General features: G+C 44.2%; 1 protein-coding gene and 1 non-coding gene across 2 annotated transcripts; one reads left to right on the plus strand and one right to left on the minus strand.

Annotated features, from left to right (window-relative positions):
- Positions 1–2896: 2896 nt before the first annotated feature.
- On the plus strand, positions 2897–180475 carry LOC126350301 (uncharacterized). The gene is made up of 5 exons (XM_050002504.1): positions 2897–3093; positions 103788–103999; positions 145736–145904; positions 170910–171092; positions 173665–180475. Exons 1-5 carry the CDS (start codon positions 3030–3032, stop codon positions 173979–173981), a joined length of 945 nt encoding a protein of 314 aa, XP_049858461.1. The 5' UTR covers positions 2897–3029; the 3' UTR covers positions 173982–180475.
- A 98089-nt stretch (positions 180476–278564) lies between these two features.
- On the minus strand, positions 278565–278648 carry Trnal-cag (transfer RNA leucine (anticodon CAG)). Its single transcript has one exon. It is a non-coding gene; the product is annotated as a tRNA-Leu (tRNA).
- Between the last annotated feature and the right edge of the window lie 9710 nt (positions 278649–288358).

The raw sequence follows: 288358 nt of genomic DNA on the forward strand, positions 1-288358 counted from the left end.
TGAGAACGCTGCCACCGGCCTACAGGGCACCCAAACTCTGTTGCCCGTTACCTGTCTAGCAGTGTAGATCGGCCTGCAGTGATATACGTCGTTTCTGTTCGTGGGATCTTAGTTCCCAGTGTCAGTGAGTTAACTCTGTATACTTACTGATGTACTTCGATATCCGGAAGTGATGGATAATAGTCTAGCATTGCAAGAGAATATGCAGAATACGAAGAAGAGGACGTATTTGGGGAGTAACGAGCGTTCGATCGTCTCTAATGTTATCACAGCGTGTATTAAAGAGGCGACCCAAAAAGAACTGTTGGTTAATATTACCAGTCCCAATCAAAGGCCTGCAATTTATGAAAACGTCAGCCTCATCTAATAGGACGCATAAGTAAGGAATGGAAAAATAAGCCGCATGGTTTACTGGAATCGCCACGAAGGAAAACTAATAATTTTGGGAGGAAACCCATCGTTATAGACAGTTTCCAAATCACGTAAAACCTTTGATGCTTGTGGATCACTAAATCTCTACCTCGGCCACTATTCGCCTGATTCTAAGACATATTGCTTAAAATATGAGCGCAATAGCTATTCTAAACACTGCTGAAATTTCCTTCGGAACATGTACACCGATTCTGGACTTCTAAGCAAAAAGCTTGACATACGAGGTGCGTTCACACACTATTTTTTATTTTTTGGTAAGAACTTTATTTGTTAATCTACAGCAATGTTATCCTCTTCAAAATATTCCCCATTACATACTATACACTTATGCCAGAGCTTTTTCCAATTCCCGGTACACTTTAGGAACTGTTTCTTCGGAATAGTGTACAGGTCTCTTAACTGTGCATTTTTAATCTGATCCATGCTTGTAAAACTGCTGTCCTTTAAGGTCTGCATTGAAATGTTTATACCACTTGTCTGCCCTTGGTTCACTCATAACAGGCTCACCAAAAGCAATATTTACCATTTCTAAAAATTTCATACAGTTTATTCCATTCTTATAACAAAATTTAATACAGATTCTCTCATTTATTTTATACAAAACAAATAATCATTGATGCTACCAAAACACCTGTAACCTTTCTAACAGCTGACAACAGAGTAAATACACAACATGCATAACATTGAACACATACTTTTGAGGCATGCTTACGAGGACAGTGACAAAACACAAAATTATAAATTTATGCTTACTTTTAAATACTCTTCGTGTTGCAAGAATTGTTAAGTTTCAGTGCAGTCCTTCAAAGAAAACTTCTACCTTTTAGGAGAAACACAAAGTAAGAACAAGCCTTAAATTCTGCAGACTGATCGCATTATATTGGGTTCGTTTTACGAATAGCAATAGAGGAACAAATATTCACATGAACAGGCATTTGGTTCTATGTTTGTAGTAGAATCCTGACTTCCGTTCTTATGTTAATATTATTTACTGTATAACGTTGTGTTTCGGAAGAAGCTATCGTTTTTTGTATTCCTTATGGCCTTAATGCATTTGTCTAAAAATAAACGCAGCCGAGACGTATCTCTACATGGCTTCGCAACAGATTTGAAGCGAGCGGCGCGGCAGGGTCTGTACTATGTTGTGAAACAGCCTGTAGACGCGCCTCGTGACGTAGCTCGGTTTGCAGAATGGGGACTCGCTCGCTCGCTCTTCATTTTACCGGCAGACTGTATGTGTCCCGGAATTTTTTGATCTGATAGTGTATAAATTTCGAACTCTATACAGGGTGTTACAAAAAGGTACGGCCAAACTTTCCGGAAACATTCCTCACAAACAAATAAAGAAAAGACGTTATGTGAACATGTGTCCGGAAACGCTTAATTCCTATGTTAGAGCTCATTTTAGTTTCGTCAGTATGTTCTTCCACCTACGCTCAATGGAGCACGTTATCATGATTTCATACGGGATACTCTACCTGTGCTTCTAGAACATGTGCCTTTACAAGTACGACACAACATGTGGTTCATGCACGTGGAGCTCCTGCACATTTCAGTCGAAGTGTTCGTACGCTTCTCAACAATAGAGTCGGTGGCCGATGGATTGCTAGAAGCGGACCAGTTGCATCCCCCCCACGCTCTCCTCACCTCAACCCTCTTGACTTTCATTTATGGGGGCATTTGAACGCTCTTGTCTACGCAACCCCGGTACCAAATGTAGACTCCTCGTGCTCGTATTGTGGACGGCTGTGATACAATACGCCATTCTCCAGGGCTGCATCAGCGCATTAGGGATTCCATGCGACGGAGGGTGGATGCATGTATCCTCGGTAACGGAGGACATTTTGAACATTTCCTCTAACAAAGTGAAGTCACGCTGGTACGTTCCGTTACTGTATGTTTCCATTCCATGATTAATGTGATGTGAAGAGAAGTAATAAAATGAGCTCTAACACGGAAAGTAAGCGTTTCCGGACACATGTCCACATAACATATTTTCTTTCTTTGTGTGTGAGGTATGTTTCCTGAAAGTTCGACCGTACCTTTTGAAACACCCTGTATATCCCAAATGAAGTACACATTTTACTGTGCATTATTTGTACTATACTGTATCCGCAGCGTAAGTAAAATGTCGTTATGTACTGTTCTATCTGGTGTTTCAGTTGCAACGGCGAGCAGTGTGGGTACTATAGTTGTACGAAAGATAAATGTCCTGTTTGTGTGTTCGTTACCCTTGTAACGCCATGACGTGAGACCAGTGAATACGCTTACCGTTGCGCGGTTGCTAGGTTAAGGACGCTGACGCAGCCGCTGGCTATGTGGCGCCGGGCGTCCCCATTGTCGCCTCCGGTTCGTCTCGGCCGCCAGGGCCGCTGCGCGCTCTCCGCTGGCCAATAGGGTTGCGCCAGGCGGCGGGGTGGGGGCGCAGCCAGACAGGCGCGCGCCACGCGACGACAGGGAAGCCAGTCGCGGCCGAGCGGTGCGCGCGTGTGGAGCGGGAGAGGTTGTGCGTGTTGTGTGGATAGGCAGGGTGCGCGGATTCCGTCGTCAGTCCGAGCGGTGCCGTCCCCCACCGGCGGATTTTCTCTCGCAGCGCCATGGCGCTGCGCGTGCTGCTGCTCGCCGCCTTCACCACCCACACCGTCGCAGCCTACTTCGAAAGTGAGTCAGCACTTGGATTTATCTCTGTACTCTGCACCAAAGTGACAGCCTGTCAAATGACCTGCTCGGGTGTTTAAAACAGCGGCATTGCCTAGACTGTGACGTACGGTTGCAGTGCGGCTTGCAAATTTATGCCGAACGTTCGTCGACGTATCACGTCCTCGTTGTCTATCAAATTACATATTTATTTTGTCTTTCATTTCCTTCGCTCATTTCTGATCGCTTGTATTTATGGTAGAAGGTAGTTTCCAGATATTTACGAGGGTATGCTGAAAAATAATGCCTCTGGACTTTTTGTATGAGAACTATTAGAGCTATTTAAATTAAACAAACATTATTAACATTAACAAGTTTGTTTGTGTGGCCATCCTCCGCAGCAAGCATATAAATACTTGTTTCGGAAATCAAACTGCCTTTTCCTGCTGCTAGTTATTTAAGCAATCCCATAAGCGTTTCGCCTTCCCCTTTTCAAAGGCATCATCAGTGGGATCTATAATGATACAGTTTTGTTAGTTGTAGATTATCAGCCGCGCAGGATTAGCCGTGCCGTCTAAGGCGCTGCAGTCATGGACTGTGCGGCTGGTCCCGGCGGAGGTTCGAGTTCTCCCTCGGGCATGTGTGTGTGTGTGTTTGTCGTTAGGATAATTTAGGCTAAGTAGTGTGTAAGCTTAGAGACTGATAACCTTAGCAGTTGAGTCCCATAAGATTTCACACACATTTGAACACTTGAAGATAGATTATCAAACATGAAGTTGTGAATATAGAACAATGATGAAAGTGGTAGTGCGACCTCCAGACCAGATGTGAGGAAACGCGGATCAGCAAATCGTAAGTAATTATATTTTTACAAAAAATCGCGAAGTGAACTGTTTGATAATCTATAACTAACAAAACTGTATCATTATAGATCCCACTGATGATGCCTTAGAAAAGGAGAAGGCGAAACGCGTATGTAATTAATAAAATAACTAGCAGCAGGAAAAGGCAGTTTGATTTGCAAAACAACTATTATTAACATTCTACATCTTTATTCTTTACGTTACATATTCGCAGCCCTCTGCCGCTAAATGGCTCCGATTTGTAGCGTTTGACTAAGCGGAAACGTAACTAAGTTGGTGCGTGAGAAACAGCGTGCTGTAATCGGGTTTCGAAATCTAAGAGTTCGTCCACACGTGATCCACCCTCTCCTTCACATGACACTGCCTCACCACAAAGGGAGCTGCGACACTTGCAACAATCCGACGCCATGGTTTCGCCATCATCGATCGTCCTCCAGCAGTCTCGACTTGGCCCTATCCGATTTTTATCTGTTTCCAAAACTTACAGAACACTTTCGAGGACTTCATTTTGATAGTGATGAAGCGCGGTGCGAGCAGAGGCGAGACTGTCAGACATTCTACAGTGACAACATCAACAAACTGTTCCCTTGTTGGTAGAAATGTGTTCGTAGCCAGGGCAGTTATGTCGAGAAATAAATGTGTAGACATGAAGACCAAGGATGTAGAATGTTTATAACGTTTGTTTTATTTAAAAGCTTTAAAGAGTTTTAATGTAAAAATAGAAGGAATTACTTTTAAGCACGCCCTCGCGAAAATCCTTAATACGTTTGCATAATGCAACACAAACAGATATAGTGTTGGCCCGCGAAATGTTGAAGCAATGACTACAGCCGTTAACTATTTTAGTCAGTACCAGTTTTTAGCCAGAAATAAATACGAGCAATGTGCTGAACATTGTGATGAAAACTGGCGGGAATGAAATTTGAAGGCTCTTTCGTCGAACAAAAAAACAAAAACAAAAAAAACAAAAAAACATGGGAACAATTCTTTTGTTGTTGAAAAATCGTTGTACAGTGACAGAGTATCTGCTCACATGCTCTTAGGCATTGTTGACAATGTCATGTACCCATAACGAATGTGGCGTACGCAACCGTGAAGTCGTGTTATAGAGAGTGCTCCACCATTTCACAGGCCCCCAATGGTGCTGAAAGAGCATATAGAAACATAAGGCTTGTTTGTTATTGTTATAATGAGATTTTAAGCTCTGTTTTTTTGCTTGTTGAAAACAACAATGAATTAAAGAGGGTACGCCATCTTGCAAGAACTCAATTTTTTACGTTGTTTAATTCCCAAACATGTTTTAGCACAGTTATGACATCTTCAGTAGGTTTTTCTTTTTGTTGTTTCTGAACTATATAGACATACAAATTTTATTTGTGTTTAGCTTATCAACAATATAATTAAATCTTGGGCCATTTCGTGCTACCAGCTACTTTTTCAGAAAACTTTCTTATTATCCGTAAATGAATTATTTCAAAAGCAAATTCTCTCGACCGACCCGTACAGTCGTTCTGTGTGACGGCTCACCAGCGACTCTGCCGACCGGCTGCTACAGCCCTCGGCGCTAAACACAAGGCAACAAAAGTCATTGTTGTGATCAGAGATACAGTTCTATTTATTCTCACGACTCACCGAGATTATCCCTCGCCAGCGGTATGCACACATCGATACTCAGACGAGACCTGTTATGAACGGCACTATTTATTACGCTTGTCCCTCCCCCCTCCCCCCCCCCCCTCGCTTCCTGGAGCAGCGGATACATACACATGAAGGGCCACTGCACTTAATCTGTTACAGACTTTTTCATTTTCACCATTGTTGTCAGGAACCAGAATCGTACCGGTGAACTAGTTCTACATAGATGCCATATGTTGTTAATAACTCGTAGAGACAAAACAATGCTAATAACACAGGAAGACGACTTATCAAGAGATCGTGACACTCCACACCGTCTTAAAGGTAGTGTTACAGACGCTGCAATAATGGATAAGCACCAATGCCAGTGGTTTACGAGGTGACGTTTGTTGCCAGCAGGCTGTATCAGAAGGAAACAGGCTACCACTAACTTTCGTTTTCGTACCCTGGTCATTTAGGTGATAATTGAGGCAGGAGTTCAACGGTTATCAACTTGCGACTGCAGATGTCAAAAATGAAATTGTTACACAAATATGGAATCGTCTATCTGATTGGAGCACAACTAGTATGGGAATTTGTGGAGGTGTGTTCCGTCTGTGCAACTAATTGAAGGCAGTTTATTTATTGCCATATGCGTTTCGCTTCTTTTATTTGTAAAGCATCTTTAGTGGCGATTTCCGGTGCTGCTGGCTCATGTGTTTCATCCTGGAGACGTGTTCATTAGTTTCCATGTTCCAGTTTGCCGATTTCCGGCGTTCTTTCACCCACACTTGATTCGACACATCGCGTACGTCCCTTGCACTTTCAGGGACAGGCTGCAACTACGGCTCATCTCAACCGGTGCTACGCCCTCATGCCGTTCGCCTCTTTATAACTGCCGACTGGTTGTAGGCTTGCATAAACTTTTGCTCCCAGCGTTTCACCCCTGCTACCTTCACAGTTTTAGAGTGTACAAAAGACGGGATAGCCCTCACATTACTTGTAAAACTGCGACTGCGGAAGAGATGCCGCAATAAGAAAAGGACTGACAGGACAATTGGCGCTGTCTGTGGCGCGACGTAAACTTGGACGAGGTACAGGACGGTCCGCCGCAGTGCCTGCTTGGCTGCCACGCAGCACACAGCGTGTCGGAAGCTACGCCCTACGCCCCCGCGCCGTTACCTTGGCCCTCATGCCTCGCACTTTCCCACGCTTGTTCCGGAACCACCCACCACAAGGCTCTGCCGCCCAGATTGCATGGGAGTCTGTGCGCGGCTTCAGCTATTGTTCCCGGCTTATTCCCTACTCGTTAGAGGTCCCTTCCTCGTGTAATACAGACATAAGTTTCGCGCTCATGTAATGGAACTCGGAACAGAATTAAATACAATTTGGTTCAAACTCAAAACATTTCTTCTTGTCTTTCTAGAGTCAATTTGTCTGGCGCGCGTAGTTATGCGCTGTACTCGACAAAATGGCTAAATTACGTTGTCCTTAAGACGGCTAGAGAGGAATTATTTGGACTGACTTCCACAAAGGCAAAGAAAGGCGAATTAGTTCTCCCTAATATCAGTATCGATCAGCTTTCTGGTTGTTGCCGTTGACACAGAATAACAGAAATGCAGTGTGGGTCTCGACTGCCACGTGCAAACATTCTGATGTGGCGTACCCAAGGCCCCGAACAAACCCTACGGATAAATCAGAACGTCTATTTCACATCAGGACCAAGTGTCCAACATCAGTACCTTCTCTGGTTTCAGCTCTTGAGGAAGAGTGGGCTGCCATTCCTCCAGAGACATTAAGACCCATCACTGAAAGTGTCCCCAGCAGAGTTCAAACAGTCATAAATGCGAAGTGTGGACACACCCCATATTAATGTCCACTAACAGGTGACCGGATACGTTTCATCAGATACTTTATATTTAAGTCGTATTCCAACAGCCGTTTAAATAGTTAATTAATGACGATTTTAAAAGCATCTGTCTCTGCTGTCATAGAGCGTAACTACTGTCTCCCATTGATTTCGGATAATGTTCAGCACCTGCCAAAAATCTGAAGTAATAGCGTATGTATCTAGAACAGGAATAATAAAGTGGTTGACATATAGTAGCTTACAGGATGGCTACGATAGCAACAACCAATCAGAAAATGAGATTGGTTACGCCTCTCTTCTATTTAGCGTTGTCACCTTGCTCTGCTACCTCACGAGCCAGTTGCCAGTCAGCTGGAGAGGACACCTCTGCTGGTAACGTAACAAGTGCGATTCGTTTTCGTTGTTTACATTGTATTCTGCGGCGCAAAGGAATGTCGCAAAGTAGTCGCAGAGGTACGCAGAAAGTGATGGGACTATTACAACACTGCTAAGCCTACGCAACATGCACGTTAACGTGTGAATGTATCCAGAACGGAAAAGCCCAGCTGTTTCTGCCGCTGCCGTATTGTGTGCACAGATGAACGTGAACCGACATCATCGCCCCCTTGTGTGCTTGACTGTTAATCTTTGGCCCAATATAATCTTAGAAGTAAATCTCTAGTATATAGTGAAGGGAATAGGCACTTTTAGAAGTGTCTTTCATTGCTTATGTCGAATTTATGAATTTGCAACAAAAATATCGACGCCTTCTATGTCCGCCAAGTTCCCACTTTAAAGACAATAATCGTTGTACGATAGCTCAATAAACGGACGTGGACGCTAAGCACACGAGATCGCAGCAACAGGAAGAATGACGCGACAGAAGATCTTTTAAGGGTGTTGCAGGGGAGGATATGCTGAGAAAAAAAGTTATGTTAAGAAAAAGAATTCGATACGATGCGCCGTTTCCGAGTTATTTAGCACTGAAGTCAGCAAATTAGGTCATCAGTCAAGCAGCCTGCAAGAGTCGGTGTCGCCAAACATGTTCTTCGTTTCGGTTCTTTAAACGGAACAAACGTAGTTTTTGTTAACTTAGCTTCAATTTATCACTTCCGAAAAAAGGCACATTTTAACTGGTAATGAGAATTTAAACTATTGTTAACTCAAGAAGCCTCAGATGTCTGTGTATTGCCGCATCTTAGAGCGTGCAAGTGCTCGAATTTGTGGGTGTGATGACCTAACTGCCTAATTTGAATGCCAATTTTCATTTTCTGAAACGGAACTACGATCGAATATTTTTCTTAACAGTTATAATTATTAGAATGTCTATTTCTACAGCGTTAACCTTGTTGCAGTTCTTCTCCGTAATTATCCAGCACTTCGAACCATACATAGTAACGGGCTCAATAACTGCTTTATAAAGTTTCGTATTTAATACGATTTTGTGTATCACTTCCATCTTCATTTATGACACTCTCTGGTATTTATAACTTTCATAGTTATCGATGGATACACTGCCTGATATTTCAAGATCTGCCGATTGCGTTCGTACGGTGCAGTATTCCATCTTCTTGAATTTCATCTTCAGTCCCGATTTGCTATAGTTTGTAATTAATTCGCTCAACACATAGCACATATATTCTTCGTCGGTCGCAACCACCACCTACTCACAGGGTGGTTTGAAAAGTTCTCGGAATCACCACGAGAGGTCAGCGCTAGCGCAACGAGTTCATGTGATATGCATTGGACTGTTCCCCGTAAACACGTGCCACGTCGGTGCTCTCGGAAGACAGCTGTGGCGGTGCCGTGGCTCTGTTGTTGTTCCCGCGTACTGATTTGCGAAGATGGAAAAACTCGAGATTCGAGCAGTGAATAAGTACTTTGTAATGAAAGGTATGAAAGCAAAGGACATTCATGCCGACGTCCAGAATACACTACGGGACTCTGCTCCTTCATATTCAACTGTTGCCTAGTGGACAAATGTAAATTTGGTCGGGAGAGCTTAGATGATGACCCCGCAGTGGTCGGCCAAGATGTGTCACTACTCCAGAAATCATTGCAGAAGTGCTCAAAATGATCATGGAGGATAGCCGATTGAAAGTGCGTTAAATTGCTCACCCTTGCCAGATGTCATCTGAAAGGGTATATCACATTTTAACTGAAGAATTAGAAATGAAAAAATTATCTGCAAGAGGGGTGCCGCGAGTCTTTGACACTGGATCAAAAACGCATGAGAATGGACGAACCGGAAAAATGTCTGGCCCGTTTTAGGGGAAACGAACAAGATTTTCTGCTCTGGTTTGTGACCACAGATGAAACTTGAGTGCACTACTATACCCCAGAGGTAAAACAACAGCCAAAGCAGCGGAAACATGCTCCTCCACCAAAGAGAGCAAAGACAATTCTTTCGGCGGTAAAGGTAACGGCATCAATGTTCTGGGATGCGAAGGGAATTCTGTTTGTAGATTATATCCCCACTGGGCCAACAATTATTGGAGAATACTATGCTAACCTTTTAGACAAATTGCAACAAAATATATGCGAAAAAAGCCAGGTTTAGCAAGGAAGAACTTTTACACAAATTGCAACAAAAGATATGCGAAAAAAGCCAGGTTTAGCAAGGAAGAAAGTCATCTTCCCCAAGACAATGCGCGCGACCGCGCACATGTGCCGTCACCAAGGCAAAATTACACGAACTAAGGTATGCATTGTTGCCACACACGTCTTATTCACCTGATATGGCTCCGTCAGACTTCCACTAGTTCCCAAAAACGATAACTTTTTTTGGCGGACGAAGATTCACTTCGAACAAAGAATTGATAAAATTTTTGAAAACATTATCAGCGATCTTATATTAATATGATAATTAAAAAAGTCTTGATCGTAAATTTCTTTTAATCGGAGTGACCGGTTTCAATCCTTAAGGATCATCTTCAGACTCCAGAACGACAGGTGGACTTCCATGAAGCAGGCTGCGCCGATCCACGACGCTGAACTCAGCAGTCAGTCAGTTCAGCATCATGGATCGGCACAGCCTGCTCCATGGAAGTCCGTCTGCCGTTCTGGAGTCTGAAGATGATCCTTAAGGATTGAAATCGGTCACTCCAATTAAAAGAAATTTGAATTAAGACTGTTTTTTTAATTATCAGAAGAATTGATAGCTGGAGTTGTCAACTACTTGGCAGGTCTGGAGGAAACACATTTTCGAAATGGGACCAAGGCACTATAACATCGTTGGACCCTGTGCATTAATCTACAAGGAGACTACATTGAAAAATTAAAAAAAAGTTTCAGTGACGTAAGTACTTTTTTTTCTATTGCGTTCCGAGAACTTTTCAAACCACTCTGTGAGTAGATGGTGGTTGCGACCGACGAAGAATATATCTGCTGTGTGATGGGCGAATTAATAACAAAATATAGCAAATCGGGACTGAACATGAACTTCAAGAAGATGGAATACTTCACCGTACGAACGCAATCGGCAGATCTTGAAATATTAGACACTGTATCAAAAAAATGGTTCAAATGGCTCTGAGCACTGTGGGACTTAACATCTATGGTCATCAGTCCCCTAGAACATCTTAAACCTAACTAACCTAAGGACATCACACAACACCCAGTCATCACGAGGCAGAGAAAATCCCTGACCCCGCCTGGAATCGAACCCGGGCGTGGGAAGCGAGAACGCTACCGCACGACCAGACACTGTATCCATCGATAATTGTGAAAGTTGTAAATACCATAGAGTGTCATTAATGAAGATGGAAGTGGTACACAAAATCAGGAATAAAATAATTTGAAACTAAATTGTTTAGTCGTGGAAAGGGTGATTTGAACAACCCTTCAGCAGACGAGCTCTGATTGAAAGTGCACTTCTGACAAACGTTAGAACGGTCCGTCCAGGCTTTTTCAAGGGTTTCTAATTTTTCATCCAATCGGAAACACGGCGCGACTTTGTCAACTTTTCGTGAACGGAAGCCAGTGCTGCCACGACATCTGTTTGCCGCCAGCTTAGACTGTTAACGGTGAAACGACTGTTGGCTCCGATGTGCAGCTTGTGGTCCCTCCGTCAGAAGAGACTCCTCGGAGGCTGTGGATGCACTGGCGCCGCGGCGCCGTGAGAACAATGCGCCGGAGTGCAGACTGCGGGCGCGGCCTTTGTCCCGCGGGAGGCCATCACCTGATGACGCGCTCGCCGGATCGAACGCTGCCGCCAGCTGAGACTGTTCTGGGCCGCCCGGTCCTCCAGGGCCCGCCGTGCTTCCGGCAGGGCAGAGACAGGAACGCCTTGCGCTTTGCGACTGGAAGGCCACGCGGCGAGTGGAGTCCGCGTCCGGGTACCGTTCCCGGCGCGGCCTGTCGCTGCCAGCTGGTCCTGCGCCGACTCACCGCGCCAGCTCACGCACTGCCCAGACGGCTAGAGACGACGAGTCAGCTTGGCTGGGAATGCCCGTCGTACCAACAAGGAGAAGCTCTGGGACACACAGGAGTGCTATACGTTATCGAAAAACATCTCTGCCACTATCATCTGCACTGGTTTCGTCCAGCAACTAAAGGAGGTTTAGGCGTAACTAAATAAAGACGAAATATGTCAACACAAAACTTTATGCACAAAGTTACAATACCTTACTCTATTTTTAAACGCAGTCACCATAGATGTCCGGGCACTTGTTGTAACGCAAGACTTAGTTTTTCATCCCCATATTGTACCCCCCTCCCGCCAAAGATTTGAACTAGCGTATCACTGAAACTTCCTGCCAGATTAAAACTGTGTGCCGTATCGAGACTCGAACTTGGGACCTCTGCTTTTCGCGAGCAAGTGCTCTACTAACTGAGCTACCCAAGCACGACTCACGGCCCGTCCCACAGCTTTAATACCACCAGTACCTACAAGGGGACGAGGTACTGGAGGTGTTAAAGCTGCGAGGACGGGGCGTGAGTCACGCTTGGGTAGCTCAATTGACCGCCGGCACGGTAGCTCAGCGTGTTGGGTCAGAGGGTTGCGTGGTCTCTGTAATTAAACTAAAAAAGAAAGAAAAAACTGAGTCAAGACATCAACGATCAACTTGAACGGATGTCTTGTGACGTCCGCCCAGACCAAACGCAACGAATTATATCTAACAAAATGAAGAAAAAAATGGTAGAGTACTTGCTCGCGAAAGGCAAAAGTCCCGAGTTCGAGTCTCGGTCCGGCACACAGTTTTAATTTGCCAGGAAGTTTCATATCAGCGCGCACTCCGCTGTAGGGTGAAAATTTAATTCTAGCGTATCACTGCTTGATCAAGCGAGGTGGCGTAGTGGTTAGCACACTGGACTCGAATTCGGGAGGACGATGGTTCAATCCCGCGTCCGCACATCCTGATTTAGGTTTTCCGTGATTTCCCTAAATCGCTCCAGGCAAATACCGGGATGGTTCCTCTGAAACGGCACGGCCGACTTCCTTCCCTGTTCTTCCCTAATCCGATGTGACCGATGACCTCGCTGTTTGGTCTCTTCCCCCAAAACCAACCTATCACTGCTTGTTTGAGATCTTCATCGTTTGCGGATTTATTCCACTCAAAATTTCATTCGGGTTCGGGAATAAGTGAAAATCTCCTGGTGCCTAGTCGTGACTATAAGGGGGATATCCAAAAATTACCCACTTAACACGCTGAGCTCCTTGCTATGTTCGTACTGATATATGAGACGTCGCTTTTTACGTTCTCGACGGCCCACCTGTTATTGCTGTCAGATTCTATCATGAGCAGACGCTGGTGCTTTTCTGTATCACCTTATTTTTCTGGACGCATACATGACGTATGATGGTATATACGATCCAAACAGTGTTCAAAAAATACTATGTCGTCAGTAGTAAAATAGCGCAAGGCACCCAACTTCTCAATACTTTTGAATATTCGCACTTGAGCGGTTCGATATGACGACCGTCAGTACGTAATTTGAATCCTCGTACACATCAACAAGTTTAGACCATTTACACTCAGGTGACAAAAGTCATGGGATACCTGTTAATATCGTGTCATACCTCCTTTTGCACAGCGTAGCTCAGAAACTCGACCTGGTATGGACTCAACAAGTCGTTGGAAGTTCTCTGCAGAAATACTGAACAATGATGTCTCTACAGCCGTCCATATTTGCGACAGTATTGCCGGCGCGGGATTTTATGTATCAACTCAACTCTCAAATATCTCTCATAAATGAGAACGATGTCGGACGATCAGGGTGGCCGAAAGATTCGCTCGAACTGTCCAGAATGTTCTTCAAACTAGTCGCGAACAGTTGTCGCCTAGTGTCGTGACGCATTGTTAACCACAAAATTTCCATCGTTGTGTGTGTGTGTGTGTGTGTGTGTTTTAACATGACATCCATGAATAGCTGCTAATGGTTTCCAAGTAGCCAAAAATCCGGAAGGTCGAGTCCATTCCACGTAAACACAACCCCTTCCAGCCTTGTTGATAACTTTGGTCCATGGATTCGGGGGTCTGCACCACACTTAACCCCTGCCATCAGCTCTTACCAACTGAAATCGGGACTCATATGACGTGGCCACGGTCTTACAATCGTATAAGGTCCAATTGATATGGTCACGAACCCAGAAGGGACGCTGCAATCGATGTCGTGCTGTTAGCAAAGGCAGTCGCGTCGGCCGTCTGCTGCCACAGCCCATTAACGTCAAATTTCACCGCACTGCCCTATCGCATATGTTCGTCGTATGTCCCGTTCTGATTCCTGCAGTTGCATCACGCAGTCGGTTAGCAGTGACAACGTCATTGCTCTCGGTCGTTAAGTGAAGGACGTCGGTCACTGCGTTTTCCGAGATCGAAGGTAAAGCCTGAAATGTGGTATTCTCGTCGCACGCTTGGATCGCTGGCTATTGAATTCGCTAACTATTTCCGAAATGGAATATTCCACGTGTCTAGCTCCAAGTAGCATTCCGGGTTCAAGTCTGTTAATTCCCGTCGTGCAACCACGGTAACGTCGGAAGCCATTTGAGTACAAACGACAGCTCCGCCAATGCTTTTATTCCTCACGTACGCGATACTAGCGCCATCTGTATACGTGCGTGTCGCTATACCTTGTCCTTTGTCACTCAGTATATAGAAACACCTAATTTCTAAGTCGGGATGCCTAAACGAGTATTTTGACTCCGCTCCTCGTGAATGAGCCTCAGTGTCTCAGCCACTACACCAGTTCGACGTGCAGCGTACACAAAGTCTTCCAATTAATTTTTACACGACTTTTTGTAGCGATGAAATCAGAGAATATGAAGCAGTAGCGACTACATATTTCTGCTTCAGACAGGGAAAGTGCAGTTTCTGAAGACGCAGACCGCGGTGCTCATTGTCCACGCTCATTCGACGCGTCTATTGGTTGTCGTGCCTAAACGGGAGTATGTACACAATCAGCCTACGCTTGCTCGCTTCTGTAAATGGAGGTCCGACGCCACATGTAAAAGTGGGTCATCAGTCATCACCCGATGCGCACGTCCAAATCGGCGTTTAGCACCTCGGAGGTCGGCCGACGTCCGTTAGTGCCTTGTAAGGGCCCATGAGGACTGCTGCCGGCGGCATCCGCTGACGTCACCGCAGCGTACGCGTCTCCCGGCCGCCGCCACGCGTTTCGGCGCTGACTCACGCTTCTGCGGCCCGCATCTCTGACCAGCTGCATACCGGCACAGCACAGATCCTACAACCGTCACCTGTGATTCTGGAAATACAGCAGACGTCACCACAGCCAACGGCCGTTACCGGAATGAGGCGCCACTCTGCACTCAAAACATGACGCAGCTCTGACACCACACACTGGGCTCGCAGTCCAGATACTGCAAACTCTGCAAGTGACGTTCAGCGATTCCGCTGAGAGGGAGGAGGTTGGTGGAGCCATCGGCGCTGCAGCAGAATTTACCGAGCGAAATGGTACATAGGTAAGACAATGGACGCGCGTGGTAGAGGACAGTGGATCAAATAAGCCACCGTAAATCGGAATTTAAATGACAATTTCCGGTATATTACAACTATATGCCGGTCCGGCACAGAGTTTTAATGTGCCAGGAGATTTAACATCTGCGCACACTCAGACGCTGAGTGAAAATTCATTTTGGAAGCAGATTTAGGCGTCAGGGTGAGTGAATAGATAAGTCGCAAACGCCAGAATATCGTTTTAAATTTCGCGCCTGTGGCTGCGCGGGGTAACCGTTCGGCCTGAGTCGCCTTACCACGGTTCGCGCGGCCCCCCCCCCCCGTCGGAGGTTCGAGTTGTCCTTCAGCATGGGTGTGTGTGTTGTACTTAGAGTAAGTAAATTTAAGTTAGATTAATTGGTGTGTAAGCCAAGAAACCGAACACCTTAGTAGTTTGGTCCCATAGGAACCTACCACAAATTTCCAAATTTTTAGCCCCTATACGTATCCAGAAGGTGACAATACATGTCACGTGGATGGTGGCCGATACACAGTGTTCCACGGGCATTGGTTAATGACCTTCAGCCACACTAAGATGACAGGTGTGCTTTGAGTGTGTACCTGACAAGAACAACGCGACTTTTGTGAGACGAGGGAATGTCTGCAGAGTACGTCCATAACGAAATTCGTCCCATATATGGTTAAAATGTATTTTAGGAAATTTGTGTTCAGTTGGATAAAGTAAATCAGAAAAGGACAAGAAAAAGTCACAAACAAGGAACGGCTGGCTACTCTGGTTATCCAGTGATGGCACATAGTTTCTCCATCTAGGAGTATTTCGTTACCCCCAGGACACATCAGTCTTGTGGGTTGCAGCAATATAAGGAACCAACTAATGCTGCCACAAGAATTATGTCCTTTGGCTTTTAACGCTTTGTCGAACGATGATGTATTGTTTAAGTTTACAAGAAGGTTATGCTGAACAGAAAAATAAATTTCATGCTGGTTCACGCTGCTCTGATGTTTCTATCCCAGTTTTCGACTTATTTATTGGTTCGCCCTCGTATTTCCTCGTTTCCAAAAGTCGCTGAAGACAAGTACGCCCAGTTTCCTTCTCCAGTCCGAGGTTGTGCTTGCTGTCGCCCACACTTTCTGATGTGCCAGAGTACAGCGGTAAAGCACGTGTCTGGAAACAGAGACGTCGCGGAATTTAATTTTGTTCTGACCAGTCAGCCGTCACGTCTCGAAGATGTGAGGATTGGCCACGAACGACTCGTGGTTCGGATTCCACGTTAACCTCTAGTTTCCCTTCCTCCGGTAAGATAAGTGGGGTAGACTAGGGGCCCGAAACTCGCCGATGTGGCTCCAGTCAAAGCCGCCCATTGATTCACACGTAGTAAACTTGCCACAGTTATGCCTACAAGGAGCGACTGGCCGCTCTGAATTTCAATAATAATAAGAGAAAATTTATTAAATTTTCTCATTTTGAGAGTGTTGAGGGGCGATCTGTTGTAACTGTTAGAAACCATTCAAAAGCCGAGATGGCACAAAATATTTTTTATTCAGCATAACCGGTTTCAACAGTCTTAGCTGTCCTCTTCAGGTCGTAAATATTGTTTTTTTTTTAAAGTAAAGCATGTTCATTTTAAGCTGAACCTGATGCACAAAATGTGAACGATTGCGTTATCACAGATAGAGCAGAATATCGGAACGGGCAAGATGGGGAAGAAGATTGGTCCTGACCTCTATAAGGAACCACTCCGTCATTCGCCTTCAGTAATTTATGGTAATCACGGAGAATGTAGATCTAGTCACCCTGATGGGGATTCGAACCTCTTTCTTGCCGAATGCGAGTTCATTGTCTTAACCGCTGTACCACTTTTCTCTGGGCGGCCTGTTTGGGTTTACCGAAAGTTGCGGAAATAGCTGAAGGCGAGCACCGCATCCTCTTTCCTCCCTCCCTTTTCTGCAGCTGAGTTAATGTTGTGTCTCCGGTGACGTTGAATCCGGCAGGTATTAGGCCCTCATTTTTGTTTGTTACAACACATTTGCTGACTGGTATATCATTCACCGTAGACGAAATGCATTGTCAGCCACAAAACACGTCAATAAATGCAGCAGCCAGCGACTTTTTGTACAAATTTATTTACGTCAAGACGCTGGTATTTCCCCGCAGCTGGTGCGACTTTCCACGGGTAGAACGTGACGCTCACGCAAGATCAGAGGCAACGGCGCGGAAAGAAATTCCGCTCTCGTGCATCCAGTGCCGCACCCTAGCGGTCGTGCTTTAGCGGTCCAGTAATGCAGTAACTGGGAATCGGACGTCGCCTTGTACTGGTGTCAAAAGATTCAGTTTGGTATAGAAGTCCAGTTTTCTCGGTCTACTACACTGTTTCAAGGAAACTCGTTTACGCGTAGTGCATTTTGGTTCCGCTTTAAAAACCAGGGAAGCTAGCATAAGGTAAACATCACGTCTCGTTCGAAGAAAAAAGGACATACCTTTCAAGCGCTGCCTCCCACATTTTCCGCCTTTCAGCGCCGTGAGAACTGAGCCATTGTTACGACTGTGGGTCACAATATCCTGTTAGCTTTTCTTTTTACCACCGGCTGTCGGTCACCGTCACGCATCTACCTAAGCCGGTGTCACTTCTTTTAGCTACTTGATCATAATCCACATTATCCTGATTGTATTAAAATGGCTTAAACTTTCTTAGCATGGAGATTAACTGAGGTGACGAAAGTCATGGGACATCGGTGTGTTCATATAAAGATGGCGAGCGTACGCGAACGAAACGTATAAAAGGGCAGTGCATTGGCGGAACTGTCATTTCTACTCGGATGACTCATGTGAAAGGTATACGAGTGATTACGACGGCAGGACCGGAATTAACAGGCTTTGAACGTGGAGTAGTAGTTGGGGATGGATGCGTGCAACAATCCATTTCGGAAATCGTTAGCGAATTCAATATTTCGCGCCCAAGGGTGTGCCGAGAATACCACATTTCAGGCATTACCTCTCACCATGGGCAACGCAGGTAAGACCTTACCTTACGACCGAGAGCAGTGAAGTTTACGCAACTGCGTGATATAATTGCAGAAATCAGTGCGGGATGTACGACGAACGTATGCAGCGGGACAGTGCGGCGGTATTTGGCGTCAATGGGCTATGGCAGCAGACGACCGACATCGCCTGCAGGGACTCGTGGCTATATCGGTTTGACCCCAGACGACTGGAAAACCGTGACCTGCTCAGATGACTCCCGATTCCAGTTGGTAAGAGCTGATGGCAGGTTTCGGGTGTGGCGCAGACCCCACGAAGACATGGATCCAAGCTGCGAGCAACGCAGAGTTCAAGCTGGTGGTGGCTCCATAATGTTGTGCGCTGTGTTTACATGGAATGGAGTGGGTCCTCTGGACCAAATGAACCGATCATTGATTGGAAATAGTTACGTCGGCTACTTGGAGACTATTTTCAGACTCATAACAATGGAATTTTTATGGATGACAGTGCACGATGTGGCCAGGCCACAAATGTCGCTATTGGTCTGTAGAACATATTGGACGGATCACGGGAGAATGATTTGGCCACCCAGATCACCCGAGATGAACCCCATCGAACATGTATGGGACATGTAGGAGTCTTATAACGACTGCAGTACGCCATGCAAAAGGAGGTCCGACGCGATATTGGGAGGAATCTCGTAACTTTTAACACCTCTGAGTATTTTGTGGAGTCGATGATTTACAGCTTCTAGAAATTCCTAAAAATTGATGGTTTGCACACGTGTTGCCACTTTCTTACACAACTACCTTCTGTCAGAAACGGACCATCGTCGGTTATAATATGACATCATAAATCAGATGCATGACAAATCACAATACTTATTAATAGTTACGATTAGTCAGACATATTATTAATGATTAAAACGTATACTTGAAGATGGCCCATTTCCGACCGAAACTGGTTCTTTATTAAAATGAAAATGGACATGTTTGTAACCCATGATTTTCGAAAAATTACTTAGCATAGTCTTTTAAAAACTATGCTCAATCATTCCGATGCTTCGTTATAAATAGCTAATCTCCTCATTTAGCGAGGGAGTTACAATTCTGTCGACGTTGCGTTAGGCAAACTCTTTGCAAAAATTAGTAATTTTGGTCTTTGCATCAGGTCAATTTATATTTATGAAGTACTAGCTGTATCTTAAATCTACGAAACAGTTAAGTAAATAACGTCCAACTAATACAACTAAGTACATCAAATTAGAGACGGATCCTTGTAGAGGGCACAAATACGTCGATAAATGTCTTTTGTAGCATATTTAAATTTCCTAGAATTCAATGTACTGAAACAAAAATTAGAAATATAAGAAGCCTTCAGCACCGACATAGCTTGTGTGCGGTCCTCACATGTCCCATTGTAATGTGAACACACGATCTCTATCTGGGACTCAGTTTTTGAATCCATGAAGAAGAAAGAAAAACAGTACTTTCATCATTTCAGACGTTAGAACATATTTAACCTGCCGAAATGTATTTTCCAATCGATGCTTAAAATTTTGAAAAAGTTCTTGAAAAATTTCAGAGATATTTTTCTCTTGAAAACGTTTGAGGCATCTAATGGGTGTAAATCGACAGCACCCACTTCAGCGCAAAACTGACTATCGCTACTGGATTGTACCAGTTAACGGTTGACAGGATGTTTAGAAGTTTTGCTCTGGATTCCCGAGACAATAGTGATGGATCAGTCTGGTGATAAACTAGAAACGTCTTTATAAGTGGCTGTTATGGTAATTCAGACGATGACACAGTACTGTCTTTGACGTTGTCCTGGGACGTGCTTTTCATCTATTGTCTCTGCTTGTTAACTACAACCTGAGCTGTACGTACTTTTGAAGTCCTCAAGTAAGATATTACTGATTAGACACTTCAACGACAATCTTACCGGGTAGGTTCTATATGCCGGGCAAAGTTGTATACGAGGAAGCAGTGGCAAGTCTCTCGAACTTTAAAAATGCGCACTGTTGACAGATCACTATAACTAACGTCTTTGGCAGTTCTCTGACCAAATGCTATTAACTAGTCCTAACTAAATACTTGATGAAAGAAAAATAGCGACGTCAACCGCATGAAGTCATTGCAATAATTCAGTGGCGGCAAGTGAAAATTTGTGCCGGATCGGGTCTCAAACCTGGTCGCTTTAGTAGTTCGACTATTTGAGCACGCTTCACCGCCAGCTCACATTCTCAACTTGTCGCACACCACTTCCTTAGTGACCCCTCTCCACCGTCCTAGTCGCACTCAGCATTTAGCATGATTTAAGCAAGATGTCGGACCTACGGTGCATACACACTGAAGGGGTACGGATATTAACTCTATATGAGAGACGTCTGTCATTTCTGGCGTTTCTATTTCGTGTTCAATCGTCCGCCTCTCCCTTATTTGCCTTAAATTATTAAGTAATCGTCGAATTTAAATTTAGAAGCAACTGCCGCGAATTGGAGACCATTTGGATTACATCATCGCTTTTTCAGTGCAGGAAATCGCAAGTGTTCCAGATGCGCAAAAGCGCCTGCTATCTGGTCTTTGTTGTGTAGCATCTGTTGTAAGCAGAGACGGCGCAACATGTCCTCTTATCGGAAAGCGTATCATGTTGCCTGATTAAGGGAAATGACGGCGCTAGCGTGACATCTGGCTTCTACTTCACACGCTTCGTGCAAGCTCGCCAAGATGCAAACGTATTGTGTTCCACCATACACAGTTTCGCTTCGACAACAGCTTTACAGTGTTGTCTGTGTTCGAGAATCCGTGTCAATTTAGGCTAAATATTCTAGAAAAAAAAAGGCTCCACACTCTTCTGACAGACAGAGCTGTGACACACACTGCTGTAAAGTTGTCACCACTTGACAAACTGGAGCCACACTAGCGCACCAAGCGGCAAGAAAGCCATCCATATGGGCCGTAGGAATAATACTTGCATTAATTCTATTCCCACGTAATTTACCGAATAGTTATTATCTGAGGCGTTGTGAACAATGTTGGTTTTTTTTTTTGTTTGTTTGTAAGCACCAGGATGCAACGGTCATTTTTAACGTTTGTCTATTGAACTTGGATACTATGGTATTTCACACAGCTTGTTCCTCACGAATAGCACCAAGGCGTCCATATACGAAGAGCAACTCTTCATTAAAAGTTTCGTGTGTCGTCACTCGATGAACCATTGAGGATGGTTTGTGATTTAACCAAGGAAATCTACGCAAAGTGCAAGAATCTGAAACAGTACGTCACCATATCTCTTCTCCTTGTCGGCCAAATGATAGCACTGCAAATTTCGTCTACGACCGAGAACCGAAGCGGCTTGGTCTGAGTCGGGCGCCAGCGAAATGCTTTAGCGACTACTACTACAGCAGCGGGTGGTCCCACGACTGTTCAGAATGTTCAAATGTGTGTGAAATCTTATGGGACTTAATTTCTAAGGTCATCAGTCCCTAAGCTTACACACTACTTAACCTAAACTATTCTAAGTACACACACACACACACACACACACACACACACACACACACACACACACACACACACACACACACACACACCCATGCCCGAGAGAGGACTCGAACCTCCGCCGGGATCAACTACTAGTATCAAACACTGCACTTCATTTAAGGAAAAAATTTCTGAGATGTACGTTTGAAGCACGGCATTGTATCAAAGATAATCACGGTCGGTGGAAAATCCGGTGAATAAGTGTATCGAGGTGCTTGAGATAGTGTGCTATTCAAAATGGTTCAAATTGCTCTGAGCACTATGGCACTTAACATCTATGGTCATCAGTCCCCTATAACTTAGAACTACTTAAACCTAACTAACCTAAGGACAGCGCACAACACCCAGTCAACACGAGGCAGAGAAAATCCCTGACCTCGCCGGGAATCGAACCCGGGAACCCGGGCGCGGGAAGCGAGAACGCTACCGCACGACCACGAGCTGCGGACAGGGGTGCTATTTAAAGATGTTGAGTTTAGAGGGAACGATGAGAAATGAGGAGATTCTCCACAGCATCAACGTAGAGAGGAACGTATGAAGAAGGGACAGGATGGTAGGAACATGTGTTGAGAGATCAAGCAATAACCTCCATGATCTAGAAGAAGCCGTAGAGAGTAAGTACTGTGGGGAAAGACAGGCTGGCATATATCCAAGAAATAATTTACGTCATTGGGTGCAAGTGCTATTATGAGGTGAAAAGGTTGGCACAGGAGAGGAATTCGTGGCGAACCGCATCAAACCAGTCAGAAGACTTATGAACCCCACCCCCTTCCAAAAAACATGCCATTGCAGTTTAACAGCTTTTCTTCTGGACGTGATGTGGACATACTCAAGTTTATCCGCTCCATGAAGCGAAGATCATGAATGATCGTCGATACATCGCCGCTGCATCGTCCCATGCACCTTCCGACTGTCCTGGAGCCCGCCGCTGCATCGTCCCATGCACCTTCCGACTGTCCTGGAGCCCCTACTCGCCATGCTGGACTGTTGTGTTACCCATATGACTTGACATCTGTGTTTGATTTGGTTCGGCGACGTTCCACTACATCGTTTCACAATCATACCTCGTCGTAGTCCACGTTCACCCCAAACACTTGCAGATTAGCAGCTAATATGATGAAATGAAATGTCGTGTGACGAGGGCCTCCCGTCGGGTAGACCGTTCGCCTGGTGCAAGTCTTTCGATTTGACGCCACTTCGGCGACTTGCGCGTCGAAGCTAATATGATGATTATGTACAGTGGCGCCATTAGTACACTCGCCATTATTTTCAACACACGTGAATGCGAACGCTCCACACACAATATTTGCTCGTTTGGAAGCTCGAAATCTCAAGATCGTCTCTTTTTTTTCAGTTCGAATAAATCTACCCCTTTACATTTTCACAGCAGCGATTGCTTTATGTACAGACAGCCTCTTAGTGGCCTATTCATAAATGGGCAACTCACGCTTTATGCGCCTTGATGCCATACGAAAGAAGTGGTCGGAGTAATACACGGAGGGAAAAAATTGGAATCGCCAAAACATAATTAGTGTAGACTAATGAAATTTCTGGAATACATTTGCCTACGTAACACATTTAAGTGATTAACATCACAGTTGAATGCAAACATGCAAACGTGCAGGCAGTATGTTGTTTAGGCGTCGGATGCTAGTTTGTAGGCTGGAATTCTATGACTGTTGCTCTTGATCGGTCAATATAGGGACTGTTAATGCTGTTTGTTGATGACGCTGCAGCTGTCGTCTGATGATGTCCCATATGAGCTCAATTGTAGACAGATCTGGCCCATGCTGCATGTCGACCCTCTGTAGACCATGTTGGATTACAATAGTGGAATGTGAGCGAGCGTTATCCTGTTGGAAAACATGCCATGGAATGCTGTTCTTGAATGGCAGCACAACAGGCCGAATCACCAGACTGACGTACAGAGTGCGTGGGAAAACCACGAGAGTGTTCTTGCTGTACTAAATCGAACTCCATACCATAACTCCAGGTGTATGTCCAGCACGGAGACAGGTAGGTTGCTGTCCCTCAACTGTCCTCGTCGGAACCGACATACGGCCACCACTGGCAGCCAGGCATAACCAGCTGTCGTTAGAAAGCACGACACACCTCCATCCTAACCTTCGCTTCGCCCACCACTGAAGTCGCAATTGGTGGTGGTTTGTGGTCAGTAGAATGCATCTGGCTCGGAGCTTTCCTTGAAGTAACTCATTTTTAACAGTTCGTTGTGTCACACACTACTGCTGCAGATGCACCAGTCTCAAAGGTAACTAACGCTCACGACCGTTACAGCACGTATTTAAAGCAACGTGATTTGCATCATCATAGTGATGCTACTAGCGCCCCTCTTACCCGACTGGCACGATCTTTGAAGAGACATCATCTTTCGGATGTAGAAACACGCCTACCAACTTTCACTTATGTCGTACAACTCATTCTTGGTGCAGCGATTTTTTTTTCGTCATTGTATGACCACATAGACTAAGCAACTGCTAACCAAAGTCCCTATAGCGCTGGAGCTGCGGCTTCCAGCGTGTGCCGACCGCTGGAGCTCCAGCCGCTCCGCTATCGCGTGCAAACAGATAACAGGGCCCGCCGCCTGTACGAGCCGTCTCCGACATTAATTAAAGCGGTTCGTTTCTGAAAACCTCGGAGCGTCGAGTGCAACGGCCTGTCGGCTTAATTAATCCCTCACAGGGCTCTCCCCGTCCCACTTCTACAACAAAAAAAAAAAAGGAAAGGGGAACCGCAGATGTGTTTGACGTAATTCCTTTTCCCGTCCTGCCGACGTAATTAGACCCCTTGCACTGCCGTATCTTGGGAGCCTCAGTACGCTCGTGTCGTGTGTCCACCTAAGGAATCAGTTTCCTTTTTACCAGACTGATCAGTCTGAGCAAATGGCAACCATCAGTTTTAACAATTTTTTTACTCTGCGGCAGAATGTGTTGCACTTGTAATGGAGCGACGTGCAAAAATCGGCTGCTTTCGTATGGACTGTGAACAGCAGTTCAGTATCAGATGTCTTTTCGATGGGTAGTAATTGAATTTATTTTAAAGTAGAAATTTTTTTGCCGCCGATAATCATCAAGCATTGTGGAATTCGTCTGATGACAACTGCTCGCTTGTAAGTAGAGTAAGGAAACGGAAAATATCCACATTAGATGCAAACCTCGCATGGGACGCCCTTACTTCCGTTTCATGGACAGGAATCAGGTGTATATGAGTGAAATATCTGGAGCAAAAGTTAAGTTGTCCATGTTAACAAAAACTAAAATTTGGAACTAGTCGTATTCTTGGCTTGCAACGTATGATTTCGATTCTTAAATCGTCAGTGGTTCAGTAATATTAATATCAAGCTGGGATGCACCATTTGTTAGCCGTCAGGTACGTAGAGATGAAGAAATTGCCGATCGTACCTAACAACTTTTTTTAAAAAATTAGTGTTAAGAATAAATGGCGCTTTTTTCCGTTCAGTTTCTCGATTCGGAAATAAATTTCGAATGCTTCCTACGCTGGTTTCGGGTATCTACTACCTCAGTCATCTACATTCTCTGCCAAAGATTTGCTGATGAAATTTAACACGTTCCCTCTTCTCATCAGCGACCTTCGTGTTCAGAAAATTATTTTCTGTATTGTTAACAATCTGTTGCGATCCCAAGAGTTGATCTCTTACATCCTTCTATACTTTTTCCTTTTACATTTTTGTTTAACATTTCCACGTGTGTCGTTGGTACAGATGCCTTTTATTTCCTTTTCCGGTGTCTTTAAGCTCCTCATTCACCTTTTTCCCATAATGGACGCTCTTACTTTGTACCCAACGTAATGAAATCGATCCATGCCCCACGGTAACTCACAGGAAAGCAACTCTGTAATATACTCGATTCGTATTGTCTATGAAATCGCCGCAACTTCTCATGTTCTACAGCCTCCGTGGTTTGAAATAAGGACTACGTATATTGGATATTACTTCTCGCGGGCTCTCTGATTTTGCTGTTTTCTGGTTCTCTGTTTTGCTGCTTTTCATCTTTGAATGTTAAAGTATCTTCTACTATGCGGTTGTTATTCATCTTGAAAAGATTACTCCGAGATTTGGAGAATCGCTGTATATAGAGAGAATATGTAAAATACACGATATTTAAGGAATAATTCATTGTTTAAAATGTTGTTCAGTTTACGCCTTCGATATATTGCTTTAAAAATAGGACGTACTGTGTAACACTTTTTTGATAACTGCCGGCACTAAATTTTTCAATCTCTTCAAATGAAGGAAATAAAGCTGTCAGTTCGTTTTACGCTTCGCTAGACTGGAGCACGAAACCGGTTTCCTGTCGAAACGAGATTCCCCTTATCGGCGGGCCAACCACTACTCAACTCGCCTGCATGTTAGTTTATCAGGCGACATTCTTACTGACATCGCATCTTGCGAAGGGTATTTCTAACTTACGAAACTTATCAACATAGCCTCCTCCATGTCGCAAGATCCATATCCTCACGCACAGCCGGCCGGGGCGGCCGAGCGGTTCTAGGAGCTACAGTCGGGAACCGTGCGACCGCTACGGTCACAGGTTCGAATCCTGCCTCGGGCATGGATGTGTGTGATGTTCTTAGTTTAGTTAGGTTTAAGTAGTTCTAAGTTCTAGGGGACTGATGACCTCAGAAGTTAAGTCCATAGTGCTCAGAGCCATTTGAATCCTACGCACAGCCACATTTAAATCTGAGTGTAGCTCTTTTGGCATAGAGTATTTCTCGCTCCTTTATAACGGTTGAAATTTCCTGTAAGTTTCACTTTTTAACAGATATAAATTGATTTATGTATTTGGCTTCTAAGATAATCGGGTATTTCAGGACGACTGAAAAGTTTCTCAAATCATTTTCACCACGTAGTTAGTTTCTGTAAGGATACACTCTCGAACAATACAAATAGAGGTACCTGCTGTGTGGGGGGGGGGGGGGGGGGAAGACCCACGACGGATGGATTAGTTGGACGTAAAAGACCCTTGGCGGAAGGATTAGGTGGATGTGTCACGTGAATAGGGTTTTTTTGTGGCCATTGGCGATCGCACCATGGTTACGACGCACGATATGATCGCATTTGATCGTCAGTTAATTCTGGAAACTCAAGGCATATAGTATAGTATAGTATAGTAAAAAAACCACCACCAGCACAGTAAACTGCCGTGGGCACAAATTTAGTCATGTTAAGAATCATTATCAGCAATCGATTATTGTAATGGAGAACAGGCGGACAATGTGCAAGAAATAAGTCGCCAAGTGACCAATGGAAGAACAACTGCTGAGCAACAATACCGTCCACAGTCACCTCCTCGCGGATTACGTACAGTAACCAGTTTCCCAAGTAAGTACTTGCGCTCATCGCACATCACGAGGCACAGACTAACAAGGACGCAGGAGCGCTAACACTGGACGTCGAAGTACGGGAAAAGGGCGCACAGACTAATGAGTTGCGAAACACATTGGTACTCACCGATGTCAGGCTTCGAGAATATAGAATATCACATTAGGAGAAGCATTCTGAAAATGAACACGGCGTCTTTCAGGTTGGCAGAGGAGGTATTCTCAGGGAGAACAGGGGCCCGATTGTTTGGGATGAAATTAGGACGTCTCTCATCAGCTTACGATACAGCTACCTATGGTCCTATATTGGACATTCCTTGGTCCGCCTGCAGCTATCTACAGGTGAACTATATCTTTAGCAAGGAAGTGCATCAGCCATCGCTCCCTAATTGTGTCAGCTTGATACCCACTGACATGATGGAGCTTTTTGGCCCGAAATGTCACGTGGCGTCGGTCCTGTGGATCACATCTGAGACGTCACCGGTTAATTTGTGCCCGCCTTGCACCCAGCTCGCGACTGATGTAAAAGATATCAGGATGTCTCCTCAATGCTGTCGCGAACTCAAGGCGTCCACGCCACGATGCTTCGACATGAATAAGCGGGCTCACGCTTCTAGATAACTGTCTCCAGTTCGGTTGCTCATGAGCATATATACTGTTCATTGTCGCAAGTCTGCTTCTGCTTGCTGTTTCTTGTTAAATCAAAAAATAAAAAAATCAACCATTTTATATTACGTGTTCTGAGCGGTACCCATTCAATAAAGACTCCAAGAATCGCAATTCTCTGTTTCGTTGTAGAATGGAATCCATTTGTTGACCAATAGTTCAAAGATAACTTTTTTCTTCTCGTTAACGGCTTTGGTCATAAACAGCTATTGTATTGAATTTTTTGGGTAAAATAGTTTCATTAAGAGCACGTTCGTAATTTTTCCCTGCGAACGAATCATCACACGCATTATTTCATAGTTAGTGAAGGAGGTAATGAGTAAAATCTTACACATGTTTCGCCAGAAAGAGCAACTGCCTCATCGCTTCCGGACCAGCTTAACACTGGGTCGCATCCATCAGAAAAGAAGCTGTCATATATTACGATATCATTTCAAGTACAGAAACTTTAAGCCATACTTATAGCTAATGATTTCCAGAAGCGTCGTAGGCATCAGTTTGGTAGTGCTGTCAGTTAATCCACCTTATTTTGTGGGGCAAATTACATCCCATGTAAATGACCAAATAAGGAATTCTATATGTATCACAGAGATCAAAATGATCGCACGTTTGTATGCTATGCTGTAAGCGGAATATCAAACTGCATTTCTTGGTTTTTGCGCTGGCAAAGCGGAGCTAACATTCTCAGACTTGCGCGTGTGTGCTCTGCGAGGTCTACAAATAAATGTACAGGTAGTAAATGGGATTCTGATGGTTCTGTATATGCGTCGGAAAAGGAGGTATCAAACTTGGTGACTTTCTCCGACAGTAATTTGTGCCACGATCCCGTAGCAAACACAGAACCGTAACACCATCCAGATGGCTACGCATGCCCTGGGAAATTGGGTTAACTGCCGAACAATCAAACAACACTTCTGACGACACCGAGCCTCAGTCTGTGTGTGTGTGTGTGTGTGTGTGTGTGTGTGTGTGTGTGTGTGTGTGTGTTGTGTGGTAAAGCTCGCTCGCTGGAAGACAATTTTGTCACATTTCCCCGTTGCTAAGGTTCCTAATTGACTGTTACTGTTTCATCGTAGCGCTCAAAGCTAAGATAGAACTAGTAAAAGTGCAACGTTTATTTGGAGTACTTAGGGACTTTGAACTAAGATGGTTTATTAATCCACCTGTAACCGTTTAAGAAATAACGAAAAATCAGTGACAGAATGCCTCATCAGCTGTCCAAGGAGCACACATGTATGTGAGCAAAAAATCTTCACGATACCAGTTGACAGTGCTGCATTGGTTTCAAACACGAGGGTTACTCGATATACGAAGACCTGAACATGACATGATGTTATGTCGGAACTGATTGCCTAACAAGTAAAACCAAAATAACGGCTGTTGGTATTTTATTATGGGAAATCGATCAGCCGAAGTCCCGCACTCCGCACATAGGCTGGAGTTCCATTCATTCCCTGGTTGCTTGTTGGTATGGTAGTTGTCATGTAAACACGTATCCGCTACTAACGTTTTGATAAACTGGATACCCACGAGGGTTGGCACGTCAGTGCCGGGATTCTCGGAGGTGCGCCCACCCCGGATCAAATCCGCACAGCGGATTAACGACGAGAGCTTGTGTACATGCCAGTCTTAAAATAATTTTTAGGCGGTTTCCCAAAAGCGACCAGCTGAATAGCGGACTGGTATCTATATACCGCCTCAGTTACACGATTCCTAAATATTTTTAAAAGGTTCGGACACTTTCACATGGGATAACAATAGACGCAGACAAGTGATGTACGCAAATTCCGTTCCGGTTGAGTAGACGGTGGGACGGAGTCGGCCGACCCTGTGTATGGCCACACTGTGTGTGTGTGTGTGTGTGTGTGTGTGTGTGTGTGTGTGTGTGTGTGTGTCTCAAAAAAAAGTTTGGCATCACCGTGCTTCCCAGAGTTCTGGAACCTGTACAGAAAATTGGAATAGAGATCAATATAAGCATCATTTCCACCGTTTTTATTGCTCATGAGAACCACACATTGCATGTTGTACCACTATACAGTGAGACCTGCAAGGCCCGGTGGTCCAGACTGCTGTACACAGCGGTACCTCTAATACCCAGTAGCACGTCCTCTTGCATTGATGCATACCTGTATTCGACGTGGCATACTGTCCACAAGTTCATCAAGGCACCGTTGGTCCAGATTGTCCCATTCCTCAACGGCGATTCGGCGTGGATCTGTCAGAGTGGCTGGTAGGTAACGTCGTCCATAAACAGCCCATTCCAATCTATCCCAGGCATGTTCGATAGGGGTCTTGTCTGGAGTACATTCTGGCCACTCTAGTCGAGCGATGTCGTTATCGAGCGATGTCGTTATCCTGAAGGAAGTCATTCACATGGTGTGCACGATGGGAGCGCCAATTGTCGTTCATGAAGACGGATGCCTCGCCAATGTGCAGACGATATGGTTGCACTATCGGTCGGAGGATGGCATTCACGTATCGTACAGCCGTTACGGCGCCTACCATGACAACCAGCGGCGTACGCCGGCCCCACATAATGCCACCCCAAAACAGCAGGGAACCTCCACCTTGCTGCACTCGCTGGACAGTGTGTTTAAGGCGTTCAGCCTGACCTGGTTGCCTCCAAACACGTCTCCGACGATTGTCTGGTTGAAGGGATGTGCGACACTCATCGGTTAAGAGGACGTGATGCCAAACCTGAGCGGTCCATTCGGCATGTCTTTGGGTCCATCTGCACCGCGCTGCATGGTGTCGTGGTTGCTAAGATGAACCTCGCCATTGACATCGAGACGGAAGTTGCGTATCAAGCAACCTATTGCGCACAGTTTGAGTCGTAAAACGACGTCCTGTGGCTGCACGAAAAGTATTATTCTACATGGTGGTGTTGCTGCCAGTGTTCCTTCGAGCCATAATCCGTAGGTAGCGGTCATCCACTGCAATAGTAGCCCTTGGGCGGCCTGGGCGAGGCATGTCATCTACAGTTTCCGTCTCTTTGTGTCTCCTCCATGTCCGAATAACATCGCTTTGGTTCATTCGGAGACGCCTGGACACTTCCCCTGTTGAGAGCCCTTCCTGGCACGAAGTAACAATATGGACACGATCGAACCGCGATATTGACTGCCTAGACATGGCTGAACTACAGACAACACGAGCCGTTTACCTCCTTCCTTGTGGAATGACTTTGACTAATCGGCTGTCGGACCCACTCCGTGTAACAGGCGCTGCTCATGCATCGTTGTTTACTCTGAACAGTCAAAGGGACTGTGTCTGTGATACAATATCCACAGTCAACTTCTATCTTCAGGAGTTCTGAGAACTGGGGTGATGCAAAACTTTGTATTAAGGTGGAGAAAGCAAGCCGTGAACGGCAGTGTCGTTCAAGTACATGCGACCGTTGGGAAAACTCTTTCATTTACCTATGAAACACTGGAGGAACGGACATCAACATTTGGCAAGGTGCGAGGAGTGGAAGTATTAGCTCCTCCATACAACTGCAGCAATGACAATAGCTACAAAACTTTACTGGCGTTCCACTCACAGCATAGCCTACAAAATTGTCCAAACTCTGCGACAGACGTCAATTTGCATTTTGATTTGGCGTATTATAAGTGGAACCAAGACTGTACCATGATAGAGAAGGAAATTGACAGTGTCATTTCCAAAGAGGTGATAGGAAAAGCACGGAAAAAAGTACACATATAAGGAAGGATAGGAATACAGCAGTCAATAGCAATCCCGTTATTTTTTTGTTAATCTTGAGTATCCAGATTTCGATTATAAATAGCCATCTTTAGTGCATTTGAGTGATTTATAACCCAACAAACTCCCAGCAATACATGCACTGAACACGGCTATTTTTAGTTGAAACCTGGGTAACTGGGTATGCAAGAAAAATAATAAATCAAACCAATGGGATTGTTACTGATTGTTGTATTTCTGTCCTTCCTTATAATAATATACAGTCGCTGTGCACAGCGATTCCATATGGGAACGAAGTTGGTGAAAAGTAAATGTGAAGGGCTGGATACGGTTTGAACCTAGCTTTTCTCGAATATGAATGCAGTGCCTTAGCGCTGCGTCACCTGGCCCGCTTGCTGGTTACGACAGGTTAGTAAACAAGGCAACAGATCTCACAGCAGACGGCAATCCAGAAATTCTTTCGTAATCCAGGACTGACATTAAAATTTATAAAGTTACTGGAAATAATCTCTGTGGCACACTTTACTGTACATGAGTGTATCCAAAACCACTGATTTAACTTACCGAGTGAAATGTAATTTCCTCCCACTCCACAAGGTTTTATCATAATGCTCCTTCTGATACGGCTGTGCATGTCGTCGCAGTGGAAATATTTTTCCAGAGATATTACGTCGACCACGGAAGGCTTCGCGCAGAGTCACGTAACTGGCGCTCACGGTGGTTATCAGCGGCAGCTCGGCGGTTGCCCTTGGCAGCGAGCGTTCTCGTCGCTGGCGGTCCGTCACGCACGTCCGCCCCCGCAGCCGCCCCCGCCAGCTGGCTTCTGGAAGCCCGCCACCGCACCAGCAACCGACGGGCTTCCTGCTCCTCCTCCGTAGCGAGGGCAACGCCACGACTCGCTGGCCGCCGTGCCATCTGGCGCATTCCAGACTCCTACTACGCAACAGCCAGGGGAAATCCCGCTGCTGAACAACCCGATGGCAGACTGAAGCTTGGATTTGGTCGTTGCTTGGACGGCACAAATACTAATGTCTTGTCCCTGAAGATAAATATGCAACTTCGAGTACTGGTACGGCACGCACCTAGAAGGAGCTTTAGACCAAGCTGATCTAGTGTTTCTAGACTGCAAAAATAACTTGTAAAAGAAAAACTCGCTTAAGAACTGCCTCGGTAGGCTACGCTGGCAAAGCGAAACAAAGACCTCGTTAGGGTGTGAGCACCGTCGTATTCACGTCCTGGAAACAGAAAATGCTGCAGTATGTCCTAGTTGTAAATTGGGCGATTTCCAGAAGGAGCAGCCGTGCGGAGGACACACACACCACTCCTGTCTCCTGTAGACAGGCACCTTAACTCGTGATTCATGCGTCCGCTAAAGCAGAAGTCACGCACAGAGGTAAATCACTTAAGTGATAGTAATCTGAACTGAAATCGGCTTATGTAGTGACACGTTTAATAACGATCCTAACGGCAGCGGTTACATGCACGTATCCCCAGTAAAGGAAATTTTAGGAAATAGGGTAACACCGCAGACAACAATGGCTACCTCTAATGGTCAGTTAGATAACATTGACTACAGCCAATAACAAATGACTACCGGTCTAAGTCTTACGACTTCTGCTGATTCCGAGCTAGGGAGCTAATCGACCGACTTCCAGTTAACACTCCGTCTTCAGGCCACGAGTGGCATACCGGGACCATCTGGCCGCCGTGACATCCTCAGTGGAGGTTGCGGATAGGAGGGGCGTGAGGTCAGCACACCGCTCTCGCTCTCGTTATGATGGTTTTCTTTGACCGGAGCCGCTACTATTCTGTCGAGTAGCTTCTCAATTGGCATCACGAGGCTCAGTACACCCCGAAAAATGGCAGCAGCGCATAGCGGCCTGGATGGTCACCCATCCAAGTGCCGACGACGTCCGACAGCGCTTAACTTCTGTGATCTCACGGGAACCGGTGCACCCACTGCGGCAAGGTCGTTGCCTGGTTAACTCACTGTAAAAACATTAAAAAATTGAACACCGTCCGCCAGTATGTTTGACAAAACTTTTTCGACATCGTCAGTCTTCCGGCATTTACTCACGGTGTACTGTATGTGGATCTACGTTCCGTCTAAACAAACCACTGGGGAACGTAATTCTGATGCTTCATTTTCTTGCGAAATTCTAGCGTAGGATGCCAGTTTTGCAGCTATGTCGTATCGTTTGCACCTGATAATTCTTTTACTGTGGCTCCTTCTGAAACCGAATTTTGTAGACAGAACAATTTCTCTCGGTTTATTTGCTAATCTTGGAAGTCCACTTTTATACACGACAAAAGCTGTGACTTCTTCTCAAAACCGGCATTTCATCTACGCATATATCTACATGATTACTGTGCAGCTCACAATTAAGTGCCTGGCAGAGGGTCGCAAGAGGGTCATTCTTCGTAATATCACAGTAATTAGTTCCTAATAATGTATTTATATAAGTCATATACGGGATATTTATTGTGTGCACTTTACTTCATCTTGTTTGGGGTAGATATTTCAGTTCCACTTGTCTCAGCATCGGGCCCCTCAGGCAGTAATTAGCACACCAACGACTGATTCGAATTCAGATTTCTGCATGGACATTCTATAATCATTTTCCGTCGCCACTGCCACCCTTTTCTCCTCCTCATCCCCAATAAATGTAATTATGTTAACTGTAGTCCGCCTTAGATATCTGCAGGTCTACAGTTCTTTGTCGCGTAATATTAATCAACAACATAAACCGTAGCGCCGGCCATTGTGCGATTTAATTTGATTTCGCTAGGTACAACCACGTCCCAATTCAAAGTAATGCCAATTGTCAGTCCTCACTGGCAAGTAAAAATTCAAATTCTGTGACATGAAGTTGAAAGAAAGCCTCCGAAATGGGTTTTAATTAATAAATATGGAGCTTAGCGAGTAGTTTTGTACTGTTTTTTTATTTTGTCAGCTTTAGTAACTCCACGATTTATACAAGCAAATTTACAACCTGATGAACGGCGATCGTAATATCGTGAAATGTCTACACAGGGCCGCTTTATCTACCAGAGCGATCAAGGGTGATACGTTTCCAGCCTGCTTAATAATTAATTCCACTTCGGTGTTGGCAGCTCCAAAGTAAACTCGAGATTTTCGGCAAGCAGACGTAATTTATGAGGGAAACGCACAACGTAGCGATACGGAATGTGGTTTTCGAAGAACGAAACCGCTGACATGATTTTCCGAGATCCTAATCCGAAATTCATAGCGTGCTGAGTCAGAGTGAACGCGTAGAACGCCGGCGAATGCCAGGAGTGACGCAGTGAAACCGGTTTCGCGGACTCTTGCGTGAGACATCCGTTACCGCGTGGCGCCTACTCTTGCAATGGCGTCTGGATGTCGCGCCAGTGGGCGCCAATTATTTCTAGAACGTAAAGCCTCCCTTTCGTAGAATCCTTTGCCTAAGGGCAGTAAAAACCGTACGCTACTACGATAAACTATACATCTCTTGACAATTGAAGATTCCAAGTGCCTAAAACTTTATTCGCGTCAGTAAAAACAAGAAATTAGGTAAAAATCCTTGGGTTGTTAGGCCGCGTCATGTTACTCCTACACGATGGACGTTTCGAAGCCCCTGTTGTGATCTCCTTCTGGATCCAGAATGAGATTTTCACTCTGCAGCGGAGTGGGCGCTGACATGAAACTTTCAGGCAGATTAAAACTGTGTGCCCGACCGAGACTCGAACTACGGACCTTTGACTTTCGCGGGCAAGTGCTCTACCATATGAGCTACCGAAGCACGACTCACGTCCGGTCCTCACAGCTTTACTTCTGCCAGTATCTCGTCTCCTACCTTCCAAACGAGGTACTGGCAGAAGTAAAGCTGTGAGGACAGAATGTGAGTCGTGCTTGGGTAGCTCAGCTGGTGGAGCACTTTTCCGTGTAAGACAAAGGTCCCGAGTTCGAGTCTCGGCATGGCACACTGTAAGTAGGCTGTTTACGTTTTCTTATTGGTAACGCCACGTAGCGCTCTGTATGAAAAATCACTGGTTGTGCTGTGCGCAGTCTGTGGCTAGTTTGCATTGTTGTCTGCCATTGTAGTGTCGGGCAGCGGCAGCTGGATGCTAACAGCGCGTAGCGTTGCGCAGTTGGAGGTGAGCCGCCAGCAGCGGTGGACGTGGGGAGAGAGATGGCGGAGTTCTGAAATTTGTAAGAATTGGTGTCATGAACTGATATATATATTATGACTATTAAGGTAAATACATTGTTTGTTCTCTATTAAAATCTTTCATTTGCTAACTGTGCCTATCAGTAGTTAGTGACTTCAGTAGTTTGAATCTTTTATTTAGCTGGCAGTAGTGGCGCTCGCTGTATTGCAGTAGTTCGAGTAACGAAGATTTTTGTGAGGTAAGTGATTTGTGAAACGTATAGGTTAATGTTAGTCAGGGCCATTCTCTTGTAGGGATTATTGAAAGTCAGATTGCGTTGCGCTAAAAACTATTGTGTGTCAGTTTAAGCACAGTCTTGAATAATTTTTCTAAGGGGACGTTTCAACACAAACTGCCAGGAAGTTTCAAAAACAGTGTTTGCTTTGCCCATTAAGTGAAAGACATAGCAATTCCAGAGGATACCATTATGGGCTCGGATTTTTTAGGTATCGATTTAGTGATTCTCTGTCAGAGGAATTTGAGCAAGAGATAGATTTCCCTCAGGGATCTGTTTTAAGTGTGATAGACATCAACAGCCTTACGTCAACAGTTAAGTCTCTCGTTCCTATGAGCTTCTGTAAAGCTTTTATTTATATTTCAACCTTAAATTATTGTTATTTTGAAAAGTATTATTCTTTGTAAATGTTGTAGATAAAACAAAAGGAAAGAAAACTGTAAAAAGATGAAAAACGAAAATTCTAAGATAATAAATTTAAAAAATCTAGTGTAGGCGTAATGCACCGCCTCGCTGCGCGTTCGTCTGTCTGAAAGGACCTATGATGACACGAACGCCCAAAAAGGGCTTGAAATGTTGTCTAATGTGGCCGATGTCTGTGAGGGTACTTGTATCGGTGTAGCCCTGCTGCTTCTCGGCCGTTTCCATCTCGCTTGGACGTACACGGCTTGTTCCCGATACGAATACCGGACCATTCCGCTGATTACAGTGCGTAGCGTCTGTCATACAGCCTGCAACGCACAACAAATACGCGGCCTTGTCATTCGACAAAGCCATGCATTTCCGGACACACGTTCGCAGGAACTTTCTTCCACCATTTCCAGTAGGGAATGCGTCCATACAGTTAGTCGGTTTTATTAATGTTCACCTCGAGGAAGTTGGGAAAAGCTGCTGTTAAGCTGTATAAACGCCCTCGACTACATGGTCGCGTTCGTCGCTGAAAGTGAACACCGGCTGTAAACGGAGCCTTGCGCGTGAGAGCGGTATGTGGCGGCAGCGGATAGCGAGGGGGGCCGAGCCCGCCGGATGCCGTCACGCGTGAGGAAACCGGGAATCGATGACGCTGTCTTTGCGGCGTCGCGTTTCCTTTTATAGCGCTTCTTATTGTCCGCCGCGGCCGCTTCTTCTCGGAGGAGGCCGTCATCGGCGTGGCTCACCCCGCGCTCAAAGCGTTCTTTTCGCAGCCGTCGGCAGAGTGAGCGCCGGTACGTGCCGACACGTAGCCGGTGACAAAAGAAGCCGACGCGCTCTGCGCCGCTCCGCGATTCGCCACAGAGGGCGGTCCGTCCGATTCGGCGTCATTCACGTGACAGCATCTCGGACTCTTACTGTTACCACTTAGATTTCTTTTTTTTATCTGTCATTTACATTTCAACATTGCCATACAGTCATGTTACACATCTATGAAATTCGGAGTTACGTCATATTTTACGAGGCTCGGTCAGTAAGTAGCATTAAACACTTTTTTTTCTGAAAGCAGGTTGCTTTTCTTCAGGATCCCACTACACCATATACGAGGGTCGCTCCAAAAGAAATGCATACCATTTTTATAAAAAATACAGTTTTCATTCTGCATTTGTGAAAGTTTTACAGTGTGTAGATACATCCTTCCCGCTTGTTTACAAACTTAGTTCAACCTGTTCCTGTGAGTGGCGCCGCCACAGCATGTCTTCAAGATGGCTGCGACACTTGGCGTTCGTCAGATGCAACGTGCTGTCATAGAATTAGTGTGCTGTGAAAAATAGACTCTGGGAAACATCCACAAGAGGTTGAAAAATGTGTACGGAGATGCTGCCGTCGATCGCAGTACAGTTAGTCGGTGGGCAAGCAGGTTACGTGATGAAAGCGGGCACGGCAATATTGGAGATTATCCTCGCAGCGGCAGGCCTCGTACTGCACACACTCCAGACAATGTAGACAGAATTGGTGACTGCTGACAGCCGCCTCACAGTGAACGAATTGTCGCGCTATATTGGGATAGGGGAAGGAAGTGTTTGCAGAATACTGAAAGTGTTGGCGTTGAAAAAGGTTTGGGCCAGGTGGTTTCCCAGCATGTTGACAGTGGCTCACAAAGAAACAAGGCCGGCCGGAGTGGCCGTGCGGTTCTAGGCGCTACTGTCTGGAACCAGAGCGCTACGGTCGCAGGTTCGAATCCTGCCTCGGGTATGGATGTGTGTGATGTCCTTAGGTTAGTTATGTTCAAGTAGTTCTAAGTTCTAGGGGACTGATGACCTCAGAAGTTGAGTCCCTTAGTGCTCAGAGCCATTTGAACCACAGAAACAAGAAAAACGGTATGCAGCGAGCTTTTGGAACAGTACGAGAATGGTGGAGCCGAATTTCTTGGAAGAATTGTGACAGGCAATGAAACATGGCTCCATCATTTTTCACCAGAGACGAAGAGGCAATCAATGGAGTGGCATCATGCAAATTCAACCAAGAAAAAAAATTTGAAAACCACACCTTCTGCTGGAAAAGTTATGGCCACGGTGTTTTTAGATTCCGAAGGACTCTGGTTTGTGGACATCATGCCAAGTGCAACCACCATAAATTCTGATGCATATGTGACGACACTGAAGAAACTTCAAGCTCGAGTGAGTCGTGTTCTACCACATCGGCAAAAGCAGGACGTTTTGCTGTTGCACGACAATGCACGGCCACATGTTAGTCAAAAAACCATGGAATCGATCACAAAATCGGATGGACAACAGTGAAACACCCGCCTTACAGTCCTGACCTGGCTCCATGATACTGTCATCTCTTTGGTAAACTGAAACACTCTCTTCGTGGAGCAAGTTTTGAAGATGATGACTCCCTTGTGCACGCTGCCAAACAGTGGCTCCAACAGGTTGGTCTAGAATTTTACCGTGCGGGTATACAGGAGCTGGTTCCAAGATGGCGTAAGGCAGTTGAGAGGGATGGAAATTATGTGGAGAAATGAAAATATTGTTCCTAAAGGATGTATCTACACACTGTAAAATTTTCAAACACAGAAGAATAAAAGATGGATTTTTAAAGAAATAGTGTGCATCTCTTTTGTGTGACCCTCGTAATTTCCCACTCTTTTGGGTACAAAATCTTATTTTTCAACGTACTCTCCTTTGAATGGGACGGGGTTAAGCTACCTTATTATGAGAACCGATATGTCCGCATGGTACCACTCTACCGGACGACGTCGAAACCAACGCCTTGCTGCATCGATACCCTCCCGATCATCCACGTACTTCTTCCTGCAGAGTGCATCCTTGATTAGCCGAAACAGGTGGAAGTCGGAAGGTGCGAGATGTGGGCTGTTGGGTGGATGAGGAAGAACAGTCACATCAATATTTTTGAGCTCTTCTCGTGTGCGCAGAATAGGATGAGGCCTTCGCTGTTATGGAGAAGGACAAGTTCGTTTGCATTTTTGTGTGCGACCATCGTGCTGAAGTCGTTTTTCAATTTTCTAATGGTAGCCCAATACAATCCCTCCAGACTCACAGAAGAGTTTAGCAGCTGAGGGTGCGGCCTGGAATTTTTTCTTCTGAGGAGGGGTGGTGGCGCCGCTCCACAGACTGCCGTTTTTTTCCGGTTCGAGGTGATGAACCCTTGTTTCATCGCCTGTGACGATGTACGACAAAAAATTGTTACATCCAGCCTCGTATCGTGCAAGAAATTACGTGTATATGGTCCTTTGTTGCTGTTTATAATCTTCTGTTAGGTGGTGACGAACCCAGCGGTCACACATGTTTGAGCATCCAAAAAATGGTTCAAATGACTCCTAGCACTATGGGACTTAACATCTGAGGTCATCAGTCCCCTAGACTTTGAACTACTTAAACCTAACTAACCTAAGGACATCACGCATATCCATGCCCGAGACAGGATTCGAACCTGCGACCGTAGCAGCAACGCGGTTCCGGACTGAAGCGCCTATATTTACAGGGAATGCAGCTAATAGTCCATGTTATGAGTTTTCATATAGAAGCTCGTATTTTAATGACTCTTGCCCTGCCGGTTGAATGCATCCCCTCAATCTAAAGAACTTCGAGACTAATTAATAACAAATAGAGAAAAGTTACGAGGTTGACTTCAATGGTTCAGGTGTTCTATATAGGTTCTCCACACTTGGGTACAATGCACAGAACGTTCAAACAACCACGCGAAACGGTCATAAAAGTCCTTCTTTAGGATGTCGTTCAACCTGCGCGTCACATTCGCATCTTCTTCGGTGTTGGCGAACCGTCATAAACCCATTCTGCATTTTGTTGTTTTGTGGTAGATTCGTACTGATAACACCTGATCTCGTTGCCGGTGATGACTTTTTTCCTAGAAAATAACTGTCCGTATTTTTATTTCAATCGAGTCGCAGCACGCGCCCACGCGTCGTTGTTTTTGTTCGGGATTCAAGATGTGCCGGACACATTTTGCTCACATGCTTCTCTTCTTCAAAAATTCTGGAGAAATTGTTGAACAATTGATTTACAGATGTTCGTTGCTCCCGCCTTATATTTATACACTTTCTGTGGCAGTAAACAGGTACCCACCGAATAATCTGCAAATAGTGCGGCTGAGGTAAAAACAATTAATTGTGCACTATCTTTAGATTTTTATTGCAAATACCACTATTATACGCCGAGACAGACGGTAATAAATAATACTTCACTATTCGTTCATCAACTTCAATTAAACGGACGTAAGTAATCAACACTGATCACGCAGCTTAGTCAACGTTGTCTTCGTGCAGAGAGCCATCACTTCCGCTAACGAAGTGTGACAGACAGTAAGAAAAGTTGCCTCATCAGGAACGGCTGCTCATGCAGAATCACTCGGGATAAAGATAAGAACACGAAGTGCTATAGTCAACATATTTAAGTGTGTCTGCAATCTCGCTATGGGGGTTTCTTAAAGCTGCCTAAGCAACGGCTGCTAAACGGATCCTCGGAATAAGCGAACAGGTGGATAACTACTCAGGCTAATTACTGGGTGGAAAATACATTACTCTCTCGTACAGAGCGCGTGACAGTTCGTCAGGTGAGTCATTATAGTCGCGTCGACCCGGTGAGGAGCTCGTTTGGAGCAGGGGAATGTCACCACACCAGGCTAGATTATGCAGCCTGGGCGGCGTGCATTAGCACCACCGTGTAGCCAGAAGTGCTAGCCGGCGGGTTTCATTTCGTCTGCGGTCGCTGTCGACCTCGTCACCTGTCGTGCGAGCAGAGGGTGGCCCGATTCCCGCGAGGCCGGCCGACCACAGAGACAGAGTGGCTGGGTTGACATCGTCTAGTTGCAACTTTGCGCCGGAGATCCGCGAGGCCCCGCTCATTAACCCTAATTCAGTTATTTATTTATTTTCTTGGCCTGATCAGATTAGGACCCTCAGGCCCTCTTTTACATCGCACCGGAGTTTCACACATACAGTACCTCTTCTACGTCATAGTCACCTAAGAAATAGTTTTAATATGGCAACTAGTATCAAAACGATTTCAGTGACTGAAGCAGCAGTGTGAGTAAATTATACGACTATGGCTAAATGGCTCTAAGCACTATGGGACTTAACATCTGAGGTCATCAGCCCCCTAGACTTAGAACTACTTAAACCTAACTAACTTAAGGAGCCGGACGGAGTGGCCGAGCGGTTCTATGCGCTACAGTCTGGAGTCGCGCAACCGCTACGGTCGCAGGTTCGAATCCTGCCTCGGGCATGCATGTGTGTGATGTCCTTAGGTTCATTAGGTTTAATTAGTTCTAAGTTCTAGGGGACTGATGACCTCAGAAAATAAGTCCCATAGAGCTCAGAGCCATTTGAACCGTTTAACCTAAGGACATCACACACATCCATGCCTGAGACAGAATTCGAACCTGCGGCCATAGCAGCAGAGCGGTTCTGTACTGAAGCTCCTAGAAACGATCCGCCACCGCGGCCGGCTATACGACTATGAATTATTGATTTTAATACCGGCGGTACTTGTATTACTGCAGCAGCAACTGCTGTGATAATACTACCACTACTACTACAACTACTACTACTACTACTACTACTACTATTAATAATAATAATAATAATAATAATAATAATAATAATAATAATGAAAATAGTAACAATAACACTAGTGGCAGACATAAGAATAATTTATAGGTGTAAAAATAGATGTTTTCTGGTATAGCGAGTTCTGGCAAAAGGAAATATAAGAAGACTGCATCCGCTAAGAATAACAGGAAATGAGGAAGATCAGGTAGGAAATAGGGTTGTACAAGGGAAGGAGTGCGTCCGGGGACAATTGTAATTCTTATTTTTGCTTTAGCAGATAATTCTGCCGTTAACTGTATTCTGAAACTGGATGTGTTATTTACTTCTCCAATGTAATGCTGGAGGCTGCCCCGGAGTCGGGTTCCTGCTACCGAGTAGTACTTCGAGAAGGTGACTGAACGATAGAGTGGAAGAGAAAGGACTTTGATGTAATGGGAGCGTGCGTTTCTGTCATGTTCTTCAGACAAGAGCGTTAAGGTAGAGGAGCGATGTGGACAGTGTTCGTTGATAAGACAGTAGAAAAGACAGAAGGTGCGGAAATCTTTGCGCTTGTCTACACACAGCCTGGATAGCTGTGCATATTATTGTGGAAAGCGATCAGAGAGTCGAACATCACAGATGTAACGAACACAGATATTCATATCCACTTCCGGGCGCCGTGAACTTTCCTGATAAAGGCATTGCAGGATAACATCGTTGTAATAAAAAAAACTGGCAGTGTACGTGTTCGTACAAGTTTCAGCTTTATATCAAGAGGTAACAGCTTTTTATGTTTTTGAAGGGCATGGAGAGATGCTGATGGCAAAAGTCGGGCGAGTAGTATGGTCACCTGAAACAAATAGAGAGAAGCAAGCCCATCAAAAAAGCTGTTTGCCTTATCGATACACAATCAAAATTTACCATGCTCTGGTTTACAACACCAAACATTTGAAATCAATCCCGAAATTGCCTTCGACAGGGGTCTCTTCCGCAAAAAGACAGTGGCTCACCGGGTAAACGGACGAACAGCTAAAATGAAGATGTTTGCTCCCTGGACAAAGAAGTGCAAACAAACCCATTCAAAAAGAATGAAGAATTTTTGGGCACAATGGGAAACGATGCGCACTGCCAAATGCAGCAAGGCTTAAAAAAATGGTTCAAATGGCTCTGAGCACTGTGGGACTTACCTTTTGTGGTCATCAGTCCCCTAGAACTTAGAACTACTCAAACCTAACTAACCTAAGGACATCACACACATCCATGCCCGAGGCAGGATTCGAACCTACGACCGTAGCAGTCGCGCGGTTCCGGACTGAGCGCCTGAACCGCTAGACCACCGCGGCCGGCATCAAAGCTTAACGTGGTCCAAGTTAGTTCCAACATATGATGTATATAGCTAAGCAATGGATAAATATATAAATGGCACAATAGGTATGCAATGTAATGAGTGCCTCCTGGTAAAAACCATCTCAGTGTCTTGATAAATCTAAGGAAACAAAATACGTGCTTACGAAATTTCAATAACGGATGAAATTTGAAAATGTTCAACTGGTGCTTGCAAATATAGTTTAACCCCGACCGTATCGCACGCTGCCAAGAAACGAACACTAGCTTAGATGATTGGCAATGAACTTATCTGTATATATAGAACGTTTCATTTTGTCTTTGCTGAATGGACGCAACTCTTCCTTTCAAATAACAATATGCTTTACAGTGCGACGTTATTGTAAGTTGTGTCGATTAAGAATTTATTCTCTCATACTGCAGATGACTTCACACGGCATCCGTCACTCAGTGTAAGATGTGACTTAAGGAATGAAAGTGTTCGAACGAAACTTGAGTGAAGTGCAGCTGCAGGTTATTAGTACGTGCCTTCCATGAGAGATTCCCATCTGAGTTTCGTCCTCGAAACTTGTCAGCTCAACGACTGTGAGGCGGAAAAGCTGAGTGTATTTTGATTTAGAGTGCAAGTCATAGCCTGTTACTTATGAACTAGATACAGACGTCCAGCAGTATGCTATTTACTTATTAATTATCGTCTTTCTTCTTTATAACTGTGTTGGAATCGACGGAAAATAAAACGGGCTTTGTGAACTATCTGATACGTGCAGTAGTGCATCGTTAACAAAAAAATGTTCAAATGTGTGTGAAATCTTATGGGACTTAACTGCTAAGGTCATCAGTCCCTAAGCTTACACACTACTTAACCTAAATTATCCTAAGGACAAACACACACACCCATGCCTGAGGGAGGAGTCGAACCTCCGCCGGGACCAGCCGCACAGTCCATGACTGCAGCGCCCCAGACCGCTCGGCTAATCCCGCGCGTCATTGCGTGACTGATTGCTGCACCTGTGGGCACGTCTGCAATTGGTACCAGTTCTGACATCGTGGAGTTACAATGACAAAGAACGCGAAAGATGCGGACGAGGTAGACACAGATGTTCGTTACCTAGTGCGATACGGCATGGTACGGGGCCACGTATTCGAAAAAGTGGCCCAATAAAATAACCGCGAGGTACTGAAGCGAAAGTAATGCTAGGTTCAGATGCCTAACTGCGAAAATATTCGGGTGATTTGTCACCTTAGGTTTTCGTAATGTGGGAATCTGTTGCTTGTTTTGTTGAGTAGGCTTGAAGATTCACGAAAAAGTACGTGTTTCGAGGTGCTAGGAAAACTACCCCAAAAACGGCACCGTGGGGGATGGAAGTAAGTATGGATTCGGCTACTAAACTGGAGAAATATTTTTTCTTCCCATACCTTTGCAAAGTGTGAGGTTTCTCCATTTATGGAACACGGTGTGATTGAATGAAAAAGACCAAAGTAACACAGTCGCAGCTGTTTATGGCTCTCCAGTAGCAGGCAAACTGCCAGATTCGAGGTGCTTTGACAGATTCTCGCCCGCCGATAGTGATTTAGAGTCTGAGCGACCGTGACAAGTGGGTCGGGCCCGCCCACGGACATTCCAGGCAGCAATTAACGGCGCCTGGCGGCCCTCAGGAGCCGGCAGCGGCTGCGGCGGTGGCGACGCCCACGCCACCGTCTGCGCGCGCGTCCCGCTTACGGAGTCGCCTATTGTTGGAGAGGCGTCGCGCGCTGCTCATTATTCTCGGCGCGGGGGCAGTTTCTCGCGCGGCTAATTGTCGCCGCCAAGGACTGCTCGTGGCGTGCGGGCACCGTTACGTAACAAAGGAGTGCTCGCTGCGCTAAAGGCGGCAAGGGCCCATCTCGGGCTGCGCGACGACGCCACGCCAAGGCTGAAAGAGAACGGCGCGGCGCATAGCGCTGTCGAGTTAATGGCGCGTTTGCCAGGCGGACGGAAGCGGTACGTCGCAGGCGTCCGACCTGGCACTCATATTACTACGCTCAGCTTTTCTCAAGTGTCATTATGCAGCTATCTTCAAATGCGAATGTTTTAGGTTAGGCTTTACCGTGACTGTTACTCATACCGAATGCGGCAACAAGTTTATTGTTCCCAGTCACTGTTTATATCCACAATACGTTTCGAAGGCTTAAATCATCACATGGATTTATATGTGATAGTATTGTGAGCTATGTTACGATTTTTAGGTAACTTGTGGCACTGTCTCGTAGAAAAAAAAACCACTATTTCAGAACATGTATTTCAAAAATGGCTCTGAGCACTATGAGACTTAACTTCTGAGGTCATCAGTCCCCTAGACTTAGAACTACTTAAACCTAACTAACCTAAGGACAGCACACACACCCATGCCCGAGGCAGGATTCGAACCTGCGACCGTAGCAGCAGCGCGGTTCCGGACTGAACCACCTAGAACCGCTCGGCCACAGTGGCTGGCGGCATGTGTCCAGTAACTTCGTTTTAATTTTATAGGTGAAGCGAAACATTGCACTCCAGATGTGTATTTTTTTCATTTTTCGGGGGGTTTCTTTTAGACCAATTGGTGTGTGGATATGCGGAGAGGACGGGGTGTCTGGTATCGTTGTCTTCGTTTGAGCTATTTAGGTCGAGCGTTCACTGCGATTTCAGTTGTGGTTTTTTCTAATTGTCTTTTTGTTTATTCTGGAGAAATTTTTCTGTGTTTTTTTGATTATACTGTTATTTTGTGTGAGTGGGTGTGGTATCGCTGTCTTCATTTGAGCTCTGTAGCTGTAGCATACGTTATGATTCCACTTGTGTGTTTTTTATATTTTTCTTAGGTCTGTTAAGCAGAAATTCTTATGTTGCAACTTTCGATTATCTTCTTGTTTTGTGGGCGGATGTCTGGTACCGCTGCCTTCGTAGGTCAATCGATTTATTCGAGTCCACTTCTGTGCTTTCCGGATTATCGTCCTTCAATTTATTCTAAAGGAACGTAAGTCCGAGTTTTTTTTTTTTTTTTTATTGCTTTGCCGGCCGGCGTGGCCGAGCGGTTCTAGGCGCTACAGTCTGGAACCGCGCGACCGCTACGGTCGCAGGTTCGAATCCTGCCTCGGGCGTGGATGTGTGTAATGTCCTTAGGTTAGTTACGGTTTATGTAGTTCTAAGTTTTAGGGGACTGATGACCTCAGAAGTCAAGTCCCATAGTGCTCAGAGCCATGTGAACCATTTTATTGCTTTAGAATGTTCTTAGCCTTACTAACATTTTTGTAGTTTGTCGCTGCCCAAAAACCCACATTGTGCAGTTGTCCCGTTAATTTGATTTCATTACTTGAATGAAATGTTTCGCGTGGTTTTTATGTTTGTTTTCGACCGTAACGGTCTATCTTGTGCTCGCCATCTTGAAGAATGTAATCTGACTGTTATTAAATGTTATCTTTGGTTGTCTTAGTAGCTCGTAACTCTTTACTCGAAGGTGGAGTAAAGACAGTGGAGACAGGTGGAATTCGACCTTGCTATCTTTGGCTCCTAGGGAGAAAGGGCTGTCATTCCTCAACAGACATTCAGACCCCTCATTGAAAGTGTCCCAAGCGGAATTCAAGCCGTCACAAAGGAGAAGGATGGGCACGCCAGGTATCAAAGCCCAATAATAGGTGTGCGGTTGCTTTTGATTAGGTAGTGTACATGTGTGTAGCGTGCTCAACCAGCATTCCAATACTCCACGACGTCGTTCCGTGTGCTCTGAGCAACGGTACCCAACGCCACGGGTGTAGGACTGCAGCGCTTTGTTAGGGAGGCGCCGGGCCCCCGTCCCGATTTAGTTAGCGTCTTCCGCGCTGCGCTCCGTTAGACGCGCGTCCTTCACCTGGTCACGATGCGGCGCGGCCTCTGGGCCTACTTGCGATCCCGGAACCCCGTCTGCGTCTGCGTCTGCGCCTGCGCCCAGCGCCACGCCGTGGGAGAGCTTAACGGGCTGAGGCCGCTGCCGATCCTCCGCCGTGAAAGGAGTCTCGCGCCCGCCGTTGCGCCAACAGCCGCACCGACAGCGCAGCTCAGATGTAAATCGATGAGTGCCCCCGTGCCCCGCGCTGGTGAAGGGACGCGGATGCCGGCCGCCCGCTGTCCGCGATCCGTGCCAATCCGCAGTCGGACCGTGCATCGCGAGAACAGCGTGCTGTAGCCAGTGGCCTCCCGTCTCTTTTTGTTTCTGCCTACGGAGAACGAGAGTGAAACACAAGGGAGTAGGCCCTAACGGTCAGACTCATTTTGAATACAATCCTCTTTGGGTAATAGATCGCATCATTATGAAACACTGAAATAACTGTAAAGCAGAAATATCGACCGTGTTTGCAGCCGTCCATTACGCCATCACACTCAGCACAACTCATCCTCTCCTTTCGTCTTCATGCTCATATTTAGGTTATTAGGCCTTTTCCAAATTACAGTAATTAATTCTTCTCAAGCTGCGACATTGTCGCGAATAAAACAGTGACCCGTATATGCAATAATTTTCCTTTACTTTACGACTATGGTCACAAACTTTTTGTTAACAGATTACCGGTTTCGGTCTATAATGACCATCACCAGATCTCAAAAATGGTTCAAATGGCTCTGAGCACTATGGGACTGAACATCTGTGGTCATCAGTCCCCTAGAACTTAGAACTACTTAAACTTAACTAACCTAAGGACATCACACACATCCATGCCCTAGGCAGGATTCGAACCTGCGACCGTAGCAGTCACGCGGTTCCGGACTGAGCGCCGTAACCGCGAGACCACCGCGACCGGCTCACCAGATCTGTTTCATAAAAACAAAATCCTATGGCTGCACTACACTAGGACTTTGTTTTTATGAAACAGATCTGATGATGGTCATTATAGACCGAAACCGGTAATCTCTTAACAAAAAGTTTGTGACCATAGTCGTAAAGGAAAATTAATTCTTCATTGTGGTGCGCCACGATTTGCTCCCTGTGCAAATTTGTTCGTCTCAGAGTACCACCCCCAGCGCCCTCAATTATTTGTGGTATATACTGAGCGATTCAGCTGCCCCTACCTATGCGTTTTATGCAACCCACAACGCCTTCAAATACCACACGCAAGTTTACATATTCTCTTGTTCGCTATGTGCAACCTATTAGCCAAGCAGAAGAAATTAAAAGGACGCTTTTCTAGGAGGTTTAATGTAGTTAAATTTTGTTCTTGGATATGTTTTCGCTATAGGCCATAGTTTTTGAATTGCACAAGAAAAGTGTACAAAAGCAACCTTCAAACGCTTTTTTCGTGAATGACTCGGAAACTGTCGCCTCCAGTGTAAATATTACCCAGTACAAAATTTAACTACATTAAATTTCCTCTGAAAAGGCCTTGTTCTTCTTTCTGTAGCCTAATAGTTTACATGTAGTGCGGGAGAGAATTTGAAAATGACGCGCCGGACGTGTGGCCGAGTGGTTCTAGGCGCTTCAGTCTGCAACAGCGCGACCGCTACGGTCGCAGGTTCAAATCCTGCCTCGGGTATCGATGTGTGTGAGGTCCTTAGGTTAGTTAGATTTAAGTAGTTCTAAGTTCTAGGGCACTGATGACCTCAGAAGTTAAGTCCCACAGTGTTCAGAGCCATTCGAACCATTTTTTTTTAAATCTCTAATGTGCTTTTTGAATACGTTGCAGGTTGTAGCTGAATCACTATATATACTATAAATGGCTAAAACAGTGCCGGTCGCAGTTACAGGTTGTCTATCTACCAGCTTCCGTGACTGACCTAGTGGTAAAGAGCACACCTGAAATCGAGAGGTCGTGTGATCGAACCCCAGTCGGATCGCAGAAATTTTCCGTCTGGTTTTTATGTGACCTTCACCACTCAACGATGAGATGGTTCGCCGGGACGATACGTGGTTTGGGTTCCAGGTTAAAGTATACTTCGCCTTCCCACTGTTGGAAAACTGTTAAGTTTAGAAACACACAAGTCGCTGAAGTGGCATCTAATTGAAAAACTTGCACTCGACCGTTGAGCTACACATTATACAATTATTGAGCGAATGTAAAAATTAAAAATGTTGTATAATCATTAAGAGGTATAGTCTTGCATTAAATATTTAACACACTAAGTCAAGTATTAAGCTTAGAAACCGTATGTAATCTGGTCAGAAATAGTCTGAAAAGTGTATAAGGGTGTTGCAGGACAGGTTCTGATAAAAAACAGCTGTTAAGAAAAAATTCTCTACATTGCGTCGTTTCCGAGTTAATTATCATTGAAGTTAGCCAATCTAGCCTTTGTGCGCACAAATTCAAGTAGCCCGCAGACTCGGTGTTGCCAAACGTGTCCTTGTGCTTTCCTAAAACCGAACAAGAGAGCGATACAAAATTGGACATGGAATTGTAGAAGAATCGAACCTGAACTAGAGGGTGAGCAGTCTCGTACGCTATCATCTCTGCTATGAAAACAACTGACACTAATTGCATCTGGCGCGCCGCTTGGATTTAGGCGCGCAACGGCCTGATTGGCTAACTTCAATTCTAATTAACTTAGAAACGTCGCAATGTACTCAGCCAGCATAACTAAAAACGAGCAAATTATCCTGAATTCTATTCGTCCAGTATTCGGGAGAGAGCATTTAGCGATTTGCAACAACCTTTACACGTAAGTTGAATCCTTTTCGAAATTTTTTTATCGCTAATATGCCCCACAAAATAATGAAATGGAAGAAAGTTTATCGTTTACTACGTTTTCGCCGTTCATGCAGTAAAACTTTTAACATCATGGTTCAAAATGGCTCTGAGCACTATGGAGCCCAACATCTGAGGTCATCAGTCCCCTAGAACTTAGAACTACTTAAACCTAACTAACCTAAGGACATCACACACATCCATGCCCAAGGCAGGATTCGAACCTGCGACCGTAGCGGTCGCGCGGTTCCAAACTGAAGCGCCTAGAACCGCACGGCTTTAACATCATGCATGACGTTTTAATTTATTACTTCTCTACTGTTAACTACATTCGCAATACATTTTCTCAGTCTCCACATAGAGCACCGAATTTATCTGCAGTATGATTGTATGGCACATAGTTCAGGACACATGACGTCATAAACATTGACATGCGTTAAAAATCAGCTTTTCTCAAAACGGAACGCAAAATACCCAGAATATACACGGGAGTTCGATTCTTTACGGAACCGCGGTAGCCACAGAGGAGCAGTTACTGTCATATCCCATTCTATGACTCCTTCTACGATTTTTACCCTCCGCTGCTCCCTCTAGTTCCATGAAAGGTTTTCCCTGATTACTTATCATGCTATTCCTTCCTTCGACCGCATCTCGTGGTCGTGCGGTAGCGTTCTCGCTTCCCGCGCCAGGGTTCCCGGGTTCGATTCCTGGCGGGGTCAGGGATTTTCTCTGCCTCGTGATGGCTGGGTGTTGCGTGTTGTCTTTAGGTTAGTTAGGTTTAAGTAGTTGTAAGTTCTAGGGGACTGATGACCATAGATGTTAAGTCCCATAGTGCTCAGAGCCGTTTGAACCTATTCCTTCCTTCCTTTTGTATGCTGCAAATATTTCTTTCGTCGCCTGCCGACGGGGGTGGCCGAGCGGTTCTAGGCGCTTTAGTTTGGAACCGCGGGATCGCTACGATGGCAGGTTCGAATCCTGTTTCGGGTATGGATGTGTGTGATGTCCTTAGGTTAGTTAGGTTTAAGTAGTTCTAAGTTCTAGGGGACTAATTATCTCAGAAGTTAAGTGCCATAGTGCTCATAGCCATTTGAACCATTTTTTTCCTCGCCTGGTTAGTGGATAATGTCGTCATTAGTTTGGCTTTTCAGCCCATTTATTTTTCAGCTCCTTCGGTAACACGACACCTCTAACACTTCGATTCTCTTTGTTTCCGGTTTCCAAACCGCCCCTCATTCACTTCCGTACATTATATGCTCTATAGGCGCAGTCTCAGAATTTCTTTCACGAATGATTCAACGCTTGAAGACTTCTCTTGGCGAGGAGTACTCTGCTTGACTGTGCTATTCTGCTTCGTCATTGATGCTAGTTAATTGGTCGCTAATCTCGTTTCTGCTTCTGCTTAATACTTTCATGTTTCCTTAGATTACTCTCAATCCTTGTTCAGTGCTAAGTAGATGTTCATTCAGTTCAACAGGTGCTGCAATTCCTCCTCACTTCCCCAGAGATCAACAATCACAACAGGAAATCTTACAACTAATTTAAAGACAGTTCCATCTAGACTCTGTTACGACCGCAGTCGTTTTTTTCACACGATGAGCTGATTTCATCGATGTGATTTTCAAGAGCTTACTCATATCTTTGTAACTTTACACTGTCACTTTCTGTGAGTTTGTACGATGTCTTCTCCTTCACTTCAGAGTTTCCTTAGGTTAGTTAGGTTTAAGTAGTTCTAAGTTCTAGGGGACTAATGATCTCAGAAGTTAAGTGCCATAGTGCTCATAGCCATTTGAACCATTTTTTTTCCTCGCCTGGTTAGTGGAGAATGTCGTCATTAGCTTGGCTTTTCAGCCCATTTATTTTTCAGCTCCTTCGGTAACACGACACCTCTAACACTTCGATTCTCTTTGTTTCCGGTTTCCAAACCGCCCCTCATTCACTTCCGTACATTATATGCTCTATAGGCGCAGTCTCAGAATTTCTTTCACGAATGATTCAACGCTTGAAGACTTCTCTTGGCGAGGAGTACTCTGCTTGACTGTGCTATTCTGCTTCACTTCAGAGTTTAGGCATATGTTCCCGTTCCGTCATCTCTTTATTTTATATATAAGAGAGCCCGTATGAATATAATCCATCGACTGTGTTACAGGCGCTGCGCAGGTTGTGATTCGTTTCGGAGCTGCCATCTGACAGCTCCCAAGCCCGCTGAATAATATTTCGGATCACCATTTCTAGGCAAAAGTCTATTCCCAGGCTCCGAGTTCTTTGCCCTGCAGATATGTCTCCCTCTATTCTACCGTTGGGATGTTAGATATTTTTCTCTTCCGACAACTGAGCCGTTGACATGTACGTCCGCCATTTAAAACACCAACATAGAGCGGATGACTGTGTAAAAATACGAGGATATGAGTAAGCATTTGAAAATCGCACGTCGCCGAAATCAGCTCATCGTGTGAAATAAACGACTGTGGCGGTAATACAGCCAAGTTGGAAAACAAGAGTTGTCCTTTGATAAAATTGTGGCTGTGGCAGCTGGTTCGAAAATCACTTACAATTGGTAACGTTTCATCATCAATTTTTAATCTCTCTTCTGAACTATCTAACGAAGTGGGGCAGCGGTAAGACACTGACGCAATGTTCGAAGAAGACTGTGCAATCGATATTACACCACCATCGTATATCTCGCGTAGGGACCATGACAATAAGACGAGAGAAGTTAAGCCACGTCCGGGTATACAGTCATTTCTTTAATATGTGAATGGAATCCATATATATATTTGGACTAATGTCCACATGAAGTTTTTTGTTCAGAATCACTATATATATAGTCAGGAGGAAAGGTACATGCTTTGAGATGCGATAGTATTAGTGCTTCTGAACCACAAACTTCATATAGACATATGCCCTATTGCGAATGGTTTCCGAGGTAGAACACGTTTAATATCACTTCTGTACGTTTTTCTTTAATAACTCGAAAGCTGCACACTCCAACGAAAACGTGTCTCAGTACACAATTAAACTAAATTAAATTTGCTACAAAAAAGCTCTTGTTTATTTCTTGTTTAGGACTGACAGTTTGCGTGGAGAGATCGCGAGAATATTGAAAATCTTGCGCGACGCTCGTGCGCTGTAGCTTAGGTACTTTTTGTAGGCCAGTTTGAGGTAGTTTTGGGACCACAAGCGTCCTGTATCAAAATGTTCGTCTCAACTTCTTCTGTATTATTTGGTACGTTGTAACAATGGCAATGAATAATACAGAAAATAGATAGAAAAGTACATTAAAAGTGTTCTACCTCGGAAACCATTCGGAATAGGGCATATGTCCACATCAGGTTTTTTTGCTCAGAGTCAGTAATGCTATCACCCGTCAAAACACGTACCTTTCCTCCTGACTCGTCCTCTACACGTATGTGTGCGTGTGTGGTGTGCATGTGTGCGCCTACTCGTGTTCCATATCTCCTCCTAAACCACCTGCCTATCAGACGGGTGGGAGTGAAAAAGAAGCCTAGCCTCAGCGACTGGCAACAAACTTTACATGTAATTTCAAATCTTTAAGAAATTTTTCCTCGCTGGATTTCTCTACAAAATGGTGAAAGGAAAAATGTTTGTCGCGTACTGCTTTTCCAGTAAAAGTACTGCTTGAGCCATGACGTTATAATTTATTACCTCTTTACTACTAACTGTATGCATGGCACATTTTACAGACAGTACGCACATATATCACTGTATGTAACTGCATTGCATTCTGCATAGTTCAGAACATTCGCAACGCATTACGCAGACAGTATTCATGTATGTCGCCGAATGTGTTTATAAAATTATATCATTGTACGGCATGTAATTCAGGAGTTATGACGCCATAAACATGAAGCACAAGGCTAGAAGCTGCGTGGTATGGGCGTGGACGCACAGGTACAAATAGATACCTGGGCTACTCTGGGTTTCTCTGCTAGTAGGAAATAAAATCAGTAACATGGCAAGACGCAGTGCACAATGAGTTTGAAGTATACAGGGTTGAACGATAACAGTTTACAACATACACAGATTAGTTGTTGGTTTTATGCTGTTAAAATTCACAATATTTTAATGTAAAAATTATAAAAAAACAATTTCACATTTTACAAGTGGAAGAACGAAGGTTTTTTTAATATTAAAGTACGATTTTAGCCAAAATCTCGTGCGACGTGCCTGCGCTGTAGCTTAGGTGGTTTTTATTGGCTACTTCCTGCTTTAGAGACAGCAACTGCCCTTTATCAATTTCTTCGTCTCCACTTCCCCTACACCACTGTGGTTATGATTTACACCCTCTATGCATGGTGTCTGAGCAGGAATGGTCAATAATCTGGGATATAACAGGAATGATAATAGAGTATTTGACTGTCTTCTGGTTCAAAATGGTCCAGATGGCTCTGAGCACTATGGGACGCAACATCTGAGGTCATCAGTCCCCTAGAACATAGAACTAAGTAAACCCATCTAACCTAAGAACATCACACACGTCCATGCTCGAGCAGGACTCGAACCTTCAACCGTAGCAGTCGCGCGGATCCGGACTGAAGCGCCTAGAACCGTTCGGCCACCGCAGCCGGCAACTGTGTTCTGGAAATTGTCTTAAATTGTTAGTTATGTCATTACGCTCCTAACATGCTTTTTGGCTCTTGAATGTTAGTATTCTTTTATAAAAACGGAATTGAAATCCAAATAATTTGAACACCCGCTAAAACGACCCCATTCGAGTTATGTGAAGCCAGTTACGTCATTGGCTAGCTCGCTGCTGCTACGAGCAAATGATGTAACAGGCATCACAAAATGCTAATTCACAGTGATGTCTTCTTTTGGAATTTACGTTTCTGAAAACTGCCTACGAATGGTGTGTAGTACCATACTGTACAAATATATTGGCTGGTCTATACTAACCCCAGCCAAAATATGGGTAGTAAAGAGTCTGCAGTAGTGTGGATTTGTTTCACTGTATCGAAAATAAAATAGTGCACGTAACCCTTAAGATATGCATTTAACAACTCTTACCAGACTAATTGTTTTTGAGTGATCGATCCTGTCCTATCCTTGAATACTGACCGTTCCTCCTGGGACACCCTGTATGTAGACGAAGATTTAGTTTCTATGTTTTTGGGTGGGGGGAGGGAGGGGTTCCTGGGGGTTCCTCTTTCACCAAAATACAGTTTTATCTTTTCCTCTATTTCCCAGAGATGTTTAGCTGAACTTTCAGCATCATCAGTGGGCTTTTATTTTCATTCTTTTAAGCTGGAAAAAGGCTCTTTATTACTCCTAAACATATAAATTTGATTTTTAACGTAGTATTTACAAGTTTGAAGAACAAAATTTTGTATGTATATACACCTTTTCGCCATATTCTGCGGTTTTCCGGTTTGTTTATGTTTTTGTTGCCGACCGCGGTGGTCTCGCGGTTCTAGGCGCGCAGTCGGGAACCGTGCGACTGCTACGGTCGCAGGTTCGAATCCTGCCTCGGGCATGGATGTGTGTGATGTCCTTAGGTTAGTTAGGTTTAAGTAGTTCTAAGTTCTAGGGGACTGATGACCACAGCAGTTGAGTCTCATAGTGCTCAGAGCCATTTGAACCATGTTTTTGTTACACTTTTTTTAAATAGTTTGCCATCTTTCCCATATCCCTGAAGATAAATGCTGGGATTGTTCCTTTGACAGTGCACGGTTGGTATCCTTCCCAAGCCTTCCCCATTTCGAGCTTGTGCTCCGTCTCTAATGACCCTAATATTTCTTCCTTCACCTTATCGTGTTAGCAATACCTATCGCGGTTGGCAGATCGGTATAAAAGTGTCCCTCGGCGGCGTTGTACCTATGCTTTCAATTTTTCTGTAGTGTTTTTGTTTATCATCTGCACAATGGTAGGTCGATGGAAGGAGGCTACATTGCGAATCGTGTCAAGGCGCGGCGCCGTTAATCAGAGCGCGACTGGAGCAGGCTGTGAGTTCCGGCACGCAGACGCGCAGCCGTCTTCAGGAAGAGGCGGCCTCAGTGTAGCCTTGTTCCGCCCCGGCCCGGGGCGTGACCCGCGTGGGAGGCGGCCGTGGCGGGGGCGGCATCGCAGCCCGCACGCGCGCGTCACTCACGATGCCACAACACTTCATTGTTTTCACAGCGCCGGTTACGAAATGCGCCGTGCGAAAGAGCCTCGAAATGGAGCTTCAGCGACACTGACCCCTGACACCCAGCCTCCGTTCCACTGTCAGCTAAAGATGTGAAGGACAAGGAATCCTTTTCTGCACCTCTCGACGAGAAAGTGAGCGGCGAAACAGCTCGCAGGGCGGAAACCGACTGAGTCAGAAGCTGTGGGAGTCCTCATTGTTTTTTGCTGCGTCGACGTTTAGTGCGCTGTGAAATGGAAAATCGAGAAGGACGATTCTTTGCGTCCTCTGACTTCGATACTGCCTTTAGAAATGACGATAATGCTACTTGAAGAATCTCACTCGTCATTTCCTGGTGTTGCCGTGATTGCGGCCTCCGTGTAAATGCGCAGTCTTTGGCAAATACTGCATTGCGCCTGTTGCAGGCATATATCCACGGTTTGGTTCTGTTCGTGGGGGAGGAGGGGAAGGGGTGACGCCTTGTATTTCTCCACCCCCCTCCCAAATATAACTAACCGTCACGCTGCTTTTTTACTTGCCACTGATGCATAGAATTCTAATAACAATATAAATAAAATATATAAATTATCTTAATATGATAATGATAATTTGTTTACATCACAGGTTAGTCTGTAGCTTTAGCACTACTTTCAAGAAACTGCAGTTGAATGAAATACATCATTTGAAAAGCTCTCGTCCGACCATTTGAGAAGGATGCATGTTATGCAATTGATGTAAGAACTGTTGTACTGTGTGTTAACCGGGGACCTAGAAACGACGGAGAGGCTCCATCCCCGCCGCAGCCGCAGTGGTCCACAACCCCACGACGACTACCGCAGTCCACTTCACCCCTCTTCCGCCCCACACCGAACCCATGGTTATCTTGCGGTTCGGCCCCCGGTGGACCCCTCGGGGAACGTCTCACACCAAACAAGTGTAACCCCTATGTTTGCGTGGTAGAGTACTGGGGGGTGTACGCGTACGTGGAGAACTTTTTTTTTGCAGCAATCACCGACATTTTGTAACTGAGGCAGAATAAGGGGAACCAGCTCGCATTCGCCGAGGCAGATGGAAAACCGCTTAAAAACCACCCACAGACTGGCCGGCTCACCGGACCTCAACACAAATCCGCCGGGCGGATTAGTGCCGGGGACCAGGCTCTCCGTCCCGCCCCACAACTTTAATAAATAAAAAGCTGCTTCAGTTGCTGTTAATTACTTTATTTGAGTCCGCTATTGGCTTCGGCTTTTACAATCAGGCCATTTTCAAGTGGGTCTGAAAACTGTGTTTTAGAGGAACATCAACCGACTGTGCTGTAGAGGAGCAACGAAAAATTATGATTTGATTTAACTACGGAACAGCACTATTCTCAGATACACCTGAAAATGCCCGATTGTAAAGGATAATTTCGTAACAGACTTAATGAAGTACCTAGTAGCAACTGAAGCGGCGTTTTATTAATTGAATACAGTTGCGCAAGAGTAGAAATAATGAAATCACAAGTTAGACAGCTATACGAGAATGCTTTTTTTTTTCGAGGCGTTTCCACCTACATTCGGGAAGTCAATTGTTGCTGCTCCTGATATTATTCTTTTTTCCACATAGTGGACCGTCATTTCTGTCTTGCCTTACTTCATCTGTGCGCTCACGAACAGTGTGAGATTTGTTGAGATTACGAACCGTCTACCTGCGAATGGACGCCTTTACCTGACTGGAACCTTTAAAAGTGGTCAACTGGAAGCCTACCCGCGTCGACAGGCCCCCATGGGAACCACTCCGCTGTATCGAGTGCTAAACACAACTTGTAATCTCTAGAATTACTTGTTATTCTCGACTCTCGTATTTTTCGTGTTACTTTATTCTTCGAAAGTTACAGGAATTTGGAAACTGATATACGTAGAAATACAAATTCTTTTCAGAAAAGTTCTTTCGATAGGAGCGGCCGAGACCCCTCTGACATCACCACCTTCTCCCCATGGCCCCGAACCAGGCCTGTTGAAGGCGAATATTTTGATCTTTGTCACTGAAACACGTTTATCCGTGGAAAGCTTCACGGTGACTCGGATTTGGTATGATTTACGTTCCAAGGGTTTTCTTAGGTCACTTGTAAGAAAAACAGGGTGTTTCTTCCAACAAAACTACAACCATTTTCTTTCGGTACCTTTGTCAGTGGTGAGATAGTGCTACGTTTCTGATTAGTTCCAGGTCAACGAGTTATTTAACTCTAAAATTTTCTCCTTCATGTCATAAATGAAACTATTATAATCAAGATCCATCGCTTTACCAGGTGTCACAATAGTTCGCATCAGGGTGATGCTACTAAAGCGTGTATCTTGCCAGATTTACTATTTGTGAGATATTGTGTGTAAATAAAATAAGCCGTCTGCTCAGACGAGTAGTACTTAATAAATCTCTGTTCATCCTTTAAGAGAGGTTTCTGCATTGGCCTGAAGTTGGTGATATTGTTTGCAGGGAAGTTTCATATTTAATGCTAGACAATTTCATTGATATCGTATGATTTTTTACAAGTACACAAAAGAATCTACATTCAAATGGAGATGTCAGAATTTAACAACCAGTCCAAAGAACTTGAGGTCACTTGTTGTAGACCCCTTACTTTACCGTCAGATGCTCGAAATTGGCACTCCTTAACAATGTGTTCTGTTTTTCTATTGTTTGCTTCTACGCTCCGCAGTCACAGAAAATGAACAAAAACCCCACTTCTTCAAGGTGTAATCACACCTCCACTGATCCGTGCTAATATGGTTCAGCTTTAACCCGATTTGATGCGATGGATCGAATGCCTCAACCTTCTTTGTTGGATATTAAACCAGGCGAGCAATGTTGGCTGGATGTTCGTTCCAATGTTGGAAAAAATGGTTCAAATGGCTCTGAGCACTATGGGACTTAACATCTATGGTCATCAGTCCCCTAGAACTTAGAACTACTTAAACCTAACTAACCTAAGGACATCACACAACACCCAGCCATCACGAGGCAGAGAAAATCCCTGAGCCCGCCGGGAATCGAACCCGGGAGCACGGGCGTGAGAAGCGAGGACGCTACCGCACGACCACGAGTGCGGGCCCAATGTTGGAGGTCGCGTCGAAAGAACTGTTAATTTCCGAAACAAACCAAGGTGGTCTGCGTGATTTCAGACGAGTTGTTGGTGGGTATGTAGGGTATCGCAGAAGGAAGAGTTCTGACGAGAAGTGATCTTCTTGAGCAAGTTTATCTTAGCTCTTTTCCTCCTTGGATCTAGCGGAGGGGCGTTAGCCTTCGGACAGAGAAGCACTGAATGGGAGTAAAGTAATAGTACCAATGATAACACTAACGATTTCATTAGGCTACACATTAATCTTTGCTGTGTGGGCGCTGCTTCCCACACAGGAGCGCAACGTTCACAGGAGTGTATTCAAGGGCGAGTGCAGCGGAGCGTTGGCTATCGGCGAAGTAGATTCACTCCTGAGACACGTTTCTTAGATAGCCGTTACCTCAATCTCAATCATCGATGCAGAGGGATTCCTAGATATTTTGGATTGTCTGCTGAAAGTCACATGGATCTTCATTTGGGCATTATTATTTAGATGGAACCCAGCAACCTCAATTTCGTGAGCTCACTTGTGAGCACATTTTCACTGTGTATAAGATCTTTATTTTGGAAGATAAACGCTAGGTCGTCTACGTAACACATGTTCATGGAGTCCGTGTCTGGTATGTCATGGATATATGAACCTAACTAACCTAAGGACATCACACACATCCATGCCAGAGGCACCGTAGCGTCGGTTGGTTCCAGACTGAAGCGGCTAGAGCCGCTGGGCCACCACGGGGCAGGCTCTGTTACAGTAGTTTACGGAATCCAGTCCACAGATGTTGGCCACTGATTGGATCGTGTATACTATTGGAATTCACCCACTCAGAGTCAGTTAAGGTCTGAAGATGGTGTTCTAAGTCGTCGAAACTGGTTGCTAAATAATAAATAACATTGAAAAGACGGCTGCCGGTGTTTCATTTTATTACAACATATTGCTTCCTCCTTTGTACATCACACGAAAAGACCATGGTGGTAAACTGAGGGAGAGTCAAGCTCAGACGGAGGCTTACCAACATTATTGTTCTTCCCTAGCACCATTCGCGAATGAAACAGGAAAGGGATGGAGGGGGAAGTGGAAGCAGTACACAAAATACCCTCCGCCAGATACCGTAAGATGCTTAGAGAAGTGTAGATGTAGATACGGTGCAGCTTTTTCCAGAGAGCACTTCTCTGGCAATGGGCCACTGGCTGCTACAGCACAGTGTCCCAAGGCCTCCGGCGGGTGGAGGGCCACCGCGACGGTTGCTGTCTGTGCGGCAGGGGCGACGTGTCGCAAGCGACTGGGCTGCAAAGTCCGGACCGGACGGCAGGGAAAGCTCCCTCCGCCACGCTGCGGCGCTGATCCGCGCTGGCCTACGTGCCGGGCGGCCTCTCGCTTCCCATCGAGTTCGGCACCGTTAAGCGCATTACGGCCCAATAAAACTGATGTGCGGCACGGCAAGTATGCTGCTCCGCGAGTCGTCGCATCCGCCTCGGCGTATTAACGAGCACAGCGTTCCCGCATCAAGTTCGTAACCCTACTTGCCAAACTCCGTTTACGGTATTGCTGCGGAACGCTCGTCTTGATGGTAAACTTGTCGTATCCTGGTGCCTAAGGTAATTTTTATCGCCAGTATTACGCCGGCATGTTTCCGGTCATTAAATCGATCAAATCATCCATGTCGAACACGGTGGCTTTAAGAAACGTCGGAGTTTCTGCGGCAAGGTTTTCTAGCAGAAGCACGATTTCGAATCTCAAATCGGCTGCAGCTTTTGTGGATCTTATGGCAGCTTATGAACTGTGTGCACGGAGGAATTGGTAAAAACTATCTAAAACCAAGATCTCAATCGGCTTCGACAGATTTTGCTGTCATCTTCAGGTTTTCATAAACTTTTGTTATAAAACGGTTCATTTTGAGTTGGAACCTCACATCAAGTTGCCATGTTAGTGGAGAAAATGTAGCACTTTATATAAAGATTTTTCATAAATAAAATATTTGAAATCAAAAAGCACTTAGTGCACATGTCCATGTTCATAAATGCAGCGCTCACAGATGATTGCTACCTCATAAAAACCACAGTACACAATAAAATGCACAGTAGCACATCTGTCAACGTTAGCTGGACATATTCTAATAATTGAAGATCCACCTTAGACGACGCACTAGGGACAACTGCAGCAGTGCTGGCAATAAGGAAATTGAGTTTATGAGGGATCTATGTGGAACTGTAAAGAAATTATGAAGTTTTCTATGTGGGCATAATTAAAACATTTTTTTTTTAATTTGTGATATTATGTTCTAAGAAAACTGTAGAGTCTGCATGTAGCTGCTAATCCTCGTTTATTGTCGACTCTAGGTATAAACTGTTAAATCTCAACGTACAAGTACGTATTAGAGGCAGTTAAGTAAAAGAACTAATAGTGCCTACTATCAGGGAGGCAGGAAAGTGCTCACTTAGTTGAATTACATTAAGTCATTAAACCAATACGATCTCCCAACCTATAAAGCACATCTCCTAGCATTATCAAATGCAATGGATGTTGGGAGATCCGTACATAATCTTAAATTGTTACAGGTCAGCACTGAGGACCTTTCTAATTTGGACCTCAAAATTACGATGTATAAGCGGTTAATGGTTAAATGTTATACAGCTACGTGAGTAGCTACTTTTCTATCTCCTTCATAGTAGGTAATATTAGTTCTCTTAACAGCCTCTAATCCTGATGTACGTTTTTGTAGATTTAATCTGTAGATGCGATTCATTATCCCGAAACCGGCTGTACCTTGATTCCACAATAAACGAGGGCTAACAGCTACAAGCGGCCTCTGCAATTCTTTATAAGAATTTTTCTAAACTTCTTTCAACTATTATCGAAATTATCCCATATCAAAAGATAGTGTTTGTAGCGCACAACATAATCTCTGACAGGCGCTTTCAAGTGTTCCTGAACGGACAAGCCAGCCGACAGAGCACTCTACATAATAATGACCTAGCTCGGGGTTCAGTTCTGGCTCCCAGTCTGTTTAACGTAACGTATATATCCAAGATACACCAGACGCGAACTCCATGAAAATCAGGGATCAGTTCTGGCCTCCACTATGTTTTTATAGTGCTAGGGGACTGATGACCTCAGATGTTAAGTCCCATAGGGCTCAGAGCCGTTTGAACCATTTGAACTTCTATAACAGCGATGTTGTGTGTGCAGCCATCTACTTGGTAGGTGATAATTACACAGCGATAAGAAGACCCCTCCGAAAATCGAAGCGCACCATGAAGTGATAGGGAGTTCTAGGCATCACTACGGTAAACAGGTTGAAATGGATATAGGCTGCAGTAGTTCTTAGACTAGTGTTCGGAATGATGACCACAACAACGACTTCGATTTCATCGCCAAAAGTCTCTCGTAATTCGAGCGTCTAGGTCGTTATAAATCCGCACAACACGGAAACTACATATACCGCGCTTATCTTGAGAAGAGCTCTTGATCCTTGTTGTTAAGTATGGCAGTAAACTCGGTGACGAATGTAAGAACACTTGAGTGACATGTTTTCTCCTCCAGCTGCCGTAAGCCGTGTCTGTGAAACTGACGAAAACAACTTAGGCGCAGGTCGTAAATTTAAGAGATCGTGACCTGCGTTAAGGAAACTGGTGACACTCTGCTTATGAATAGTCAGCTCATTACACAGAAATAGTCGGCAAGGCAGCTGTTTGTCACAACAAAGGACCTTAACGAGGAAATTCAGGTACTTCACTGGCAAAAAATAAGTGCTTCACAATGCAAAATGAGATTAAGTTGTAAGACGTAAGCGGTGGAGTTTGCCAATCCGCCATATAGCATGCGGCATTTTATTTCATATAATCTGGATAACGCCTGTTACTAACGGAGCGCAGTTAACGCGCTCAATGTGTTCTTTTCACCAACAAAAGATGGAAAGTCAATGATGCTGTTTGCTGTTATTAATATCTGCTTTTGATGACAGCTGAGTACACTTCTCATCCTGCGAGGATACTGACATATTTACTTTCGTGTGCCGGCCGCTGGTGGCCGAGCGGATCTAGGCGCTTCAGTCTGGAAACCGCGCAACCGCTACGGTCGCAGGTTCGAATCCTGCCTCGAGGATGGATGTGTGTGATGTCCTTAGGTTAGTTAGGTTTAAGTAGTTCTAAGTTCTAGGTGACTGATGACCTCAGAAGTTAAGTCCCATACTGCTCACAACGGGGAACCTCCCCATCGCACCCCCCCCCCCCCCCCTCTGATTTAGTTATAAGTTGACGCAGTGGATAGGCCTTGAAAAACTGAACACTGATCAATCGAGAAAACAGGAAGAAGTTGTGTGGAACTACGAAAAAATAAGCAAAATATACAAACTGAGTAGTCCATACGCAAGATAAGCAAATCAAGGATAACATGAGCTCAGGAGCGCCGTGGTCTCGTGGTTAGAGTGAGCAACTGCGGAAAGAGAGGTCCTTGGTTCAAGTCTTCCCTCGAGTGAAAAGATTATTTTCTTTATTTTCGCAAAGTTATGATCTGTCCGTTCGCTCATTGACGTCTCTGTTCACTGTAATAATTTTAGTGTCTGTGTTCTGCGACCGCACCGCAAAACCGTGCGATTAGTAGACGAAAGAACGTGTCTCTCCAATGGGAACCGTAAACATTTGATCGGAAGGTCATAGGTCAACCCATTCCTCCACAGGAAAACACGTCTGATATATTCTATACGACACTGGTGACGGCATGTGCGTCATATGACAGGAATATAGGTTGTCGATCCACCTAACTTGTACACTTGGGGAATGGGTAAAAGGATTCTTCTACCTTGCCCGATTTAGGTTTTCTTGTGGATGTGATAATCACTCCAAAAAAAGTGATGAAAACATAAGAGTTTGTCACATAAACTGCAACAAATGAATGCAACAGTTTCACAGTCGCACAGTTTTCCCTGTGCTTTGTCAGAACATATGTTTTTAACGTTTTCAAATTTTTCCGCGTGTAGCCCGTCAAATCCTGCATATGTCCAAACAAATCTGAACATGTCCTGGAATTTTGGAGAGCGAAGTTGATTATGTGTGAGTGCCTGTACTTTGATAATTGTCTGAAAAAAAATTGACATTCGAGGGAAGACTTCAACCAAGGACTTCTCGTCCCGCAGCTGTTCATGCTAACCACAGGACCACGGCGCTTCTGAGTTCAGACGATCCTTGATGTTGCCTATCTTGGCCATGGACTACTATATTTTGCTTATTGTTTTCATAGTTCCATACAACTTCTTCCTGTTTTCTCGATTGATCTGTGTTCAGTTTTTCAAGACCTATCCACTGTGCCAACTTACAACTAAATCTGTGGGGGGTGCGATGTGGAGGTTCCCTTGTCACAGCCATTTTATTTTCGTTTACCTGCAGTGGATCCACAATAATCACTGTTCTTCAAAGCTGCTGTTCCAGAAATGATCTTTAAAGAGAACCTATTGACGCACAAAATCTTGCACAACCGTACCGAAAAACAAAGATAAGCAGAGTCAATAGCAGTCCGTTCGCCAACACGAGTTATAATTCTGGTACAATTTGTAATATCTCAGGAGGCTTCATCTTCAGAAGCATAGAGTTCAGACTGAGGTCCCACGAGGGTCAGTCAGGCTCTTCGCGGTTCTCCTAAGACAGTCCATCATCAACAAATATGATTTCATTTGTTTCCTTATTTGGTCTTTGTGCAGTCCGTACTATTGTTAGATTTACGGTTGCTTTTGCGGTAGAACGAAATTAAGTCCCACGAAAACAAAAAAGGAAACGGTGATTTCTTTGATCTTTTGCGCACGATTCCTAGGCGTTATAAGTCCAACCAGCGTAATTATTTAGTTTCCAAAGAAAAGAAAATTGTGGGATATCTTGATCTCCTGCTTTCCGAAAAGTAATAAAAAAGATGTGCTACTCTGTAAACAGGCACATCTCGTAATAGTGCGATAGATGAACTGGAAGAGTGCGCTCTTCCATTAGCCTGAATGAAATAGCCGCAGATTTTGAAGACGGTGTTCAGAAAGTTGCTGTGCAGTTAGAACGTAAGAAACGACGTCCACGGGCGGTTTTACCAGTCCGAACACAGTTAATTTTATTGAACAACTGTTTCTGCAGAGCTGGCCGGTGTGGCCGAGCGGTTCCAGGCGCTTCAGTCTAGAACCACGTGACCGCCACGGTTGCAGGTTCGAATCCAGCCTCCGGCATGGATGTGTGTGATGTCCTTAGGTTACTTAGGTTTAAGTATGAGACTGATGACCTCAGATGATAAGCCCCTTTGTACTCAAAGCCATTTGAACCACTTGAGTTTCTGCAGATCTGATTGTGTGATATGGTTCTCAGGTACGCATTTACTTCAGTTCTGAAGTCAGAGTGCGGCGACGACTGCGATACACCACAGATTTTACTGGTCTCCGAGGAAAAAACTCTGGTGGAGTGAAGTACAGCGAGCGAGGGAACTAATGTTTTTTTGAGATGACATGTTCTTCAAAAAACTCTTCAGAAGATGCATAGTGCTGTGAGCTGTGTGCACAAATTGAACGTGTAAATACTACACATCACATGCAGTAGTTTTCATCAACAGAACCAAACAGTTAAGTATTACGCAGCAGTAGACAGAATTAAAAAACAAACGCGTATGCGTGGAAGGAACAATTGTACCAACTTGTGTTCTGGCAACTTTGTTTCGAACTTCCAACGTAATCTACACCCGTAGATAGTAGTCCAGTCAACAACGACTTTCCGAACGCAGTATAGTTAGTTTGTTCTCTGGAAAGAAGGTCACTGCATATTTACTTCCACTATCAAAAGGAAAGGTTTGCCAGACACTTGAATTTGATTTTCAGAGTATCCATGTAGATGTAGATGGAAAATTATCAGGCCAGTCGCTGTTGTTACACACATAACTCTTGTTCTCACATCGTGCAGGTGCTATTGGTGTAACCCAAGAGGGTGTTCAGAATTCCGACGTTGGTCGTCCTCAGAGTTCACGTGATCCAATGAATGCAGTCACGCTTCAGCAGAAAAGAAGAGCTTTTCGGGATGAAGCTGTCCATTCTGCACATACCGCAGAAACCAGTGTCTGTGCCGTCGTCGACCACCAACGGTACCTGAATTGGTCAGTCGATGTACTATCGTTACTTTGTAAGCTTCCAGCTTGAGTATGTACACAGCTCTGTCGGCAGGATGCTACTGACACTGCGCGCCAGTATGGAGCGCTAAATGGCACAAAGACTTTCTCGGACCTCTTTCCATTGCCACTAAGACTGCCGATAAAACGGATACGCCGCGTCCTAGAGTCCGAGCGACGCGCCAGCTCGCTTCGCTGCGACCGCCTACTTGGGTACTGCTTCAGGCTCAGCGCGGCGCTTGTGTCGCACGTTGAACACCCCGTACTTTCCTCGTCAGGGACGGAAATCGAGCTGCTCTCCCAGCATCAGTTTCATCATACCGGAAAAGACGTGATGACTCAGGACTGCAAGCTGAACTGTAATCTTGTTTCCACAGACGCGTGATGTAATGTTTACAGTTTCGTGTGCACTCGAGTGGCACGACTTTCAGAAATGTTGCGAAAATAAAAACTATCGGCTATCTTCTCTTTTGTTACTTAAGTCCACTGTGCCGTTGCCGACAGCGTCCTGTTTGTTGTTTAGGCCCTTTGTCCCTGCATCAAAGTTACGTTTTTGTGATCATTGTCACATTCGTATACACTCCTGGAAATGGAAAAAAGAACACATTGACACCGGTGTGTCAGACCCACCATACTTGCTCCGGACACTGCGAGAGGGCTGTACAAGCAATGATCACACGCACGGCACAGCGGACACACCAGGAACCGCGGTGTTGGCCGTCGAATGGCGCTAGCTGCGCAGCATTTGTGCACCACCGCCGTCAGTGTCAGCCAGTTTGCCGTGGCATACGGAGCTCCATCGCAGTCTTTAACACTGGTAGCATGCCGCGACAGCGTGGAAGTGAACCGTATGTGCAGTTGACGGACTTTGAGCGAGGGCGTATAGTGGGCATGCGGGAGGCCGGGAGGACGTACCGCCGAATTGCTCAACATGTGGGGCGTGAGGTCTCCACAGTACATCGATGTTGTCGCCAGTGGTCGGCGGAAGGTACACGTGCCCTTCGACCTGGGACCGGACCGCAGCGACGCACGGATGCACGCCAAGACCGCAGGATCCTACGCAGTGCCGTAGGGGACCGCACCGCCACTTCCCAGCAAATTAGGGACACTGTTGCTCCTGGGGTACCGGCGAGGACCATTCGCAACCGTCTCCATGAAACTGGGCTACGGTCCCGCACACCGTTAGGCCGTCTTGCACTCACGCCCCAACATCGTGCAGCCCGCCTCCAGTGGTGTCGCGACAGGCGTGAGTGGAGGGACGAATGGAGACGTGTCGTCTTCAGCGATGAGAGTCGCTTCTGCCTTGGTGCCAGTGATGGTCGTATGCGTGTTTGGCGCCGTGCAGGTGAGCGCCACAATCAGGACTGCATACGACCGAGGCACACAGGGCCAACACCCGGCATCGTATTGTGGGGAGCGATCTCCTACACTGGCCGTACACCTCTGGTGATCGTCGAGGGGACACTGAATAGTGCACGGTACATCCAAACCGTCATCGAACCCATCGTTCTGCCATTCCTAGACCGGCAAGGGAACTTGCTGTTCCAACAGGACAATGCACGTCCGCATGTATCCCGTGCCACCCAACGTGCTCTAGAAGCTGTAAGTCAACTACCCTGGCCAGCAAGATCTCCGGATCTGTCCCCCATTGAGCATGTTTGGGACTGGATGAAGCGTCGTCTCACACGGACTGCACGTCCAGCACGAACGCTGGTCCAACTGAGGCGCCAGGTGGAAATGGCATGGCAAGCCGTTCCACAGGACTACATCCAGCATCTCTACGATCGTCTCCATGGGAGAATAGCAGCCTGCATTGCTGCGAAAGGTGGATATACACTGTACTAGTGCCGACATTGTGCATGCTCTGTTGCCTGTGTCTATGTGCCTGTGGTTCTGTCAGTGTGATCATGTGATGTATCTGACCCCAGGAATGTGTCAATAAAGTATCCCCTTCCTGGGACAATGAATTCACGGTGTTCTTATTTCAATTTCCAGGAGTGTAGTTTATAGTCCCGGCTATGCATTAGTCTTTCTTACTTTTTGGAGATTGCTACCCGCGGATAGATGTTACAGGCATATGAATAGGATTTGTGTTCTTGTGACTAAGATTATTATGATGATGATGATGGTTTGTGGGACGTTCAACATCGTGGTCATGAGCGCCGGTACAAGTTCCCAATCTTTCCATTTCCAGTCTCGCCACGTCTCGAGTGATGATGACATGATGAGGACAACACAAACACCCAGACGCCGGGCAGATAAAATCCCTGGGAATAGAACCCGGGACCACTTGTTGTGATTAAGAGACAGTAAATGAGTGCATTTTTCGAGCCGAGCAAAATGTCACTCGCTTAGATATTTTACGCTGTGACTGAAATCATTTCGAAGTACCCAGCAAAAATTGTAAGTAGGAGACATATTCTGAAAATGCTTCAAAAGGCACCCATTCGCCTGCCTGTTTCAAGGAATGGTCTGTTGATCTTTTAAGATCACTCTCTCGATTACTAATCTTGTCCGAGGAAGATCTGCAGTAGATTTGAGTCAAAGAAATATGAAAACATTATTAAAATTATTTATTTAGTGGTTCAAATGGCTCTGAGCACTATGCGACTTACCTACTGACGTCATCAGTCGCCTAGAACTTAGAACTACTTAAACCTAAGTAACCTAAGGACATCACACACATCCATGCCCGAGGCAGGAATCGAACCTGCGACCGTAGCGGTCGCTCGGCTCCAGACGGTCAGCAGCTCGTGGTCTTGCGGTAGCGTTCTCGCTTCCTGCGCACGGGACCCCGGGTTCGATTCCCGGCGGGGTCAGGGATTTTCTCTACCTCGTGATGACTGGGTGTTGTGTGTTCCTCATTATCATTTCATCATCATTGACTTGCAAGTCGCCGAAGTGGCGTCAACTAAAAAGGATTTGCAATACGGCGGCCGAACATCCCCTCAAGGGGACTCCCGGCCAACAATGCCATACGATCATTTCATTTCATGTAGCGCCTAGAACCGCACGGCCACAAAATTAATTATTTCTGCCACATACTACTCAAACGGTATCATCAGATAATCTGTTTGAAAAGAAAGCTAAATCGAGATATTAAAACACGAGGAAACGAAATTGTTAATCAAATTAACTCCTATACACAATATATATACTAACTTGTCAACTGTAGAGACCCGGAGACTCTCTCAGATTGTAAAAATATATTCAGTCTGATTGTTGGAGCTGATGGATACTGTTGAGTACGTACAAGTAAACAGCTAATAACTCTTAAAACGCAAATATAAGATTAAAATATTCACAGTATGAAACTGATTATACAAGAAGTTCTCACACTGAAAACTAGTTTTCATATTGAGTAGGCTTTCTTGCACAATCAGTTTTGTATTGAGAGTATTTAATCTTACATTTGCGTTTCAAGAGTTATCACTTACATTTATTACATTGTTAACTGTAGGTATCAGTCCTAACAATCAGAGTGAGGATTCAGATAAAATATTGGCGAGTTTCCGTCTGTGTCAAATGATTAAATGCCCACAAGCTTTCGCCTGAGTGCTCCACGGCCTTTGTCAAATGTTTAGCGTCACTACTTGACAATGGCCAACGAGCACTCGGCCCAAAGCTAGTGGACTTTTAACCACTTCAAGAGTCTGCAAGCTCGAGAAAAGTTTTAAGTAACAGGTTTATTCAGCTGCCCCTACCTACAGGTTTTATTCATCACACACTGCCCCCAAAAAACGCCTGAAATTTTCATATTTTCTCGCTCCGCTACGCACAAAACATTAGACGTACAGAAAAAATGAATAGGAACTTTTTGTAAGAAACGTAATGTAGTTTAATTTTGTTCTGGGATACGTTTTCGCTGGAGGCCACGGTTTTCGAGTTATTCAAGAAAAACGCGCGTGAAGGTCACTTTTCTTCTTCTTCTTGACTAATTCGGGAACTACGGCCTCTAACGAAAACTATTCCGGTATTAAATTTAACTACATTAAATTTGCTATGAAAAAGCTCTATTCATTTTTTCTGTAGAACCAATAGCCTGCACATAGCGAGCGAGAAAATATGAAAACTTGAGTGTGGTATTGGAAAGTGTTGCGGGTTGCGTAAAACCTATAGGGTGTGACAGCTGAATCATCGTGTATATCACCATTGAGATATGCATTCTTAAACACCGAAGGTAACGTTTACAAGAGAGCTCCTTTCCGGTGTTACGCAGTGGACAAGTTACTATGCAATGCATTCAAGTATGATAAAATTGAGTATAGAAGTTGAATCTGATTTATGATCTAGATACCTAGTATTTTACTATTCTCCTTTTTCTTTTTACTTGGACATTCACTACTGGCCATTAAAATTGCTACACCACGAAGTTGACGTGCTACAGACGCGAAATTTAACCGACAGGAAGAATATGCTGTGATACGCAAATGATTAGCTTTTCAGAGCATTTACACAAGGGTGGCGCCGGTGGCGACACCTACAACGTGCTGACATGAGGAAACTTTGCAACCGACTTCTCATACACAAACAACTATTGACCGGCGTTGCCTGGTGAAACGTTGTGGTGATGCCTCGTGTAAGGGGAAGAAATGCGTACCGTCACGTTTGCCGTGCTGGATCACAACGACCTCGTATCACTAGCAGTCGAGATGACAGGAATCTTATCCGCATGGCTGTAACGGATCGTGCAGCCACGTCTCGATCTATGAGTCAACAGATGGGTACGTTTGGAACACAACAACCATCTGTACGAACAGTTCGACGACGTTTGCAGCACCATGGACTATCAGCTCGGAGACCAAGGCTGCGGTTACCCTTGACGCTGCATCACAGACAGGAGCGCCTGCGATGGTGTACTCAACGGCGAACCTGGGTGCACGAATGGCAAAACGTCATTTTTTCGGATGAATCCAGTTTCTGTTTACAGCATCATGATGGTCGCATCCGTGTTTGGCGACATCGCGGTGAACGCACATTGGAAGCGTGTATTCGTCATCGCCATACTGGCGTATCACCCGGCGTGATGGTACGGGGTGCCAATTGGTTACACGTCTCGGTCACCGTTCTCATTGGCGGCACTTTGAACAATGGACATTTCAGATGTGCTACAACCCGTGGCTCTACCTTTCATTCGATCCCTGCGAAACCTTACATTTCAGCAGGATAATGGACGACCGCAAGTTGCAGGTCCTGTATGGGGCTTTCTAGATACAGAAAATGTTCGTCTGCTGCCCTGGCCAGCACATTCTCCAGATCTGTCACCATTTGAAAACGTCTGGTTAATGGTGGCCGAACAACTGGCTCGTCACAATATGCCAGTCACTACTCTTGATGGACTATGGTATCGTGTTGAAGCTGCATGGGCGGCTGTACCTGTACACGCCACCCAAGCCCTGTTTGACTCAGTGCCCAGGCGTATCAAGGCCGTTATTAGGGCCAGAGGTGGTTGTTGTGGGTACTGCTTTCTCATGATCTATGCACCCAAATTGCGTGAAAATGTAATAACTTGTCAGTTGTAGTATAATATATTTGTCCAATAAATACCCGTTTATCATCTGCATTTCTTCTTGGTGTAGCAATTTTAATGGCCAGTAGTGTAATAAAAAAATAATCACAAGATATTTCCTATGTCCCCACGAGTCAGTTGGCTTCTGTGTGTAAATACAGTTTCAGCTGAGAAGCAAGGCAAGTCTGTCTGTCCCACAGAACAGAACCTAACAGTGCGATAATCGCGGGTCAAGAACGTGACACCTCGCCCTTCCTCTTGGCGGCGAACACACAGCGCGTTTGGCTAATCCTGCCGGTGAGAACATTGCCAGCCGCAGCAGCAAAGCAAATCAGTCGGTACCGACGTTTTCCACGGCGATGACCCGTTGCATCAGTGGGGCGGCCTGCGGCCTGGAGGATTTCTTTTCTGCTTTTGCCTCCAGCGGCGCGAAACGTGCCGATTTCCCCGGCGGCAGCACGCCTGCGCGGCACGACCGCGGACGCCACCTGGCCAGCCTGCCGTGACGGACGCCGTCTGTCTGTCCCACAGTCAGAACACTAGCCCCGCAACGAAGCAGCCTGGACTACGTTTATTCTGAGGGGCATTATTTTTCATTACTCTGCTGAGCACAAAACAATCGAATACCACGAAAAGAAAACGATCTGCTGTTGCCTTCCAGTCACCAACTAGAGTTTGCCCACCAGGGTGGCCCAGGCAACAGAGAGCCGACACGGTATCTTGTACCAACCACCTACTAGAGGTGCCTTCGCACCGGGATAGCGCAGGCAATAGCGAACCGCACAGCCGACCCTCAATAATAACCTGCTCGAACTGTCCAATGACATCTCACATACGTGTCCTCGGTAGCTACCAGTTAACTGAAAATGATAGTATGTAAAGGAAGACATGAACCACCTTGCGAACAACTTTGAAGATGACCGCAGCAAGTCGGTTGAAACGTCTGAATTTTGGCTGTTTTAGTAGTTACAATGACGCGGCCCAATACCCAAAATTATTGTCTCCAAAACGATAGGTAATTTGTGGTGAAGAAGTCAGGATAAACTTGGACTGGAAGAGAATTACCAGGTTCTTAAACGTATTTTTTTAATGTGATAACTGGCACTGCTACCGGCTGGTACAACCTCGTAGGGACCTGTTGTCAAGAGTTAGGCGAAAATTGAAGCAATCTGTGAGGTGAACAGGACCAGGCGATGAGCCGGCCGGTGTGGCCGAGCGGTTCTAGGCGCTTCACTCTGGAACCGCGCGACCGCTACGGTCGCAAGTTCGAATCCTGCCTCGGGCATGGATGTGTGTGATGTCCTTGGGTTAGTTAGGGTTGTGTAGTTCTAAGTTCTAGGGGACTTAAATGACCTCAGATGTTGAGTCCCATAGTGCTCAGAGCCATTTGAACCATTTTTTTTTTTGGACCAGTCGATGATAAGTACGGCTGACACAAAGAGAGTTCCCAGCACCTCCTTTTTTTTAGTAAATCTGACATTATCAGACCAGGAGAAAGCGATCGTAAGCAGATAATGAAATATAAAATTTTAATGACTTTCTCTAGAACTTTTCACAAATTTGCTATGTATTGTCACAGTTGTCTTTAACATCTTTATTTTCTTTTTTTTTGCTTTTAAGTGATGACCATTTTCGGTAGTTTAACTACTATCTTCAGATCGCATGAAGCATTATAACACCGTTTCATCGTCCATAAACTAAAATATTATGGACGATGCAACTGTGTTGTGCACTGCTAGTTGTTTTTATAACACTACAAGCAATCTGAAAATGAAAGTTAAGCTACCGAAGAACAAAAATGTTGAGTGCTATTGATACAATATTTAGAAATTTATGAAAACTCTAAAAAGTTTTATTGAAAGTTTTTAAAATTTTTATAATTTTGTATTTGATTACCTTTCCTTTGAAGTTTCATCCTGGAAGGAGGCATATAAGTCTCTGTACATTTTATACCTAGGTTCGCTCCTGTAGCCGGCCGGGGTGGCCGAGCGGTTCTAGGCGCTTCAGTCTGGAACCGCGCGAAGCATGAGAAATGGCGGCACATCTAATACGTTGCTCGCCCTGAAGTTCTCTGATTATGGGACTCCCTTCGTGTTGTCTTAACGCTGGCAGGACTGCCGAGTGCTACATTCAGTTCTGCAGTGACTTTCATAGCTATCGTCCTGCTATTTGCCATAAAAGTCCTCTTCAGTGACCGTCCCTTGTGATCACTCAACACACACTTTCTTCCGCATTACACAATAACGGATGTCGTTTTTCCGCTATCCCTGTGTGAGGTAAAATTCTTCTTTACGGTACAGCAAACACCCTGGTTGTGGAAACACCCACCATACCGGCAGTGACAATACATCCACGTTCTAATGTACTTACATCGGACATAATACAAGCACAGGTACACAGAACACTGTTCCGACAGCGACTGATGCTTATAACATATTGAATGCATTGTAAGGTGCAGTTCGTGGTCAAATACAACAGCGCAATTTGCAGACAAGCCTACCATTTGAATTTATGTTCAATCGTGCATTTTGCCAAGTGTTTGTCCAATCTCTGCGGTTTCATTTGGAAAAAGAAATTGCTCGATTCGACATTTCCCGACCTGATTATCAGACTATTTGTCTCCCTCCTGAACGAACTACGCAATGACACCTCTGACTGCAAAGCGCGTAGTTTGCAGTCTCGAGTAAATAAACAATAAACATCACGTCACAAAGAGAACGGGTTGTCGTGCCGTGGACTGACACGGAAGAGACACAAAGCGGCGGTGGGAGTGAAGCGGCCGTTGCGGAGCAGACGCAAGCTGCGGCATACCGCATGCCGCGCCCTTGCTGGGCCTCGGGCGTGGGAGTGCTGCCTGTCCGCGATGTGGGCCGGTCAACGGGAACGCCGGGTCACCAGGCGGCCTCCTTCTGCGCGCACGGCTGCCGCCGCCTCCTGCTGGGAGCCTGATGGACCACACCGCATTTCTGAACGGCTTTCCCATCCGCCGTGTTCTCTGCTCCCTCCTGCGTGGGAGAAATAAACCGGCTTGCGACAAACGAGTCAGCGATAACCAGGATGCATCTTCCATTATTCAGCGGGAATGTACACCACCCGATCAAAAGTATTCCAACACCCCTCAGGGACATTGTAATCGTTCTAATGCTGCCGAGATCGACTGATTATGATGTGATTGAAAAGTGGAAACGCAAAGGAACAGCTACAGGTAAACCTGTACTAGCGGACAGGGATTAACGAGCATTGCGGTAAGTGGTTGTAAGAATAAATCGCGTGTAATCTGCGGAAGGAATACAGTGATTGTGCCTAGTGAGTAAATGGAGTACAGCAGAAACTTATTTTGGTAGTTAATGCTAAGCGACGCTCGAGGAGGTGCAAAGAGCGACCCCAGTGGACAGACAGTGGGTAACTGTAAACGAGTGATGAATCACGCTTTACCTGTGGCTGTCCGACAGAAGGGTTTAGGTCTGACCAATTCCTGCAGAACGTTACCTGCCATTACGTGTAGTGCCAATAGTGCAGTATGGGGAGATGGAGGTAGTAGTATAAGACGTAATAGCAGTAGTTGTTGGATTGTTGATTTGGGGGGGGGGGGGGGGGGGACCAAACAGCGAGATTATCGCTCCCATCGGACTAGGGCAGGATGGGGTAGGAAGTTGGCCGTGCCCTTTCAAAGGAACCCTCCCGACATTTGCCTGAAGCGATTTAGGGAATTCACTGAAGACCTAAATCAGAATGGCCGGACTCGGGTTTCAACCATCGTTCTCCCGAATGCGTGGCCAGGTTTCTAACCGCTACACCACTTCGCTCGGCGTTAGTATTTTTCGTGGTTAGCGTGTGGTCCCCTTATTGCGCTTAAGAAAATTCTAAATGCAGAAGGATATGAACACATTTTACGGAATTCTGTACAGAAATAGAGGAATTAAGACTGATCGTATGGCACTGATGGCTAGAAGTTCCCGCCTGGCCCTCAGAGTTGCAAGCCTTTTCATTTGAGGCCACACTGGGCGACTTGCGTGTCGATGATGATGAAATGATGATGACGACAGCACAAAGCCCAGTCCTGGAGCAGAGAAAATCGCCTGCCCAGCCGTGAATCGAACCCCGCCCACTGCATGGTAGTGAGACGCGTTGACCTCTCAGCTAAGGAGACGGACGTAGAGGAAGAGCTCGGATACTGTGACTGTATCGGCGTAGGCGTACATTGAGTCATAAAGCGGCATCTTTGAGGCAATGGTTTTTGGACAACATTCCTCAATAGTTTAGCCTGCCCATGGTCCAGACCTGAAAGCAGCTGAACTTCTTTGACTTAGAACGTCTGTTACGCTTCTGGACGCAGCGTCCAACATCACTACTATCTGTGCTTCCGCTCTTGAGGAAAAATTGGCTACCGTTGCTCCACAGACATTCACATGTCTCAGTGAAAGTATCCCAAGCAGAGTTAAAGCCGTCATAAAAGTGAGCGCCTCATATTAATGTCCGTTAATACGAGTCGAGGTACTTTGGTTCGCCTTGGCGCAAAGTTACAACTATGTGATACGGTCACCTGCTGCACGTAAAACACCGCTGTGGCTTACGCTGTGACAGTAAGCCTGTCACTGTGACAGCGACAGAAGTCTGATAGCGAGAACAATTATAAACTACACTCCGCTGCCGAGATGAATACTCAATTGGCAAACAGTCTCTAGGCTGTACCTAAACCACCCTCTAACATTTTTACACATACTTTTATGCTTTTTAAAGATTTTCTTAGGGAGTATTTCTTTTTGTGGAGTACATTAAGTTTTCTTCAGTGTTACACTCCTGAACATTTAAAGTAAGTTGCCAGTCATTACACCACTTTGAAGTCTTACCGACATCCGACTCAATACTCTTGATGTTCGATTCTGTTGCGAATCATCTGCTCAACGACCGCCGGCCGGGGTGGCCGAGCGGTTCTAGGCGCTACAGTATGGAACCGCGTGACCGCTACGGCCGCAGGTTCGAATCCTGCCTCGGGCATGGATGTGTGTGATGTCCTTAGGTTAGTTAGGTTTAAATAGTTCTAAGTTCTAGGGGACTGATGACCTCACCAGTTGTCCCATAGTGCTCAGAGCCATTTGAATTATTTGCTCAACGACCGCACTATTAGTACTGTACTTTAAAGACGAAAAACGTCAGCGTCGGTCGTAAGAGGTTTGACATCATTTATTACAGCAAATCGGTCTCAGTCACCGTGTGATCATATTCAGCACAAAGTCTTCAAGACTGGTGTAATGAAAGCACCGGTTGATCAAAAAGTCAGTATTAATTTGAAACTGAATAAATCACGGAATAATGTAGATAAAGAGGTACAAATTGACACACGTGTTTGGAATGACATGAAGTTTTATTAGAACAAAAAAAAAATACAAAAGGTCAAAAAATGTCCGACAGTTGGCGCTTCATCTGATCAGAATAGCAATAATTAGCACAACAAAGTAGGACAAAGCAAAGATGATGTTCTTTACAGGAAATGCTCAATATGTCCACCATCATCCACAATAGCTGTAGTCGAGGAATAATGTTGTGAACAACACTGTAAAGCTTGTCCCGAGTTATGGTGAGGCATTGGCGTCGGATGTTGTCTTTCAGCATCCCTAGAGATGTCGGTCGATCACGATACACTTGCGACTTCAGGTAACCGCAAAGGCAATAATCACACGGACTGTGGTCTGGGAACCTGGGAGGCCATGCATGACGAAAGTAGCGGCTGAGCACACGATCATCACCAAACGACGCGAGCAAGAGATCTTTCACGCGTCTAGCAATATGGGGTGGAGCGCCGTCCTGCATAAACACCGTACGTTCCAGCAGGTGTTTATCAGCCAGGCTCGGGATGATGCGATTCTGTAACATATCGGCGTACCTCTCACCCGCCACAGTATCAGTTACATAACCAGAATCACGCATTTCCTCGAAGAAAAAAGGCCCCATAACTTTTTTTTTGTTCTATTAAAACCCCATGTCATTCCAAGCATGTGTGTCAATTTTTACCTCTCTAACTACATGATTTCGTGGTTTATTAAGTTTAAAAATTTATACTGACTTTTTGATAACCTGGTATATATCATAAATTCCACATGACATCAACATAGAAGTACTAACAGCTAACGAACAATATTTGTTCCTAATGTCGCTATTTTCTTGTGTCTTGTCATGTGGCAGGTTTAATATGTGCTTTTATTGCACGAGTTTTCGAGACTTTAATATTTGCGCCTAAAATGGTCACACAGTGACTGAAATCGATTTGCTGTAATATACTATTTCAAACGTTTTACGCCCGAGCCCGTCAGTTTTGTTGTTAATAATCCGACTGAATAGTTGTGCAACATTTTTTTTCAGACGGTACAACATTCAGATAACCGTATCACCCGCTTGAAGTGTGAGGTTAACAATATAAAAAATTAGTAATATAAAAAGTTTCCTGTTCGAGCGAAATAAGTTTTTTGTCCACGTATGAGGCAGGTCATATTTTAACGAAGATACTTTGCTATCGAGGCGTTCTGCAGCGGCCCACCTGTCTGATGAGGCGTACACGAACGTGCTTCTGATTTTGCGTCTGCGGCCGCAGCGGCACTTTTGCGCCGCGTGTCTGTGCTGGGGCGCTCCCTGCAGTTTGCGCTGGCACAGCGTGGCACAGCGGTGCCTCTGGGGTGCAGCGGCTGCGGCTGCTGCGGCAGCAACCGGTCCCGCCTGAGCCGCTGCCGGCCTTGCATTCCTGCGAAGGCTGCAGCATTAGCATAGCGGGCGCAGCGCACAGCAGCTCTGCGTCTGACCTTTTCCTCGCTATTCTTAGCTGCACACCTCCACGCAACAAATTGCTCTCCACAAAGGCGGTTAATAAGTCCCATGTGGTAGCGGACAGGCCGCTCGTTTCCCGTTACTCAAGAGATTTACTCATTCTCCACTGGCTCAAGGCTATAACAATACTGGCCATTAAAATTGCTACACCAAGAAGAAATGTAGATGATAAACGGGTATTCATTGGACCAACATATTATAGTACAACTGACATGTGATTACATTTTCACCCAATTTGGGTGCATATATCCTGAGAAAGCAGTACCCACAACAACCACATCTGGCCCTAATGACGGCCTTGATACGCCTGGGCATTGAGTCAAACAGAGTTTGGATGGCGTGCACAGGTACAGCTGCCCATGCAGCTTCAACACGATACCACAGTCCATCAACAATAGTGACTGGCGTATTGTAACGAGCCAGTTGCTCGCCCACCACTGGGCAGACGTTTTCAGTTGGTGAGAGATCTTCAGAATGTGCTGGCCGGGGCAGCAGTCGAACATTTTATGTATCCAGAGAGGCCCGTACAGAACCTGCAACATGCGGTCGTGCATTATCTTGCTGAAATGTAAGGTTTCGCAGGGATCGAATGAAGGGTAGAGCCACGGGTCGGTACACATCTGAAATGTAACGTCCACTGTTCAAAGTGCCGTCAATGCGAACAAGAGGTGACCGAGACGTGTAACCATTGCACCCCGTACCATCACGCCGGGTGATACGCCAGTATGGCGATGACGAATGCACGCTTCCAATGTGCGTTCACCACGATGTCGCCAAACACGGATGCGACCATCATGATGCTGTAAACAGAACCTGGATTCAACCGAAAAAATGACTTTTTGCCATTCGTGCAGCCAGGTTTGTCGTTAAGTACACCATCGCAAGCGCTCCTGTCTGTGATGCAGCGTCAAGGGTAACCGCAGCCATAGTCTCCGAGATGATAGTCCATGGTGCTGCAAACGTCGTCGAACTGTTCGTGCAGATGGTTGTTGTCTTGCAAACGGCCCGTATCTGATGACTCAGGGATCGAGACATGGCTGCACGATCCGTTACAGCCATGCGGATGTGCCTGTCATCTCGACTGCTAGTGATACGAGGCCTTTGGGATCCGGCACGACGTTCCGTATTACCCTCCTGAACCCACCGATTCCATATTCTGCTAACAGTCATTGGATCTCGACCAACGCGAGCACCAATGTCGCGATACGATAAACCGCAGTCGCAATTGGCTACAATCCGACCTTTATTAAAGTCGGAAACGTGACGGTATGCATTTCTCCTCCTTACACGAGGCATCACAACAACGTTTCTCCAGGCAACGCCGGTCAACTGCTGTTTGTGTATGAGTAATCGGTAGGAAACTTGCCTCGTGACAGCCAGTTGTAGGTGTTGCCACCGGCGCGAACCTTGTGTGAATGCTCTGAAAAGCTAATCATTTGCATATCACAGCATCTTCTTCCTGTCGGTTTAATTTCGCGTCTGTAGCACGTCATCTTCGTGGTGTAGCAGTTTTAATGGCCAGTGGTGTAGCTTCCCTGCAGCCATTTTTTCCGTGCATCCTTTACGAGCGTTTAACGACGATTTTTGCTTCGAAGAAGTGAACAAATAGAGCACCCATTGTTCCTCTTACTCTCTCGTCGTTCCCGGCCACGGTTTGGCAGCGGACTGTACATTCCTATATCTACAGCCACATCCACAAACACACTCCGCAGGACACCGTACGGTGCGTGACGCAGGGTACTACAAGTCATTTTCTTTTTCCTTACACTCGCAAACAGAGGAGCGAAAAGCGACCTTCTATAAGCCTCCGTTGAGACGTAGTTTCTCTTACTTTATATAGTGAACCTCACGCGAAATTTGTACTGGCGGCAGTAGAATTGTTCTGCAGTCAGCCCCGAATAACGACTCTCTAAATTCTCTTAAGTTCTCCTCGAAAAGAACGTTGCCCTCTCTCCAGTTATGCCCATTTGAATTCCCGAAGCATTGCCACAGTACTTGCATTTTGGTCGAACCCACCGGTAGCAAATACAGCAGTCCGCCTCTGAATTACTTCGCTGTCTTCCTGTAATCCGACCTGTTGCAGATCCCAGACTCTCGAATCGCACACAACAATGGGTCATACTAGCGTCCTACATGCGGTCTCCTTTACACATGAACCACACTTTCCCAAAATTCTCCCAATAAACTGAAGTCACCATTCGTTTTCCCTACCACAATCATCACACGCTCGTTTCACTTCCTCACGCTTTGCAGCGCTACGACCAGATGTTTAAATGACGTGACAGTTCAAGGACTAATGACGAACGTTACGGGCTTGTTTTTCCTACTCATCCCCATTAACTTACATTTTTCTACATCTAGATGGTTCAAATGGCTCTGAGCACTACGGGACTTAACTTCTGAGGTCATCAGTCCCCTAGAACTTAGAACTACTTAAACCTAACTAACCTGAGGACATCACACACATCCATGCCCGAGGCAGGACTCGAATCTGCGACCATAGCGGACGCGCGGTTCTAGACTGTAGCGCCTACATCTAGAACCAGCTGTCATTCATCACTAGATGAATTTTGCCTGTGTCATTTTGCATCCGCCTGCGGCCACTTAACTTCGACGCCTTTCCATACATCACGGCATCATCAGCATGCAACTGCAGATCGCTGCCCACCCTGCCGCCAGATGATTTATGTATATGTAAAATAATAGCGGCCCCATCACACTTTCCTGGGGCATTCCTGACGATACTGTTGTCTCTGATGAGGATAACAAACTGGTTTCTATTGCTTGAGAAGTCTTAGAGCCACTCACATATCTGGTAACCTGTTCCATTTCCTCTTACCTCGTTAATACTCTGCATCGGGGCACTGTGTAAAACGCTTTTCGAAAATCTAGAAATATGCAACCTGGCTGTTGCCTTTCATCCATAGTTCACAGTATACCATATGATAAAAGGCAAGTTGAGTTTTGTACGAGTAATGCTTTCTAAAACCGTCCTTCTCTAGGAAATTTATTACATGCGACCTGAGAACATTCTCTAGAATTCTGCGACAAACCGATGTTAAGAAGCAAGAGTTTCCGCTTCTCTCCTTGGTCCATCAGGTACTAATGAGTCATCCATGGATTTTCCCTGATCTTCCCATCACATGAAATTTTAATGTGTCGGTTTGACTCTTGTTCAAGTATGTTGTCAAAGGTGCGTTTTACTTTATATTTACATAATTGTTGTCTCCAACTGTACACTTTCACCAACTAACGTTTCAGTCCCGCATGCACGTAGGGAGGACAAGGTGCTGCTCCTCTCCAGGAGGACGAGGCCAGAACGCTCACAGCGTGCTTTAGCAGCGCGTGCCTGCTGGAGCGGTGCTGTGCGGCCAGGACTTGGATGGCCTGGAGGGGGAAGGGAGGGGGTGTCAGAGGTGCTGGCGCCAAGCCGGCGGCCGCGTAGGCAGCGCTGCGACCTTCAGGACCACGCCTTGCCCCGCCTTGTGTGTGAGTGTTTGTGTGTGTGTGTGTGTGTGTGTGTGTGTGTGTGTACACTCTCTGCTAGCGTCCAGAAGCGTTCGTACACCACTTGACCTTCTTGCTCAACTTTCTGTTTCTGTGGGTGACTATCAGGCAGCTGCTCTTCTACCTTTCTCTGATCACTCACCAGAGACCTTCAGAAATTGCATCTGAGACACTGCAGTATGTCATTGTTCGTATGGCTGCTGAAGACAGTAACGACCATCGAGGAAAAGTCCAACCAAACACAGAAGAACAGCCTTGAACAGTTCAGACTACGCCTCAGTACAAAGAAGACTGCCGACGTGTCAAAGGTGCATCAAGATCGGCGGTATATATGTGCCAAGTGTTCGCCAGAGACAAGAGTATCGTCAGCAGTGCCCCAGGGAAGTGTGATAGGACCTCCGTAATTTTCTGTGAACATAAATGATCTGGCGCACAGGGTAAGCAGCAATCCGCAGCTGTTTGCTGATGATGCTGTGGTGTACGAGAGGATGTCGTTGAATGATTGTAGGAGGATACAAGATGACTTAGATCAAATTTGTACGATGAATGGCAGCTAGCTCTAAATGTAAAAAAATGTAACTTAATACAGATGAGTATTTCCCGGGTTTGATTCCCGGCTGGGTCAGGGGTTTCCCCTGCCTCGAGATGACTGGGTGTTGATGTGTCGCCTTCATCATCATCATCATTACGGTCGGAGGAAGGCAATGGCAAACCACCTCCGCTAGGACCTTGCCTAGTCGGCGGTGGTTCAAATGGCTCTGAGCACTATGCGACTTAACTGCTAAGGTCATCAGTCCCCTAGAACTTAGAACTACTTAAACGTAACTAACCTGAGGACATCACACACATCCATGCCCGAGGCAGGATTCGAACCTGCCACCGTAGCGGTCGCGCGGATCCAGACTGTAGCGCCTAGAACCGCTCGGCCAATGCGGCAGGCAGTCGGCGGTGGGGGTCTCCTGCATCTTCCCCCTACGCTCCTCGGAGTATGCGACCTCATCATCATCATCATCAAGAAAAACAAACCCGTAATGTTCGAGTCCAGCATTGGTAGTGTGCTGCTTGACACAGTCACAACGATTAAGTATCCAATATGAAACCGAAGGGGCATATAAGGATTTTAGTAGGGGAGGCGAATGGTCGACTTCAGTTTGTAGGAAGAATTTTAGGAAAGTTTGGTTCGTATGTGAAGGAAATCGCTTATAGGACACCAGTGCGACCGCCGGCCGGTGTGGCGGTGCGGTTCTAGCCGCTTCAGTCTGGAACCGCGTCACCGCTACGGTCGCAGGTTCGAATCCTGCCTCGGGCATGGATGTGTGTGATGTCCTTAGGTTCGTTAGGTTTAATTAGTTCTAAGTCTAGGGGACTGATGACCTCAGATGTTAAGTCGCATATTGCTCAGAGCCATTTGAACCGTTTGCACTAGTGCAACCCACTATTGACTACAGTTCGTGTGTCTGGGATCCGCAAGAGGTCGGATTAAAGGGGGACATCGAAGCAATTTAGAGGCGGACTGCTGTATCTGTTACCGATAGGTTCGTGCAAAATGCAAGTATTATGGCAATGGCCATGTTCTTTTCGAGGAGAACTTAAGGGAAATTAGAGTACCGGCATTTGAAGGTGACCGCAGAACGGATTTGCTGCCGCGAACGTATATTTCGCGTAACGACCATAAAGATAAGATCCGTGAATTTGGGTTTGTTTTTTCCCTCATTCTGTTTGCGACTGGAACAGGAAAGGAACTGAGTAGTAGTGGTACAGGGTACCGTCCGCCACGCACCATACTGTGGCTTTCTGAGTACATATGTAGGTGTAAATGTACTGTGGATGTAAAAGTACCTTGGCTCAAAAATCGCTACCGACGGCTCACTTGTTCCCGAAATCACAAACCGCATGCATGTCGCAAACGGCCGACAACGCTTGGTGTGCTTTTTGATGTGAAGATGCCGAACCGACCCAAATCGGAAGAAAAACCTCTCTCGAATCCGCCCAATTTTCTTGTGTGGTGCAAAATGTTGATTCTTAACGAAAGAACTGAACAACGACTCGTCGCAACTGAAAATAAATTTTTGCAGTCGACACGTGGCCCGCCACTTCATCGTCTTGTGACCAGCGATGGAATTCGCAAACGGTACCGAATGGCACGTCGTTGGAAAGTTGAGGGATATCCGTCTACGGTGGTATGGGTAAGCACTTCGAGCAGACCAAGAATCAAAATGCGGGTTTTCGTTGTAAGTCGATAGTAAACGAGCTATTGGGAGACAGAGGCAGCGTTGGCTGGATTACAGGTCCTTGTAGATCTCAAGTTAGTGGACCTCCAGCTTGACAAAGCACAGGATCGCGGAAGGTGGAAGCAGAGCGCTGAAAAGGCGGACTCCGCTACATCAGCGGTGTTCAGAGACAAGAAAAGTAAGCAAAATTACTGGCCTTTTGATGCGCGGATTTTTGAACTTGGGACATTGCTTTTCCCGTAGTTTTCTGCCTAGCATTCCGTCTTCTTTTGCAAGAGACTACGGCAGAGACATTGCATGCAGCTTGTCGAGATCTTCGAAAAAATAGCTTTTTCCTACAAATCCAACAATAAATTTATCTTCTGGAAGCAGTAAGCATCGAACAATTCGGACAATTATCTATGACGATGTGTCCCGCAACTGGAGACGAAATGTGAAGCAGAAAATAATGCAAGAGAAAGAGACTGTAGCCTTGAAATCCTGTTTCATATTATCAAAATTAATTTTACTTCACCTACAACCATTCTAGGAACCATAAGATGGCTCTGTGCTAGATTGAAGCACGCATCAAATCAGATAAACTCGCAGGCGCTCGCCTGTGTGCCCGATCAACGTCCCTGCCGTAAAGTTGCATCTCTGTTTGATATGTTTAAATGCGTACACTTCTTTGTGAATGTGGTCCTCCTGTTGCTCCATTCTGACCTTTGGTATGACAATATTAAGGCCTCTGCAGGTTTGTCTGATTTGACGCGTGCTCCACTGTAGCACAGATGTCTTCTGCTTTTTAACTTGTTGTAAAAGGAAAATTTTAAGATAATCTGAAGACACCCCATTCAGGCGAAACACGTTGTAAATAAAAGAATAAATTGCTGCTAAGTTTTTTTAATTCAAATATTTCAGCATGAAAAACAAATTAGGTTGACAATGAATATCAAGAGAGCTTGAATTAGGCACAATATTGTCGAACATCTGACTGAGTAAGGAAAAAAGAATGACTGATTGCAGTGTGCTCATGATTCATTTGCTCAATCACGTGATGTGCAAAGCATTGAGTCCCTGCACTCGATATATGAACATAGTACTGTTCCCTTTTGTCGGTAACCGCACGACTTACTGTAGTGGCTGCGAAAATTTGTCTGGGAAAAATGGCGGTTACACGAGTTAGAAGTTAGCGCAATGGCCTTTAAATGATCAACGTTGATCTGCATTCATTCGCTCATTATTTTGAAACCTATCTGTACATTATTCTGAATGGTACTGTATCCCTCGTTATAAGACGAGCCTCCTCGGCTGTTATGGTGTGATATATAATGACATCGTCCTCTAATGCACAGAATAATTTGGAACTAGCCTTTACGACGGCGCCTTAATGCAGAGATTAGCTCGCCCTTTGTATCCTTCCGTGGTAACAATGAGGCCATGTGCGATAAGTTTTTATTGGGTTTCGTTATCTGCTGTAGCGCGTTCATTAAAAGTTTATGGGCAAACACATGCGCTCCGTGGAGCAGAGTGCAGTCCTCGTACCTCTTTTCTCTTAGATCATGATTACATTCATTACATGACTCCATTTGACACTTACGCTGCTGGTCTTCATAAAATAATACAACATTACCAGAATATATTTTTTGTTCTTCCGTTACCATAGTCTTCGTTGGTACTCATAAGAACTGACGGTAACAGTAACAGATGATTCAGCCGGCCGGTGTGGCCAAGCGGTTCTAGGCGCTTCAGTCTGAACCGCGCGAGCGCTACGGTCGCAGGTTCGAATCCTGCCTCGGGCATGGATGTGTGTGATGTCCTTAGGTTAATTCGGTTTAAGTAGTTCTATGTTCTAGGGGGCTGATGACTTCAGATGTTAAGTCCCATAGTGCACAGAGCCATTTGAACCACTTGAACCACAAAAAATTCTTTCTTTTGTCACGTAAGTTATGCATATTATTATTAGTAGCGTTATTGTTATTAGCAGTGGCTGTAGTTGTATAAACTTGTTGATAAGCGTAACTGTTATACTGCAAATGCTATTAATTTCACACTTTCAAATTTATCTGAAAGTGTGAACACTCAGAATGTACAGTCACGACACTGTATAAAATCATACATACTTCTGCGAACTGTTAGTAATGTTCTAAACCATAACAGATATCGAGTTTCTCATATTTAAACCTTATGAATTACTTTTTGAATAAGAAATAAACTGGATAAAGTTATGTATCTCAACATCCTGCGATGACTGGAAGCGGATACATCTGGTATTTTTTACCTCTTAAGGAAAGATTTTGTGAACGGAAGTGGTTTAGGGAAAGGTAACAACTGGTGCTGTGACTGACCTACGCCTTTGGCATCGTTCGATACCTGAATTCGACAAACAGCCTGACTTGTAGCGCAGAGTGTACCTTCGTGTGGGGTTCATTCAATATGCATTGTATCGTGCCCCGGTCACCTCTGTCCTGTATGGCAACCTCGCTTTCGACCGAGAGAGAAAGTCGATATTTGAGCGACAACGTCAGCACATGAAATGAAGTGGAAAATTAGTTTATCTCACAATATGGGAGGTTCCAGGACTGCTCGTAACATTATCTGAGACAGCGTCTGTGGACAGTATTTATTTATCGCAGATTTAAAGACCTGCCTGCGTGATATTTTAAAACAGGTCGTACGTATTACAGTTTTCGTTTGCCATATTCCTTGTAGTTCTTCGTTTTGCTTTTATCTGCAGCATTTGATACAGAATAATACTTTCTAAAATACCAATAATTTGAGGCTGAAATACAAATAAAAGTTTGTTGTTTGAAGAAAAATGATAGCATAGAGGAGAGATTTATTAGTGCCATCACCGATTGTGACTGGCGGTGAATACCTCAGAACGGTATCTTCGAGCTGTTGGCCGCCAGTCATAGCAAAATAGTTTATAGTTCGCAGTAGCAAAGAAGCTATTGCAAATCCTGTGTATTAACATTACGTATTGTTCTTATGTTGCATACTGTATAGGCATGTATGTTGTGTCATGTGGACAGGTACTCTTCATGCGTTGCGGAGAGTAGCCTTTCTGTTCAATTTGTTGCAATTAACCATGTGGAGTTTACAGGAGTTGGTTAGGGTTACCATATTGCCTGTATTTAAGGGGGGCCGTTCATTCTCAGATCCTTCCCGACGCCCCACTCAGGTTTCTGATTTTTTGCAAAACTACCAGCTTTTAGTACACAGTAATATACTTATTTATCATTTCAAATTATTTTGAATCCTGGCTGACAACAGGCATGAATGAAATATGTAAAAATATTTAAAGAACCTTTCAGTATAGGCCAGATTATGTGATAGAGCTGTGCCTGAGAAAGGCGAGGGTCTGAGCTTGAGTTTCTGTAGTCCCTGGTAATCCATCAAGGACAGTGGGGCAGGAGCCGGTTCAAAGTGGTTCAAATGGCTCTGAGCACTATGGGACTTAACATCTGAGGTAATCAGTTCACTAGGTGCTTCAGCGTGGAACCGCGCGACCGCTTCGTCGCAGGTTCGAATCCTGCCTCGGGCATGGATGTGTGTGATGTCCTTAGGTTAGTTAGGTTTAAGTAGTTCTAAGTTCTAGGGGACTGATGACCTCAAATGTAAAAGTCCCGTAGTGCTCAGAGCCATTTGAACCATTTTTCATCAGTCCCCTAGAAATTAGAACTACTTAAAACTAACTAACCTAAGGACATCACATACATCCATGCCCGAGGCAGGATTCGAACCTGCGACCGTAGCGGTCGCGCGGCTCCAGACTGCAGTGCCTAGAACCGCTCGGCCACACCGGCCAGCCGCAGGAGCCGGACATGAAGTATTTGAATAATGATAATTAAAACCAACTACTGTATTGTAATCCAGCGTCATTTATTCAGAACATGCTACTACTTTCCACAGGATCATATAATGGTCAATGGGAAAATGTCTATTACATCATTATGGTAAAACATTGATTCCAAGGCCGACAATTGATTTACGGCAAGTGGTTTGCACGGAAGACGTAGGAACGCCGCTAGTAGCTGTTTTCACTACGGAAAAACCGCCTCGTTCCATTTTAACGAAGTGTATATTGCGCGCCTGACATAGAGCAGCAGCGTACTGTATATGCGTAGCGCACGAGCGAGAGCCCAGGTGGTCGGTTTCGCACCGTTGGGCAACCGGCCGGCTGCGCCGTTGAGCTATCTGGGCCCGCGAGCTGCCGCATGCCCCAGATCCGGTATCAGCGCGCCTCCACACTCAGCACCCAGCCAACTTTCTCCCCGGCCGTAAACGCACGCATGTTCCCTTTTCTGCATAATGAATTTCACTCTAACGCATCGATGCATACGTTTTGAATCCATTGTCAAGAAACAGCCTGACCAAAAAGGTTGATCCGGGAAGGCACTTGATCTGTATCTCCCACTTCCGCAGATACGCCTCGAGATGACTAGGTGTTTCGGGCGCGGTGGTCTCGCGGTTCTAGGCGCTCAGTCCGGAACCGCGCGACTGCTACGGTCGCAGGTTCGAATCCTGCCTCGGGCTTGGATGTGTGTGATGTCCTTAGGTTAGTTAGGTTTAATTAGTTCTAAGTTCTAGGCGACTGATGACCACAGATGTTAAGTCGCATAGTGCTCAGAGCCATTTGAACCATTTGAACCATTGACTGGGTGTTTGTGTTGTCCTCATCGTTTCATCGTCGTTCATGAAACTAGCGAGTTTTGACTGAGTAAAGGTAGGAATTTGTACGGGCCCTGATAACCGCGCACTTGAGCGCTCCAAAATCCGAAACATCATCATCACCCACAGATAATGTGGTGGCAACACGTAAACGCACGTTCTTGTCAGCTACTTTATTAGATTAGCCTGCCCAATAGCGTCTAAATACCATTTTCTCCCTGATGAGAGCAGTAAACTTCCACGGAATGGAAGTCGAAAGCGTTCGGGAGCCATTCTGATCCCAGACCGCCGAAGCGCCACACTTGAATGACGGCGTTTATCGGAACTGGTCCAAGGTTCGCACATCTGGCTCCATGGTTCCCCATAGATGCTTAGTAGCACTGAAGTCAGGTGGACAGAGATGCCATACAATCACGTTTATGGCAGTAAAACATTCCCATGATCCCATATGACACAGTTCAGGAGTATAGGATTGGTGCATTTTTTTAATGAAGGTTTAGATTGCCTTCGGGGTTCTGTGAGCGAGTAATCTCATGGGTACGACTGGTACATAATTCATCTGTGAGACGCAATCGAAAAAATGTCAGGGGCATAATTTCTCCCCACAAAATGTCCTCCTCCATTGCCTCTTCTCGTTTCCGACGTAGTCGTTTATTGCCTCGGGCGAGTGCCAATACGAACGGCGACCCGGCAGTCCAGACAGTATCATTCCATGTTCTGAGCATCCAGTGCCAGTGTTGATACGTTCTTGCTAATCTCTGTGTCGTTCGTCGGGTGGTGATCAAATGCACATTTCTGGGGAGGTTCGCTGTAGCGAGTTGTTGTCGTCCGGCATCGAAGTGGAGGGTGGCTTGCAGCTCTGGGAACTGTCTCTCCACTGTCACAATCCGCAACAGTTGACTTCTGCCCTGGTCTACAACACATTATTCCCCAGTGTTTTCGCTTCCAAAACACTACTTTAAATTCTGCAGTATGCAGTGATTGTAGTGTGGCGCATCGACATCGCCAATACGTGCCTGTCTTCCTCTTTTGATCTCTTCTTTCGCCTCTCGCAACCTTTGTTTGCACCGCTGTCTGCGGCAACCAATCGTCGAAGTACTGGCTCTGGCGAAACAATTGACGAAAATTGATTCAAGCAGTCAAATGTTCACATGTGTGTGAAATTTTATTGGAATTAACTGCTAAGGTCATCAGTCCCTAAGCTTACACACTACTTAACCTAAATTATCCTAAGGACAAACACACACACCCATGCCCGAGGGAGGACTCGAACCTCCGCCGGGATCAGCTGCACAGCCCATGACTACAGCGCCTCAGACCGCTCGGCTAATCCCGCGCGGCTTCAAGCAGTCATGACCGTCTCGTTACGTGACTTATGCGCCCACAGCTTTTAAGCTACGTACCACACGGACAGCGTCGTGGACGTGAACAAAGTCTGGCTCGCAGTCCAAAATGCGCCAGATTTCATCGGAGACTGACTAGAGCTGAGTTCGGCATTTCTCTCGGCCGCTTAATTGGGTGACTATTATTACTGGCGGTAAACAGCGGGCGGATTGCGCTGTGTAAACACGGCAGGCCACGACAGCCTCGTTCCGGGAAAGTTTTCGGAGCAGCGGAGGCCGTTATCTGTGTCTGGCAAGGGGCGTGTTTACGATGGCGGACCGGCCGCGAGGACACAGTCCGGTCAGCGGCTGTCGGCGCGGCGCGCTCCAGACACCAGTCTGTATCCCCAAAAACTGTACCCCGACGTATAGAAGCGTTACCGAGCCGGCGACTGAATTTAACCTCAGCGTCCTTTAATAGCTATTGATCCACCTTCCCTCGACCTGTTAACCAGCTTATTCCTCCAAGCTGGTGGAGGCCTAATATTTTACAAGGCTTCTGAATCACTGCGTAGCTTAGACCTAAATACGTAGCAGCACGAGGCCCGCCTGTCATGCCACAAACTCTTAAAGACGTGAACAATAGACATACGAAGAACAAAAACCTTGGCTTGGTCACCGATTTGATCCCATGCAACCTGTATCTCAAGGTGCAAAGTAAAGAATTTACATAATACTGTACGTCGGTGACTACATCATTTAGTTAGTTGAAGACAGGGAAGAATGGCGAAAAGCAAGCAACGTTTACTTCTGTGGTCCGGCTTTCCTAAGTTACAAGCTGCCTCCCCCCCCCCCCCCCCCCCCCACCCCCTCACTGGTAACTTGGTGAATCCATTCCTTATTACCTGAGTCTGTTCTTCTACTAACATGTAAATAGACTTTTTTTGATTAATCAGTCTTCTGTGACCCATCAACCTCTTCATCTCAGAGTAGCACTTTCAACCCACGTCCTCACATAATCTCTGTCTTGCTCTACAGTTTTTACCCCCTGCAGCTTTCCCCAGTGTTATGAAAATTATACGCGTCCTATTATCCTGGCTCTTCTTCTTGACAGTGTTTTCCATACATTCATTTCGTCGCCGACTCTGCAGAGAACTTCCTCATTCCTTGTAAAGCATTATTTTTGATACAATTAACTTTCATTAGACAATTGTAATCGGTTTCAGCCCACAATGGCGACCTTAACATATTGCGGGCAGTTTGAGAACGCGTGAGAATTTGTTCACCAGATGCCGTCCATAGCATCTGAAGATGGCCATGGAGCCAATCTGCTATGATCCGAACTACCATTGTGTCAAATATAAACAAAATATTGTTGTAAGTCAGTCATGTTCTCTTCAAGTGATTCAAATGTCTCTAAGCACTATGGGACTTAACATCTGAAGTCATCAGTCCCGTAGACTTAGAACTACTTAAACCTAACTAACCTAAGGACATCACACACATCCATGCCTGAGGCAGGATTCAAACCTGCGACCGTAGCAGCAGCGCTGTTCCGGACTGAAGCGCCTAGAACTGTTCAGCCACAGCGGCCGGCTCTCTTAAATGCAATGTCATTTTTTTTCCAAAAGGGAGAGCTAGAGTTCCAGCAGAGGCAGTGGCTCTTATGTGATTGCATGTTACTCCCTATCAGTAGTGTAGTTTACTACTGTTTGAGATATGCCGTTAAAAGACAGCTACAATTTATATAAGATGTAAGTGAGCTTGTGGCTTCATTATTGCGTTTTCAGATATAGAGCCCAGACTCCAGTGCTCGTTACAGTGTGGAAAACTGAGCCGGCCGGTGTGGCCGAGTGGTTGTAGGCGCTTCAATCTGCAACCGTGTAACCGCGACGGTCGCTGTTTCGAATCCTGCCTCGGCCATGGATGTGTGTGATGTCCTTATGTTAGTTAGGTTTAAGTAGTTCTAAGTTCTAGGAGACTGATGACCTCAGATGCTGAGTCCCATAGTGGTCAAAGCCATTTGAACCATTTTTTTGGAAAACTGATCTAAATTTGCAACTTCCAAAACTGAACACTAGCTCATTTCCCGAAAAGTACCATACGAGATTATTGTATGCGCAACTACTGTGACAATATTGTACTTAATGCCTGCAGCCACAGTGCCTTTGAGTTTCGTCAAGCAGTCTACTTCCTCTCCCTACTACTTGCGTTGCGATACACGGCTGACGTTTCTGCATCGAGCGATGTGTGGCGCAACGCGGTCTGCGGAGGCGGAGGTGAAAACAGATACACGTGTTCTGCTCTGCTCTGCTGTTCTGTTCCGTGTGAAGGGCCGCGCGCAAGAACCAGACCCGCCTCGCTGCTTTCTAAGCATTGTTTTCGCGGCGATCAGACCACGCGACTACCGTCTGGCCGCTCGCACCACTAAACGTTGCAGCGCCCGCGCAAACTCAGGTTGCGGTGTGCCTCTCAGAGGCAACAGTTCCGGGGTCGTTACGTACATAGCGGCGCATTCACAGAGCCTCCGGCGTGATTGCTTTCGCTCTGATCCGTACTGTCGAGTGGCCCGCCTCATATGAGAAGTCATCGGGTGCAGCGACCCCAACTCCGCTACATCACTCTCACTTTTGTCTCTCCATCACAACGTGCAAGGTGGGGCAATTCTTAAAGAAACTGCAGTCCCACACTAAAGGAGCATGGCTCAGATCAATATTCAGCTTCCCAGTTCAGACTTTTCTTTGTTTCCATAAGTAGCTTTAGACAAGTGTCAGCGTAAATTCTTTCAAACTCACTCGACTTATTTTCTTACCCGTCCTTGACATTTCAAGCTTGCGCTTTTTTTTGTGATCTATTCGTCGAAGGAACAGTAAACCTTAACTTTTTTCCGCCTCGCCATTACGTTCACAACCTCCAGTAGCCAAGGAGAGCGATAAAAGATGACTTGGGAATAAAGAAGCCAGGCGTTTACCAAATTCATGTTGTTATTGTGCTCTTCAGTCCTGAGACTGGTTTGATGCAGCTGTCCATGCTACTCTATCCTGTGCAAGCTGCTTCATCTCCCAGTATGTACTGCATCCTACATCCTTCTGAATCTGCTTAGTGTATTCATCTCTTGGTCTCCCTCTACAATTTTTACCCTCCACGCTGCCCTCCAGTACCAAATTGGTGATCCCTTGATGCCTCAGAACGTCTCCTACCCATCGAACCCTTCTTCTAGTCAAGTTGTGCCACAAACTTCTCTTCTCTCCAGTCCTATTCAATACCTCCTCATTAGTTATGCGATCTATCCATCTAATCTTCAGCATTATTCTGTAGCACCACATTTCGAAAGCTTCTATTCTCTTCTTGTCCAAACTATTTATCGTCCATGTTTCCCTTAAATACATGGCTACACTCCATACAAATACTTTCAGAAACGACTTCCTGAGACTCAAATCTATACTCGATGTTAACAAATTTCTCTTCTTCAGAAACGATTTCCTTGCCACTGCCAGTCTACATTTTATATCCTCTCTAATTCGACCATCATCAGTTATTTTGCTCCCCAAATAGCAGAACTCCTTTACTACTTTAAGTGTCTCATTACCTAATCTAATTCCCTCAGCTTCACCCAACATAATTCGACTACATTCCATTATCCTCGTTTTGCTGTTGTTGATATGCATCTTATATCCTCGTTTCACGACACTATCCATTCCGTTCAACTGCTCTTTCAAGTTCTTTGCTGTCTCTGACAGAATTACAATGTCGTCGGCGGACCTTAAAGTTTTCATTTCTTCTCCGTGGATTTTAATACCTACTCCAAAATTTTCTTTTGTTTCCTTTACTGTTTGCTCAATATACAAATTGAATAACATCGGGGAAAGGCTACAACCCTGTCTCACTCCTTTCCCAACCACTGCTTCCCTTCCATCCCCTCGACTCTTATAATTGCAATCTGCTTTCTGTACAAATTGTAAATAGCCTTTCGCTCCCCGTATTTTACCCCTATCACCTTTAGAATTTGAAAGAGAGTATTCCAGTCAACATTGTCAAAAGCCTTCTCTAAGTCTACAAATGCTAGGAACGTAGTTTTGCCTTTCCTTAGTCTTTCTTCTAAGATAAGTCGTAGGGTCAGTATTGCCTCACATGTTCCAATATTTCTACGGAATCCAAACTGATCTTCCCCGAGGTCGGCTTCTACCAGTTTTTCCATTCGTCTGTAAAGAATTCGCGTTAGTATTTTGTAGCCGTGACTTATTAAACTGATAGTTCGGTAATTTTCGTATTTGTCAACACCTGCTTTCTTTGGGAACTCATTGCCTTTGTGAAAAAAGTACATTGGACACCATCGCCACACACGTCCGATGCAGCCTGAGAAATCTGTGGTGGCGGATCACTGTCTTACCGAGGGACACAGAATGTTGTATTGCATGATATGACACAAATACTTGCCCCTGCATCTCGCTACTGGGACTGTGATTGAAAACAAGCTACCGAAATTAAACTGACAGACGATAAGCGTTACCCTTTAAGCTATATTTGGAAGCCTCTTCTACTTGGCACTGAAGAACAACGGTCGTTGACTCGGCCGGCATGATACGTTGCAAATTCATCGTTTTGCCTGTTTTCAAAACTGGGGCTCTGTACGTTCACTTTTGCTAGGAGGCAGCAGCGGCCGTTTGGGACACATGTGCTTTTTGCCTTTCGCGGCGTATGAAAAGGGCTGCCGTTCGCGAAAACAGCCAGTTCCGGCGAGATTAGCGAAGAGCTTTCTCACCCGATGATGACGGCCAGATGATAGCACGATCCGGCTCCAAGCACAAGGATGTCATCAACCGTAGAACTACTTTTAAACATTTCGTCGTAACACATTTCAGCTTTAAGCCCATGTTTAGTCAGCAAACGGTATATAATGGAGGATTTTGTGCAGACTATCAGCAGATTCAATTACAGTAGATTCTCGATAAATCGAACTCGACAAAAGTTGTAATAACTGAGAGTTCGATTTAGAGAAAGTCTGACTCATTACGGCGGAATCGAGGAAATGCATATAAGTTTGTCCCCTCCAAAAATACGGTTACAAATGTTGCTTTGTTTCAGCACAGCGGAACACTCACACTGTTGTAAGCCCCGTTTTGTTGTGCTTCATGGCAAGCCATCATGGGCTTACATTTCAGCAAGATAATACGTGCCCGCACACGGTGATAGATTCTACTGCATGTCTTCGTGCTTTTCAAACCCTACCTCGGCTAGGGAAGGTCGTCGAATGTCTCCCCAGTTTAGAAGCATTATGGGCAGGGCCCCCAACCAGCTCCAATCGGACAGCACCTCTCAGGAGGACATCGAACGACTATATCCATCAATAACAAGCCGAATAATTGCTTGCACAAGGGCCAAAGCGTCATTGATTTGCTCAGTATGTGAAGCTCCTTTCCTTGAACAAATCATCCAATTTTTCTGAAATTGGAATCATTTGTTTGTCTGTACAAGTACTCTGGTGTCCAAAATTAAAGCAACATTACTATTTCCCCTTCCCGTGTCGAATTCACGATATAGTCATACAAACTGTCAACAGATGTCGTTACGATCGTGTTCTGCACGGAAGACGGTATTCCGATCAACGGACAACCACGCCACCAACGACGTCAGGGTAGCTATCAAGCGCAATAGTGTTTGCAGGATAGTCCTACATCCACAATCGCTGTCTGCACAGTCACAGGCGGTGCAGAATAGCATAGAGACGACGCCTACAGACTCTCTGCTGTGGAGGGCCATAGGAAGAATGGAAGCAGGAGAGTCGCAAACTGATGTGGCCCCATGGCTTAATGTGGATCGTTCTGTTGTTTCTCGGATGAGTCGACAGTTTATAGAGGCCAAAACTGTATCTCCGAAACCAGGACAGGGCCAAACACGTTTCACATCAGAAAGAGGGGATCGTTATATGGCTGCAAGGGCACGACGATACCGGCTTAGTAGCGCACATCAACTGACATCGGTACTCGCAGCATTTCCTGGACGTGTTGTATCGAGACAAAAGGTATACAGAAGGCTTCAGCAGAGTATCTCTTTGTTGTTGAAGACCTGCTGTCTTTTAACCTTCCGGCGTGTCTTCACAGGAGGGAACGTCTAGAGTGGAGCTGACAACATGCCGCCTGGACGATCGATCTGCGGGCCAATGTTCTTTTCACAGATGAGTCCCGAATTGGTCTGGAGAATGATTCTCGGCGGATTCGCGCCCGGAGGGGACGTGGAACACGATTTCGCCACCCAAACACTGGGGAAAGAGACCGATATCGAGGAGAATCCCAAATGGCGTGGGCAGGGATTATGTCGAACACTCGAACACCTCACAATGAAATCGTACGGGTGAATACGCAAGATTTAACTGCTGTCAGGTACCGTGGGAAGATCGGATTTCACGCGCGGCTGTTGCGCCGAGGTGCTGTGGGCCCAGACTTATTGGTGGACGATACTGCTCGAAATCAGGGTTGATGCTTCTTTGGAAACGGAAGATACTGCACGCATGGTTTGGCCTGCTCGCTCTCCCCGTTTGAATCCCATTGGGCATGTCTGGGATGCATTAGCGAGACGGGTTGGATCACGTCAGCATCCACCAAACGCTCTCCAAGAATTGCGAGCAGCTGTGCTCGAAGAATGGGAATTATTGCCTCGACATGAGATCGATGACGTTATTCACAACACGTCCCGTCGTTGTCAGGCCTATATTCGTGCAAGAGGTGGTCACACCCCATACTGACGACATTAACCAGTTGTCAGACCGTGTGTGCAAATCCGTTACGCTGAAAAAAAAGCGAAGAACATTTTTGTCTACTGTTAAGCACGTTGCAGTTAATTACGTTCTGTATTCTTTACATTGTTTCTACTTTACCGACTCCTGTTTGTACTGTTTTGTGGCAAAATAAACGCAACTTTGCAAAATTTCTGTTTGTTGCTTTAATTTTGGACACAAGCGTACATCACATCTACCGATTTCCGTCCCTTCGAATAATTCATTCATAGTGTGTCGCTTTTTTCTTTTTCGTCTAGGAGTGTACATACCAGGGTGATCAAAAGTCAGTATACATTTTAAAAACTTAATAAACCACGGAATAATGTAGATAGAGAGGTAAAAATTGACACACATGCTTGTATTGACATGGGGTTTTATTAGAACCATAAAAAAATCATATTGCTAGACGCGTGAAAGATCTCTTGCGCACGTCGTTTGGTGATGATCGTGTGCTCAGCCGCCACTTTCGTCACGCTTGGCCTCCCAGGTCCCCAGACGTCAGTTCGTGCAACTATTGGCTTAGGGGTTACCTGAAGTCGCAAGAGTATCGTGATCGACCGACATCTCTAGGGATGCTGAAAGACAACATCCGACGCCAATGCCTCACCATAACTACGGACATGCTTCACAGTGCTGCTCACAACATTATTCCTCGACTACAGTTATTGTTGAGGAATGATGGTGGACATATTGAGCATTTTCTATGAAGAACATCATCTTTGATTTATCTTACTTTGTTATGATGATTATTGCTAGTCTGATCAGATGAAGCGCCATCTGTCGGACATCTTTTGAACTTTTGTATTTTTTTTTGTTGTTGTTGTTGTTCGAATAAAACCTCATGTCATTCCAAGCATGTGTGTCAATTTGTACCTCTCTATCTACATTATTCCGTGATTTATTCAGTTTTCAAATTTATACTGACTTTTTGATCACCCGGTATAACAATTCGAACTGCCGAGAATTAGATAGCCACTGGCTTCGGATTACAGAGTTTGCGGGCGGTTTGGCATGGCGTTCGCTCCGATTTATTTATCGAGTGTGCCAAAACACACGCAAAATTTCTTCGATTTATCAAGGGTCATTTTTTTACGAAGCGCGAAAACAATTTAGATTCATCGAGAAATTTGAAAATCTTAGAGGAAACTGTTTCCGATGTGAGTAACGTTCCGACTTGTGTGTGGTGGAAAAGTACAAATGAGTTACATAATGAAGAGCGCGCGAGGGGTCCGCAGTGTCCACGTCAGCGGCGCTGCAGAAGGTCGACGCGTGGTGTTCGCTCGCCCACCAGGACTCCCGGGTACCCCTCTGGCGGCCGATGGCTGCGGCCGTGCGTGATAAGAGTAATTGCGCGTCCCAGCAAGGCCGGCCCCTCCGCCTCCCGTGGCGCAACCTTCCGCGGCGTCACCACCAGGCGGGCAACCCTCCGCCGAGGACAGTTACCGCTCCGCGCCCGCTCCTCCAGTAGCAGCCTAACTTATGACTCTCGCAGCTGTGGCCAACTGTTCTCCCACACAACCACGTCACACAGTGAACTGCTCATAAGAGTTAAGAAACCTGCGGTGTAATCTGGCAAATTAAAGGGGGGTAGGACGTCAAACGGGCCAACATGGAGCAGGAGAGGTACCACAGGACATTTTAACTTCAACTGTCTAAACTTTTACAAACAAATTCATAAAACTTTGTCAGCATGACCAGAAAGGATTCAGGATTCACACTCTTGGCAGTGGAAGTTCAAAAACGTAACAATTTTGTTTTTTTATGTTTGAAATTTCATCATTCTTTCACTTACTATTGCCTGCATTTGTTACTATAGGTACACTTTTCTTCATGAATAGGAGAGATTATTCGACGAATTTTGCACAGCATATAAACCATACTTACAGGGGTATAAGACTCTAGAATTTCTTTTGTTTACGAAAAATGATGAGCTGTTATATTTTAAACTTCATGTTTAGAAAAAACTCAAATTCTACAGTTTATTATCTGAATTTTTACCGCAGTTTTTAATACATTTGGAAAATTCTAGAGTTTCGCACACCTGTGAGTATGGTTTGTGTGCTCTACAAAATTCATCGAAGAATCTCTCTTACTTATGATGAAAAGTGTACATATAGCAACACATGCTGGCAATAGTAAGTGAAAAAATGATGAAATTTGTCATGTAAAAAAGAATATTTTGTTATGTTTTTGAACTCCCACTGGTACGAGTGTGAATCCTGAATCTTTTCTGGTCATGCTGACAAAGTTTTACGAATTTATTTGTGAAAGTATAGACAGTAGGAATTAAAATGTCCTGTCGCGCCTCTCCTGCTCAAAGTGGGCTCGTTTGACGTCCTATCCCCCTTAAACGGAAGCAGAGATGCGCCAGTAACCGCCGGATAGAAGTGATCGCTATAACGTTCACTTCCGGAACATGGGAGGCGAGCCGATCCAGATCTGATTGAAGAAATGGGGAGGGGGGGGGGGGGGGCCTTGCCAGCGTGGATGTGGTTTTTAGGCGGTTTTCTACATGCTGCTAGGTAAACACCAGGCTGGGTACTACCCACGTCCCCTCAGTCACACACTATGTGAACTTTTAATAAAGGTTATTACATTGGGCGGGTAGTGGGAACAGGAAGGGTATCCGCCAACCAACACCGACAGTGCGGAAAGCGAAATCTAACAATGCCGACCGCTTAGGGCAGGACCGGTCACGGCGTGTCAGACTGCACGCGTGCCAGGTGTGTGGGCAGGGGAGGGGCCGACGTTCGACCTGTGTCGGCTTCACGGGAGTACCCAGTATAGTGCGACACTTCATTGAGTATTGCGTAGTGGCATTTTCCGGTCAGCACAACTGTTTTCCCTTAGCTATTTGTTCGTGGTGCGAATGACGTTCACAGGTCCAGCAATCTAGCGATATATCCAGAATGAGATTTTCACTCTGCAGCGGAGTGTGCGCTGATATGAAACTACCTGGCAGATTAAAACTGTGTGCCGGACCGAGACTAGAAATCGGGGCCTTTGCCTTTCGCGGGCAAGATCTCTACCGTCTGAGCTACCGAAGCACAACTCACGCCCCGTCCTGACAGCTTTACTTCTGCCAGTACCTCGTCTCCTACCTTCCAAACTTTACAGAAGCTCTCCTGCGAACCTTGCAGAACTAGTACTCCTGAAAGAAAGGATATTGCGGAGACATGGGTTAGCCACAGCCTGGGGGATGTGTCCAGACTGAAATTTTCACTCTGCAGCGGAGTGTGCGCTGATATGAAACTGAGCAGTTTCATTTCATATTTACCTCTGTTACTACAGATCAATTCTAGTTTGACTTAACAGAACTGTAGTTCTTTCAAAGCGTTCTAAAGCTAAAAGTTGTCGTTCTTTATGATCTGTACGATAAATACAACTAAGGACAAGATCGCGAACACCGATTAGCAGCTCTGCTGTCTCCTAGGTGACTTTGGGAGAAGGGCGCGGGAGTGGCATACCTGTCAAATTTCTGTCTCCCGTGGTCCTGACCGTCGGTGATAGTGGAATGTGGGTGCCCTCTGACAGGCACAGCCTGTAACTCTGTACTGGAATTAAATTATGACCTGCAACGGTGTGACTCCGACGGAACACTGGTGTCAGGTTCGAGTCGAGAGGAGAGATGAGCAGAAAGGGAAAATGATTGTGTGTGACTGAAGAAGGAAACTTGATTGAGATGGCTTCCAACGCCTGGCGGTCGTTTGATCCTCTGCTTTTTTTTTCCTCTGCCCGAACGCCGGTGACTCCCGCTGAGGCGGCCTCGCCGCATTCCAGCTGACGCCAGAGGCAATGCCCGCAGAATGCGCGCCGCCGTCCTGTCCGGTCCCGTCCTTCACTGTGCGCGTCGTGCAAAGTGTTTCTGATCAGCGGGACGAAGCTACAGCGCGTTGTCACAGGCAAAGCGCAGTGACTCGCAGAGGTCCGTTGTAATTATCGTACACCAGTGAAATTCAGTAAATATTCTATGTGCTAATGAGGAATGGATTGACAATAAAAAAAAGTTCAGATTTTGGCCACCTGGTCCAAATATGGCGCTGTGAATGCAAGAAAGACATACAGAAATTTTTCTTGTATAAGGGATTACGAACGGGACGTGGGTGGAAAAGGTGAAACAAGTGAGAACGCATGTAAGCGACGGTTAACAATAAAATTAACATTAGTCCATTTTATTATTAACCGGTCTTACGCAATTTGTTAATAATTTTCAAAGCGATAGGGTCCGCAGCTGCGATGAATTCTTTTAAAGACTTCTTGGTGTCTTCAGCTACCATTCTGTTTTTTTTTTTTTATGTACGATTGTACAAGTTCGGCCGTAGGTCATTTTCAAGTATCCAAGACGGAAGTATTATACATTGGATACATTAGTGACACGTGTGGTTTTGATGTAGGAACAAGTCATATCTGTTGATATGCCGAGCGGTTTTAGGCGCTTCAGTCCGGAACCGCGCTGCTGCTTCGGTCGCAGGTTCGAATCCTGCCTCGGGCATGAATGTGTGTGATGTCCTTAGGTTAGTTAGGTTTAAGTAGTTCTAAGGGACTGATGGCCTCAGATGTTAAGTCCCATAGTGCTCAGAGCCATTTGAACCATTTGTTGGCATGCGGTGATTTCAGACATGTGCCAATGAATAAAGAAAATTTCATATGCATAACTGAGTTATTTTTGAGGTCATAATTAAAACTTTATGACTACCCCTTACATATAATAAAATTTACCGCAACCACAAACCGACAGTTTGATAATACTTACTACGCCTTAGATAAAATGTGCGAAAGTGTAATTGTATTGAGTGTGTGCGTGTTTGAGTGCGTGTGTGTTATACGCTGGTTTGCAAGATTTAACGACGACAGTAACTTTCTCATGACGTGTCACTGCGAAGTAACGTAGCTCGATTAAACTTCGGCCATACATAGGACAAACTACCAAAGTATATTACAGAAGCTAACTGAATGAAATACGTAATGAGGCGAACAGAAATGATACTTTTTTTTTTCAAAGATAATAATTACACTAATATCATCGAGATTCATGACGGTCCAAATGACGTCTCCGCAATGCGTTATTGCGACACTGCACTCTTTTCCAAATGTGCATCGTTTTAAGGACGCTTTTGCTCTTGACTTCATTTTTATAGATGACAAAGCGCAGTCGCAAGGAACTGTGTTGGTGGACGAACGAGAGGATATTCAACGAATGGACTGCCTTGCCCCCACGTAGCACGTCCACATGTATCAAACACGACCCAGCTGTTATTAACCGCTCTGGTGGAGGAATGGAGTGCCCTAACACAAAACCTTACCAATCTTGTGATTACCGTAGAAGCACGTTACAGAGCATTCGTTGCTATCTGTGGTCATCACACACGTTATTAGGAACCGTGTCCCGTTTTTTGTACGAGCGCTATTTGGAAAGTAAGAAACGATGGTTCTCGAAATGGAAGCCACAGTGAAAATCAAAACTGTTTTATTTACAACAGTTAACTACAATTTCCAGCAGCGTACCTCCATAGTCGCCAATCTGACTTAGACGTTTGTCGTAGCGTTGAACCAACTTTCCAATAGCCTCGTTATAGAAGGCAGCCGCCAGTGCTTTCCGCCAATTCTCTATGTTGGCCTACAGCCCGTTGTCTATGCCAAAATGTTGTCTTCATAGCCAGCGGTTCATGTCGCAGAGATGAAACTCAGAGGGAGACAATTACGCGCTGTATTGTGGGTAATCAAACATTTCCAATTGAAAACGTTGCAGGAGCATCTTCATTTCCCATGCAAAATGCGGCTGAGAATTGTCTTGAAGAAGAAAACGCATGACAGTTATGTAATGTTGGCTGCATAGCTTTAGGCGAAATTTCTCACGAGGCCCTCGTACTTGGTGGGAGACGCTATTGCTCGAGTCATCTTTATGTGCTCTCTGTGTGCTCAGGACTAAAAAGAACGACGTAACGCGATCGACGGCCATACTAGAGACACTGCCCAGCACACCTGTGCCAAACTTAATCGGATTCCATTTCGCGATCGATCGTTTCTTACTTTCCGAATAACCCTCTTAATATCTGGCTGGCAATTATGAATTACAGTGACTTCAGTGCAATTATTATCTTTGAAGAAAAGTATCATTTCAGTTCGCCTCATTGCGTATTTCTTTCAGTTACCTTCTGTAAAATACTGTAGTAAGAGTTTGAGCGAGCTATGTTACTTGGCAGTGACGCATGACGCGGAAGTTACTTTTGCCCACTAGTGTAGTTGTGGGTGCATATGTTTGCTGATATATTACTACAAAACAGATTTTTCGTTAATCTCTTGTTATTAGGTAAGGTGCAACTTTTTGGAAGGCATGTTTCTTAAGAAGGATTGTTTTTTGAGCGACTAGTCTAGAATAATTACCTTACAAACTTCGACTGGCACAAATGCAGATTCCTAAATATGTCACTTATTTGACACACATCTCCGTATTTTATTAAGATTTCTATTTGGTTTTAGCCGTTCGAGTTGTATCGCCACCGTACTGGAGTTTTTCTTTCCGTTACCAGCTTTCCCTTCTGTAGATGACTATATGTAATCGGTCGGAGGAGTACGAACGCGAGTCAGTGGATTTAAAGATACGAGTAAGCGCGATGGCGTCCCCTGCTGGAGTTTGAAGGTTGGCTGTGTGGTGTTGCAGGTGACCTGCGCGAGCTGTGCGCCGCCTCGCGGCAGCCGCAGCTGCTGCTGACGTCACGCGGTCCCCGCTCGGCGGCGCTGCTGCACCTCTCCGACCAGCACCGCGACCGCTGCGTGCTGTCCGTCGCTGTGCCCTACATGCACCAGCTGGCCCTCAGGCTCTTCCTGCAGCCCGAGCCGCCGCCTCCTGGCACCATATGCCCGCTGAGCATCGTGAGTACTCCCTCCATCTCTCTCTCTCTCTCTCTCTCTCTCTCTCTCTCTCTCTCTCTCCCCCTCTCTCCCTCCCTCTCTCTCTCTCTCTCTCTCTCTCTCTCTCTCTCTCTCTCTCTGCATCTTCTATTCGTCATCTCTGACGCACCGCTACCTTCCTTTGTGGTACCTTCTCTGTCATATCTTCTCATTACACTCACATACTAACATGTACACAAAGCAGATCAACGTACGCTTTGTGGCGGAGAAAACTTGAGCTAGAGGTGTCACTTCCTCCCTTCTCTATTTTAGTTCTGAATTGTTCAAGGGAAGAACCTCCAATTTTATCTTCACGATCTTTTCGCAAGATATATCAAGGAGAAATCAACATATAGGTTGACTCTCCTAGAAACGTACGCTATCGGGATTTTAGCAATGAAGCGCAGCCTGAAAACAACGTATCTTGTGTAGCATTTGCCAGTAGAGCTGAAAGACCGTGTCTGTCACTGTTTCGGTCTTACTAAAGGAACCCGTGATCAACAACGTTGTGCTTCTTTAGACCGTCTCTGTTTCCTCTATCGGTCCCACGTGGGAAGAGTTCCTGGCAGACTTGGTAATTTTTCAATTCAAGCCAACGTTTCCTGCTGATACTCATTACGTGCCTTTGATGTAGAGCAGGGCTTTCCAACGTGTGGTCCGCGGACCCCTTAAGGGTCCGCCGGCTCTTTCCAGGGGGTCCGCGGCCACCTTTCACCAAATCGTGTAAAATAATGAGTATAATTATTGAATAAAAATGTGAAAGTCTAATTCATCACTGCTTTTTTTCTTGTGAAAACATGTGTACTTTTACTTCAAGTCGTATCCCCAAGCAGCCTTTGCGGTTGCTAAGTGAGAACGTATACGCAGTTTAGTGCCGGAGAATGCGGCTTCTCTGATCGATTGTTTCGCAACAATACGGGGGTCGTTTGTGCCCCGGCTCACGGCTCTAGATGCGCTGAAACCTTTTACGCATGCGCGGAGCGAGCTTTGTCGACCAATCACAGCACTCGCTGGCACGTATGCGGCCCCAGGCATCATTAAATGTTAAACTTGCTTTGTCAGTTTATTACTTCTAACATGGATCGGTGGCTGAAGTCAGGATCATTGAAGAAGGGTGCAGTTTCTCAATCGCCTTCGCAACAAGGGAAGTTTCCAGTTGAAATGAATGAATTGATTGCTCTTGGAGGAAGACAGCTCCATCGTGTGAAATTTCAATTACTGTGCTCTTGACTGACTAGGCTGAAGAAGGGGTCCGCCAGCTGAAAAGGTTGGGAAGCCCTGATGTAGAGGTTTCCCATGGGTTCTGTATCCCGACGCCCATGATCACGGCTGATTCTTCCGCTTTTAGGGACAGTTTCCCATTCGAACGACAAGAGAATGCTCTGAATCTGTCTACTCCCGCGTCCTCTTTTTAACTGAAAGGTCACTCACTATACAGTACGTCATCGGGTAAGACCTAGAAAATATATACAAGGTGTCAGTATTTTAGTTGTTTTTCCTCTGCATCTACCAGTCTTCCCGCAAACACATCACAAACTATACTACCTCATACTTGTGAATGGTCGTAACTGTGCCACTAAATGGTCTACGTATCAGTATGGACTACCCGTTTTGCGTCCATGTGTCCACATGTCAGTATCTGATCAGCTGTCTAGGGGAAAATAAACATTAACATCATGCGTACCTGGACCAACAAGCAACCTAAAAACATACTACTCGTAATAGCCATAATTATTAGGATGCAACTGAAATAAATACTGATGTAATGTTCAGTACGCCGTCCTCCGTCACCAATAGAAATATCTGCACATAGAAGCTTTCGAAAATTGGTGCTACTGAAGAATGCTGAAGATTAGATGGGTAGATCACATAACTAATAAGGAGGTATTGAATAGAATTGGGGAGAAGAGGAGTTTGTGGCACAACTTGACAAAAAGAAGGGACCGGTTGGTAGGACATGTTTTAAGGCATCAAGGGATCATAAATTTAGCATTGGAAGGCAGCGTGGAGGGTGAAAATCGTAGAGGGAGACCAAGAGATGAATACACTAAGCAGATTCAGAAGGATGTAGGTTGCAGTAAGTACTGGGAGATGAAGAAGCTTGCACAGGATAGAGTAGCATGGAGAGCTGCATCAAACCAGTCTCAGGACTGACGACCACAACAACAACGTATATACGTTTGCTCCCTATTGCACGACGCGATTTACAGCACGTGGTATTTTCAGAGTTTATTTCAATTTTTATCTGTGCCCACGTTCATTTCCCGGTCTCACAATGGGCTCTTTTCCTCTCGTCAGACAACGGTAGTCTGGTCTTCTTCGGGTTTTTATGGCAAGCCAAATGTCCAGTCGCAAATTTAACGCCTAAAATTTTTTCTCTCTGCAAGATCAAGCTGTGTTATTCCTGCTTCTTTTAGATCTTGTTTCGGTGTTAAATCTACTGCGTGTTCAGAAAAAAAGTTCACAACCTATCTGGCGAATCTTCCCTTTTTTTAATACACCCATAGAATTTTTTATCTGTAAAAGTGCACGCTTCCAACTATGTTTCTACTATAAGTCACCGAGTTACGGTTGTCGCCTGGTACAGTGCCGATCTGGCGGCTGTCTGAGGTGTGAAAGTGGCTTTCTTGCAGTGCTCTCAAAATATGCCCCTTACCCACCGCATCATTGGCACGCCAGTACACACACACTAGAATACTACTGGTCTAACACGCCAAAATCTATCATTCTTGTACCAGAATCAGATTAAAAAACTGATTGACATGTAGTTATTTACACAACGGGTAGCAACTAAATAACTAGAGAATGAATTTCTTCTTTCCTACTTTTCGATACTGTAATATCCCTCTCCTTGCGTAAGTTCGGTTTTTAATTAGTTTTATTTTTTATTGGTATTTGCTATGCGTGCTATACAACCAGCAGCTTATTACTTAAATACTTCATCTGATGACTGTGTAAACAGTTAACAGAGCTCTTAATATCTGGTACCATATCGCAATAACAAACCAGGGCAACTGGCATCAATTACTTACAGTTCTTTTAGATTGTTGAGTAAAAAGGTAAACATTAGTGACAATACATACTGTATTCTGACGTTAAATAGTTACATAATCTGCTGGCTGTACGAAGGCTTCCGTAAGACACAGTTCAAGCAATGTCACTGTTGCCTGGCTGTGCATGAGGTGGTACAGAAACACTATGTAGGAGTTCTCATTCAGTTATATATGGAGGTTACAATCTTTTAAGAGCTCGTGGTGAGTAATAGTTTCTGATACTGATGGGAAATGTACGTTTCAACTTGTTTAATCTTTTGTACAAAACCAGTCAGTTTTTGCGATACTATTCACACGGAAAGAACAGGGGATTCAAATATGCCTTTTTTTTTATTTCAAAACTTACTTAGAACTGAATTGCACTTCCGAAATCCACAACATATCCTCGGAATCCCAGTGTCTAGGCAATGTTTGTGTATCTTTTGATTGTTGACCAAAGCAAAAGTCATAGTGGATGCTCTTGATAAAGGTAGTATGGTAAATTCTTCTCACTCCTGAAAACTATAAAATAGGAAACATCTCGTCCAAACATTGAAAAATATCTACATTTATGTGCTCAAGAAAATATATACTTAGTACACCCATGTCACACAATATTTAGAAGGGAGTAAATGGATCCTTTTTCTCCTTAAATAGCTCTTTTTCGCTGTTGTAAGTATTTTCCTTCAGAAAACTTTTATCTATTTACATTTTTGTTTATACGTAATGTCGCAATTTTCTTCTTTCAGGTGACGTTATTGTAAAACGTTAATACCGCTGTCTTTTTGCGTTTAGAGATTTCGTCTCCCTTGTGGGAGAAGAATAGTAGGAACGAGACCAGGGCTTCGCAGCGAACGTCATGCGCGAGCAGGCTGTGAACGCAGGCCTGCAGCAGTGCCCTGTCACTCGTGACAAGAATAGGCCGGGACGGGGAGAGGTGTAGGGACTTGTGTATGCGAGTCATCGATCGCGAGGGAAACGCTTGGAGAAATCTAGAATATCCTTATATTGCCTGTCGATTACTTCAAGCTAGAGCTCAGTACAAATTGAGTACTGGAAGCTTTTCCATTCAGTTGTGCCACGAACGCAGTTTCTTTTTTTTCCCCGCAAAGAGATTGAATGTCTGTCTGTCGATCCACTAACTAATAAATTCCACGACAAACCTATATCTTATACAATTTCTGCACTGCTGCTAAGAATGTCACATCTCTCTGTGTGCCTGCGATATCTACACTTTCATAGAGCATTAAAGAATATACAACACACATTCTACAAAGATTTTGGAAGCTGGCCGTGAACGTCGTCTGCCACAACACAGTTGTCTACCTGAAGTGGACATAAATATTCAGCTACAACTATCAGGTGTGGGTGTCTTTTTTTTTGTTTTCTTTACATCACCATCCGTGCAAGAGCGTAAAAGTTTTGCTAAAAGTCGTGTAATTGTGTAGCTCACTCGAACAGCACACTCCTTTGCTTCCTCTTTCTCTTCTCTGTTTTTATTCAGAGACCTTTCTTTTAGATTTTAAAATCTCTTACACACGCTCAGGCTCTTCACATTTTCCGTCTTCGTATTCTTTGACTTGGTAAGACATGTGATGGGACTGTAAATTGCCCTTCCTGAAAGCAATCAGAATTTAGTACACATTAGATATTTCGCGAAGCTGCCTTTTCGTGTAAAGTGGTAAGATACCTCTCACTGCAGATTGAAGTGCGGAGACATTGTCGGTGTTACACAATGCCGACTCGTCATTGCTGCAATTTGGTGATACCGCTGTCAAAACTGACCCTCTCCTATTCGTCCCGTCGCACTTCTCCCGTGTAGTCGCGATCACACGAACATCGTGCATTTCCCTGACTCCCACTACACCGCGAGCGAGAGCGTGGGTAGGGGTGTGTGCTCACTCTAAAATCGGCGAGATGTGCAGCCTTTGCAGTGTGTCACAAAAACAAAACAAACTACAAAATAAAGGTTAAGAATACAGAAACACAAAAAATCCTACGCTATAATAGGAGTGAGCTCGTCGAGAACACTTCAACTTCCGATGGTAGCAGTGACGCCACAGTGCACTGCTCCTGCGCATGCGCAGTCTCAGCAAGACTCAAGTTTGTAGAACTCCACACTCGGCACAGTCGATGAGTGACGTCACTGCCCAATCGCGGTGTGATTGGCGCAACGAGTAGTCGATTCCGAACAGAAAATCGCTCGTGTAAAAAACAGGCTTTGTGTTCGAGATGTGCCTGGCTGAATTCCCCTTCGCCCTTTCCGCTGCGGTGAAGCAGAGTTCGGCTGTGGGTATCAGTGCAGCAGCGCAGCGCAGCGGCGGTACGTACGGAATGTGATGGTATCAGTGGGAGGCGAGAGGAGCGCCGGCGCTGGGAGAGGAACCCGGCATTCCTGCGCGCCGGCGAGGGCGAGCGCTCCGCCCCGCAGGCAGCGGCCGGCAGCGCCGTGCAGAAAGCTGCCGTGCGGGTTGCAGACTCGGCTCTCCTTGAAAGGCCGCGGCTTACGTGACTCAGTGCGCGCTGCGCCGTGCCGAATCCGCATTCCTCGGCCGCCGCCGCTGCACCCAGCCGCTCCGTCGCCACTGGAGCTGGGTGCCTAGCGACGCCTGTTTCTTTGTTGTGCGCTCTACCCTGACCTGCACAGTACACACCCCATCTACACGTACGTCCACCGTACCAAAGTGCATTTCAACACAGTTCCGTCAGGTCACTGTCTCGTCTGCCTGTTCAGCAAAAAATTTGTAACTGAAATGTAACCTCCGAAGAGCTATGAACTTTTAAACGTAGCTCAGAACCAGATGACAATGCAGTGTTAACTCGCTTTGTTGTCAGTCTTGTCTTCCTTCCCAGTGGCTGTGGGAATAGGGGAAAAAAAGAATGACTATACCTTACATGCAGGCTGCACTGCATGGCTGACATGTTATGCAGGTAGCTTTAGAATGCGTTTCAAGGGTTTATGTCAGGACAGGCAGAGAGAGGGGGGGAGAAGCAGAAGTATAATGAGAGGAGGGAGGAGATTTGAGAGTGAGGATATGGACAGAGGAAGGGGGAGGACAAAAATAGATAGAGAGAGGGGAGAGGAGCAGGTTGCCAGAGAGGAGAATAAAATGCATAGAGAAATGGGGGAGGACAAAATCGACAGAGGGGGAGGGGTGGGACGAGATGGGCAGAGAAAAGGGGAGGAAGAGAGATGGGTGCAATATGTGTGACTCACTCGTGTAAGGCTGAAACAATGTATTTAAAACTAGTATTTAAATAAAAATCTTATTAAAAAATCATATAATGTTAATAATGCATGCTTCTTTACATCATTTTAAAGAAAAAAAACAGTTATGGGGAGTAGGATGTCAAATGGGACGACTTGGAGCAGGAGAGATACCACAGGAATTTTTAATTTCCACTGTCTATACTTTTAAAAATAAATTCATAAAACTTTCTCAGAATGACCAGAAAGGACTCAGGATTTACACTTTGAGTGGTGGAAGTTCAAAAATATCAGAAAATAATTCACCTTTTTTCACTTACCATTGGCTGCATTTGTTGCTATAGGTACACTTTTCTTCATAAGTAAGGGAGATTCTTCGATGAATTTTGCAAAGCATACAAACCATACGTACAGGTGTATGAAACTCTAGAATTTTCCAAATCTATTAAAAACTGTGGTAAAAATTGAGATAATTAACCATAAAATTTGAGTTTTTTCTAAACATGAAGTTTAAAATGTAACAGCACATTCATTTTTTCATAAATTAAATAATTTCTAGAGTTTCATGCACCTGTTAGTATGGTTTGTCTGCTGCACAAATTTCATCGAAGAATCTCTATAACTTATGAAGAAACGTGTACCTATAGCAACAAACGCAGCCAATAGAAGTGAAAAAGTGATGAACTTTCACATGTAAAAAAAATTATTTTGTTATTTTTTTGAACTTCCACTGCTATGACTGTGAATCCTTAATCCTTCCTGGTCATTCTGACAAAGTTTTATGAATTTTTTGGAAAAAGTATAGACAGTGGAAATTAAAATGTCCTGTGATGTCTCTCCTGCTCCAAGGCGGCCCGTTTGACGTCCTAGCCCCCTTAAACAGATTGGTATATTATTAGTAGATGTCTATAACATCCTGTTTCAGATATGATTGGGTGAAAAAACACTGAGTTAAACCTGAAATTTAAAACATGTCTCTTTTATAATATGATCAAAATAGTTAAATTCCAGAGAAAAACTTTTCCTCACACAGGTATAAAAATAAAAGTTGTTAATATAACACGTACAAAATTGAACTAAAAAGCATAAAGAATTTCTCCTAGCCCATACAGGTTTATAACCTCTTACAGGTAGTTCTGAATATTTGTGATTGTGAAATTCACTTGCCCAGTGGCAACGGAGGAATACGACACCGCAGTAGCTATATATTAATTTGTCACTCCTGTATGGGAATACACATAATGAATGTACGAGTGCACGTTGTAGACACATGGTTGACGACATATGGAAGTTTTGGGTGTGGCCATGACGCATGAGCGGCGACCACTCGCAATAATCGGGAGATGAGGGTTCGAGTCCCGGTCCAGCACAAATTTTCAGTCTCGTCATTGCATTGTACAGCTGACATTCCATGTCTTTTTAACAGCTGTAGTCGCCGCAGTACCTATTCCTTCACACACGCATGCATGTCCGAAGAAACGTTGCATCGTACTTCTGTACACACCTCGATGCCTGTATTTACCTCCTATGAGTTCTGATTTGTGCCTAGCTAACAGCTCCAGGCTACTCAGCATTAGCGACGGAGTACACTGAAAGTGTCAACTATCATCGGACCCGGTAAAGTTACGATTGTGGAGTGCAAGTAGTCAGCTCACTTTTGAGGTTTCACTGAAAAAAGCTATGCGGCTAGCAGGAACAAAGTATAGGTTGCTGGGAGAAGCTTATGTGGCAGTCTGTACAACGATGGTTTCCTTTGCTGTGCAGCTCCGTGCTTATGGCGATGTGCGCGCTACATGCCGAATTATCTGCGTTCCTCCGTCATGCTAAAAGGTATTGTCAAATTATGTGAAAGAAAAGTTAATTCTGGGCTTCGCATGTGTGCCAACAACAATTGCTAATGGAGCAACGTGAGAGCAAAGGCCGATGCAAAGTACAGAGGTAAAGTTCAAAAGAGAGAAAAATAAAGGGAAAAAAGGAACACGGGGCAGACGCATAGTATAGGTTATGGGTTAAGATTAAGAGAAAGACGAAAGTGCTGAGCACAAATGAAATAATTTTGCTTGACAGGAAGCAAGATACGGAACAGCCGAAGCAAGGAAGCTTCCAGATGCAGATTTCCGCATATGAAGAAAACTTTCTCTCACGGAGGAGCCCTAGAACTTGAGAAATGAATTCCTGAAAGTGAGCAGCACAGTATTTTACGGAAGTAAAACAAATAGCGTGTGAAAACCAGAAAAGTATAAACTGGGAGCATTTCAAATGTAGTTCACATGGTTCACATGTCTCTGAGCACTATGGGACTTAACACCTGTCATCAATTCCCTAGTCTTAGACCTACTTAAAACTAACTAACCTAAGGACATCATATAAATCCATGCCCGAGGCAGGATTCGAAACTGCGACCATAGTACCAGCGCGGTTCCGGACTGAAGCGCCTAGAACCGCTCGACCACAATGGTCGGCAGAATTGTAGTGATACGGCGGTTTCTCAACACATTATATGGAAACTACGAAATGAAGAAAAGCTCTACAATTATAAAGGACACATTGACGGCACATGTGCTGAGGAGGTGCAAGGAATAGTTGGATGGAAGAGTTATGGGAGCAGTTAAAAGGTAGAAGACGCAAAAAATAGAAAGTATTGGGTGTAACACACGGTTAGAGAAAAAATACTAGCATCTGATAGGAAGAGACGCAGAACGGTTTGATGGTACGTAAAAGCATTAAGACTTTTATTAGACTGAATGACACATGTGCGTTATTCTGCATTCCATCTACAAAAATACTAGCATTCGTTCTTCAAAGAGCTAACAGTGCAGACGGCTCACACATTTTTAACAGCGCAGTTTACGACGCGATTTAAAAACTGAGTGCAGTCAACCGATAACTCGACTCTCCGGTTCGATGTGATGAACCCATTTTTCAACTCTAGTGATGATCTTCGACAAAAAATTAGCTTGATCAGCCTCCTAACGCGTAAGCAATTGCGCACAGATGGTTCTTCGTTACTCGTTATGGCCTTCTGTTAGTCGACGAGGAACTCAGCGGTCACACACCTTTGAGTACCCCAACTGGTGGACAAGTGTGTCGGCGCTACCAACAGAGGAGTCCACTTGAGCAGGGAGGTGAGAGTGTCCGCACGTTCCAATACGGCAGGAGTCATAGCTATGTGCAGCTGGCCGGCGAGCGGGGGATCGGACACGTTTGCGCGACAATGAAGACAGACGCCTTGCCCAACCATTTACAGTACTTTTGTTCACTGACAGGTCTCCGTACACATTCTGCAAGCGCCTATGAACATAAGCGATGCTCTGGGTTTTCGCCGAAAGGAACTCAGTGACAACTCTCTCCTTGGAATGCACCTCTGTCAGAGATGCCAGTTTGAAGGGGACGAATAATGCCGCTACCTAGGACTAAATGTAAATGTCGTGTGACTAGGGCCTCCCGTCGGGTAGACCGTTCGCCGGATGTAAGTCTTTCGATTTCACGCCACTTCGGCGACTTGCGCGTCGATCGGGATGAAATGATGATGATCAAGACAACACTACACCCAGTCCCTGCGCGGAGAAAATCTCCGACCCAGCCCGGAATCGAACCCAGGCCCTTAGGATGGACATTCTGTCGCGCTGACCACTCAGTTACCGGGGTCGGACAGTACGACGGCTGAAGCGGGTATATTCTTGAATGTCCCACAAGAAATTCCGTATTTTTTTTTCATCCGACATTACCGGGTAAAATAAAATTGTGTTGCATTAATTAGTGAACGCCCCTGCACGAGAAGCAGAAATAGAGTTCCTAGCTCAGGACTGAGCAACAGAGGTTTTAATTCTAAATACAAGGAAATAGTTGGTTGTGTACTCATGATACGTTTTCAAGGAGATAAAGAAACTTGTACATGATGATGACGATCCACAGATTGCGGAGACCTTCTGCAGAGTATTTGACAGTTTTTCCTTCAGTGCTGGTGACCTTTCGGACGGCCAGTGATAGAAACGTACGCCCTGCGCCTTCGCTGCCAGCGCGGCAGCGGCCCCTGTGGCTGCTGGTGTTTTCTGAAGACTGCTGACCACTGCGACGCGGCCCGCGCGCTGCGTTCAATCGATGGCGCCGAAGCCTCGCAGCTGCAGTCGCATCCATCCAATGCTTCGCCGCTTCCGTCCTGAGGCGCCAGAAAAACGCTGCCAGCTCCACTCTCGGCGAAGCCGTACAGCTGCCTGATACGCGACCCCGTCTGCGTGGCGGGGCTGACGGCTGGAAATCACCTGGGAAGGAGGAGGAGACAGCTCGTAAATTTTAAAAATAGCTGTTGTATGGATATAGAACTTACTATATGGACATAGTACTTTACCTAAAATCCATATTGAAACAGTAATGGACGATAAATTATGTAATTACAGTGAAATAATTCGGTCCATTTCCAAGAAACACATGCCATAACATGGCAGGACTCTGAGAATAATTCTTGGATTCAAAACAATAACCACAACTGTTCTAGAACGCACAGAGCAGAAAGTGAATCTAAACCCTCAGAAAATCTATTTGGTAATACAGTATTGCATCAGTCTATTTCGGATGTTAAGAACCGGAGTGGTTCGTGATAAAATCGGGACGACTACAGACGACTCTGAATGGCAGAAAGTAATTTGAAATAAATATATGATTTATTCTTCTTTGCTAAGCAGCGTAATACCTGGTGTCTAGCGAAATCGCCTTAGGCAAGCTGTTGAATCCAAGAACCGGGTAAGTAACGCTGCTCTCATAATCAATGGGGTTGGAGACGAACTACGCTGAAGAGAAGGCAGAATATTATATGTTACAACTGCATTGTCATTTTCATTCCGGTTTATTGAGCTTCAGTACTGAGATGCAAGAAATCGTCCTGAAAGAGACATGACGTACAAGATCGGTAACTGCACGAAAGATTGAAAGTTACAACTTGGCGCCTTCGCAGTGTAACGTGTTGATAATGTGGAGCGATTTGTGTAGCACTCGTCAACAAGTTACTGTGCTGCCTGTCAGCTATGTACCAAGGAAGTCAACAGTGGCCTTTTTCTCTTCTGGTAGCAATGAAATATTCGAGTTCCCATTGAATGAAAAGAAAGAAGAAGGAATCCTTTCATAAATATTTCGTAACTCACGAGGAGTGACGAAATCAACAGAGACCACGGAGTTAGTTATAAGAATTGTTAATGGTACCTGTGAAAACTCTTATTACAGTTCTGTCCGGCAGTTTTCCTTAAACAAAATTGGACAACGGCATTGCTTGGAACGTGACACAGTCGGCTCAGAAGGAACTGCTTTTCCTGCATGGTATGCGGGGCCACAACGCTTCTATTGATGGAAACAGGGGTCGCTACTGTTTTCTGTGAACTGAAAGCACCGTAGTCCTGTTGCATAGCGTAGTCGAGAAGAAACCGGCTACTGGAGCAGCTGGCGGTATTTTTTTATTTTTTCGGTTAATTTACACTTGTTTAAATGAATGCTCTGCTCTTTCTGCACTGTCATTTGTAATAGTCGAATCCTTTAAACAAACTTGCCGTTTTGGAAAAACAACATACCATTTGCTACTTGCATCTGGTAAGCTCATGTGACCCTGTACAGGGCATTTGGAAAAAAAGTACCCCTTTGTCACACAGGAATATGATTTGTAATAACTAGAAAAATTAATCTGTTAAACATGTCATTTGAAATATATGCCCTTTTGCTTGTTTCATGAAAGTTCAACAAACTGTCGTTTACAGTTTCCCAGTTAACGTTCGTTGTTTATTCATTAATGTTCGTATTTGTCCCTCTACTGACTATGTAGTGATGATGTCAGGCCTCGCCCGGTCACAATTTTGACATAAGTGCTGACGATCTGCGCTTCACATCTTGTATTTACTGGCGGAACTGGAGTCATTCAGAGTGGAGTTAAGAATTATCTCATAGACCACAAGTGAGCAGACGCAAACTCCCGAACGGTCAAGGAAGCAAGGCATCTGCTTCGCTTCAGCATCATTGTGTCGACGAAAATTATATGTTGCACACTCTTTCGGGCGTACACTTTGCCGGACACCATAACAGGTGCTGTTTATCAACAGTTTTTGCACTATAAGATATATTATTGGCGAATATAACCATGCAGAAAGACCATGGATGCGGTTTGCACCTACCTGGGGCGCCACTCCATTTTCCATTATGGTAACTCAACAAAGTAATTCGTCGCGGAGGTCCGTTAGTATGGCTTCCCATCCAGGTGACTTTAATACTTTGTCTTTACTGTCTCCACAGCCACAAATCGAGCAACGTAGTCCACATAAATTGACAACTTGGACACGTTACAGCAGCGTGGGTCCCACGAAGTCCGGGGACAGTAAGGTGCGTTTTGAAAGAATTGGTGGTTTCTTGAGGAGGAGGAGGACTGGATGATATGTAATAATATATAATAGCCACAAAATACCTCGTGGAATATCAACAGACGTATTGAGATCGTAGGACAGATTTGTTTCTGGACGTGTATTTAAAAGAGTTTGGCTAAAACTGTTTCTAAGGATATGAGACGCGTTATTTGAAAACGCTATGTATGCAATGAGATTGGAAAAATGTTTGTGCGGTAAATCGGCTTATGTTTGCTGTCTGTTTCGCCGAGCGCTTTCGCAATGCTCATGTTTGTGGTTTCTTTCTGATGAAAATACTTACCGGTGCTTCTGTACAGATGAGCTGTTATTCTACTTATTTCAGAACGCCTTTTTGCGATATTTAGAAAGACATTTAATGTAATTATTTAGAGATAAATGAGAACGAGCAGAAAAATAAAGATTTATATCTCTAATGAAATAAGAAAGTCATTAGTTTCGATAATAGTTGGACATATCTGTAACTTGGTACAGCATGTTTGAAATAGCGCTTTTCCCAGTTGAAACAAAGTGTAACTGAATTGTCTTGATAGAATTTTCAACAAAAACCTAATATCCCCTTAAAGCCAACACAGATTGTATTTCTCATTTCGTTCCTGATCATTTTACCCACGCCAGAAGCCATAGCAGCAGCGCAGGGCAGCTGTAACGCTCCCTGCAATCTAAGTTACCACCATACGGTTATTCGCTAGGTGCCCTTTAAAGAAAGGCCATGGCGCTCAAACATAACACCAGAATTTAAAAGGTGCCCTTTAAAGAAAAGCCATGGCACTGAAACATAACACCAGAATGTAAAAGAATAACTTATAGCAGATTTTGTGAACGTGACCATTTGGCGACATTTCTCTCATAATTTTCATGATCTTTCACAGCGCATCGCAAACACTTCGATTCTCCTCTTTTCCTGTTTTCCCACAGTCCGTGATTCACGTCCTTAAAATGCCGTGTAACAAACGTACATTCTCAGAACATTCTTTCTCGAGTTAAGGTCGAAGTTTGCTACTAGAAGACTTTGTATGTGCTAGTCTGCTTTTTTATGTGCTCTTTGTTTCATTCGTAGTGTCTAATTCTGCTTGTTTCACTTCTAGTACTACGTAGTCACCGATTTTGATGTTAGTTTATCGTTAATCACTTTTCTGCTAATTCTCCTTACTTTTGTTGTTCATCCATTAGCTCTCAGTCCGTAGAGTGTGCTCTGTAGACTTCGTTCTATTTAGCAATTTCACTGAGGACAGCAATGTCATCAGCGAAACTAATCATTCATATTCTTTCAGCCTGGATTTTAAACCCACTTCTGAACCTCCCCTATTTCGCCATAATACAAACGAGATCCCGCTTCGAACTTTTCTCATGTCCACCGACAGTACTATCTGGTAAGGCTTGCATACCGCTCAGCAGTCTACTACATAACTAAATGGCTAAATCGGTTTACGGTTTCAGTTGGAGGCTGCCTATCTAACGGCTTCCAGGGCCAACAACAATTTGACTGTCAGTATTTCATGTAATAATTGAACCAACTTAATAGATTTAAATTCTGCCGTAGTCTACTCACCAAAAGGTATCATCTAAGGATAAGGTTTAACATAGTAAAACATTTATTATAGTCTGAAACTGTATTATGTATTGAGACAGCGTAACTCAAGGCGCGCAAATTACCCAGACTATATTCATTCAGTATCTGACAATAAGAACAGTTATCGAATTCCAACTAAGTATACCACAATGTAATGAAAGAAAAAAAAGTTTAGCTGTTATTACATTTTCGCTGTTCATGCAGTAAAACTGCGGTGTCAGACACGAGCTTATAATGTATATGTTCTACAGTACTAACTCTATTCACAACTCATTTTGCAGACAATGTCCACACTTACCCCTGAATGTACCTGAAAAATTTTATCAATAAATGAGAGATAGCTCCGAGAGCGTAAATTGGGCAGATTGTATTGGTCTACTGTTTGACAATGAGAGCACTTAGCTATTTACAACAAATTTTAAACGTAATTTTAAACGCGCTATAAACTTCTTCTTGAAACTTACTGGAAGATTAAAACTGTATGCCGGACCGAGACTCGAACTCAGGATCTTTGCCTTCCGCGGGCAAGTTCTCTACCGTCTGAGCTACCCACGCACGATACACGCCCCGTCCTCACAGCTTTACGTCTGCCAGTATCTCGTCTCCTACCTTCCAAACTTTACAGAAGCTCTCCTACGAAACTTGCAGAACTAGCACTCCTGAAAAAAAGGATATTGCGCAGACATGGCTTATCCACAGTCTGGGGGATGTTTCCAGAATTAGATTTTCTCTCTACAGCGGAGTGTGCGCTGATATGAAACTTCCTGGCAGATTAAAACTATGTACCGGACCGAGACGCGAACTCGGGACCTTCTGTAAAGTGTGGAAGGTAGGAGACGAGATACTGGCAGAAGTAAAGCTGTGAAGACGGGGCGTGAGTCGTGCTTGTGCAGCTCAGATGGTGGAGCACTTGCCCGCGGAAGGCAAAGGTCCCGGGTTCGAGTCTCGGTCCGGCACACAGTTTTAATCTGTGCCAGGAAGTTTCATACCAGAGCACACTCCGGTGCAGAGTGAAAATCTCATTCTGGAAACTTTTTCTTGGTTTCATGGTTAACGTGAAATGTAACCAGCAATCAAAAGATTTCCGTTGAAAGGTTGTACAGTCCAGAATCGGTATGTCAGTCAGGCAAAATTCTCGTGAGCATTGAGGCGATTACACTACCGATGTACCAGGTTGAAGGTATCCGGTTGATGACACGCCGTGTCCTGCTGCTTGAAGAAGTCCGTGAGAGCCTTCTGCATATCCTCTCCGACAATCCTTCAAGGACTTTTTTACTGGACAGAAGGCATGATAATCGCTTGAGGAGAGATCAATAGTTTAAGGTGGTTGTTCGAGTGCATCCCACTTGTATTGGCGTAACTTCTGCGTTACGTCATTTGCGATATGGGGACGTGCTTTTTCAAGATGCAGCAGCGCCCCCTGCAGCAGTTTTCCGAGGTTACTTGAAGTCAAAAAGCAAACCCAGATCGACCGGCGTCCTGCGTTGAAGCTTGACACTTATAGAACTTGGCACGCCTTTCCACAACTGTGGTTTTCGACAGGCATATTCCGTCATACAGAGTTTTCACTCTCCGGTAGATGCCTATCATCATTTGGCTCTCTGCAGCCAATAAAGGAATAACAGCACGTTGGCCGTGTTTGGACGCATTTCGTAATAACGTCGCCATAGTTCATCTTTCCGCATTTACCTGACGCAAGTCGGAAAGATACGAATGCCACGGCGGCCGAAGTGGCCAAGCAGTTCTAGCCGCTACAATCTGTAACAGCGCGACCGCTGCGGTCGCTGGTTCGAATCCTGCCTCGGACATGGATGTGTGTGGTGTCCTTAGGTTAGTTAGGTTTAAATAGTTCTAAGTTCTAGGGGACTGATGACCTCAGCAGTTGAGTCCCGTAGCGCTCAGAGCCATTTGAACCACGAATGCCACACTCATTCCTCGCCTATATGTCGGTGATTATATACCCGCATCGGCGTCTCTGCAGCAACGCAACCAGAAACTTTTTGATCGGCTTTTGTATTTATCACGTTATCTCATCCGCTACTGACAGGGATAAGCAAATTGTAATCAGTGTCTTTAGCAGATTTGTGGCACCTTCTGTGTTATCTGCCAATATAATGCAGTCTTTGGTTCGCCTTGCCACCCACATCATTTTCTGCGTGATACTGCGAAACGCAGCAACAGCCTGGGATTTGCTTCACGCTGCCTGCGTAGAGTCCAACCGCAATCACTGCTGAAGACGCCCGATATGCGGTATCAGTAACGGGAAATGCGGAAGGGGACCTGGCGCCTGGACGATGCCAGAGAAGGAGCCGTGTGGAATTGGCAGCCTTATTAGGAGCGAGAGGAGAGCTTCTCCAGGACGTCGCCGGAGCGGCCGATCGCCCGCATTCCAGCTGCCGCTGGAGTCACCTTGGTCGGCGGCGACGGCCGCGCGCGGCCTTGCCCGGACTCCGGAGTCACATTCCGGAATCGCTGCCGGTGGCTGCAAAAACCCGAGCAGGGCGGAGGCAGGCAGGACCACGAGCAAGGCTGCTCCGACAAATCGCACTCCCGTCGCAACTCTGACGCTCCTACTGCCGGCGCACACGAGGATTCCCGTAAAAGTAACGATTAAATTTGTACCTCATGTATGCGGTATTGTCGAGACTCATACCCTTTGCGAAGTGTTCATTTCTCTTTACTTTCGTTACTGAAAGCCATTAACGATGACTCCATTACACATAAATATTCCTTTGCCTTACTAACAACTTGCGTATACGACCATACTTTCATGAATGTGTCATTCTACTTCTATGAGGGGCGTTCAATAAGTAATGCGGCCCGTTTCTTTTCCCTAGTTCAGTTTCGACTGGAGAAATGAGAAATTTGTTGTGAGACATCGTGGAATATTTCCGCTTCGGCGATATAGTTTCATAAATTTCCGTCAAGTGAAGGCACTATACGAAGCCTTCAAACAGGCGTGTGTAACGGAGGCGCGTTCCAAGCAGAGATCTGTCATTGAGTTTCTTTTGGCAGAAAACCAGCGCTTTGCAGACATTCACAGGCTCTTGCAGAATATATGGCCAGGCGTCAGTCATCATCACAACAAGGTCGCATAAACCTGTCCGATCTCCTGCAGTGTTAGAACATGTGGACACTCTCATTCGAAGCGATCGACAGATCACAATCAAACACTTCGTTGCACAATTGGACATCTCTGTTGGTAGTGCTGACATACTCGTCCACCAGTTGGATTACTCAAGACTGTGTGCCCGCCGGGTTCCTCGTCACCTAACGGAAGACAATGAAAAGCAACGAAGGACCATCTGTGCGGAATTGATTGCTCGTTAGGAGGATGATCGTAACATTCTTTTATCACACATCGTCACAGGCGATGGAACACACATTCATCATTTCAAACCGGAATCTAAACGGCAATTCATAGACTGGCGCCACAGTACCTCTCCTCCGAAGGAAAAGTTCAAAGCTACACCATCAGCCGGCAAAGTCATGGCGACGGCCGTGTGAGGCTATGAAAGGGCTATTCTATTTGACGTCCTCGCTCATGGTGCAACAATAAATCCTGAAGTGTATTGTACTATCCTCGCGTAACTGAAGAAACGGCTTCAGCGTGTTCGTCGCCATAGAAATGCAAACGAACTTCTCCTTCTGCGTGACAACGTTTGGCCTCACAGAAGTCTGCGCGCCCGAGTGGAGCTCCTGAAATTACATTCTTCCTCATCGCCCCTTCAGACCGGATCTCGCACCTTCCGACTTCCATCTGGTTGGTCCAACGAAGGATGCACTCCGCTGCGCGAGTTCAGCTATGCTGTGGTGGTTTCCTGCAGGACAAAGTTCTGTCAAGTGTTGCACCTAAATATTTTGAGAGGCCTTGGTGATGGAGGACTCGACCACAGAAATGCACATTTAGCTTTGCATTGGCCATTCATTCTTAAGATGAAAGTAACTATCTTTGGTTTTCATTGTATTTGGTCTTAACCTCAACTTTTCGAAGTATCCATGCGTTGTATTTAGACTTGCAGAGAGTATCTCTTTACAACTTCAAGATTTCGCTGTTGAGTAGCCAGAGCCAGATTGCTCGCATAAATTAACTTGCTTCACTCTTTTGCTTGGAGATCAGTCTGCTTCATCGATTGTCGGGGGCAACGTGGAAATATCTCTCAGGCCTAATTGGGATATGGCAGTGTACAGAACATGCGAATTTATACAGGAGTCCTCCTTTCCACTATTATCCTAGGCAGCTGCAAGATCAAGAAAAGTCACTGATGTTACAGGACGTCGTTGGAACCCATCTTCTGTTTCCTTGCTTAAACTACGTACTTGGTCTCTGTAGCTTCTGTTAGGTCTGAATATTTCATGGGAATGTTGACTCAATACCACTTTGTGCCTTTGAGATTTCCCGTTTTTCACGAAGTGCATTGAATGTTGCACCTACTGATCCTAAGACGAGAAAATGGTATTCAGAGGCAAATGAACTGGCTATGGCATGAACAAACCGCCTCCGGTTACACCAAAGCGAAAGGATTGAAGCATTGTCTCAAATAACATAGACTACCCCACAAAACGTGGTATCGGCTGGAGAGGTAACGTGAATTGGTGAGGCAATAATCTTAATAGCAGTGAACTAAGATGTGAAAAAGAAATCGTTCCTCCTAAACAGCATTTACGCGTCGTTACGGACAGCGTCAGTTTGACTTCCTCTTCTCGGTCTTCGTCCCTCGCAACACCGCCGCAGTCGTGGGTGTCGGATGTTTCTCGGATTCCGAAGCTGTGCGTGACGTAGCACCAAGCCTAGGGCTTGACGTATAAAACGGGGGATCTGTAGCTGTTTGTCTCTCACAAACAAAGCTCTTCAGCGTTTTCCTGGACGAGCCCCCAGATAAGCTCCGCCTCCACAAGGCGGCAGAAAGCGCCAAGTGCCTGAGGCTACAGTACCTGCAAATCCACAGCGTTTTATTGCAAGTAGTAGTGGCATTGCACTTTATGTATAAGTGGAAAATACTCTGCGAGCTATATTTCCTGTTATACATCTACGTTACTGTGAACAGAGGATATCGCCAAACATATAAAGAGCGAATGTAGGCTTTCCCAGCCTGTACTGCCGACGAAATCTTCTCGATTTCCGTCCGCGTGACTGCGTTGAAATCCCTCGACGTTTCGACGAGTGTCACTCTCATCATCTGCACTCATAGAAGTGTCGCGGAATTTCAACGCAGTCACTCAAGTGAAAACCCAAGAAGATTTTCATCGGCATATACGGAGCAAATTACCCGGAACTTACACTCCTTTTATTTCGTGAACTGTTAAAGATATCAAGGGACTGTTTTCAGTATATGATACTACGCAAAGCGGCACGTAACTTTGCTTGTGTAATCCACTTGACTTGTGTGTCAACCATTTTTGTAAATGGTACTATGTAATTGAGAATGCCATTCGAAAGGTCCTGAAAAGACACGTACAGTGAGAAAACATTTGTAAATATTCAGGCTGAAACTTTATGCAAAAATATCCGGGAAATGAACTAAAACTGGAAAGATAAGTGGCCGAAATCCGCTATTGTGGCGTAAGCACTGCCAGATGGGATTCTCGTGCCAGGCTCGGTTTTATGAAGCCTTTAGACTGCTCACTTATTTCCACAGAAGTTGTGCATTTAACTATGAGTACCTATACACACATTTGAAACAGTTTTCATAATCGTCTTCTGATGTGCTGAAAGTTGGGTACAACAATCGTAGCTGATATTGTATCGTTGTTGTATGAAGTACATTCAGGAGGAATTACGTTTGATCTTTGTAGCGTAGTCCTATCTTCTTGCTGCATTTAACGACATAACCTGAGTCCTCTAGTAGACAATTCAAAGAAATGTTGACTCCAGCAAGCTTTGAGAAAACCATCTCCTAAAAAATATTAGTGAGCAGTTGATAATGACTAGACAATCGAAACTGATGTAACTTCTGGAAGACTTTATGGACATTGGTTGAAGTAGATATCGTAGACGATGTGAGTCTTGGGAACTCATAGAAATAAACAAAGAGAGACTTCGATCTTTAGAAATGGGCCACTTGCGACGAGCATATAGAATTTCCCGACTTGACCGTACAGAAATGAGGAACTAAGAGAACGTACGCACACTCCTTATAGTATTAGGGATGGAATGGAAGAAACAGTGTGATAAGGGTTAGGACACGTCAATAGAGTGGAAGAAGACATGTGGACGAAGATAGCAATTTCATGGCAGCCTCGCGCGTGGAGGACTAGAGGATGACCACAAGAAATTTTATTGTGATAGAGAGAGGAGGAATGGAAGAGGATGAGGAAAAATGGCTAGATCGAGAGAACTAAAGCGTAGGATAAAAAAAATAAAACATCAAAACCAAAGACGATTTAAAAGCAGCCTCAGTGAAAGAATGAAATAACTTAACATGTGCGTACATAAAAAACTTAGTGCCTCGATGTTTGGAAGCTGTGATCGAAGCAGAAGGTGGCAATACAAAATATTTAATTGTGCGTGGAAGTGAAGAACATCACAATGTATGTTTACTTTTGTACCTGACCGCTGTTTCATTTGTATGCTCAAGATGTCAGTGTATGAAATTATAATTATGCAGTGTATACAGAGGGGGGGCAAAAAATGTATCCACTGTTTAAAAGTCCATAACTTGCAAACTAATTGTCGGAGTTGGTCCATTTCTGGTGAAAGTGTAGCTTAAAGTCCAACTTAAAGATATCACCGTAGGTGTTCGAAATAGTCACTATTAACATCCACACACAAACGATACCGCCGAACTGCAGCACGAACTATTGACTGCAACGTGTTCAGTTGGATATTTGCACATGAATGTGCGATGGATTCTCGAAGTTTATCCAATGTGCGTGGCTTTTGTCGATAAACGACGTCCTTTAGTGTTCCCCACAGGCAAACGTCCAGAGGAGTTCGGTCTGGGGAACGTGGTGGATACTCCACAGCACCTCTACGCTCTATCCATTTTCCTGGTATATTTTCGTCGAGATACGCCCTAACACGATTTTGGTAGTGGTCTGGGGCCCCATCTTGTTGAAAGTAAACTCTTCCGTCTCCATACAAGTCTCGGATGGCAGGCAAAATGGTTGTCTGAAGCTTCTGAAGGTACACCCCACCGGTAACTGTGCCGTCAAAGAATGGCCCAATCAAGCCCTGGTAACACAACCCACAACACACATTTACTCCTAGCAAATTTACGGCTTTGTCTACATCGACGTTCGGATTTTCGGCGACCCAGTAGATGCAATTGTGACGATTTACTGTACCATTGAGTTTGAGCTGTGCCTCATCAAACCACAGAATCATCTCTGCAAACTCTTCATCGTTGCGCACACTGTCTCACAGTCATCTGTGGTGAGAGAGTGAATTATTGTAACACACGACGGGAGTTAGCTGGACTTGTTGCTGTTACAGGTCGTCCAGATCGTTGCTTTTGTACATCTTTAACACAGCCTTCGGCTTCAAATTTGTCTCTAATGCGACGAATCGTTAAACGTGTCCGTGGCTCTGTTTGATACTCATTTCGCCATTGCCGCTGAAGCTGATTAATGTTTTCATACTTAAAATACCACTTCAAAACTGACTTACTTTCATCGAATGTAAGCCTTGCGCCAGCCATGTTTACTCGAGTAACTAGGTGCAACTACGAACAAAACACTGACTATCTGGCGACTGTCATCTGACAAACCAAAACAACGCAATACAACGCTCGTGTGGCGATTGCCGGAACTACAAACTATCACAGTACCAAAGATGAGACAACTCCGTCAACTAGTTTGCCAGTTATGGAGTTTTAAACAGTGGATGCATTTTTGGACCCCTCTGTGTGTTGTTTTTCAGTTCCTAACATGTCTGTTTATGCCACAGAAAGCGAATACAGAATATTTTCTTGATTGAGTTTGACTTCAAAAGTCATTTTTAGGGTGTATGTACTCTTTAGTGTCCGACTGTATAACCACACGGCACGTCTGAGGCGTTGTTGAGGAAGAACAATAACACCTTCAAACAAGCCGAAGGAACATCAGCTAAAAACAGAGGGAGAGAAGCAAGAACGAGTCCATTGTTGCGTGCGGGCTGTGTTTTGCGGAAGCCGCCTTTTCTGAGCTAGGCGGCGGGCCGGCGGCACAGCTGGCCAGCGCAGAGGTGAGCGAACGTCCCGTCGTCCTTGAGCTCCAGGCACCGACCGGACGCGAAAGAACCGCCAACCGGTACTCTCTCCCCCTGGCTGCCAGCGGCTGTGGTTGAGCCGGCGGTTGGAGACGCAGGGAGGGGGATTTTATTTGATGTCACTCCAAGGGCGCGCCCCACGGAAAACAAGGCATTTGCGAGGTGTTAACTTCTTAAGCCCGACAAACAGCAAGGCGAGACAAAAGCGTCGCCTGTTGTGAGTAACAAGATGTCACGACCTGACAACCCGCGCCGGTTTCGCAACCGCGGCACGTACTCGCACAGCGCGGGGCTTCTCCGGACAACGCGGATCGCCGCGCCGCGGGAACATCCTCCCGTCTCGTCATGCGAGTGGCTCTCCTATTTTTTTCCGTTTTTTCTTTCCGCCTGTGGCCGCCCGCGACCATCCGTGCGTGCGAGGACATGTCCGCGCTGTCCACTGACTGCACACTTCCCCGGATGGGGGCCGCGGAAAGACTGCTAGGCACGGTGTTTTGGCCGAATGGAATGTCATGTCGAGAGTTCCAGTGAATTACCTTAAAGCCTCGGGCTAAGTGCCGTGAAATCGTAGAAAATGTGCCTCCACTGGATCGCTCCAACCTAACGACACTCTATACTACTTTGGACTTGTGATGTAATGCAGCCGGCCGCGGTGGTCTCGCGGTTCTAGGCGCTCAGTCCGGAACCGCGCGACTGCTACGGTCGCAGGTTCGCATCCTGCCTCGGGCATGGATGTATGTGATGTCCTTAGGTTAGTTAGGTGTAAGTAAAGTAGTTCTAAGTTCTAGGGGACTGATGACCACAGATGTTGAGTCCCATAGTGCTCAGAGTCATTTGAACCATTTTTTGATGTAATGCATACGTGGATAGTGATACTTTTATTTTTTGTTTCATCAGTCTTCTGACGGCTAGCCTTTCTACCTGAGTAGCACCCAACGTCCTCAATTATTTGGCTGATAAATTCCAATCTCCGTTTTCCCTACAAATTTGACATTTTACGTCGCCCAAGGAAACTGGTACAGGCATGCGTATTCGAATAGGCGGAATACAGCGCTGGGGTCGCGACGCCTATGTATGATAACAAGTGTCTGGCGCACTTGTTAGATCAATTACTGTTGCTACAACGCACGTTATGAAGATGTAACTGAGTTTGAAGGTGGTGTCATAGTCGGCGAACGAGCGATGGGACTCAGCATCTCAGAGGTATCGATGAAGTAGGAATTTTCCCTTGCGACCATTTCACTAGTGTACCGTGAATATCGGGAATCCGGTGAAACATCAAATTTCCGATACCGCTGCAGCCGGAAAAACATCTGCAAGAACGGGATCAACGACGACTCAGGAGAATCGTTCAAGGTGACAGAAGTGCAACCCTTCCGCAAATTGCTGCAGTTTTTGATGCTGGGCCTTCAGGGCCTTCAACAACTTCAAATGGACTTTGAACACTGTGGGACTTTACATCTGAGGTCATCAGTCCCCTAGAACTCAGAGCTACTTAAACCTAACTAACCTAAGGACAACACCCACATCCATGCCCGAGGTAGGATTCGAACCTGTGACCCTAGCGGTCGCGCAGTTCCAGACTGAAGCGTCTAGAACCGCTCGGCCACAACAGCCGGCTTTCTCAACAAGTGTCAGCGTGCGAACCACACAACGAAATATTATTGATGTGAACTATCGGAGCCGAAGATTCAACATGTACCCTTGATCACTGCACGACACAAAGATTTACTTCTTGCCTGGGCCCATCAACACCGACGTTGCCGTGTTGGCGACTAGAAGCATATTGCCTGGTCTGACGAGTCACGTTTCAAAATGTATAGAGCGGATGGACATGTACGGGTATAGAGACAACCTCATGAATCCATGGACCCTGCATGTTAGCAGGGGACTGTTCAAGCTGGTGGACGCTCTGTAATGGTGTGGGACGTGTGAAGTTTGAGTGATATGGATACATGTAGATACGACTCTGACAGGGGACATGTAGGTAAGCATCCTGTCTGATGGCCTGCATCCTTTCATGTCCATTGTGCATTTCGACGGACTTAGGCAGTTCCAGCAGGACAATGTGACACCCTACACGTCCTGAACTGTTACAGAGTAGCTCCAGCAACAGTCTTCTGAGTTTAAACTCTTCCCCTGTCCACCAAATTCCGCAGACATGAACATTATTGAGCGTATCTGAGATGCCTTGCGAAGTGTTGTTGAGAAGAGACCGCCACCCGCTCGTGCTCTTGCGGATTTATGGACAGCCCCGCAGGATTCATGGTGTCAGTTCTCTCCAGCACTACTTCAGACGTCAGTCGAGTCCATGTCATGTCGCATTGTGGCACTTCTGCGTACTTACGGGGCCCTACACGATATTAGTCAGTTGTATCAGTTTCTTTGGCTGTTCAGCGTTTAACTTACTTCGTGATGTCTTAACACAAGTTCTATCATCCTGTCCTTTCTTCTTGTCAGTGTTTTACATACGTATCTTTTCTTCGCCGATTCTGCGGAGAACCTCCTCATTAATTACATTATCATCCCATCTAATTTGTGTAGCACCACGTCTCCAATGCTTCGATTCTCTTCTTTTCTGGTGTAGCCAGAGTCCTTGATTCGCCTCCATACAATGTTCACCTCCAAACGAACATTCTCAGCGAATTGGCCAGATAAGGCTGACGTTTGATACTAGACTTCTTTTGGCCAGGAATGCCCTCCTTGCCAATGTTACTCTGCGTTTTACGTCCTCCCTGCTTTGTCCGTCATGGGTTACTTTCCTTCACAAGTTGCAGAATACCTAACTTCATCTGCTTTCTGGTTACCGATTTTGACGTTAAGTTTCTCGCTAGTCTCATTTCTGCCAGTCCTCAACACTATCGTCTTTCATCGGATTGACCTCAGTCCATCTATCTGTACTCATTATACAGTTCACTTCATTCAACAGGTTGTGTAATTCTTCTTCGGTTTCCTTGACGATAGCAAAGTTGATGTTATTGCGGTCTAGTTATAAGCCTTTGCTTCGCAACTGAAGTTAAAGATGGGCCTTCGCATATCGTCGCTTTTTACGGTTCCTTACCTCAAGTCATATGGAAACAAAATCTGTCGAAAGAAGCGAAGCAATTTCATTACGTTTTCATATACAAAGCGAAATCAGTAAATCCTTATATCGTAGGCAAGTGAACTGAATGTTAGTTTGTATTCGTAAATATAAGATTTCGGCGCTTATTCTGTCACTAACGCAAAACTCCGAAAATACTGAGGTTAAAAAAAATTACAGCACCGTCTATTGGCTCTTTGATATACTACGAGACTAACAGCTCTAACTATTGGTTCTTTGGTTTACTACACTGTGATGAACATGCCACTAAAATGAGCAAACTACTAAGCTGAGCCGACTCCTAAAACTTTAAATTGCGATATCTTTTTTCATGATTCAATTTTGATGAAATAAAGCTTATATGCTGCTCCTGGCTACGCTCAAATTGCCGGTGAAACCCCCATAAGATTTCGTCAAATAGTTTTGGATATTAGCACATTCGAACAGACCGAGAGGCACGATAGTTTTACAGTTTTATCATTAGCAAAGATTTGTCGGCAAATAGTGATGGAATGGAATACTCCCAACATTTATGTTGCTTTTGTATTAAATTTTTTTGACTGTCTGGTGACACTGAACTGCAGCCTTCTCCGACGTGTAGATTGAGTCACGACGTGACAGTACGTTTGTTGATTCGCGAAGCTAAGGACTGTAATGTCATGCGTATTATAATTCTTATTTGGAGCTCTTTTACGTATTTACTGCCCGTCAATGTGCGGTCCGAAATTTTGACGGTACGGGGTACTGTGGAGTGTGGGCTAGCAAACGTAAACTAATGACTGGAAAATAGCTTCGTTTATCATTCGACGGAGACGCAGGATGACAGCGTTATCAGAGGCACCATTTCATCCCGTGCAATAATTCATCCTACAGTACACCTGCGCCTCCTATCTGAACGGTGTTCTGTCAGCAAGCAGCACCTATCGCTTCATTCACCTCTCGAAATACTCATACCCCGACGCATGTAACGAACTGTACCGCGATTCATCAATCCAGGCGCCGGGGGTACAAGAACGGTGTCATTGCAGACATACCAATGTTTGTGTCCTGCAAAATTACGATGAGAAGATGGCTGTCCCTCCAGCACAGTAGCTATCTCTGATTCAATTGCGCATAGTAAAAGATAAATTCGTTGGAAGTATTTCCAAGAAGTATTGTCCACCCACGAGGGAAGTGGTTTACAGTACACTCATTCGACCCACATTGACAATTGTACCTCTGACTGGACCCCTTACGGAATACAGTAGGTAGATTCGAGCTCATACCGAGGCATAGGAACACTCGTTCTTCCCACATACCATGCGTGACTGGAACAGGGAAAAGCGAAAGCGATACCCAAAGTGTCCTTTGCCACACTATGTAAGGAGGATCGTAGATATAGAGGATGTAGATGTAGATTGTAGTAGGCGACAATCGTACATATGTAAAAGTCGTATCTCTCACATAGGAGTCATCGAACAAGTTTTCTCCATAAGTTACTCGACATTCACTTACCTCAGGGTATTCTTTTTGTACGTTTTGAAAAATGAAATTGCTCAATGGTCCTTGATGAGGCCGGATCGCAGCAAAATATTTGTGTAAGGGGTGTAAATATAATTATAATAATACTGCCAGACTCCGTGAATCTGCGAGTTGGCTTTGCGTGAGAAGAACTTCGTTCCTGTCTCATTGTAAGTTTACGCAGTAACGGAATTGGCTACTACTTTCGGTAGGATGTGCACAAACAGAGCAGGTAACAGTTTTATGTGGTCCTTAGGGAAAATATCGAAGGTAGCGTACGGTACAAGAAAATGTACACTTCGTCAGTGCCTTTATCACTGACAAAATGTGTGCTTCCTTTGGAACTAAAACGAGTGTTCATTTCGCAGAATTTACATAAAAGGTGGTGCAGAGAGTTTTGTAAAATCTTTCGACGACAGCGAATGAGGATTTGAGTGATAAAACAAAGGCTATGAGAATCCTTATCCACATTTTCGTAGCGAAGCTGTACCATACTGGAGCATATACTCGTTCACCAAGATGAGCGAAAAGCTCGTAGGCGATGCCTTCAGCTAGCCTCGTTGCCTGAGACCGCCGAGCAGTTGGTTTCCTACAGCGAGCTGCTGCGAATGCTACGGTGTTGCCTGCACTTTGCGTAATGAAGATGGAAATCCCGTGTCGTAGAGGCGCCTTTACAAAAACCAGACACAGCCGACGGAAGAATATCTCGAAATAGGCACACATTCTGGCCAGGCCTGAGTAGTCCAGATATGGTAATCAATGTGGGATAAAGAGGACTCTCATATGTTAGGGTTTCTAGACTGGTGATTTGTGCAAACAGGGTTCCCATAATCATTGTTTAAACGTGTTATTAACTTAAGTAATGACCACACAGTTCACTAAAAAGTGTTTGATCGTCCCTATAGAATTTTCGCCATACTGAAAAAGTACATTCCTCAAATGAACAACAAATCTTTTTAATTTATTTAGAATCAGTGAAAATTACTTTTATGACAGTTGCAGCTTTTGTGAATACTGACGATGTTTTCATTAAATGGGCGAAAAGTACATGACGACGAATAAATAGGTTTTAGTACTTGCGTAGAACCTGAGTTAAGTATCAGAGCTTTTTTATTAGCTTACTGAAAAAGTACATTCCTCAAATGAACAACTAATTTTTTTAAATTTATTTAGAATCAGCGAAAATTACTTTTGTGACAGTTGCTGCTTTTGTGAATACTGACGATGTTTTCATTAAATGGGCGAAAAGTACATGACGACGAATAAATAGGTTTTAGTACTTGCGTAGAACCTGAGTTAAGTATCAGAGCTTTTTTTATTAGCTTGATTTCTAGCTCTGCATGAGGACGCAATTGAGACAGAAAACTTTTAATTGAGATAATTCAGTTTGACGGTATGTAAGGAGGATATAATCGACGATTCTCCTAAAGCCAAACTGAGATTCAGATGGAGCTTCCCTCAAATTCGAGATTGCTTTATTACCAATGTTGCAATTTACTATCTTCCGAAATCCGTTATGTAAGGAAACTTACCTCGAAACAGTGATAATAGCAATAATAAAAACCGACTTCATGCGTCTTTGAGCAGCCAGTAACTCTTCAGTTGAGCGCGGTGTTCGTTAACAATTTTGGCTGGTTCCCATAGCTATGGATTTAATGTTACTGATTATTTTGTGAAACAAGTTTATACTAGTTTGGGTCTCGTCTGAAGATAAATGAGTATATACCGTGAACAGTCAGTCGCCATTGATTCTGAGACTAGGATGGATTCTGTAGAATTATAGTAGAAACTAAGCAGACTACAGCAAAACGTAGATTTGGAATTATTATTAGTGCCATGTAGAAATAGGGATTTGGCCATACTTTTATCTGCTCCTCCTACTGGTTTTCTTTCAGTTATATTTCGTCTATGTACACCACCATGATTCTTGAAGTAACAACAGCAGAAATGAATTTCTTAATTCTAGCTTAAAATGTGAGATGATGCATTTTCTTATGTTCAATAAAACTTATCGGTGTTAGTTTGCTTTCTGTGTTTCTTTCTTCATGTTTTGTAATTTGACTTCCTAGCTAGCACAATGTCTCTCTCTCTCTCTCTCTCTCTCTCTCTCTCTTCCTCCGTCTCTCTCTCTCTCCATTTGTGTGTGTTTTCTCCTTTAGCCAACTGTTTTGATGTTACTCATTGTAGTACTCGTCTCTCTCTCTTTTTTTATTTCATCCTCAATACGAATTCTTGTTCATTATTCCGCCTGCAGGGTATGTCAGTTCTTTATTGCTCAGTTTCAGCGCAGAGAAGAATCTCATACATCAGTCATCACATTTAAATTCAATATGAACTGCCACTTCTTTTCCTTTAAAGCTCTTGGAAAAGGCAGTAATGTATACGTTTTCTTCCGTATACCCGACCTACTACACTACTGTCTCGCTGATTTCCTCTTCAGTAACTCCTCCACAGCTCTTGTGTTTAATACTGCACCTCGAAGAGGAAAACAGAATACAATGAGTTTGTCTATGTGATGTCATCAAGCGAAACATCAAATATTACACCGTGTTTCGTCGCGTAGCATGTGTAGGAGCTAACAATGAACGCCACTAACGTAGGTAGCGCTAAACTCCTACCTAGCGTTTCTTTTTACACAGTTATACCTGGGTAATGTTGAGTGTGTGCCAAAATAATCAAATTTCATTGTGTTTAGGATTTTGCACCTCCGCTTTAACTGCCTGGGTGACATCCGTCTTCCAGCGGTGCTCTCAACACCACCTGAGTTCACGGCTGGTTTAGCTACGGCGAGTTTGAGCAACGTGCTCTCCTTGTGCTGCATCCGCCTCAACTGCAGTGTGCAATAACAGGGGCACTTTCCGCCTGCCCCAAGGCTCAGAGGGAGTCACGAAGCACTCACGATGGAGAGCATAACTCGGCGGTTGTGAGAGACGATACACCCTGGCTGGAAGTGTGGCGTTTCCCTCTGCGCCCTGACCACGCCCCGGCGAGGGCGGAGGCAGCTGCGGGTCGCGGGGTCAGGCGAAAGTGGGGTAGGCGTGCCGAGAGCGGAGCCTCTAGCCCGAGCATCTGCGACTCTCCGCGCTGGTCCGCCGGCCTGTGTTGCACAAGCCGGGGTCTGCAATCCGCCTACTGAAGACCCCACCGCCAAGCTGCTACTGCTGCCTGGTGTTACTAGATGGTTTCCACCTTCGTGGCGACTGAGTGAATAGCGGAAAGTGCATGAAAACAGGGCTCGATGGCATGATCAAAACGGCTCATGCACTATAAAAGAACCCAAGTACAATTTTTATTACGGGTACGTCTCAAGAAAAAGCAAAGCCATCTGAGGGGCTCTTCTGAAATTCTGCTTGATAACAAAGGCATAAGAAAAACCGACACATGTCCCTACAATTCGTCGATCTAGAAAAAAATGTCTGAGACCTTAAAATGGTGCGAATTGTGTTCCTTGGCAGTGACACATTATACTGAGGCTACTTTTGCCCGGAGGCTACTTTTACGTCCGCAGCTCGTGGTCGTGCGGTAGCGTTCTCGCTTCCCACGCCCGGGTTCCCGGGTTCGATTCCCGGCGGGGTCAGGGATTTTCTCTGCCTCGTGATGACTGGGTGCTGTGTACTGTCCTTAGGTTAGTTAGGTTTAAGTAGTTCTAAGTTCTAGGGGACTGATGACCGTAGATGTTAAGTCCCATAGTGCTCAGATTGGTTCAAATGGCTCTGAGCACTATGGGACTCAACATCTGAGGTCATAAGTTCCCTAGAACTTAGAACTACTTAAACCTAACTAACCTAAGGACATCACACACACCCATGGCCGAGGCAGGATTCGAACCTGCGACCGTAGCGGTCTCACGGTTCTGGACTGAGCGCCTAGAACCGCTAGACCACCGCGGCCGGCATAGTGCTCAGAGCCATGCTACTTTTACCCTTAAGTCTTGCAGAGCAGTATAATGTATGTGCAAGAGGTAAAACGAAAAAAGGAAGCTAGACTCAAGAGAGAAGTGCGCGGCTTAAAAGGAAGCAAGGCAAGGCTCTCCCTAGAGTTCAGCTTGTACTGCAAAGCCATTCAGAAAGAAGCAAAAGAAAAGTTCGGTGTTAAATGGTACGAACAATAAGTTTCAGTAATGACATTGGCACTCTCAGTTCAAGTTACGCGGAATTACTGAACCTCTAAAATGGACGACCTGATTTGCACAGAAGATGGACTGAGAGTAAATTAAAGAAAAGCCAAAGAATTGGGGAGTAGGAGAAATAAGGTTAGTGATAATCTGAAGTGCGAAATTGGGGACCACGTATTATATGGAGTGAAGGAATTCTGCTACAGAAGATGGACTAAGAGTAAAATAAAGATAGACGAAAGTATTGGGGAATAGGAGAAAGTAGGTTGGTGATAAACTGAAGAGCGAAATATATGAAGTGAATGAATTCTATTACCTTGGAAACAAAATAACACATGACTTAAGTTTATATTTTTACAAATATCAATTTCCATATTTCTCAGATAAAATTCGGAAAATAGCTGGTGACCTGTCACGGATTCACAGGAACGACTCCCACTGCCCTATGGCGGGACAGCTTGTCTGGTGTGGCGGTAAAAATTACGAGAGGCGTTCCGTATTGATTTACTTTTTATTTTTTCCCATCATTCATGCTACGTCATCTGATCCATCATCATACGAGGGCTGTCCACAAAGAAAGGTCCGATCGGCCGCGAAATGGAAATCGCACTGAAAATCCGCTGAAGCTTCATACAGATGTGTTGGGCAGTGTCTGCAGTATGGCCGTCGGTCTCGTCACGTCGCTCTTTTCACAGTGAGCAGAAAATAGTGTTTGCTGCTAAGTCTGAGGGCCTGTTAAGAGATTTCGCCTGATATCATTCAGCCCAAGTAACGTAACTCCCAAGTGTTTCCTTCTTCATGACAATTCTTGACCGCATTCTGCAGGACCAATGAAGATGCTCCTGCAGCATTTTCGATGGGAAGTGTTTCATCAACCACAATATAGATCGTAACTGGCTCTCCACGAATTTCATCTCACATGAACCGCTGGCTATGAGGACAATATTTTGGCATAGAAAACTAACTGTAGACCAGCGCAATGAAGTGGTGGAAAAGCACTGGCCGCTGGCTGCCTTCTGTGACGAGATTATTTGAAAGGTGGTACAAGTCTACGACAAATGTCTAAGTTCGAGCGGTGATTATGTAGAGAAGTAGCTGGAAAGCGTAGCTAACTGTTGCAAAATGAAACACTCTTGATTTTCACAAAGGTTTCCATTTCACGACCGATCGAATAGCCCCCGTAGTTGCAAGTATTGTAGTACTTGGTCTACCCATAGACGGAAAAAGTGGCAGGAGTCCTGCCCATTTTCCCAACTGCTGTTATTTACGTGTGATCATCAGCGACAGTGCTGGACGGTGTGATCTCTGTGGAAGGAGGGTGTAAACACTGCGGGCATTCACAGCCGATTGGTGGCAGTGCGTGGAGAGTGCACCGTCACGAAAAGTGGTCTTGCAATACGACGACACTCGTCCCCGTACGAGTATGGAAACACGGCTGCCATCGCTGAAACGGGTTTCTGCAACTGCCACACACGTGCATTCTCGCGACTTGGCCCCATATGATCACCGCCTGTTCGCGGCTGTGAGGCAGACGGCATTGGTTACTAAAAGAAGCCCACTACTGGTACCACACACAGTCCTGAGATTGGGGAAGAAATGTCTGAGAACGTACGTTTGCAGTACACTTAGCATGCGACTGCAAATATGTATACAGTCTCAGTCAAAAAGTATCATGTACAAAATTCGGCGAGACTGTCAACCTAATTCCAAAAAGAAAGGATTAAATATTTTGTAAATCTATCAGTTACTGTAAAATGGAAACAGGACACACATGATAGTAACTAGGAAAGCAAAACTAGAAGCAACAGTAAGTACTGAAATTGGAAAGAATGAAGCAAGTGAACAATCACCCTGCCAAGATTAGATCTGTACAAATGAAAACAGATGCGCCATGGTGATTGGAATAAAAATCACTCTGGCTTCATGTAAGTGTATACGCATTATTGTATCGTAACACACATCAGGAGTGGATTATTTTATGATTTGGTCTTTTTTAAAGGAAGAAAAAGAGTAAAAGCTCACTAGAAACGGTTTTCACGGTAATGTTCTTGGAAGAAAATATAAAAAAAATGGCTCTGAGCACTATGGGACTCAACTGCTGTGGTCATTAGTCCCCTAGAACTTAGAACTACTTAAACCTAAATAACATAAGGACATCACACACGTCCATGCCCGAGGCAGGATTCGAACCTGAGACCGTAGCAGTCGCACGGTTCCGGACTGCGCGCCTAGAACCGCTAGGCCACCCAGGTGGCAAGAAAATATCTCTTTACATACGAGAAGCCCTGTATAAAACATTGTGGTGCAAATACTGTGTCAGTAATTTGAAGCTGTTGAACGTGAAGATGAGAGTGAACATGTGTTTCCAGCATTCATCTCTAAATATTTTAATACGGGCAGTAATAACGACACGGCTGAGTGCTGCCGAGTTGCGTGAATCGTTACATCCGGTGTAATTTCGCTATCGCTTTTAAAGTGTGTGTACTGCCGTTCTGAAAGATCTCTAAGAGAAAGCGCTCTTCCGTCGGACGGTGGGAAAGCCGCGCTCGTTGGGTGGCGGGCTCCCTGCGGTGATACTGCACTCGCAGGTCGGCGGTGGCGGAGATAAAAATGCTATCAGCCGTCTGGGTAAACACACGACACGCGCCAACTGGCCTCTGTGACGCGGCCGACCCCGCTTCACAGAAGCCGTGGAATCACTCCAACAGTGTGACCTGTGCGGACGGTTCTAAACACGATACGCGTCCGGGGAATAACGGACAAAACTCAGGACGGAAAAGCACTGAGTTCGCTCCTACGAACCCAGTGATAGCTTTGATGCGGTAACGTTCTTTGATGTGACACTTGGCGCTGTGGTCAGACAGTTATGAGCATGCAGTTACCTCGAGGAATACAAACATAACACATCGTCTCTAATAATTACGGTACATGAGTCATGTCAGTACATGTTTCTTTCTTTTCCCTTCTCCATTATTCAATAATAGGTAACTTTTGCCAGATAGCAGTAAGTTAACGAGCTCTTTCGAAGGCAGAGAGGTTAGAAAACAAAACGGAAAGATTACGGTTTAGAGCGGGCGAGAATGCAGTAGGAAATGGACCGTGATCTTTCCAGAGCATTTGCCACAAGCTGTATCAACAGCGGGTACCCTAAACAAAGGGAAACTTAAAGTTGAATGACTGGACGGAATTCGAATTCCGTACCATGTTGAAGTTCCTAGTCTTATCAAAGCAGCACCTTGTTCTAAGTACGAGGGTTGAGAAGTAATGCCTACACCTTCGTAACTCTTCAACAGTTGGCAGCATTGGTATGCGGCAGGTACTGGCTTGTTCCGTAGCCTCTTCTCTACACCTCCTCTTGGCGGGAAGCCTTAACATAAACGGTTGTGTTGTTAGTGTAAAGTATGGAATCCTGCGCAGACAGTCGGTCAATAAGATTTAACCAACGTGTAGTCTTGAATTCTTGACAGCAGGAAGTGTGACTCCACAGGAGACATTCTCCTAATGAAAAGTACAGTAGTCTGCCTTTCATCGACATTAATGTGAGTGAAGTAACCTACAGCGTATGTGAGCTCTCGGGTTTTCCCGGCGTGATTTGGTAATGGTGTACCGCCCGATATTGAGCCGAGTTGTTCTTTCAGTTTTATGCACAATACTCCTACAACCGACCAGGTCGACTTCTTCAGGTTCCGCTAATTTAGTTGTAATGCGTATTCGCTTCTTGGACTTAATCAGTGAATACGCATAGCCACTCAGCTAGCGGAAAGTGAAGAAGTGACATTTTCGGCTATTGGAATAGCATAAAATTGAAACAGCTCGACTGAATATGGGGAAATACACCACTAATCGACAGTACCCGTCTCAGTCGTACGTTTTTAATCAGAACTGCCAAAATGGTTCGCATGTTAGAGCAAGTATCTGTGGAGTCGTTATGATCCAAAAAACGTGACTTGCAAACGTAATGTCAGACAAAAAACAATTTCCCATTTATGCAGGCGAAAAACACGATTAAAGCTTTTGATACACTTTGTCGAAACTGTGGCATCCAAGATTTAGTAGAGTTGTACAAATTTCGGTTGTGGAAAATGTTCAGATTTGCACTGTTCTCTACGGACTCACCTTGTAGGTACCACGGGTTCTGGATGTGCAGTGAATTTGCAGACCTAGTGAGGAGTACGCTTCGCAAAGTGTATGTCACCTTGTCTTGAATTATCTTGCAACTATCAGCGAACGAATTAACGTCATAAAGTGATTCGGATTCTGTTGTGGTCTCCACCTACAGTTTCTGATCATAACGCATACGCGAATGTGGACTGGTCACGTCAGAAGGAATAATCATAACCAGGGAGATAAGGCAGGGTTAAGTGTGACCTTTTCACTCGTTAGACTCGGCTGTCGGCTATGGTTACATAACGCTACATGCAAAGCACACGCGACCGTTGTTATATAACTGCAGTGTGCGTATGTTTAATACACAACAGTGCACCAACATTAGAAACATGTCTCATTTAATTGGTATTTGTGTTATAAGAATTCAATCACTTTTGCAATTATGAACCCTGCATTTACAGTTCACATTTCCACAAAATGTAGATTCCAAAATTGAACGGCACCTTAGTTCTCATTCTTTGTTGGTTGAAAATGGCAAACCATTCAGATTCTACACACTGAATACACGGGTCCGTTTGTGGAAGTATTTGGTAATACTGTGCTGGATTCTACGAGACTGATCGTGTTGTACAGTAGTGGAAATCAGTATGAAGCCTTGGATATTTGTGGGAAAATAAGCATTGTCGGTTGGAATAGTTGTGCGCAGTGTACATGCCATGGTATGACAGCCTGTACACCGACAAAGCGGTATCGCATTCGATTTAATAGTACAGTATACAACAAGAAATCAGCGATGCAGACGGTAGAAGATGGAACTCAGTATAAGGGCAGTCGGCGGTGTGCGATGTTAGTATGCGCGTACGTGACTTAACTGCAGACAGGAAACAGAAACCAGTGGTGACAACGTGTGTTACGTACATAAAACATGACTGTGACAATACCACGCGGGAAACAGTTATGTGATCGGTGCTTGCGTGGAAATGGGACTCTCTAATCATCAAATCACCAAGAACTGGAACCGTTCAAGCCCAGTGATTGATAATTTCGTTAGACTGAGCATATGATAGGGCGCAACGGAAAACAGGCACAGTAAAACATTGTCTGAGGCATCCAAACGGTTATTTCTACAGAAAGCAAGGGCCACAAACCGTTATTCTTCTAAACTTGTTGATAATTTACAACTGCCAGTAACTGTCAGACGTGTACGAATTGTCAAATGACAAACATTTTGCATTGAAGAAACGACTGGAGAAGCCTGCTGTAATAGCCGAATATAAACAGCTAGACTGAAATCTCCAGAATGAGATTTTCACTCTGCAGCGGAGTGTGCGCTGTTACGAAACTTCCTGGCAGATTAAAACTGTGTGCCCGACCGAGACTCGAGCTCGGGACCTATTGCCTGGCAAGTGCTCTACCAACTGAGCTACCCAAACACGACTCACGACCCGTCTTCACAGCTTCAGTTCTGCCGTGTCGTACTTGGGTAGCTCAGTTGGTAGAGCACTTGCCAGGCAACAGGTCTCGTGTTCGAGTGTCGGTCCGGCACACAGTTTCAATCTGCCAGGAAGTTTCAGCTGGACTGAAGTTTGCAGAAACATGTTTGTCGTGAACTTCTGAGTGCGATAAAGTGATCTACAGCGATGACAAGAATTTAATTTAGATGGGCCGGGCAGCTTTCAGTTTTATTGGTATGATCTGACAACACAGCAGCCGGTAAGAATGAGGTTGGGTTGTTTGGGGAAGGAGGCCATACAGCGAGGTCATCGGTCTCATCGGATTAGGGAAGGAGGTCGGCCGTGCCGTTTCAAAGGAACCATCCTGGCATTTGCCTGGAGCGATTTAGGGAAATCACGAAAAACCTAAATCTGGATGGCCGGACGCGGGTTTGAACCGTCGTCCTCCCTAATGCGAGTCTGGTAAGAATGGGCGAAAATTTTTTGTGGTGGAGGTGTTATGATGTGGGCAGCCTTCTGTGCTAAAAGTAAATCACACATTGCTTGACTGAACTCTAGAATGGAATCTTAACATGCTACACTGTAGTTATAGAGACTGAACTGATTAGAATGTATGAGGAGCTAGTCTAATGTTTCAAAAGGTAATGCATCTGTGCCCGTTATTGCTAGAACCGAAAAGAGGGTTGAAGATAAAGATATCAGTATCTCGCCCTGTCCTGCAGGCAGTCCGCTTTTAACAGATCCCTTGTAAAACCTTTGGAGAATAACTGCAAGACATGTCTCTCGCAGTGGAAGGCAGTTTGACGCCGTATGTGAGCTGAGAAGAGCAGTGCTAGAAGAGTTGACGACAATGTCACTGCAAGAACTACAAACCGTATCAACATAAATGCTGACAAATTTTCTGAGGCGATAAGGCAAAACAGAGGTTGGACAAAGTATTAGCTATGCAGTATCACATCAGGACAGTGAGTGCGTCTATACCAATTTCCATCCAGGAAGTGCAATCATCTTTTTATGTTACTCGTGTTATGAAAGAGACTACGTAATACAGTCACTATTGTTTTTGTTTTTATGTATCGACTACTTTAATAATAAATTCGATGTATGTATGCTTCAGACATCGTGCTGTTACTTTCGTGGGATCTCTTCCTTTATACTGATTTCCACAATGGTATTATGCTGATAATATTGTTGTCCTCGTAATATTCCGAACAACGCTTGTACTACAGTCAGATCAATGCATCCCGTTTATTATGCTAAAAACCTGATGGCGTTGCGGGCACGTCAAGCTATAAGGGGGAGCAGACACGAAAGAGGAATTCTGTTAGCGACCATACGGGCCACAGATTGAGGAAACCAGGGACATAGGCGACTTTGGGAACGGGTAGATTCCGATACTTCAGTGCCTGTGTTATTCCGAATTACGATGCAATGTTCTCCCGGACACCCATGCAATATCGTATTTATCTGCCGACAACTGGCAAGCGACTTTCAAGTAAAATGTCTCCCCTGTGTTGGAATATACATAATGGATGTAAGAGTACAGGTCGTGGACACATGATTGACGATACATGGGAGTTTGGGTCTGGCCTTGAGTCGTCCTCGGATAGCCTAATCGTAAGACGATCGCTCGCGATAAGCGGGAGACCCGTCATTGTCATCATGCCATTATACAGCTGATGGTTGTCCATATTCGAAAGCGCGAGTACATTTCTTGTAAGAGTAGATTGTTATGGCCTTGTCTGGGAACGAGAGTCATGGAAACGCCGAAGGTGGTCGGCTCTTCTCTGTCGTGAGAATCTATGAAAAGTAGTTGAAGGACGGTTAAACCACAAGTAAGAGACAAGATGTATATCCACACCTCGTCACAGAACCTGGAGGTCAGAGGCTTGCCGTTTCTGTGCAGGCTCAAATGTTTCTGTAGTCGCCGTTGAGAGCACATTGTTGAACGTGGGGCATCATGACGGATGACCCCTTGGTGTTCTCATGTTGACTGAACGGTAATGGCGCCTCGTGCAACTTTACGCCAGTGTGCTACAATATCACAAAAATAAACAGAAAACCGATTCACAAAAAATATATTAAAATAGGAACTAGTACTCACTCAGTGACGAAAAACGAAGTCCACAGACCACTGTTTTATGCTGCAGACTTTATCTATAACTTTAAAACTGAAATCCTCAACTTTGGTTACCACATTCTTCTGAATTCTTCTGCCTAATCATACTCTCGGAATTCACGACATATTCATATAAAACGGCCAACTATTTATGACAAGGAGTATACCAGAATTGGTTGAAAACGCGAAGAGGAAATCTTGAAGTTTATCTTCAATGCCCCAAAAACAACGTAATAAAACATAGCGCTTTCGACTGGCCTCCCAGTTCTGACTTTGCATAGGTCACTTGATTAGATTTCTGACATCGTGGCTAGGACATTTCTAGACCCCTGTTATTTCCGTTCTTGACTCTGCTGATATGGTGTGGCGAGGATTGTAGCACATTTCCTGCCAGCTGGAATGACGTCACATCAGGACATGCGCAGTCACAAAAAATGGTTCAAATGGCTCTGAGCACTATGGGACTCAACAGCTTAGGTCATAAGTCCCCTAGAACTTAGAACTACTTAAAGCTAACTAACCTAAGGACATCACACACACCCATGCCCGAGGCAGGATTCGAACCTGCGACCGTAGCAGCCCCGCGGTTCCGGATTGCAGCGCCAGAACCGCACGGCCACCGCGGCCGGCCAGCGCAGTCACACACAGGCAGCTGCGTCTGAGTGAATCATACCGTGGCTGAAATCATTCAGCACTCGACAATAGTGGTTTCTTGTTGTCGCGGAGAGAGCGCTATAACATATGTTTTCATCCGTTTGGTTTGCCTACCAGCACACTTTCAAAGAGAAGTGGCTTAATTTTACTACGATGTCTATAGTGTGCTGTGGCACATTAGCACATGATCGCTTACTGCCACTGCGCAACAACGTCGTCAGTTAACTATTGCAATTGGCACGGGACCCTATGACAGGGAAAGGAGGCTTTCTTCAGCTTGGAGCTGATAAACCAGACTTTCTCTAACCACTCCTAAATGGATTGTGCCCTGGGCGTACTAACTGTACCCAAGGTCTAAGTATTTCCCCAAAATAATCGGCTTTTTCCCGAACGCCCATTGCAGACAAACTAAAGGTTAATAAAATCTTCTCGTTTGACTCGCCTGTCAATTCGAGAAGATTTTGTCATTGAGATTCGCCGAGAAAGCCTGCATTCTCATATAAACTAAAGGTTCTAGCTGGAAGCAGCACCTGACAGTTGCGCTGTAAGTGGGAGCAGAGAACGGCCAATGAAAATGCCTACATTCTGCTTCTCAGTCTGATTAGCAGGAAGGCCTAAATGTTAAGTAATTTCTTCAGGCGGTTTGGAGCTCGTGAAATCGGGAAGACGATCAGATTTAGAATGATTGTGTAGTGCAACACGGTAGAAGTTTAGTCCGTGCACATCGCCAAGACTACGTGGATTCATGCTACAGTGGCAAGTGCGACTTTGCACAATGTCACGGAAGCTCCGAGCCACTAACCAAATGCAATTAGGTATTGGCAGTCAGCTACATAAAGGATTCGCCAAGACAAGAGCCTGAGTTTCACTCATTGCCCCTGTTAAGACCAATTATGTTACGACAACACTACCATGTCAGCAGTTTGTGGTCTTCACGTTACCGTTTCTGAGTCTCTAACACGGGGCTCTGGTTTCGATTCCTGGCTGTGATATTCTCCGCTGGGGACTACGGGTGTGTGTCAACCTCAATTAGTCAATTAATTATAAGTTCCATAGATACTTTGAACGGTTCTGTTAGTGAAATGATGTGGAACAAGGATGTGTACACATTATCAGGATTAACTTTAATCAACATATTACTATTTTTTGTCCTACTCATACAGCTAACACTAGTTTCTAAGTAGAAATTCTTCAACGGAATAGTAGGAGACGTCCAGTGGTAATGGTTTTGAATTAGATTTAAAACTTGCTTCGCTGCCTTTCAGACACTTTATGTCGTTGTGCACATGTTCAAATGGTTCAAATGGCTCTGAGCACTATGGGACTTAACATCTGTGGTCATCAGTCCCCTGGAACGTAGAACTACTTAAACCTAACTAAGCTAAGGACATCACACACATGCATGCCCGAGGCAGGATTCGAACCTGCGACCGTAGCAGTCGCGCGGTTCCGGACTGAGCGCCTGAACCGCGAGACCACCGCGGCCGGCGGCACATGTTCAAAAATCTGTGTTGCTGCACGTTGAACTCTTCTCTGAGCCACTGTCAGCATTAACAACGGATAATAGAGGTCATTTTTCTCTCTAGTGTTCTTGGTATGTACATCACTGTATTTCTCAAATTCTGGCGGCTTATTTTTGACGAATTTCATTAGCGAGCTGTGACGGCGCTATTAAAATGCCTAGCTCTTCGAAGAGGTACCTACATTACGTCTGTCGGTGAACATCTCATACTATTCTTACTGTTCGCTTTTGTGGAATCAATATTTTCTTTCTAAGTGGCTAGTTACCCTAGGAAATTATTCCGTACATTACTGAGTGGAAATAAGCAATATACGTTTGTTTCCAAGATTAGCAGTTATACTAAGAGCAAAAGTAGCTGTACTTAACTGTTTTAATTCTTCGGAAAATGCCCGTTACTAATTCTCCTGTTTGTTTCTCTCTAAAGTTATTTATTTATTATAACACTAGTTACATGTGCAAAAAGTACCAATTTCACTACTTGAATGTAAAGTGGAAGGTCATTAACATACGTAAGCAATAAGAGTGGACCCAAAATTGAGCCCTGTGGGACTCCCTCTATCATTTCAAACCCCTTTTCTACCATCATCTTTTCATGATCATCGCGATGCGCTAGTCGCTTAAGTGGTGTCATATTAAAAGACTTGCACGAGGCTGTCGAAAACCCCGAGGGGGGAATACCGGAGAAAGGTGCCACACCCACATTTCTTTTTTTTGCCACTGCGTTGGAATCTGGGCAAAAGTGCAAGCAGACAGCGTGCCTTCTGTCGCAGGTACGCGATGACGACGGCGCGCTGCTGCCGCTGTGCTCCTCTGACGGCATCCCGCTGGAGAGACTGCGCGGCCGCCAGGTGTCTCTGCTGTGGGCGCCGCCCGCCAACGAGACGGCCGTCGCCGCCGGCTGGGCGCCCACAGAGCTGCTCATCACCGCCCTCAGCAGAGGTGCGTACCACACCACGCTGGGCAGCTCGCCGGCGTTCCAACTCGTCAGCTGAATGTGACACGCTGATTCGAGCTTCTGGTTACTCTCCCAGTCACCTCACTCCTGCTATCCCACTAGCCACCTCACCAACCTATGTGATCATGCTTACGCGGAGACGGGGTAGGGGGCGGACAATCTGATATGAAACTCGAAAAGGATCAGCAGAAAGTCTATGTTCATATATGTATAGTACTCTGAATGCGTCAGAGCGCTGGATCCGTTCTTTTTATTCAAATTTTTCCCAAACCACTTCCACTGTAGATTATGGTATCAATGAAGGATTCCTACTCCATCAGTACCGACACCTGAACACGCCAAACCCTTTCCCCATGATACTACTGCTTGAATACCTAAAATACCACGGCTCCTCAATAACAGACTGAATGAGTCTGCAGTTAGGTCCAACAATCTTCCACATACTCCTCCAGTTGTGGGCAACTCCTTCCCACACACTTCTTTCTTCTTCTTCTACTACTACTACTGCTTCTTTTCATTCTTCTTACTCTTCTTCTTCTTCCTTTGTACAGTTCTTCAGTTGTCTGAGGTTACTGTATGATCTCTCCATCTCTTTCTTGGTCTGCCCATTGATCTTTTCCCTATTGGTCGATAATCTATTATCATGTTTGCTTTCTAGGGAAAGCGAATGGATGACTTCGGTTTATTGGGAGAATTTTGGGAGAGTGTGTTCATCCGTAAAGGAGAGGACGTACAGGACGCTGGTACTACCTATTTTGGAGTACTGCTTTAGTATTTGGGATCCCCACCAGGTCAGATTAAAGGAAGACATCAAAGCTGTTCAAAGGCGGGCAACTATATTTGTTACCGGTACGTTCGATCAACGTGCGAGTACCACGTAGATGCTTCGTGAACTCAGTTGGGTATCCCTGGTGAGAAGATGACGTTCTTTTCGCGGAGATCTGCCGAGAGATTTCAGAGAACAGATATCTGAAGCTGACTGCAGAACGAGTCTACAGCCGGCATGGTACATTTCGCGTGCGGATAACGAGGGTAAGATGAGAGAAAAAATGGCTCTAAGCACTATGGGACTTAACAGCTGAGGTCATCAGTCCCCTAGAACTTAGAACTACTTAAACCTAACTAACCTAAGGACATCACACACATCAATGCCCAAGGCAGGATTCGAACCTGCGATCGTAGCGGTCTCGCGGTTCCAGACTGCAGCGCCTAGAACCGCTCGGTCACACCGGCCGGCCAAGTAGTTATTGTCTAAGTCTCACTATCATCAAGTATGGCTATTGTTTTATACAACTTTTTAGGATTTCTTTCCTCAGCCGTTAATTCATTGTTCTGTACATGGCCCCATTAATGTGCTGAGTCTTTCAATTTTTTTGGTATGTCTTTTTCGTTCGTGAAGAAGTTGACTAGCACGCCTGGAAGAAAGGAAGGTAAACGTCTCGAATAAACGTCTTAGATACAACGTTGGAGTGTGTGTCCAAAATGAATTTTCACTCATTTTGTATGCTAGAAGTGGAAGTCCTGAAAAGTAAGGACAACTTCGGGATTCTTCATCCGAGATTACATCTACATCTACATGGATACTCTGCAAATTACTTTTAAGTGCCTGGCGGAGGGTTCATAGAACCACTTTCACAATTCTTTTTATTCCAATCTCGTATAGCGCGCGGAAAGAACGAACACCTATATCTTTCCGTACGAGCTCTGATTTCCCTTACTTCATCGTGGTGATCGTTCCGCCCTATGTAGGTCAGTGCCAACAAAACATTTTCGCATTCGGAGGAGAAAGTTGGTGATTGGAATTTCGTGAGAAGATTCCGTCGCAACGAAAAAAGGCTTTCTTCTAATGATTTCCAGCCCAAATCCCGTATCACTTCTGTGACACTCTCTCCCATATTTCGCGATAATACGAAACGTGCTGCCTTTCTTTGAACTTTTTCGATGTACTCCGTCAGTCCTACCTGGTAAGGATCCCACACCGCGCAGCAGTATTCTAAAAGAGGACGGACAGGCGTAGTGTAGGCAGTCTCCTAGCAGGTCTGTCACATTTTCTAAGTGTCCTGCCAATAAAACGCAACCTTTGGTTAGTCTTCCCCACAACATTTTCTTTGTGTTCCTTCCAATTTAAGTTGTTCGTAATTGTAATACCTAGGTATTTAGTTGAATATACGGCTTTTAGATTAGACTGATTTATCGTGTAACCGAAGTTTAACGAGTTCCTTTTAACACTCATGTGGATGACCTCACATTTTTCGTTATTTACGGTTAACTAACACTTTTTACACCACACAGATATCTTTTCTAAATCGTTTTGCAGTTTGTTTTGGTCTTCTGATGACTTTATTAGTCGATACACGACAGCGTCATCTGCAAAGAACCGAAGACGGCTGCTCAGATTGTCTCCCAAATCGTTTATATACACTCCTGGAAATGGAAAAAAGAACACATTGACACCGGTGTGTCAGACCCACCATACTTGCTCCGGACACTGCGAGAGGGCTGTACAAGCAATGTTCACACGCACGGCACAGCGGACACACCAGGAACTGCGGTGTTGGTCGTCGAATGGCGCTAGCTGCGCAGCATTTGTGCACCGCCGCCGTCAGTATCAGCCAGTTTGCCGTGGCATACGGAGCTCTATCGCAGTCTTTAACACTGGTAGTATGCCGCGACAGCGTGGACGTGAGCCGTATGTGCAGTTGACGGACTTTGAGCGAGGGCGTATAGTGGGCATGTGGGAGGCCGGGTGGACGTACCGCCGAATTGCTCAACACGTGGGGCGTGAGGTCTCCACAGTACATCGATGTTGTCGCCAGTGGTCAGCGGAAGGTGCACGTGCCCGTCGACATGGGACCGGACCGCAGCGACGCACGGATGCACGCCAAGACCGTAGGATCCTACGCAGTGCCGTAGGGGACCGCACCGCCACTTCCCAGCAAATTAGGGACACTGTTGCTCCTGGGGTATCGGCGAGGACCATTCGCAACCGTCTCCATGAAGCTGGGCTATGGTCCCGCACACCGTTAGGCCGTCTTCCGCTCACGCCCCAACATCGTGCAGCCCGCCTTCAGTGGTGTCGCGACAGGCGTGAATGGAGGGACGAATGGAGACGTGTCGTCTTCAGCGATGAGAGTCGCTTCTGCCTTGGTGCCAATGATGGTCGTATGCGTGTTTGGCGCCGTGCAGGTGAGCGCCACAATCAGGACTGCATACGACCGAGGCACACAGGGCCAACACCCGGCATCATGGTGTGGGGAGCGATCTCCTACACTGGCCGTACACCTCTGGTGATCCTCGAGGGGACACTGAATAGTGCACGGTACATCCAAACCGTCATCGAACCCATCGTTCTACCATTCCTAGACCGGCAAGGGAACTTGCTGCTCCAACAGGACAATGCACGTCCGCATGTATCCCGTGCCACCCACCGTGCTCTAGAAGGTGTAAGTCAACTACCCTGGCCAGCAAGATCTCCGGATCTGTCCCCCATTGAGCATGTTTGGGACTGGATGAAGCATCGTCTCACGTGGTCTGCACGTCCAGCACGAACGCTGGTCCAACTGAGGCGCCAGGTGGAAATGGCATGGCAAGCCGTTCCACAGGACTACATCCAGCATCTCTACGATCGTCTCCATGGGAGAATAGCAGCCTGCATTGCTGCGAAAGGTGGATATACACTGTACTAGTGCCGACATTGTGCATGCTCTGTTGCCTGTGTCTATGTGCCTGTGGTTCTGTCAGTGTGATCATGTGATGTATCTGACCCCAGGAATGTGTCAATAAAGTTTCCCCTTCCTGGGACAATGAATTCACGGTGTTCTTATTTCAATTTCCAGGAGTGTAGATAAGGAACAGGAAAGTGCTTAGTATACTACCTTGGGGAACGCCTGAAATCACTTGTGTTTTACACGATGACTTTCCGTCAGTTACTACGAACTGCGACCTCTCTGACAGGAAATCGCAAATCCAGTCACATAACTGAGACGATATTCCATAAGCACGCAATTTCAGTACGAGCCGCTTGTGTGGTACAGTGTCAAAAGCCTTCTCGAAATCCAGAAATATGGAGTCGATCTGAAATCCCTTGTCAATAGCACTCGGCACTTCATGTGAGTAAAGAGCTAGTTGTGTTTCACAGGAACGATGTTTTGTTAACCCATGTTGACTGTGTGAAAGTAGACCGTTTCCTTCGAGGTAATTCATAATGTTCGTATACAATATATTTTCTAAAATCCTGCTGCATATCGACGTTAACGATATGGGCCTGTAATTTAGTGGATTACTCCTTCTACCTTCCTTGAGTATTGGTGTGACCTGTGCAACTTTGCAGTCTTTGAGCACGGATCTTTCGTCGACCGAACGGTTGTATATGATTGTTATGTATGGAGCTAATGCATCAGCATACTCCGAAAGGAACCAAACTGGTATACAGTCCGGACCAGAAGACTTGCTTTTATTAAGTGATTTGAGTTGCTTCACTACTCCGAGGATATTTACTTGTACGTTACTCATGTTGGCTGCTGTTATCGACTCGATTCGAATACTGGAATATTTAGTTCGTCTTCTTTTGTGAAGGCATTTCGGAAGACTGTGTTTAGTAACTCCGCTTTGGCAGCACTGTCTTCGATAGCCTCTCTATTGTTATCGCGCAGAGAAGGCACTGATTGTTTCTTGCCGCTAACATACTTACGTGCGTTTCGACCAGGTCATCAGGTTCGTTCATAATGATAACAAGTATATGGGAGTTTACGTGGCGCAAGTAAAAGTATTATGCCGTTGGAAGATGTGGGAGTTCACGTGGCGCCAATAGAAGTACTGTGCCGTTGGAAGATGTGTGAGATTACGTTGCGCCAGCAGAGCAGCCTGCAGGCCAAGCCGGCGCCTGGCGCACGCAGAGCCCGGGCCGCCGCACGTCCTTGCCAAGGCCGACGGGTGCGCGCCCGGCCCGGATCAACCGCCGGCTGCTGGCGGGCGGACGCCTTTCGAAACCCGTGCCGCCTCGGGGCCGACCGCGCGCTCCCGGAACACCTTTCACGTAACCCGCCCGCTCTTTATTCCCCGCCAGCCGCCAGAGCAACGTCCCCCCTCGGCCTCAGTTGTCTCTCCAGTTGCGCCGCTGCTAGGTGTCGCGATTGCCAACGAAATGCGGGAAACCCGCATACGTGCTTACGCCGCCGTGTCACGTCGTAGTGTTCGCCAGCCAGTGGCACGAGTAACAGACGTTGGCAGCATGCACAGCAGCGAGACGGGCTCAAAGTGACTCATCGAGTGCCAGTTGGTACTGAAACCAGTAATGTCGCTTTTACCGATCTTTCCACCACCAGTTGTGGAGAATTAACAAGTGAATTTGTTTAAAGTAACGAGACATTACAGTTTATACACGGGAATTTTCTGGATACCGAATGACGCTTTCTGACGCCAGAGGGAAATCAACGTCAGTGTCTCGTTAGTTTAATTAAGTCCGACTGGCGGTGGAGCAGTGGCGTAACTGAGTTGTGGTAGCGAGGAGGACGTTTCTGCGGGGGCGGACTTTTGTGATAGGGAAAAAAGTGAGGGATTATTGTAGAATGATCAGCTGTATACATGTTGGGTAAAGTTCAGGGAGAAAAAATAAAAACGCCGAGGTTTCCCGAAGGCATTGCAATTCTGCCAGAGACAGCAAAGTACTTAGAAGAGCAGTTGAACGGAGTGGACAGTGTCTTGAAAGGAGACTGAAAAGATGAACATGAACAAATGCGAAACAGGGATAATGGAATGTAGTCGAATTAAATCAGGTGATGCTGTGAGAATTAGATTAGGATGTGGTTGATGAGTTTTGTTATTTCGGCTCCAAAATAACTGGTAATGGCGAAAGTAGAGAGGATATAAAAAATAGAGTCGCAATGGAAAGAAAATCTTTCCTGAAGAAGATAAATTTGTTAACACTGAATACAGATTTAAGTATTTGGAAGTCTTTCCTGAAAGTGTTTGTACGGAGTGTAGCATGTATGGAAGAGAAACAGTTTAGACAAGAAGACACTAGAAGAGCATGACACTTGATGCTACAGAAGAATGCTGCAGATTATACGGGTAGATCAAGTAACTGACGATGAGGCACCGTATAGAACTGTGGAGAAGAGAAATTTGTGGCGCAGCCTGACTAAAAGAAGGGATCGGTCGATAGGACATATTCTGAGATATCGAGAGATCACCAATCTCGTATTGGAGGGAGACCAAAAGATGAGTACAATAACAAGATTCAGAGGGATGTAGGTTGCAGTAGTTATTCGGAGATAAAGAGACTTCCACAGTATAGAATAGCATGCAGAGCTACATCAAACTGGTTTTCAAACTCAAGACCACAACGACAACAACAACATATTTAGTGAAGGCAGGTATATGCTATTCCGTTAGTATAGTCCTATTACTGAACCACTGCACCTGTCGCAATGACTGTACCGGAGGCAAAGCCACGGTTATCTCATTCTGAGCATATGCTTGTTCCACAGCTTACTAGTTCTGCGAATGTCTCTCATTCCATCATAATCTGATGATGCCCTACAAAGGCGAAACGCCTCGTTAAAGCAATATTTTCGCAACCAAGACTGTTTTATTCAAGGAGAAAGAGGAAGGCAAAAAGAAAAGGGGAAGAAGAAAATTGAAAATAAATATAAATAAATCATAAAGTACCAGCACTATTTGAAGAAAAAATCTGCATACCTTCATTCTAAATTCAACACATTAATCTGTCAAAATAGTAATTAACTGATTTTCGTCAACAATATAAAAAATATTTTGCCCACAACTAAATACCTGGGAACTACAATTACAAACCACTGGAGCGATCACGTAGATAATGTTGTAGCGAAGGCAAACCAAAGGCTGAGTTATATTAGCAGATCACGTAGGAAACGCAACAGGTATAGAAACGAGACTGTCCTTCCTGGCTTAATCTCTGCACGATATGGGATCTTTACCAGAGAGGAGTGACAGTATCACGAAATATGGGAGAGAGAGTCATGGATGTAATAAGCGAGTTGGCGTGCCAATCATTCAAACAAAGGCGATTTTCGTTGAGACGAAAATTTTTAACGGGATTTCAATCGCTAACTTCCTCTTCTGAAACCGAAAGTATTGTATAAAATAAGAGAAATCGTAGCTTATATGGACAGATTTAAGTGCTCATTTTTCCCACGCGCTGTCAGTGAGTGGAACGGCAGAGAAATAGTCTGAAGGTGGTTTGAGGAACTCTCTGAACTGCTCAGTAGTCATGTAGATGTAAATATACAGGGTCATTGCGTGATGGTGTTACCAACTTTTAGGGATGGTGGAGTAGCATAATTGTATCAATTTGAGGTAAGGGACCGTGGTCCAGGCCGAAAGTTATAAATGAAGACCATTCTGATACAACTGACAGTGGAATACATGTTCCGGTACTGTTGTTGCTAAGACAGTAGGGCAGGCAACTTTCATGGACGGTTTAATGGACTAAAACTAGAAGAAAAATGTCTAGTAAGCAGGGGCTCTAATATCAGTATCTGAACAGCTACGAGCACTTGTTCATCTGAGATACTGTGAAACGTATCTCTTTTACCGCAACGTCTAAGGTTGCCAAATTTTTGGAGGAGGTAGCATGGACAAAAAAAAATCTCCAGTAAATACGAACTCCAAAATCCATACGTTATGAGTCATGGCCACGCACTCAGTAGAAGGGATGTGTTGTGTTTCACAGTGCCGTATATGAACAAGGGCTTGTAGCTCTTAAGGTATGCATTGTAGAGCCCAGGCTTACTAGACACTTTGTTTCTTGTTTTGTTCCATACTACCACCTCTGAAAGTTGCCTAACGTACAATCTGAGCAACAACAATACTGGTACATGTGTTCCAGTGAGAGGTATCAGAAGGGTTTTCCCTTATAGCTTTCGACAAAGTCGTTTTCGGGCCAGGGTCCCATAACGCAAGTTGATACGTTTACCCTTCTCCATCATCCCTGAAAATTTGTAGTATCATCACGAAATCACACTGTAGATGAGAGAGAGCGAGATGTTGGACGGACAAGGAACCTGGGAGATTCACAATGGACTGTGTTGAGCAACAGTTCCTAAAGACATACCGCTCCCCGCTACAGAGACGTTTGTGTCCTGTGTACGACTGCTAGATGGAGGCACTGTGCTAATACCACGTGCACCATCGGAACGAAAATGTAAAGAGTATATTCTGAGTTTGTTGTTTCGTCTGTTACATCTTTGCATTCATCTGCGAGGAAAGTCTAAAGAAAGACTCGCGCTGTCACGGAAAGCAACGCAACTTTGGACTGTGAATTAGGCTTTGAATTGTATCGTAGCAAAAAGTATTAATTTTTACATACCTTTTACTTCATTGTAAAGTCTTGTTTGGCTCAGTAAACGAATAAGCTACTTAAGCAGCGATAAAGATTAAATGAAAAAGGTGGTGCTGTCTACAGAAAAGAGGCTGCAAGCAGTGACGTAAATTTTGTATTGCGTTGCGACATAAGAATAATGTACTTGTGACAATAACTTTAGAATATTATTCCTTTACATTTTTACTAGTCATTAACATTTGCCCTTGCATTACCAGTATACTTATGTTCACGACGTAACAAGAACGACGCCGGCCGCGGTGGCCGCGCGGTTCTGGCGCTGCAGTCCGGAACCGCGGGACTGCTACGGTCGCAGGTTCGAATCCTGCCTCGGGAATGGATGTGTGTGATGTCCTTAGGTTAGTTAGGTTTAAGTAGTTCTTAGTTCTAGGGGACTTATGACCTAAGATGTTGAGTCCCATAGTGCTCAGAGCCATTTGAACAAGAACGATACGTTACTGCATGCAGCACGTGCTTATCAGTCATGGCCACTGGATGGTCGGAACCGGTTACTGCATTGTGACTGTTGTCATTAAAAAATAAAATAAAATTATCTTACCTTATTATGCATGAGACATGTCGATGGTGATATCGTAGTGTGAAAATGGTAGGGAGGAGTATTACTACAGCAACTTCTTCAGCGTAGGACATGTGAACTGCGGTATAATAGCATGTATTGGGGACTGGTTACTGCAGCTGTTTAGCCATTTCAGTAGCATGTTTCCGTCTGTGTACATCCGCCTTATGGTAGATCGCTAAACGACAGCTAGTTACTATATCTTTATGCAGTAGAGATGACTCCTTTAGCTGTGTTAGAGATTATTTTATTTTCAGTTAGTTTCATCGTTACATTACGCCATCTTCAGGCCATACTAAGTCACTAGGTGATCTTGTAGACAAAAGGTACTCATCGTTATACCTCTCACAGAGAGTAGTAAAAATTGATGGTGCCGCCGTAGACACGATTGTAGGAAAGAAGGTTCAGTGTTGCGGACATAATTTTTTGCATCCTCAATATAATTGAAAGTAGGACGGTGGCTGGGTTGGCAAGGAATCAACAAAGAGAGGCGATAAGTAAAGGAAATGGAAAAGACAAAGATAGAATTTATTGGACGTTTGTCGGCAGACGCCCTTTCATCAGTAACATTCTTGCATGGAGGTGCTTGGGAAGAAAGGAAGACGTCGGCCTAGGAAGAAGTGTTGGAAAGACATCGAGAAGAGGATATAGTTTAATAATTACATGGACAAAAATAACAGTCTGTGACAGAAGAGACTGGTCACATCAACATGGCATCGGCTTTCAGTGCGTGTGTGATTCTATGAGACATAACAAGAATGATTGCCCTGTAGCAAATGGTCATCTGGAATTACTGGAAGGCCTGAAAGTGGATTAATGTAAAACCGAAATTGATTGCAGATAAAATAAGACCTACGAATACAAATACAGCTGAAGGTGTCATTTCTGCTACGTAAATGCATGCTGTCGTATTTATGTATGCCATTTCTTAGCACCAGATTTCCAAGTGATCTCTCACCGAATGTCTTCCTGTTTAGCAACAGAGAAAGACGTCGTAGAAGTTTGTCGTTTAACTGCTGAAAACAGTCACTGAATCACGTCCGAAAGACTTAGGAAAAACAAAACACAGCACTGGCTGGAATTGTGAAGTTGGAGTCCGAATTTAGTTTTCGTAAACGTAATTGTACATGATTTCACCACGGGAATCGCTCCTGGCAATTGAGCTTCAACGGCCCTCCCACGGGACTGGTTTAAGAGCAGTCCAGCAAGGAACGTGTGGGCTGCGTGTTGTAGCTTTGGAGGCGTGGACCCACTGCCATGGTGCCGGAAAAACACACCCTGCAAATGAACAGCGGCGAGACACAGGCATGCAGGCAGGCGAGGCACGGCGCCGCCCACGCACACCGCAGAGCCTCCTGCCCACCTACTTGGCGAGTGCTGCTGCTGCGGCTGCGGTAGCGGCAGCAACATCTCATATACGGGCCACAGTGGATGACGTCCACTGACGTAAACTACTTTGGCAGGCGGCGGATTGTTACGGCCCTACATCTTGAAACAAACATGCGGCGATGCTGGTCGGCTGCTGCTGTCATGAGCATCTTTGGAAACTGGTTGAAGAACAGTGGAAACACGAATGGGCGGCAAGGTGCTGAGCGTTCACTTCTCATCACTGAACTTGGAGGTCGGGTACTTGCCCGCTCTGTTAAACAGGACAGGCGGCGACCGGTGGCAGATCTGGCAACAGAGTACAGTACTGGTGCAGGACAAGTGTTTGGGAACATAGTGTGTAGCACACATTGTTGAACATGGGGCTCCGCAGCCGACGACCCATTTGTGTCCCCAAGTTGGCCCAACGACACCGACATGATTGCACTGGGCACTGGATCTTCGAAACTGGGACGTATATCAACGGACACGTGTCGCCCGTTCGGATGAATCACTTTTCTTGTGACACCAGGTCGATGGTAGTGTTCGGGTTCGCCGTCATTCGGCCATGCGACAGCTCGAAACGCACTGCGTCACAGGTGCATTCCGCTGGAGACAGTATTATGCTATGGAGGACATTCACATGCCCTTCCGTGGGACCTGTGGTTGTAATCAAAGGTACTGTAAGAGATGTAGACTTCGTAAACCTTGATGCCTGATGTCTTCGCCGACGTCGATAGCGTCTTCGAGCGGGACAACTGCCTGTGTCGCAAGGCCGGAATCCTTGTAAAGTTGTATGAGGAGCTTCATACTGAATGCCAGCTAATATATTGGCCACTACACGCGCGTGATCTGAATTCCATGGAGCACGTTTGGGACGCTATCGGGCAACAGCTCCACGCCCACAAATAACGGGAATTGTGCGACCTGTGCGTAGGCATCTTGTGCCACACACACCTCCTGAAACCTACCAAGGATTTAATGGAAAGAAACTTCTTCTGAAGCCAAAATCGCTAAATGTTGATTATTTCACGACCGTTTTCAACAGAAGCTTTCTATTATCATCTGATTTTCGGAAATTGAACTGCATACTCGTACATATCATTTACACAGCGGGAACACAGCAAGCTTCTGCCGAAACCGGTCATAGTGAAACAAATAATATTTAGCGATTTTGGGCTCAGAGGAAATTTCTTTCCATTAAATCAACAAATCGCACCCACCACATAAACTTGTGTAACCCACCAAGGACGTGAATCCGTGGCATGCAGAAATGCCCGTGTGTTGCGTTCCAGATATGGACAAACACGCTGTTAAGCCGATGCTCATAGTATTTTGCCTATGTTGCACGGCGAGTAACGGACAAAGGCATAAAAAAAGAAGAAGTATTATACATTCTTGACACAAATAACAGTTCAGAAACGAAATATTTCTATATCAGCATGACAGTGCTCCAGCCCAGAATCCTACTACCATTGTGTCGTGTTTCGAAGAACGGCAAATCAATTCACAGAAGTTACCTGCTGACAGCATCGACCCAGACATCTATGATCGTCCATCGGGTGACCTATAGCGCCTATCGCGTGCCGAATGAATTCACCGAACAACTGGCAATATGGATTATTCGTACTTTAGGGAGAATGAAAACAAATCCCGCTTTAATTGTGTAACAGCTTATCGCAGAGTGCACCACGAAGACAACGTTGAAACCTATTGGCCGAAGACTAAACGCTGAAACCCATTGGCCATCGGTCACAAAGTGCTTCTCTTCTTTACTGTGTTTCATTCAAACAGCCGGTCGGTAGTCATTTTCGACTTATTTAATTTTCTGATGAACACGTCAAGTAGAAGTCACTCTACCATATTCGTCAGCAAGCTCTTCTTCTTCTTAGCTATTGTTCCGTGTGACATGGTTCGCTTGTTATTACTTGATTTGCCAATTTTATTTTAGAAGATGCCGCCCCTGCTGCCACAGTCGCGAGTTTAAGGGCTGCCCGTTAACCTATCACGGCTTGACAGTTTTCACTGGCTTCCGCTGCCCTCTCTCCTACTCACCTCCCCCTCTCCCCCGTCAAAGACCCTAAATCAAAATAACCAGACAATGTTCATTGTTCCGGTTCAATCTTTACAACGTCCTACGCTCTTACATAGCCACTTTTGTTATTTACAGCCGGCCGCTGAGGCCAAGCGGTTGTAGGCGCTTCAGTCTGGAACCGCTCTGCTGCTACGGTTGCAGGTTCGAACCCTGCCTCGGGCATGGATGTGTGTGATGTCCTTAGGTTAGTTAGGTTTAAGTAGTTGTAAGTCTAGAGAACTGATGACCTCAGATCTTAAGTCCCATAATGCTTAGAGCCATTTGAACCATTTGAATCTTATTTACACAAAAATATTATCACTCTGGAATGGTGACTCGATCTTTTATTTAACTACAGTTAATTATGGACGAAGAAAGTCATTGATATTTTAAACCATAAGTTAACTGAAATTCACCAAAAATAAGAACAGTGGAATAAATTAAAATTCGGAAATTAGTACCGGGCGCTCTTTGTTACAGTTTAGTTTATCTTTATTGGGAGCTGTAATGTAAATTATAATTGTGCGGTACCCAATTAAAATAAACTATAGATCGTCCCAGGTTAGCGTGAATTTATAATAATATGAGAAACGTTTGGTCGTAAGAAACGTGAAATGAGCAGAGTCGGTCACGTGTCGCGTCTGTTGGTGAGCTGGGAGATCCTGCGCTATCTCTGTACTTTACTGCCTCGCTTGTGTCCCATGGATAAGGCGAACAGTTCCACTTACGCCTCTGACCGCACGTCCGAGATAAGGCATAGGACGTTAGTCTGACCTCATGAACTCTGCTGTCGGAAATGGATCAGGCGGCACAGACAAGCATTTTCTCTTGTTTCACATTGGGTGCTTTTCTTTTAACGACACGAGGGCTTTCTCTCATATCTGGTGGCATCATTTGCTGTTATATACATTCTTAACGGTGCTAAGTAGCGTTACGAATGTATGTAACACCTAATGACAACTACATATAAATGTATCAGCTTGTATAAAGTATACATGGCTTAAAGACAAAACATGTGCACTCGATAATGGCCTAAGGCCGAAATTGGATTAGTGGAAATAAAAGGTTTAACAGTCACTGGCGTAAACATGATGTCTTTCAAGAAATTTCACATGACTGTGAATCCCAGTTATGAAAAATTAATTTTTCTATGAAGTTTCTGAGCATCTTGTCTCACAGTGGAATAAATGTATTAACAGTTACGGTGATTACCGTTGAAATAATAAATAGTTTACATACTTTTTTCTGTCTGCCTCGTTTTCATTTAACTCCCCATCATACATTCGCAATACACAAAGTCACTATATGGACATACGTAACTGAGGTGACAGATCATACAGTCAATAAATGTAATTTCCTTATTGCATGTTTGTAAGCTAAATAATGAACATATTTATTTTAATTTTTGAACTGACAGTTCTTCGTGGAGGTAATCGATCTCCTTTATATGATATATGGTACAACTGCAATCCGCCTCTTACGTGCTTCTAAAGAAGTAGGTGACAGTAAAACAGTTTCACTCATGGTTAATGGGACACTGAAATGAAACTCACGATTTGAGAAAATCTCAATATGAAGCGAAGTAATGAAAGCTGTAGTAGCAGGACTAGAAGAAAAATTGAGGGTCGGGGGGTGGGGGATACAGATGGCAAAGCAGAAGCAAGTTACTTTTCGCCGTGCAGCTATCACATCCTGTTAAAATTTTTGTGATGCCATTTTCTTCCTTCGACTGTAATTATTATGCATTTTTTACTCTTGACTTATTTCGGCTATTATGCCATTTTCGATGGTTCGTTGCCATGCACAAACGCAAACAACCGAAATATCCTGCACCAGACATATGTTTGTCTGCTGTATGCTACCGACGTAAATAACAAGTTACGGAGTGGGATTAAAATGTAGTATGAAAGAATATCAACGATAAATTTCGCTGATGACCCTTCTATCTTCAGGGGAAGCGGGAAAGAATTAAAGGACCTACTGAGTGAAACGAACAGTCTACTGATTACAGAATATGGGCTGAGAGTAAATTGAAGGAAGACGACATCAGAAATGAAGTTAGTCATGGAACTAACATCAAAATGGAGACCACGAAGTAAGCCGAATACACCAATTGTCCTACATTGCAAGCAAGATACCATATGAGACGAATCGGGGAAGACATAAAAACCAGTGTAGCATGGCAGAGAGATCATTCTTGGAAAAAAGAAGTCTACTAGTTTGTGGTCTTAATTTGAGAATTTACTGTAAGGAATGTAGCGTAGGGAAATAAGAAACGAAGGGACGTGACGCTATAGAAGGATGTTGAAAATTAAGTGGACTGATAAGAAATGAGGTTTTCCGAAGAACCGATGAGTAAAGAAATGTATGGAAAGAACTGACACAGAGAAGGGACAGGACGATAGGACATGTGTTAAGATATCAGGGAATAACATTCATGGTACTGGAATGAGTTGTAGAGGCTAAAATCGTAGTGAAAAACAGTGGCTGGAATATATCTAACAGATAACTGAGGACACCGGGTTTAAGTTTACTGTGAGATGACGAGATTGGCACAGGAGAGGAAGTCGTCGTGGGCTGCATCAAACCAGTCAGATGGCTAATGACTCAGGAAAAATGCTAATGACTCGATAGCTTGGTTGTTTGTGCTTTATCATGCCAACTATGACTTGAAAATATCTTAACAGTCGAAGTAGGACATAGCGAAAAATATATAATAACTGCAGTCTAAGGCGAAAAATTAGAACTTTTCAGGAGGAGGAAATGATGAAGGAAAAGGAAAAGCAAGAGGAAGAGAGAGGACTAGAAACCCAACAAAAGCAAGGGATGGAGAAAAGGGTAGTGTGAGAAGGATATGGAGAAGGAAGATGAGAAATAGGAGGAAATTTAGAATGAAGAGCAAAAGGAAAAGAAATGTGAAACAATAGAAATAGAACTGGAAAACTGAGAACAGCAGTGAAGAAGGAGTAGGAGGTGATAGAAAAGTAGTAGCAAGAAGCAGGAAGAGGTGGAGTTAAGAAGAAGAGTACGAGATGGGAAAGAAGAAAAATTAGCAGGAGCTAGAGCAGGAAAAGAATGTGGAAGGGGAGTTGAAAATAAGGTGCTCGAGAAGAAAGTGAAGGAACCAGAAGATATGGTGAAGGAAAAAAAAGAGGAGGAATTGACGCATTAGGACGAGGAAGTGGAAGATGAGATAGATATGAAATAGGGAGACATGGAGAGGGAAGATGTGTTGAGAAGGTGAATGAAGCGTAGAGATAGGTGGAGAATCAGTAGGAAGTATATGAAATACGTAATGAAGGAATCCATGCGTCGTTGACAAGGGTACACACGATGAAACTACTGCACAGTGGTGCGTCAGCGAAGCCGTCCGCACCTCGTTCGCGACATGTAAACACAACAAGCCTCAGAGCGGTCATGTAAGCAAACTCCGCAGTGAGTCTGCTAAGTGGTGGCGCCTCGGGTCGCCGGCGTAGTTCGTTATCCGGTCCAATCCGGAGCCTGGGTCACGGTCAGGGTGCGCGCGGCGCGTGACCAGCGACACGCCGCAGATACCACAACCTCCACTCGTTGCTCGTGCCACTGCGACGCCTCATATCTCCGGGACGTTCGCTACACTTATAAATAAACAGTCTGCGGCGAATGGCTAACTGCAGGATTTTGAGGTCAGAGTGCTGCACAGAACAGCGAGATACGTTCCAAATTTTATTTCCAAGTTAATCCGACATAACTGCAGGCGAAGGCTGAGACGCTATTCCCCTAGACAGTAGGATTCATTCATTTCCAGATTTTTCAGAGTTCCTCTACCAAGATTCCATTTTAGCGTTACTTGGACTGACGTAGCCTACGGAATAGTCAAGACTACAATAAGAAGTCCACCTCTAGGCAACACCGATGCCAAAGTTATTCCTCATGCAAACTGCTACCCGTCGTGAAGTACAGTGACTTAACAAAAGTCATAGGATAGCGATAAGCACATATACAGATGGCGGAAGTATCTTACACGCAGGATATAAAAGGGCTATCATTTCTACTCAGGTGATTCGTGTGGAAAGGTTTCCGATGTGATTTTGGCCGCACGTCGAACGCGGAACGGTAGTTGGAGCTGGACGCATGGGTCATTCCATTTCGGAAATAATTATGGAATTCAACATTCTAAGAACCATAGAGTCAAGTGTGTGCTGGGAATACCAAATTTCAGGTATTACCTCTCATCACGGACAACGCTGTGGCCAAGGGCCTTTATTTAACGACCGGGAGCAGCGCCGGTTGCATAGAGTTGTCAGTGCTAATAGACAAGCAACACTGCTTCAAAATAACCGCAAAAATCAATGTGGGACGTACGACGAACGTATCCGTTAGGACAACGCGGTGAAATTTTGACGTTAATGGTTTATGGCAGCAGACAACTGAAGCGAGTGACAGTGCTAACAGAACTACATAGGTTAAGCGAATCTCCTGGGCTCGTGACCATGTCGGTTGGACGGTAGACAACTTGAAAACCGTCGTATGGTCAGCTGTTAACAGGTGATGGTAGGGATCGAGTGTGGCGCAGATCCCAAGAACCTTAGGTTGTTAAGAAGCCAGTTTGCAAGCCGTTGGTGGCTTCATAATGGTTTGGACTGTCTTTACATGGAATGGGCTAGACACTGGTCCAACTGAACCGATTTGCAGCCATTCATGGATTTCATTTTTCCAACCACTTATCGAATTTCCAGGGATGACAATGTGCTATGTCACCGGGCCACAATTGTTCGCGATTGGCCGAAGAACGGCTCTGGACAATTCGAGCGGATGATTTGGCTAGCCAGTTCGCCCGACATGGGACGTAATCGAGAGGTCGACACGTGCACGAAATCCTGCACCGGCAACACTTTCGCAGTTATGGACGTCTGTAGAGGCAGCTTGGCTCAATATTTCTGCAGGGGACTTCCAACGACTTGTTGAGTCCATGCAATGTCGGGTTGTTACACTACGGCGGGCAAAAGGAGGTCCGACACGATATTAAGAGGTAACCTATGAGTTTTGTCACGTCAGTGTACATCGTAGAGTTGCCAAGCGCATCGTTATATCTGCCGCTACTGTTCTAGGCAATTACACTGTTTGCAAAACTTAGGCCGGCAGACTCGAGTACCGCTCGTACGTTGATGCAGGTTTTAAGTGTGCAGTTATTTTGAGTTATTGTGAGTCTCAACGATGGAAGAATTAAAACTAGTACCTGTACGTCACTTCTTTGCAATGAAAACGACCTTAATTAGATAGAATAATCACAATTACCGTACATAAAAAACATTTATCGCAGGCCCTATACTTATTTAGACTGACATTAATTACTCATCATGGGTTCCAATATGATCATTTGTTTCAAGGTCACCTCGCTATGTATTTTCTTTTATCATCGGTCCTCTGAATGGTTTTGGCGCGACTCGCCACAAATTGCTTTCCCGTACCAAGTTTTTCATCTCAGAGAAGCACTTGCACCCAACGTCTTGAATTATTTTTCGGATGTATTCCAATTTCTGTCTTCGCCTACAGTTTTTGCCCTATAAGGCTCTTCTGGTGCCATGCAAGCAATTGCCTGATACCGTAACACACGTCCTATCATCCTGGCCCTGCTTCGTCTCAATGTGTTCCACACACTCCTTTTCTTACAGATTCTACGGAGAACCTTCTCATTTGTCATCAGCCCATCTACAGCGCCACATTTCAAAACGCTTCGATCTTTTTCTTTCTTTTTTTCTCCACAGTCCATGATACACAACCATACAATACTCTGCTCCGGATATAAGCTCACAGAAACTTCTTCCTCAAATTAAGGTCAGTGTTTAGTATGTTTGGTGTCAGTAGATTTTGCTTCGAAGACAGAAGAATTCCTTCACTTCGTCTACTTTGTGGTCCCCAATTCTGATGTTAGTTTGTCAGTAATCTCACTTCTGCTGCTCGTCTACGCTTTTGTCTTTCTTCAGTATACTCTCAATCCACAATCTGCGCTCAGTATATTGCTCATTCAGTGTGTCTTCCTAGCTTTCAGTAAGGATAGCAATGTCTTCAGCGAATCTTATCGTTGGTATTCCTTCATCCTGAATTTTAATCGTACTCCTGAGTCTGAATTTTATTTCCGTAAACGCTTCTTCGAAGAACGATTTGACGGCAGGGAGCGGGGAGATTGTATCCCTGTCTTATGCACTTTTAAATCCAACAGTTTCGTTCTTGGTGTTCCACTATTTTTCTTCGTTCTTGGTTCTTGTATACATGTTAGATTACACGTCTTTCCCCACAGTTATATTTTCTTTTTTAGTTTCGAAAACTATACATTAACTGTATCAGCCTTATAGAAACCAGTAAAGCACTCGATTTATACACGAGATAATATGTAGGCATGGCAAAAGCACGAAGTCAAACTGAAGTGATACATTGTTTTGTTTCACAAAACAGCCTTAAAGACTGTAGAAGTCAGCCAAAGACGCTCTCTATGGATAAATGGCTGTTCATATAATGCGTGTATAAGCAATGTAAAATCCGAAAAGCCAAAACAGAAAAATATTCAGGGTGAAGAAAAATTCGCGCAATCTGACTTCTCAGTGTGATTCCTCATATACTAACAATACAAAAATGTCTGTCACAAAATTTCGTCCTGCGCATATTTGCGGCTGTAAGTAGATGTCAAATATTGGCAATCTGGCAACGCTATAATTACGTGTACGGCAACTACCTCCGTCAGTACACAGTATTAGGGTTGTGCAGTTGGTGCGGTGAATAGCGTTTGGGGTTGGCGTAATGGAAGTCGAGGGTCGATTATGAGTCGAGGCGTATTTGTTTATTTGCCAGCTGCGTTCTTTCTGCCATGGAGTATTGTAGCATACACCGTTTGTTAAGTCACATATACCCGACTTTTACATGGTACATTCCTAACGAAATATCTAATGGACCTGAACCTGACAAGAATAATGGTTGGCACTAGTAGATCGGACAATTGCGGGAAGGTTACACACGAAACTAGTTTTGAATCTAGGAGATGCAGATGAAAACGGCTCCAATTTCTGTATTCGTAGTATGTAAGTGCAAATATTTTGTAAAAGTTCCATTTTAATTGCTGTATGACGATTAAGATGCCAGATACCGTATCACACAGAGTACATTTAGCATATAAAAACAAATTCGCCTTGATCCAGAATCGAACACTCGACCTTCCGCATGCTATGTGAAGAATCGCGTTGCGAAGTCCGAGTGTGCGAATTTTTCTTCACCCTGCATGTACAGCACTTATCACTTGCTACAGTAAAGTAATCTAAAATGTAGAATATTGGTTATTTAATTTTACTTTAGGGTATAAAAACCAGGAGGAGGTTATCAAATATATTGCTAGCACTCTGTATCCTTAGTGACTGCGAAGGTAGAGACTTTCTGTAATCTCCCCTTCATCAAAGAACTAGACCCGCCGTCAGTTGCCAGTAGCTTTACACGGGACTGTAGCTCCAGCCTAAGTCGTGCTGCAATCACAGCACCGCTAAAGTGCTTAAAAACTCTCTAGAAAGGGAGATCTCGAAGGTGGATAACAACGGAGCGTTAAAATTCACGTGCGAGCTTTTCCAACAGCTTAATCCACCTAGCTGTGCGCACTTTACGTTACAGAAGGTCTTTTGCTTCCCGCTGCGGTTGCTTTACAACCGGTCGAGTTGTCAGCGACGTTTCATTGCCCTGTAGTCACGCTGTTGGCCGAGCGCGACGCGGAATGCAGCTCGCGCAGGTATGCATGTATGTGTATGTGTGTGTGTGTGTTTGTGTGTGTGGTACTGTGTACTGTCGCGTTGAGCCGGTAGCAGAACAGGCTGGCTACTGCCTCCATTATTAGCTGTTACGTGCGAACTGCAGTAGGCAAACGAGAAACTTTCTCCAACTTACCAGGTGGCGAGAGTCCAGGGCAGCCGGCCATTTCTTTATACGTTTTTTTTAGAACCAACGCGAGAACGGTTCATAGTGCATTCGACAGAGACGGCGCAATAGAGCACTAGACGCGCGGTCAGGAGAGCTAGGGCTCAAATCCCTCTCTGGCCATTCAAGCAGTCTGTTGTTTCCCTAAATCATTTATAGGAGAATTCTGTGGTGGTTACTTTTACCCGCCAGGGTAGCCGAGAGCGCTAATGCCCTGCTTCCTGGACTCGGGTAGGCGCGCCGGCCCCGGATCGAATCCGCCAGGCGGGTTAACGACGACGGCCGGTGCGCCGGCCAGCCTGGATGTGGTTTTTAGGCGGTTTTCCACATCCTACTAGGTGAATACTGGCCTGGTCCCCACGTTCCGCCTCAGTTACTCGACTCGCAGACATCTGAACCACGTTCACACTATTTCACGATTCACACTGGATGCAGACAGCTGGGGTACACTAATTCCGTCCCAGGGGGGTATGGGGTGGCGGCAGGAAGGGCATCTGGTCCCTCCTTAAAATTAACCGTGCAAACTCCGTACTCAACCCTGCCGACCCTGCGCACTTGCGGGATAAAGGCGACAGCAAAAGACAGAAAGAAAGAAAGCTGTGATGGTTACTTTTAAAACAACACTGCCAATGTCCCGGCATAACTTATGCACATCCTTCTTTCTTCGTAGCGCTCTAGAAGATCACGAAACTACTTCCTTGTTTTAAAGAGAGATCACTTTCAACATTGCAAGGCGGCACCTTATAAAGTGTAACTGAGTTCAGACATCGTGGCGTGATTATGTCTACTGTAATTAAGTGGTTCTGTGTACTGATGGCCGATTTCGGTCATATGTTGTATCCACATTGCAGCTATTGAGATCAGTTAGTGCAATGGCATGTTAAAATTGCCTTGGGTTAAAAGGTCTGTCCCTTTACCGTTCGGAGTCTGAAGATGGAATTTCGAATCCAGGAATCAGCGAAGTTGTAGGCGAAAGACAATAACGGAGTACATCAATAGAGGAAGAGTTATCATTCCACGAAGCAAATCGACATAAACGAGAAGTCTGGCACCTGCACAGTGTTTTCTCTAGACAGAGTGATATGCAACTTTTGCGGTACTGGTAAGTGCCATCATCGAAACTACTCAAGTTTCACGCCACCATCATGTTCTCTAGTTCTTGGAGCTATTAACCTTTCTTTTTTTAAGGGGAGGGTGGAAATGATGAATCCTCTGTTTTAATGCGGCCTGTCTATCCTGTGGCAAACTCTTGATCACAGAGTAGCAAACCCAGCCTCTGTCTTCCCTTACAGTTTTTGACCTCTACGACTCCGCTTTCACTGAAGTCTTAAAACACGTCCTTTCATTCTGCCCTCATTCTGTCACATCTTCTAGTCAGTGGTTTCTGCATGTTCCCCTCCACATTAATACTGTAAGACGAAAGTTGCTGCCTTTACAAGCTCTGAGCACTATGCGACTTAACTTCTGAGGTCATCAGTCGCCTAGAACTTAGAACTAATTAAACCTAACTAACCTAACTAACCTGCCCGAGGCAGGATTCGAACCTGCGACCGTAGCGATCACGCGGTTCCAGATTGAAGCGCCTAGAACCGCACGGCCACACCGGCCGGCTTCCAATTGGGCATTTGAATGACACTTCTTAGTTTTCGAAGAAGAATAAATACTTTTCACCCGTTTATATTGTGTATTGTTTCTTAGTTCAAATACTATAGATTTAGAAGCTGCAAGGCTCCAACTCCGATCAGAAGTATCCGGGAATATATGTACATCTGTAAAATACTTTATATCATCTTGTGGATAGCACGAGGAAACTGAACATCCATCCATGTATAAAGTATGAATTCTCCATGAAGTTCTTAGCAGCTGCAGTCACTGCCGTCTTCAAACACATGAAACATCTATACCTGTACTCTGCAAGTGACCTTTGGCTTGCGGCAGAGAGTATTTTGTGTACCACTGTCAGTTCTGCACTTTCCTCTTCCGGTTGCTAACAGTGCGCAGGAAGAAAGGTTGTTGATAGCCGTCCGTATACACTAAACAAATCTTTCTCATTTTACCTTCTACGATCTTTTCACGGTGTATAGGTAGGAGAAAGCAATATAGCCGTTGATGCCTCTATGAACGTTCGCTCTCGAATTTTAACAGTAATTTAATTTTAACAGTAATCAGTTACGCTTGCGCGATGACCGAACAATCCTATGACGAAACGCGCTATTCTGCTCCAGATCTATTTTTCCTGTAACTATCACTTCCATGACTGAGGAGCAGCGTAAGCTGCCTCCTTCGTTGTGAACTACAATTCCTGAACATTCTTGCAATGAATCTCAGTGTGGCATCTGCCTTTCCTCTGTTTTATGTGTTCACTACATACGGATGTCTTTTCGGCGACCGTTTCGCAATTGTGTGATCAAAGAATAACCGAGATTTTTCTCCATTTTACGTGCAGCACATGACATTTGTTTATGGTCTGGGTCAATTGCTAATCCCTGCAGCAAGTATCGATCCTCTTCAAGTCTTCAGAATCAGCGTATTCGTACGGGCGGATGAGCAGCTTCTACGTGATCTGTTTCGTATGATATGCGTATCGGGTACACACCGATTGCCGCGTGCTTGTGCCTTAAGAAGGAATTTCAGCATTTGAAATGGAAAGTAGTAAGTACGGCTGTCTGGATAAAGAAATGAAAATAAGGAAATAGATAGTATAAACTCCGTCTCCGCGACTAAATAAAACAGGTGCTTGTTTTACAGATGAATTTCGCTTTCTTTTATTTTTGAAGCATGTCCAGTGGGCTGTAATAGATAGCTTTTTTTCAGTGTCTGGTCATTTTTTGATTTTCACTTTGGGTTCCATTTAGCGACCGATCGATGGTGGAAGAAACTCAGACCACGCCTGACGTGATAATATCGTTTGGCTCAAGTTTAAACATTTTTTTAGCTCAACTAATCTTAAAACAATTTTTCGTACAGAAGTTACTCTGGATTTGTAGGGGTTTTTACTCTATTTGCAATTTCGGGCATGTGGAGGTCGGGCGACATGCCCATGTTTAGCGGCACATTGTCACTATTTTTATGTCACATGAATAGTGTTTAAGAAATGTACTGCTAAATATCGTATGTAGATATGTAGCACATGCCTTAAACACTTTTAATGTGCCACTAAGGTATAGTGTGTCGGTGAAGATCGGCATGTGGCCCGATACCGCTTTGGCATAACAAATTTTAAACAATTCGTACTATTTAACGACGTCTTACTGATGAAGTTTTGAGCTTCGAACGAGCTTCGGAGTACTGAGTGTATATAACAAAAGTATTGTGTGACGTATGCGAGGGCGTTCAATAAATAATGCGACACATTGCCTTCTCTGCTAACTTCGGTTGAAAAAAAATGCGTTATTTGTTCTGGGACATCGCAAAGGAGAGGCGTCTGTGCAGAGTTGCTTACAACTTACGAGACTGATTGTGAGAATTTGTTGTCGGACATCGACACAGGCGGTGAAACGTGGGTTCACCACTGCGAATCGGAAACAGAACGGTAGTCTATGGAGAAGCACCACTCCACCTGTCCTCCGAATAAACAATTGAAAGCCGTTCGCTCAGCCGGTAAAGACATGGGGACGGTCTTCTCGGACTAGCGAGGTTTTATTCTGTTTGATGTCGTCACTCACGGTGCCACATTTAACACGCAAGCGTCCTGTGCTACCCTCAGGAAACTGAAGAGACGACTTCAGCGTGTTCGTCGCTACAAAAATGTAAACGAACTTTTTTTTCCGCGACAACACAAGGCCTCACGCAAGTCTGCGCACCCGAGAGAAGCTCAGAAAACTTCATTGGAGTGTTCTTCCTCGTCCACCCTACGGACGAATCTCGCAGCTACCGACTTCCATCCATGTGACCCAATGAGGGATGCACTCCGCGGAAGCGTGGATGATGGGGGATTGCTGATGCAGCACGACGCCGGCCAGTAGAGTGGTACCGTGCGGGCAACGGGCGGTAAGGTGGGGAAAACCATCGCATTGAACGGAGGTTATTTTCAAAAACAGGATTTAGTAGCAAAAAGAGTGAGGAAATAATATGGTATGTCGGACTCCTGAATACAACCAACTTTCTTTCTTTCTTTCACTGGTGCCACGTACCGCGCTGACGCAGGGTCGGTATTGTTAAAAACGGCTTTGGCATGTTAATGTTTAATGGGTGGCTGGATGCCCTTCCTGCCTCCAACCCGTACCCCCCGGTACGGAATTAGTGTACCCCTGCTGTCTCCGTCTAGTGTAATTCATGGAATAGTGCGAACGTGTTCAGATGTCTGCGAGTCGTGTAACTGATGCGGAACGTGGGGACCAGGCCGGTATTCACCTAGCGGGATGTGGAAAACCGCCTAAAAACCACATACAGGCTGGCTGGCAGACTGACCGACGTCGGTAATCCGCCAGGCGGATCCGATATGGAGCCGGTGCGCCTACCCGAGTCCAGGAAGCAGCGCATTACCGCTCTCGGCTAACCTGGCGGGTGAATACAACCAAGCTGCTTCCAGAAATAATAAATGTGTCGCATTACTTGTTGAATACACTAGTATTATCGTATGGCTTTGTGTTACTTCTCTTCTATACCTAGCTGACAGAGTCATACGAGTTAGCGTTTACGTGGCTGTGTGAGGGTGCTGGAGCGGTGTGTGTTGTGCGCAGGCCGCAGCTGCGCGTCTCCGCAGCTGGTGACGTGTCGCGGCCGTACCCGGCGCGCCTCGCTGTGCGTGTCCCGAGCGCTCGCCTGCGACGGCTACAGCAACTGCCCGCGCGGCGAGGACGAGGCGCCCGACGTGTGCGCCGCCGCCGCCGCCTCCACCGACGCGCCGCCCCCGCATGCTGGCCGTGAGTATCTCTACTGTGCCTGTAGGGGACCACGCCGGGAGCGAGTAACCATCACCTACATACACTACTGCCCATTAAAGTTGCTACACCACGAATATGACGTGCTACAGAAGTGAAATTTAACCGACAGGAAGAAGATGATATGCAAATGATTAGCTTTTCAGAGCATTCGCACAAGGTTGGCGCCATGGCGACAACTGCAACGTGCTAACATGAGGAAAGTTTCCAACCGATTTCTACATCTAATCTACATCTACTTGATTACTCTGCAATTCACATTTAAGTGCTTGTCAGAGGGTTCATCGAACCACACTCATACTATCTCTCTACCATTCCACTCCCGAACAGCGCGCTGGAAAAATAATCACCTAAACCTTTCTGTTCGAGCTCTGATTTCTCTTATTTTATTTTGATGATCATTCCTACCTATGTAGGTCGAGCTCAACAAAATATTTTCGCATTCGGAAGAGAAAGTTGATGACTGAAATTTCGTAAAAAGATCTCACTGCGACGAAAAACGTCTTTGCTTTAATGATTTCCATCCCAACTCGCGTATCATATCTGCCACACTCTCTCCCCTATTACGTGATAATACAAAACGATCTGTCCTTTTTTGCACCCTTTCGTTGTCCCCCGTCAATCCCACCTGGTAAGGATCCCACACCGCGCAGCAATATTCTAACAGAGGACGAACGAGTGTAGTGTGAGCTGCCTCTTTAGTGGACTTGTTAAATCTTCTAGCTGTGCTGCCAATGAAACGCAACCTTTGGCTCGCCTTCCCTACAATATTATCTATGTGGTCTTTCCAACTGCAGTTGTTCGTAACTTTAACACCCAGGCACTTAGTTGAATTGACAGCCTTGAGAATTGTATTATTTATCGAGTACTCAGATTCCAACGGATTTCTTTTGGAACTCATGTGGATCACCTCACAGTTTTCGTTATTTGGCGTCAACTGCCACCTGCCACACCATACAGCAATCTTTTCTAAACGGCTTTGCAACTGATACTGGTCTTCGGATGACCTTACTAGACGGTAAATTACAGCATCATCTGCGAACAACCTAAGAGAACTGCTCAGATTGTCACCCAGGTCATTTATATAGATCAGGAACAGCAGAGGTCCCAGGACGCTTCCCTGGGGAACACTTGATATCATTTCAGTTTTACTCCATGATTTGCAGTCTATTACTACGCTGACCGGCGTCGCCTGGTGAAACGTTGTTCCGATGCCTCGTGTAAGGAGCGGAAATGCGTACCATCACGTTTCCGACTTTGATGAAGGTCGGGTTGTAGCCTATCGCGATTGCGGTTTATCGTATCGCGACACATTGTTGCTCAAGTTCGTCGAGAGCCAATGACTGCTAGCAGAGTAAGGAATCGTTGGGTTCAGAAGGGTAATAAGGAACTCCGTGCTGGATCCCAACGGCCTGTCGAGGTAACAGGCATCTTACCCGCATTGCTGTAACGCATCGTGCAGCCACGTCTCGATCCCTGAGTCAACAGATGGGGATGTTTGCGAGACAATAACCATCTACACGAACAGTCCGACGACGTTTTCAGCAGCATGGACTATCAGCTCGGAGACCATGGCTGCGGTTACCCTTTACGCCGCATCACAGACAGGAGCGCCTGCAACGGTGTACTCAACGACGAACCAGGGTGCACGAATGGCAAAACGTCATTTTTTCGGATGAATACAGTTTCTGTTTACAGCATCATGATCGTCGCATCCGTGATTGGCGACATCGAAATGAACACACATTGGAAGCGTGTATTCGTCATTGCCATACTGGCGTATCTTCCGGCGTGATAGTATGGGGTGCCATTGGTTACACGTCTCGCTCACCTCTTGTTCGCATTGACGGCACTTGAACAGTGGACGTTACATTTCATATGAGTTACGACCCGTGGCTCTACCCCTCATTCCATTCCTGCGAAACCCTACATTTCAGGAGGATAACGCGCGACCGCAAGTTGCAGGTCCTGTATGGGGCTTTCTAGATACAGTAAATGTTCGTCTGCTGCCCTGGCCAGTACATTCTCCAGATGTCTGACCAATTGAAAACGTCTGGTCAATGGTGGCCGAGCAACTGGCTCGTCACAATACGCCAGTCACTGCTCTTGAGGAACTGTGGTATCGTGTTGAAGCTGCATGGGCAGCTGTACCTGTACACGCCATCCAAGCTCCGTTTGACTCAATGGCCAGGCGTATCAAGGCCGTTTTTACGGCCAGAGGTGGTTGTTCTGGGTACTGATTTCTCAGGATCTGTGCACCTAAATTGCTTGAAAATGTAAACACATGGTTGTTCTAGTATAGTATAGTATATTTGTCCAATGAATACCCGTTTATCATCTGCGTTTCTTCTTGGTGTAGGAATTTTAATGGCCAGTAGTGTAGTTTCCGAAGTGGTGGGATTGAACCACAGTACTTTTTTCAATATATGAGAATGGTCGATGCCGTCGTAAACGGGTCACTTTGTTTGAAATTAATGTTATTGGTTAGACAATATATTATTTTCACTGTAGCCTGCAGCTTTCCAAAATGAAGCACGTCTGTGGCGCGTTGCAGGTGACGCGCTGAGCAGCGTGCTGGCCGAGTACAGCCCGTGGGGGTACCTGATGCTGGCGATGCTCGTGACGGGGGCGCTGCTGCTGCTGTGCGGCCTGTGGGAGTGCTGCCGGCGGAGGGGCGGCGGGGGCGGCGCCGGCGGGGGCGGCACCGAGCTGTCGGAGGCGGGCCAGCAGCCGCTGCCGCCGCACACGGCCACCATCGACGCCGCCGTCTTCGTGGTGGAGCCGCTGCCGCCGCCGCCGCCCTACGAGTCGCTGGACCAGCCGCCCTGCTACGACCAGCTGTTCCCCGCCGCCAAGGAGAGCATCGCGTAGCGGCCGACCCCGAAGGCAGTGGCGTGCCGCCGCCCCCCGACAGCGCCGAACTGACTGCGTCAGCTGTGTCCCCGACAGGCAGTGGGCTTGCCGCCGCAGCGCTGGCTCACAAGAGTTAAGAGAGTTCGATGGACTGCAGAGAGTTCCGAGAGCTCCCGCGGTGTCGACGGCGGATGCTCTACAGCTGTGTCGCGTCGAGCGACGTAGCTCGCCAGAGCAGTCGGGCACTGGACCAGCGGGAGTGATGTCTCAATCTTCCTGCCTATTCCACACTCCGTACCTTGCACACTGAGTTGCGTTCCGCACCGCACTGCAGCACCGTGTCGTTTTGGGAAATGAATGCCTCGCTGAGACCGGTTTTTTGGACTGGCACTGACCAGCAGCTATACCTAGTCATATGTCACTGTTTCTGAAAATTGGAAAATAGTGCCTTCAAATCTGTTAGGATGCAGTAAACACACAGACACCTTACCACAAACGTGAGATATTGAAGCACCGACGAGAGACTACTTTTGGCACCCATGAATACATCTCGATTATTCATTTGTGTGGCCGTTGGATCTGACTTGGATATCGCCTGGAGACAACGCTGGCGAACAAAATTTCTGACTTTCACCGAGGGACGAGAAGCCCCAGAGTGTCAACACGACACAGCAAAGATGTACTGCCAGTGGAACCTTGGAACCTTTTCACATGTATTTCCACTTCGGAGAGTTTCTATTTCTAAAACACTCTGCGTGTTCCTGGAAGAGAGGGAGCAACACCTGTGACTTCGTGCAGCTTCAGCAGCAAAACAGGCATCTAACGCTAGCAGAATAGTATATTTGTAAGGCTGATCTTCTCTTTACCGTCAAGGTGTCACCGCGGGAGATATGGCAGGAAGGCAGCATTTTTATGAAATATTATAGGAGTAGCCAGAGAATGAAGGGGCAGAACTGTTTGGCTACCTCACAACCTCCTTGGAGGCTTGATACGGCCGAATAGACTTTGTTGCAACTGTAACTGAGCTGTGTCTCGTCTGAAGATGACTTATGCACACTAAAATTCTCTCCACCTAAGAATTCTGTGGTTTTTTTTTACCGAAATCTTTAGCTTCTCTGGTTTCTAGTCGGATACAGTGATATGCAATAAAGGAGAACGGTGCCAAAGAGGCGCCGAAGCCGAAGACTTCTGGCCTCCGTCTCAGCATACCAGCCCAGTGAGCGGATGATGCCAGAACAACAGACAAGGGTGATTTCTGGTCAGAGCCAACAACCTAGCGGGTAGGCCCCGCGCGCCGGCCGGCTGACACGCTCGACCAGCGGTCGTGGACTCCACGGTCGAGCAGCACGCGGCTCGCCTCGCCACGGCGGCTTCCGTTCCCACACGGCAGCCCAGCTTACGAGCCGCCGCGCTCGAGACCGCAACCGGTTTTACGCGACCGACTTTTCCGCACAGCCGCACACAAAGCACTCTGCCTGTCGGTCTTCTTGCGCAGCTGAAGGAGAATGCCTCCGGGTCGAACTCCCCACCAACGTGATCGTAATAGCCCAGTCCGTGCTTCTGAAAAGCATCTGCCGAACGCAGCATGTGACCACCTGATCCATTAAGATACGGCGGAGTTCTTGTACAACACCTGGTGTAGGTAACAGATGTCAGACGACACTTTTGTGATTGACGTAGAAAGCTGTCAGGCTCACCAGACTGGCAGTTTTCGTTATTCATTAATGCGAAGGCTAGTCGGCAGCAGTTTTCCAACCTTCAGATCCTACGACTTCCTATCCACTTCCTCAGACCTGTCACACTCTGAATCTCTCGCAGTCTGATGCATATAGCCGAAACGAGATCGTTCCCCATTATTTTCACGCTCAAGTTTCCCATACCACTTGTTCTTCTAGCAATACCTCGTATCTCAATAAATGCCTGATAACAAAGAATCGCCACAGACTGCCCTCTTCGCACAAGCTCCTTGTTTGCAATATGAGCCCACTTGATCATCCCCTATATCCTGCTTTGACAGCAATATTTACTAGAACTCCATATAAAAACTTTCAGTTCATATTCTAGCAGTGAAATTTTTTACTGTCTCGAATCAAATATCGACTTCAATATATCAGTAATGACCTCTGGCAGCTTTTTTCCTGTTAAGAAATCTTTCATTAAAATCTGTTAACAATGTAATTTACTTCCTTCGAGACCAGCGTGTGTGAACCCTCGCCAGCGAAAACCCCGTGATCTCTACAAAAATCGCCTGTACTGGTACGGTTTCGATTAAGACAATATTTCCACAGAATGAAGTGGTGCAGTGGTTAATCACCTAACACACTGGGAATCGTATTCGGGAGATTCGAAGCTACAATCGCCTTCTGGTGATCCAACTTTAGCTTTTCAAAAATTCCCCCTGATCACTTATGGTGGATTCCTGGATGGTTCCTTTGAACACAGACTACAGGCGATATTATGATCAATCATTATGTAGCCACAGTGTTCCAGCTCTAATGACATCGCCATTGACAGTACGTCAAATCACAATCTCACAGAACTCTGAAATGAAACCTATAGCTAATAACACCCAAGACTTATGGCGATCTCGTTGCCGTGATTTATATTATTTATTTTTACTGGTTACGACTAAATTCAGTATCGATCAGCCACCGTCGATCAGCGACTGTACCATCTTCTGCCTCTGACCTCATACAGGTGAATGGGTTCAGTGCACCCCTTTCCCGGCCGTTGTTGTTTTCCCATACCTTGGAGCTGTTAGTCACTGTGCTAGCTTCTGAATTATTATGAGGATGAATGCACCTTCTTTCAGACCTGCCACGAAAGAAACATCCCTGACAATATCGGGAACTGAACTCGATTCCTCTAAATAGTGCTCACCTCTGCAGAGGGAATCCATTTAATCCATCCCATGGCAGTAGTGTTGTGTGTCTGTCGCAATACTTCAGTCAGTATGAAACACAATGGCCATTCGACTGTCCGCCATTTGGGCGACTTGTGTGTCCCTAATCTATCCCAGTTATCAAACCAGGGAAAATGGACGTACAGCTTAACGTGGAATCCAGATCATGTGTCGTTCCTGGTCACTCCTCACATAGTTGAGAGTTGAAGGTTAGATTAAACGATTCAAAATGGCTCTGAGCACTATGGGACTTAACATCTGTGGTCATCAGTCCCCTAGAACTTAGAACTACTTAAACCTAACTAACCTAAAGACATCACATAACGTCCATGCCCGAGGCACGATTCGAACCTGCAACCGTAGTGGTCGCGCGGTTCCAGACTGCAGCGCCTAGAACCGCACGGCCAGTCCGGCCGCAGACGGTGGTCTGGTTGGGATTGCACCTGCGACGTATTGGTTTCCCAGTCACGTGCTTCACCGCTAGACTCGACATGTGACGGAGGTTACTGGTGTAGTAGTTAAACCTTTTCCCCTGTGCATTTGTACAGTGCATTGATGCAATTAACTTAGAATTTACTGTTGAAAGTGCAATGTTCCCTCTGTGCGGGAGCAGTTTTGCATGTAGTTCTCCTAAGCTGTGGGTCGAGATCCTCGCGAGTGGGCAGTTTTGCAGGCGGTGCGCTTCAGGCAGCAAACTCGGCGGCCGCCCGTTGGTCGTCACAGGGCGCAACCAGCAGGTTCCGGCAGGGAGCTCCGAACAATGGGCGGCCCAGCTGCAGCCGCGGACTTCTCCTCGAGTGGCCGGCCACGCGTGCACCTGTACCAGCATCCGGCTGGCGTGCCGTTATCACTGCTACAGTGCCAGGCGGCAGGAGGGATAACTTGCAGAGCCGCACGACCCCACTAGCACTGCACGGCTCTCGATCTTCCCCCTGTAGGAACGTCACATGGCGTTTCGGTCGTTACTTTCCACTTCATCGTCATCTGTGGTATAATACGGAGCATATTCCGTTAGCTCAACGAATGTCAAAAGTGACCCAGCTGTAAGAACCGAGAAGCAGTGCGGTCATTACAATCATGTTGTCTGGAGATCCACTCCGCCTTCGGATCAGTCGTATATATCTCTTAAAAATGGATACTCGAGCCGGCCGCGGTGGTCTCGCGGTTCTAGGCGCTCAGTCCGGAACCGCGCGACTGCTACGGTCGCAGGTTCGAATCCTGCCTCGGGCATGGATGTGTGTGGTGTCCTTAGGTTAGTTAGGTTTAATTAGTTCTAAGTTCTAGGCGACTGATGACCACAGATGTCAAGTCGCATAGTGCTCAGAGCCATTTTTTTTTTGGATACACGAGATTAGTTTTTTTTTTTTTCACCAGTCTTCTGATTTGTTTGATGCGGCCCGGTAAGAAATTCACTCCTGGGTCAACTTTTTATCTCAGGGTAGTACTTGCACCCAACTTCCTCAATTATTTGTTGGATGTATTCCATTCTCTGTCTTCCCTTACAGTTTCTCCCACCTACAGCTCCCTCTAGTGCCATCGAAGTTATTCCTCGATATCTTAACACGTCTCCTATCATCCTGTCTCGTATTATTGTCAGCCGGCCGCGGTGGCCGAGCGGTTCTAGGCGCTTCAGTTTGGAACCGTGTGACCGCTACGGTCGCAGGTTCGAATTCTGCCTCGGGCATGGATGTATGTGATGTCCTTAGGTTAGGTAGGTTTAAGTAATTCTAAGTTCTAATTTTCAACACACTTTTATTTAGCACCACACCTCGAACGCTTCGAGTCTCAAATTTCTCGTTTTCCCACCATACAACGCAGCCTTTCAAACGTACGTTTTCAGAAATTTATTCCTAAAATAAAGGCCCATGTTTGATACCAGTAGACTCTTTTCTGGCAAGAATGCCCTCATTGCCTGCCTTGGTCTGCTGTTAACTTCCGCCTTATTTCGCCCGTCATATGTTGTTTTGCTTCCATGGTAGGAGAATTTCTTCCCTTCGCCTGCTTCTTGGTCTCCAATTGTGATATTAAAATTATCGATAATCTCATTTCTGCTCCTCTTTATTTGGCCTTTCTTCAGTTTATTTTTAATCCATAGTGTGCGCTCTTACACTGTTCATTTCATTCAACGTAGCCTGCAATCCTTCCTCGCTTCCACTGAGGACAGCAACCACTCATTTTCCGACAGCTGGTGCATAATATTCTCAGTACTGAGGATATTAAAGTCATCACCGAATCTTGTCGTTGATATCCTTCCACCCTGAATTTTAATCCAACTCTTGAACCTACGTTTTATTCCCGTCACTGCCTCTTCACAGGTTGAATAGTAGGGGTGAAAGACTGCATCTCGTGCTTACGCAACACTTGCTTCGGTACGTCAGTGTTGCCCCTGGGTAACGAGACATAACACCGGCAGTAGCATAGTTTTGTCTGTGATAACCGCCAGCCTATGACTGTCGAGGGTATCTGCAATGGCAAACAAGGGTTAAGACAACAGTCGACACCCAGAGGCTAGGCCTTGTCCACTGATTGAAAACTACCTGCCGCCCAGTGTACCAAAAATCAACGTCTCACTATGTCAGTCACTAGCAACTGTCCATATTTCATACAGTCTATAGAGCATAATCTTTTGATCTGTTCAGAGCAGGCTCGGGGGCTACGTATATAATCTGAATGCAAGGCGTAATGTGGTTAGAAGCCACTGTAGTTGTCCATTTTTCGGTTTCGTTGCCGAAACCGCTTCAACATGCGGCTGCAGAAGTTCACGGAAAAACATACCCAGCTCTCTAACACTTCATCGTTGCGCTGCCTTGCTCCATTTGTTCGCCCTTTTTTGTGTCAGCTGTAAAGAGAAATTGTTGATTAGAATTTGCGTTTTCGACAGTTAGATCCTTAGAGAAAGAGTGCTGGCTCAGCCATAGAAAGCTGACGAAGCGAGTGGTCTGGGTATGAACCAGTCGGGAATGTCGGAGGTTCAATCGCTCCTTTCCCCATTACAAAACCTAGTCTTTATCCACTGTGCCAACTTTCTTGCCATGTGATATGAGATCAGTTAATCATATTCTGTAAGGCAAACACAGTTGATAAAACAAGGCTGTTAAGAGATCACGGGGTTAGCTGCATTTTTCGAAACACTCAGTTGGTGAGAGACCTTTTATTTCTGTGGTGTGAGATACCAGAAACTTACACATAATTCAGTATGTCTGTTATGTATACTTCCCATATTTATTTCTGGCTATGAATACCTTTTGTTACACTGTTACTGCTCCTACTTTATTTCATCATTAATGGTTCACACTGTTAACTGTTAGTTACAATTCAGTTAGTTACGTTCATGTGCTTCGGCTCTCGAAATTTTCGTTGAAGCTATTGGAAAACGTTCGTAACACGTTGGCGTGGACTAAGGGAGATCTTGTTAGACATGTGTGTTTGCTTCCGTACCCAGTGACATGTGATTTACCGACTGAAATGGAATCAAAGACTTCCGTGTTCATTGTTAACTGATTCCGCACTGTATTATATTTGCCAAAGATCTTGTATAGTTAAGGAATTATTTATGTATTTATTTAAAGAAAAGAATGTAATCACTGTAAATATATTTCTTTATACGAATGTTTGTACTTTGCATTATTATTTCACCTGAACCTAACCAGTATTCCATCTTCCTGTCCCGTGAGCCATGTTTTGCAAGTGTTTTAAGGCTGCTTCCTAGTTGTGCAGTAGATAGGACTGACTTTTTCCTACACTCGTTACATTTACGTACAACCATGTTGCAATTGCCGGATTCAGACGGTGTATGACAACTTGCAACAAATACAAACTGGATAATATTCATAGTGCATACCCCCATGTAAATACGAAGTGAATACACTGTTTCTGAGTGAATCTTTTCTAGTAAGAGCTATTACTATCCCTTTCCATTTTTAAAGGAAGAATTGGTTTAATTTGACTGCTCTGAATATTTTCTCTCTAATTAACTCTTTGTCGACGGGACGTTAAAACCCAATCTTCCTTCCTTCTGAATATTTTGGCATTTTAGACAATGAAAAAATAATATTTCTCACTAGAAGTTCAATGGGTAGAGCACTGACATGATCCTACAGGTAAGGTTTTATTTCAGCTTCATTGTGCTCTGACTTTCTGTTACATATTTTGATATTGTGAAATCGATAATGAATAAAAACTTGTTCTTCTTTTACTTTCGTTTGATATGAATGCTAGCAAAATTTTACCCGATTTACAACTCATGTGTTATGGCATAAAAGTGAAACAAACACAACAAATTTAGACATTTTGTAATAGAAAGACACGGTGCAGACTACTTCACTCTTTGTGAAAGTGTTGAGACAATATATTCCCTTCGCAGAACAGAGGTACTGATTGCATTTCATGTACCTTGTTTTAGTTCTGCTATTGCGGTGCTCATGTTGACACCTTCGTCACACAAAATGTCATCCAGTTTGGATGTACCCATCGTGTCGACAATGTCGAGCCGTTTTTTTTTATTAGGTTTGAGTATTGTGCCATTTTAGAGGCGCCCAACTCATTTTCTAACAATGACTCGCTCTTGCGCTCTCCTCTTTCTGTCCAGACAAGCCAAAAGAACCTTTTGACAGAGACATCCTAAATGTAAGAAAACTCACAATGTTCTTTTCTCTGGTCTGATTCTGATATCAGTGCTGTCTGTGCAGAAACCTGCAGATGACAACTGAAAGATTACTGAAGTGCACTAATCACTGAGAAAACTCAAATCAAAATCCTCTAACAGAGAATGAATGTGATCATTTGTTGTACCTGCTTGTGACAAAGGTAACGCACAGGACACAGCGATACAGAGAGCACGCGACCAAGTCTATTCGAAACTAAATCCATGCCGTGAACACCTAATTCGCACAATGTTGCTAGTTAAAATTTAACGCAAAATGACTTAGCGTGGACATGAGATTACTAACACGGGGGCTGGTCGGAAAGTAAGGTCCAATGTATAGCGAAATGAAAACCATAGTGAGAACAAAACATTTTTTATTCGCAACACAGCTACACCTTCCAGCCACCTCTTTAAATAGTCCCTGCTCCGGTTTAGACATTTGTCGTGGCGTTGTACAAACTTTCCAGTACCCTCGCCACAAAAATCAGCTACCTTTGCTTTCCGCCAATTCTCTACTCTGGTCTGTCTTTCGTTGTCTGTTCCAAAATGTTGTCTTCGTAGGCAGCGGTTCATGTGAACAAAGATGAACAACGGAGGGAGCCATTTAAGGGCTTATTTTGGGTGATCAAACACTTCCCATCGAAAACGCTGCAGGAGCGTCTTCATTGCCCCTGCAAAATGCGGCTGAAAATTGTCTTGAAGAAAGAAACGCGTTACATTTATTTTATGTGGGTTGCATAGCTTCAGGCGAAACCACTCACCAGATACACATACTTGGCGAGAGACACTGATGTTTTAGGCATTTCTACGTGACCATTTTGCGTTCTGAACTGAAAAGGGTGACGTGAAGCGATCGATAGGCACACTAACGACACTGCCCAACGCATCTGCGAAAAGTTCCATCGGATTTTCACAGAGGTTTTCATTTCGCGCCTAATTGGACCTTACTTTCGAAATACGTGCCCAGAAGATGGCCGAAACAATTTAATCGCAACTGACCTGGTGACGGCATGGTGCTTTCGTTTTGTCAAAACTCAGTTATACTTTCCACTACGTATTGAAGCTGAGTGACAGCAGAAACAAGAAAAATACGTAGCACAAAATGCGCACAATCTTTGCAGGTGCGTTGGAAGTAAGGCAAGTGATTCACTCCGACAGGAAGAAAGTAAAAATCGAACATGTGGGCTTTTGTGGAAAAGACTGCGGATAAAGCCGAACTACAGTGTCATCAATCATATCTAACTTACGAAGTGATTTGGAAGTGATATGTAGCAAGTGATGGGGTTAGGCATTAAAAAAAAAATTGTGGATGAAGCTAAATGTATGGCCAGGCTGCATTTAAAAAAATTGTGCAAAACAGTTCTTTAGGTACTTGGTGATCGCTGCCGAAATGAAGGTCAGTATTACATGTAAACAAAAATTTAGTGACACGTTAGTGTTGTGTTAGTTACATGAGAAGCCAGAAATCAATACACATGAATTTTCATTTCATTGTTATGTGAAGATACATGAAAGTGAACTCGCAAATTTTATATCTGAACCGAAATGAAGTGCACCTTAAAATAATTTTACAATAGTATCTGGCGCCCAAAAGTGCAAATATCAGCAAAACTACTACTGACACTTATCCAGTAGAGTATAAATTCATTTTAGAATGAAAGAATACCACGAAGCTATAAATTACACTCATAAGATAGTCACATCACGTATTGGCTGTATCTCACTACTTGTCGTATATATCTTGTTTGTTTATGACTAGTGACCATCTCTGGCTTTTCTTGGGAATCCCTGTAAGTAATTACAGCAAGGCGATGTGTCTGATGTGGCAGTAACAAAATACGTATACAAACCTTCTTCGTGAATCAGAATGTTTGTGAAAACCGTACCAAAATCACTACAGCGCTTTGTGAATTTATCCTTCACATACGGACGAGAAAAAAGCGGCGAGGGAGTGTAATTTACAATATGCTTAGACATCCAGAGGGTGCAACTCCTATTAACTGTTTGGTGAAATGCGTCTCACATATGTGTGTGGCGTATCGTTATGATGTATGGTACCGATAAGTATTTGAAATGACTATCAGTGAGCTTGTGGATCTTTCTTTCATACTGTGCAAGCAACAAGCTTATAAGTTAAAATCGCACATGGAGAGAAAAGACTTGTAAAGAAGGAACAGTATGAAGTACATTTTGCATTTCTTGCTTTTATGTTTTCGTTTTCTTCAAAGGCAAAGAAAAATGTGAAGTGGTAGCCCAGCGTAGAGCCTGCGCCTACCGTCATTTTTTTTTAATTTTCAAATGTTAAAATAATAAAACGGAGTGTTTTTCCTGTTCCTCGGCAAGAGGAGAGACTCGCTCTCTGTTAATGAACGAACTTAGACGCAAGTCATTTTAGAGCGTAATCGGCGGTAGCCATTTTGGTTGAAAGAATAAGTAAAAAGTCTGTATTTTTGACGTGCATCGGATGAAGAATATAGTATTGTTTTACTAACTGAAAGTTTGTATGAGTTGTTATTCCAGGTAGTGCTGTAATATATAGAACGCCATGAAGCTCACCTGTGTACTTTGGAGTTATCACGAAGATGCGATTACAGTATTATGAAGGACACAGTCAACATTTTTTAGGTGGGTACAGCGATCGGACGTAGTATTATTAATTGGTAAGCATAAATCTACAACAAGAGAAAGACTGTTTCGTTTATGTGGAACTAATACGGAAAGATTCTTTACACATTAACAGGCATAGCACAATGACTATATATGCATGTTAATAATTTCTTTATGTTCTATGCACACTGATGACGTGACGGAAACAATAATGTAATGCTGGAAAAATACTAACTGAAAAAAAAAAATTAGGAGGAAGAAGACAATAAAACCAAGAGTGGACAACTAAAAGTATAAAGAGTAAAGTACCAATCACAAGGGAGACAGTTTGAAAGTTAACTTCGCTGTTTGTCATGCAGTTTTCACAATTAGGCAGATGATGAAAAATGTTCGTGGTGGTTTAGTTCACCCTATTTTGAGCACGAGACAAGTTTGGCACGATTTCAGGCAAGGAAACTCTTAGTTTTTGATGTTGAGTTATCTCAGAATAATATCCTACTAGCGAAAGAAAATGTGGTAAGTTACTGATTTTTGTCCCCGAGAATGGCAGTGAAACGAAATTCAAACCTTGTTGAACCTCTTTAATATACTCTGAAGCATGATTCTTCCAGTTCAAAAGCTTATATGTACGCATAGCTATAATTCAGATAGTTGTAATGTACTTGTCAAATACTAAACGTTTATTGCGTATAGATTAATGCGATTCACACTGATGTTAAATCAGTACACATCGATTCCCAGAGGTGAAATAATTTGTGTATTTAAGTTGAAAGAGTGTCAATTGACAGAAAGTCACTCGGTAATTCTTTCAGAAACAACAAGCACCATTTCCCCACTTCCACTGTTTCTACATGAGCGTTAGGATGGTACTCGTAAACTGCTAAAAAGAACAAGAGATTTCTGTGTGCTTTCGTCTAAAGGTAAGTGAGCACTTGTAGAAGTGCGCTAGTGGGTGTCTCAGGCTCACATCTAAATAAGTGCTAGTGCACTTTTCTATGAGTGGCAAAGCAGCCACAGAGCGCCGAAAGGAGGGTATGACAAGTGTCCCTGCGAGGTCAAGGCACTTGGGGGCTGATTGACACTCCCTCCTCTCTGCAGGTCGGCACTGACCTGAGCACGGCGAGGTCACACGACAACTGCGTCTCGCTGCAAGCCATCACTTTCATAAGCCACAAGACGCACAATGGTTTCCACACACGCCACAACTGTTGACCCAGTAACTATTGCAGGTACTCGCCTTTTCGGAATAGCTAATAAGGATTGTATTTGTGAGCAGATACTTATTTTGTCATAAAATCTGCGTTTAAAACATATGTATATATTTCATAAAAATAGTAATTATGGAAATCACGTCTCTAAGCTCAGAAAGTTTGCTCAAGTAAGCCCGCCACTCAGAAGTAGTCATCTGAGATTCTTGTGGCGTAACAACTTAAACAAATTATCACTATTTTATCGGTAATAGGAGGGGAGGTAACGCTTAAGCTTAAGCATTGTGGCTGTTTAAGAAACCATGTCTGTTTGTTCAAAACTGCAACTAGTCGCTTCTTTTTTAAGTACTCGTTTATGTATTTTGATTGAAGTATTTGCCCAGACATCGCCCACAATGCCGCAGTAAGTACAGAATTTCATTTTTGGATACAATACGCCGTATAAAAACATTACTCATAACAAAGCATTGAAGAATTTCGCTATCTTCTTGTCACAAAGCCACTACCCAACATCACGCTATGACATACGTCAAGTAATTTCTATGTGTATCATCTGAAGATGAGCCTGAAAAGGTTCGAAAACAGGTTTATGGAATAAACGAGGAGAGCTGACGGTTTAAATTTCTTAGTAAGAGAACTATACGGCAAGAACTGGATTGAAATCACGAAACCTATCTACAGAGTTTTATGGCACCAGAGCATATGACTTTCTTAAAGGTGCCCCGATATTCAGATGGGAACGTGAAACTCGAATGCCTCCTTGGCTGTGTCGTAAAAATAGTGACTCGTAAGGATGTAAACTATCCTGATTTTTGTCACTTCACTGCTTCCCCAGCTAAAATAACACGTGTGCGTGGATTAGTGTTTAACGTCCCATCGACAACAGGGTCATTAGAGACGGAGCACAAGCTCGGGTTAGGGAAGGAAATCGACCGTGCCCTTTCAAAAGAACCATCCCGACATTGGCCTAAAGTGATTTAGGAAAAACACAGAAAATCTAAATCAGGAGGACCATACGCAGGTTTGAGCTGTTGTCCTCCCGGATGTGAAAAATATTTCGTGTGTCACAGCACTTATTGCAGTGGTCTTACATCCTGGATTGAATGAGTTCCCTCACAACGGATTTCTGTTTCTGTCTAAGTAACAACAATCGTATTTGCTAGTACTAACATAGGTACCTGGTTACAAGCCACTATCAAATTCCGACGTTTTCCAGGGATATTCTCTGAGTGTTTTGATATAAGAGACCCGTTGTTTACAGTGGTTCGTTACGAAGTATCAATGTAATGTGTGCTTCGATTTTTTACGTTAACTACGTAGTGTCCTCACCGGAATCTAAAACAGAGATGTACGCACCAGCCTTGGCTGCCTGGAGCTATTTTTTTTTAAATTTTTTTGAAATTTATTGGCGTTCGGGCCGGTCCTATTCAATCGACTCGGCAGTGTAATGTCAATCATGACGAAACGAACGTAAGAACAACATCCAGTTCCCGAGCGGCTGCGGAGTTGTTCAATCGCGCATCCTCACCGTGGGTTTCTACGACTTCCGGCGATGTAAGCTGCAAGGAAGTGTGCCAGTTCTCCTCGTCCAGTTGTGTTCACGTTCCCGAATCTTTACAATCGACGCCCTTATTTTCGCACACAGTGACTCGCTTGCTCCTAGATTTACTGTCGGGTTTTTGCTAATTAGCTTCTTTTATACGCTATTCACGTTTATTGGCTTTCACGTTTTGGATTTCTCTCCGTTTGCCCTTTCGCATATGTGTACTGTTTTCGCCGTCGGCCACTCTATCCTTTCGACCACTCACCGTTTCTCTCAAGGAACCACCAACAACTTGACCTCGTATTTTAAGGAAAGAGAAGCACACTTGCGGTATATCAGCCCAAGTAATCGATTCCGCGCTTAAATTTAGGCCAAAATTCTGATAGTACATATTACTGCATTGAAACATAGTTTGTCATTCAGTCTGCCCCACTTCATCGCCCAATATGAGGACATAATAACTCATCCTCACGTACACATACATCCAGTTAGTTTTAACAATATTCCCGTACTGACATTCTGCAGGAATGCTATTATGATATTAAGTAAATGATTTTTTATTTACGATTTACTGTTGCCGATCGCGTTGAACGATAGCGCATCTACTGCAAAAGTACTTCACTTAATAATTAAGTAGCACTACGCAACAACTTTAGTGACAGACTCATTCGTTTAATTCAATTAATGTTCAACGTAAATAAATCTCTGGCATCAGCTACAGCTTAGATATCGCGCTCTTTCACATAATGAAGAAAGCGTGTTACCTATGTGAAAACAAAATTTCAGAAAGCTCTTACTCAGTCCACCGTACAGCACTTCGCGCTCGGCTATTAAGCAGCTGCCATGGGGCGGAGAGTGTGACAAAAGCTACTTGCGAATATTTAAAAGTGTGCTTCCAGAAGGTCATAAATGCGTACTATCAGAATTATGGCCCAAATTTCCGCGTAGGATCAATTGCTGGAACTAATATCTTGCTAGAAAGCTTCTTTATCCTTAGAACATGAGGTCGGTTTGCTGATGTTTCTTTGTCAGAAACCGACTCGTGCCACTTGGGTAGTGCGTCACCAAAATTTTCTTTCTTTATGTGAAAATCCGTCCATGGTAGTGAAAAACGCTGTAATATGCAACATCATACGAAACATGTGCACTGTGATGTGGTTAACGTCGCCGTGGGATCAGCTCACTAAGGCGTCGATTCACTACTACTCCATTGCGTTCATTGGATCTACAACGTATGTGAGAAAAGCAACGAGACTATATTGTCCCGTTCGAAGTACTTCCCTTTGGTAGCTATACACCGGCGTAGTATCGTCCCCAAAGTTGGTAGCACCACTGAAAGGCCTCAAGTGGTAGGGCCTTTAACAGGTCGGTCACATTCTTTTTAATGTTCTCCAGATTCCCAAAATACCGTCCTTTTCAGATATTATTCGATTTTGGGAAAAGAAAAAAGTCGCAAGATCTCAGATCAGGTGAATAGGGATGCTGTGCAAAAACAGGGATGCCGTTTGAGGTGAAAAATTCCTTTTTTTTTTTTTGGAAGTGGCCGTACGACAAGGGTGTTGTCATGATGCAGAATACACCTGTCTGCGATATCCAGTCCCACACGATTCATCCTTTTCCTGAGCCTTTCAAGGGCACGTTTGTAAAACATTTGGTAGACAGTTTGTCCTGGAGTGACAAACGCTTTATGTCTTATACGCCTACTGTCAAAAGCATTCTTTTTCTTTCCAAAGTTGAAGGTCTCCCTGAGTGAGCCTCATCTTCGACGCTTTCTCGGCCTTCCAAAAATCATTTGTACCAGTGGAAACTCTGTGCTCTTAATAACCAATGTTTCCTATGGGCCTGTTTCAACTTTTCAAGGGTCACATACGAAGATTTCCCAAATTTTATACAGACCTTGATGGAATACGTTGTTCTAAATTCCGTTGTTCAATTTTCGTAACGACAAAACCACATCTTCACTCGTGGCGCTCTTAAGCATCACGTGATGGCTGTACGGAGCTTGAATACGGACGGAGTATCTGGAAGGGATGAAGACACCGGTCTACAGAAGCAGAACACAGCGTTGCCAAATGGGTCGCAGTGTTGTCAGCTTCATTACTGTTCTCACTGTCCTCATATAAGCTTGGTACATGTCAGCTAGCTCTTCATCAGTAAATCTGTTCATATGGCTGTGTATCACTGCCATGTACAATTAACACTTCCAGAAAAACAATCACCAGACTGAAGAGAGCCTGATGGAGAAGAGAAAAGTGGGCTTTATTGTTGGTAACAGAAAGTATCATGAATTAATGGAACAGATTTATTTCCATACAAGACACACAGCACATACCGTTGACATTATACTGTTGTACAAATATTTTCTCTGCAGTACAGATACAAAGATAAATGTCGGTAATAAATAAAAGCCGGCCGCGGTGGCCGAGCGGTTCTAGGCGCTTCATTCCGGAACCGCGCGATTGCTACTGTCGCACATTCTATTCCTGCCTCGGGCATGGATGTGTGTGATCCCCTTAAGTTAGTTAGGTTTAAGTAGTTCTAAGTTCTAGGGGATTGATGACCTCAGATGTTAAGTCCCATAGTGCTCAGAGCCATTTGAACCACTTTTAAATAAATAAAACTAAATACAATGGCTCCGTAACGAGCAACCCAGAACCATTTGACTCTTATAGCAAAATACTTCGAAAATATTCCTGAACAGCCTCCGAAATATTGTCCTCAGAGTTCGGGTACACCCGATATTTAGTGATGATGTGAAGCCATTTCGGTAGTGACGTAGCCTGAGCGCCACGTCATGTAATGCATACGAAGCAGTCATGGCGTAGAACATTTCGTTAATTGTAAATAAGTTATTCAAAACTGCAACCAGTCACTTTTTTGAATAATTATGTTTTATTCCATTAACCGGTTTTCGAACCTTTTCAGGTTCATCTTTAGATGGTTTCAGGAAGTTACATCATTATTGCTAGCGTAATGCTGGGTGTTGGCTCTATGACAAAATAATGGAACACACGTTAATGTATCGCCATAACTATAGCTTATCTGTCGATATGGATGTAAATTTAATTTTTTACTTACTGCGACACTATAGGCGACTTTTTTCGGTTAGTGTCCATCTGTCTGACAACATCGAACAGAATCTCCAAATACTACATTTTGCCAACAAAGACACAGTACTTGACCTTCTTGAAGAAAATGAAATATTTATTTGCACAAATACACCATCTGACTACCCACTCAGTGGTCGAAACGAACTGAGAAACAAATTTTTCCTTCCGAACTTTGAAGATCTACTAGTTCAAAACAAGTAACCACTCAACGAACCCTACACCTCCTCCCCATCCACCCCTCCCCCAACGACTCCCCCTCCCACCTCCCTCTACTTACATCCTAACTACACTGGTGTCGTGTAATATTCTGCCACAGAATAAAACTTGTACTATGTTCCTAAACGTTAAAGCCCTCTAGTGCTAACATAAATCAGTACTTTTATACATATTACTTGTAGCTGGAACAAACAGAAGCTGCCTTTACCAATATTCCTGATCACTTTTATACAAGAATAAAAATAAGTCCAGAGTTAAAGAACTTTCCTTCTTTTTTAAAAAAATATAAAGTGTACAGCCATACAAACAGCTTTAGTCCATTAAAATCACTATAACTTTTATACATATACCTTTAGCTAAAATAAACAGAATCTGCTCTTGCTAATACCACAGATCATCTTAACGTAAGTGCAGAAATAAGTCAACAGTTCATCTGAAGGTTTCTTATTAACTTAAATATAAAGATCCAAGGCATACAGACAGCTGCATCTCACTGCAGATACAATAACTCTGTATCATTGATTCCCGGGTATTCATGTTAATGCCAACCATGATAAAATGCTATAAACTGCCTGTATTATACGTAAAATGCAAAGAGAAATAAGGTATCAGATCTCCTGAAGTTTGTTCTTGTAGTAATTTATTAATTTATTTTATTTTGTGCTCTCTTGTTACCGCCAGCCTGATAATAATATTTGCGCTTATATCGACTTTATTACATGTAAAGAAGAACAAATTACATGTCTGTGCAACGTAGGCCTATGCCATATCTTTCTGTCGATGTCTTTGTTACAAGCAACGGTTGTAAAGCGTATACTGGATGCTGGAAAAGTCACACTGTCAGAGTGTAAATTAATGTACACTCCTGGAAATGGAAAAAAGAACACATTGACACCGGTGTGTCAGACCCACCATACTTGCTCCGGACACTGCGAGAGGGCTGTACAAGCAATGATCACACGCACGGCACAGCGGACACACCAGGAACCGCGGTGTTGGCCGTCGAATGGCGCTAGCTGCGCAGCATTTGTGCACCGCCGCCGTCAGTGTCAGCCAGTTTGCCGTGGCATACGGAGCTCCATCGCAGTCTTTAACACTGGTAGCATGCCGCGACAGCGTGGACGTGAACCGTATGTGCAGTTGACGGACTTTGAGCGAGGGCGTATAGTGGGCATGCGGGAGGCCGGGAGGACGTACCGCCGAATTGCTCAACACGTGGAGCGTGAGGTCTCCACAGTACCTCGATGTTGTCGCCAGTGGTCGGCGAAAGGTGCACGTGCCCGTCGACCTGGGACCGGACCGCAGCGACGCACGGATGCACGCCAAGACCGTAGGATCCTACGCAGTGCCGTAGGGGACCGCACCGCCACTTCCCAGCAAATTAGGGACACTGTTGCTCCTGGGGTATCGGCGAGGACCATTCGCAACCGTCTCCATGTAGCTGGGCTACGGTCCCGCACACCGTTAGGCCGTCTTCCGCTCACGCCCCAACATCGTGCAGCCCGCCTCCAGTGGTGTCGCGACAGGCGTGAATGGAGGGACGAATGGAGGCGTGTCGTCTTCAGCGATGAGAGTCGCTTCTGCCTTGGTGCCAATGATGGTCGTATGCGTATTTGGCGCCGTGCAGGTGAGCGCCACAATCAGGACTGCATACGACCGAGGCACACAGGGCCAACACCCGGCATCATGGTGTGGGGAGCGATCTCCTACACTGGCCGTACACCTCAGGTGATCGTCGAGGGGACACTGAATATTGCACGGTACATCCAAACCGTCATCGAACCCATCGTTGTACTATTCCTAGACCGGGAAGGGAACTTGCTGTTCCAACAGGACAATGCACGTCCGCATGTATCCCGTGCCATCCAACGTGCTCTAGAAGGTGTAAGTCAACTACCCTGGCCAGCAAGATCTCCAGATCTGTCCCCCATTGAGCATGTTTAGGACTGGATGAAGCGTCATCTCAAGCGGTCTGCACGTCCAGCACGAACGCTGGTCCAACTGAGGCGCCAGATGGAAATGGTATGGCAAGCCGTTCCACAGGACTACATCCAGCATCTCTACGATCGTCTCCATGGGAGAATAGCAGCCTGCATTGCTGCGAAAGGTGGATATACACTGTACTAGTGCCGACATTGTGCATGCTCTGTTGCCTGTGTCTATGTGCCTGTGGTTCTGTCATTGTGATCATGTGATGTATCTGACCCCAGGAATGTGTCAATAAAGTTTCCCCTTCCTGGGACAATGAATTCACGGTGTTCTTATTTCAATTTCCAGGAGTGTAGTTTGTGTGGAAGTGTGTGTAGTGATATATCAGCTGGAGATCTAAATGAAGGCAGACAAATGGACACTAACCGAAAAAAGTCGCCTATAGTGTAGCAGTAAGTAAAAAACTAAATTTACATCCATATCGACAGATAAGCTGTAGTCATGGTGATACATTAAAGTGTGTTCCATCTTTTTGTCATAGAGCCAGCATCCAGCATTATGCTAGCAATAATGATGTAACTTCCTGAAACTATCTGACGATGAACCTCTAACTGACGATGAACCTCTAACTGTTCGAAAACCGGCTCATGGAATAGTACTTAATTATTCAAAAAAGTAACTGGCTGCAATTTTGTATAACTTATTTACTTTCAATATACAATCACGTTTCGAAAATGTCCGTAATGGATAAGCATAATTTCGTTCATTACTTCAATTTTTATTTACTTCATCGGGAGTTGAGTATATTGGATACCCAGATTGTCTCACGGTAACAATTTGAAATTATAAATTAATCGTTACCAAAAACATACTCAGATTCAAAATTTACCGCACAAATTCCATCAGTTACCGGAAGGTTTTAATTAAAGTGCTGCGTGCTACTCACGGAGGTCCACTGTGGTCTGTAATTACCGTGTGGCAGCGAAATTTGTTAGATGTGCTAATGCATTAATTTATTGATTTACGCTGGAAAACTGCCTGTTGTGCATGAAGAGCCATTGGGCTCAGCGTATGTGACTATATGGTTTGGACTCACAAGCACCTACGTTTTCGGTCTGTTCTTAGAAGAGAATATTTCCAGAGGTCCTGCAGTTGTACCGTGACGTCTGCACGCAATCGAGACGTCCTTGCACGTCATTGATTTCTGTTCTGAAAGAGCGCGGAATTGTGTGGAAACCACTATTTTAATGCAAGTTGGGGCAACGTCTCATGTCGCTCGCCCAGTGAAAGATCAGCTTAATGCAACTGTCCACAAGAATGGCCTGCAAGATCACCTGATCTGACTCCACGTGGCTTTCGGCTCTGGTGATATCTAAACGAGCGCGTTTACCTGGGACACGTTCTGTCTCAACCTGATCTGAAAGCTAGCAACGAGGAACACGTTGCTCAGATTACCCTGGAACTACTGCGAGCAACTGTTGATCACGTCGTCTTACGGATGCAGCTGCTCTCCGGTGCTCATACTGAACTGTGGCGGGTAATAATAAAATCAACATTATACCCTTCTCAGTTGTTTGACTTTCACTGCCCACGTCCCATTCCTAATCCATTACATATAGAAACATTTCTGCATGCCTCTCTTGCATTCACAGCACCAGATTTACACCAGATGACTACAAATGGATCTAATTTTTGCCAGCGTAGATCGTTTCCGCATAAACGCATAAGAATATCTACGAAGTTTCCCTGCAGAACGGTAATTACAGTCCCACTGAACCTCCATGAGTAGTTGCACTTTAATTATAACCAACTGGTACTTTATCAGCCTGATCCTTTTGACCCTGCAACGAACCTACAAACAAGAAAAAAGACGTTGATACGCTCACGATTTCGGGTAGTCTTCAGATTAAGCAGCAATCACGCTTTATAATTACTAAACGCACATAGTACTGTGAAATGTTCATGATGCAATTTTGGAGAGCATCCATTCAGCACAAGAATAAGTAAATCAGCTAATAATTACCAGCTCTCGTTATCCATCAATGTAGACGAAAGATTTGTCCGTACACCACCTTAAACCAAAAAACAACAACAACAACAACAACAACAACAAGAAAAACAATGCACCACGAAGATATCATCCGAATGGACGAAAATAGGGAGATGTGATCTACAAGTACAGACAAACAAGTTATTATAGCTTCAGAAAAATTGTACTGTTTGTTCAAGAAATATAGTTTGACAAATTGAGCTAGTCAATAACACGTTGGTCCACCTCTGGCTATTATGCAAGCAGTTATCCGGCTTGGCATTTATTGGCAGAGTTATTGGATGTCGTCCAGAGGGATATCGTGGCAAGTTCTGTCCAGTTGGCACGTTACATCGTCAAAATCTCGAGCTGACTGGAGGGCCTTGCTTCAAACGTTCTCAGTTGGGGAGAGATCCGTCGACATTATTAGCCAACGAAGGGTCTGACAAGCGCGAAGACGATGAGTGGAAAATCTCAGCGTGTGCGGGGGGAGTCTCTTGTTAAGATGTAAGCTCCGGATGATTTGCAATGAAAGGCAACAACAACAGGCATAGTTGGTATCCCACAGCAGTCCAAAGAGTCTTGAGACATGTCTTCTGCCTGTAGTATATATATATATCAGAACTATATTCAGTGATGAGTCCCACTTCGAACTGAGCTACGTGACAAGCGAAGTCGTGTCTGAAGACACACCAGACAGCGGTGGGATACGAAGATAACTGTCGGCCGCCATATGGCTTGACAACCAGGAGTATTGGTCTGTAGTGCCATTACTTTTCACAGCAGGGCCCGTTTGATTATCATGTGTGGCACCGTTACAGCACAACGGTACTTCGATGGTATTCTACGCCCCTTTATGTTACACTTCATGGCAAGCCATCCTGAGCTTACATTTCAACAAGATAATGCCCACCCACACTGCTTGTCTTCCTGCTTGCCTAACCCCACCTTGGCCAGCAAGGTCGCCGGATCTCTCCCCAGTTGAGGTCGTTTGGGGCACTATGGGCAGATCACTCCAACCAGATCGGGATTTTGATGAACTAACGCGTCAATTGAACAGAATTTGGCACGATATTTCACAGAACACCAAAATACTCTATCAACCATTGCCAAGCCGAATGACTGATTGCCTTAGGGCCAGAGGTAGATCAATCGTCGTTGACTTGCTCCGTGTTTCACCCGTCTACGTTGAGAGTCATGGGCACTGTTATAGACCACCTGCTGTAAGCAATTTTTCGTTGTCGACTATCGGCATCTGCTACTCCGCAAGAACTCATAAGTGAGTTCTACAATCAACAACTTGCATTTTTCAAATGCAATGTCTTTGTTGCTCACTTGTGAATTTTCTACAACTAGCTGCGACAAATGAAAGGTTATGTTGAACAAAACAATTGATTGGTTCATAGAAAAATACATATTTCGGAATTCTTTAATGCATTCGTTTGTTTTTATCTCTCTTATTTACCTCGTAATCACTTCTCATTTCGTGACCGTTTGCGATGTATATTCATTGTAGACTTTGGTATCTTTCCCAGTTATGAAAGTTTTGGAGTGTATTTCCAGTAGGCTTATCAGCGTTTCCCTTACAACCAATAAAAACATACGTTATCTAGAATATTACATTTTTATAAGAAGAGAGATTAGTGACATGAGAATGCAGAAAGCAATGGAAACCACTACATTATAAACACATAATGTGAAGCGACGGACATGCGGCCTTTAATTGGGTTATTTGTTTGATTGGCAAAAGAATTACGGGTCAGCGCCTTTGAACATAATAAGGAAGCAAGAAAATCTGAGAAGGGAAACGGAATGTTTTGATCTAGATATAGTGGTGGTCAGCGAAATGAAAAGGAGACAAGGGTTTCTGAAGAGACAAATATAGGCAAATATCAAGAGGAGCTGAAAATGGCAAACGGGGATAATATCAGTTACGAATACAAAAGTAGGGTAGAGTAAGTTACTGTGATACGTCCGGTGATATGGTTTATCTTGTCAGACTCGACAGCAAACCAACGCCAATAACAATAGTTCAAGCATATATGCTGACGTCATAAACAGAAAAAGAATAAATAATGAATACCATAATAGAAAATTCAGTTGAAGAGGAATGGCGTTCTACACACAGCAATCATAATAATTGGACAAGCATTTAAGGGACTTTCCAATGAAAACGAAACAGCTGGTTCAAAATGGCTCTGAGCACTATGGAACTTAACATCTGAGGTCATCAGACCCCTAGAACTTAGAACTACTTAAACCTAACTAACCTAAGGACATCACACACATCCATGCCCGAGGCAGAATTCGACCCTGCAACCGTAGTGGTAGCGCGATTCCAGACTGAAGCGCCCAGAACCGCTCGGCCACAACGGCCAGCGAAACAGCTGGAAAAAGAAAGTAAATTGTTTAATATTTCAAAAGCAATCACCGTAACTATTAACAGATTTATCCCACTTTGAGACAAGACGGTCAATGCCTTCAAGGGAAAATGTTAGTGATTGCCTGTGGAACCACCATTGTACCCAGGCGCTCACCTTTTCATCCGAAGTGAATCGATGGCCACGAATGTCTTTCTTCAGGTAAACCGCATGGGAGAGTGTGACGTGTAATTGCTTCCCAGTGAAACTTCTGCAGCTTAGTGGAAACAACCTTTGTGACATGTGTACAGGTCCACAGTCATTCTCGCAGTGGGATAAATGTATTAGGAGTTATGACTACTACTTTTGGAACAACAAACAAATTACGTACTATTTCTGTATATCCTTTTCATTTGACTGCCCCTTATACTAGTATATACAAGAACCTACGAAGAAATATTGGGTAACAGAAGAAATTCTTCACTTTGTCGACGAGAGAAACAAGTAGAAAAATGTATAGGAAAAGCGGGGATACAGCAATATGTCACTTAAGAGATGAAATAAAAACGGAGTGGACGGAAGCCGGGTCGAAATAGCTGCAGGAACCTGTGGAGAAACGGAAAAAGATATGGTCGTGAGGACTGGTTCAGTATATAGAAAAGTGAAAACAACCTTCGATTAAATCAAAAGAAATGTCCTAAACATTAAGAGTGCAGTGGAAATACCTCCGTGAAACCCAGAGAAGAGAGCGGATGGTTGGAAACAGTACACCGAAAGCCTCTTCGAGGAGGAGGACTTATCTGAATACATGAAAGAAGTACTGGGAGTCGATACGGGAGGCTTAGGGGATCAAGTGTTAGAGTTTACTTTGGAAGATTTGCAGTCAAACAAGGCAGAAGGCAGAGATCACATTATTTTGGAAGTTCTAAAGTCACTGAGGGAAAAGTCAACCAAGCGACTATTCCAGTTGTGTGTAGAATCTATGAGACTGGAGACATACCATCAGCTTTCAGAAAAATATCAACCACACAGTCGCTAAGCTACCAATGGCAGATAAACGCAGGAACTACCGCACAATAATCTTAACTGTTCTTGTATGATAATACCATGATAATGTAAGCAAGACTAAAGGAAAAGCAAGAGATATTAATTGAATTTGTCCACCTAGAAAAAGTGTTAAGCAATGTATGTTATTCCAAATTCTGAGAAAAATAGGAGTACGCTATGGGGAAATACGAATAATATACACTATACACAAGAACCAAGAGGGAAATATAACAGTGGAAGAAGAAGAACGGAGTGCTTGGATTACCATGGTTATAAGACAAGGGCGAAGTCTTTCAGAGAAAGTAAACCGAAGACAAATGTAATGAGGGGCAGAAGAAATGAGTTTATCGATAAACTTAACACAAACCTGGTGGCCTTTAAGTAGACAAAGTTAAGGTGTTCTGATAACTTGCAAGATAAATAACTCACGACGCACGAAGCAAGGAGAACATGAAAAGCTGTCCAGTCCAGGCAACGAGGGCGTTCCTGGCCGAAAGAACAGAGCGTACGTTTGCAACACAGTACTGAACAGTAAGGAACCTTAGACAGAGAGAACACTGAAAAAAAAATCGATAGTGTGTCTGATGTCAGGTGCTACAGAAGAATGTTGAAAATTAGGTCGACTGGTGACAGTATATTCTCTGCAGAATTGAAGAGAGAAACATATGGAAAATACTGACAAAAAGACAAGACGATAGGACATATGTTACCTTAACATATCAGCAACAAACTCTTCGGTACTAAAGGATAAAAAGTGCAGTGGAAGACACTGGAATACATCTAAAAGGAGTTCGTGGAGGGCCGTATCATCCAGTCAGAAGACTGGAAGCTGCTCACTGTACCAGCATGTTACAAGGCTATCACGGCCATTAGCGCTGAAATACATAGAATATTCACTATACCACACCATCGCGTTCCCTATGAAATTTTAAGAAAGGAATTCTGTTTTTATTTATTATAAGTATATCTCATAGAAACACCATTCTAGAGACGTAGAGTACGTACATTGCAGCGCCGCTTTCTGTTTGATACCCATAGCAATAATCAACAAACTTCTTCTTATGCTTGATTAGGGTGGAGACGGCTTAACGTTTATACGAAGGGTCGTTGGTAAATGTTCCTTCGGTCTCCGAAAATTCGTTTACCATCAACTTTCAACGAAAATTCGCGTTTTGCTGTTATTCCCTCGTCTGCTCGAAGTACGTGTCTGTAAAACGGCATTCGGCTTGCTCTTTCCTATGGTACGAAGGAGTGCTGGAAAGTAATGCCACCGAATTTTTTTGAGGGCAAGCTCTCAAAGATTTTAAATACAATAAACTTTATTAACATTCTATATCTTTATTGTTCATGTCTACATACAATGATCAGCTAGGACATTATGACCATCTTCCTAGTAGCCGGTATGTCCAACTTTGGCAGGATAACAGCTCCGACGCGTTGTGCCGTGGTAGCAATGAGGCCTTGGCAGGTCGCTGGAGGGAAATGGCACCACATCTGCACACACAAGACACTTAATTCAAGTGAATTCCGGAGAGGGGGCGATGAGCTCTGGCGCTACGTTCAACCACATCCCAGATGTGTCAAATCGTGTTCAGATCTGGTGAGTCGGGGAGCGAGCACATCAACTGAAACTCCCCACTGCACTGTGTTCCTCGAACCACTCCATCACACACGTGCACGTGTTGAAAAATCCGCTGCCGACGCCGAAACATGATTGTCATCAAGGGCTGGTGCCTTGCACTGGACCCGTGGATGCCCAGGTGAATGTTCCACGTAGCTCCGTTAGGAGACGCCAGTAGCTTGTCCCCGTCCCGCAGTACCGGTATCAACTAGCAGTTCCCCTGGAAGACAACAGATTCACGCCTTCCCGTCGGCATGATGAAGAAGGAAGCGAGATTCGTCAGACCAATGAGCGCTCTACCACTTCGCCAACGTCCAGTGCCGATGGTCACGTGCCCATTTAACTCGTAGTTGCCGATGTCGTAGGGGTAACATTGGCGTACATCGTCGTCTGCGGAAACCCTTCGCTAGGAGTTTTCGGTGCACTTCGTATTCAGACACACTTTTCCTCTGCCCGTCGTTAAAGCCTGATGTTAGTTCCGCCACAGTTCGCCGCTTGTCCTGTTTTACCAGCCTGCACAGCCTATGACGTCCGATATCTGTAATGAGGGGTGGCCTCCCATTCCTCGGGCACCGCCCCGGCAGTGCTCATGCTGTTTTCTGTTTAATTCTGCACAGATCTAATGTGGAGAATATCCATTACCTTTGCGCCCATTTTCGTACAACTTTAGCGATGTGAAATAGCGATATCCAGTGCAAAACACACAACTGAAGATTGTTGAACGGTATTCACTCATAACACTGTGGCAAGAAATCGACGTCATCTGGCTGCAATCCCGAAATTTCATGGAGCCGCGAAAATGTTAAGAAACTCAAAGTGAAGTTGCTCACAGTGTTTCTCAATAAGTAACCGATTAGCATGGATAACATCAGTGATTCCACACTCCACCACAAAATCACACTAGTTGGTAAAAATACCGAAAACCTTGCTAATTTTGCTGTCTATGATGCACTCTAAGATTATCATTGTATATGATAGAAGACGTGCAGGATTATACTTGGAACATACAACCAGGCTCCATTTATGTTTCTAAATTGGGACTTTAATTCCCTCCACACATCATATATCCCATGTTTACTTCCACTGTGTCGTCAAAGGTTAGTATACTTCACCTTTCGTTCATCGAAAAAGTGATTGTTTCTGTGTGTGGCTCACATTTCGGCTTGATATGATTGGATATGGCTATAATTATTATTGGAAAACATATTCTTATAGGTAACTGCAACGTCCGTAAAAAATTCGATATTACAGATGCATAATCCAATAAATTGTTGGTGTGGCTGATGCGATGAAAGGAAAGTGTGATATTCCGGGTGGTGACGGAAATTGTCAATTGAAGCATAGATGTTCATATACATAAATGCAGAACTCTCATCATCAGTACTTGTAAATGTTTATCGTAATTCTGTTATTTACTTATACTCCTTAGTTATCTCTGTTTATAAAGTTCCAGAAATGTTGTATAACACTAAGAACTGCCCTCTCACAATCCACTGTCACGTTCAAAATAGCGTCATGTATTAAAATGACTCTTCGTGCAGGCTATGGAGTTACGTTCCTCCCGTAGAAAAGCCACCAGACTGCTCGATAAACATTTCATGCAAACATATAGCCTTTAGCAAGTACCAGTGCTTTACTGAACGGTCGCGAGGTAGCCGCGCGGTCTGGGACGTCTTGTCACGGTCCGCGGGGCTCCCTTCGTCGGAGTTTCAAGTCCTCCCTCGGGCATGGGTGTGTGTGTCATCCTTAGCGTAAGTTAGTTTACGTTGTGTGTAAGCTTAGGGACCGATGACCTCAGCCGTTTGGTCCCATAAGCCGTTACCACAAATTTCCAAAATTTACTGAACCGAAAACGTTCCAGCAAGGTGGTGTCGGTATGTATTAGCAATGTTACGTACATCATGATACGCCTTGTATCACACTGCATGTGCATCACTCTTTCTGCAGCGTAAAACATTTTTCGTCATAATGAAATGATAATGATTCTCACACAAATGGCAGACTTTTGTGAAAATATTTCTCAACTAACAATAATAACACTAAAAAAATTTACTAATTTGCTCCAATGTATTAGAAAAGGAACTAACCATGATTATGGTGTAGAAATAATGTAACAAGTTGAACAAACAAGGGTTAATGGCCTGCCTTTAAAAACGTGTGTGCATGGAGATAACTAGGCAGCACAAAATTAACAGGAGATTGTCCTACTGCAAACATTTATTACCCTAAGAGCAGATTTTTAGTATACAGAACAGAATAATTAACTGAAATACAAGAGTTTGAAAGAAGAAACACACTAATTTTGTAGTATTTATGCACGTCTTCTTCTTCGCTTCCTGTTTAAACTGTTTACTGCCTCTTACGAGTCCCCCCCTTTCTTCAGGGTCTCGTTTTCCATTCGGTTTTTATTTCTTTATTTTTACTGAGAATCTGTTAGGATCCATTCCTTGTGGATTTTCAATCCACTTTAATCTATTTCCTTCGATTTTTTTGCTGCATATGTTTAGTTCATTTCTAATATTATCATTTTTGTTCGTTCTTTTACAAACCTCGCCATTTGTTGGGAACCTTTCTCCATACTATGGATATGTATTACCAGGTTCTTGTTTACCAACTATGATTCACCAACAATAGTATTTTTGGTAGAGCCATAATCTTATAAAACTTAAATTTTGTATGTTAGAGCGTTTTTCGGATATCTGCGAACTGTTCCACAAATATAAATAAATATGTATCACTGTCAAGATATTCGAATTACTTGATTTGTTAGATGTTCTTTCCCAATCCTGGAGACTTCTTAGAAGTATATTTATCTTGATAGGATATCAAAGACTGTTGTAAATATTATTCATGACTGATAACATACGCTACAGTTTTAATAAATTTTTATTTTTCAAAAAAAAAAGCACAAGCAGGTTTCAGAACAACATGCCCATTTTCAGGTGCATCTGAAAAATTACAACTAAACTGTGACGACGACACAAATTGTCAAAGTCCAAGAAACCCAACAGAACGTTACTAATATTTTAAAGAAAATATCACATACGTGAAAAATGTCCGTACGAGTCAAATAACAGAAATTAATATAGTCATTCTCTAGCAAATGGCACGTAAACAGAGAATCCACCTCATATATTCCCAGGTCAGACAGAAACCTCTCGAAGAGCAAGGTCTGCATCCCCATATACAAAAGAGCGCAATCACTGCACGCTGGCCCTGCTCTTCGAGGTTTCCGCCCCGCTCAGGAATATATGAAATGGATTCTCTGCTTACATGCCATGTACCAGAGAATCACTATATTAACCTCCCTCAGCTGACTCGGATAGATAGTCTTTGTGTATATGTGGCATTTTCTTTAAAATATTAACACAAGTTGTGTTAGGTGTTTAATTGTCTGATAATTTGTACAGTGGTCACAATTTAATTGTAAATATTTCAGACGCACCTGCAGTCCTGAATCTGCTCGAGATATTCTTTCTTGGAAAAAAAACTTTATTACAACTATAGCGGATCCTATCAATCACAAATCTTGATTATCTGTTTATGAATACTGCTAAATCTATACTTCCTATTACATTCAGATGTACTCCAATGTATAACATTAAGCACTTTCCATTGTATTTGCACTATTCTGTTTCTTCTTGGTTTCCGAGATTGCTCTACAATCTACACTACTGCCCATTAAAATTGCTACACCAAGAAGAAATGCAGATGATAAACCGGTATTCATTGTACAAATATATTATACTAGAACTGGCATGTGATTACATTTTCACGCAATTTGGGTGCATAGATCCTGAGAAATCAGTACCCAGAACAACCACCTCTGACCGTAATAAAGGCCTTGATACGCCTGGGCATTGAGTCAAACAGCTTGGATGGCGTGTACAGGTACAGCTACCCATGCAGCTTCAACACGATACCACAGTTCATCAAGAATAGTGACTGGCGTATTGTGACGAACCAGTTTCTCGGCCACCATTGACCAGACGTTTTCAGTTAGAGAGAGATCTGGAGAATGTGCTGGCCAGGGCAGCAATCGAACATTTTCTGTATCCAGAAACGCCCGTACAGGACCTGCAACATGCGGTTGTGCATTATCCTGCTGAAATGTAGGGATTCGCAGGTATCGAATGAAGGGTAGAGCCACGGGTCGTAATACATCTGAAATGTAACGTCCACTGTTCAAAGTGCCGTCATTGCGAACAAGAGGTGATCGGGACGTGTAACCAATGGCACCACATACCATCACTACGGGTGATACGCCGGCGATGACGAATTCACGCTTCCAATGTGCGTTCACCGCAATGTCGCCAAACACGGATGCGACCATCGTGATGCTGTAAACAGAACCTGGATTCATCCGAAAAAATGACGTTTTGCCATTCGTGCACCCAGGTTCGTCGTTGAGTACACCATTGCAGGCGTTCCTGTCTGTGATGCAGCTTCAAGGGTAACCGCAGCCATGGTCTCCGAGCTGATAGTCCATCCTGCTGTAAACGTCGTCGAACTTTTCGTGCAGATGGTTGTTGTCTTGCAAACGTCCCCAGGAATCGAGTCGTGGCTGCAACGATCCGTTACAGCCGTGCGGATAAGATGCCTGTCATTTTGACTGCTAGTGATACGAGGCCGTTGGGATCCAGCACGGCGTTCCGTATTACCCTTATGAACCCACCGATTCCCTATTCTGCTAACAGTCATTGGATCTCGACCAACGCGAGGAGCAATGTCGCCATACAATAAACGGCAATCGCAATACGCAACAATCCGACCTTTATCAAAGTAGGAAACGTGTTGGTATGCATTTCTCCTCCTTACGAGAGGTATCAGAACAACGTTTCACCAGGCAACGCCGGTCAACTGCTGTTTGTGTATGAGAAATCGGTCGGAAACTTTCCTCATGTGAGCACGTTGTAGGTGTCGCCACCGGCGCCAACCTTGTGTGAATTCTGTGAAAAGCTAATCATATGCATATCACAGCATCTTCTTCCTGTCGGTTAAATTTCGCTTCTGTAGAACGTCATCTTCGTGGTGTAGCAATTTTAATGGTCAATAGTACTGCATCAAAACATTTGAAATTTCCTTTTACTTTGCAGCAGTACTTCTCAAATTCCATGTAGTTGACCTAATTCTGAGAGATAGCTGTTTTGGCTTGTTACTTGTTCTTACTAGGGTCATCTCCGTGTATCCTCTCTATTTTCTGAGGGAAACCTGGAAACTGAAAGTTCCAGTGTGTTTACGAAAACAGTTTACTGGCAATATGCTCAGTCTTAAACCTTGAAATCAGAATATCTGTCAGGACTTTCTCCTGTATCTGTATTGCATTGGGATGATGATCAAGATATGATTCATCGTAAACTTATGCGATGGGATAGACCGTAAGCGCTGTTCGGCAGGATTTCCAGTTTCCTGAAGTAGGACTACACTTCTGTGGGGTATTAAGAAGCTCATTCCGCTTATCGGATACCTTGCATATGTGAAGATAGTAGGTGAAGAACTATCCTCATACTTTGCTTGGAGAGTAACATGTTATTTTTCTATGGATTTCTGGTTTGAGATTTATCCTGTATTAATGTCAGAGCCACTTCTTATAGATGGTAATAATAGCCCTCGGAACCGCGCGACCGCTACAGTCGCGGGTTCGAATCCTGCCTCGGGCATGGATGTGTGTGATGTCCTTAGGTTAGTTAGGTGTAAGTAGTTCTAAGTTCTAGGGGACTGATTGCCTCAGAAGTTAAGTCCCATAGTGCTCAGAGCCAGCCAATAGCCCTCTGAGCTAACAAGGGTACCGTCAGTTTTCTCGTTGTAAGCAAACTTCTCGTCTGAGGAATGGGTTTGGAGGTTTTCATTAACTTTCAAACACCTCATAGCTAGTCTTGACCTTATTCGGTTTACTTTTTGTTAATGGTAGCCGTTGAGCATAATAGGGCCGACAGTATGAAGTCTTCCGAATCTAGGTCGCTGCCGAAGTTTGAAAGAGAACTTGTGCCATACAGGCAGGTGTGTCTGCAGGCGCCGGGCGACGATCAACAGCACTATATCTGATTTTTTAATTACCCGCGACGGATACCAGCAGCAGTCAATTTTTTAACATTACGCTGAGACTTGGAGGCACAAGAGTGTCCAAATGTCGGAGATGAAACACTTATTAATTTTATTGAAAATTCCCTGGAAACCATGTTTTTATATTACTGACGATCAGAAGACAGAACGGTTAAACGTAATTTCAGACAAATCAAATGGAAAACTGCTTAAGAACGAGGAATAATTGGAAAGTTCTTTTACGTATGTAAGAAAAGAACGGAGATGGCAGGAGTACACCGATTATCGACGTTGCAGAGGAGAGGGAGGTGGAGGAGGATGTTTGATGTGGAAGAAGAAAGTAATGCAGTAATGTGGTCAAAGTTTAATAAGCAATATATAATACGCATTCAAACAATGCAATAACAATCGATTAGGATCTCAATGAATGGAGAATATAGATACTGAAATTAGTTTCAAAAGATTTTCGCCAGAAGACTTGCTTTCATATTTAGAACAATCATTATAAAGGCATAACTCACTCATACAGAGTGACCAAAAACTCCGTTAAGATTTAAAAATGAACTAATTCAGGAAATAATGTAGACAGAGAGCTAATACACACAAGCCTGAATTAACATGGGGTTTGCTGGAACCTAAAATGAGTGCAAAAACAGGAGGTATCACCCCACTCTACATGGTTGCTAAACTTATAATCCCCCTTAACCTACTGTTCTCTTTTAATTGCCAGGTCCTTAACCTCGATATACGGCATTTTATATCAAACTGATATCAAATTATTTAATTCCCCCACCCTTCCCTCTCATCATCCTCCTACTCCACCCACCCCTCTGGAAACCTCCAACCCTCCCCCTGGCCAATACAAATACATTTCCAGAGTTATTCGCATAGCTCCCGCCCATTGTCAACTTGATTGACTAATTAATTAAATCGATCAATTAATCAATTCCTCGTCCTCTGGGAAATCCCCCAGCCATCCTACTCCCCCACCTGGAAATTGGCGGCTCAGTGCTTGAGAGGAGGGATCTCAGGACAGGAAATTCAGTTACTTAGCACACGATATACTGTTTACTTATAAAAAAAATTCAATTTTAATTGTTTGGATCTTCTTGCTCATCATTCTGATTTATTGGAAGATGGAGGTCTTGTAAAATACATCGAAAAAAGTAAATTAAATCAATAGCATTTTTTATTCTGAACCATGCAATTACACTGATAAAAATCTTTTGATTGCTAAGCATGCACGGACCGCGCCAAAGGAGTTAATACCTGGCAAACATCCCCCCCCGAAAGCTGTCGAAGTCTTGGAAGTAATCCCTCACTCTGTCACATTTATCGACTAGTTAATTATATCGATATCCTTTGAGTGTCACCAGTTTTTCTTTTGCATCCTATTGGTAGATACTAGGACTGATATAACTGGTGGGATTCGATCCCACAACTGTCTGGTTTCCAAACCCTTCCGGATTTTTTTCTCTTTCCTCCTATTGGTGGATACTGGCACAATTAGGACATTTGGTAGGAAGTCCATTACGTTGGAGATAGCTGAAAATTTCAAATTTCTGCTCAGTTGCATACTAAGTCCTTAAACAATTTGTGGAAGGGGCTGTATAGATGCATGCTCGCAATACCACTATCGGAAACAATAAATTGATCAATCAGGAATTTGACATTGTGACTGGGTTTTTAAAACACCATAGAATACCTAAATTGGTTCCGCTACATTAAGAAGGAGGGTAAGGAGGGGCTTACTACGTTATAGGATAGAGACAATAGCAAATACCACTACAAGACAGAGTCCATTGCGATGTAGTGAAAAGCATTAAACACCACACTATGATCCAATACGTAGCAGTAGTTGGCATGGTTAGATGTCTGAGATTGCTGAAAACGCTCTTACATACGACCCACTCACCTCCCAGATGTCCACATGGAGCAGGCCCATCCCCTTGTACACCACTAGCGCCAACGCTCAGAGACCAGAGAAAACTGCTGCCCCCCCCCCCCCCCCCACCACCACCACTACAGCTGCAGTTGTGGACGTGCATGTGTGCTAAAGTGTGCCACCCCCAGCGATGGAGGGCATCTGGGGATGGCTGGAGTGGCAGGAATTCAGGTGTGAACAATACATCCAGTGTTAACACTTAGCAGTGATTGATACTGAATCTCTCAATTTTCCGTGGAGAATACATGCGACGCACATTATCATGAAGACAGCCCAATGCATATTGAGTATTAGTTCACTATTTAGCCATTGTGACAAGTGCACAGACACAGACATACAGAAAACAGAGTAAATGCACTGCAACTTGTAGTGGGACGTGAAATTGAAGCGTCACCCATCCACCAATGTCAGCCCAGTTTGCATGTGAATGTAAGTTTAATTTAGTGTTTTGTTTAGGTATTTTGTAACATTTATAACTGTTTTGAATTATCTAAAATTTTGTATTTATTTTTATGTTTCATGTACGGAGAGGGCGGCGCAACGAACGGAGACAGCATCTTCGCTGCTGGGACCAGAGAGAAAATTGCTGGCCACTATACGTCGTGGGTCGACAGCCAAACAGCAACAGAAGATCCTGAAACCGAGTTGTTGCGTCGTGCTTCTAAAAACTGAAAAAATAAGAATTTGTAATGTTTCTACAACAATGACGTCATAGAAAGTTTAATCATGTCGTAAATGTTCAGTCCTAGCTTGTCAAGGCTCAGGTTCACGTCTATATGTAGTATATAGGAAGATAATAAACTAGTGTATACTACGAAGGTTTAAATACGTGTTCCGAGAATTTATTTATGGAGAATTATTGATTTATTTGACAAGATTATTAATTTTGACAACGTTCATCTCGAGTCTTAAAAGTTTATTCAATGTGGTTTTAATATTTATTAAAGCAGATTCTTGCGTTAATATAACGTCTGAGAAAAAACAAATGACGTCTAAATTGAAAAAAAGTTTACGTAAACCCACTGGACTGAGTGACGCAATTCTGCGCATACGACTCAAAGGATGATGTTTTAATTACAGTTTATTTCAAGAACCATTCAGAGACAACTTTAAAAAGAGTTTAAATAAGTTTGAAGTGTTTTGTAACTGACGTTGGTGACGAAGTCTGCACATGGTCATATGTCAAAAAAAAAATCATTTATACAAAACTTACGTCGTTACAGTACAAACTGTAGACTAAGTGGTGGGAGATGACTGGATGCATTCGAGTAAAGTGCTATACCACACTGTCCAACAAGAAAATAGGTGTTGTCTTTACTACATTTACAAGCAAATTTTAGCATACATGGTGAGAAGTGGCGTCATGGTCACATGGGCAGAAGCGACATAAAATCGATAAATTGTCGGAAAATACGTATAAATTGGGGGAAAATACGCCAAATTGCTAGGCAATTGAAGGGGAATGAGAGAGTACTTGCATGTCTTATGCTTGGATTAGGAAAATTCTTGTACATGGGAACGATTATGTGATAGCAAGAGGAATATGAGGAAAAGTTGACATGGCAGCACCAGGAATAGAGAAAATCATTTTTGCATTAAATGAATTCGTAATTGCGAATAAGGACAGCCATCAGCTGCAGAATGGAGTGACGAAAACGAAAATCTGTGCCAGACTGGGACTCGAACCCGAATTTCCCGCTTTCCACGAGCAGTCACTTTACCATTTGGCTATCCACGCATGACTCATAGCAACACTCAAACCTCCATATGTTGTTAACCATGCATCTACGACTTGTACATTTACATCCAATATGTATATTCCCGTACAGGTCAGACGTTGTAATTGAAAGTATCGGCAGATAAATACAATATTGCAGCGCCTGTATTATTCTGAATACAGTGCAATTTTCCTTTGGATGTGCATGCATGCCCAAAGGAACTTTGCATAACAGTCTTCTCTGAACAGTATTTACAGACTCACTTCACTCTGTTCCTGCATGAGATGTACAATCATAACGTAGTGGGTATACTACCCTCCTACTTCTGGTCAGCTGCAAATTAAACTGGCGACAGTGTTGTAGGGAGGGTTAGTCAAAGACAATTTAGGCAGATCTTTAAGTCTTCAACTTTATCCTATGAATGCGAGAGTACCTTGTGACTCCCATCCAAGATGGATAATCACAATCGTAAATTACACACTATGATTGAAGTGCTAGAAATATGTAGATAGCATAGGTGCATCTGTACAGGACGCTGCGGTCATCTACCTACATTCGCAATTTAGTATATGGTAAATGCAAAGTAGTGGAGGGGTGATTTAGTGATGATACAGAAACTGGGAAGCATGCTGCTGTGTCATTAGTCAGTTTTGAAATTACGGAAAAACTGGTAAAATTGCTAAAATTGATCAACTGTTGTGCTTATTACAGTACATTGTCTCATATTGATGATGTCTTCTATATCCGGTCCATCCACTGATATGCTATTGATTACCACATAATGATTGACTAACACCCTTTGTTTGAGATGGAAAGAATTTTGGTGGGAGCAACACCTTTCAGGGAATGGCCAGCATTGACACACTGATCAAGTACACAGCTGCAATATAAGCAATAAATTTCTAGGTCTCTTAGAAACAGAATACCTGGATGTCTGCTGCTCCGACACTCTGAAAGATGAGATTTAATGTAGAGGTTATAGCCTTTGGTCAGCTGTTTGGAAATGCTCCACAATGCCACAAACTTTTCCAGTTTTTATATGTTGCGATGTCTTCCACATTTCACCCACCCTGCGTGTTGTGGGAGCAGCATAGTTTACACTATGCAATGTCCAGCTTTTTGTGAGAGCCAATGGATCGAAACATGTTAATGTCAGATTAGCACCTGACACAGTTCTCGAAGCTGTGGTGGAAAAACAAAACGTATAACAGTGTACAAAGCTGTAGTCATACACAGCATATGAAAGAATAACACGGAGAATCTCTCTTGCGATTGATAGTATGTCGGATATGGTGCTCCTACAGTATGGGTGACAAAACCTTATGCTGGTTTGTGCAAGTGACTTCAATCATTGGCCACCTGCCCCAGCGGTTGTTGTTGTTGTTTGGTTGTTTTTGGGGAAGGAGACCAGACAGCGAGATCATCGGTCTCATCGGATTTGGGAAGGACGAGAAAGGAAGTCGGCCGTGCCCTTTGAAAGGAACCATCCCGGCATTTGCCTGGAGCGTTTTAGGGAAATCACGGAAAACATAAATCTGGATGGCCGGACGCGGGATTGAACCGTTGTCCTCCCGAATGCGAGTCCAGTGTCAAACCACTGCGCCGCATCGCTCGGTTCTGCCCCAGTGCACCCATACCTTATATGTAACTGCATCGTGACATATGCTCAATGTCAGCATGCAGATGGTATTTGTTTTCAACATATCAGAGGAGACGGATGCATTAATATCTTACCGAGTTCTCTATTGGGTGACATTAGTGGAGTCTTCAAATAGTTCACACTTTTCCCTGTCAGATGGTACAAAATAACGAGGATAGAGAGAATTTTTAGGTGACATAGATGAATGCACCTTAATGGATGCAGATCTCTTTTGGACTGCAGTACCTGTATGTAGTTTGAAGATGCACCACAAAGCAGTAGCAAAATCAACATCCTTCTTCTAGTTCCCGTATGATGCACTCTTCCTAATTTTTGCGATAAAAAACACCTCCACAGCTGTTTCTACTTCTTTTCTAACACCTCAAGTAGCTGGAGGGAGCTTCGTTTGGCGCTGATCTTACTTACTGTACACAGTCGGCGGAACTTTGACATGTTCTCGTTTCTGCGGAGTGGTCCAAACACTGTCCGGTCGCATGAACACAGCTCACCCTGTGTCTCTACAGGATGCAGAAGGTCTTAGATATAGCGCTCTCTGACTTTCTCTCAGTTTCGAATTAAATTGGAATGGTCACTTGTGGCAAAGCTGCAGGGAGGGGCAGCACAGAGATTGAGAAGCATTTGAATGATGCAGAGGGACTGTCTAAAACCACAGTGGAGTTTTGCTCTAACAAATCTTTAGCAGAAAGGTTCAAAAAAGGTGACTCACTTTGAGACATGAGAGTGTAACGAATGTGATTCACCAGTGGCTGTAAACATTAAGAGACATCTCCATAGGATCTAACGGAAGCTCGCAGACGGTATTTCTAACAGAAAGCATAACACTATAGATCTAAGAAGCCAGTGTATTGGGTATTGGACATACGTTTTTGTACAATTCTTATGTTCTCAATCTAGCGTTGCAATTTTAAGTGATTCACCACGTAGCCCACCAGCTACTGTATGTCATCATTCTCAGTTAACCACTATTCTCCCTCGCTTATAAACCTGTGGATATATCACAGAACCTGTGCTATACTGTCTACATGGTATCGAGATAGAATGCATTACAAATACTGTCTGTTGGGAAATATCTAGCAGTCGCAAGAGGGAGTTGCAAATATCGGCTTAATGCCATATTCCATAGCCGTATCACTTTCTGAATTCATTGATAGGGCTGATATTATTACGAGCTTCCCACCAGCGACGTGCACCCGCATTTTCGGTCTGATAATACACACCACGCAATCACTGTCTCCATTCAATGTCACGGTATTTGCGTGGAACACTATTTCATTTGGGAGCAATATCATTCCTCAATTTATAAAGCATGTATAGTTTTTAACATGTATATTTTTAGTGATATTTGTGTGTGCCTGTAGAACCAAGACTGCTTTCTATGCAAGACAGTAACATGGTCGTTGCGATCGTGTTTTTAACATCTCGTGTCTTATATGACGATTACATCTCGCTTCCTAAGACACACTGGTATCACTCGCAAGAAAAACGAATGAGACATGTGCATCCATCGCGTATTTTCGCCCAACATTGTTTGTCAGAATTCAGTTATTGGCCAAGTATTATACTTAATTGGGGATATGTGATAGATTCGCTATGATCGGCACGCTTATAAAGTTCGTGCTATGGTGCAAAGTTACTGTGGTCATTGTTCAGACACGGGCAGGAAAAATGACTGTATCCGCTGAAAGGGAAGTATGGCTTTGATGGAAATTGCGATTTCTGCGCATCGATAGCTATAAGAAGGGAGGGAGGATTTTATATGGAAAATGTGTCCAGTCAGGGATACACACTACTGGCCATTAAAATTGCTACACCAAGAAGAAATGCAGATGATAAACGGGTATTCATTGTACAAATATATTATAATAGAACTAACATGTGTTTACATTTTCACGCAATTTGGGTGCTTAGATCCTGAGAAATCAGTACCCAGAACAACCACCTCTGGCCGTAATAACAGCCTTGATACGCCTGGGCATTGAGTCAAACAGACCGTGAATGGCGTGTACAGGTACAGCTGCCCATGCAGCTTCAACACGATACCACAGTTCATCAAGAGGAGTGACTGGCGTATTGTGACGAGCCAGTTGCTCGGCCACCATTGACCAGACGTTTTCAGTTGGTGAGAGATCTGGAGAATGTGCTGGCCAGGGCAGCAGTCGAACATTTTATGTATCCAGAAAGGCCCGTACAGGACCTGCAACATGCGGTCGTGCATTATCATGCTGAAATGTACGGTTTCGTAGGGATCGAATGAAGGGTAGAGGCACGGGTCGTAACACATCTGAAATGTAACGTCCACTGTTCAAAGTGCCGTCAATGCGAATAAGAGGTGACCCAAATGTGTAACCAACGGCACTCCATACCATCACGCCGGGTGATACGCCAGTATGGCTATTACGAATATACGCTTGCAATGTGCGTTCACCGCGATGTCGCCAAATACGGATGCGACCATGATGATGCTGTAAACAGAACCTGGATTCATCCGAAAAAATGACGTTTTGCCATTCGTGCACCCACATTCGTCGTTGAGTACACCATCGCAGGCGCTCCTGTCTGTGGTGCAGCGTCAAGGGTAAACCCAGCCATGTCCTCCAAGCTGATAGTCCGTGCTGTTGCAAACGTCGTCAAACTGTTCGTGCAGATGGTTGTTGTCTTGCAAACGTCCCCATCTGTTGACTCAAGGGTCGAGACGTGGCTGCACAATCCGTTGCAGCCATGCGGATAAGATGTCTTTCATCTCGACTGTTAGTGATACGAGACCGTTGGGATCCAGCACGGCGTTCCGTATTACCCTCCTGAACCCACCGATTCCATATTCTGCTAACAGTCATTGGATCTCGACCAAGGCGAACAGCAATGTCGCGATACGATAAACCGCAATCGTGATAGGCTACAATGCGACCTTCCTCAAAGTCGGAAACGTGATGGTATGCATTTTTCCTCCTTACACGAAGCATCACAACAACGTTTCACCGGGCAACGCCGGTCAACTGCTGTTTGTGTATGAGAAATCGGTTGGATACTTTCCTCATGTGAGCACGTTGTAGGTGTCGCCACCGGCGCCAGCCTTGATGAATGCTGTGAAAAGCTATTCATTTGCATATCATAGCATCTCCTTCCTGTCGATTAAATTTCGCTTCTGCAGCACGTCATCTTCATGGTGTAGCAATTTTAATGGGCAGTAGTGTATTTCAGCAATCGAAACGACATAAGTAAGAGAGAAAGAAATCTTTCAACATTGCAATGTAACGAAGCAAGTGAATAAAAAGACAGACATTTTAATTCCATTTGCTGTGACATCGCTAAAATCTGTGTGGGTGGTTAGGCTGGGGCAAGGTAGAGAAGTATAAAGCAGGCAGAAACACCAGCGCCAGAATGGCGCCATATTCCCTGTAGGGCATGCCACAATGACTAGCCGTGGGAAGTTCTCGCTTGTCTGCCTAAAAAACGCTGTCAACTGCTAAGATACAAAATAGACGATTCATAGCCCAGAATCTGAATCATGTGTGCCTTGCTTACTGTAAAGAATAATCATTACATTCAACACATATAAGCAAAGACAGTCTATTTTCCATGAAATCATCTGGAAGGCTTTATTGCGCTTACAAAGCTGAAATTAATGTAAAAATAATATTAAAGGCTAGAGTAATGTGGAGATGCAACATCCACATTAGCTTACACAAACATAGGTTGTATGAGCCCGTCTAGAGACGAGAGAGATCGGAAAACGACACTTGTTACTGGGTCCTCATTAGTGGCAAACGTGCACTGAAGTGCAACACGGGTGGGATGTTGCGTATCCATTACCGTTACCAATTGGCGTTGTGTCTCCCTCTCAAGGATCAGTTCGTGGTATAGTTATTTTTAACGTAAATGTTTAGTATAAGATGTAACTTGTGGTTCTTGAGAGCAATAGAAAATAAAGCATGATTAGAATAATCAAATCTCGTGTTGTTGTGACTTCGATTAATTCAAATGGTTCAAATGGCTCTGAGCACTATGGGACTATGGGACATCGGAGGTCATCAGTCCCCTAGAACTTAGGACTACTTAAACCTAACTAACCTAAGGACATTACACACATCCATGCCTGACGCAGGATTCGAACCTACGACCGTAGCAGTCGCGTGGTTCCGGACTGAAGCGCCTAGAACCGCTCTTTTACCGCTGCCGGTTCGATTTATTCGTTTCTGGGTTGGGGTTTAGTTACGACCTTTGTGTTTCAAAATCTCTTCAGACGTAGCGCGCCCTCTGCGTGTAGAGTGCTGGGAACAGTTGTTCTAGGATATCATAAAGCGGATCTCTGTCCTCTCCGAAAGCCAAGGAATTTGCATTGCACTGGCAGTGCTTGATAATGGCATTCCGCATCTAATAATGCATATTCTTTCATGTCATACAGTAACCTTACAACAGAAGCAATAACTGAAATAACCAGTGTAGACAAATTGATAACAGATCAGACTTCCTTCCACTCGGAAAATGACTATTATCTACATAGTGGCAATCACCCAATGGGATCCCTAGTACACAAACATTAGTAGATATCTTTATAAACCATTTAGGAAGTAAAATCCTTCCAAAAACAGCCACCAAAGGAAACTGTAAAATCATATACTGGAACAGATACGTCGACCATATAGTTTGTCAACTAGATGAAACTCAAGAAAGAAAAGACAAATTTCAAAATTTCATCCAGAAATTAATTTGCTTACAGATAGAGGAAAAAGGCAAACAGATAAACTTCATTGACAGACGAAGCTGGATCAGGCTCTTTCTATAAAAACAGAAAACATACAACTACAGGCGCAATTTTTAACGCCAAAGCTGGTCATCTCCACAGTAAAATGCAAGCTGCACTAAGACACATGTTACATACAGTAAATAGGACAGACAGATACCAACAATAAAATAAGTAACAGAAATCACACAAACACAACACGCACACACACACTCACACACACACACACACACACACACACACACACACACACACAAACTCAAAACAGGAAAATACTAAAATCAACACACCACATACCAAGACAATCCTTAGACATGCAGATCACATTACACAAAAGAAAGGGGCTAGGTATACAGTGGCACACAATGACACATAAACTAACACACAAAGTTCCAGACATTCTAAAGAAGCAAAGCCTTTGTATAGAAAATAAAGCAACAAACACCCATTAAACATATTTAAATCGCTCAGTAGTCTTGAAAAATTCCGAGGCTCAGGAATATCTCTCAGATGCGAAAACTGGAAGGCATTGCATGTTGGAAAGTCAAGCTAGAATTTTTGGCATAAGATGTAAGGAACATAGATAGCAGATATTGGAAGTGATACCAATCGCTCCATGATTCCAAAACATTTGAAGTAATGTATTCATTGCGTTAAAAATGTAGAGTGATACACAAAAATTATCAGAATAAATAATCACAATGACCACCTCATCCCGTTACAAGGAAACTGTCACATTCAAAAAGCCATGGCAGAAAGCAAGCAAGCACCGAGCGAGGTGGCGCAGTGGTTAGCACACTGGACTCGCATTCGGTAGGACGACGGTTCAATCCCGTCTCCGGCCATCCTGATCTAGGTTTTCCGCGATTTCTCTAAATCGTTTCAGGCAAATGCCGGGATGGTTCCTTTGAAAGGGCACGGCCGATTTCCTTCCCAATCGTTCCGTAACCCGAGCTTGCGCTCCGTCTTTAATGACCTCGTTGTCGAGGGGACGTTAAACACTAACCACCACCACCAGAAAGCAAGCAGCTGACAAATGACCGGACACACATAAACTCCAATCCACTTCTAAGCAACGTGGACAAAGAGCTGACACACACACACACACACACACACAACTATAACCGTTAGCATAGACGTCACGAAACACATATTCCACAACTGCAAAACTACATAACACTGAAAATGTTAGCATGGTGGAAGAGTTTTGGATTAAATAATTTTCGGTATTACGGCGTGTCATTATAAAATACTAAAGCAAGTTAGTTACCAAGTTCCGTTCGACTTCGTAGCGACCCTCTTCAGGGAGCTTAGCGATGGTACAAGAGTGCGTATGCAGTTCGTAATCTGCGCTGAAAATCGTTTTTAGAGCTACAAGCAAAACAAAACTTTCCTAGCAGTACAGCAAGAGCGCTTGTATGGCAGTATCAACACACACAGTAAGCAATAACACGTATATTGTGCTAAAAGTATTTAAGTCTGAATGTTTGTAACATACACGTACAACATCAGAATGTGTAAGGGGAACATCCTACATATCAATGAAAAAATCTAAGTATTTCCATCCTCTGAGGGTGTCTTACTAAAGCTAGGCGAAACGCGTGAGGTAAAACAAATATCGTTGTTATTCAGATGCTTACAGATGACGTAACATAATGTGACAAATTATAAGTTTACATATGTCGTTTTGATTCTAGCAGAGGCGATAAAAACTGTAACGTCAAGCCGAAAACAATGCTACAAATGCGAAAAGTTACGTATATATTATTGGAAGTCTCCTGAATGAGCACGTCAAGTTTCCGTCACTTCTGACAGATAGCGTAGCTGCAGGACAGTTTCAAAATGGAATCTGTAGGTGATAAACGTTACAAGCAACGTGCCGTCATTGAATTTCTCACTGCAGGGAAAGAAAGTGTGGGGATATTCACAAACGCTCGTGCAAAGTCTGTGGAGCATTTGTCGTTGAAAGAAGCACAGTTAGTCGCTGGGTATGGAGGGTCAGGTCATCAGAAGGCGGTTCGGCGGAGCTCCCCGATTTGCAGCGGTCGGGGAGACCATCCACAGCTGTCACACCTGACATGTTGCAGCGAGCTGATACTGTCATGCGTTATTAAAGGATGCCATTCGTTCAAATGGTTCAGATGGCTCTAAGCACTATGGGACTTAACATCTGGGGTCATCAGTCCTCTAGACTTGTTGTTAATGTTGTTTTCTTCAGTCCAGAGACAGGTTTGGTGCAGCTCTCCATGCTACTCTATCCTGTGCAAGCTTCTTCATCTCCCAGTACCTACTGCAACCTACATCCTTCTGAATCTGTTTATTCATCTTTTGGTCTCCCTCTACGATTTTTACCCTCCACGCTGCCTTCCAGTACTAAATTGGTGATCCCTTGATGGCTCAGAGTATGTCCTACCAACCGATCCTTTCTTCTAGTCAAGTTGTGCCACAAATTTCTCTTCTCTCCAATTCCATTCAATACCTCCTCATTAGTTATGTGATCTACCAATCTAATATTCATCATTCTTCTGTAACACCACATTTTGAAAGCTTCTGCTCTCTTCTTGTCTAAAATATTTATCGTCCACGTTTTACTTCCACACGTGGTTACACTCCATACAAATACTTTCAGGAACGACTTCCTGACACTTAAATCAATACTCGATGTTAACAAACTTCTTTTCTTCAGAAACGCTTTCCTTGCCATTGCCAGTCTACATTTTATATCCTCTCTACTTCGACCATCATCAGTTATTTTGCTCCCCTAATAGCAAAACGTCTTTACTACTTTAAGTGTCTCATTTCCTAATCTAATTCCCTCAGCATCACCCGACTTAATTCGACTCCATTTCATTGACTTAGAACTACTTGAACCTAACTAACGTAAGGACATCACACACATCCATGCCCGAGGCAGGATTTGAACCTGCGACCGTTGCAGCAGCGCGGTTCCGGACTGAAGCGTCTAGAACTGCTCCGTCACAACGGCCGGCGATGCCATTCGTGGAACACATTATGAGGACGATGAGGAGGTATTTCAAACAGTGAAGCACTGGCTCCGTACCAGGTTTGGTACTGACAGGACATACACGCCCTTGTTTCGCGCTGGAGGAAGGCCATAGAACGGGATGGAGATTTCGTGAAAAAACATGGTGTGTAGATAAAACACCATTATTTTGTGTGCGTAATTCTCATTACGTTCAATAAAAGATTGTTGAAGGAAAAAAATGCGGTGCATTACTTTCTGGGCAATCCTCGTAGTTGTAACATTTACATCAACAAGTGTAAAAGAAATCATGTAGTCAAACTAAACCATGATGCGATGCCAGAGAAATTAGATTAGGAAGTAAGACACCAAAAACAGAAGACGAGTTCTGCTGTTTGGGAAGAAAACTACCAAAGATGGTAGAAGTGGAGGATTTAAGTTTCGAGATGTCTTACTTCAGAGTATTTTTTCTCGAGTTTAACCACGCGTGGAACTGAAATGTAGAAGATAAACAATACAAGAGAACGGAAACTTTTGAAATGTGGTGCTACAGAACAATGCTGAAGGTTCGTCGGTTTAAAATGAGCAATTCTTGAAGAGATGTTGAATCGACTTGCAGATAACTTAAATTCATGGCACAGTCTGACTACAAGAAGGGCTCGGCTGACAGGACTCTTTCTGAGGCATCAAGGAACGGTTAATTTCGTAATAGAGAGACGTGGAGAGTAAAACTTCTGTGGGAAGCCCAGGCTTGACTACAGCAAGCAAATTCAAGTCGATGCAGTTTTCATTAGTTTTGCACATGTGAAGAAGCTCACATAGGACAGATTAGCGTGGAAAATTTCATCAGGTGCTTTCTGCCTGAAAATCACAACAAAACTACGACACCGCTGATATGTAACGCTAAAAAATACGTAAACCTTTGTATGTCACTTTGCTTCAGGACAACGTAACATTCTGACTGTCCAAACAGAACTGGAAATACCATCTACGGCGATGAAATTACAGTTCTAATAATAAACTGCAAATGATCCGACTAAATTACTTTTGTTACAACAATACTATTCGAGGAATAATAATTAAGAACAACAAGAAACTGCACTTTCACCAGATAATGGTGGATTACTATGGTTCAAATGCCTCTGAGCATTATGGGACTTAACATCTGAGGTCATCAGTCCCCTAGAACTTAGAACTACTTAAACCTAATTAACCTAAGGACATCACACACATCCATGCCCAAGGCAGGATTCGAACCTGCGACCGTAGCGGTCGCGCAGTTCCAGACTGTAGCGCCTAGAACCGCTCGGCCACCGTATCCGGCGTGGATTACTAGCTGCTACCCATTCAGAGGGCTACTTTAAAGCAGGGCGATACTTAATCTTAAGAAAGAGGAGAAATTTTCTGGAGGAATTCCTAAGTGAAGCTCTGCGATGTATGAAGTTTGCACGCCTCTCTCCGAAGGCAGGCATTCCTTAAAGGGGACAGCTGATGAAAGACTCAGGAGTGACAGCACAGAATGAAAGTATGCTGCCTTAAGGGCTGGTGGTATCCTTATGACGACTATATACGAGAACTTTTACGGTTGGTAATTACATCCCCATGAACTTGTAGAAAAACAGGAAGCTAATTATTACACTATTCTCGATAGAATATTTAGGTCGAAATCCCATTCTCCGACCCACGCATATTAGATTAGGGATAACTTTGCACAAAAGCTAAACTTCCAATAATCATATTCTGTCAACATCGCCTAGTAATTATAAATTCGCGTTACGAATCTCGGCACTTCATTGTCATTTTCAAAAATGGTTCTAATGGCTCTGAGCACTATGGGACCTAACTTCTGAGGTCATCAGTCCCCTAGAACTTAGTACTACTTAAAACTAACTAACCTAAGGACATCACACACATCCATGCCCGAGGCAGGATTCGAACCTGCGACCGTAGCGGTCGCGCGGCTCCAGACTGAAGCGCCTAGAACCGCTCGGCCACCCCGGCCAGCTCGTAGGGTCTGTATTCCCTCATGTGTTCCAACATTTCTACGGAATTCAAACTGATCTTCTCCAAGGTCGGCTTCCACCGGTTTTTCCAATTCGTCTGTAAGGAATTCGTGTTAGTATTTTGCAGCCGTGACTTATTAAAGTGATAGTTCGGTAATCATTTTCACGCCTGTCAACAGCTACTTTCTTTGGCATTGGAATTATAATATTCTTCTTGAAGTCTGAGGGTATTTCGCCTGTCCATACATCTTGCTCAACAGATGGTAGAGTTTTGTCAGGGCTGGCTTTCCCAAGGATATCAGTAGTTCTAATGGAATGTTGTCTACTCCCGGGGAGTTGTTTCGAATCTGTCAAACTCAATATCTCTCCTGTTAGCCAAGTATTTCTACTAGGGCTCGTCTTTTTACCTACTTGATCCTCTGCTGCCTTCTCTCAAAGCTACCCGTTCTACTTCTGCTGTATTTCTTTCCCACGTTCTTGTCAATCGTTCCCTAATGCTCTCTCTGAAACTCTCTACAACTGTAGTTCGTTCAGTTTATCCAGGTCCCATCTCCTTAAATTCCCACCTTTATTGCAGTTTAATCTGCAGTTCATAATCAATAGATTGTGGTCAGAGTCCACATGTACTCCTGGAAATCTCTTACAATTTAAAACCTGGTTACTAAGTCTCTGTCTTACCATTATACAATCTATCTGAAACCTTCCAGTGTCTCCAGACCTCTTCCATGTATACAACCTTCTTTCATGATTCTTAAATCAAGTGTTAGCTATGATTACGTCATGCTGTGTGCAAAATTCAACCAGGTGGCTTCCTCTTTCATTGCTTACCCCATTCCATATTTACATACTACTTTTCCTTCTCTTCCTTTTGCTAGTGTCGAATTCCAGTCCCCCGTGAATATTAAATTTTCGTCTCCCTTCACTATCTGAATAATTTCTTTTATCTCATTATACATTTTTTCAATCTCTTCATCTGCGGGGCTAGTTGGCATACAAACGTGTAATACTGTGGTAGGCGTCGGCTTCGTGTCTATCTTGGCCACAATAATGCGTTCACTATGCTGTTCGTAGTAGCTTACTCGCGCTCGTATTTTTTTAAATTAATTGTTAAGCCTACTCCTGCATTACCCCTATTTGAGCCGGCCAGAATGGCCGAGTGGTTCTAGACGGCACAGTCTGGAGCCGCGAGACCGCTACGTTCGCAGGTTCGAATCCTGCCTCGGACATAGATGTGTGTGATGTCCTTAGCTTAGTTAGGTTTAAGTAGTTCTAAGTTCTAGGGGACTGATGGCCTCAAAAGTTAAGTCTCATAGTGCTCAGAACTATTCGAACTATTTTTTGAACTCCTATTTGATTTTGTATTTATAGCCCTGTATTCACCTGACCAAAAGTATTGTTTCTCCTACCACCCAACTTCACTAACTCTCACAATATCTAACTTCAACCTATCCATTTCCCTTTTCAGATTTTCTAACCTACCTGCCCGATTAACGGTTCTGACATTCCACTCTCCGATCCGTAGAACGCCAGTTTTGTTTCTCCTTATAATGACGTCCTCCTGAGTATTCCCCACCCGGAGATCCGAATGGGGCACTATTTTACCTCCGGAATATTTTACCCAAGAGGATGGCATCATCTTTTAACCATACAGACAAGCTGCATTCCCTCGGGAAAAATTACGGCTTTAGTTTCCTCTTACTTTCAGCCGTTCGCAGTACCATCACAGCAAGGCCGTTTTGGTTAGTGTTACAAGGTCAGATCAGTCAATCATCCAGACTGCTGCCCATGCAACTACTGAAAAGGCTGCTGCCCCTCACCAGGAACCGCACGTTTGTCTGGCCTGTCAACAGATACCCCTCCGTTGTGGTCGCACATACGGTACGGCTATCTGTATCACTGAGGCACATAAGCCTCCCCACCAACGGCAAGGTCCATGGTTCATAAAAGGGGGGGGGGGCTTCGTGCGGTATGTCACGCTAAACTGAAGCTCTGATTACTAGAGGAACTCTAGCGTGACTAGTTTTAAAGCCGAATACTGTGACTCGGAGGGGAGGATGAGACTGGAGAGAAGAGGTGGAGCCACTGTGCAACTATCCGTACGCCGCGGGTTGTGTGTACTTTTTATATGAAATATAGAATGAGGAAAGAAATGAAAGGGATGGATGTGAATTCGTAAGTTCCAGCCGCACAGGCCGCTGTGTTAATGCAGTGGCGAAAGTTGAAAGTTTGTACCGAACCGGCACTGGAACCGGGATTTATCGCTTCTCATGAGCTGTTGACATCCGGACACTGTCCCTGATCGACTCAAATTTCCAACTTATCGCACGCTCCAATCCAGTGTCCCTCGTCCGTTAGCCCCCTAAACGCAAAGTACTGATTCCCGTCTGAACTCCAACCGGAGCAAGGGGTTAACAGACGACGGACATTGCATTTCAGCGGGCGATAAGCTGTGAATTTGAGTCGGCGAGGGACCGTGTCCGGATGGCCGAAACAATTTCGGCCAGAGAGTTGGTTGTCCTCTGTAAAAAAAAGAAAAAAACTCAGTGAAGTATCCAACAATGAACTTGAACTGGTATCCTGTGACATCAGCCCAGACCAAATGACAAGAACAATGAAAAACAAAATGAAGAAAAGAAGCATTTACGGCAGCTGTTCATGTCATGTGGTAAATCTGGGCTCAAGTCTTGGTCCAGTACAAATTTTCAGCTTTCGCCATTGCATTACCACAGTTCCGTATGTGGCTGGAACTCGCGAATTCCCACCCATTTCTTCCCTTTCTTTCCCCATTTTCTATCTGATATAAATGTATTCACCAACTGCGCCATCACGAGTGGAGTCTGTTCTGTAGGACACGTCCGGCAGAACACACACTACTCAAATGAATAAATTTCTGTGTGTAGTGTCCTTTGAGGACTGGCGGTCGTATGTGCCGGTGATGCGTTTTGCCAGGACGAACGAAGTACAAAATGTCTCAGAGTTTGCTCTCGGTGCTGTTAGCTTCCCTTTGTTCCAACGGTGGATAGCGCGTTCGGTAGATGCAGTTGCTGTTTGTATCCCATTGAAAGCACCGCTCCGGATATAAGTTTCATATGTTTTAAAAATCCCTTAAGTAAAACTTTACAATAAAATAAAAACAAGATATCCAAAATTTAAACCATTAAAAAGAAACAATGAAATAGCAAGTACATCGCCCCCTTTAAGAGTAAGTGGAAATCAGTCGACTTGTTTCCAAAAGGTACACTAAAATCGCTCCTCTTGTGTCACTGGTACATGCCAGTGTATGACTTCAACTTTGGCCTTATATCAATTTTTGTAACACAACTTCAGCACATAGTAATAGCTCCTGCAGCACAGTGACTTAAAGCAATCAGATAACGCGAATGAAATATTTTTAGGCTTGAAACCACCAGGGTTTGGCGTAATTAGCAGAGTAAAGCAAATAATTTAAGTTAGCAGGAATATTTATTACTTAACAAGAGAAGAAGTTTGATTGATTAATTAACAAAATCGATTAGCAAATGTAAACATCGATAAACGGTGCATAAATCACTTGGCCCACTGCACGCTTTACATCTAAGGAAATATCTTTCCGTCACGTTACTATGCGAACACTGAAACTAAATCTATGTCTAGTAACCAGGAAGGGGAACTTCACAAACGTCTAGTTTAACACATTAACATATTTGGAGGACGATGTTGCCCACCAATAACAAAACTCTCGCTGCGTTATTTATTGCTAATGCTGAATTCCATTTCAGTATACACTGAAGAGCCAAAGAAACTGCCTAATGACGTGTAGGGCCCACGCGTGGACGCAGATATGTTTAAACTCCGAAACGTGTTCCTGGAGCGACCCTATAGCATTTCTGGACATGTGTGGGGTCTCATTGTCCTTCTGGAATTGCCCAAGTCAGTCAGAAGGCACAATGGACATGAATGGATGCAGGTGATCAGACAGGCCGCTTACGTACGTGTCACCTCTCAAGAGTAGTATCTAGACTAATCAGGGGTCCCATATCTCTCCATTTGCACCCGCACCACACTATTACAGATCCTCCACCGGCATGAACAGTCCCCTGCTGACATGCGCGGTCCATGGATTCATTAGGTTGTCTTCGTGTCCGTATACGTACATCTGCTCCACACAATTTGAAGCAAGAATCGTCCGACCAGGCAACATGTTTCCAGTCATCAACAGTCCAAAATCGGTGTTCACGGGTGCAGGTGAGACGTAAAGTTTTCTGTTGTGGAGTCATCAAGGGTGCACGGGTGGGCCTTCGGTTTCGAAAGCCCATATCGATGATGTTTCATTGCATCGTTTGCACGCTGACAGTTGTTGATAGCCCAGCATAGAAATCAACAGTAATTTGGGAAGAGTTGCATTTCTGTCCCGCTGAACGATTCTCTTCAATCGTCGTTGGTCCCGTTCTTGCTGGATCTTCTTCCGACCGCAGTGGTGCCGGATATTTGATGTTTTACTGGATTCCTGACATTCATGGTTCACTCGTAAAATGGTCGTACGGGAAAATTCCCACTTCATCGCTACCTCAGAGATGCAGTACCCATCGCCCATGCGCTGACTTTAACATCACATACAGACTCACTTAAATCTTGATAAACTGCCATTGCAGCAGCAGTAACCGATCTAACAACTGCGCCAGACACTCTTGTTGTCTCATATAGGCGTTGCCGAACGCAGCGCCGTATTCTGCCTGTTTATATATCTCTGTATTTGAATACGCATGCCCTTATCAGTTTCTTTGGGATTTCAGTGTACATTACCTACAGAGTCCATCCGAAGTCGACTGTATCCCACACACTATCGACAATAATTTGTCTCTGCAGCTATGTCCGTAGCAGTTCGTACAATAGGAAACAAACAGCAAGTGCATTTGCGGAAAGCGCTATCTGTGCTTGGAATTAAGTCAAGCTGGCACGCGCCGAGTGCAAACCCTCAGAGGACACTATACACAGAAATGTATACAATTGGCTGATAGCGCAGTTGGCGCGAACATTTATGCCAGATAGAATGGGGAATGAAGGAGAAGATATGGGTTGGAATTCGTGACTTCCAGTCGCACAGGATCCTGGGGTAAAAGCAATGACGAAAGTTGAAATTTGTACTGGGCCGGGATTCGAACCCGAATTTCCACTTCTCATGAGCGGTTACCTTAAGTGCTTTTTTTCTCTTCTTCACTTTGTTTGTCATGTTGGGTGTTTGTTTATTTATTATAAAGTTTACTTAAAATGTTGGATATTTGTTTCGTTCAAATTTAAATTACCATGGTTTCATATGATTCAAATGGCTCTGAGCACTATGCGACTTAACTTCTGAGGTAATCAGTTCCCTAGAACTTAGAACTACTTAAACCTAACTAACCTAAGGACATCACACACATCCATGCCCGAGGCAGGATTCGAACTTGCGGCCGTAGCGGTCGCGCGGTTCCAGACTGTAGCGCCTAGAAACGCTCGGTCATTCCGGCCGGCGACCATGGTTTGTTAATGAAAGTAAACGAACACATTGCCTAAAGCACAACAGGTTTTAGGGAGTTTTAATTTTTAAATTATCGCTCACTTGTATTTAGTAAAATAAAAAAGTTTTTTTAAAAGCTTAAACGTTTCTTCTCCCAGCATCTCTCCTACTCCAAAGGTTTGGAACTTCCTGTTTGGTCCAAAATAATGAATATTTGTCTGTTTAAAACTGTTTGAACTTCCGTTTTTAAAATTACATGGATATATCACGAGCGTCGTCTCCCGGACACTGGATGTAATAGGATGTACTGTTTCAACGTCCATTACTTTTACGAGCGTCAGAATAAGATATTGCAGTCCATGTATTGTTCAGATTACGATGCAATGTTGGTTCACATGCATGTCGAACATTGCATCGTAATCTGAACAACAAATCCACTGCAAAATCGTATATATCCACCGGTATCGGGCAAGCGTCTTTAATTAAATGTCTCCCCTGTACGGCAATATATCGGGCGAACAAAAAGTCAGAATAAATTCGAAAACTTGACAATGTCCGACAGATGGCGCTTCATCTGATCAGAATATCAATAATTAGCATAACAAAGTAAGACAAAGCAAAGATGATGTTCTTTACAGGAATTGCTCAATATGTCCACCATCATTCCTCAACAATAGCTGTAATCGAGGAATAATGTTGTGAACAGCACTGTAAAGCATGTCCGGAGTTATGGTGAGGCATTGGCGTCGGATATTGTGTTTCAGTATCCCTAGAGATGTCGGTCGATCACGATACACTCACGACTTCAGGTAACCCCAAAGCCAATAATCGCACGGACTGAGGTCTGGGAACCTGGGAGGCCAAGCATAATGAAAGTGGCGGCTGAGCACACGATCATCACCAAACGACGCGCGCAAGAGATCTTTCACGCGTCTAGCAATATGGGGTGGAGCGCCATCCTGCATTTTGGTTCTAATAAAACCTCATGTCATTCCAAGCATGTGTGTCAATATTTATGTCTCTATCTACATTATTCCGTGGTTTATTGAGTTTTCAAATTTATACTGACGTTTTGATCACCCGGTACATAATGGATGTACGAGTGTAGGTTGTAGACACTTGATTGACGAGATACGAATGTTTGGGCCTGTATATCTCACGCAATTATTTGACTGTGCATACCTATACCAGTTTCTTTGGCGCTTCGATGTACATTAACTACAGAGGCCCATCCGAAATTGAAAATTTGAACTGGATCAGGACTCGAACCCGGATTTCCACTTCACATGAGCGGTTACCTTAATCGCATTTCTTTTTTCTGTTCTTCATATTGTTTCTCATGTTTCGTGTTTCTTTATTTATTATAAAGTTTACTTAAAATTTTGGATATTTGTTTCATTCAAATTTAAACTGCCACGGTTTGACAATGAAAGTAAATGAACACTTTGCCTAAAGTACAAGAGATTTCTGGGAGTTTTAATTTTGAAATTATCGTTCACTTGTGTTTACTACAACAAATACGTTTTTTTAGGGCTAAACATTTCTTCTCGCAGTTCATTTATTACTTTTTGTCTAAATTCTCTTTTTTGTGGTATTCAGTTCGAATACTGGTTTTATGCAGCTCTTCACGCTACTCAATCGTGTGCAAGCATCTTCACCTCTGCACAGCTACTGCACCTCATTTCCATTTTCTCTTCCTCGCTCTATTCAGGCCTTGGTCTCCCTTTACAATATTTATTCCCCATCGCTTGCCTCCACCGGCAAATTGACGAGCTCTTGATGCATTAGCTTGTTTTCTATCAACCGATTCCTCCTTTTAGTCAAGTTGTCCCATAAATTTCTTACCTCTCCTGTTTCTTCAGTATCTCTTCATTTAGTTTCCCGTTTTACCCTTCTAATGTTTAGTATTCTCCCTTCGCAACACATTTAAAAAGATTCAGTTCTCTCTTGTACGAACTGTTATTGATAATCCACTGTTCCACTGATATGTATCCTTTGTCCGTCAATAAGGAGCAAATACAAACAACAGAGATAATTAATTCTGGTCAACAGTATGCAGCGCAAAAATTAAAGCTTAGCCGTCGAAAGGACTCACCACAAAAGTAGCATGACTTATTGAATTTATATCGGAACATTTCAATATAGTAATCATCCCGTTGAGAACAAATTTAACTTCCTGAAAAGAAAATGAAGTGGCTATCGCTTACTGATCGATAAGGGTGTCAGACCATGGGTGCTCATGAATGTGCCATTGTTCAATAAGCAGATTGACTGTGAAAAGCATTAATTTGCTTTCCACATCAAATAGTAAAACTGACTCGGACTTCGTATTAATAAACATGGAGGTTCTGTTTGAAATGGAAATTCTTGAACAGCAACACACGGATTCCTCTCGTATGCCGACCTTTTCGTCTCAAAGTGGCACTTGCAAACTACGTTCTGAATTATTTTCTGAATGTATTCCAATCGCTGTCTTCCTCTACAATTTGTGCCCTCTACAGCTCCCTCTGGCTCATTGGAAATTATCCCATGATTTCTTAATAGATGTCCTATCATCCTCTCGCTTCTTCTTCTAAGTGTTTTCTATATATTCCTTTCCTCTTCGATTCTACAGAGGATCTCCACATTACTTACCTTATTAGTCCACCTAATATTCAACATTCCTCTGTAGCACCACATATAAAATGCTCCGATTGTCTTTTGTTCCAGTTTTCCCACAATCCATGTCTCACTACCACACAATGCTGTGCTTCAAACGTACATTTTCAGAAATTTCATCCTCAAATTAAAACCTATATTTGATGCTAGTAGACTTATTTTGGCGCGGAATGCTCTTTTTGCCAGTGCTATCTGCTTTTTATTTCCTCCTTGCTCCGTCCGTCATTGGTTATTTTGCTACCTCGGTTCAGATTTTCTTAATTTCATCTGCTTCGTGATCGCCATTGATAATGTTAAGTTTCTCGTTATTCTCATTTCTACTACTACTCATTACTTTCGTCTTTCTTCGACTGACTCTCAATATATATTCTGTACTCATTAGACTGTTCATTCCGTTCAACGGCTCCTGTAATTTTTCTTCACTTTCACTGAGGATATTCACATCGATATTATACAAAATTCATCTTTGGTTTCACTTATTTACAAGATTATAAACGCTTCAATTTTACATTTGCACTTATATATCACACTGTGATAGCACGAACAAAAATATTAAAGAAAAATATCATGTTATTTTATGTCTTACCCTTCACCAGACCTAACTTCCGTACAATCTTACACTCCAGACACATATCTTAAAAAGGCTGCGTAACACGTAAATTTAAATCAGACTAACAAATTTCTCTTTTTCAGAAGTGCTTCTCTTCCTATCGGAAATCTTCAATTTACATCCTCTTTACTTCTGTTGTCTGTGCTAATATTTAGCCAGGCGATCAGCACGACCTGATTCATGCCCACTGTGATACATGATAAGTGATGTTAATCTTGAGATACTGTTTGTTACCAAATAATGTGTTTGTTTGTCTGTGTTTTGTTTGTTTCATGGTCTCGAGGAGACAGACGCAAGGGCGACGGAATTTACAGTGCAAGCTTAACAAGCTAAGAAGATGGACATCATCGTCACGCAACGGAAGCCTCGCACATGCGAAGAAGCATTGTGGTAATCACCTGAGACTGTTGTTCAAATACGAGTTCGTGTCCTTCTTATTTAACTAGAGGATGTTATGTAGGTTTTAATAAAGTCAGTTCATATTGTACTTCTCATGGATACAGTAATTATACATATCGGTATTCACATGTAATGTCCCATGACTGATATGCAATGCGGTGTTGTCGGAGAGCTTTTATTGAAAAACTACAGAACTGTGTTGGGAATTATTTACAAGAATACACACAATGAAAGTACTAAATTGGTCTACGGAAGTACTCGTATTTTGCCTGAAATGGAAGCTTGAATGATACTTGGACTGAAGTAAAGTATAACGAAGTATGTCATATCTTTGAAAATGATAGCTACGAGCACTGAAAGTTTTCGTACAAGATTATACTATTTGTTAAATGAAGATACTTGACACAGAATCTTTAAAGGATTAAGTGAAAAAAATTAGTTACAAATACTCTCCTCATTGAGACGAAATGTGTTTCAAGATGCTCTAAAGTTAGGTATTAACCAGAGATTTTGCAATAGCAGTTGCGATTTTTACCGATCTGGACTTTGGTTGTAGGGTATATCGACAGTCTAGCAACCGTTAACATTGAAATTTTATCACGTAAAATTCACACGAGGTACTAAAGGAATATTCTTCATTAATGGTTTGTGTCACTGATTAGTTAAATACACAACCTACAGTGTTAAAATATCTCAACAAACGATAAAAGCTGTTCAGCCCAAGGGTTGAAGGCTTCCACACTGTAACGCAAGTTTATAATTTCGATTTAGACAGCGAAGATATGATTAATACAGAGCAATCTTGAAAAGCATGTTCACCAATGTGTAGTTACACGTATACGGGAAATGTAACCAGAACAAATACGTATGGTTGACGCAACGGTATGATAGATACTCTACTACGTGCAGCTGTTGCACGTCAGTTATTTTGCTACCCCAATAGCAGAACGTCAGCTATTAATTTCAGTGTTTCGTTTTCCCATCAGATTGTCTCAGAATTGTCTGATTTAATTGGACTACATTCTAATCTCTTTCTTTTGCGTTTTTATATTATTCTTATAACATCTTTCTCAAGACGCTCCATACCATTCAACTAATCTTCCAGTTCCTTTGCCGTCTCTGAAGGAATTAAAACGTCATGTTTCACCTCCATGAACTTTAATGCCCTTGCCAAATCTCTTAACGTACAAATATTGCGGCACTGACCACGAAGAGAGAGGCGACGTCAAGCGAAGTAAACTGGCTATGAAAACAGGCTCGCACTCTGCAGAAAACAGCTTCAGAGTCCTACCTGGCAATTCTGAGTTAGCTTCTCAAGGCTTCTCGAAATCACGCGAGGCGAGCTCCGTGGTAGTTACCGCAACAACTTTGCATCGTTTCCTCGCCCCTTACTCTGAAAGCTAAGATGCGGGTTCATTTGTAGCATCTCTCTTTCGACAGAACGTTAACCAAAGTTAACTCAAAGCGTAGCTTAGAAACAATCATTAGAGGCACAACATCGCGTAGAGCAGAGGAAAAATGAGCGTACCGTTGCTCTTCAGTCTGCGACGCGTTCTTTAACTGGTTCGTAATGAACTATTGTAAAGTTAGACAGCGTCTTGTTTTCTGCAGTAAACGACAAATGGATGCATTCTAGACTGCATTCTTTTAACAAAATAACTCGTGAAATATCGATGGTGTTGCTATTAGATGTATGAAGCGACGATAATGTAGCTCTTTACGGCCAGGGCAGCTGATTCCCTTGACGTAATTAGTGTTCGCGCCAACGGCCTCGCCACAACGGTAACAATGGTTCCCGTCAGAGCACCGAAGTTAGTCGTACTTGGCTAGCACTTTGGATGGGTGATTGTCCGGGTCTGCCGAGCGCTGTTGGCAAGCGGGGTGCTCTCAGCCCCTGTGAGGAAAACAGAGGAGCTACTTGACTGAGAAGTAGCGGCTCCGCTCACGAAAACTGACAACGGCCGGGAGAGCGGTGTGCTGACCACATGCTCCTCCATATCCGCATCCAGTGACGTCTATCGACTGAAGGTGACATGGCGGTCGATCAGTAGCGTTAGGTCATCCGAGGCCTGTTCGGACAGAGTTTAGTTAATTAGGTTCATTCTTTTGCCTCTTACAGAATTGTATCTGAGTTGTTGCCGGTTTATGCTGTCAAATACTTGTCTGAAGTCGATGAATAGGAAATGCAGGTCTATATCATGTTCATAGAACGTTTCCATTATTTGTCGTATCACAAATGTCTGGTCATTTGTTCCTCCGCCGAGTGGAAATCTACATTGATATTAACCTAGTAAGTCTTCTGCGCACTTCGCATCCTTTCGTTTAATATACTTGTGAAGATCTTATAAGCTATGCTTATGAGTGTTATACCTCCATAGTTTTCACAACTGTTCTTTTCCCTTCTATTATAAATAGGTATTACTATTCCAGTTTTCCAATTATCTATTCCATTTCCTATGTATCTGATATTAATGTGTGCAGTTACTTTGTTACAGCCTCTCCACCAGTTTTTATTAACTCAGGGATTTCACTGTCTTCCCCAGAGGCTCGATTGTTTTTCACCTTGTGCATAGCCTGGGAGACCTCTTGTAGTGATGGCTTTCTTGCCTCATTGGCGTCATTGTTTACTTCCAGCTCCTCTCTGTCCCCTTGTGTGTGTCTCTTCATCTTCTAGGCTAGTATTTTGTGTATCTCTGAAATACTCTGCCCATATTTCCACTATCTGTTCTTCCTTTTTGGCTGTAATCTGCTCTTTATTTTCCCTACTGGTGGTAGAACTTTCTTATTTCATTCTGTACTTATAACTCTTCTAGTTCCTGAAATTTTTTCTTAGCCACTCTCTTTTCTTTCTCTTACACTGTCTGTTTGCGCCTCTCCTTAATTCTCTATATTATTCCACATTAGTTCTGGTTTCTCTCTGTAGCAATTTTATTCTTACCCTATTCTTTTCCTACGTTGCTGACCTTCAATTTTCATCAAATCGTTCTTCCTTTCTTCTGTTTCTTCTTATACCTATTATTTCTTCTGCAGCATCTTTAATGGCTTTTTCAATCGTGCTCCACCTATCGTTTACTCCTACTGCAGTCTCTTCATTGCTCAACTTTCTACTTACTGTTACTTGGTATTCTTTTTACTTCATCATGGATTTCAGTTTGTCAGTATTCCAGTTCATCTTCTTTTCTGTTCTGTTGTCATTTGCTAATGACAGTTTCACTCTCAAGACTGTCTTATCACAAAGTGGTCTGAGTCACAGTCTGGTCCTCTACAGCTCTGTTCATCTATAACTGACGTGGAGTGGCGCGTGCTATCGCTAAAATATGGTCAGTGTGATGGACTGCTCCATTGATTGCACGCTTCCAAGAACCCATAGGTGTGGGAAGCAGGTACTTTTAATAATCATATTATTCCTTACTGGGAACTGGCATAGTAAGTGTGCATTCTCGTTTTTATTCATGTAGTGAATATTTTTCAGGACTCCGATATTGATCTTCATTCCTCTCTACGTTTGCACTAAAATCTCATATTACTAGCATCACGTCATACTTAGGCTCTGTGCAGCATACTTTTTCCAAGTTTTCGTAGAACTGTTCTTTAATAAAATCCTCTTTTTCTTCTGTTGGTGCTTGTGCATTTACTATTGACATACTCCCTAATTTCCCTCTCAGTCTGAGTCAGTATATCGTTTAAGGATTCAAATTTTAATAGGGGTTTTCTAACTTCCCTAGTTATTGAGAGGCTCGTTCAATAAGCAATGCCTCACTTTTTTTCTTCAGAACATATTTATTGCTAAGAGTCAGAATTTGGTGACAACATACGTCAACATGTCTTGCTCATGTTCTATTTTTCTAGGTAGTCACGTTCTACAGCCGTACGCCAGCGGTGTGAAAGAGCATGTATTCCCTGTTGGTAAAACCTCTTGTCCTGTAGGCGTAGCCATGAATTCACTGTACGACTGGCACTCTTGTCATCTTCAAAATATGTTCCACCTAGAGAATCTTTAAGCGGTCCAAAGAGATGGAAGTCCGAGGGTGCCGGGTCTGTACGGTAGGCTGGATGAGGCAATGACGTCCAACCAAATTTGGAGATGTGTTCCCTGGTTGTCAGACTTGCGTGTGGGTGTGCATTATCGTGCTGAAGCAAGATTTCTGCTGGATTCTTGCCGCAAATTTGGAACACCTTTTGTAGAAGTGATCTGTTGTAAACGTAGAAATTACAAAATTATTGCCCTCGCTGTAATCAAGCGGAAGCTGTTCTTATTTTGTATTTATTTCCTTTTGTCCCTTTTTTTTTTTTTGCTTACAAACATTATTTAGTAAAGAAAACGTCAGTCATTTACTGGTAACAACTCCATTCGGAAGCTTATACATTTGGTTCAAAATAGTTCAAATGGTTCTGAGTACTATGGGACTTAACATCTGAGGTCATTAGTTCAAATGTGTTTGAAATCTTATGGGACTTAACTGATACGGTCATCAGTCCCTAAGCTTGCACACTACTTAACCTAAATTATCCCAAGGACAAACACACACACCCATGCCCGAGGGAGGACTCGAACCTCCGCCGGGACCAGCCGCACAGGTCATCGGTTCAAATGGTTCAAATGGCTCTGAGCACTATGGGACTTAGCTTCTGAGGTCATCAGTCCCCTAGAACTTACAACTACTTAAACCTAACTAACCTAAGGGCATCACACACAATCACGTTCGAAGCAGGATACGAACCTGCGACAGTAGCACCCGCGCGGTTCCGAACTGAAGCGCCTAGAACCACTCGGCCACCGCGGCCGGCACACACATTTGCTTGTGGCGCAATACTGTAGGTTTATGTCGTTCTGTACTGTGCAGTAAACCAGCGCAGATCGCGAGACCGGTAAATAAAATAGTAAATCTTACCTCAACGTAAACACATAAATGTGTAACGCGATGAAAGAAATGCTACCCACCAGCGACAGATGCATGCGCTATAGTCGTGCGCGGCTGCCCGGAGGCAAACCGACGTGAATACTTGCGTTCGGTTGAGACGATCAGGTGCGACAGATCGAAAGGCTAAACAGCTGCGCGTGCGGCGAGTTACGTCATCTGGTGACGCAAGACATTCAACATAAGTCATCAACTTTTGTAGTATTTCCCGACATTTACGGCCCCTTATGTCTTATACACTCCTGGAAATTGAAATAAGAACACCGCGAATTCATTGTCCCAGGAAGGGGAAACTTTATTGACACATTCCTGGGGTCAGATACATCACATGATCACACTGACAGAACCACAGGCACATAGACACAGGCAACAGAGCATGCACAATGTCGGCACTAGTACAGTGTATATCCACCTTTCGCAGCAATGCAGGCTGCTATTCTCCCATGGAGACGATCGTAGAGATGCTGGATGTAGTCCTGTGGAACGGCTTGCCATGCCATTTCCACCTGGCGCCTCAGTTGGACCACCGTTCGTGCTGGACGTGCAGACCGCGTGAGACGACGCTTCATCCAGTCCCAAACATGCTCAATGGGAGACAGATCCGGAGATCTTGCTGGCCAGGGTAGTTGACTTACACCTTCTAGAGCACGTTGGGTGGCACGGGATACATGCGGACGTGCATTGTCCTGTTGGAACAGCAAGTTCCCTTGCCGGTCTAGGAATGGTAGAACGATGGGTTCGATGACGGTTTGGATGTACCGTGCACTATTCAGTGTCCCCTCGACGATCACCAGAGGTGTACGGCCAGTGTAGGAGATCGCTCCCCACACCATGATGCCGGGTGTTGGCCCTGTGTGCCTCGGTCGTATGCAGTCCTGATTGTGGCGCTCACCTGCACGGCGCCAAACACGCATATGAGCATCATTGGCACAAAGGCAGAAGCGACTCTCATCGCTGAAGACGACACGTCTCCATTCGTCCCTCCATTCACGCCTGTCTCGACACCACTGGAGGCGGGCTGCACGATGTTGGGGCTTGAGCGGAAGACGGCCTAACGGTGTGCGGGACCGTAGCCCAGCTTCTTGGAGACGGTTGCGAATGGTCCTCGCCGATACCCCAGGAGCAACAGTGTCCCTAATTTGCTGGGAAGTGGCGGTGCGGTCCCCTACGGCACTGCGTAGGATCCTACGGTCTTGGCGTGCATCCGTGCGTCGCTGCGGTCCGGTCCCAGGTCGACGGGCACGTGCACCTTCCGCCGACCACTGGCGACAACATCGATGTACTGTGGAGACCTCACGCCCCACGTGTTGAGCAATTCGGCGGTACGTCCACCCGGCCTCCCGCATGCCCACTATACGCCCTCGCTCAAAGTCCGTCAACTGCACCTACGGTTCACTTCCACGCTGTCGCGGCATGCTACCAGTGTTAAAGACTGCGATGGAGCTCCGTATGCCACGGCAAACTGGCTGACACTGACGGCGGCGGTGCACAAATGCTGCGCAGCTAGCGCCATTCGACGGCCAACACCGCGGTTCCTGGTGTGTCCGCTGTGCCGTGCGTGTGATCATTGCTTGTACAGCCCTCTCGCAGTGTCCGGAGCAAGTATGGTGGGTCTGACACACCGGTGTCAATGTGTTCTTTTTTCCATTTCCAGGAGTGTATTAAATTACTTGTCTCAGCGAAATCTGCATCGCTTCTGGGGTTTTTATACGTTAATAGAAATAACCCTGCGTACTACATGAATCGACAAGCCGACCAAATAGAGACCGACAATGAGATCCATCTAAATTTTGCCTGATGCCTACACGGCAGTCTCACGGGAGTACATGCTAGCTCTGTGTATTTGACTGCGATCGCTCAACGCCTGACGGCCTTCACGCCCCTTGTATAATCCATCAGGCGTGGAACAACGCTACATACAACCAACGCTAATGCACTGTCATGGTCGTTCTGCCTGTCACAGCTGTAGGAAGATGCGTTTTTTTTGTGACGTAGTGTGGTGAATACTTCGCAAAAAGTATAGGTATCTAACTGGAATCTGTTAAGTTCTAAGCGTTACCTCTTTAGTGTCTAGTGGTACAGCAGAATGGCTCTTCTCTTACTTTGAAATCCGATTACAGTGTATTCAGCCTAACTACTCAAGGGCCGGCCGCTGCGGCCAAACGCTTCTAGGCCCTTCAGTCTGGAACCGCGCGACCGCTACGGTCGCAGGTTCGAATCCTGCCTCGGGCATGGATGTGTGTGATGTCCTTAGGTTAGTTAGGTTTAAGTAGTTCTAAGTTCTAGGGGACTGATGACCTCATATGTTAAGTCCCATAGTGCTCAGAGCCATTTGAACCACTTTTAACTACTAAAACCTCTACTGCAGGCAAATAGTGCCCTATCTGTGTGACAAACATAGTGACTATGCAGAAACTAGTCGTCCGTGCCATGTGCTAAGGACTACTTCCTTGATACCGGTATCGCCACACTTGATAAGTCTGCACAAACCCGCCCTGCTAACAAGCAAAACAGTTTTAGCGACCTGCTCAGAGTATCCTAAGCACATCGTATGCGCCTTCGTTAGCCTATGCCATTACTGAAGCAGTAACGTAAATAAAGTGAAGACGTCCACAGAAACCTCTGACAACATACCTCCAAAATGCGTCTTATTAGTCGCAAGTAATGGCACTAGCAGTGGGGCAATGCGTGTTTCTCTGTTGTCTAGGGTCAACAGTTCTCGCTAACTTTAGTTGAGTGGCGTAGATCGGCGCGTTGCTATGGAGAACTTTCTAATAACATCACTGAAACAGCTCAAATAGAAATATAACTTTCGGAAGAGAAATATTCAGTTATATGGGCGCTTTCAAACGGCACTAATTTTTTACCATTGTTCTAATTTGAAATTCTGAAGCTGAGTTTCTTTCCATTTTCCAGTCGCTTCAGATGTAAGCTGCACCGTTCTCTTAGCTCTTAGGGCTTTGCCTGAAATGCACTTCATCCGAAAAACATCGAACACACAGTTTCCGAGAAAAATGATTGTACGGCAGTCCTGGAGCATCTTGTGTAAAATCTGAATCACAAATTCAGGCAGCGCTTTTCGAAGGCATTTGCTTTGTGGATATTTGATGGATGATACTGCGGCGGTATTGGGCAGTAGGATGATTGGAGGGGAAAAAATTCATAACAAAACAGTTTGGATCGCTCCTCAGAGCATCACAACAAACACCTTTCACTTGTACTAATGTAATCAGAGACAAGATTACAAGGATGAACATTTGCAAAAACTAAGCTCACAAGAGAAATGACTCTGGCACTTAAGAATTTAAGGAGGTTAACAACAGTCTAAAGACCATGTTTACCAGAAGTTTTAAAAATACAGCTCAACAACAGAGAAAACTAAATTAACAAAGCGTCGCGACTCTAAAACTCAAACAATTAAAAACTTTCTCTTTGTAATGAACTTGGTTGTTTCCACGTTTGGATCCTGCTGAGTGTCGCTCAAAACATGTCTGCTATGACACACTCACCTGGATCCACTACACTTGCTGAGCAGTAAAGAGTAATCGTTCGTCAACATATACGAGGTATGTCCACAAAGTAAGTTCCGTTTGGTTATATAAAACAAACGTGTACAGACACAGAAAAAAATATGTGTTGTTCAAAAATCTACAACTGTTAAACTACTTTTCTACATAGTTCCCGAAATATTGAAGGCACTTGTCATAGCGTGGCACAAGTTTTTGTATGCTTTCTTCATACGAGGGCCGTCCGGTGTGGCGGTGCGTTTCTAGGCGCTTCAGTCTGGAACCGCGTGACCGCTACGGTCGCAGGTTCGAATCCTACCTCGGGCATGGATGTGTGTGATGTCCTTAACATAGTTAGGTTTAAGTAGTTCTAAGTTCTATGGGACTGATGACCATAGATGTTAACTTCCATAGTGCTCAGAGCCATTTGAACCGTTTTTTCATACAAGGTCGCCGCCATGTGGTAACATGTTCATTCAGCTCGTCATCATCGTTGAAGTGTTGACCACCAAGGACAGATTTTAGGTGTAAGAAGAGATGAAAGTTGCTAGGAGCGAGGTCCGGCCTGTACGGAGGATTATCAAACGCGTTGCAGTGAAATTCCCGTAAGAGTTGTTTGGTCACATTCGCCGTATGAGGTCGGGCAATATCGTGGAAAAAACAATACCTTTTGACAGTAATCCGCGGCGCATGTTCTGTATTGCAAGGTCCAATTTCTTAATGGTTTCGCAGTAACCATGTGCACTGATTGTTTGGCCTCGTGGTAAGAAATCAATCAGTAAAATGCCTTTTCTATCCCAAAAACGGTGCACATGACTTCTCGAGGCGTCAAGATTTGCTTAGGCTTAACCTTCTTTGGGGTGAAGTGAGCCTCCATTTCATTGATTGCCGTTTTGTTTCAGGGGTGTCGTACGATACCCAAGTTTCATCCCCCGTGATTATCCGAGAAAGAAAACCATCGCCTTCTTCAATGTAGTGTGTCAAAAACTGAAGTGCACTGCCCATCCGTTGTTTTTTTGTGTTGTTCAGTAAGAATTTTGGGTACCCAACGTGAGCAAAGTTTTCGAATTTCAGTTTTTCAGTAACAATTTCATGAATTAGTGATCGCAGCAAGGGCACTAAGTGTAAACTTACGGTTGCTCTTAATCTTCTCTTCAATTGTGTGAACCACAGACGGGCGTCCACTTCGGTCTTCATCGTACACTTAATCACGTCCTTAATTGAACAGTCTGACCCATCTTCTAACCATAGAATCACTCATAGCATTTTGTCCGTAATCCTCGCAGATTTGCCGATGAATTTCCTTTCGTTTAACTTTCTTTGCATTTAGAAAACGAATCACAAATCTGATTTCACACATGGTTGCATTTTCAATTACGGCTGACATTATAAAGAAGCCCTACAAAGCACACGTCGGCCGCAGCGATCTGAAAATGGCGTACATGTCTTCTCCTTGAGTCAGAGTAACTGCCGCGCATGCTCTGAACTGCGATCGTAGCGCAGCCGCGGATAGAAATAGAAACGGATCTTACTTTGTGGACGACCCTCGTATAATTCACGTCAATATTAATCAATAACATGACTATCTAAAATGAATCAGTGTTAGGCACAAGACACAACATGTTACAACATCAGCTCAAGTTGAGTTCATAATAACTAATTCTGAAATGTTGCACACATTGGGATGCAAAGGAACCTGGGGAATTCTGAAATGTTGCATCCATTGAGATGCAAGGGAACCTGAGGCATGTAAGTACATAAAAAAAACAAGTTGCAGCAGTTTCCAACCATTGTGCCGAAGCCAAGGCATAATTAGCAACACGTGAACTTATAGTACCTGATCGAAGCACTCCTCTCTGGGAGCGTGTTGAACACATTCACTGGAGGGTCCTGCAAAGTGTCAGAATTCACAGACACAACAGCCCGCACAACACCAGTGAGTCACACATTCCAAAGTGCCCAGTCTGTACTCCAACCGATAGGACACGGGACTGCCTCGATTGCTGACGTCTATTGCAGCTCCCATTCCGCAGACACTAACACTACACGGCTCACAGCGAAATCCTCGCCCGCTCCAAAGACGCGAATTATCACCGTTTCCTCCAGAGGGAGCAGTCACCATCTCTGTCCAGTGACTCAGTGAAACCGACTGATGTCAATTTTACAAAATCCTATTACAATGTCAGGTATGGTCTTCTCATGGAATCAAAACAAGTTTCTTTTCACTTTATAAGCTATGCTGGTATGATGGAGAGATCGTTGCTCAATCTAATAGACAAGAGGGCCCATAAAGTCTAAATTATAACCGCGAAAAACAAAGTTACATTATGACGGAGTCCCACCTCTTAATGACGAGCCATGGACTCATAAGAAACGACTTGGCAAACAAATGGTAATGAGATGGGGAGCTATTAATATCAATGGGGGCTACTCTGGGAAGAAGGTAGAGCTGGCAGAGGCTGCAAGTAAGATGGGGCTGGACCTTTTAGCTGTTAGTGACATTCGGGTAAGGGGTGAGAAAGAAGAGGAAGTGGGAGAATACAAGGTCTACCTGTCAGAAGTCAAAGCAGCAATAGCACAATGGGGTGTAGGGCTTTACATCAGGAAAGAAATGGAACCCAGCGTAGTTGCAATAAGAAATGTAAACGAACGACTGATGTGGATAGATTTGACAGTGTCGAGCAAGAAAATTGAGATGTGTGTGTGTGTGTGTGTGTGTGTGTACGATCTTGATGAGTTGTCTCGAGCTGTTAGTAATGGCTAATCGATACGGCATACCGATCGAAACGTTGGGGTGGTATTCAGAACCGAGAAAGGAGTTCAAATAACGTTGACACATGATCGTTTCCATTAAAAAAAAAGGACACACCTAATATCATTACAATCCATCCCAGTCACAGCATGTCCCCGTTATCTAGGGAGATCGATGTGGACTTGTACGTACAGGCCTAAGAAAATAAGTTGCACGCGAAGTCCCACATTAAGACCATTGCGCAACAAAAGTGGTGCGTTGTAAGAAGAGAGAATATTGTTGCTGTTTTCTGCAGAGTTCTGCTGCTGTCCGGATGACAGGTGCGTCACAGGGCCATAGTGAAATGGTACGGCAACTGGAAACATACACCAGAGCTGAAGTACGATTTTTGTGGGCGAATCGTCTGAATTGATTCACCGTGACATTCTGGCGGTACGTGGACCAAATATAATGTCGCGTCCAGACTAAGTGAAATGGAGCCAACAATCTGACCAAGGCCGCACTGACGGTGATGCTGACTGCGAAGTCCAGATACTGTAGCATGCGATACTCATATTTTTTGTAAGCTGAAAGCAGAACTGGGGGAGAGAGATTTGCCCCCGATGCGGTCGATCATACAACGGTTCTCGAGTAAATGCGTGACCGAGGAGCGAATTTCTGCCGTCGAGGAACTGAGCGACTCGCAAAGCTGCGACTTTTGTTTGCGAAGAGTTGGAGACTACGTTGAAAAGTAGTTCCATGTATATGTGTCACTGTTAAGTATAGTACAGCAGTCAATAAACGTTACTTGGCCCACCATAAAAGTGTGTATCGTATTTTTGGAATTCCCCTTGTATCTGTTTCCCTGAAAGATGTTCTCGAGGTGCAATGTACGTACCTAAAATCTAGAAACAGAAAAAAATCTGATATCTGATGGCAACTTATTTTCATATTTGTTTGCACTCATATTTCACTGAACAAAGTCTCAGCGTGAAAGATAAGTTACACTGTTTCGAGTATATTATTTTCTCGTACGAGAAAACAAAATTCATACACTAGTTACTCGCGCAGATGAGCCTCAGGGAAGTAAAATCTCGCGCTGGCCTTCTGCGTATTGTAGGTGTTCAAATTGTTGACGTCCGGACACGCCATTGCTTGCTTAACCTTAACCTGGTTTATTTAGTGTGCAAGACGAAGTTTCTGTAAGCACAGATTGTTTATTGTGAACGTAATGGGAAGCTCTTGTTGCCCCAAGGCCCGTTTACCTACCGCGATGAGCAGAAACAGATACCAAATTCAACCCTTCAAACATCACGCAAGCACGAAGTCATCATTTTTCCAATCCAATACCTCTACATCTACACACACACTCCGCAAGCCACCGTATGGTGCGTGGCGGAGAGCACCCTGTACCACTGCCAGTATTTTCTTTCTTGTTCGACTCGCAAAGAGAAAAACAACTCTCGATATTCCTCCACACGAGCCCTACTCTCTCTAATCTTCTCTTCGTGCTCCTTATGTGAAATGTATTTTGGCGGTGGTAGAATCGTTCTGCAGTCAGCCTCAAATGAAGATTCTCTAAGTTTCTCAGTAGTGCTCCTCACGAAGAATGTCGGCTTCCCTCCAGTGATACCCATCTCAGTTCCCAAAGAATCTCAGTTCTACGAGGGATATTCAGAAAGCAGGGAACGTTTTGGCATTTAAAAAAAAACTAAGTACAAGAAATACATTACACACGAATGGCCATTAAAATTGCTACAACAAGAAGAAATGCAGATGATAAACGGATATTCATTGCACAAATATATTATACTAGAACTGACATGTGATTACATTTTCACGCAATTTGGGTGCATAGATCCTGAGAAATCACTACCCAGAACAACCACCTCTGGCCGTAATAACGGCCTTGATACGCCTGGCCATTGAGTCAAACAGAGCTTGGATGGCGTGTACAGGTACAACTGCCCATGCAGCTTCAACACGATACCACAGTTCATCAAGAGTAGTGACTGGAGTATTGTGACGAACCAGTTGCTCGGCCACCATTGACCAGACGTTTTCAGTTGCTGAGAGATCTGGAGAGTGTGCTGGCCAGATCAGCAGTCGAAAATATTCTGTACCCAGAAAGGCCCGTACAGAACCTACAACATGCGGTCGTGCATTATCCTACTGAAATGTAGGGTTTCGCAGGGATCGAATGAAGGATAGAGCCACGGGTCGTAACACATCTGAAATGCAAAGTGCCGTCAACGCGAACAAGCGGTGAACGAGACGTGTAACCAACGGCACCCCATACCATCACACCGGGTGATACGACAGCATGGAGATGACGAATACACGCTTCCAATGGGCGTTCACCGTGATGTCGTCAAACACGGATGCGACCATCATGATGCTCTAAACAGTATCTGGATTCATCCGAAAAATGAGATTTTGCTATTCGTGCATCCAGGTTCGTCGTTGAGTACACCATCGCAGTCGCTCCTATCTGTGATGCAGCGTCAACGGTAGCCGCAGCCATGGTCTCGGAGCTAATAGTCCATGCTGCTGCAAACTCGTCGAACTGTTCGTGCAATTAGTTGTTGTATTGCAAACGCCCCATATCTGTTGACTCGGGGTTCGAGACGTGGCTGCACGATCCGTTACAGCCATGCGGATAAGATGCCTGTCATCTCGACTGCTAGTGATACGAGGCCGTTGGGATCCAGCACGGCGGTCCGTATTAGCCTCCTGAACCCATCGATTCCATAATCTTTTAACAGTTTTTGAATCTCGACCAACGCGAGCAGCAATGTCGCGAAACATTAAACCGCAATCGCCATATGCTACAATCCGACCATTATCAAAGTCGGAAACACGATGGTACGCCTTTCTCCTCCTTAGACGAGGCATCGCAACGTTTCACCAGGCAACGCCGGTCAACTGCTGTTTGTGTATGAGAAATCGGTTGGAAACTTTCCTCATGTCAGCACGTTGTAGGTGTCGCCACCGGCGCCAACCTTGTGTGAATGTTCTCAAAAGGTAATCATTTGCATATCAGATCATCTTCTTTCCGTCGGTTAAATTTCGCGTTTGTAGCACGTCATCTTCGTGGTGTAGCAAATTTAATGGCCAGTAGTGTATTATATACATCTGAAAGAACGTCTGATATACTACTTTTCCACATAGTCTCCGAACAATGGGTCCCTCATCATACCGGTGGACAAGCTTTGAGAGACCTTCGTTGTAAAATTCTGCCACCTGAGACTTTAGCCTCTTAGTCTCGCCCGCCTGGAGTTCCGCGTCGTCATCAAAGCTCTGCGTTGCAAGCCAGTTCTTCATCTTGGGAAACAAGTGGAAGTCGCTTGGTCCAAGGTCTGGGCTGTAGGGCGGATGAGGGAAAATTTCCCATTTGAATGAATTAAGGAGTTGCTTAGTGCGGTTTGCCGTGTGAGGTCGGGCGTTGTGGTGCAAAAACAAAATTTTGGACGTCAGTTTCCCTCGGGGTTTATTTTGAACTGCTCTTCTGAGTCTGTGCAATGTTTGACGCTACCGGGCAGAATTTATGGTTGCTCCACGTTCGAGAAAATCAAAAAGAAGTACACCTTGAATATCTCAAAACGCTGTCGCCATCAACTTCCTTGCTGACAAATTTTGCATACATTTTCTTGGTTTTTCGGGGGACCCTGTGTGCCCCCACCCCATGGACTCTAATTTTGTCTCGCAATTGACGTATTTCACCCAAATATCGTCACCGGTTACGATTCTGTCCAGTAATGAATCATCATGTTTGTGGTAGGCCTCCAGAATATCAACATTGCCCCCATTCACTGTTCTTTACGGCGCTCTGTAAGCATTTTGGGCACCCATCGTGCACAAAATTTGTGGCAGCCTAGCTTTTGAGTGACTATTTCAAACAACAGAGTCCGTGAAACTTATGGAAAAGAAAGCGAAAGCTCCGTTATTGTGAAGCGACGGTTTTCACGAATCGCTTCATCAACTTTAGTGACAAGATCGCCTGTCACAGTGCTCGCGCGTCCACTCTTCTCTTCATGAACATTGGTTCGGCCATTTTTAAACCGAACGCACCATTTCCGGGCGGAACATTCACTCATTAACTTCTTTCCGTACACTTCGCACAGTTCACGATAAATTTCTATAGGTTTTAGGTTTTTTTGCCAACAAAAACCGTATCACAGACCGCACCTCACAACTGGTGGGATTTTCGATTGCAGCGCACATTTCAAATTCGAGTACCGAAAAAACCAGATGCGCGGAGACGTCTCTGCTGCCACGGATGGATGTCGACCGAGCTGCCAAGCACGCACATACCAAAATATACGCGATCGTCACGGGCCTAGCGGCGTCAGACGGAAACGTTCCCTACTTTCTGAACAGACCTCGTACTTGCGTGTTGTTCGAATCTTCAGGTAACAAATTTAGCAACCTACCTCTGAATTGCTTCGATGTCTTCCTTTAATCCGACCAGGTGCGGATCCCAGACACTCCAACAGTATTCAACAACGGGTAGCACTAGTGTCCTACATGCGGTCTACTTTACAGATGGACCACATTTTTCTAAAATTTCCCGATAAACCATCGTCGAACATTCGCCTTCCCTAATACAGTCCGTACATGCTCATTCCATTTCATATTGCTTTGCAACGTTATACCTAGATATTTAATCGACTTGACTGTTTCAATCAGCTCACTGCTATTGCTATATTCGAATATTTTGGGTTTGTGTTTCCCATTCATCTGCATTTAAAGATGACATCTTCCCATACTCCACAGCATCATACGCAAACAACCGGAGATTGCTGCTCACACTGTCTGCCAGTTCATTTACGTATATAGAGAATAACAGCAGTCCCATCAGATTTCCATGGGGCAATATTGATGATATCCTTGTCTCTGATAAACACTCGGTGTCGAGGACAACATAATGGGTTCTGTTACTTAAGAAGTCTCCGAACCACTCACATATCTGGGAACCTATTCCATTTGCTTGTACCTCGTTAATAGTCTGGAGTTGAGCACTGTGTCAAATGCTTTTCGGAAATTGAGGAATATAGAATCTGCCTCTTTCCTTTCATCCATGGTTCACAGAATATCATGTGAGGAAAGGGCGAGCTGAGTTTCGCACGAGCGATGCTTTCTAAAACCGTGGTAATTTTTTGGACGGACGCTTTTCTCTTTCAAGTAAATTTATTGTGTTGTCAAAGATATTGGTCTGTAATTTTGCGGGTTCGTTATTTTACCCTTTTTATAAACAGGAGTCACGTGCGCTTTTTCCCAATCGCTTGGGACTTTGCACTGGGCACAAGATTCGCGATAAGTTCAAATGGTTCAAATGGCTCTGAGCACTATGGGACTTAACATCGGAGGTCTTCAGTCCCCTAGAACTTAGAACTACTTAAACCTAACTAACCTAAGGACATCACACACATCCATGCCCCAGACAGGATTCGAACCTGCGACCGTAGCGGTCCCGCGGTTCCAGACTGAAGCGTCTAGAACCGCACGGCCGCACCGGCCGGCCTCGCGATAAGTGCGAGCTAAGAAAGGGGCCAACGCTGTAAAAGCGATGTGGGATTCCATCAGGACCGGCAGATTTATTTGCTTTCAACTCTTTCAGTTGTTTCTCTACACCAAGGATGCTTTCTACAATGTTCTCCATATAAGGGAGTCCATGCGATAGTCAAACGACGGTACGCTTGTATGATTATCCCGCGGGAACGATTTCTTAATGCGAAGTTTAAAACTTCTACTTTACTTTTGCTATCGTCTACTGGCACACCAAAGTGACCAACGAGCAACTTCACGTAGGACCAGAATTTTTTCAGGGTTTCGGGAAGATATTTTGATAGCGTATGACGTTGGTAATTGTTGTAAGCTTCACGCATTGATCTTGTTACAAATGCACTAATTTCTATCAGCTTTTGCCTGTCGTCAATTGTCCGTTTTCTTTTGAACCGAGAGTGCAGCAACCTTTGCTTCCTCAGCATTTTTCGACTTACGGTGGGTCTTCCCCGTCATTAACCCACATACTTGCCACCTACCTCCCCTGAACATGATTTACAATCCGTTTAATCTTTGCTCATAATTCGTGTACGTCCTTCTTACTGGAGCAGAATGATGCCAATTCATTGTGTAAGTGGGATGATAACAACCACCTACCTGCTCTTTCTAGCAGAAATAGCCTCCTCGGCTTCGTGAGGGATTTGTTAACTTTAGTACCCAAAGTCGCTACGATGTCATGGTCACTAATCCCTGTCTCCACTGACGCCGTCGATTAGGTCAGGCTTCTTTGTAGCTACAAGGTCTAAAATATTTCGACTGGGTTCGGGCTGTCGAACTAGCTGCTCAGTTTTTGGATACGTGTTGAAAAGATTTTTGTAAGACTGTCTTTCTGTAGACCCAGAGAGAACATTTTGCTAATTCTAGCCTAGAAAAAGCAGACTGGTTGTCTGTTTTCTTGGAAAAAGCTCGATAATTCAAACAATCCTATATGTTTTGACACACGAGATTAAATGAAGCTGTGACGTTGAAGATCGATAGCACTGAAAATTGTCAGGTTCCCATTATTTGGAAATGTTGCTTGTTAATGCACTTATAACGTAAGTATTATCGACTTTTGTCACAACAAAAATGTGCTTCTCCTAGCATGTTGGAAGCTACTGAATCAGATCAAATGGTTCAAATGGCTCTGGGCACTATGGGACTTAACAACTGAGGTCATCAGTCCCCTAGACTTAGAACTACTTAAACCTAACTAACCTAAGGGCATCACACACATCCATGCCCGAGGCAGGATTTGAAACAGCGACCGTAGCAGCAGCGCGGTTCCGGACTGAAGCGCCTAGAACCCCTCGGCCACAGCGGCCGGCATTGAATCAGAAAAAATATCATTTATTTCCTGGCAAAATGGAACTGAAGTTACCTTGTTCGCTGTCCGAAATTTGTACGTAGGTTTCGTTTAAAATGTTAAGAAATAACAAAATTCCTAGAAACACGAGCTTCCATTTCTTTTGACCATAGTTGTTTCTTCGTCCCTCTGTAAATAAATACGTACGTTTTTGACAGTACAGAGCTGTTCTTCACTTTTTTAACTGGCTTTCTTTTACCCATCTTGAACTTTCTTTTCATGTAGCTCTCAATTATTCGAAATTTTCTGAGGTCAACTGTATGCACCTCTCAGGGAAGAGTAAAACTTTTTCCAATGAAAAAGGAAAAAGCTGACGAATGAAAGTAACTAAACTGACTAAATCATGGAAACAGTGAAAACAACATAACCTCAGGAGAGCATAAAGTAGAGGGCACAAAGCAGCTGATTCGGGAGATGAGTTTCAACCACAATGCTGAGCGACCAGCAGCAATACAATCTATAAACATCTATTCCTACGAGTTAGCTGTTGTTTGATAGAAAGATGAATGATGGATACTGTGTCGTAGAAGACATCGTATTAGATTGACAAAGAGGTATCATTTGCAGCAAGGAATGTACTGTTCAAATTCTGGAGCAAAATCTAAATCTGAGATGGCTAGTTTATTAATTGTTCGTCCTTTTGATATCGTCCAAATGGTTCATCCATAGATAGCTAAGGGCTACAGTGATCGCAGATGATTGATCTTTTCTGCGACACACTCGAAGGAAGAACTGAACTGAGGCACCATACTCTCTGTAGTCTAGTCTCGCTCTTCCGCTTTCACTGAACTACAACCATCCAAAGCATCCATCCTATCACCATTCCTTTCTCTCTTATGCACAGCTTCTGTCTCAAAATCACCACGACTCGTGTTCCTGTTCCAATATTCTGACTACACCGAATTTCTCGTCGTTCATCACATCTTTAATTAGTCCTGAAGATACATTCAACCTCAACAAAACATGTTCACTACTTGCCTCTTCTCCATTAAGTCTTGCAAAAAATTACAGGGAAACCCACACAATCACTCGATCACTGTGAGACCTTCTTGTGCCCACAACCATTCAGCCTATTTCTCTCTGAAAGTCTAAAACCTCACCTTCTAACCTTCAAGAAGAAATCCCACAGTAGACCAAAAATACCAGCCAGCCGAATGCGAGGACTAAATTTCAAGACCATAATCCTCATATTAAAGCCCCTCGTCTGTCTAATCCACATCGGTACTTACATTGTGTAGAATACCACTTCTCTACTCTCTTCAAATCCTTGACACATGCTTTGCGCTATGATTTCCATGTTCACCTACCTTCTCCAACCTGCGTCCACTAACAGTTAAAGTTCTCACGCACTCCTCTCTTCAAACACCTCGAACATCTTCGCCATTTATATGTAGCCCGTAAACTTGAATCCCAATACCCCACTATAAAACTTATTCTTGTAAACCCTTGACTGCTCTCGCGTCTGCTCCATCTCAGTCCAGCTTCTCTCCAAAAACTAGACACCCATTTCCAAAATATTGCTGATCACCTTCACCTCCATGCGTTGCAATCATCCTTAAAACCTCGCATCCTATCTACTGTAACCCTACCTACTTGTTCATTTCCACCCTCGCTCTGGCTAACTAGAATCCTACTCACCTTTCGAGACCCTTTTTTCGTTTATATTGGTAATAATTCTTAGTCAGCAATGCTATTGCAAAGGAAATTAGACCTATTCAAATCTTGTTTCAAATCTCTTTAGTTCCATTACTCCGATTTTATTTCGATCCATCATATCAAAATTACCAAAATTGTCTCAGTCCATAATGTGTTCAAATAAAAGGAGAAGGGAAGGATGACAGGAAAAGTGTTAAAACGTCAAAGAATAGCTTCGATGGTGCTCGAGAGGACCGTAGAGGGCAAAAATTTTACCGGGTGGCAGAGATCGGAACACACACAATAAATAATCGAGGACGATGGATGTGCTATTCAGAAATCAAGAGTTTGGCACTGGAAGGGAGGTCGTGGCACACTGCACCAAACCAGTCAGAAGACTTATTACCTCCTGCCCTCCACTTCCAAAAAACAAAAACAAAAGGCACAGTCAGCAGAAGGTTTATATTCTTTCAATACTAATCTCAGTAGGCAGAAATATCTGAGGTGATTAGTCACGTTCACACGAGAGAGGGTGTTTGCAGAGTCTTTGCTACAATGCACAGTGGTTAGTCATAGCTTTCTTTATCACCTGGAAAATACAAAGTTATGTAATTTATTTCTTATTTGTTTGCAGATTGCACGGTGATTTCAATGTGTACTAGAACTTCAGAAACATACCTGCAAACAAACAAAAAAGTAATATCATCATCATCATTTAAGACTGATTGTGCCTTTCAGCGTTCAGTCTGGAGCATAGTCCCCCTTTTAAAATTACTCCATGATCCCCTATTCAGTGTTAACATTGGTGCCTCATCTGATGTTAAGCCTATTACTTGAAAATCATTCTTAACCGAATCCAGGTACCTTCTCCTTGGTCTGCCCCGACTCCTCCTACCCTCTACTGCTGAACCAATGAGTCTCTTGGGTAACCTTGCTTCTCCCATGCGTGTAACATGACCCCACCATCTAAGCCTGTTCGCCATGACTGCTACATCTATAGACTTCATTCCCAGTTTTTCTTTGATTTCCTCATTGTGGACACCCTCCTGAAATTGTTCCCATCTACTAGTACCTGCAATCATCCTAGTTACTTTCATATCCGTAACCTCAACTTTGTTGATAAGATTACCTGAATCCACCCAGGTTTCGCTCCCATACAACAAAGTTGGTCGAAAGATTGAACGGTGCACAGATAACTTAGTCTTGGTACTGACTTCCTTCTTGCAGAAGAGAGTAGATCGTAGCTGAGCGCTCACTGCATTAGCTTTGCTACACCTCGCTTCCAGTTCTTTCACTTTGTTGCCATCCTGTGAGAATATGCATCCTAAGTACTTGAAACCGTCCATCTGACTAACTTTGTTCCTCCTATTTGGCACTCAATCCGTTTACATCTCTTTCCCACTGACATTACTTTCGTTTTGGAGATGCTAATCTTCATACCATAGTCCTTACATTTTTGATCTAGCTCTGAAATATTACTTTGCAAACTTTCAATCGAATCTGCCATCACAACTAAGTCGTCAGCATATGCGAGACTGCTTATTTTGTGTTCACATGTCTTAATCTCACCCAGCCAGTCTATTGTTTTCAACATATGATCCATAAATAATACGACGACAGTGGAGACAGGTTGCAGCCTTGTCTCACCCCTGAAACTACTCTGAACCATGAAATCAATTTACCGTCAACTCTAACTGCTGCCTGATTATACATGTAAAGACCTTTAATTGCTTGCAAAAGTTTGCCTCCTATTCCGTAATCTCGTAGAACAGACAATAACTTCCTCCTAGGAACCCGGTCATATGCCTTTTCTAGATCTATAAAGCATAGATACAATTCCCTGTTCCACTCATAACACTTCTCCATTATTTGTCGTAAGCTAAAGATCTGGTCCTGACAACCTCTAAGAGGCCTAAACCCACACTGATTTTCATCCAATTGGTCCTCAACTAATACTCGCACTTTCCTTTCAACAGTACCTGAGAAGATTTTACCCACAACGCTCGTTAAAGAGATACCTCTGTAGTTGCTACAAACTTTTCTGTTTACATGTTTAAAGACTGGTGCGATTACTGCTTTCGTCCAGTCTGATGGAACCTGTCCCGACTCCCAGGCCATTTCAGTTATCCTGTGTAGCCATTTAAGACCTGACATTCCACTGTATTTGATGAGTTCAGACTTAATTTCATCCACCCCAGCTGCTTTATTGCTCTGCAATCTATAGGCCATTTTCTCCACTTCTTCAAATGTGAACATATTTCCATCTTCATTCCTATCCCATTGTACCTCGAAATCTGAAACATTACTGATCGTATTTTCACGTACATTGAGCAACTCTTCAAAATATTCCCTCCATCTGCCCAAGGAATCCACAGGATTCGCCAACAGTTTTCCTGACCTGTCCAAAATACTTGTCATTTCCTTCTTACATCCATTTTAGAAGACTGCTAATTACACTCCAGAATGGTTTCCCAGCAGCTTGACCCATAGTCTCCAACCTGTTTCCAAAGTCTTCCCAAGATTTCTTCTTGGATGCTGCAATTATGTGTTTGGCTTTGTTTCTTTCATCAACATAACTTTCTCTGTCTACCTGAGTTCTAGTATGTAGCCATTTCTGATACGCCTTCTTTTCCCTTTTACAGGCCGTCTTGACTGTGTCATTCCACCAAGCTGTTTGCTTCATCCTACCTTTAGACACTACTGTTCCAAGACATTCTTTAGCCACTTCTAGTACTGTGTCTCTGTACCTTGTCCATTCCTTTTCCAATGACTTTAATTGACTACATTCAACTAACTGGTACCTTTCTGAGATCACTGTTATGTACTTGTGCCTGATTTCCTTATCCGGAAGTTTATCCTCTTACATATGGACCTGACCTCCTGCACTTTCGGCCTCACAATCTCAATTTCACTGCAGATTAAATAATGATCAGTGTCATCAAAGAATCCCCTGAATACAAATGTGTACCTCACAGCCTTCTTGAATTCCTGATCTGTTATTATATAGTCAATGACAGATCTGCTTCCCCTGCCTTCCCAAGTGTACCGGTGAATGTTATTATGTTTAAAAAAGGAGTTTGTGATTACTAAGCCCATACTGGCTCAGAAATCCAAGAGTTGTTTCCCGTTCCTGTTGGCCTCCACATCCTCTGCAAATTCACCCATAACCTTTTCATGCCCTTCTGTTCGATTTCCAATCCTGGCATTAAAATCACACATGAGTAGAACACTGTCCTTGTCCTTTACTTTAACAACTACATCACTGAGTGCATCATAAAAACTATCCATCTTATCTTGATCTGTCCCTTCACAATGCGAATATACACACACGCACACAAACACAAACATACACAAGCACAGTAGCCTGAGAACTGCTCGGTTGGACGTCACTCACTACAAAAATAATCACTTGTATATTCAGGAAACGCAGCTGACTGTTATAAATTGCATATCTATAGATTTCTAGTTCCTTTATTTTGAAGTTTCCTGGAGATATTTCAAGTAAAAATTAAAACAAATATAAAGAAAAAACATTTGCACAGCGTTCTGAAGAAGTGAAAAATCGAAAATAATTGTTTTAGTAATTTGTTAAGTTACGTTTGTATCAAAACTGTGTCAACGTTCGTAAAAAAATCACCAAAATTTTCATTTCTCTTATTAAAAAGTATATAAAGAAACTTATAAAGGCAGTTGAACTCCAGACTTCAACATAACTTTTTTTTATCTACATTCAGTGTAAGAGGATTTTATTTAATTCGAGGATTGGTAGAAAGTAGGAGTGATGCTGTGTCCTTGAATACAGCTATTCTGTGTCTACAATTATGATGCATGAATGCAGTCTTGAGCTTCTGTTGTGTGGATATATTGGAAATAAACAAATAAGGAGAGTTTGAAAATGTAAGCGATGACGTTTGCGCACAAACTGATGATGAGGAAACGTAGGCACTCTTTATACTCTCAGTCCAATTTACATTCTCGACATGAACATTTTTTCTTCCATGGGATTTCGAAACTCTTACGCTGATGAGATGACCCACCGAAGCGAAGCGATATCAGTTCTGTTGATATCATAATGGTTTCAAAAAATTCTGCCTCGAGTTGTTCTTGAGTAGTAGGACACTGTGAGTTCTGTGCAGAAACGTTGATTCAACATCTGTCAGCACTTATTTTCTGTTGTCACATGACAGCTGAGACAATTGCGAATGTCATATTCGATCACATCAGCATCATCACTTCCTTATCTCCAGGGTCATTCCAGGAATCTTGACATCCTGGCACATGCCAAGGTCAAGGAGAGGAGGGTCCGACAGCCCCCCAATGCTTCTGAAAATATTACATGAAGCACCCCCACACCAACTGTCCCATCTCACAGTGTCCTACTACTCAAGAACAATCTCATTTGCTTCAGTGACAAACAGATGCCACACTGTAGAAAATGGTTGCTTAGCGCCACCAGCTGCATTGAAAACAACAAAGTTCAATCGTTTTACATGAGGACACCAATTTAGCAGCTGTAGCGCCACTCGCTGTCACAATAGACCATAACATCTGTTACTTTATGGATAGTCCTCGTATACACTTAATTTCAAGTCTTCAACCACGTCCTACAATAAACAAGCTTAAACAAAATGACTCTAAATATTAGTAAGTATGGTACCTCAACGTTGTAGTGTGACAGCATGAAGGTGCCTTTTTGCAGAGGTGAAGATATTCATGTCATAATACATTGGAAACAAGAGATGAAATAACATGATTACAGAAACAACAGTGGTGAGGTTTTACTAATAATTACGAAAGTGACATAATCATATTGCAATAACAGAGTAGTTGAAAAAGATACAAGTCATCTTGTACATACCTGAACAGCCTTGTAAAAGGGCACACAATCCATAATATTGCCCACTCCTGGGCTTGTAATATATATATATATGTGTGTGTGTGTGTGTGTGTGTGTGTGTGTGTGTGTGTGTGTGTGTGTGTGCTAGGAAGTCAATCTTAACTCTCTTATTGAATAAGTCTAGATATCGCTGTATATGCAAGATGGCGCTGGCAACAGGACAGTATGCTGCACCTAAGGAAACTTTTATAGAACTATCAAAGCAGGCTGGTTCCATTAATGTAGATTTGCAGTGTACTTTCATGATAAAGTAGTATGTGAATACCACATGTGCTATGTATAAATCAATGGCATCATAGCATATTTAAAAAAAATGGTGGTGAATAATAACGAAATGGGATAATTTCATCGTGAATTCCTCGATTTACGTGACAGTACCAAACTGCATTGGTCAAACTGTGCCACTGACGTTACAGTGGAGAACAATGTTTCCTTCGTTAACGCAGCACTTCTGTCAGTATTAAGAAGCTTATAATAGCAACATGCAAATAGAACATAGTTAAGGGCATACCTATATGCCAGTAGACAAACAGCAGAGGTCTTCTGATCCAATGCAAGCAGAACTGAAGGAGTCACAGCATATACGTATAGTAGACACGTTACCAAATTGTTTACTCAGATACAGTGACTGGAACTTGCTATAACTGAGTGACAGAAAATTGTCATCTGTTGTCCAGTTCTTATGTGCTGTAAATAATTTGACTGCAGCAGGAAAATGGAGCTGCAGCGCCATTAGTAATCAGCAACTGCTCACATAGCGCTCTTGAATCACATCATTCATGTGCGACACATCATAAATTTCACCTTAGCAAGTCTACATCACAATAGTAGCATGTGCTATGTTGGTGGTTTGCTAAAGCAAGGTTCCAAATAAGATCTGTTCCTCTTAGGCTGAACATTGCTGTATGTCTTCCAGAAATTCCATGTAGCACTTTTTAATAGAGATATATAACACTTCATAAAGTTCGCGGATAAGCTTATGAATTGCATACAGTTACATACAAGAACTTCCTAACAGAAACCAAGACATTTATTGTGCTTTACAATAGATGCATATTAATTAGAGAACTATGGAGTTTAACATGTTGCAAAGGCAAAAATGAACACTATTCGCTAGTATTCTCTTAAATATGTTGAGCAAATCTCTAACTACAAACGCTATAGGCCCCTAACATACGACACATGAGGAAATAGAGAGAGCACATTAACCACAGTTAGTAATGTGGTTACACGACCATTATTAATTGAAACTATGGTGAACTGGAATCACAATGCTCATCACTGCACTGAGTGTAGCTGCTGTGGAATTGGAGAACTGATGACTCAGGTCAGTAAACCAAGCCTGCTGCGACCTGCTGGCGCAACCTCATCCAAAAGGCTCTTCCTGGCATCAGCCAAGTTTGAGAAACTGAGAGCTGGTGACTTAGCACAGCGCCTGCTGGGATCGGCAGGTGCAACTAGAGAACAGACAGGTCTCCTAGTTAGCAGCAACAGCTGTGTAGTGTCTGCTGGAGACATGAACACCAGGAAGTGAGTTCAGTTTCCGAACCCTGTGACCATATGAATGTATGTACTGGATGAATGGATTTTACCATATGAAGAGAAGCTTGCAAGGGACCTTAGATGTAATCAGAAATCTACCACTACTGCTTTAATCATTGTATGTCTCCAAATTATTTCTCCTATTCTAGAAGAGGTACACAGACAACATATGTTAAATACACACCTGAAGCCTGTAAGTGAGGAGGTGGTAAATGAAACTGAAGGAATAAATAAGAACTTTATTTAGAAAAAAATTATTTATTACTGGACTACACAATGGTATTTTGAGGAAGCAACCAGTCTAATACATACCCTCGCATCACTGCTGAGCACGTTCATTTTTCGTGCAGTAGCTGCCCCAAGCAGCCCTCAGCACTCGCATTAAGCACAATACACAGAAAGCCTAATGACCTAAGTCTGACACCTGATGCCTGATGACTGATGCCTGATGCCCAATCTCTGACACCTGATGCCTGCTGCCTAACAAACATTAAAGCCACAAGATACAGATACACACTTGCAGCCCACTAGATAAGATGCATGACACTTAGAAAACATATTGTATGTCGGGTGATGATCTGTAATTTTTAAGGCTTTAGATATCGATGAAGGTACCTATTTGTAACACAATACCCTGCTGTCTGTAGTTTTGTCAGTGAGTATGGATGTGGGGCTGCTTTAGATAAGGCATGCACTTTTTCGATATTTATCCATTTTTAGATATTCCATACGTAAATGTACCAATGAACTAATTGCCTACTAATCCCGATGTTGTTTGTTATTTTTTTTATACCATCTGAGTTTGTTACGGAGACCCAACTCAGGGTATCAGCTTATTCATTCAAATGGTCAAATGGCAACACTAAGAGCCAAAACCAGTGCTAAACAGGCACGTGCGGCCACACACACACACACACACACACACACACACACACACACACACACACAGGTATGTCGACTGCTGTTGGAGGCAGTATGTGGACGTTATTCCACTATAAACACACAAAACATGTTGGCTTGCTGCAGGGCCCGCCACTGTCTCCCTTCACCAACACTGGATGCAACACTGAACCCATCCCAGGACGCTGCCATCACCTCACATTCTACTGCTAGTAGCTATGACGTGGTGAATGACCATGTACAATTAATATTTTACTTTCCCTAAGATTAAACTTGCGACAACGAACATTAAAACGGTATAAATGTGTACATAAAATATTTCTGTTTGATAAGTCGCTAATAAGTTTTTTCAAAATATTTCGGTTTGGTGTATCAGGAAGCCATATCGCAGTGCACCTGAAGAATAATGCATTGAAACAGAGACTCCACAATACGATCAGGTACAGTACAAAACCTAAATATTTGTGGACGCTACACCAGTTTCCCATACACAAAAAAATGCTGTGTCTGAATTGCCTCAATCGTCGCATACAAGCGAGCAGTTCATGCATTAAAAATTTTAAGGCAAGTTCATTCTAAATTATTATTGTTATGATTGCAGTTATTTCATTATTATTATTATTATTGATTTCTTACTAATATTATTATTATTATTTTCAGCTTATTTAAGCTTTAGAAGGTGCAGCGATTCCAGTGGCAAGTTAAACACAATTTCAATCGTTGTTCTGCCTCCTGATGTCCTCTGCCAGTTGAAGCCTGCGACCTTCTTCACTTCTCTGTCACAGTTGTCAGGCAGTCTGCTTTCTTGTCTTCATATTTCTCTGGGACTTCATTGTAGCACTGCCTTTGGCCGTTTTCGGTCATTTCTTTGTGTGATATGTCTCGCCCATTCACATTTTAGAGCCTTTAGCCTTTCCACAATATTCTGAACTCGTAATATTGCTCTTACGTCTTCATTTCTTTTCCAATCTTTCTTAGTGAGACCAAGGAGTGGTCTCTCCACAGCTCTCTGAGGTGTCCGAAGCTTTAAAATCCACTTTCACGGCGGTATTTTTAAAGTATGTTGATACATTCGATTAAGAACGGTTACATTTTTTGCATAAAACCTCCGGTCTAGTTCTATTCGGCTTAACGTTTCAGGCGGTAAGTCTCCTTGGGTATCAATTTACCATGCCAGATAAACATACTCATTAACAGAATTTTAGATGGTTGGTGTCAATATTATTTATTTGGCAGTTATCCCCTTGTTGCGTATAGTACTTGTTTTAGACAGATTTATCTTAAGGCCCTCTTTATCTTAACTATCTGATAAATCATTCATAAAGATTTCCAATTCTATCATATTATTGGCTAGGACTACAACATCGTTTGCAAATCTCAAGCTAGTGAGTCTTTTCTCGTTTATTCTAATTCCCATTTCTTTCCGAATAATCTTGAATACAGCCATCTCGAGGGCTGTTGTAAATAGTTTGGGAGGTATAGAATCAAAATGCTTCACCTCTCTTCCAACAAAAGTCCCTTCGTGTTTCTTTTATTTTTTTATTTTGTTTTTATTTTTATTCCTGACACTAGCCATTAAGGTATCATAGATATTACATAATACGTTTACGTAGTTTGTTACCACTTATTGCTAGGTCAAAGGGTGTATAACTGCAGTGTGGCTAACAAAATCAAAAGCCTTTTTCAAATCTATGAATTTATGCATAGTGGCATTTCATATTCACTGGCTCGAGTAACTATTTCACTCAGTGAATATACGTGCTCAATTGCGCTACAACCATTGCGGAAACCAGTTTGTTCTGTGAGTTCATTAATAGCATTGATGCGATTTGTGAAGACTTTGCCGAAAACTTTGTAGATAACAATAAGTTAAATGATGGATTAGTAACTCTTCACATCATGAATACTTCGCTTTTCTGTGTGGAAAGATTATCTTTGTTTCAACAAATGGATATGCTGCCTATTTGTATAGAAGCAGAAAAGAGTTCTTTCAGAAGTTTTTCAGTTTATTCACTACTAAACTTACGTCTTTCAATGGTCAAACCATCATCAACCCCTGTTTTGCCGTTCTGCAATACAATTATAACTTTTTGTTATCTCTTTTGGGAGGATTTCTGAGACGTTGTTATTTTCATTTGCATAAAGTGTTTTAAGTGGTTCACGAGTTCCTTCATCTAATTTGTTGTATAAATTTCTTACATATTCTAGAATTTCTTTCTTATGTGTTATGCAGTCTTTATCACTATCAGTTACTTCCAATTCCTTTTTTTAACCAATAATAATCTTTTCTTTAACTTCCTTACTGCTTCTTTTATTCTCTAGTGCTAATTTTATGGTATATCGTCGTTTCTTTTTGTATCTGCTTTTATATTCTTCCTTATACAGAAGTATAGTTCTGAGCACTCTGTCTCGTCAATTGTTGTTTTAATTTTAATCCCTCGCCTATTTAACAGTAAGGCCATGATTTCAGCCAGAAACTTCGCTGGATATGCACCAACTTTCGTTGATTGCCCTACTTCGTTTGCAGTTTTCATATCGTTTCCGTTAGTTGTGTCTGATGACTGCTCTAATCCCATCCGAAGAACCCTCTGGAATTCTCTTTCTTGTAAACATAATTTACCCATAATAATAATTTTTTTTTCGCTGATATGAATTTCTTGCTTTGTTCTATGAAAAGCGTATGTGAACTCCACGGTACTCTTGAACGAGTCTCGTACGCACTAGCGATGTAGTTACACTTAAAATTTGCAGTCCATGAACGGGCAAACCTTACACCATAATATAGTTACATAATTTTGAAGGCAGTGTATGGTGGCGACAAAATTTCCGTTCTGCGCGTCTGAATGCTCTCTCCACAGACTTCACCGCTGCGTGAGAAAACGCAATGAAACCAGAGTCCGAAATAATGAGTCGAAACTGCCACAATTTTCCAGCAACTTCGCTACTGCATCGCACCCAAGCGGTTGGCATGTGTAAACAACACGAGAGTGAGACTCATGTAGGGACTTCCAGTTACACGACCTTCGTTTTCTGCAGGCCATTAAGAGCGCTACCGTCAGTCTCTGTATCCATATCATAACATGGGCCTTGCACTTATGACGTTTTGGGTTCTGTGGTAAACACACTGCGAAACGATTGTGTATTGTGTGTATGGAGTGCGGAAGCATATTCAGAATGCAAATGAGGTCGTATTTCGAAGGTCACTTAGCTATATACACTCCTGGAAATGGAAAAAAGAACACATTGACACCGGTGTGTCAGACCCACCATACTTGCTCCGGACACTGCGAGAGGGCTGTACAAGCAATGATCACACGCACGGCACAGCGGACACACCAGGAACCGCGGTGTTGGCCGTCGAATAGCGCTAGCTGCGCAGTATTTGTGCACCGCCGCCGTCAGTGTCAGCCAGTTTGCCGTGGCATACGGAGCTCCATCGCAGTCTTTAAGACTGGTAGCATGCCGCGACAGCGTGGACGTGAACCGTATGTGCAGTTGACGGACTTTGAGCGAGGGCGTGTAGTGGGCATGCGGGAGGCCGGGTGGACGTACCGCCGAATTGCTCAACACGTGGGGCGTGAGGTCTCCACAGTACATCGATGTTGTCGCCAGTGGTCGGCGGAAGGTGCACGTGCCCGTCGATCTGGGACCGGACCACAGCGACGCACGGATGCACGCCAAGACCGTAGGATCCTACGCAGTGTCGTAGGGGACCGCACCGCCACTTCCCAGCAAATTAGGGACACTGTTGCTCCTGGGGTGTCGGAGAGGACGATTCGCAACCGTCTCCATGAAGCTGGGCTACGGTCCCGCACACCGTTAGGCCGTCTTCCGCTCACGCCCCAACATCGTGCAGCCCGCCTCCAGTGGCGTCGCGACAGGCGTGAATGGAGGGACGAATGGAGACGTGTCGTCTTCAGCGATGAGAGTCGCTTCTCCCTTGGTGCCAATGATGGTCATATGCGTGTTTGGCGCCGTGTAGGTGAGCGCCACAACCAGGACTGCATACGACCGAGGCACACAGGGCCAACACCCGGCATCATGGTGTGGGGAGCGATCTCCTACACTGGCCGTACACCTCTGGTGATCGTCGAGGGGACACTGAATAGTGCACGGTACATCCAAACCGTCATCGAACCCATCGTTCTACCATTCCTAGACCGGCGAAGGAACTTGCTGTTCCAACAGGACAATGCACGTCCGCATGTATCCCGTGCCACCCAACGTGCTCTAGAAGGTGTAAGTCAACTACCCTGGCCCGCAAGATCTCCGGATCTGTCCCCCATTGAGCTTGTTTGTGACTGGATGAAGCGTCGTCTCACGCGGTCTGCACGTCCAGCACGAACGCTGGTCCAACTGAGGCGCCAGGTGGAAATGGCATGGCAAGCCGTTCCACAGGACTACATCCAGCATCTCTACGATCGTCTCCATGGGAGAATAGCAGCCTGCATTGCTGCGAAAGGTGGATATACACTGTACTAGTGCCGACATTGTGCATGCTCTGTTGCCTGTGTCTATGTGCCTGTGGTTCTGTCAGTGTGATCATGTGATGTATCTGACCCCAGGAATGTGTCAATAAAGTTTCCCCTTCCTGGGACAATGAATTCACGGTGTTCTTATTTCAATTTCCAGGAGTGTAAATTGCAGCAGCTTCAGTTGGATTGGAATACGTGAACGACAGTTATTGTTTAACAGGGATACAAAATAGCACAATACGATTAATTGATGATCGAGCGGCAACAGCCGAAAGTAAACAGGTATTGCGCTTTGTGTCAAGTATAGTAGCACATGTACTTCAAAACGCCGTAAAAGAAACACCACTGGTCAGAATGACGTCAAATTGCAACGGAATATTGTCGGAGTAGGAGGACAACGTACAGCAGAAGAAAACAAAAAGTGTGAAAACTGATCGAAAGATGGCGTTGTATGTGTCAATACGTAAACGAAGACACCCGTCATGCGGGCGACCACTGGAGTTGGTATAAACACTCCGAGTAGACGACTTTTCCTCGTTTCCCGTCTTCGACGTTCGCCATGATGGTCTCAATGTAGGATCGCGCTCTGCTTCTATAGAACTGCATTACAAAAATGATGACTATGGACACGTCGCTCTGCAGAATTTCCGGACACTGAAAGTTCTGAAAAAAGGCGTTGGTCCGATGACTGCCGCAGGTCTGGAGAAAATGATTCGGAAATTCGAAAACACTGTTTCTTTTGGTGTGCAACCTGGTAGAGAGAGGAAGCGAATTGATTCGACGTCAGTGGAAGTAGTGGTCACAGCAATGCAGGAGGAGACGAGTGGTGGCGTGCAAACGTAAAATGCACTAAGGATTGACCGAACATTGGACATACCCGTGGACACAGTGCTTAAAATCCTACGAAACATCCTTCTTTGTCAACCATTCAAAATTACCCATGTGCAGAGTTGCTACCTGTTGAGCTGCCAGCAAGAGAAACCTTTGCTTTAGAATTTATTGCTTGAATGAAAGTGGTCAATGGTTGGCCGTGAAAGATTTTGTGGACAGACGAAGCCCACTTCCCTCTGACAGGCTACGTCGGCACACAGAATTGCCGAAAGTGGGCAACGGAAAATCTATAAGAAAATCAACCAGTACCACTTCAACCTGAAAAGGTCACTGTGTGGTCCGGGTTTACGGCATCATTTATCATAGGGCCATATTTTTTCGAAGAGACAGGTGCTTCCGGTCCTGTTACCTGTACCGTCACTGGCAAGCACTATGCGTGTCTTTTGCGCAACTGCGTCATTCGGGCTCTCCAACAGCGTGGATGCGTGGATGGGATCATTTTTACCCAAGATGGCGCACCTCCACACATTGCAAATGCAGTTCAGCAGCTGCTGAAGAGCCATTTCGGAAATGCTAGAATTATCAGCCGCCATTTCCCTATAGCCTGGTCGTCCCGATCACCTGATCTTAATCCTTGTGAGCCCTGGCCGTGGAGCTGTCTGAAAGATGTTCTGTTCACTGTTCCGATTGCAGACTTTGCTGCATAGAAGACATGGATTGAGCAACTCATTCTGAAAGTGAAACACTTTGATCAGTTGTGGAACATGCTGTTTCTCGGTTTTAACTTGTTGCAGAAAACGGTGGACAGCAAATTGAACGTGTTTTGTGCCAGTCACACGCAAATTAATAATCCGATTTGATTTTGATTGAAGCTTTTTATACAGTTTTTGGCCTCAGGACAATTAAAAACCGATTTTTCCCATCCGATGTGATATGACCTTGGCGTGGTGGATGGGTTTACGTATCACACCTGTTTACCCATGCACACTGAGTGGTACATTTTGTTTAATGTAAAACGTACACCTTAGGAATTGTTGTATGATTTATTTGTCATTTGTAGTAGACCACTATTAAATGATGTTGCTTAAAGTTCCATCTATTGCTACATTTTGTGACTATTTATTTTTCTTCTGCCTTACGTTTTCCCCCTTCCCCAATAATATTGAGTTGCAATTTGACGTCATTCTGACCAGTAGCGTTATTTCTACAACGGTTTGAAAAATTAACTTTAATAATAATCACACTGTATACATATTGATACCCAAGAAGAAGAACAGATAAATGTGATAGCTACACGCGTGGTGCTGAACCAAGTACATGGGGCCAAAAAGCGCATTGGCCGGCCGGAGTGGCCGAGCGGTTCTAGGCGCTACAGTCTGGAACCGCGCGACCCTCTACGGTCGCAGGTTCGAATCCTGCCTCGGGCATGTATGTGTGTGATGTCCTTAGGTTAGTTAGGTTTAAGTAGTTCTAAGTTCTAGGGGACAGATGACCTCAGAAGTTAAGTCCCATAGTGCTCAGAGCCATTTGAACCATTTTGAAAGCACATTTGTAAGACGGAGCGGCCAATCTTCCAAAATGTAAAAACAGTATCTAGTTTAGAATGTACTGAAACCAGTCTGAAATCTATAAAGAAACTCGCGAAACGAATTAGAGTCAGCGTGCAGCGTTAGAAAATATGTGCCAAGGGCACAAGTTTGAACTTCAACACATCAGGCTACAATTCATTTCACATCTTAAAGGATTTTTGATGATAAGACTACGACTCTGCCACGGTGAAGCGTTTATGTTACACTGCATTGAAGTTTTATTATTGTACGTTGACATTAGGAGACGGGATGTTACCGTATGTAGGAAGCTTACATGGATATTGCAAAACCGTATTTCGTAAATCGATTTCACAATAATGTTTCTGGGTGATCATGTAAACACTTCAAAATCGATCTTGAAGATGCACTTCTAGTTATCGGTTTTCCAGTTCCACAATCAATTTTCGCTTCCATATAAATGCACAATTAGCGTGCCAAAGATATTATTGAGTAAATACGTAGAGCGGGAGACAAGAGACGAGCGCGTCGCGCGTCGATATTGTTAAGGAGGCGTGCCCTGGCGAGACAAGCTAGCGCGCCATCAGCGGTGCTTCCGATGTTGCACATGTCGCGCGGCAGGAGAGCGCGCAGGCGCGTGGCGCGGCGACAAGCGGGGGCGGCGGAGGCGGAGGTCGAGCCAGAGGCTGAGGCCAAGGCGATGGCTGTGGAGGCGGCGGAGGCTGGCGGCAGCCGGCTCGGCGCCTTCTTCTCTGAACTGGAGCTCGTGCAGCTGCGGCTCCGTCTCCAGCCCGATTTCGATATGGTAGGCTGCAGCGTCAAATCTAAGAGTTCCTTCATCTAATCTGGAGTTTACGGTAGTTTGCTGGATAACGCATTAATCTTCTTAGCTCCTTTTCATTTCATATCAGAGCACCGAACAGCGCAAAACAGTAAATGTAAGACCGCTGCTCATATCCTTTTCTGGAATTCGTACCAAATACATGCTTGAGGTTATAAATGCATTTATCTTATATTTTACATCTACTAAGCATTGCAATACTAGATACCAGATTACTGATTTGACCAATGTCGTAGTAAACATGCGCCGGATGACGTAAACAACGTGGCGACTATATTTCATATCCTTGGCGATATTTTCAAAAGTTTATAAGGCAACTAATTTTGATGACGAGATTAGAGCTACGATGCTCAGTCACATATTAATAAGAGAAAATTTATCGAAGAAGAAGAAGAAGAAAAAAAAGAAACAATTAGAATGTCGTAAAGTTTCGTAGTTTCGTGAAATACACGTCTTCTATATTGCTCAAGTGGACTTTCAATACAAAGTTAGGAATATATGAATACGAGCGAACGCGGCAATGTTTCATCTCACACTGAACTTTGTTTACTATCATTGCAAGTTCGGGTTCGATGATAATATTCTAATCATAAGCCGATAAAACAGATACCACTTTCCTGTTTTCTGTGCACCATACTACGAAGAAGAAAATAAAATAGCTCATTCATGAGTATACAATTTTAATTTAAAAATATATATACAGCGAGAAAGAATGTGTATGGGAGAAGCACGGTGTGTCTAATGGTTTAAATGCGCTGCTGTCGCAGTTAAAGATGCCTGCAAGAAAAGAATAAAACCACACATTTTCACAGCAGGGCACAGCACAGCATTTTCTTTCTCGCAGTCGGTTTTAACAGAAAACCTGAACATTATCATGTAATAAAATGCATTCGCATAGTCAATTGTCGCCGTCTCCTATTTATCAATTCTTAACATGTGCACTCTTCGCACGTACTCAAAGAATGAAAACTGCAGATAGGACACGATTAAAAGAAGCTCACATGTAGCTTTTCGGTCAGAGCTTTCGTGACTCAGGAGAGACACACAGAACCTTCACACACACACACACACACACACACACACACACACACACAAGCAAGCAAGCACCAGCTCCAGCCGACCGCCAACACGCACACGTGACCACCAGCATACCGGCCAGGGATGCTGGAGTTGGCGGTCTGTGTGTGTGTGTGTGTGTGTGTGTGTGTGTGTGTGTGTGTGTGTGTGTGTGTGTGTGTGTGCGTGCGTGCGTGCGTGCGTGTCTCTCTTGACTGACGAAGGCTACCTGTGAGCGTCTTTTAATCATGCCTGTCTGCAACTTGACGTGTCTTCTTCACAGTAAGTAGCAATCTATCTTTGCACGTACTCTGTATTTAAGTCTTGGCTGAGACAGTGACTCATCGAAATAGGTTGTCCCAGAAATATATGGTTCCAATCTCCTGGTTCCGACCAATTTTTCAATATTTCACATGTACACCCGTTGCGCATACTCAGTATTTGTAAGTTTTGGCTGAGACAACGGGATCATCGAAGGACGTTATCCCAGAATGAAATTAATATGGTTCCAATGTCCCGGTTCCGATCAACGTGTCCGGGAAGTTTCCGTGTTCAGCTGTAAAAATATTATTTTCCAGTTTGCAGACTGATTGATATCATGTTGTGAGCTACAGAATAAGACGAGGATGTCAACTTGTTCGTAGTACACAATACAGGCATTAATTGTAGGGTGGTATTGGAGGAATTTATTTTATAATTGATTGACGAAAATATCTACCACTGGACTTCGCTACAGCGAACTCATAGATAATATATATTGTTTTGAAAGGTGAAGTACTTGCACTTTAGTACAGTTTCTGGGTCGAGGAGACTACTGGTGGTGAAGGGTGTCGAACAAAGAGGCAAGTAAGTTTTCTTTTGTTGTTGTCATCACAAAGTCATTGTCAAATGTTGAAAAGTGTGTGAATTCCTGAGGGACCAAACTGCTGAGGTCATCGGTCTCTAGGCTTACACACTAATTACTCTAACTTATCCTAGGAACAACGCACACACCCATGCCCGAAGGAGGACTCGAACCTCCGGCGGAAGAGGCAGCGTAATGCGTGACATGGCGCCTCAAACCGCGAGGCCACTCCGCGCGGCAAAGTCATTGTCATTCTGCGCTCAAGCATTACAGGAATGACAGAATGTTTTAAATCAACTGCTTGAGCCAATCATAAGTGCACTGGCATACACAGAGACACTGAAATAAAACATGCAGGTACCATGTATGGTTGTTGCCACTTAAAGTAATTGCCCAGTTTTTGTCGGGACTAACTGGCGTTTCTTTACAGAAAAACATAGTCACAATGGGGATTTTTCAAATAGTAAGCAATAGCAATAGCTTCTCTGATCTTCTTCTCATTATATGTGCTGTAAATTACAAACACAAATTGTGCTACTGCTGCTGCCAACAAACATCACATACTGATGTCGTGCTAACAAATATTGTGAAATATCTATTTCAAATGATCCGTCATCATCAAAATTAAATTTGTAGCAATCATTTTAATTAATAAACCGATGTTCAAAAAACCTAAATGTAAAATTTTAGCTGCTCATGAGATATCAAAATAGACCCTAGTACAAAATTGATGATAGGGTTCTGTGATCTAACCTTGCTCGAAATTTGTATATAATACAACTGTTGTGCGTGTCGTTGAATCCTACTCACTTTATGAATGTATTACATCCTTTTCGATATATTTTCAGAATGTGACAGAATCTGTACTCTTCTAGCTAATACACTATCAGACTCGTTTCCTTCATTATGTGAATTCTGGAAATGTTGGGAGACCAGTTTACAGTGCATTTACTTTTCGGAATCTTTTTTTAAAAATAATCAGCTCTCTATTTAAATTGACGTGGGTTAGTCAGTTTGATTTTGTTATAGATGGCCGGCCGCGGTGGTCTCGCGGTTCTAGGCGCGCAGTCCGGAACCGTGCGACTGCTACGGTCGCAGGTTCGAATCCTGCCTCGGGCATGGATGTGTGTGATGTCCTTAGGTTAGTTAGGTTTAAGTAGTTCTAAGTTCTAGGGGACTGATGACCACAGCAGTTGAGTCCCATAATGCTCAGAGCCATTTGAACCATTTGATTTTTGTTATAGATATTAAATAAAAAGCTGCTACCATATACTGTACAGAAGCTGAAAGAACAAAAACGGTGCACATTTAAAGTAAACATCAATATTGTTTTGGAGCAGACCTTACTTCCCAGTTCTTTACAGTTCTGATCAAACAAACTAGGTACGTGACAACAATCTCGCCCGTACAAAACGACACTGAGAATTTGAGCTTCAGCTTCGAGACTCTGTGGGTCATCTTGTTACAGCCCGAAAAAGTGGTTAACATTCTCTTCGTCGTGAATTTTCGGTGGTGACACTCTGCTGAGAGTAGCGTATACATTTCCAGTTAGTGTCACTTGTAGTATGGATCAACAGACAGCACCTCGTAAGAACTGCAGTGATGATGACTTACAGAAAAAGTTGATCTCGGACACATGATTCTGCGCATTAGCCAACAATACGCATTAGTGTTGTCTTCCACCAGTTGGTCAATTTGTGCAACGCAAGTTGTGAACAGATTTTCCGCCTTGCCAAATCTTTGTTAATTCCATCTTTAACACCGATTTCCCTACCTTACGATTCCTCCTACATCAGTCTCAGTGACTGCAGTCGACTTAGTATCAGCGTCCATCGCACAAGCCTAATGTTATTTGCCGTCTTGTTCGTTCACGGTCGATCTGAAAGATGGGCATCATCAGTCACGCGGGTTCTACAAAACGGTCATCCCAGTAAACCTTATAAGAAGTCGAATTCAGCGAGAACACCAGACAAATCATGCGTCACGGCTGGCAAATATTGCGAAATACCTATTTCAAATGATCTGTCACCATCCAAATTATATTTGTAGCAATCATTTTAATTAATAACCCGATGTTCAAAAATTCTAAATGTAAAATTTGAGCTGTACATGAGATACCGGTGCCCGAGGCAGTATTCGAACCTGCGACACTCTTAATGAAGCAGCTGTTCGTCAAGTTGCTTAAGCTAGGCCAGCTTGTTTTTTATCACCTATTTATGAAAAAAAGTTGTTAGAGCGGTTGTTATAGTGTGTGAGATAACACTTCTTTCTACCTGTCACCAACTAGCACCGTATTTTCTGTATTGTTGGATTCAATAGATACGGGACATAACGTTCTTTTGTTCGCAGTGTGTTTATCGAAACGAAAGAGAAGGAAATTCTAGTGCGGCGTGGTTCATAGGTACCTTATCGTTAGGTACTGCTGATGTCTCAACTGCATGATCACGGAGGACACGTAATCCTGTAAAAGTTGAGAAATACAAAACCCGAGAAGAAAAGTGAATCGCCCTGAAGACATGATCGGATGTCAATACAACTTCGTACACGTCCACATCAGCGTGTTTGTAAAACATTATAGTTGCTTCTCCCTGACTGGGGGAACAGCGAGCAAGGTTTCGTTTCCGTATAATGTTGTTACCAGGCCTTATTGGGTCGCGACCTGTGTCAGATGTTGAGTGGTTACTGTGAATAACATGGAGATAAGTGTTATCTGCACTTGACAGTGCTTGAAGAGAGCCTCATTGTGTGTCTCCATTTGTCCAGCTGGTCGCATCGTGCAGAATACAGATTTGTGAGGCATTCGGATGTGACAGCGGCCCGATGTTGCACGGCATATGAACATGACGGCAAGCATACTAGTCTTCAAGGCTCCGGTCGATCAAGGCTGACCACCGTACCTTGTCATATCTTATAGCCTGCCATCTTAGGACAAGTCGCCGGCCGGAGTGGCTGAGCGATTCTAGGCGCTACAGTCTGGAACCGCGCGACCGCTACGTCGCAGGTTCGAATCCTGCCTCGGGCATGGATGTGTGTGATGTCCTTAGGTTAGTTAGGTTTAAGTAGTTCTAAGTTATAGGGGACTGCTGACCTCAGATGTTAAGTCCCATAGTGCTCAGAGCCATTTGAACCATACTACGTTCCACCAAAAAGGGATTTGTGCCCTGAGTGTAGCCTGGCCGTGGCATACTGGCGAATCCCGTCTGTTAGGAACGGATCTATCCTCAAGACGTCCTCTCCTATTCCTGGGAGTGTTAATGGCAGTAAACCTCACATACCTGAGAGAACGAGTACGAAATGGGCGGAGTTGTTGGATTCATCGTACGAGACCTGTTATCCGTTTCTTCTTCTTCTTTTCCTATTGTCTTCTGTCGTTTCGCTACGAGGTCGGCAATGCTATATAGATTTTGGCAGTGTTAGTGGCATTTGATGACTGGATGGCATGCCTGACACTCCCCCCTCCCTCCCCACTTCATCCAGAAACTAATCTGTGTACTTCATTTACCTGCATGCACCATAGATTGCTTGTTCAAGTGTAAGAACGTTTTCTAAGTGTTTAATTTGCGTGTATCTGTGGTGGGACATGGGTACCAGACGATATTTACCTAACTAGATGTGGAAAACCACCTACAAAACAACATCCAGATTGGCCAACTCACCAACCTTCGTCATTAGTCGTCGAGGCGTATTACATATGGAATTAGTACGCCTCCCTGCATACTGAAAATAGCCACCCTTGGCTATCCGAACGTATTGTTTGCTGTCTCTTGATAAAGCAAACATATGTTTGCAGTTTTTTAGAAAAAAACGTCATTGCGGACAGATAACTGTCATTTTAAGACAGATTCCTGAGGTTTTAGTGAAGATTGAAAGGCTTACTATAATGTCCTTCATCTGATCTAGATTTGCTTAAACTTCAGGCTGAAGTATAAATTATTTCCCTGTCTTATAATTTTTTTTGTCCATAGGCAACGAACTGTCTCTGCAGTATCATTTGTGTAATGTATATTTTCTTCTTTCGGCTTTGCATGTATACCTTTGACGTAAGGTCACGAAATTGATCACGCCATTCATTCGGTCCGCTGAAAACAGGCTTGTCAACATTTAAATAAACAAAGAGATGTAAGTAAAACACCGCCTACGGATCGGAAATGATTCACACTAGATTGTCAAAGGGTACAACTGCTGCTTCCATTTACTCTGTAACTGCACATCTTTCTTTTTAATTCTGGAAGACTTTAAGTTTTATATTTCATGTTTTAGTTTCAAAACAGTTGCGGTTCGTTTGGGTAGTCGTAACCTTACTGTCACGTTTTACTACAGAGGCGATGGGAGGATAAGCGATTGGAGCAGTAAACGAGCGACAAATAATTGCCACTTTTCCGAGAAACGGTTGCGCGGGAGACATGTCGTAAACATAAATTCGAGAGATGTGAAGTCGCCTGCCAGTCAGGGAGTCGGAATCCATTCATTAATGACTCGTCAGTCAATTGATTGTATAGCGCACTTCCAATAAAAACCATTATATCTTTCATCGTATTCACTTCAGATCGATTCGCTCTTTTGACGTACACATTTCAGCTTATATACTTTTTTTACATATTAATTACGTTTAATGATTTTTCATTAAGTTATTCATATTTCAGAACAATACTTTGGTATCAGTCGTGTGTATACTGTACAAGATCGTTTTTTAAATGTAATTTCTCATACTGCGTCTACCTTTTTACATATCATCATATGTCTAAGCCTGTCTTGCCTTACTAGTACTCTTTCACTTCTTAGCGTTCCCTTGAGTAATGGGTTAACGGCTCCTCTCCACTTAAATGCAGAACTAGACTAGCTACTAATTTGTTTTTGTCTGTCAATACTTTCAATACCGAATTTTCTTAAAACTTTCTTTTTATTCGTGTTATTTGCCCCTAATTCCGACATTACTATAACGAAATTCTTCTGAGGTAGTTCACAAACTGCCACCAGTAGTTCACAGTGGAACGACGACACTGAAACGAAATAACAAACTCTGTGACCTTGGAGCAGTTTTAATTTACCTTGACTGTCAGACAGCGGAAAATTGCCAGAATGAATCTTTCACACTGCAGCGGAGTGTGCGGCGATCTTAAACTTCCTGGCGCACTAAAACTGCGTGTCAGAGTAGGACTAAAAGCTGGAACCTTTTCTTTCGCGGGCAGTGACCTTACCAAGCATTTCTTTATTCTATCATTTTCGATTTGTTTCTTCGTTGTTTGTCGTCAGTGAATCAGTGTGGCTGTCGCCTGACATCACACCACAGTCCGACGATGAGAACAATACTGTTTTTTTTTTTTTTTTTTTTTTTTTTTTTTTTATTACAGAGCTGAATTACCATACCGGCTACCCTGGATGCTGTGAAACAGTACTCCCACTCACATAATATCATAAATAGCTCTCTGACGATAATGGAGCGTGGGCGTATCAGAACAAAGGGTTCTCTTATGTAAAAAAAAATCAGCCAGTTGCCCTACCTCCCCTTACGTTAACAAACCGCTCACGTGCGCTGTTATTTTGTTTATTTAGGACGTCATGGGCAGTAACTATCATTATAAATGAAATTAATGGTCTATAACTGTCATTTCAATTACTATAATTTACAGCAAGATATTGGCCAAGTAGTGCACGTGCATTCATGTTTACCCACGTGCCAAAAAATGGCATCTTCCATCCTCCATTTGGTCCTTCGCCCACCACAACGTTGCAGTATGCTCCTACTGATCTTTCTCTCACCACCGCCCCCCATTCCCGTAGTGTCCCAGCAACCTAAGAGATGACAGGGCATTACCTCGCTCGAGGAACACCATCAGACATCTGCAATTTCCAGCACAATAATGCACCACAATGCAATTTACCGATTTTCTTAAAGAGTACGGACGTAAATAAGGAACTTAACACTCTTCCTAGTCTAATACAGAGTAAAAAACATTTTTGCACAAGAATATGGGACCTAGTGACTGACCCACAGTGCATAACATGCAATCAAACGTAAATGTTTCTGAGTAGTCACCGACACACACTTAAGTGGCAGCCCAGTAACACAGGAGGAGCGGTTCGATCGCTGAACAGAGAAGCTGCTTTTGAGATATCCTCACATAACTGCCACCATTCACATGATGAACGCATAACATTCTTGTCAGTAAACTGAGGATTTTCAAGCACTATTAAAGTATTGAAATCATGACCAGAAGACATGCACATAACTATATGCTTGCTGTTTCTCCCATTTAGACTGACATAACTGTGAGCAGAAAAACTTTGATACGTCAGGTACGCCACTCTAACAACAAGGATGGTGGTGCTATCGTACGTGATAGGAGTAACTCACTGTCGTAGAAGAACAGTTCTTTTATGTCGTCCTGCGACATTTCGCTGGTGGATCACTGCTGCAGATGCGCTAGAAGCTTAAAGTTTGACGAAATAGTTGGTGGAAATCTGAGGTCTCACAAATCTGGTAACTGCAGTGGAAAATCGAATGTCTCCAATAAATTAGTTTGGTCAACTATATTATCATCAGGAGTTGGCTGCATCGTGGGAGAACGAAAATATTAGTAAACGGATAATAATAATAATAATAATAATAATAATAATAATAATAATAATAATAATAATTTAATGAAAAAGAGAGAGGCGGAGGAATTAATATTTACGTTCTAATCAAGCAGAGATGATCTCTGTTGCTTCGTGCTAGTGCTCTTATCAGATCGAAGTAGAGACTAAGACCATTATTCCTCATTAATTACATCTTAAGTAAACAAACTAAGAACCCAAAGCAGGCTTTTGCTTACATAATGGGAGCTAGGGCAACAGGTGAGTTTGTTTGTATAACATAACAATGGACTCCTTTGGTATGATATGCCCACTACCCCACTGCTACTGATGAGCCTGTATCATCAGCTGAACACATCTGGTTAAAAAAGAAGAAATAATTGTTTGCTAAAAAGCAGAAGTTATCCAAAAACGGCCAAAAGAGTGACCTTCGACCCCAAGATGAATGTTGTGTGGCTCAGCTGTTAAGAGAATTTTCCCCAATCGACAATGTTCCTGTTTTGAGTTCTGGTCAGGCAAATAGTTTAAATCTGCAAGCCAGTTTCTGCAGAAATTTGTTTCGGGGCTAAATGTTTGATTCAAGTAGTAACATTCATAAGAAATAATCCTTATTAGTTCTTTCGGTTCTGAGCCGAGCACAGACAGAGGATGACAAGCAAAGGATGCGGAAAGTGTGGACAAGACTTGCGATAGATACGTGAAACAATCCTTACGGAGAACTAAGGTTAGCGATCGCATGCAATTTATTTATTTAAATTGACGAGACATATTATGAATGAATTACCGTGTTTGATTACGCTCTCTTGTTGCAAGGAACTTAACAGTGATCGTAACACAGAACTGTTTTAAAAGAATGTATTTGGCGATGTGCAGTGCGTTTCAAACAAGACAAACAAGAACTAACATGATACGGGGAGGTCACGATCGCTGGTAACCTTCAGGAACGTTGCTCGGACTGTGATGTGTGGACTTTTGTCCACTAGTAAATTATTTCCGCAAGTGGCTTCTAGAATCTGACTCTGCAAGTTCTTTGACGTTGTAACACATATAGCAAGTCGACTTCGGCAAGTTTCGTCACCTTCCAGACGTATTTTCCGCAAGTTAGTGGAAACAGTTCCTTGCAGTTTGTTGCAAGTATGCGCCGAACTCGCCAGTTTTTTGGAATTTTTTTCAAACTTGCAGAAGTTTTCTGTGTTGAATACCGGTGCGAAAATTTTAACGTTGAAAAGGAGTACGATGCATGGACTTATGGGCCGAAACGAATGTGCCACTCAAACCCCTAAAGGCATATAAAGTGGTTAGAAACAGTGTGAAAACTTGTAAGGGCGTTGCAGGGGAGATTATGCTAAGAAATAATTGTTAAGAAAAAAATTGATACAGTGTGCCGTTTCCGAGTTGTTTAGTTTTGAAGTTAGCCAGTCAGGTCGTTTTGGACGTAAACTGAAGGACTTGCGCGCGCTGACATGTGGTAATGCGCAGACATCTGTCGGGCCGTGAGTAACCAGTTGTTCAGATGCTCATTTCCAGTGAAAATGGGCCTTTTTTCCCAAGTGATAAATTTAAGCTACATGAGCAAATGCTACGTTTGTTAGGTTTGAGGAAACCAAACAAAGAACAAGTTTGGCGACAGTATCTCTATCAGGCTGCTTGAATATACGCGTGCAACGACCTGATTGAATAACTTCAATGCTAAATAACTCCCAAAACGCGCAACGTATCGATTTTTTTCTTAATTATATTTGTCAGAGCAACTTCCCCTGCAACACCCTTACAAGATTTTCAGACAGCTTCTGACCACTCTACATAGTTGGACACCGTCAGCAAAGGAAGTACGAAGTGAATTTACCGATTCCCAGAAGAGGAAGTAGAATGGCACCACAGAAGTCTTTAAATTCTACCTTATTTTTTAATGTTTGCGTAAACATACATGCATTGAATTTGTAGTGAAAGTAATAAATAATGATCGCAAAAATTAAAAGCGATTTCTTGGTGATATAACCTGCTGCATTTTTGTATCCTGTTCTCGGATATTTGATTGTACTATGGACAAGTCACGAAACTTCCTGATTAATTTGTCTTTCGCGTACCAGTGCTCAGTGAACACTTGCCCGCGAACCTGAAAGGTCACACATTCGAGTCCTGGTTCGGCAAACGGTTTTAGTCTGCTAGAAAGTTTCAAATCAGCGTAAACTCCGCTGCAGAGTAACAATTCAATCTGTAATACACAAGATATGTTTGAAACTTGCATTCGAGATTTTTCGAAAGTTTTTTTATTCTGTTCAAAGTCCTCTGATTTTAGTTCATGCTATTGTGTTCCAGCCGGCCGTTGTGGCCGAGCGGTTCTAGGCGCTTCCGTCCGGAACCGTGCTGCTGCTACGGTCGCAGGTTCGAATCCTGCCTCGGGCATGGATGTATGTGATCCCCTTAGGTTAGTTAGGTTTAAGTAGTTCTACGTCTAGGGGACTGATGACCTCAGATGTTAAGTCCCATAGTGCTCAGAGCCATATGAACCATTTTTGATTGTGTTTCATGATGACTTAATTACGTACGGCTCTGTAGCTTTTCCTTCACCCATATCCATACCCGTACCCCGTACGGCTCTGTAACTTTTCCTTCACCCACACATTTCTTTTTTCCTTACCGGTGCGATTTTTATTTCAGTTTTTATTTTATTTATTTATTTTTTAATTTTATTTCATTTATTTTATTTATTGATTTATTTTATTATTATTATATTATTATATTTTATATTATTATATTATATTATTATATTATTATTATATTATATATTTTCTTATATTATTATATTTTTTATTTATTTGTTTTTTTAATTTATTTTTTATTTCATTTATTTTTTTATTTTATTTATTTTTATTTCAGTAATAATAATGCAACAACGGTAGTAGCTGCTCTGGTTTTTAATCACGACACTGTAACCTTCCACTTGGCTGGCTCACGTCTCGACTCCAGTGGAAACACTTCTGCCAGTACACTGGACTGCAAAACTTAAGGACGAAAGTAGGTTTCACATTATGTGCTCGACGAAACGTGAACCATATATAGAAAGAGCTGGTACAGTATAGTACAGCCGAAAACTGAAACTAATACACAAAGAGACGAATAGAAATGACACTTTTATTCAAAGACAATAATCACTGTGAAGTTACCCCTGTTAATGACGGTCCACTGAACATTACAAAACGTAATGGTTCTTAACGGAGTGTGTAATGATCACGGACGCAAATGGTGCTCTGAAACATGCTGCCATGATGGCCGTAAAATTGGCAAGGAGTTCCCTGTGGTATGGCGTTCCACCCCTCTAGCAGCGCAGCTGACAACTGATGCATGGACGTGCCGCAATGCGTCTACGGGGACAACGGGAAAGACTTTTAAGCTGCTAATCGTTTTGCAACAAACAGAGACCATCCCCTCTAACAATTTCCAAGTTATAATTTTTTGAAATGGCAGTGGTTCTTCATGGAACACACTAGAAACATCACTACCTATCAGAATTTAGGTTTGGTGCAAAAAGATAGATCCAGTAATTCTCTTGCACTAATTCGACAACACATTCTTGTTTCCAATCATGCGAAGGCTTTGATGCAATAGTTGAAAATTTTCAGGACTTCATCATCCTCAAATTGTTCATGGATTAGACTCTTGGCGAGCAATGTTTCTGCACCTACTGTAAATCACATTGTTCATAATATTTGCTTCAAAGAGTAAGAATCTTATACTACGCCAATACATAGTATAAAAATCTTACTATTTGGATATCAGTATCATGCCTATACATGATATTGATGGAAATGAAATAAAAAAACACCTATTTAAAAGACTTATTTTGCTTCAAACAAGACATTTTTGATCAAATATTTGAGCGGAGCGAAAACAAAGACGCCATAAAAATTACACAATGTATTTCTCTCCTAATTTTCATAGCCAAACGAAGGGGGAAACTGGAAAATTTGGTATCAAACTGACCAGCGTGAGGTCTAGTTTTGGAAATAATAATAGTAATATTAATCGCCTGAAAGTAAATAGGGAAATTTTTCAATACTTATTCATTTGACAGAAAATTGAAATATTGCACAAACAACTGCTGCTAGTTACATAAATGAAGTGTTAAAAAGGTCGTCTCCTTCAGTATTATATTTAACTGTCAAAGAAACAAACAAAAACTTAAAAAAAGATAGCGGTCATATGTTGTGTGAAAATATTTGTCTACAAGCAAGAAATGAAATAGAAGAGAGAAACATTTGATTCACCTTTGAAAGGGTACTCGAATCATGTACAGCAAATTAAATGCCAATTGGCGGTTTAAGGCACAGCGTTTAACTTGGAATTTTAAAGAGGGTGAAAGTACATTTTTCTGATGGGTTATATAGATCATGCAGTCTTATTCGCCGTACATGTTTTCCAACATTATTCAAATTCAAGTAAAATTTCACAATACATTTGGCCTTTTTTTTTTACTCACAACGTTCAGTGGGACTGAACTTGTCTAACTTGACGATTTCCTTTCTGTTATCAGGAAAGTATGTGGACGTCTAGAACGAGAAAGATAAGGTAGGAGAAAGGGAACACTTCTTAATCTTATCTTGACGCAGCAATGCTCATACATATGTATCACTCGTTTCCAATTAACTGGCAGAGAAACTCGCTCATCCAAGTTTGCAATAGCCTCCGAATGAGGAAACAAAATTATTTATAAATCCTTTCACAACAATGTCATCAGTAGTCAGTGAGGATTTGTGACAGCTTCCTGCAACACCCGAACTCAGTAACTGTCTGTCGCCAGTCGCTTATATCCGTACTTAAAATCTGAGTAAGTCTGAAGCCCATTACTTGAAGAGCTACTTGTGTTATTGAAACATGTGTGCTAACTTCTATCATTTCTGTCTTATAGCTCCAACTATAACTGTCGAAACCTGGTTTTGTTCACAAGAGAATCCGAAGAATTTGTCAAAGCTGCAGTTTTACCAGGCAATATATACGGATTTTGTACTGTTGGCCCAAGTTAGTGGCGCGATGAATAAGTTTTCATTCCTCGTTTTTAGTGAAGCCTGTATCCTGTTTTAATTGTTCCTTATCCCACTTTCAGTAAAAGAAGTCCACTCACGATTTCAAAGCGTTGTCCAACGTGGTTTTGAATTCTCGGAAATGTTTTTTACTGCTCTCTCTTTCCCTCCCTAGCAGCGAAGAACATGACTTCACTCTCTTAAAAGCGGAGAAGTGATATAGGGATTTTTCTGTGAGTATCTACTATTACGGTTTATGTAATGTGCTGGAGTGCATTTCTCGTCATTTTTAAAAACAAATGCAGAACAGCAGCATGAAACGCGAGTCCTTAACTTGAAATATAATCCCTTGTCCCCCCTCCCTTTTTTCCTCTGTCGGTAAGTCAATTTGACAAAGAATAAAATTCTAAGCTAAAATTAGGCTTTCTGTTGATGAACAGAGAAATTTGTTTTTAAGCTGACATTTTATTACGCAGTAATGTACGTGTTGATGACGTCTGAGTGCGTTGCAAATGATTCCAGCTGATACCAACAGAAAAAAATGGCTCTGAGCACTATGGGACATAACATCTATGGTCATCAGTCACCTAGAACTTAGAACTACTTAAACCTAACTAACCTACGGACATCACACAACACCCAGCTATCACGAGGCAGAGAAAATCCCTGTCGCCTCCGGGAATCGAACCCGGGAACGCGAGCGTGGGAAGCGAGGATACCAACAGAGGAAGTAACGAAGTTGCAGGCACAACCTTGCAAGGGACAAGTAGTAACCTGACTGAACAGGGATTCCGGTATGTATCTTTCGACAACCAACAAAAAGAAAGAAAACTGTAATGTATTACAGTTTGTTTTGAACTATAGTGTGAATTACACTGCCACTTAGTCACTGTGAGTGACACGACGCTAGAAAATATTTGTCAGAAGTGGGATTCGAACCCACGCCCACAGAAGTGGACTGCGACCTGAACGCAGCGCCTTAGACCGCTCGGCCATCCTGACTATGGAGTGATACTGCCGACACTCAGCTTTCGATATACGTGGCGCCCCACTTCTACGCATGCTCCGCAGGCGCCAAGTTCTATCGGAGCCAAGTGTGTCAGTGCGGAATGACGTCACAACCCCTCCCCCGCCTCCTGTCGGCTTCGCTCTCCCCTGCAGAGGCTGCCCTGGAGCCCTCTTGTTTGCTTCAGGATGAACGGCGTTAGTTCAAGGAGAGCACCGGGGAATACGGACCGTGAAAATGTTACAACTGATTGAGCACTAAGGCTACGGATTCGGCGGCTTAACACGTTAAGGACCGGATACACTTGTTTCAGCTTACCACAGTGGCCGGGTATTACATGTTGCCTGATATCCATGCAGCCTGCGTAGCATAATGTTCTTGCAGGTCCTCTAATCTTCTTTCGGTACAGCCGTTTGACTACACAAAACTATACGTGAATATTAAATGTGTCTTTACATTGCGGATCATTAATTTTTAATTCATGCTGAAAAATATCTTTTTTATCAGCTACAATCAAGATGTAATTGTGAACTACACGAAAAATTATAATGATAATTAACACCGTATTAGTGATCACAACAATAAATGCATTGCATCAGACTAACGGAAAATACAACATTTTCTGCAGCGTCTACTTCTTGCTTTGTTTCTTTGCTATAAACATAACTGTCGCTGTTATACACGTGGCACTGAACTGAGACACATAGTCGACTTTCAGATTCCATCACTGATCCTTACAGTTATTATTACTTTACATGTTGTATTTAGCTGGAGAGCCTATACGTCTTCTAACGTTCCTACTACAGTTTTAAGGCATGCTACCGTTATTGACGATTTAATCGATTTCAGTAGAGCAGGATCATAAGAAGGGTACTGTCCGCACGATTAACTCCTTTCATGCGGGCATTGTTTTGATTTACACATAATGTCTTCAACACCTCCTCCCCTGCTTTTGTATGTTTCTTACCTGCATTTGAGAAACAGGCGTCATGAATTCTAATATTCTTACATTTCTCTTACCTTTCCATACGAGCACCAATATGTCACTGTTTCCATAGAACACCATGTCAGTCATCTTCATTCTTGATGCTTTGGCTTTCATAGTTTGCGGTAGACCTCTGTCCATCCAACAGACTCTGGTTTTGTTTTCAGTAGTAATTCTCCAGTATTCGAATAACCGTACAGACAGATACGGTGCAGCATACCAAGATAAGGGAAAAGAACTTAGAGGATTCTTCCAATTTCTTCCTACTGCAGATATTGCCTGCGTCACTCTCACATCCCATCCCAACAAGTAACTCATACTTGCTAACTTTTTTGAGACTGTGCATTCGAAAACTCAGGAATCCTCTCCATGGAATCTCCCCTCACCCAAAGACAACTGTTGCTTTGGCCATCTATTATTTCTTGTTTGTTCCATCACAAGAAGTAGGCCAAGGAATTCCTTCATGTCTCTTTGTAACAGGAGACCACTTGAGTGCTTTAGTCAATGTTTTAGTTTCCCCGGGGTTTGACCATGATAGGTGTACAGCTCCTTGTAAAAAAGTTCAAACAAGCCGTCACCAAGCATTAGACTAATCGCAGAGGCTACGGAGTTACATTGCATCGGGAACGTAATGACCTTAAGATGACCTTGAAACGTTGATTGAATGTTAGTTTCACACCAACCATTCGTGACGTTGTGACAAAATGAATTATTCACACGTACACCATCATCATCACTGTTATTGTTGAAAACACTTTCAGATGTACAAATGTCACTGACACTGGAATCTTCGCCGTCCGCGGTGGTCTCGCGGTTCTAGGCGCTCAGTCCGGAACCGCGCGACTGCTACGGTTGCAGGTTCGAATCCTGCCTCGGGCATGGATGTGTGTGATGTCCTTAGGTTAGTTAGTTCTAGGGGACTGATGACCACAGCTGTTAAGTCTCATAGTGCTCAGAGCCATTTGAACCATTTGAACCATTTGAACCATTGGAATCTTCCTCACAACCATAAATACATTCCTTGAGACAGTTACCCAGATAATCTTTCGTACTTCTGAACACTCATCGGGAAAAACATTCGAATGTATTTCATAGTCGTTAATTTCCTGCCATTCTCTGAATAGGGCCATCTCTAAAAGTGGAAGAAACTTAAAGATAGAAGAGATAACCACACAGCACTTTCTTTGTCATCAGTCTTCTGACTGGTTTGATGCAGCACGCCACGAATTCCTCTCCTGTGCTTACGTCTTCGTCTCAGAGTAGCGCTTGCAACCTATGTCCTCAATTATTTGCTGGATGTATTCCAATCTCTGTCTTCCTTTACAGTTTTTGCCCTCTACAGCTCCCTCTAGTACCATGGAAGTCATTCCCTCATGTCTTAGTAGATGTCCTATCATCCAGTCCCTTCTCTTTATCAATGTTATCCACATATTCCTTTCCTCTCCGATTCTGCGCTGAACCTCCTCATTCCTTACCTTATCAGTCCACCTAATTGTCAATATTCGTCTGTAGCACCACATCTCAAATGCTTCGATTCTCTTCTGTTCCTGTTTTCCCACAGTCCATGTTTCACTGCCATACAATGCTACACTCCAGACGTACATTTTCAGAAATTTCTTACTCAAATTAAGGCTGATATTTGATATAAGTAGACTTCTCTTGGTAAGGAATGCCCTTTTTTCCATTGCTAGATTGCTTTTGATGTCCTCCTTTCTTCGTCCGTCATTGGTTATTTTACTGCCTAGGTAGCAGAATCCCTTAACTTCATCTACTTCGTGACCATCAATCATGATGTTAAATTTCTCACTGTTCTCATTTCTACTACTTCTCATTACCTTCGTCTTTCTCCGATTTACTCAATCCATACTCTGTACTCATTAGACTGTTCATTCCGTTCAGCAGATCATGTAATTCTTCTTTACTTTCACTCAGGATAGCAATCAGAGAATCGTTTCATTGATATCCTTTCACCTCGAATTTTAATTCCACTCCTGAATCTTTCTTTTATTTCTATCGTTGCTTCCTAGATGTACAGATTGAACAATAGGGGCGAAAGGCTACATCCTTGTCTTACACCATTTCTAATACGAGCAGTTCGTTCTTGGTCGTCCACTCTTGGTTGTCGTACATGTTGTATATGACCCGCCTCTTCCTATAGCCTACACCTACTTTTCTCAGAATTTCGAACATCTTGCACCATTTAATATTGTCGAACGCTTTTTCCAGGTCGATAAATCCTATGAACGTGTCTTGATTTTTCTTCAGTCTTGCTTCCATTAATAACCGCAGCGTCAGGATAGCCTCTCTCATGCCTTTACCTTTCCTAAAGCCAAACTGATCATCATCTAGCGCATCCTCAATTTTCTTCCCTGTTCTTCTTTATATTATTCTTGTCAGCAGCTTCGATGCATGAGCTGTTAAGCTGATTGTGCGATAATTCTCGCACTTGTCAGCTCTTGCCGTCTTCGGAATTGTGTGGATAATGCTTTTCCGAAAGTCAAATGGTATGTCGCCAGACTCATATTCTACACACCAACGTTTTGTTGTCACTTCCCCCAATGATTTTAGAAATTCCGACAGAATCCCTACTGCTTTATTTTATCTTAAATCATCCAAAGCTCTCTTAAATTCTGATTCTAGCACTGGATCCCTTATCTCTTCCAACTCGACTCCTGTTTTTCATCGATCACATCAGACAAATCTTCCCCCCTCATAGAGGCCTTCAATGTATTCTTTCCACCTATCCACTCTCTCCTCTGCATTTAACAGTACGATTCCCGTTTCACTCTTAATGTTATTACCCTTGCTTTTCATGTCATCGAAGGTTGTTTTGACTGTCCTGTATGATGAATCTGTCCTTCCGACAATTATTTCTTTCTCGATGTCATCACATTTTTCCTGGACCCATTTCGTCTTAGTTTTCCTGTACTTGCTATTTATTTCATTCCTCAGCGAATGGTATTTCTATATTCCTGAGTTTCCCGGAACATTTTTGTGCTTTCTCCTTTCAGCGATCAGTTGAAGTACTTCTTCTATTACGCATGATTTCTTCGCAGTTACCTTCTTTGCACCTATGTTTTTCTTCTCAACTTCTGTGATGGCCATCCTTAGAAATATCCATTCCTCTTCAAGCGTATGGCCTACTGAGGTATTCCTTATTGCTGTATCTATAGCCTTAGAAAACTTCAACCTTATCTCGTCATTCCTTAATACTTCCGTGTCCCATTTCTTTGCATATTGATTCTTCCTAATGTCTTAAAATTCAGCCTACTCTTCAGCACTACTATATTGTGATCTGAGTCTACGACTGCTCCTGGGTACGCCTATAGAATTAAAAATCGTGTTTTCGAAACCCAGTAACTGTGTCTCATTGGGACGCATAAGTTTGACATAAGGTTCAAAGGTGCTCACGATCTCTTCTGCAATGGTGCAACAGCGTGTGCCCTGCGACGTCACACTTGAAATAGCAAGGTGTTGACACACGCCACAAAAAAGATCACAGCTCAGAAGTTCATGTGAGATGTAAAGAGGATCAGTGGTGTCCCATTAGCACCAAATTTCGCTACAAATCTGCTCAACACCGCCGTGGACTTGTCACACGATGGGGAGACCGCCACAGCCCCTCTTACCAACATTTCGCCCCTTCTTTGGAAGCCCTTGAGATGGAGGTGAGAACCGTGATGCCCAGTCCTGAAATTACGCTGTTTTCTTATGAGCGACCGAGGAAAACATTTCAGACATAACGCCGCTAAGAACTGAGCCGAAAAAGCCTCAGTGGATGGCTTATACAGTGTTAATTAAATTACCCCTGTCCTTGCGACGGTGATTCCCCCAAATTTTGATTGCGAAAACGAGAGTTTTCAGTGCGATGTGCAACAGAGACGCTGACAATCTTTGGTACTACTGACATCTATCTGAGGCTTCAGCCAGTCTGTAAGGATATCGTGGGCTAGCAACCCCAATGAGCTTGATCATTTGCAGTGCAGTGCGACTGCAGTTTTTACCCTGGTATGCAGGGTGGCACCATAAGGGACCGTTCAAAACATTCGTCCAAATTTGAATGTGATACGAAACAGCAAAGGGTTCTTATACTTCTTCTGTTCTCCTGTTTAGCGTGCTGCTGTGGAGTGATCATGAAGGTGTGCGACATAGACATATGCGTGAATAAAACGGCAAAAGTTCCATCTAAGGGCTCCCACTTACGCAGTAAACTCAGTGGCAACGCCCCCCCCCCCCTGGCATTTACTGAGAATTTTAAAAATTGGCCGTTCGAAGTAGTGTCAGACACCTGCAGGAAGGCAACTGGCAGCACAGGTGTGTCGAGATGTTGCCTACATGCAGGCACCTAAACCACTTCGAAGGTTTTCTCGTTAAAGGCACATCTTTTTAAAATTCTTATTAAAATTGAGCAGGTGCCACCAGGGCTATAGTCGAACTGGGGACGGGGGTAGGCTATAGAGTTTATTCATGCATGTGTCAATATCGCACAGCTCCGTGATCCCACCACAGTAGGGCGTGAAACGAGGGCAGTGAGGAAGCGTAAGAACTCTTTGCTGCTTTGGATTACGTTCAGATTTAGTCGAGTGTTTTTGGACGGTCGCTAGTGGAGTAAGGAGTGAGATCACGTTCAATGGGGTTCCTAGTCCAAGATATCCTTCGACAACGGCTGAAGTGCCAGAGATGTAAGCACTATCAAAGATTGTCAAGAACGTCCTCCTATTGCGCTGGAACTTTACATCCATTCTTTTTACCAGAGCAGCAGAAATTGATATCACATGACACAAGTCAGCCAGACAGCTGGCGGATGAATACCAGTACGTAGGCTCACAGCACAAAATACAGCGTAAGACCAGCGAAGACGTGTCTGGAAACGCTCTGTGCACTGGTGGAATACCAGCCTGACTTTCGCGTATCATATGGCCTGACAGACAGGAGTGATGATCAGGGATGCCATTTCTTTTCATAACAGGAGCCCTTTGGTTGTCATCTGCGGCGTACTAACAGCACAGCGGTAAGCCGAAGCTATTGCACTCCTCTTTTAATTGCCCTTCTTAGCAAGTCATTCCGGTCTCACATTTCCGCAAGCTAATGCCTGCTCGCACACTGTGAGAGTTTCTACGGCTTGTCTTTGTGCTTACCAGCAAGGTCGCCGGATTTCTCTCCAATTGAGAAAGTTTGTAGCATTGATGGGAGGGCCCGCCAACCATCTCGGGGTTTTGACGATTTAATGCGCCAGTTGGACATAATTTGGCACGATATCGATCAGGTGAACATCCAAAAAATCTATCAGTCACTGCCCAGTAGATTAACTGCTTGCACAATGGCTATAGGTGGAAGAACGCGTTATTGACTTGCTCAGTTTGTGAAGCTCTTACTCTTGAATCAATCATTCAATTTTTCTGCAGCTGTAATCATCTGTCTGCCTGTCCATGTACATTCCGTCTACGGATTTCCGTTCCATTCAGATAATTTCTTGGTGGTGCAGAACTGGTACCAAGCTGTTATGTGACCCTCTCCCACTGACGTAAATCATCGCAGTGAGTTCGTGTGTATGTGCAGTCGGTTGTATGGAATCAGAGCAGTGAGATGCGTCTCTTTAGGGACGTTATGGAGTGGCAGAAAGGAGTTATCGTCTTTGGACGTGTCCAATGACTACAGCAAAAATGAGTTGTCTTATACACTCCTGGAAATGGAAAAAAGAACACATTGACACCGGTGTGTCAGACCCACCATACTTGCTCCGGACACTGCGAGAGGGCTGTACAAGCAATGATCACACGCACGGCACAGCGGACACACCAGGAACCGCGGTGTTGGCCGTCGAATGGCGCTAGCTGCGCAGCATTTGTGCACCGCCGCCGTCAGTGTCAGCCAGTTTGCCGTGGCATACGGAGCTCCATCGCAGTCTTTAACACTGGTAGCATGTCGCGACAGCGTGGACGTGAACCGTATGTGCAGTTGACGGACTTTGAGCGAGGGCGTATAGTGGGCATGCGGGAGGCCGGGTGGACGTACCGCCGAATTGCTCAACACGTGGGGCGTGAGGTCTCCACAGTACATCGATGTTGTCGCCAGTGGTCGGCGGAAGGTGCACGTGCCCGTCGACCTGGGACCGGACCGCAGCGACGCACGGATGCACGCCAATACCGTAGGATCCTACGCAGTGCCGTAGGGGACCGCACCGCCACTTCCCAGCAAATTAGGGACACTGTTGCTCCTGGGGTACCGGCGAGGACCATTCGCAACCGTCTCCATGAAGCTGGGCTACGGTCCCGCACACCGTTAGGCCGTCTTCCGCTCACGCCCCAACATCGTGCAGCCCGCCTCCAGTGGTGTCGCGACAGGCGTGAATGGAGGGACGAACGGAGACGTGTCGTCTTCAGCGATGAGAGTCGCTTCTGCCTTGGTGCCAATGATGGTCGTATGCGTGTTTGGCCCCGTGCAGATGAGCGCCACAATCAGGACTGCATACGACCGAGGCACACAGGGCCAACACCCGGCATCATGGTGTGGGGAGCGATCTCCTACACTGGCCGTACACCTCTGGTGATCGTCGAGGGGACACTGAATAGTGCACGGTACATCCAAACCGTCATCGAACCCATCGTTCTAGCATTCCTAGACCGGCAAGGGAACTTGCTGTTCCAACAGGACAATGCACGTCCACATGTATCCCGTGCCACCCAACGTGCTCTAGAAGGTGTAAGTCAACTACCCTGGCCAGCAAGATCTCCGGATCTGTCCCCCATTGAGCATGTTTGGGACTGGATGAAGCGTCGTCTCTCGCGGTCTGCACGTCCAGCAGGAACGCTGGTCCAACTGAGGCGCCAGGTTGAAATGGCATGGCAAGCCGTTCCACAGGCCTACATCCAGCATCTCTACGATCGTCTCCATGGGAGAATAGCAGCCTGCATTGCTGCGAAAGGTGGATATACACTGTACTAGTGCCGACATTGTGCATGCTCTGTTGCCTGTGTCTATGTGCCTGTGGTTCTGTCAGTGTGATCATGTGATGTATCTGACCCCAGGGATGTGTCAATAAAGTTTCCCCTTCCTGGGACAATGAATTCACGGTATTCGTATTTCAATTTCCAGGAGTGTACAGTGCTGTAGCAATGTGGACGGTCCAACTTGTTTACAAGTAATGGTATGCCACCCGCAACCTTGTAAGGCTTGTACGGCGGTGGTCTGAAAATGATCCTGACAGGACCGAAAAGAGTGCCACTCCTTGTCAGTGGGAATCGCTTTAAAATCCGACAGGAACTGCTGCTGTTGGTGAACGCAAGTCTATCTCAGCCAATTCCCAAGCGAATATTGAGAATGGAAGTGCACGCAGTGGACATCTGGAGTTGGATTCATTGCAAAAGTCCATTGTTGAAAGCAATACAAAGCTGCAAATTTCACAGAAACTGGATCGCAGCTGACTGGAAGCGTAAGTGTGGTCCAACAAGTCGGTATTGTTCCTCTATTCAAATTATGTAAGGCGTCGAGTGTAGCGACGGACCGTGAGGCGTTCAACCCACACTGTGTGCAGGATGTAGTTCAGGCGAGAGCTGGTTGTGTGATGTATTGGAAGTGTTTTTCGTACCATGATTTGGGCTCTCTCGTTCAGCCTACCGTGACCATTAACCAGGTTTTTTTAGCATTCTCGGTGACCAGGTGTTGCCCTCTATACCACATCCCCATGATCAGTGCGCTGTTGACACTCCTGTATTCCATACAGACAACAGCTGTGTACATAGGTCTGGTCGCTTGCGCTCCTGTTTTGAGAGACACTCGACACTTTATCGCACCTCGTCCGGCCCGCTAAATCGTCCGAACTCGCAGTCAGTCCTTACAAAATATCTGGAACAACAGGTGAAATGTAGCAGTCAACATCCACGCAGTTCGATGGCTCTGCGGGATGTGATCATCAGTTAGAGGCTTCAGATGGATACCAAACGTCACTGAATATACTTGAGGACTCTGCCGATATGACGCCGCTATCGAAACTAGAAACGGTGTTAGGCGTTATTCGCGTGAAATCTCCTGGAGATTGCGTATGTATTTATGCATACGTCGGTTTGGAAGATATCGCTCTCATCAACTGTTAAACAGTAGAAGACTGCTCCCACACAACCACGTCCATAGTTAACACAGCAAATTAAACCTCTGCTGGCTAGAATATTCGCATATAGCCGCAAACTCTCAACTTCCATATTTACTCGCAATCTCATTTGGCCGGTCGGTGTGGCCGCACGGTTCTTGGCGCTTCAGTATAGAACCGCGCGACTGCTACGGTCGCAGGTTCGAATCCTGCCTCGGGCATGGATGTGTGTGATGTCCTTAGGTTTAGGTAGTTCTAAGTTCTAGGGGACTGAAGACCTCATATGTTGAGTCCCATATTGCTCAGAGCCATTTGAACCAATCTCTTTTGGTCAGCTAGCACCGGACACACTGGCCCATGTCATGGTACAGCAGCAATGTCGATGGAAGATACAAAGCTCTGCAACAAAATTATTGTAAGACCGACACATTTAATGTAGAACGGTCGCCGTTTAAATTTAGTATAACAAGAGAAACCGAGAACTCGACTGCAGACCTGTGTAGGTACATCTGTTCTGCTCGTAATTTTGGCGCTGAATTCTGATTTCACAACTTCTTAGTAAACAGTATCTGATTGCACATGGCTTTGTTTTGCAGGAAGATGTATCGCCACTGTTCGCAGCTGTCGCGCTGAAT

Source organism: Schistocerca gregaria, chromosome 1 (assembly GCF_023897955.1).
Source record: "Schistocerca gregaria isolate iqSchGreg1 chromosome 1, iqSchGreg1.2, whole genome shotgun sequence".
NCBI classification, from domain to species: domain Eukaryota; kingdom Metazoa; phylum Arthropoda; class Insecta; order Orthoptera; family Acrididae; genus Schistocerca; species Schistocerca gregaria.

Coding starts and splice junctions, on each gene's coding strand:
- LOC126350301 (XM_050002504.1), top strand. CDS start 3,030: ATGGCGCTGCGCGTGCTGCTGCTCGCCGCCTTCACCACCCACACCGTC. Junction 3,094..103,787: donor CGTCGCAGCCTACTTCGAAA/GTGAGTCAGCAC, acceptor GTGGTGTTGCAG/GTGACCTGCGCGAGCTGTGC. Junction 145,905..170,909: donor CATCACCGCCCTCAGCAGAG/GTGCGTACCACA, acceptor TGTTGTGCGCAG/GCCGCAGCTGCGCGTCTCCG.